The sequence below is a fragment of the Bacillus rossius genome, chromosome 8, assembly GCF_032445375.1.
Source record: "Bacillus rossius redtenbacheri isolate Brsri chromosome 8, Brsri_v3, whole genome shotgun sequence".
Classification (NCBI taxonomy): domain Eukaryota; kingdom Metazoa; phylum Arthropoda; class Insecta; order Phasmatodea; family Bacillidae; genus Bacillus; species Bacillus rossius.
The window spans coordinates 22,221,999-22,510,356 of NC_086336.1; the positions used below are offsets into that span (position 1 = coordinate 22,221,999).

A 288,358-nucleotide genomic window follows, 5' to 3' on the forward strand; every position below is an offset into this window, starting at 1 on the left:
ACACAAATGTACCCTCATGTCATACCCGGGACTGAAAGCCAGAAACGTAAACTTGTGAAGAAGAGACGCAGTGGTCTGCAGATTATGTGTCGGCCTGTTTTTTATCTCTGCCATTGATCAAGGCTAAACAGTATACAAATAAAGCTATTTTCATCGTCACGCCCTTCCATAATACATGTATTACTTCTTTACTAGCATACTTAGGTTTTTAAATAAAGAAGAAAAAATGGCTTCTTTTAGTGAAAAGCGCAGCTTTTTTCGCACGATTTAATCAATACGTAAAAGGACTTACTAAAAAACTGTGAACATATTTAATCACTTCCTTCGTATTCCTATAATTCCACTCTGGAAAAGAAAATTGTAATAGTAAAGCCTAAATTAAATACGAGCTCATTTTTGCAAAAAAAAATGTTAAAAACATATTCGTACTCGTTATAAAGTTTTTTCAATATATAACAAATTAGTTATAAGCCAAATAAAGTATAAATGTTGTCATTGTCAACTTATAACGTAACACCTACGCCTATGTATCATTTACTTTTACATGAAACAATAAATAACTATTTTAAGGTGGCTTTAAAATTGTGCGACATACACACAAACGCGAGGGGTCGGGCCCCTCCCAAAAGGGAAAGAAATGTCGGTTAATTCACTAGCTAAAAACACTGGTCACTGCAACGTGTAAAACTCTTGAAGTAACGTGTACGTTCCACCTCACTCGATTATTGTTCTGTGCAGTTAATTCCCTGAGATATAAACAGAGCTAGCTCACATTTCATTAAATATTTTAACTTAATGTTATTATAATAATCTCGTAAGACATAATTTTGTTGTTATTTAGAGTCACGGATAAGTAAAAACACGCAAAATTCACGTAATTTTTGACGGTCAACTAAATTCTAAATCACTGTATATCAGTTTCATTGTTACAACTGGCAAGTACTTTGCATAAGAGCTCAGAAGGTCATTTAAATAATTATTAAATTGTTCACACGAACCAATTTTCTTAAAAAAATATTTTATTTTCTGCCAGTTATGTATTCTGAATTGTGGCATGAAAAAGGGTTAAATAGCACCAATTTGCACCTTAAAATCATTATTTTTCTAGGGGAGTGCACCTAGACCCCCTCTTTATTGGAGGGGATTGGTGAATAGCAAAATGCGCCTCCCTCCCCCCCAAACAGGAATCCTGACTACGCTGCTGAATTGTTTAAGGATACTCTAACATTTGGGCAACTACTTATTAGAATAACACCGACAAACAACGTTGTATACAAGTTAAGTAATTTTATATAAGGTTCTATTTGACTGTGAACACGATTGTTTTGATCGTACTCTTAACAAAGCACTCTGTACCGCGTGTTCAATGGCTCTGTTCATTGCACAGTGGTGAATAAGATTGCAATGGTCACTTGTTCACAGCCAGTGCACACTCATTGTAACATTTAACGCACCCTCTTCATGGTCAGTTAAGGTTTCGCAGAGCAATATGGCGGTGAAAATATTGGCTAAAGCGTATGCACCAAACATCAAAAATTTAAAATGAAAAAAAAAAAAACAATTATGTATTGTACAAACACTATACTATTAGTTGCGATGTGTTGATAGAAAATACTGCGTTGCCCATATGCACTAAAATTCACTTCACTAACACCATGGCAACCAGTCGGAAAGGTAGTTTTCGCCGTACGGCCGGTCAATAGGCAATAAAAAAAAGCTTCTGGAAAATTCAAGAAGTTTCTATAACTATGTAAAATCTTATGAATATTTCTAAAAAAAACCAATCCAACAATACATTAGACATTCATATTTGCCTCGATTAGAAATTTTTGGATATTTTCGAATAATTCAAACCGTCGCCATTTTGAAACTTCCAAACCGTCCGGCTCATCATCGAACTTAGCCGAGATATTGACCCAAAGATTATGCATACCAAATTCAATTTTGATCCGTTGAGAAATACGCTGCAAGTTTGCGGACAAGTTTTTTTTATATCCCATGTATATATATATATACACACACACACACATATATATATATATTTATACGCACACACATACATACACACACGTATAAACTATGGAACAGAGGGTATTTTTGGGGTCTGGGGACCTAAATCGGAGAAAATATGGTGAAATTTCCTTTAAGTCGTGAATCGCGGAATTCCGCCATGGTGACGTTTGGAACATTTATTTGATATTAATTTTTTAAATTTTTTTGGTTAGTCTGATTTTATTTTCAACTACACCAAGTTTTAGAGTGTTTTTTCTAGATATTGCTGCAACTAAAAGTAAAAGCAATAATAATTAATTTCTATGGAAAAAAAATTATTTCATGCTAAGTGTAAATTGTCCCAAACCTCCCCATGAGAGGGAGGAATGGGACACTGATTAGGGAGGTTCGGGACACAATAATTTTATACAGATAACAATTGAAGGTAAGTTAAACATCTATTGCATTATCAATAGAATAATTTATGCATAACTCATAATAAATAATCTATTTGTAAACGTTTTTAAGTGACTAAATACAATTTATTTTTTAATTTCAATAACTTTCTTTATGCACACATAACAGGCAGAAATACCATCACATTGAATCAAGTTCGGAATAAGTAGGCCGACAATTCTCAAGAAACTAGACATGTGGACAATATGTTAGAGTTTTCATTTACAAAATATGGTTTCTTTGTCAAGTGATCAAATTAAAGTCATTTTTCAAATACATCCACTTTCTTTGCGAATACATAACGACATCTGTCGCCATGTGTAATCAAATCAGGAATGGGCAAAATCCCCAGAACATTTGACACCTTGACAAAAGACACATCACTTTCATCAACTACAAACATTTTCTTTGTCTTGTCTAATGATTTCAGAGCCATCACACTTAGTTCTGCCTCATCAGAAACCTCACCAGAGCCATATTCAGGTGGCATCTGCACTATACACACATATTTAAAAGTTAGAGAACATCGTGCCCCACCCTTAAACTTAACTAGCACAAATGTGCCTTGTTTCAAATCATCTGCCTTGAAATTCAGCACATCTTCCACTTCATCTTCTGAGCAGTCAACTACACTCACACCAGATGAGATCCTACCACTGTCCTCTGGAGAACTATCCTCAGAAGAACTACTGTCCTTAGTTTTAAGGGTTGGCCCTAATGACTTTGTAATTTTTTTAAATCCAGGCTTCTTCACTATCTTCTTTCTTTTCGCAGCTGCTTCTATCTCAACTTTCAAAGGGGGTGTCCGTTAAAATTAGTGTTCTTCCCAGTTTCCTAGTATTTTGTCGTTTCCTTGGGCCAGAATTTGGGTATGGTTTTAGTTGTTCTGGAGTAACAATCTGCTTTGTAGTTCTGTTCGGCGAGTTAGTTGGACTAGATTGAAAGCTGGTACTTGCACATGGATCAGTGTCAGTTGCATCGGGACATGTAGGCCTACATTGAGATAGCTGTGGAATATTTTCACTTGACTCTGTCGTAGACGTATATTCTGGACGGTCAGTCACCGAGGAGCACAGAAAGTCATCGTCAGTAAATGTGTCCCTATTAAACGGATAAATTCCACATTTTGAAAATCCTGCTTGGATGTTTCTTGGTGTAAATGACAGAGCAAGTGCTTGACCTGCAAGCTGAGCTACTTCAAAGATGGACACTGTTTTACCAGGGTTTGATGCCATCCATGAGTCGAATGCACGGTTGTAGTATCCCTTGAAGGGACCGAAAACACTCACATCTAAGGGCTGTAACTTATTGCTACAATGTGGAGGAAGTGTCAAAAGTGTAATGCCATTTTCCTTTGCATAGTCAATTGCATTTACTGAGATATGACTCTCATGATTATCAAGAATCAACAGGATTGGATTTGCAAGAGAGGGTTTTGCGTGCTTGACAAAGTGCTTTAGAAACATGGGGAATATTTCTGCGGACATCCATCCTGATGGATTAGCTGCTCCACTAGATCCAGGTGTAGCTCCTTTCAACATTAAATTTTCCTTTAAATGTACCCTAGGAAATACATATAATGGTGGGATGAAGTTTCCCACTGCATTTACAGCTACACACATGGTAACAAGTTGTCCTCTTTCCGCTGAGGTCATTTGCCCAACTTGCTTGGATCCTTTCTGAGCTATTACTTTGCAGGTATTTTGAACTGTTTTCACAGCTGTTTCATCCATGTTATAAATGGATTCGGGTCCAAAACTGTACCTTTTGTAGGCATCGCTCAGATTATTGTAAAAGTCCCCAACATTTTTTTTATTGAAACTAGTGGCTCGTGACAGACTAATGGCTTCTGGTTTGCGCACAGAAAGTTCAGGGTTCCGAGCAAAAAAACCCCTCAGCCAGTCTAGACCTGCCAATTTAGTGAGCTCCCAATTTGCTGATATTTTCATTTTGTTTGCCACAGCAAACTGGTATGCTAATTGTCGAGTTACATTAGTCGAGAGACAATAATGCATCCGGGAAGATGTAAGGACATACTCTACCAAAAGATTTTCTTCATGAGTTGTGAAGATTTGCGTGGAAGTGTGCTTGGACTGATATCTGCCATCAGCTCCAGGCAATTTATCTCTATTCATCACGTATCTTGATAGCGATGACTTGGAAATGCCATACTTGAGAGCGGTTTGCCGCAAAGGCATCTTTTCCTCCACCACTTCTCTGATGGCATTCTTAATTGTATCCAGGGCGGGAGCCGAGCGATCCGTTTTCCGTTTATATTTTAACGGCATGTTTTTTAATATGAAAATAAAAGATGGCTAATTAACACAAATTTAAATATGAATAACTATCAACCCATAGCACTCTTTATCGTCAGTTTCAAAAATTTTAGAGAATATTATAGCAAAACATTTAATAGTTAACTTAATGGATAGCCTAAACATAAAATAATATCAAAAAACCAGTTAGGTTTCATATAAGGAAAATCTATTGAACAAGCCATCTTTTGTTTCATTTATAATGTCATACCTACTAAATGCTCTACATAAAAGTAAATATGTTATGGGTACTTTATACAAAATTTATGTTTTAAATATGTTGTACACTGACAACTTATTTCTAATGTGTATTTGTCTTTATTTGTATTTGTGTTCTGTGTTTGTTTACAACTGACATCAGTATTTTGACAAATACCAGTAGGCATATATCCTGGAAAATATGGAGGCAACTAAATAAATATATAAATAGTGTGCATAATTTAAAACTTGTTTATAACTAACTTAATAATTTGTAAGAAAAATGGCTGTAGCTGCAAAGGCTAACTACATTAGTGTAGGCCTATCTGCATCCACCTAGGCTTAGAACAATAAATTGTTTCAACATAATTATATTGAGGTATAAATGAAGCCAACACACTTACACTAAATTAGTCTTTGCAGCTGTGGCCCATTCGTTTCAGAATCACTCATTATTAAACACCTTTATAGAAGTCCAATAAATGCTGTAATTTGTATATGTTGAGGGAGGAATGGGACAGTCCCAAACCTCCCTTACATACCTGTCCCATTCCTCCTGTCATATATGTGATGAGGTAGTCTATGGACGGAAAGAGGGAGTGTTGTAATGATGGAAACTAAATGTAAACAAGTGTGTGGTTTAAAGGTTTTATATCTTCAGTGATCTTGTAAATTGTGTTATTATTCAATTAGTTTCACCCATACATGACACCTCCCACTTGACTTTTTTTTTTTTTTTGTATTTTCAAAATCGTTCCAGTTATGTTAAGTATTTTTATGTCTTTGCCATATGAAGTTACTCTACAGATCTTTGTTTTAAAGTTGATTTAAACAGCACTCACCTTTTTTTCTTCAAAGTAGAAGTTATCAGGCTCGCATCTCTTCACTAATATACACACTTTGAAGCAACAAAATGGTTTTCTGCTAACAATTCTGTAACCCTTGTAACAAAGCACTTCTTCAGACACCATGTAAGAAAGGAAGTAAACAAACAAGTTTTGGGGGGAAAGTAGCTCAGTGCAGCCAACCGTAATATGAAAAATTACCCTGTCCCAAACCTCCCACTGTCCCAAACGTCACCACCCTCCCCTACAAGTTAGCTGCGAAATTTACCTAACAGCGAAGTATTGCTGTTCCAACAATGTAAGTACACAGCACAATATTTTATTGGTGAAATTGGCAAAAACCTTTTTTAGCGCATTGAACTAAGTAATGAGCATAGCTCCGAATTATTATTTTTACTTGGGGTTGGCAGACCTGTGTAGGAAGTTATAATCAGCCCAGAAATTTTTACATTGTTAGGAATATTTCGTGTTTCTATTTTAATTTTAGGTAGATTTCGCAGAGCGAAGCTACCTAATGCGTGTTCCGCGAGTCATGACTTAAAGGAAGTATCACTGTAGGTCCCCAGACCCCAAAAATACCCCCCGTTCAAAAGTTTATATGTGAATGTATGTGTATATATACTTGGAATATAAAAAAACTTGGCCGCAAACTTGCAGGCGTATTTCTCAACAGATCAGAATGAAATATGGCATACACATTCTTTGGGTCAATATCTCGGTTAAGTTTGAAGATGGGCCGGATCGGTTGTGTTGTTTCAAAATGGCGGTGGTTTGAATTTTTCGAAACATCGTATTTCTCAACGGATCAAAATGAAATTTTGTATACACACTCTTTGGATCATATATCAGTCAAGTGCAAAAATTCACGGGATAAGTTTTTATTTTCAAAATGGTGGTAGTTTGAATATTTCGAAAAAGTCTCCGAATTTTTAATTGAGGAAAATATGAACGTTTAATTTATTGTTGGATTGTATTTATATCATATACATATTGTTGAGGGAATATGAATTTTAAATGTATTGTTGGATTGGATTTTCTAGAAATATTCATAATATTTTACATAGTTATAGAAACTTCTGAGTAGTATACAATAGTTGGTCCGGGCACATATGGAGTATGGGAGTGGATGTGTGGATGGTCCGCCATCTTGGATTGTGACGCCACGGCGGCCATCTTGGATTTCGGCGGCCATCTTGGATGACCTTGACCTTGGCAGTCATCTTGGATTATGGCATCATCGCCGCCATCTTGGCTTCTGGAATTTTCGGATGACATCATCGTCGCCATCTTGGATTATGATATCATCGTCACCATCCTGTCCTTTAAAAAATTTACTTAATTAAATTTAAATAAAAAAATTTTAATAAAAAAATACAAGAGATCCTTCCCCCATGGCAGCTAGTAGTAGACTGAGACCCCCACTACCGACGTCGAGGTATTTATAACCTCAATGATGTCATCGCCGCCATCATAAACGTTTTAGTTTACTAACTTAAAAATGTGAAAAAAGTTTTAAAATTGATAAAAAATACTTAATTCAAATTTAATAAAAGATAGTTAGATCATGAACTTGACCTTGACCTTGACCTCGGTGGCCATCTTGGACTTTTTTGTTTATTAACTAAGAACATCAAGAAAAGTTTTAAAATTCATAAAAAAATACTTAATTAATTTTAATAAAAAATAGTTTGACTTTGAACTTGATCTTGACCTCCACAGCCATCTTGAACGGACAATTTTTTCCAAGTTTCTTAGTTAATAATTACAGATTTTCAAGATGGCTGCCCAAAAATAAAAATGGAGGCATTAAAATTTAATTAAGTAATTTTTTACTATTTTTAGAATCTTTCCCGTCTGAAAATTAAAAATTTTCAAGATGGCAGCAGGAATTCAAAATGGCTGCCATTATGTCATCCAATATGACAGAACTACCACGCCCTAGTGGATAAAAGTTAATCTAATATGTTAGCGCACTCCAGCAGACGAAAAAAAGTCGACCTCCAGCATATAAAAACCAATATGGCGGACTTGATGACATACAGGTAATAAATACCTTGACTCCGGTGGTGGGAGGTCAGTCTAATTCCAGCTGCCGTGGGGGAAGGCTCTCTTGTCAAAATTTTTTGGCCTCACCGGATTCGCACCTGGAACTCCATGATGTAAATTCTATTTTTTATTTCAGATTTTAATTAAGTAATTTTTTTATGAATTTTAGATTTTTTTTCACTTTTTAAGTTAACAAACAAATAAGTTCAAAATGGCCACCAAGTTCAAGGTCAAAATATTTTTTGTTAAATTTGGATTAAGTATATATTTTTTTATGAATTTTAAAACTATTCCTGATGTTCTAAGTTAATAAACAAAAAAGTTCAAGATGGCGGCGATGATGTCATACATGTTATAAATACCTCGACGTCGGTAGTGGGGGTCGCAGTCTACTACTAGCTGCCGTGGGGGAAGGATCGCTTGTAATTTTTTATTAAAAAGTTTTTATTTAAATTTAATGAATTAAAATTTTTTATAAAGTTCGGGATGGCAACGATGACATTACCATCCATGATGGCAACGATGACGTCATCCGAAAATTCCAGAATCCAATGTGGCGGCGATGACGTCATGGTCCACGATGGCCACTACGGTCAAAGTCAAGGTCATCCAAGATGGCCACCGAGGTCAAGGTCATCCAAGTTGGCCGCTGAATTCCAAGATGGTGGACCCTCCACACATCCACTTCCATACTCCATATGTTCCCGGACCGACTATTGTATACTACTCTTCTGGAATTTTCCGGAAGGATTTTTTTATATTGACCAGCGGTAAGGCGAAATCTACCTTTCCGACTGGCTACTACCGGGGATTTTTTTTCTTAAAAGGTATCCTTGTACAATTTTTCCAAATAACTTTCAAGATATTTTGGTGGTTAATTTATGGCGAGTGAAAATGACTTGCCACTTCCTAAGTGCGGCAAGAAGAACGACAGTATGTAGCCAGACCTTGCTATACGACCGAATAGTGGACAAAGATAAACACTCGCTGCTTGTGTTGGAATTGGTTGTGGAAAAAAATTGTTTCATTTTTATATCTCAGACTCCCGTCCTCGTAGTGAGATGACAAATGTACCAGTTTTTAAGTTTATTCACGGACTTCTAAATACAAAATGTTTTATTATAATCGGTTCAGTGGTAGTTTGAGAGTGATGACCAAACAAACTAAGAGACCGTTAGATCGATTTACCCATTTTTCCATATCGCCTAACAAAAATTGCATGAGAGTACTGTATCGTTGTCTTCATCACAAAATAGTATAATTTTTAACCTAATGTTTCTTTTCTACTTGTCTAGATATCTGCGCTGCGCAAAATCCTACAATGGCTGCAAGGCTCGGGCTGTTATGGGATTAGAAAATGGTTCCGGTATCAATCTAACTCAGAATAGTCCGTTCTACAACCACGATCCCGACGCAAGTCTGAGGGAAAAGTATTTACTCAGGACTATTCTGAAAGAACGATCTAGATCAGAAAATACTTCTCTGAGAGGTATTTACTTGGACGAAGCAAAAAGGTAAGAGAAAAGACATAAAACATTTAAAACGCCAACGACATTCTCTAAGTCCGTATTAAAACTTCGGATAAATTGATACATTCAAATTTAATTTTGTACCTTATGCATGTAAAACTTCATTCTTATTTGCATAGAATGTTAAATTAAAAAAAAAACTAAAGTTTGCTGTTTGTGGTTTGAAAAACTAAATGGTGCGACCTTTGAAAAACGACAATAAATGGCAAAATATATCCTGACTAATATTACTAATGTAAACGTTCGTTAGTTTCATTTCCACGGCTCGACTGATTAATAATAACAACAATAATAAAAGTTGCAAACATTAAGCCATCACCTGGTAATAAACGTAGAAAAGTATTTAACGCAGTAGATAATATAGTTAGGTATATACCTGAAATATGCAAATTACCGATATCATGAAGAGTAATTTTTTATGTTAGACCAATATGCCTTTGCAATGAGCATTGTTCACGTATTCTTTTTTTAGGACAGTATTTAGGCTTCATGTCATCTAAGTCATGGAAATTGTTACTGTAACAATATTATTTTCTGGACAAATATTCGACACGTATTCCTGATTGCCTAAACAGCATACAAATGTGTAATAGTAGCATCATACAGATTATATTAGTTACAAATTTAAAAAGGCTCTCACCTTTGTATCTGGCTTGATACAATGTTATTAGTTTCTTAGAATTAAGTTACGTTTGCGCTGTTTAGAAAACACGAAAAATTGACAAACGCTCACAGAAAATTTTTTCTTTCGGTTACACATGACTCGTGTCTTCTGCATCGCAAGAAATTCCATTAATAGAGGCTATCATCATTCTGACTAAGTGAAAAGAATACTTAATATCGCTTTTCATACATCGTTTTAGCATATTTATAGTTACGCCATCAAATTTTGGACAATGTTCCTTTTCAAAAAAATATAACTTTCTTTCAGTCAAATATACATTTATCTTCGTTTCTACAATTTCATACACGCATGAAAATAATAAAATTAAAAATTCTACGTGTTTAGTTCAGTTTCTTTCACAATTAAATTATATAAAAAAATTTCAACATCATTTCTCATTCCTCAAATAACAACTTCCCTTTACAGTGAAATTAAGAACAGGTTGGTTGACATGTGTATCTCTTTCAACAGAAATGATCGTGGAGCAGAACAAGTTCCTTTTCATTTAGCAAGGCAAGCAATGAACCGTTGCAGGAGGGAAGTGATGCCTGGTATTCCCCATGACACGGAAGAGCTGGTCAACGGACTCGAAGAAGGAGCCTGGGCGAACTCTCAGGGCGTGTCAGCGGAAAGAAAACTATGGCACGATCACATCAGAAACGAAGATGGTCAGATTACTGCACTGCTATTCACAAATGAATCATTTTTGCAGAAGCTATCTGAGCACCCCGCAGAATTAACGACTATCTCTGTTGATGCTACATTCAAAGTTGTGCCGCAGCACCCTAGTGGACTTCGTCAGTTACTAACTATTATGGTTTTCATTCAAACGATGGTAAGGAGTACGTTAAAATATTTGATTTTATATTTTTCATCTATTAGTTTAACATCAAAAGCCTTTAAGGAGGCACGGTGGTTGAGTTGTTAGACCTCTCGCCTCCCACCAAGGCGACCGGGGTTAGATTCCTGGCGGGGTCGGACCCGGATTTCTCGTATGTGGGAAACGTGGCGGACGTTGCCGTGGCCTGTGGGTTTTCTCAGGGTACTCTCGTTTCCTCCCACGATGCATTCCATCGCTGTTCCATACCTCACTCCTCACCTAATGCATTCTTGTCATTTCACCTCATTTCACCCCCATCGGCTCTGTAAGACCTCGTTGTTAAAGGGCCGTTAACAATTCTCACTCACTCACTCACTCACTCACTCACTCACTCAAAAGCCTTTAAACTGTATCAATTCCCTGAGGGAGTAAGAAGTGGTGCCTTGTTAGCTTATGTACCACAGGGTTCCAAACTTAATGGTTTCTTGAAATTGTCGATAAATAATGGATGCAAATTAATCCTAAAGCTCAGATAATAATGCAAGGGACTAATACTATGCTGTTTGTAATAGATTCACTAAGAATCCTTGGTGTAGCCTAATCGTAGACAGTTTGACAACAGTTAACAACTAAGCTGGTCTTGGCATATAGTGTTAATGGAAAATGCGTTCTTCACTTAGCATGGCCTAAAATGTCTAAAAAGATTTTGCCAACATGCATGAAACAAATTTAATTCAGTCTCTCATAAACCAGGCTTCTTATTATTGTGATACTGCTTATGGCGATTTAACCTAAGTGAAATGTGAAAGGTTACAGCGCAGGGTATTCCAAATTTTTGTGGCCACTTCATTTCTAATTTCAAGAGGCGTGAGCAATTCTCCTCTTAAAAAAATGGATTGTCTAAGCTAAAACTTCACAAAAGATAAAAGTTCCATATACTTTTACTGCTAAAGAAAACATTTATGACACAGGCCCGTCCTATCTTGCTGACAAGTTGCAGCACCTCGGTTCACATCATGGTATAGGCGCACGTTCTCAGAGAAAATGTTAGGCTATTTGTGCTTATTTCCCAACACAAAATATTTTTGTGACTACTGCAAGTACCTGGAATGAACTAGCCGAGTCAATCAGACTTTAAAATTCTCTTTTCGTATTTAAGAAAACATTATGTAGGTGCTTGTTAAACGCCGATGATCAGGTTTAGCTGTGGTGTCAACTTTTTGTCGAATATGCGTGAATGTGTTTAAACATGTAGGCTTAATTGAAAGGAAATATGTAATTATTTTTAAAGTACTGGTAATTTTCTATTTATACATACTGATATTAAATACGTACTTTAGAACTGTTAACAGTATACCATTGATTATATTTTCAAAAAAAAATTTCAAAAGACATTTATAATATCTGACATATTATGTAAATAGTTTTTATTTTTAGCGCTAAATTTTTTTGTATGTGATTTATTAATTTTATTTATAAGTAATTTTCGTTTTTCTTGGGTGTAGTTTTTATTGAGCGTAGCTATTTTTCATGTGCTTACTTTGTAAAGATGTAGCCTATGTAGTTAAGTGTAAGACAGGTGGCATGGTACGCCTTCACTTCACCAAATAAAATTAGACACTAAAATAAGTATATGAAATACACACTAAACAAGCATCAATTCATCTGAATCACAAGAAATTTTAAAGCCATTATTTACTTATTAAATTTCATTAAAAGTCATACATTCACAAAAACATATTTTCATGGGCGTAGTGTAAGTACAGGCTTGTTCTTAACGGTGTCTTTACTTTATGAAGTGTTATATTAGCGCAGATATATAGAAAATTTATAACACTAAACAAATTTATCAAGTTAATTATGTATAATCTTAACGTATGCAAAAGGGTATTAATAAATAGCAACGTATGATGCAATTTCAAATTGTGTCAGATAATGAAATTTTACAATGCCAATTCTACACAATTGGGCAAACATCTATTTTCTAGTTAAAGGTTTGGTACAAAGTATCAAATCATATTTAAGTGCATCATATAGGCTAAAAATAAATCCACATATTTTATAAGTTTAATGACAAAATTAAATAAATTAGCAATCTTTAACTACTTTACTGTAGATACAAACAGTTTCTATATTACATACTGCAATGGAAAATTCACACAAAAGAAACTCTAGTTTCATCGAGAGTCGTCCTTCTCCCGCCAGAAGAATAGCTGCCGGGGTCACAGCCCTCATCAAATGCATTCAAGAAAACCACTAGAGATCTAGGCTTACAGCTTTATGTCAGCATGAATAATTACCTTGAAAATGTATGGGTAGCGATCGCTGCCTCTTCCATGGACTCTCTCCGACGCCTTCTGCGAACCTCTTTCGACTGCTTCACTCACTCGCTCAATGACATGTTTACTAGAGCCCCAGGAATATAATTCCGTCTGGTCAATTACCTGCGTCGCACTTTTCCCCCGCAGTTGGGAGCTGTTTGTGTTCGGGTTACCTCTATGTAATGACATGTATTTTTTACCACATCTTACAATATCATCACACTGGTGAAAATGTATTAAAATCTTCAGCAATTTTTTTAACTGGCCGTTTTAAAATAATTGCACATTAAAATATGTTTGAAATAATTAACAATTTTAAACACTAACTTTTATTGTAATAATATTATGAATTATGGGTGCTGAATCATGCGTCACAACAGCTGTATTCTCTTGAAACCTTTTATATTAAAGTTTTATTTTATTTACAGAACAAAAAACTGTTTTTAAGCAAAGTTTATTAATTTTATGTATTATCATGTAGAACTTGCAAACAGAATAATTGCAGAGTGGTAGTTATTAATTTTTATGTTTGTGTCATATCAACTGGTATTTTTTCATTTTGAAGATATCGAAATATTCAATAAGTTTCTGTAAAAATCTTAATCTTAGCAATGTTTAAACAATGTATTTTTTACATAATTAAAAAATATACCGCATTTTTCTACAATTACTTTTTTTATTTCATGTTTACAGGGATTTCCAGTTTTCTTTGCCATTATGCTAAACAAGCTGCAATCCACTTACGTCACAGTACTAGATAAATTCAGACAAAAAACTGTCACATGGCCAGTTGTGACTGTTATAAGCGACTTTGAAAAAGCCCTTACAAATGCTGTAGGCCATACCTATCCAAATGCAAGACAGGTGCGATGTTTGTTCCACTACTGCCAGGTATGTAACGTTTGATTTAATTTTAATGATTGTAGTTAATTTATACGGAAAAGCTATTTTATGGTTGAAACTGTGCACGACATGCATGTAAAATTATGCATAAAAATATTTATCTCGCAATTTAACATCTTAGTTTGTCAAAAACGTAGATTCTTGGAAAAGGGGATTGATGCAAGAGTTTAACTAGCAACCCATCAAAATAGCAGGTAACATTTAAGTAGTGTGTAATAGCTGTGACATCACAATCCAAGATGGTGGACCTGCACCAAAGCACCACTCATTGGACCCTGTCTCAGACTCGGCTGTTACACACTACTCGTGTATATTATTAATTTATGTTTAATTTCAATAATGATTTATTAATGCAACTGATACCATTCATTCGCTTCTACGTTGTTAAATAAGGTAATAATGCTTCGTAAAACAATTGATACACTTTAAATTGATTGTAACTGGGACTCCATCTATTACCACGGACTCAAATTCAGTGTTTGCAAGATATACTTATGCCACATAAGCTAGGTTAATATTTTATTACCTTACGAAACTTTGATCAAAAATGAAATGTTCATAAAACATTAAATTTATATTTTCTTAGAACCTGCAGTGTAAGAATAACATATTTTAGAATTTGTTAAACTCATTGCCACTGTATTTCGTTTATAAAAAGTAAAGAAAAAGAAACAATTTCTTATGTGGTTTTTATTCCTCTAATTCACATTTAAATATTTGATAGCCTATAAAAATACCCTGAGAAATGCGTTGTTAGTTATATTGTGGTCAATACACAGTGTTACTTCAGATCTAACTAAGTCTTAAGAATTTTTACAAGTTTTGTATCATGTACAATAGCAAAATAATGTTGTACGTACCTATTTGTTCTGGTTTTTGTATTTATTAACACAAAATCTTCTTGGATAGCCCTACTTCGCTCTCATACGATATATTTTATCCCTTCATTATTCTTATTTCCATTTTTATTTGGAACATTTCATTTGTTTCATAACACAACCTATGCATGACAGACATTTTCTAATTCCAAGTGGTGAGTAAACTCACACAGTGCTCCGCTTTATGACATATACCCTAACCCTTGCAACTACTCAAACCTTCGTCTACAGTACACATCACCTTATTGCTCTGAATTGTTTTCTTTCATTTTCTGCATTGTATAAGTTAATGACATATTTTATAACTTATTTATGTAATAGGATATCCTACACATTGAATGGCTTTAAATTTTTATGAGTCATTAGTTGATAATTTATATTTTCATTCGTCTCTTGAAATAATCTATTTTCTATTGTTTTTTTCCAGGCGATTTGGAGGTCTGTCGTAAGATTTGGCCTAGTGAGAGATCTTCGTCAAAATCCCGACTTGAAAAGGGCGGTAAAGATGATAATGGCACTTCCGTATTTACCTGCATCAAGAGGTGAACCTGGTGACACTGTTTCTCCCCCGGCAAATATTGAAGATGGATACCAGGCCATTAAAACCTTCGTAAGAGAAGGAAATCTAAACAGATTTAATACACTGCTCCAGTACGTCGAAAACTTTTGGTTACGTCGTGTTACGCCAGAAGGATTCTCTGTATTTGGGGTACCCATTAGAACCAACAACCATATGGAGTCATACCATGGAAGGAACACTTTTGCGTTTAATGGGTCCTAATTGCAACATTTGGAGTTTCCTGAAATTTATAACACAACTCGCACATCAAATGAAATGCGATTACACTGGCCTCATTGAAGGTAGAACCATACGCAGGACTAATTCAATGAGGATTAATGACTCCGTTATTACCAGAAGTATGACGCGCCTGATAAGGGGACAATATAGTGTAATGGACTTTTTAAGACAGATGGCCCATTCTGTCGATGGACTATTCAATGTGGCCAACCAGCAGGCACGCATTCAAGAACTTGAAAATGGAAATCGTGCAAACCAAAATGACAGCGACGATGAAGACGAACCTACGTTTGTAGACCGACCAATGCAACATCTAAATGACCCCGTTAGGAACCCAGTACCACAGCCCACACAGCAGGTAGTGGTAGACCACACTAATGACCCTGTTGGAAACCTAGCTCAACAAAGGCAAAACACTTGCATCATATGTCTAATTAATGAAATTACATGTATGGTTTACCCATGTGGACATTTTGTACTGTGTGGAGATTGTGCTGACGAATTACCTAACCATGGCAATGTCGTAAGATGTCCACTTTGCAGAAGTGATGTGTATGACATCACACGGGTCTATTTTGCTTAGAAATATGGATTCTACAGAAAATGTTATGTATAGATAAAAATGTGTATGTAATGTCACCAAATTAAAGGCTTACTTATTATAATAACCCAGTATTTTTAATTAGTTCATAGTTTTAGTGTCAAATAATATAAATATGACTGCACTATCCTGGTTTCATTGCTGATTGCAGTGAAATATCTTGTAGGTACCGAAAGATATTGTTATAAAATTGTAGGCCTATATAATTAAAGACAGAACACAAAACGGAGTCATGGAAACTTCGCAAGATGTCACTTTGCAAGAATCATGTCTAGGATATCAAATGTGTCTATTTTTCTTAGTAATAGGCCTATATATTGTACATAATATATGTTTTGTATTGATAAGTGATGTATATATGCTTTTATTTTACTAACGGATTAGTTATTTAAATGACTCTGATTCATTTAAAAAACCATTTAAAGTTTTGGTGTCAAATAGTATAAATCTGACTAGAATATTCTGGTTTCATTGCTGATTGCGATTAAATATCTTGGTATTGAAATATATTGATATAAAATTTTATATAATTAAGGTCAGAACACAAAACGGATTCATGGAAACTTCGCAAGATGTCACTTTGCAAGAATCATGTCTAGGATATCAAATGTGTCTATTTTTCTTAGTAATAGGCCTATATTTTGTTCATAAGATATGTTTTGTATTGATAAGTGATGTATATGTGCTTTTATTTAATTAACGGATTAGTTATTAATATGACTGTGATTCATTTATAAAATCATTTATAGTTTTAGTGTCAAATTATATAAATCTGACTAGATTATCCTGGTTTCATTGCTGATTACAATGAAATATCTTGGTATTGAAAGTTATTGATATAACATTTTATATAATAAGGTCAGAACACAAATCAGAGTCATGGAAACTTCGTAAGATGTCACTTTGCAGAAGTTATTTCTATGATATCTTATGTGTCGTATTTCTTTAGAAGTATATATTGTACAGAAAATGGGTGTTGTATTGATAAGGGATGTTTATGTAGGGTAGACCGGGGAAAGTTGACGCTGTTAAGAGTCATTCATTTATCATAAATGCATTTTTTGAGGAAATTGTTCTTTTTTCCATGTATGATTAGAATGATCATTTTGAGTGTTGTAACTACTTGGAAAAATTTTTATTTCATTATTATCTAAACTTTTTTGTCTGATTTAAAAATATGATGCGCATGTGTCATCTTGCCCCATTACCGTGGCATGATGACTTAGACTATGGGGCAAGATGAGGATTCTGACAAAAGTTGAAGATTTTTTATGCAAACCACACTTAAATAACTAATATAACTCTAATTCAGGGTTTTCATTAGCAACAATCGCACACAAATTTTCCTCCTTCAATGTAAGAGCAGTCCTCATGCCACCATGTGAGGCATTTGCAACACTCTATCCAGCCTTCTGCCGGAGGGTCAACATAAATCTCATCACACCCAGGACACTGCAATTTGGAAGTTTGAGCCGACGGATTGCATGTTGAATGTTCGGGCTTCTTTGTTTTTCCACGGGAATGGAACTTCAGTTTCTTAGTAACACTTCCTTTTTTGGCATCTCGAGACTCTTGTCTTTGTTCCTTTAAACGTTTTTGATCCAACTTCTTTGCTTCTCTCTGAACCAAAATCTCTTTCATGGGTGTGCTAGTTATGACACTTGCACATTGCTTATGACTTTTCCTTTTATTCACACATGGTCTTTCTTTAGGCAACGGTTTAAAGTCAAAAACACCGGCACAGGTTTGGCACAACGGGAGTAGCATTTTTTGAAGTTCCTGGTTCTTCAGTTGGCTCTACCTCATGTTCAACACAAGAGTCATTATTAGCAATTTCTAGGGGTTGGTCTTTAGGTGATGCTGGCTTAGCAATAGCATTTTTTCTATTTCTGCTTTTTATGTAACAAGATCATGATCGGTGGTTTTCGCTGCAGCAAAATCATGCTCGTTAAACACAAGGGGATCATAAGGCTCGAATTCACATTGTTTGAACCCATTAACTGCATTATCGACCATAGCTGTTTTCAAATAATCAGTGCTCAATAGCTCACCAATGTTTTTGTCAGTAATGGCTTGTCCTGGATTAGTAACCATAAAGTTGTCACAAGCTTGGCTATAATAGATCTTTAATGGCCCAAAAATTTAACATCCAGCAGTTGAAGACGATGGGTAGTGTGGGCCGGAAATCCAACCATGGTGATGTGATTTTCCCGGAAAAAAATTTGTAGCCTCCAGGGTTAAGTGTGTTTTATGATTGTCAACAAGCAACAGGACACGAGATTCACTGGTAGGTTTTACATGAAGATTGAAATGTTTCAAAAACAACACAAACATTTCTCCATTTCTCCACCCATTATCACTGCAATGCCCAACGGTTCCTGGTGGGGCTCTTTCCACAAGTTCAGGTCGCATCCGAAGACCCCATCATCGTTTTTCTTCAAATGACGACGAAGTGTTGCTTCAGGAATATGATAAACATTTGCTGTACACATGCGACTCATTCTTCCTTCTTTGACCTTTAACAAATCAGCATCCATATCATTTTTGTCCTCTGCTCTATAACTTTTTTTAATACAATTATTCACCATATCTGGAACATAATTTCCTAGAAATTAATAAAAGAGCGCAACAGGCAGAGTTAGAATATTTTTTTCTTTAAAGTTTTTAAAATATTATTCAAAATATTTTTCAATATTGAACCGTGCATTTTATGGTTCATATAGTTCAATAAAATCACACAGCATTTATAAAAAATTTGCATGTAAATATAAAAAAAATAAAGCTGTAAAAATCACTTGGGGCAAGATGACGAGTCATCATCTTGCCCCAGTCAACTTTCCCCGATTGGCAATGATATAAGTTTTGAAATTTTTCATTAGGATTTGCAAGAGTAAACTATAAATTAATAGTGACTAAATAAAGTATATTGTCTAAGGTACTTATGTATAGCAAAGAAAAACCAAATACCTTACCTGTTAGTTCATGAGATCTTACGTCGAGAGTCTCTAAAATTACAATATTTCATACCAAATACACGAACATCATCTAACAAACAACGAAATGGCGGCAGCGGCTTCCCAGCGCGAACCTTAAGTGTCCAGCAGTGTGGAGGGCTAGTAGTGCCTGCAAGGTGGTACTATCTAGCAGTATTATTTTAAATTAGGTCATTTCTCATTTTTCCCCGCTAGTCAACTTGCCCCGGTCTCCCCTACTTTACTTCATTGATGGATTAATTATCATAACTTTTAAAATTCTAACATTATTTCATTGTTATACTGAAAAAATTATAAATAGGCCTATTGCATAGACTATTTTGTTGTCATTGCTGAATTCGAGAAAATATCTAGATGACGAAAGAAATTTATGTAAAATAAAATTTTACATTCCTAATTCCAGAACACAAAACATATTCATGGAAACGTCGTATGATATCAGTAGGGAGAGCGTGCCGACTCTGGAACATAGACGAGGGGGGAGCGGGGTAATCCGGGGATTATCCCATTTTTTATGGTTTTTTACGCATTTTTTATGGTTTTTTATATGCAAATCCAGTTTTTTATGCGCTAATACAGTGGCTAATCCGCAGATCCGCAAATCCGCAAATCCGCAAATCGCAAATCCGCAAATCCGCAAATCCGCAAATCGCAAATTCGCAAATCCGCCATTTTGTATTTCTAGAAATTTCCACCAACTTCGAATCGTGACGTCATGATTCTGTGTCGTCTGCTGGAGGCCGCCACCTTGATTTCTTCTAGCCGCCATTTTGTTTCGTCTGCTGGAGGCCGCCATCTTGATTTTTCCTGGTCGCCATCTTCTTTCGTTTGCTGGAGGCCGCCATCTTGATTTTTCCTGGTCGCCATCTTGTTTCGGCTGCTGGAGGCCGCCATCTTGTGTGACGTCATATAGTTCTGTTGGTCGCCACCAGGTAGCAGCAGGTATTATTTTATTTTAACTAAAATATTTTCAGTGCCGAGGCTGGGATTCGATCCATGGGACGTGAAAACGTCCAGGATGTCGTGGTTACGAGGCGGACGCCTTGACCACTAGACCACGAGACCAATTGGAATATGGTGGAATAAATAATCTATATATGCTATGTACTGACGGCAAGTTTATGATAAATGGGGGGAGGGTGTTTTTGCCTTCCTTAATGCATACCTAAGGCGCCACATTTGAAATTAAAAATTATTATACAGCCGCCATCTTTAATTCCAGCACAGACTACCAGATGGCGCTAAATTCAAAAAATTAGTTGCCAGAGGCGCCGCCATCTTGGTTCTCAAGTTGGCTGGTAGATGTCGCTAGTATCGCGCGGCAAATTCAAAAATTAGTTGCCAGAGGTGCCGCCATCTTGATTCTCAAGTTGGCTACCAGAGTGTGCCACCGTCGCCATCTTTATTTCATATTTCAGCTGCCAGGGCGCAGCACCATTCTATAGGTCGAATGCTAATCGATATATTTACTTTTATTTCATATTTCAGCTGCCAGGGCGCAGCACCATTCGATAGATCGAATGCTAATCGATATATTTACTTTTATTTCATATTTCAGCTGCCAGGGCACAGCACCATTCGATAGATCGAATGATAATCGATATATTTAGTAACAAGTGTTGCTACCAGAGGGCACGATATTTAAATTTAAAAAATATTACAACCTTTAAACAATTCTCCGCCATATTGGATTCAACAGCCCCACCATCTTGGAAGCACATGATACACCCAAGGACTCGTTCCAATACATGCACAGAGTGCACCGAAAAGATTGTTCCCTTACATGCACAGAGTGCACCATATTGAATGATCATGATATGTGTTCCTTTATATGCATCAGAAGCAGGCATAAGAAATTTTTTCTTATAGACATACTTTAGTGTTAGCTTTCCTGTAATGCATTTAATAATAGTGTAAGCTCATTATTATTATTTAGTGATAGTGAATTTATAACTATGATGTGTAGTCTCATTCTCTTCATCTCGACGTGGCGGAAGATTTTCTGGAGTGTAAGCTGAAAAAAAAAAAATAAATAAATAAAAACTTGTGTTTGAATTTATAGTGGTATGCTGCTTTCCACATCACCTTAGAGACTATGTCTCAGGAGGTACAGCATTAGATGCGTTAACTCCTTTTTTTTATACATGGCGAGTTTTCCCCGAGAGGCCTATTTTCCATGTTTAACAAGGGCGCAAGCATTATGCTTCACCGTCACTCTCTCTCAAGCCGCTGTCCACTCCATCATCTGGCTCCACTTGCTCTTGAGCCTCCATTACAGCTTCAAAGCATGCTATAATACCGTTGTAAAGGTATGTTAGAAACTCGTATTCCTCTGGAAATGCAGCGAACAAATTGATCGCGGAGACCTCTCGATGGTGTACTATCGCATCTATATTCATGCCGATGCAAGCATGAAGCGCATATTCAATGCAATCGCGCATTTCCTCAAAAGCAGCCATGTTCATTATGGAATTGTCAGAGACAGAATGAAGACTATAGTTGACCTGGTCTTGACGGAAAGATGACATGGAACAAAGTTTAACCACATTAGCATTTAAAATCAGGATAGACTCAAATTTACTTTAAATTATTAAACAGACTAGCATTTAAAGAAAACTATCAGATTCACTATCTGAACCGTGTAAATAAGATGAGTGCAATCTCTACATGTTAAACATACCGATGGTTTTATCTCCACATGCGCAGTACAGTAGTGCATGAGTTCTGTCCAACATTCTTAATGTTTTATGGCTGAAGGGGGAGGCAATGATTCGAAGTTGGTTGCCATCTACCCAGTTGACCACTCCGAGCGGAGGAGGAGTTTGGAGTGCTGTTGTTTTCCTACAACTCGACTCGGAGCAGCAATGCTTATTGAGCGTACCAAGGTATGAGGATAGTACAAAAAAAAAATAAACTGGAAAATTATAAAATAAAAAAAAAGTTAGAATCTCATATTATGTGGGGAACTCAGGTTCAGGGATCTAGACGGTAATGTTCCCAATGGAAGCGTGCTAATTCCATCATCGGAAATGCTCCGCTTGTCGTCACCTGATGACAACGCCACCTTAGTCACGCATTCAGTACAAACAATGTGATTTCGTGAACGAAAATGATATTGAGTCCCCCAAACCCGTGAATTTGTTTGCAAGCAATCTAGATATTGCTCAAAAAGTAGCGAGCTGAGTACACTGGCCTTCACACCCTTGGCTTTAAGCGTAAAAGCACCATCGTCCATCTTGTATGCATAAAGTTTGGGGCGAAGACCAACATACTCAGTAATGATGCGTCCAGCGGCTTCATCCTTCATGACACCAGTCATGCCGTGGTTGACTGATGGAAACCTTTGAGCATTATCTGGAGCATAATTCGAAGTGTCGAATCGAGAAGCCAAATCGGGGAGAATCGAAGAATACACATCGCGACACTCGATGTGGTACAGAAGAGAATCGGTATCTGAGTAAAGCAGGTGCAGAGATGGAAAGGGAAACTTAACCTGCATATAGTTATAGTGGAAATCATAGAGATGCAATTTGGATAAATCTAAGATGGCCACACCAGTGTAAAGGGGTTTGTTGAAGGTTACCGAACCTTTGGCTAACTCAATGAGGACCAGATTCTCATCGACGATCCGCCTTGCCTTAAATGACGGACGACCTATCAACTCTGTCGCACCATATATGGTATCGTACCGCGAAACCACACGTATGTCACGCTCCCTACGCGGCGACTGCAAAGATTTGCCAAAAACGGAATTATTCATTAATTTATAGAAGGATTTCTCAAAGGGGTTCGCTGCCTGAGCACGGCAATTCAGATTATACCGTACGTACGACGCCATCCAGGATTTTTGTTCAAAGCGCAAAACACGATGAACATTGTCAAGAACGGCCCCATACATAAGGTAGTGCTGCAGTGTTTTTGCATGTAAAACATAGTTCTTTCGCGGTTCAAGTGTCAATAAGAGCTTTGACATATTGCCGTTCACCGGTACGCCATTCACGGGTGCAAGCGGCAGGTCTGATAGCCGGTCATGACATTCACGCGGAAAGGATAGATCCACCTCTATAAAACATGAGCAGTCACCATCGGTGTCCATGGTGCTAAAGTTCCAGTTTGCATATTCGAGTTCCTGCACCCACTGGAAGTTGCCCACCGGAAGCTTACCAAGCATCGTATGACCATAGAGAGAATTTACATCGAAATAACAGATGTAGGAAGACGGCAGGCTGGAGTCATAATCGCTCATGTAAACATTGTTAGCCTTCGCATAGCGCCGACTAACGTTGGTGATCCCACCCCGAACAGCATTCTCCAAGAAAAGATAGATATCTGGATCGGTGACTAATTCCAGACACACCTCAGACTTGCTCAACAAACCGTCCCACGCAAGTGATGGGGCCGTAATATAGTGCGCCGGATCTAAGCCATAGGACTGGCAACAAACTGAACGGAAATTCTCGAACACGTCAGCCAACAAACACGTATCCACCTTCAAATACTGCAACGCGTAATCGTTCAAAGTCTTACAGCGGAAAACATTCCACGCAGATCTAGCGTGAGCATAGTCCCCGTCACTCACGTCAGTCCCACTAAGAGCATTATGAAATGCTTCCCTAGGGGGTAGTGAGGTCGTCTGCAGTTCTGCCATACTAGTGACGAAATCGTATGGGAACACCCCTTTCCTACGAGCTAGATCAAACTGTGCGTCTTCTGGAAACTGGACACGAGTGAGGCTCAGCTGAGCAGGCGAGAGATTACCTGCCAGAGTATCCAGAGATGAAGTTAGGAAGTTAAGGGAGTCAATGAATCTTAAACGCACTGTTCGAGTACCTCCTCTCGCATCATTACCGGTAATCGGTATGTACTTTGTTATGCTCTTGTTACTTTCAAGAGACGTGCCTATAACCCTGACCTCCCCGGGGTTCTCCAAAATGGAGGAACCGTCAGGTTGTGCAATATGACGTGAGACTAATGGTCTCATCAAAAAGTGGGCGTCATAATTCTGAAGATTGTGGAAAATAGCCACCAGTTGGTTCTTCTGCAGTCTAAATGCAATATTACACTTAGAATGCGCATAGCCACGAATCTCACCGGTCAGGTGGTCATGGTCCAACACTGACTTGTCACCTAGTGTCTTATTACATATATGGCAATGTGTCTGACTCGCCAACCGCGCAGCAACAGCAGGAGTCTGGGCTTTCATGGGAACGGTCTTAGCATAAATCGCGCACACCCACTTAGTCATATCAATCAAGGTAGAGACCATGTCAGCAACACAATTCTCCCCTTCAAAGTACGCATATCTGGTAAGCGAAGCATCGTACGAACAAACTAATAAAATGCTACATGCATAAGGCACGTGCTCGTTCACCGTCGTGGTGCTGGAGGCATCGGTCTCCGGTAAACAGGTGGACATCGGTTTCAAGTAGGTCTCTGTATCGCAATAAGCGACAAAGCCCATACTTTTCTTCTTGGATACATTTGTGAACTCGAGCCATTTAGTCTCCTCAGTCGGGAATACTGACCGAACGGCCGTGTGTTGGCTGCACAAATCAGTGTGGGAGTTCAACTTGTCCACAGTATGGAAATACTGAAGACAGCGCTCGCAAACCCACTTTGTATGTTGATCACGCGAGAGTTGAGAAGAAAGCAAGCGGGACAAATTCTTAATAGTCACGAAATGGAGATGAGCGGGAGCACCAGACGCACGAATAGCCAAAATATTCACATGGCGATCACATCGCATAGAGGTAATGCAAATCGGCTGGATACTTGCATCAGTAGGTTTGTTAAAATCCTCGTCAATAATCGTTCCCTGATCACTCACGCAAGAATAAATGTTCACGGAAATATTATTGAGACTCTCAAAGATCTTAACCTGATGCAGTGTCATGGGGAACGTCATACCGGTCGTATCAAAAACCTCGAGAGGATTAGGATACGATCCAGTACGAGTAACCATCCCAGCCGCCGGCGTCACACCTGCCATAACGGCATACAGAAAGCACATCTCACGGTCAGTCTCGATGTTTACACAAGCTTTGCGGTTAGACAAAAATGCAGGCAACTTTGTATGCGCGGCCCCCACCGTGAATGGTCGGTATGCAGAGACATGCATGTCGAGATGTTTTACATGACTCAACATCCATCCAGACCCGCGCAAAGCAAACTCACTTACATGCTCCATAAGCACAGAAACTAATGTGAAACTGAAAATTTCTGCTAGGTCCTCACTTAACAAAACAGGGATACTTTTGGAGGCGAAGTGGAAGCTTTCACTGATGGGCCCCTGCACAGGATCCTCCTTAATAAATACCGCGGCCAATGTAAGATAAATTTTGAATGGGCGGAGAACGCCACCCACTACGTCCAGAAAGGGTTCCCTGCACCTGGAGAGAAATCTATTAATGTTGGGGTCGGGCTGGGGAATATCATTCGCGATTCTGGAATCAACAAGTCGACCCTGGAATGCGGAATCTAAAGCGACGGGCTTCAGGCTAGGCAAAGAGGGAGGTGGCGTGTCTTCGATCTCTAGGTTGGATGAATCATCAGCCGACGATAAAATCACTGACTCAAATGATGATGAAGATGAAATCAATGAATCAATAGATGATTCATCGAGCTCAGACATCGAAGGCTCGCTTTCCTCAAATCTAGCACGCTTATTAGAGTATGGAGAAGACATTATTATAAAAGGAATTTAAAAAAAATAAAGAAGGATACGCTCAACAAGTTAGCACCTGAAAAATAAATAAAAGATGCTTGCTCTAATATACTGAAACCAACAGCTGTATCAGCACTTATTATTTTCCATAATATGTGTAAAAATTTGTATTGAAAAAATAAGTGTAAATATGAAATAATTGTATGTCATGAGAAAACTTCTTGTAATATTTATTTGTGAAGTATTTCAAGTTGTAAATAATGTAGAAATATAAAATGTTTAAGACATGTAAACAATGTGCAAGAAATTAATTATATGTCGGTATATTCTGAGAATGTAGAGAATTATTATTTTCATGGAACATACTGTATTGAAAACAAATGTATATCAACTTCATATCACGCTTAAAATTGTTTAAAGTTTGACAAAATTTATTTAACTGTTTGCAAGCAAAGAACGAGCTCTGAATGGTTGTTGTTTTTATAAATCGCGCATAGCGTTCAGTAACAGAATGAAAGATGTATTAAAGAAATATTAAATACACGCATCCCGTTGTAAAAATAATTATGAAAACAAGTTGATTCTCAATCATTAATAAATAAGCGAAAACAGGAATAATATTCAAAGTAATATAATCGCAACAAAAAAAATAGAGTTTAGTAATTTTTCCGTGATAATACACAATTTAAGTAATATAAATACATGGATTTAGTTATTGCTTAATTCGACCGTTTTAACGTGTTTATTTATTTAAAATAGTGGACATATTGTTAAATAAGAACTGTAAACACAGTGCGCGAACGTGTTTTAACGAAACGAATGTACTCCATCTCGTGTTGTCAGTCAGAACTGACAGAACACATACCTTATCTGGAGAAGAACGTCTCTCTGCGGAGGAGGTATCGAGGGCTGACGAAGGCTGGCTGCGATCAAATGAGGTTTCCGACCTCTGTGGCAGGTGTATATATATATAAATCTGCGTCGAGCGATGACCTGAATTCTCGCGGAATCGCCTACTCTGTGTGTCGGCTTTAGATGACAGTTATAAACTGAAAATTATTAATTTAAGAAAGTTGAGTAGATTATATTTGGTAAAATCATTTAATAATATGGTGATCATGGAAAACTAGTTAAACTATTTGTTTTTTGTTTTAGAAAGTAGATTTTCTACCATTCACTTTTTTCAGAATTAAAATTTAATTAATGTTTTTTTATTATAGCTTACTGAAAACATTTTTCTGCAATCGTTGTAATGCATTACAACGATTGCAGAAACTGTCAACCAAGTCTGTGACAGCATATAGACACCTCTTAGGTGCGACGACAGTTGTCTGGAAAAACAAATTCCTTTCTCTGAAAATAGAGAGCTTCATCCACGGGCTCTCGCACGTCAACCCGCTGGTCGGCCCAGGAAGGCAGGACGTTTCAATGCTAGCTTTTATTTTATATCAGAGGAATACTTAAATCATAACAATAAATCAGAGGTTACACATTAGTTTTATTTTAGTCAACATACATTTCGTGAACGTGCGGGCGCAGAGACTGATGGATAATTTGAATAAATTTTTTTTTAAAATTATACTAAACCAGAAAATTATATAATTGAAAAGAGTATTAATAAAAAATACAGTAACCTACACGTTCTTTACTTAAGTTGCAAACAGTTTCGGTAATAAAATATGCATTATGCTTTTAACAATTTATTTTAAAACTTTATGCAAAACTGAAATATTACAAGAAAATCACACATAATGTTTGCATACAAACCTGAACATTTACATACAAAGAGTATTAAAGTGACGATAAAAAAAAGATTTGAATGCTAACTTGAACATTTCCTTACACACAAAGAATATTATATTTACGTATTCAGCTGAAACATTTACATACACAAAGTGACAAAAATTCAATTATACTTTGCTTAATAATTCTAGAAGTAATGAGCGCACTGCTACCCGGGCCATCTCGTCAGTTCTTTGTATGGAAGCACTAGACTCTGTTTGAACTCCGACATCTTGACTCACCGGTCCTAAATGACTGAGATCTCTGGTTCGACTCTTGCGAGAGGCAGCAGGCTTTCGCTGTCGTCTGGTGGACTTCGGTGTCGCCTCGGTGATTGGCTCAGCTACAGGTATGATGGATGTTGGCGAATCAGGGCTGATTTGAATGCATTCAGGGATAACCTGAACCGATTGGGTAGCTGTCTGGTTGAATGCGTGTGCGTAGACGTCTTCACTCGTGGCAGGCAGCACTGTATCGTGTCGAAGCATGTTAACAATACATTGTCCAAGCAGTTAATTAATTCAAATGGTATGTCTTGAGGTCCTGGGTCGAGTATTTGTTTTGAGTGAAACATGCCGTCACAGCTTTCCGATATGTGTTTTAAATTGTCTTGACTCTACTCGCTGTAATCAACACTGCCTAGACCAGGATTTACACTCACGTATTTCTTGCTTGAATGAAAGTTAGACATCTTGCTTGGCACAGATCCTCACACCGACACAGTTTCAGCTCGACTGTCGACCCAGGAAGCGGCGATCCTATTTAAAAATATATTGCCCATCCGAATGAATAAATTGATTACGAAATTCCATAGAGTAGAGCATCTCGTAGAACAGTCCATTATCTATATCCCCATAGTTGCTTGCTTAGATGCGTCGACACCGAGAATTTGTTTTCTCGTAATAAACGACCTCTCGACAAGGAACACAAATGATTACTGCAAGGCGTGTCGTGAGGTGGGTTCCACATGCATGTAGCGGGATTATGGCGATAGTGTTTAATTCCGGTACACCATTCGGAGAAAGTACTTTCATAGTCTCTGTCACGGGATGTCTTGAGCTCATCAATAGTACAGGGAAACTTTGCCATTGGATGACTAAGATTTATTACACAGTCTTTATGCTGACAGTCGAAAACAGTCAAGAGAGTCACGGACTTGTATGGTCTATCAGCGTGCCACCTCAGTCGGAAATGAGTATTTTCGCGACAAAGTTCGAAATAAACGTATCGAAGACTACTCAATCCAATATCAAATTCATAGAACTCTACATGAAATTCAACACAGTTCAGACTTGCACGTTTGTAAAGATATCTATTTTCGGTATTGTCAAACAAAGTCGAAGGCTTCATTTCTTTAGATCGTGGATCAGGAGGATAACTAAAATATCTTGTCGCTTCATCCCATGTTAAGATGCTCGGTGCCCACAATTCATCTATTACGGCATCTTCTTGGCTTTGAGTTATATCATGGAATCGCGGTGATAACATGACTGACATAGGTATTGTCTTAGCTCTCAAACTTAAGCGAATGGGGTGAATCGATAAAGTTTACACTGAAGGAAACTACATGTCTCGTAGCAAACACTGTTTTCATAAGTTGTGTTGTGAACATAACCATCACACTGCTCCTCCCAATGCACAACTGTCTCTGGGTTCGTGCTGCGTCTCAAATCACACCTTACTGCAGAATAATCTGGTTCTGAGGTTATAGTTTCAGTAGCGGCTGCTGCCTTAAGTTCTTCTAAGATAGTAGGAAATTTACTGTCGGGTCTCAAGTAGTGCACAACACAATCTACCTGATTGCAGGGCGTCTCAATAAAGTCCGGAGCCTCCAGATCGCAATCGGTGCTCCAGTGATGATTGAAGTTGCAGACTATGAGGTGGAACTCTCCATCTCCGGTAAGGTATGCCACACGACGAAAGCCGGGTGACACGTCTGCGTAGCGTGCCGATGGATCGAACGTCATTTTTCTTGAATATATAGTGAGTCTATGCCCGCACGACCGCGAACTGTACGCTGACTGTCGTACCCCGGGACGATGACCTCAATTTATAGCGCCTCCAGTCCAGACATGTTTACCGTTGCTTCGCTTGTTGTTGATTCCATTTCGAGCGCGTCATCCAACATTCCAGGATCGCTGTGTTCTAGCATCCAAGCCCTAAGCAATGCGACGTTACGGCGAGACGATACAGGTCTTATGCTGTCACGATTTTGAGCATACATTATGTCTAATTTTTTGAAAGCCGGGCAGCCATATTCCTCTTGTGCATCCACTATGTGCATGTGTTTGAGACAGTGTTTACCCAACCATCTTTTCTGTTCGCTTCCAGCAACTATTACAGTTCCACTCAAGTGAGTTGTCAAGATGGTGGAAAGACTGTTGTAGGGAAACAATCCGTGTTCCCATTTTAAACTATGAAAATTTTTAGTGAGCCACGCATTACTTCTCCGGTATTTACGACTAATGTCTCTCCACTCAAACGGCGGTTTGAATGTTCGCGTAATTATGTTCCCCTCAGAGTCAGCAATGCTAAGTTCCTTGGTAATAAAGCCATACTGAGAGAAAAATCCTTGCAGATTAACATACTTCATGGTGGCTGAGACACGACTGAGCCTCTACTATGCTTAACTCAGTATTTTAACAGCTTTGTCTCGTGGATTATAGGAGACAAGTCTGTCGTGCAATATTATTGCAAATGCTTGTGTTAAGATCGGTAGGTTGTCTGAGCTTGTGATCTCCAACTTGCAATCTATGATATTCGAAGGTATTTTCTCAGCTTGACGGCTTACATCAAACATGAATAACGTAGCCAGTTCCTTAAACTGATGAGGGTCAAGCAAAGGTGCATTCTGCTTTCCATAGTAAGACTCTTGAAAATTTGAATACATATCATATGCGATTAAGTAAAATCCATTGTCGAAGTTTATGTCCAAATCCGTGTATGGATAACTTTCTGAATTCAAGAATAGTTTTATATTCTTTATGTTGCAGTGGTCAAACCTCGATTTATCGGCAGCCATTACATTATGTTTAGCCGATTGAAAGCCGACTATTATGTATCGTGGTTTTTCCATCGAGAAGCTTGTCTTTACTGACCAGCTGACATTTTGTGCTTGTGGCATGCTGGGATATGTTTCAACAGACCAAGATCTAAATGCTATATCTATATTTCTGCCTTTCTCCACAAGCTTAAGCAGTCGCGTGCGTTCCGCTGGAGACACTTGGATGTGTGGTACGGCCCAATCGATAGAGTTTATGGTTAAATTAACTGCTTGAGGCTGCGCACTCGCATCTACGATCGAGTTAATGTACGTATTTTCTAAAACTATAATTAACTCTTGTTTGGAGTTTAGAAGTATACGGTGATAATCCTCAGCAAAGCCGAGGAGATGGCTTAGCGGAACACAGATTTCGAAAACACCATCGGCTGTTAGAGGCAAGCTATAGTTTTCCTCGAGACACCATCCCTCCATTTTGCTGATGGCGTATTCATCACGAGTTCGTGAAAGATAATTCTTCACTGTAGATACCACTCCTAGTGATCTGGTCTGATCTATAAGAACGCCGTTCAGTTCAAATCCTATCCGATTGATCATATGTAATACACCATTGTTTATAATCTTTGCATGGTCCGGTTTCCGTCCGTCTGCCTTTACGAGTTTTCCATGTATACGCAAAAAGGATTTTGAGATGTTTGTGTATGCATCATGATTTTGAATCACTATACGGATTTCAGAGTTGGGGGCATAGGGTCCATTTAAGTATGGTTTGTAAATATGCAGTTCAGTTTTTGAAATAGAATCCTCAAATTGTGGTGCTTGCTCGACTTCAAGAACGGTGTTCTCCATGAGGATAAACTCTAAATCCAAGTTTTTTAAGGAATCTCACGTTAACAGATGTTAGCCGCTTGATGTCTCGTCGTCTACTGGATAAGGACACACCTGAACCGCTCCATTTATGCTTAGAAAAATATTTCACTCCCATTGTTTTTTCAAATGCAGTCTTAGAGTTATTTCTTCCTTTCTTAGGTTAACTAAGCGTCCTTCCTGATCGACTATTTGAATGTCGAGCTCCGATATCGATTGAACGGTAACTGGGACATAAATGAGCGTGGTAGGTTGTTCATTTATCTTATATCCCGGAGGTACTATGGGGGAAAATTCATGAATAGTATTGTTTAATTTACCATTCAAGTATGTGTGTCCCACAGCATTGCTTGTAATTCGTATAACATTCACGGGGAATATATTTACAGGATTTGTCGATTCATGCAGCTCACCTGCTTTGTATACTTGAGAAGAAAATCCAAGCATTTCACCTAATGTATTTTTTCCACTAAAATCCACATGTATATTGTTGCTGAACATTATGCACTGTAAGGTGTTGGGGTTGCCTCGTAATAGAAATGTTGAATCTGCAGGTAGGTTCTGTTTTATGTAAGCTTCCATGTCACTTATTTCATATGCACCTGTTGGTAATTTCATTTCATGATGTTCATTGTTTGCGATGTATCGAAAAACTTGATTATTTTCATCAATGTTCGGTATCGAGTTATATGTTGTCAGATCGATCAATGCCATTGTCCACTCTCCATCCAATTGCAAGGGAGGGAAGTAGTAGGTTCTCATAATCGAGCTCTTCCCAGTTAAAATTAATGTTATTGACATTTTGTCTAGTTTACACTGCATCTCGCGTTGTGTGTGGTCTCTCTATAAACACTCTGTCGCATATGTGGCTTATGATAACACTAATGCTTCTTATATATTGATACTAAAAATCTTAAGCATAAGTGACCGCAATTCCATGAATGCAACTTTTGTTGCCTGTCATAATTATAGGTTATGTTGCACTTGTTTAAATATCGTATCAGTTCCACTGGTGGAGGCAAGTCTCCGAAGCTATCGTAATATTCAACGTTAGGACCGGTCTTGACATAAGCAGTCCAATGCGTTCCCGGTCCTTTGGATGAGTCTAGATTCAAAATAGCACTTTCATTACGCAATGGTTTCTTAGGTAGCGAATCGCGCATGTATATTTGTCTAAAGTATGGTATTTTCAATTCTTTTATCGCCTTCATTAACTCGAGGTTTGTAAGAGCTCACTTTGGTAAGTTTTTGATTATCGCTTCCTGCTCCCGCGATTTTTCTTTCTTCTTCTTCCTCTTCGCTTTCCCCCACCACCCGACTGTGGGTAGGGGCGTAGATAAAGTCCTGAACCGTTTTTTGCTGCACGTGCTATCGCTTGCATACGTGCCTGACTCCGGACATCGGAAACAGTTTTAGCAACACCCGCAGCTCCACCATTTAAGCTGCCTAATGCAGCGAGTGCTGGAAATATAAATGGTAATAGACCACCCTTCTTCCCCAGGGCTTTCCTGACAGATTTATGGTTTCTCTTCTTTGATGATGATGAAAATCTTAAACCTGCACCAAGCTTACGTTTCACTCTCATAATCTTGTTAACGGTCCACGCGGATACTCTCTGTCCAAATTTAGTTTCGGGAGACTTTCTAATCTTCTCGGCCGTGTCAGCTAATATTTTATCCGCTTTATGTCTTTCAGCCAAGTTATTACTATTCGCATACACAATATCGTGAAGACGACACGCCTCGTCTAGTGCATTCACACCACGATCACCTCTTGCTAGTCTCTCGGCTAGTCTCGTGCCAGGTCCACAGAAATTGTAGCCCGGAAGATGTGCCTCGAATGGTAGCTTATTTATAACAGAATTAACTAAGCCTGAACCTCTCTTCCGTCTCATACAAGACATATCAAGACACTGAGTGGTTTCACTATAAGGATGACTGTTTTATAGTGTTTAGGTTTAGTATTAAGAATGGAGGTTGTTCAACAACAGCTCGCTTTACCAATTTCACTAATTGATGATGATGTGTTTAGTAAAACTGAAGAACGTCATGGATCTCTGTTACCAAATACCATACGGTGTATAGTGTCAGGTCCTTCGAATTCTGGCAAAACTTGTCTTATTCTTTCACTTCTAGAACACCCCAATGGGATACGTTTTGAGAATGTGTATTTATATAGCAAGTCCCTAGAACAACCAAAATATCAACGTTTAGCCCATGTGCTGGAAAATGTCGGGGGAGTGAAATTTTTTAAATTTCGAGAAAATGCTGATGTTTTAGACCCCAGTCAAGCCCTCCCCAACTCTGTGCTAATCTTCGATGATGTTGCTTGTGATAAACAAAGCATTGTTCAAAAGTATTATTCTATGGGGCGACACCACAAGATCGACTGTTTCTACTTGGTACAAACTTATACCCAAACCCGAAAGCAATTAGTGCGAGATAATTGTAATCTAATAATTTTGTTTAAAATGGACGATCTTAATCTAAAACATGTGTTTTCCGACCATGTCGGTACAGATATGAGCTTTGAGAGATTTAAAACTCTTTGCGGTCACTGTTGGAACAGTCCTAATGAGCATGGTTTCATTGTGATAGCTAAAGATTTTCCTCTACATAAAGGGCGTTACAGATGTGGTTTTGATCAGTTTATTGTGATAGGTTCATGAATCATGATGTCAAAGTTCGGTGGTGGTGGACTTGAACGATCGCACGACTCATGCATGACGTTTACTCGTGAAGGGGACTGCGACTTAAGCTGGAAACATTTGAAGAGAGTTGGTGATCCTAAACAAGATGGTGATGCTGCTAATAAGAAGTATGTTGACGCAGTAAGCGGGGCTTTTACACATGCTTTGCATTCGATGACTGATGGTATGACACGACAAGTTACAGATATCAACAGATCACTTACTGTAACAAGAGATGTGCAAGTGGGGATTATGGAGTTCTTGCGCAATATGGAGGCTAAAGAACAGCATTTAATTGCTCAATTAAATGAAAGTCTTTCAGCTGTGTCGACAAAGTTGGGTGATATGTGCACCTCGTTGGAGAGCAGGTTAGATTTATTCGCACAAACATTTATAGAGGAACTAAATGATGCACTAAATGCTAACATGGTTGAGATGGTATTGAAAATTAATGCTGGAATTGTACAACAGCTTTCACAAATGAATCGCACTGTTGGTGTTTTGACGATTACTCCTGATGAATATTCTCGCGGTGTGTTGTCTAAGAAACCTTCACCTCCAAAACCAGCACCTGCAAAAACAGCATCTTCAAAACCAGCACCTCCAAAACCAACACCTCCAAAACCAGCACCTCCAAAACTAGCACCTCCAAAACCATCAAGCTCTAGACATGCCTAGATCACTCACGTATTGATGCTAGTTGTATATAAAAGGGTGATATGCTATCGCTAACTCTGCAGTCATGTCTCTTGAGGCTAGTAAGTTGGAGCGTGTCATAGAAAATGTTCGTGCAAAGTATCTACTCTACTTGCCAAACGAGCTCGTTTGGAGAGGGATGCAATTAATGAAGAAATATTCAAGTCTGTTAATTCGCGTTTGGATAAACTTGGACCTACTACATCGCTCGCACAGTCTATCGATACTGTGAAGCAGGATTCTGCGGAAGAAGCTACTGTGAAACAATATTTAGAATCAAGCGACAGTGATGACTCGAACACTATTTCTTTAAAACATCACGGTGTTCCATATGATGATTCTTTAGGTGGAGTGCAGTCTTATTTGCAGAGCTACAACCTTCGCTCTGGTGATGGAACCTATGGTGTATCTAAACGACATAACCGCTGGTTTTTAGGGGACATGGAAGTATTTTTTCACGATAACAATATGATTCGCGTTAAAGATGAACTAATACAACCTGCTCCTGGTTTATTTGAACTTTTATTTCGCAGAGAGCCGCATACGTACTCGGAATCGGCCCTTAAACAATATGGTAATCTACTAGAGCTTACAAATGCTTATTTTAAAAAGAATGATCCTGCAACAAATCTCTATAAAAGCACGTCACATGCGAAATTTGATATCATTAAGCAACTGTTTCCACATATTGGTTCGCACCAACGAGGAAGTGGATTGTTACATAAAACATTGGATTTAGGTCGTAAACGAGAGTTCATTTATTGGAATGATCCGAATGAGATAGTAGATCGACTCAGGTTGTTAATGGCCTCGCAGGCTTCTGGCCACACCGGACACAATAACGAAATCCTTTCGATACTTGAAGAGTTACAAGAATCAGGATACATTGCAAAATGAGCGACGCACAGCGTGGGATTGCATACGAGCTTCACCGAGGCAAACGTATTATATTTCCTCGCAGAAGGGTTTTAACATATGGACTCCATGATTTACTACAGATTGATTTGGTAGAAATGATACCATACAGTAAAGTGAACAGTGGTTACAAGTACATCCTGACTGCCATAGATGTGTACAGCAAACGTGCTTATGCAGTTCCAGTTAAACAAAAGACAGGTGTGATGGTTACTGCTGCCATGAGAAGTATTTTGAAAGAAGCAGGAAGTTTTAAAAGTATTCAAAGTGATGCGGGAACAGAATTTTATAACTCAACTTTCAGAGCTCTTATGAAAAGAAAAAATATTAATCATTATTCCACTCACAGTGAGATTAAAGCAAGTGTGGTAGAGCGGTTTAATAGATCTCTAAAATCGCTGCTTTTTCGCGAGTTTTCAGCTCAAGGAAATTATAAGTGGCTTAAAATTTTACCACAAGTTCTACGTGTCTACAATAACAGATTCCACCGCACCATTGGCATGGCTCCGAATCAAGTGAAGGATGACTCTTTGCTACAAAGTGTTTACAAATATGTAAAGACAATTGACCCTAGAAAACCTAAGGCTCGTGTGGGGGATCATGTACGCGTGTCACGAAACAAGAAAGTTTTTGAAAAGGGGTTTACACCGAATTGGTCTCACGAAGTGTTTAAAGTAACAGCTATGAGATCCAGCTTTCCGCGTGTGTATAACTTGAGTGATATGGATGGAAATGAAATACAAGGTGTTTTTTATGCTTCAGAAATTCAAATTACAAAATACCCCGATATATACTTGGTAAATAAAATTCATCGAAAGCGTGGTGAAAGATTCCAGGTGTCTTAGAAGGGGTTTCCCGATACCGTGAGGACATGGGTAAAGAGAAAGGATATGGGAGTTTAAGATTACATATACACATTTTATTTTACCTTATTGCTTGTTCTCAATCGAAGCATATTCTATGGAATCGTTTGTGTGGGCTGTTGTTGAGATTCTATTCCTGCAATGTATTTATAATGTGTGGACTACTTCCTGAACACGACCCAGCACTCTGCAGCTTGGGATCAACAAGCTGTGACGTCAGCCCGCGCTGGGCGCCTCATTGGAATGTGTAGCGCGACATCGGGGTTGCATGTCATCTTTCCGTCAAGACCAGGTCAACTATAGTCTTCATTCTGTCTCTGACAATTCCATAATGAACATGGCTGCTTTTGAGGAAATGCGCGATTGCATTGAATATGCGCTTCATGCTTGCATCGGCATGAATATAGATGCGATAGTACACCATCTAGAGGTCTCCGCGATCAATTTGTTCGCTGCATTTCCAGAGGAATACGAGTTTCTAACATACCTTTACAACGGTATTATAGCATGCTTTGAAGCTGTAATGGAGGCTCAAGAGCAAGTGGAGCCAGATGATGGAGTGGACAGCGGCTTGGGAGAGAGTGACGGTGAAGCATAATGCTTGCGCCCTTGTTAAACATGGAAAATAGGCCTCTCGGGGAAACTCGCCATGTATAAAAAAAAGGAGTTAACGCATCTAATGCTGTACCTCCTGAGACATAGTCTCTAAGGTGATGTGGAAAGCAGCATACCACTATAAATTCAAACACAAGTTTTTATTTATTTATTTTTTTTTTCAGCTTACACTCCAGAGAATCTTCCGCCACGTCGAGATGAAGAGAATGAGACTACACATCATAGTTATAAATTCACTATCACTAAATAATAATAATGAGCTTACACTATTATTAAATGCATTACAGGAAAGCTAACACTAAAGTATGCCTATAAGAAAAAATTTCTTATGCCTGCTTCTGATGCATATAAAGGAACACATATCATGATCATTCAATATGGTGCACTCTGTGCATGTAAGGGAACAATCTTTTCGGTGCACTCTGTGCATGTATTGGAACGAGTCCTTGGGTGTATCATGTGCTTCCAAGATGGTGGGGCTGTTGAATCCAAGATGGCGGAGAATTGTTTAAAGGTTGTAATATTTTTTAAATTTAAATATCGCGCCCTCTGGTAGCAACACTTGTTACTAAATATATCGATTAGCATTCGACCTATCGAATGGTGCTGCGCCCTGGCAGCTGAAATATGAAATAAAAGTAAATATATCGATTAGCATTCGATCTATCGAATGGTGCTGTGCCCTGGCAGCTGAAATATGAAATAAAAGTAAATATATCGATTAGCATTCGACCTATCGAATGGTGCTGCGCCCTGGCAGCTGAAATATGAAATAAAAGTAAATATATCGATTAGCATTCGACCTATCGAATAGTGCTGCGCCCTGGCAGCTGAAATATGAAATAAAAGTAAATATATCGATTAGCATTCGATCTATTGAATGGTGCTGTGCCCTGGCAGCTGAAATATGAAATAAAGATGGCGATGGTGGCACACTCTGGTAGCCAACTTGAGAATCAAGATGGCGGCGCTTCTGGCAACTAATTTTTGAATTTGGCGCGCGATACTAGCGACATCTACCAGCCAACTTGAGAACCAAGATGGCGGCGCCTCTAACAACTAATTTTTGAATTTGGCGCCATCTGGTAGTCTGTACTGGAATTAAATATGGCGGCTGTATAATAATTTTTAATTTCAAATGTGGCGCCTTAGGTATGCATTAAGGAAGGCAAAAACACCCTCCCCCATTTATCATAAACTTGCCGTCAGTACGTAGCATATATAGATTATTTATTCCACCATATTCCAATTGGTCTCGTGGTCTAGTGGTCAAGGCGTCCGCCTCGTAACCACGACATCCTGGACGTTTTCACGTCCCATGGATCGAATCCCAGCCTCGGCACTGAAAATATTTTAGTTTAAATAAAATAATACCTGCTGCTACCTGGTGGCGACCAACAGAACTATATGACGTCACACAAGATGGCGGCCTCCAGCAGCCGAAACAAGATGGCAACCAGGAAAAATCAAGATGGCGGCCTCCAGCAGACGAAACAAGATGGCGACCAGGAAAAATCAAGATGGCGGCCTCCAGCAGACAAAACAAGATGGCGGCCAGAAGAAATCAAGATGGCGGCCTCCAGCAGACGACACAGAATCATGACGTCACGATTCGAAATGGTGGAAATTTCTAGAAATACAAAATGGCGGATTTGCGGATTTGTGAATTTGCGGATTTGTGAATTTGCGGATTTGCGAATTTGAGATTTGCGGATTTGCGGATTCGCGGATTTGCGGATTTGCGAATTTGCGGATTTGTGGATCTCCGGATTAGCCACTGGATTAGCGCATAAAAAACTGGATTTGCACATAAAAAACCATAAAAAATGCGTAAAAAACCATAAAAAATGGGATAATCCCCGGATTACCCCGCTCCCCCCTCGTCTATGTTCCAGAGTCGGCACGCTCTCCCTACTGATATCACTTCGTAGAAGATATGTATATTATGTCACATGTGTTTATTTTGCTAAGTAATGTAGATTGTTCAAAAATGTGTTATGTATTTATAAGAGATCTTTAAGTATTTTTACTGTCTTAATCATTTTAACTGTTCTGCATTCTTATAATCATTTCTTAGTTTAAGTGTAATTAAATAAATCTGACTAGACTATTGTGTTGTTATTGCTGATGGCAAGTAAATTTAATGAAAACGGAACACAGATAGGCCTATATGAAATTTTATATTTCAAATTCTAGAATACAAAACTTTATCTATTGCATTATTCCGTTTATAAACATAGTTCAGAGGTGCTATTATAAGTTTATTAGGTAAATGTAGCTGAAATATTAATAATTATATTTTTAAAAAATTTAAACTGAAAACCAATACTATAATTTGAACTTATATTATACTAGCTCAAGTACACGGCGCTGCCCGGGCTTTGCACATCATTACAATTAATATCAAGTCAGTAGAATTTCCCATCGGCAGCATATCAGAAACCACGCGACTTTTCTCCAATGTTAGAGTTTTCTGATAACTTGCTCTGCCCATGAACTATTGTTTACCCTTTGGTCGCGGCGAGCAATAGAGTTTACCTCTGTATGTGTGCGTTGATAGTTGGCCACAGCTTATGTACTTCAGGTTGTGATTTCTGATGCGAAGCGGGTTATTTGTGTATTGAGACCTTCGTTTTTTGTTTGACTTCTGTCATAGACTTGGAGAAATCTGTTCTAAGTTTTGGTGTAACGAAAGTCAATGCAGCGACTGACTCTCATGTGGCGAAGTTAGTCTTTGTGTTTTATTTTTTTTATTATAGCTACATAACTTTTGACATATCTGTGCTTAGAAATTAAAAAACTGAATATTCTTGCAAATCATTTTCATCAAAATGCCCACTTGAAAGACTACCTTATAAACCTAATCCGCTTAACATGTCGATTCTCAATTTCAATTTTCACATAAAACATACCATTTCGAGAGACCTCAATATATTAATGGGAAGATTCGCCCCGCAGCTTACAATTGAACGTAAAATTTGATAATTTTATCATGTCCTTGTAATAATCGGATGATGTGCCACAGTTAGTTATCGCCATTTTCATCACATGGCATAATAGAAAGTTATACCCTCGAATCTACAACATAGGCCTACCTAACGATCTGGCCACGCATGTCACTAGGCATTTCCTGTGTTCCATAAAGAAAAAAAGGACAGTCTGCCATGGCGTGGTTTATTTTTGGAGGGGGGGGGGGCACTGGAATCAAAAAGCCCCTCCCTGAGGGAGCCAGCTTACGCTTGCAAAATAGTGACTGCAAAATGAATATGATGAATATTATCCCGTGGGCCCCCTCTGGGAATACTACAGGTTTTCGCCCATGCAGTTTGCCCTTCAATTATAAAAATTTCCATAGCCATTTAAAATAAATGCAATCACCAATCACAGAAATTTCGATGAATACGAAAAAAAAAGTACGGTATCCATATTTACAAAACGTAACCTAACTAAAAATTATTCAAATGCTTAACAAAAACAAACGAATAAGTTAGGTACACCGGTAAACTTGAAATTAAAAAATATCTAAGCTATTTATTTTTGGAATAAGAATGGCATTTATTTAAAGTTAAAACTTCAATAGGTACTTTCAAGTTTTTAGTAAAAATCAACTAAATTGGAATATTATATATGCATATATTAAAAAGTGAATGTTAAGTAGATACTATTTAAAAGAATTTAAAGTCATAAACTATTAAAAATTATAAAGTAATACGGAAGTGTGCGAACGCTTCCAAAGTGTGAAAAAGTTAGCCATTCTGCTCTCGATCGTATCAAGCATGTATGCCACTAGGCCTATACCCCTGCTGCTGACGAATAAGATATCTCTACAAATTATTCTAACCCTTGGACGCAACATTCTATTATTATTGTTTAGTTAAAAAAGCTTTTACTTTAAAAATAATGTTTTAGGATTATAATTACACTATACTGGTTTTAAATATTTATAAAATTATTTTATTATGGTGTATAAGTTACAGATTCGCACCATTTTCGTAACCTTTATTTAATTTTCAACGTAAAATTTTGTATCTAAAAACTTTTCTTTTAATTTAATTTTTATTATTTGTTAACATGCACAATCGGATGCGTTCTGCAATATATTTTCTTCTTTTATTGTCACCGGAGAAAAGTTTTTTTTTGTTTATTTGTCACGGTACAGTATTCCATCTACAACGTCTGAATCATTGTTGCAGCAACTGCAAATGAAACACCTAAACCTCAATACAGTTTATGTTTCTGATGGCTTATATGTGCAAATCATGAATGTTCGAAAGATTTATCTACACCATAAAAGTGGCGATGCCTGCTCACAGTTGCTGCTATCTTGCGGCTATAAAAAGTGACGTTGCCTGGACACAGTTGCTGCTATCTTGCGGGTATACTAGAATGTCAGGTTTGCTTGTGTTTAGTTAATGTTATCGTTCACAGGTAGCGCGCTGGTCTACCACTAGCGCGTGGTGAACCCTTCAACAGTCGAACAGTTTATACCGGATCAGTATAAACTGTTCGACTGATGAACTGATCGACCCAACTCATCGCAAAAGTGTCTGGGTTGTTCCTTAGGTGCTTCTTCCACGGACTCCTAGAAGGCCTGAATTCTTGGGAAGTCATTTTCACTGGCTGGAAAGCTGAAATCCCGCCTCATAACACGAATCCCTCTAAATCGTGTTAAAGTGGGGGGCAACAGTGTTTCTATTGGCTTACCAGAAAAGTTACTTTTTGAAGGGTGTGACTAGCAGAGTCTCTATTGGCTCGGCAGATAAGTGGGAGTGTCTTCGACCCACGGTCGAACAGTTTAACAGTCTAACAGTTCATACCCCGCCTGGTCGGCGCGACCTTCAACCGACCCGGGAATTTGGGGGGCAAGAGGGTCCGACTCGCAAGATACTTCATTCGCCTGAACGACTTACCCCAACCCTGGCTTGAAAGGTCGTTGGCTGTTGACTGGAAGAAGGAAGATGAAGATGGCGCAATGTCAGGCTGCCTTTCGCTCCGAGAGCCAGCAGTTCGAGCCGGTTTACTGGCTCGTCTGCCCACTTCTGTCTTAACTGTGGTTGCCTGGGCAGCTGTGGCTGGGCCGACGAGTGAAGTCGCCCGCCCCTGGGGACGCATGCGCCCCTGGTTAATAATAACCCAGGAGTTCCCAACTTTAAATGCGGGCCGCAAGGCCCAAGCACCCAACTACAGCATGGTTGATTTTTCAGCCCCTCCAACTCTTCTTACCTGGACCCTTCTTCCCTCTTGTCCAGTAGTTACCTGCTTGCTTAATGCATGTTATTTGATCCCCGCATGAACCGGCCCAGGGTTTTCCCTGTGTCTATGCAGGTTTTACCTGGGTCACATTAGCTAGCTTTTAAGCTAGGCGACCAATGGGGCGTCAGCCATGGCGCCAATTTCTGCCATGGCTGGCCAGTAAACCCCAATAGAACACGATGCACGCACCCTTGTCCCGCATGGTTTAAAACCCGCATGGTAGAGTGTATAGGCTTCGGCCTGAGACACACTTAGGTCCTCCCCTAACCTGGACCCTCCCCTACACACTTAGAATTAACTTAGGCTAGGAAAAAAAATTGGGGAGCCTTCTTCTGCTGGTTTGTTTAGTCAGGCTCGGTTGTCAGCGGTAGCTGATCTGTTGTACTTCTACTAGCATGTAGTCTGTTAGGTTCTGTTTGAACTAAATGCGTGTGCGACTTCAGGGGAAAAATGTAAGTTGGTTTGAGTCGTGAGTGAGGCGGTGGCCTTCCCCTAATGTAGAGTCATTTATTCTTGAATTTGTTCTGTCTAAATTCCTTTTCGGCCGCCACCAAGAAAAACATGTTTGGATTTTTAGCGTTAAATTAACTTCATCTTCGATTACATTTTTGTTTGTAACTGTCTCCCCCTGAGACGTCGTCGCACGTATTTGTTTGTTAAGTAATAATGTAAATTCTTTCTTTAATTGTACCTGCACTTTGCAGTAGTTTTGTAATTCTTATTGATGTGAACTGAACTTCTTACTTGGCAATGCTTTTGTTTCGAGTCAACTGCGCATTGTCCCTTTTTGATGGTCCGTTGTTTGGATCGCTTAAGGTGTAGCCGGCTTACCTTTGAAATTTATTGATGTTAACAAGCACGTTTTGTCGAAATCATTGATCCCAATTTATGTATTTAGCCTTGCCTGAATTGTTTTCACTTAACATTATCAGTAATGTTAACGTAATGTTTCGATTTGAATTTGAATAAAATGTCTGTGTACCTGAAACCATTTACTTTGCATACCTGATCTGCTCCATTCACGTATACCCCAGTCCATGCCAGGTCTGGCCTCCCTTCTCGCCTCCAAAGCTTAGTTAGGCTTTTTATTTTTAGTATCTATCTCAAACTCAAAAAATTATTTCTTACTGAAATCTGCACGTAATGAAAATTTTTCACAGGTATCCAGATGTGCACACGTACAAACTGGTTTTAGTTTATATTCCGCTTCAAAGAAAGTAAATAATTCACCTGGAGAAGCAGAGAATTGTATAAAACGTAAACTGATTGTCTCGTTTGCTTGAACGATTTGCTTTAGCAGTAATGCAGATGTAATAAGTATTAAGAAATTAGACAATGTTAAAATTTGATTTTTCAGGCTCGGTTTTTGTTTATTTCCGTTCAGTTATTTCCAACTTTATTTTGGCAAGTTGCGACTATCTTATATGGATTATAACAACACTGACAGTTCAGAGCTCGATGAGATATTCTTCTAGCTTGGCACCATCCATAAATATTTGTATTTAACTGTGTAACTTAGGATATCTACAGAATGAACAAATCCTGCTGGCACGAACGCTTAATTACGCATATTCAATTGATGTTTTTAAGAGGTTAAACATAGTTAATAAAGATCGCAGTCTTTCGCGGTCATTGTTTGAGGCTGCTTGGCTTGAGGCTTCTAGTGGGCTTCAAAGGGAAAGATTTCACTAACGTTTCGGTCGATATTGCAGTCCTATCCTCAGGGTAGTATTCTGTTAAGAAATAAGAAAATACACCAACTTATAGTCGTCTCCATGAACTAGGAAACAAAAATGAATCACTTACATCTGACAATACCAAATTCTATAGCAAGGCTCTGACATTAAATCAGCAGAGACGTCATGAGAACGTCCCAGGTGACTACTGCCCTAAAAATGGCGACCGCAAGGTCAATCGAAAGGTCAGTCTGCGTCGTGGCTGCAATCTACTAGCCAAGCAACCTCATTTCAGTTTATTTATATGAATAGTATATAACTTTTCTTGTAATTACTTTTGAAGTAACATTTAAATAACGAAGTACTTGAAAACCAATACAACACACTTACTGTGTTTTCAGTGGTATTTGATAATTAGGGCAGGGCAAGTGAGGATATTCAGCTAATATCCCTTTAAAAGTGGAGAAACAAACAAGGAGCAATTTTTTTTTAAAAGTGATGATCCTTTTGTTGTTGTTGAATTTTTTTATAGCACCACGCACCCTCCTGACCCACGAAAGAAATGGAATTCCAAAAATCTGTGCCGTTTTAACATGAATTTATTCTTGTCACGCATGTGCTGTTAAAGTCGTGGGTTCAATCTCAACCCCTCCAGATACGACTAGATCTTTAGAGCACCCATTGTCACCTTATGCATCCATGCATGAACAACCGCACAGCATTGCCTACTGTGGTGGTAGCTTTAGAACAGTTTATACTTTTCAGTCACACTTTCTCATTTCATAAGATATCATTTTAATGCTTTGATGTGTAACATCTTAGCTCTGGGTATACGGCATTTGGTAGCAGTAATTTCGTGAATAGAACGGAAGTCACATGGAACGGAAATGTATAGCCACGGTGATGTCATCTGTGGTGGATGGCGCGCATCCAATTTCACAAAGCCAAAGGGAAACGTTTAAGCATTAACGGTTAATTGAATTTTAACAATATGGACAGGAAATTAATAAAACTCCCTTTAGAAAATCAGTTGCAAACCAGGTTTTACTATTTTAAAATCTTTTTTGCTTTTATCCGATTCGTTTCATTGCATAATTTAAAACTTCGGTCTGCTAATCAAATGGTTCAATAATCGATATAGCTACTCTGGAAGCGATTTAAAGCGGTGGGTGCGGAAATTACATGTGATTCGCGTAAAGAAATGTAACTGAAAACACAATTTTCTTTCATTAATTACACTCGGCATTATTTTAAAGTATTGTACGTTAAATTTCGTATCCGATTTTCGTATAATAAGTGTATTTGCATCAAGGAAACACGTTAATTAGCTCGTTACCGAGGTTCGATGTTACACATCTCTGGCCACTACTAAAAAGACTTACTCACCTTTTTTTTAAAGTTATACTTTTTAAGGTGCGTTATGAAAGTGGTGAGAAATAATTTTTACGTTCCGAGCGCGCATTAATTTTACAGGCTGAAAAAAGTTACATACAAATAAAAATTAAGTTTGTGTTTTAAAATCTTATACTTAGTGATTAATACCAAAATTGGTCCATATAATTTACAGCATTTATTAATTGTAAATATGAGTGATTGAAAGTGTTTTTTGTTATCTTTTTTAAGTGTATTCAAATGGTATTTATGTAAGGGAGGTTATGTTCCTGTGTGTATAACGATGTCAGGTTGCTTGTAAGCTTCCATTGTCTGTGGCAGGGAGTGTTTGTGGAAGGTTTAGTAGTCTCCTAGCCGTTTTCATGCGAGTGTTTTTAAGTTTATGTTCCTGTATGTATAATTAATTTGTATTACATATTATTACAGTATTTTTAATAAATAATTTAATTTATTAATTAGAAGAAAAATTCAGTAATTTTATCGACTTTAAATTTTAATTAAAATTTATCTCGATTATTTAACTAAATTTAATAATTAATTTTATTCATATGTTTATATTAATATTGAATACTGAGTATAAATTTAATTTCTTAATTTGATTGAATATATATTTTACCAATCCTATTTATAATATCACTTCAGTCCTTTCATTATTTCATTTCTATTAATTATTTTGATGCAAAATTAATGTTAGACTTTTTTATTATTCAAAGTAAGTTTAACTTCTAACGCGCGTACATTACTACACGTATACTTTTTTTTTTCAAACATATCATTTTTTTTAATTTTATGTAGTAATAATATTAAGATATACAAACAAAACAAATATAAATATTTAATTTTGATGTTACAGTATATAACTTAGTAAAACATTTATATTTTTCCATAGCCCTTAAGAATAATATCGACTAGAATGTAGACCACATCATGATCCACCCATTCAAATTTTAACTCATACATGTATCATTACGATACGATTTGTCCACTTCAGTGTTAATAACAGACTGGAAGGCTTCAGCGACACCTGCTCGTCCTCAGAGGTGACTGACAGGCTCGCAGCTGACACACGCGCCAGGATGACAGCCCGTGGCCGCGGAGCGCAGCACAATGGGAGGGCGACAGGAAGCCGATGACCTTTCCCAAAACATACACACACACAGGCTAATTAATCGTTTGCAAGTCCAATTTCTTTCCCCGGTGCACTTCTGTTCGTTCGCGAATTTTAATACTCCCAGCACTTGTCTTTTAAAAGACAATATTATTTTGAACTGGATCTACTACTAAGACAGCAACTAAAACTCGAAGAGGTACTACGTTTCAGGGTAAGTATGCTACGACATAATTGCTAGATAAATATTATATAATTATAACGTTTTCATTTGCTATTTAAACTCGATCTCTCTCACCATGTTTATTGTTTATGATTCGACTATTTCATAAGTTTGCTCTTTCATCGATGTTGATTATTTAAAAAAAATAATAAAAATTTCTGATTTAATACAATATGAGTTTACGGAAATCTAATAACCAGCTGTGTAAGAATTGAAATTATTTCTTAGAGATGACAGGTCGTAGTAAACAAACAATTTTATTTAAGATATCGACACAAGCCTGATTTAGACGAGAAGCAGATATCGTGCAATAAATATAATGAGACTTTGTAAGAATTAAAAACATAAAATACATCACTTCTGTGGTGACAAGTTAGTAATAAATTTCCTTCAATTTATAAAATTTATTATTACGAGATTAAAATGGATTGTGACACAACTCTTACGTGTAAAATGTCCAGATAATGTAGGGAGGTGTGTTATTTTAGAACTGCTCAATGTTTCTTTCTATTGTTTGATTGCTTTTGTTAACGACTGTTTAATAGCACTTCTTTACATTGCATTAGAGTGAAGTCTTATCTGAAACAAGATAATTATTTACTTCCTTAATTTTTCAAGGCCCTGGGAATTCAAATAATGATTCCTTCCATTTAGTTGGTGCTTTTAAACTGTCTGCTCTGAACGAGAAATTAACTTAAGCGCAGGTCAGCTTTAGAAGATAAATGTAACGTAAATCTTATCATAGGGTACAAATAAAATATTGTTATGGGTTTAGAATATAGGATGCGAAGAATAGTAAAATTGTTAAATTATTGTATATTTAAACACTTATATTAATATAAGTGATATAGGCCTACATGGTGTTTATAATCTTTTTCAAGTGTATTTAAAGTGTATTTATGTAAGGGAGTTTATGTTGCCGTGTGTATAACGATGTCAGGTTGCTTGTAAGCTTCCATTGTCTCTGGCAGGGAGTGTCTGTGGAAGGTTTAGTAGTCTCCTGTCTGTTTTTATGAGAGTGTTTGCAAGGTTATGTTCCTGCATATATAATTTAATTGTATTAAAATTTATTACAGTTTGTTTAGTGAAAAATTAAAATAATTTATAAGAATAAGCATTCAGAATTTTATAGATTTTCAATTTAATTGATATTAATTATTTAATTATATAAACACAAATCTCTTGTTTTACTACCTAGTTATACTTTACACTAAACGGCAGCTGAACGCCAGTCCATGAAATAATGGCATCCCTATTAGGTTTGTACTTAACAGATCTCTTGTTGGTCAGTGCCCGCACACTTATGTTCCCGAGCACCTCCTCTACTCACTTGCGCACTGCGTTGAAACTACACACTCGGGCCTCGCTGTCTTCCTCGTGAAGCCTCCCTTGACAGTTTACCACTCTTTCGCCAACTCTAATTCGTTGCCACACTTGACGCTGGCATAGATGAACCACAAGACTCACTCAGCTGGTCGGCCGACGGGCTTATAGGCCTATATCCAGCGGGAGTGGGTGAGAAATGATCTCGTAGCTCCGAGAAAGTAGACAAGCTAGCGACAAAAAACATACACCATATCCCACTGTAGTGACAACCCTCTGAAACTATTGTGTGTTCAAAGTATCGGAGACCACAGCAACGAGGTTAAGCATAGCTGCTTCAAATTACACAAGCTGGCAATATCAAATTTTTCGTCTTTATAAGGACGTTATAAGGCAAAAAAGAAGAGGTAGTTAGCTGAATATTCTCCTACAAACGTACACACTAAAAAGTAAAAACACTGACTATAAAAAACTAGAAAATGCTTGTATCAACCATATATTAACAAAAAATAAGTCCTGAACTATTTAAACCCTGACTTACATTTTGTACGCAATCCTGCACACATCTGCACGAAAAGACCCTTCAGGTCAAACAAATCTCAGACAAACGCCAAACAGATATGTTGATCGTACCATCTTTGGCTATAGAAAGAATCCTGAGACAGTACAAACATGCATGCACAAAGTGGAAATATATAAATCTCAATACAGCGTCTCAGGGGACACTGGACTACTTCTGTTCAATTTTTGCGTGCGGTTACGCACAGTCTGGACATGTTTCGTTCACGGTCATTTCTCATTCAACCTAAACAGGTTGGCATAGTAGTTCAAATAGACATATCTTATACATACCTGTAAGCCTCTAGTAGTATATAATAGGGCATCCGGAAACTGGGCCAGGGGCGAGGTGCGAGGTGCCGGTCAGCCATCATGGACTGTGACGTCACGGCGTCCATCTTGGACGAGCGTAACGGGACACAGCGTGACGTAACAAAGCGTAACGGGACATAACGTAATGGGACAAGTAGATCATGGCGGCCATCTTGGATCCGCCATTTTGGATGACGTCATTTTGTTTTCTCGAACATTCCGGCGATGTGTTTTCCGCCATATTGGATGATGATGTCACCGTTGCAATTTTCGTTAGGGTCGCCATCTTTAACTTTTTTATTTATTATCCGATTTGAATGACATTTTTTTTAAAATATAAAAAAAAATTAAATAATAAAATTTAATAAAGTTTTTATAAAAAACAAACATTTACGACACGGAGCTCGGAGTCCGCGGTTCGAACCCAGTGAGGGCAAAAAAATAAAAATAACGACCGATCCTTCCCCCGCGGTGGCTGCTGGCATACTGACTCCCACCACTTTTTTTCAAAGCACATATATCGTCACCTAGTATGACGTCATGTCCACCATCTTGTCTTCCATGCTGGAAGCCATCATCATTGTACCGTCGGCTAGAGTGTGCCGACGCCATGTTAGTTTAATTCGTATCCGCTAGAGTGCAGTAATCATTTATTATTGCTGTGACACCCGCCATCTTGAAATTTGGCCACCATCTTGAAAATCCGTAATTATTTAGCTAGAAATTCGGGAAAAGTTCCAAAATTCATTAAATAAATTACTCATCAATTGACATATTGATTAGATCAGCTCCTGTCCTCGGTTAGATACCCCAACGATGCAATAATGTTTAATTTTATGTAAAAAATAATAATTTAATAAACCATGTTCAACATTCTGTAGGAGACTCTTAATCCTCTACGACCATCATCCTATCAGACATCAAAACCACCATATTGAAAATCCTTATTTATTAACAAATTTTAATAAAAAAAATTCCAAAATCGTTTAAAAAATTAACTTATTTGAATTCTGATTAATTAGATTGACTAAGGTCCTAGGTTCGATCCCTGGTCGATACAAAACAACTTTAATATTTTAAAAAAGTACAACTAAAGTGACAGGCCTGAGATAATAAAAACACCACAAGTTCTATTAAAAAAACATGTATTACATACATACTACACTACTACAAGTACAAAAAAAATACACAGACAAATTACTAAAGTCTTGTGTACATCTCGACGTCTGCATCTGCCACCCACGAATTAAAGCGAGGTGGAAAGCCCGACCACTTGACATAGGAGAGTCAATTTCTTCGTTTTATAATCTTCTCCACCAAGTACGTATCGGGATACAACGTAGGCTGAATCTCTTCGGCATAGAAGCCACCATGGATAGGTTTGTGGTCCAAATCTTCGAGGTAGTAGGTCCTAGGCTCTTATTCACGAACATGTGTCACACGGAAAAGTTCAGGACTCCAGTTCGCAGTGAAACCTTTCTCGAAGATACCTTTCTGCTTGGAGATTCGAACAATGTCACCGGCGTTAGCTTTACGCTTTCGTGGATCTTTCTTCTTCATGTTGGAAAACACTGTTTGAAACAGGCAATTGTCCGTTACGTCCTTTGGCTTCATTTTCGTGGTAGAATGCACCGTGGAACTATACTCGCTTATAAGTTCCGGCAAGATGTCAAGCCACTTGTAATTTCCGTTAGCCGTGAACTGCTGCCACATCTTGGAAAGCAAAGTTCTGTTAAACCTTTCGACAACGGAGGCTTTGACGTTACTAAATGTAGAGTAGTGTTTGATGCCATACTTCTTCATCAAAGCCTTGAAGGTTGCATTGTAGAATTCTTTCCCGAGGTCCGTTTGCAGGTGCGACGGTACACGTCCATCACGCAAAATATTGTTTATGACCTTGGCTACGTCAGTTGCAGTCTTTGATTTTACAGGTATCGCCTAAGTGAACTTGCTATAAACATCGATGACTGTCAACATGTACTTGAAACCTTTATTCAATCGGGAATACGGTATCATCTTAACAAGGTCCGCCTGGAATAAATCGTCAATTCCACGAACTACGACTTAACAACGAAGGTATTTTCGTCTAGCAGGAGCATGAAGTTCGTGAGCGATTCCGGTTCGACTCATTGTATGTAGCCGGCTTCCCTCAGTTCTTCAAGTATGGTGACTATTTAGTTGATGTGCGAATAGTTTCCTACACTAAGCGAAGCATGTAGAATTCTAAGACGATCAACTAATTCATTGGGGTCGTCCCAATATACATAGTCAAATACCTGATGACTTTCTAGCTTTTTTAAACCTTCGCCATGTATTGTTAGTTCACTGAAGAGATTAGTGAAAATGTCGATTTTTTCATTATATACGTCTTTATATACACCACTATCTGGATCGTTATCGCGAAAATGTGCATTGGTTAGCTCTAGTAGTTTTTTGTACTCTTGTAAGTCTTTGTGAGAATATCCTTTAGGCTCCCTGCAAAACAGCAATTCGTACAGACCTGGAGTCCCTCGTGTTTTGAACGCTTCTACGCGCACGATATTTCCAGGTAGAAAGTCTATTTCTTTAGCACCGAGGAACCACTTATTATGTTTTCTGTACACTCCGTAGGTCATGTCATTATTCCGGCTCGTAAACGATATCAGGTATGGTCGGACCATTGCATTAACTTGATGTCCCTTTTTCGGTATTTTTTTCTTGTGCATGGACTCTGTACTTGTTAAGTCCTCTTCTTCTCGATCCGGTTCATACTTTCTCTTCTTTAAAGTCGGCATTTTATCTTAAACTTCTGTCTTCATAATGATGGCCGGTTCTTCCTTGCTTTTAAGTTCGTCGAGGCGACTAGTGATTGGTTTAAATATCTCCTCCTTTTCCATCTCACGTTGAAGTCTGGTTCGTCTAGCAAGTAAATATTTTTTCATGAACAGACTGTATATCTCGATGAAGGTCACTGGCCAGGTCCGACATGGTACTGGATGAAAACTTATTGCAAGACCTCCTTTTATACTTTTTTATTCGTTCGCAGAATCTTCTTTCTTGTGTTTGGCTAAATCTTATTTTGTTGACAAGTAAGATAGTGATGCTTTCAGACTTCTTTGAAAAGTCCTCAGATCATCACGTCTTTGTGCATTCGATACTTCGATCATGTCGCAAATGCGAGAATCCGAGGCTTCCACACGCTGATCGATGGCAACGAGATACTCTAGTAATTCCTTTTTCACACTGTCTACTTTTTGAGCCAGTAGCGAAACGTATTTGCGGATATCGCCGTCATGAGACTTGAGAGCAGTACGTAAGTCTCGACTGCTACGACCGAATTTCAAAATGCTATGACTCATGTTTGGTGATAAACTGATCGAAACCTCGTCTGTACCTGCCCTTATATAGAGGCCAGTCTTTGACTATAACTAGGAATCCGTGTTCTTCTTTCCAACACAAAGGACACATGTTTTTGAATTCCTGGAATGTCATGTCGGTGTTTACGTGATCATCATAAGCGTGGCGTAAATTAAGTTCGTCCATGCGAAACAAAACTATGATATTCGCGTAGTCTCGTAGGAGATGTTTTAGAATACGACTGTACGTCTGACACAGGTAAACGCAGTTTACCTTGGCTTGTCTGACCATGGAAAAGTACTCTTGTATTATGCCTTGTTTCACACACATTACATCGTCGAAAACCAACACGGAATTGGCTTTTGCTTCGCTTGGAGGTACAACATCGGTATTATTGCTAAATGGAAAATACTCCAGATCATCCACCGAGTGTAGAACAGTAGCTAGGTGCTGGTACTTTGGATGTTGCAACGACTTGGAATACAAGTAAACGTTTTCGAACCGAAGATCGTTTGGCTCCTCCAGTAAACTCAGTAAAACACACGTCTTGCCACAGTTTGACGGACCCGCCATTATGCAACGTACTGAAGAAGGCAACAGTAAGCCATGTCGTGATTCACGCGCACTAAATACATTGTCTTGCGTAATGCGTACGGGCAAACACACGTCTTGCTTGACGACCTGCATTGTACTAAAGAAATTGTATAAAATCAAACACATTTATACTTTCTGGTCAGTTGTGCGTAATGACTCGAAGAGGTAAGAATAAAAAACACATCGGTGCAGGACTCGTGAATTCGCTGATAAACAATCTACCATTCGAGCTACACATTCCCGGCTACAGATTCTGCGGCCCCGGGACTAAACTAGCGAAAAGGTTAGCTCGCGGTGACGTTGGCATTAATTCTCTCGACGAAAAGTGCAAGCAGCACGATATCGCATATTCATTAAGCAAGGATCTGGAATCCAGACACCGGGCCGACAAGATATTGGCACAGGAAGCCGAAGATATAAGTAAATCTTCGAACGCGGGACTAGGAGAGAAAATCGCAGCGAGGGGCGTTTCCAAAATCATGAAGGCAAAGACGAAATTACGACTGGGTGCTCGTCGAGCCAGCTCCATCAAGTCAAAGACTAACTCACGCAAGACCAAACGCAAGATCGGTGCAGGCGTGCAAAAAGCCAAGCGAAAATTACAGACCCTCGACAAGAAGATTATAGGAGGATTTCTTCCTTTGCTTTTGCCTGCATTGGGTGCTCTCAGCGGCCTCATCGGTGCAACGAGCGGTATAGTGCGGGCAGTCAACACTTCGAAGAATGAACGCAAGCAGTTAAAAGAAGCACATCGACACAATGCCAGCATGGAAGCCATTGCCATCGGTAAAAAAACGGCGCTGGACCATCCTTGCAACCTTACAAATGAGGTCGAGGCATAAAAAAAAAAACGAATGAAAAAATCCTAAGTTCTTTGCCGAAACGACCGCTCACCAACGTAGATTTAATAAAGTACGCACGCAAACTGAAAATACCAAATTTCCGCGGCGTGTTTATGCGAGACACTTTGCCCAGCAAGCCAAAAACGCAAGAACGCGCCATAATTAATTTAGACACGTCGGCGGGTCGCAGCACGCACTGGGTGGCTAATGTAAAGTCTGGAAAAATGGCCGAGTACTAAGATAGTTTTGGAAACTTACGGCCTCCGCCAGAACTGCGACAGTACCTGGACCGGTCCACGACATTGTTTTACAATTACGAAACGGAACAGAGGCAGAATCAAACAAACTGCGGACACTTGTGTCTTCGCTTTTTAACCAACAAAAATTAGCTGACAAATAAAAATTGCTACTTAAAGGTTGTACAGTGATGATAATTTATTAGTCATTACGATAACACTTACCTTGACAGGTCACGCATCTGAGCTGCAGGCGGTTTATTTCCCGCCTCTGGATTTAGACGGAGAATGGTGTATCGGACTCGTAGATTTTCAAACGTATAATACCATACCTAATATCGACGAGGAAAACTGTAAGATCTGCTTCCTGAAAAGCGATGGGACCGCTCATGAAATACAGTTACCTGTTGGCTCTTACGAAATTGATGACATTGCAAAGTATATCAGGGATATGTTACCACAGGATGTAGACTTTCAACTGCATGGAAATCCAAACACTCAAAAAAGCATTCAAACATGCAGTGAAAATATTGACTTTACGAAATCTGGGACCTTAGGTACGATGCTCGGATTCGAATCAAAGGTGTATAATACAGGAAGAAAGTACGAATTTACGCGCGCAGTAAACATTTAACCTGTGATTGTCATAACAAAAAACTGTAATTTGGCAAGTAAAACGTATCGCAACGGGCGACTAAGCAACATGCTGCACGATTTTTCGCCAATGGTCCCGCCAGGATATAAACTGGTAGAAGTACCGCAAAGAATAATTTACATTCCAGTCGTCGTGAAGTGCGCACACGAAGTCGTCGTCAGAATCGTTGACCAGTGGGAACGATTGGTGAATTTTCAAGACAAAGAAATTACATTACGTCTGCACTTGAAGCGATGGGCATAAAGTTCGTAACACCGAACAGTTATAATAGAAATCTTATTGCAGTAAATAAGAACAGTTCTCTACCAGACATCGGTGCATTAACACCTGACAGCATAAAGTATCTTCTCAGTATGGAAGATGAAAACCTCAACGTGGAAGATCCGGTAATTTTTGAAGACAGCATTACGAAAATGGAATTGCACGAGTACCAGCCTTTCCTGCTCGGACCGTACGCACTACCATCGGAAGTACGCATTGCAGTACAGCACCAAGATATTTGTACTTTACCTTCGCAGTCATTTCTACGTATAAGAGGCACGAAGACAAAAGCGGATGGTACGCACCCGACAACAACGTCAATATCCTGCAATGGTATTCTTTACCTAATCAAATGCATTACATATGTACTCAATGGTGTCGAGGTAGACCAGACCAGAGATGTAGGCATAACATCTGCTATGAAAAATTACCTTTCGCTCACGCCAAATGAACTGTCTGCTGCAAAGATGGTCGGTTGGGTTCTCGAGGATGAATATAAGCTTCCCGTTTATGCCGAAGGGAAGTTCGAAGTTTGTGTTCCTCTGTCCATGCTTCTTGGATCCGCCGAGGACTACAAGCATATAATCATTAATTCGAAACAAGAGCTCGTACTGCTTCTAGCCAACACGCACATTCATCCAATTGTCGCCGCTGCAGAAAACCCTCAAGATGTCTCGTTAACACTACAGTCTATCGAGTGTATGCTGCCCCACATCCCAGTGAGCACCGTTGAACGAGTCAAGATGTTGAAGAACATAGAAAATTGCTAGAAATTCGATGTGCCATTCCGATCCTGGAGCCTGGAAACTTACCCTGGTTTGCCTTATAGTTAGCGTATCAATTGGTTAGTAAAGTCCAGCTTCGCTACGGAAAAACCAAGATACATTTTCGTCGGGCTTCAGACCGGAAGACAGCTCAATGCAGGAGTGAGTCGCTCCGTTTTCGATAACTGTCAAATATGTAATGTAAAATATTTTTAAACAGCGAAAGTTATCCGTACGTTGACATGAACATGGAATTTTAAAGTGGAAGATTTCTTCTAGCATATCAAATGTATTCCAAGTTTCAGCAAGATTACTATGGGCTGAGACAGTCACCGATACTGAGTTCCGAAAGTTTCAAGAACAAGGCTCCGTTAATGGTATTTGACGTTTCCAAACAGGATGATCGAATAAATTGAAACATCATCGGCTGTAGGATCGAGATAACGACTAGCGGAAATATTCCACCAAACACCTATGCTTTTTGTCTGATACTTCACGATCGGCTGGCTTCGTACAATTGTCGAGACAAACTTGTGAAAATTCTGACATAAATACTGTTTCGTTTTCGATGATAATTTAGTTACGACCGAGCATTGCTAGCGGCAAGATGTACTGCAACCTGCAATTTTTACAGAGTCGAAATGGATTGGTGCTCAAGGAAATTAGCGTCACCTCCGGAGACAAGACTCGAACTCGCTCATTCCAACCTCCGTATCCATGGAAACTACTAGACGAAAAAAGTAAACGGTCGAATGAATCGCTATGTAAATATTATCACGGACTAGAGTAGGACGAAGGAAAAATTCCGTACCACCAAGTGAAAAACACTATTGAAGTTTTATTATTTCAATACGAAATAATTTACGTTGCCGGACCTGAACAGAAGAAATGGCTGAACAAGTGGTCTGATGTGTCAGTTAAAATTGTAGACCTACAGACTGACTACGGCTGTCCTTCCCTATGCAATCTTAGTGAAATGTATGATGTACAGCTACGTGACAAGTTTGAATGTGTCTGTGCCTGTACAAACTCGCAGTTAATGCAGAAATTGCACACACAGTGTTAGTAGGAGCCTGCATATATAAATGGTGTACATCCGTACATGCCTTCAGTTGAAGTTCGACCTTCAAGAAGGTGTTTACGTTTTCATCCTGCTTACGTGTACGTCAGCGTAAGACCTAGCTTCAGCAGTGTCGAGTACAGCTACTGGGATGCCGGGTATCTACGTACATATAGAGAAACCTGTGTTGGAGGCGCTCAGCATTGGCGGTTTGCGCACTTTCCTGTGTCCTACGAACCGACTCAGCAGCTATTAGATTGTTGCGAACCTGGAAACTGTGCCGTCTATCACATGAGACCACACACAATCCTTCCTGCTAGCATCGCTGAGGTAGTTGCCTCGTCTGCACGTGCAACACCAAACATGGGGCGTGTTGCAACCTGATGCGACCTGTGATGCTTCTACGCAGACGTCCAAACGACGTGCGTCTCGACGTCAAAGTTCAGGCGGTGAATCTGTCTCAACTAGCACTGAGACAAAGCCAAGGTACAGACGTGGTCATAGATGTCATCGACCATGTCTTGCCGGAGTTGTCGACGTCGCAGAAGATATACCAGCTGGAAACCTGTGTTCCTGATCGCGTGACCGGCGAACCAGTTGGAACCGGAGTCGACGAGTCAGTTCGTGCGGCATTAAAGACTTTGCTTGTGAAAATGCTTGATTCCTTAACCTAATATGTATTTGTGTACTCTTTATAAATAAATATGTAAAACTTTAACTCGTGTGTTTTTTATTTCTACAATGTTTTGTTACCTAATATAAAAATTTTAAATACAGACAATATTTTGACTCATGTAGTATACCAGTAGACCACGGGTATATAAGCGAGGTTAAGACGTCTGGACCCGCAGTTCACCTCTGGCCGCGGTGCAGTACGGACGTGCTCTCTCCATTAAGTTTCGTGAGATTTAGTTATGTCGACCGGAATTGAATGTTTACCGACAGCAGCGGGGACCTCGATGGCAGCAACGATGAAGGAGTTGGAGATCCCGATACCATTTGCAGAGGAGACCACGGCAGCGGAGATCTCAATGGCTGAGGTGTCGACAGCAGTGGAGATCCCGATACCTGCTGCAGAGGAGACAACAATACGTGCTGCTCCACCATCAGCTGACGTTTCATCATCTGCATTCCAGACATCAATTAATGAAGAAAGTACATCGCATTAATGCAAATATTGTGGTGCATCAATAACCTGCAGTAGGTCTCTGACAATCTCTCGAGAGTCATATAAGTGCGACAAATGCGATAAGGTTTTTTCGCATTGTAACAGTCTGGACAGTCACAAGATTATGTGCATAGGAAACGAATCAAGTGATAGTATGCTTCTATACCATCAGACATCATTATTTATTGCCTTACCTGAGGCGATAGTCAACAAAAGAGCAGTAGTCAATTGCCAAAACTTGAAGGACCAGTTTTGTTTTAAATTGAGTATTTTGGCAAGATTTGTCGAGGGAAGTCATCAAAACTGTGTTGATAAGAGGTATTATGCTTTGGAGAATAAGTACAACTTCCATGGACTGTGCCATCCGCCGCCATTAAATCAGATAAAAGTTTTTTAGAAAAATAACCCTGAAGTCTCAGTTAATGTGTATGCGCTAAATGAGGATAATAAGGTGTGTCCGATTCGGGTAATCAAACAAGAAAGAAAAAATCATTTCGATTTGTTGCTTGTGACAAATGAAAGTGGTTCTGCACACTACTGCTACATCAAAAACTTCTCCCGACTTGTGAGACCCCAGGTTATAGAACATCAACATAAGATTTATATGTGTAAGATGTGCTTTAATTATTTCGCTAATCGACCTCGAAAATCAGGACTCACAGCTATACAGTGTCTTAAACAGCACAAGATTAAATGCGGAAATAAATCTTAACCAAGACTTTAGTAATTTGTCTGTGTATTTTTTTTGTACTTGTAGTAGTGTAGTATGTATGTAATAAAAGTTTTTTTAATAGAACTTGTGGTGTTTTTATTATCTCAGACCTGTCACTTTAGTTGTACTTTTTTAAAATATTAAAGTTGTTTTGTATCGACCAGGGATCGAACCTAGGACCTTAGTCGATCTTATCAATCAGAATTCAAAAAAGTTAATTTTTAAATTAATTTGGAATTTTTTTCATTAAAATCGGATAATAAATAAGGATTTTCAAGATGGTGGTCTTGATGTCTGATAGGATGATGGTCGTAGAGGATTTAGAGTCTCTTTAAGAATGTTGAATATGGTTTATTGAAATTATTATTTTTTACATAAAATTTAACATTATTGCATCGATCGGGTATCGAACCGAGGACAGGAGCGGATCGAATCAATATGTAAATTAATGAGTGATTTATTTAATGAATTTTGGAACTTTTCCCGAATTTCTAGCTAAATAATTACGGATTTTCAAGATGGCGGCCAACTTTCAAGATGGCGGGTGTCACAGCAATAATAAATTATTACTGCACTCTAGCGGATACGAATTAAACTAACATGGCGTCGGCGCACTCTAGCCGACGGTACAATGATGATGGCTTCCAGCATCGAAGACAAGATGGCGGACATGACGTCATACTAGGTGACGATATATGTGCTTTGAAAAAAAGTGGTGGGAGTCAGTATGTCAGCAGCCACCACGGGGGAAGGATCGGTAGTCATTTTTATTTTTTTGCCCTCACCGGGTTATAACCGCGGAATCCGAGCTCCGTGTCGTAAATGTTTGTTTTTTAAAAAAACTTTATTAAATTTTATAATTTAATTTTTTTTTATATTTTTTTAAAAAAAAATCATTCAAATTGGATAATAAATAAAAAAGTTAAAGATGGCGACCGTAACGAAAATTGCAACGGTGACGTCATCATCCAATATGGCGGAAAACACATCGCCGGAATGTTCGAGAAAACAAAATGACGTCATCCAAAATGGCGGATCCAAGATGGCTGCCATGATCTACTTGTCCCGTTACATTATGTCCCGTTACGCTGTGTCCCCTTACGCTCGTCTAAGATGGCCACCGTGACGTCACAATCCAAGATGGCTGACCGGCACCTCGCACCTCGCCCCGGACCCAGTTTCCGGATGCCTTATTATATACTACTGCCTCTGATTGGCTGTTGTTTGTTGAGAGTATAAAAAGTCCATTGCGAAAAACACAACATAGAGAACACACTTTATACCAACTGTCGTGTGACCATACACTTTCGCGTCTGTAAATATGTTTACCTAAACCTGTTCACCTCAAGTAGTTTAGTGTTACACGTGACTGCGTCCTCACTCTTAGTTTGCAGTTCAGAGTAACTGCCCACAGTAATACCAATCGGCGAAATAGATTAGTTGCTTTTCACTTAATAACCATATTGCTTATTTACACTAAATAAATAATTTGTATGCCATCAAGGAATTTAGACAATTTTAATATATTTGTAAAATTATTATATTTTTGTCTTTTAATTTTTTTTTAAAGCGTCTATTGACAGTAAATTTACTGTTAAAGTTATTCAGGTAACACTTATTCAATATTAATTGCCAATGACGTGACAAAATGAACTATTTGTAACATTCTCTCACTATCAATTTTAGTCAATCCATTAATTTATGTGATATTCTCGAAAAGAGGATACATGTTATGTTATATTAAAAAATATTGTTAATAAAGGTATATAATACAAAGTTGGCACCTATCATTTTCGTATCCTTAGAAGTATAGGTAAATTATATCATGCATTTGACGAAATACTACAAGAAGACACATTACTTGGCGAATTTTCTTTTAAAACTTTCATTTACACCTTTTTGTTAGCTTACAGAAACGTAAACTTTAAGTGTATCATCTTAGCTCACGGTACCGGCATTTGGTGGTAGTAATTTCGTTAATGCGACCGAATTCAAGGAATAAAAATGTGTAGCAACCTCGGTGCTACCATCTGTAGCGGACGGACCGAACCGAAGTTCACAAAGAAAAAGGAAAATTTGTAGTATTTACTGTTCTATGAATTTTAAGACGTTAGGCAATCTATATTACTAATAAAACTGTTGAAGGGGAAAAAATTGTAAATTGAATGAAATGATAAAAAAAAATTTTAAAATGTCTGTTTACGTTATTTAGAGCTTAAATATCTAAAATCTAAAATTTTGTGTTTGTGTCTCTTCGTCTCTTTGTTTCAGCAAAACTCTGAAACTACTTGACGGATTTTGATTATTTTTTTTTATTAGAAAGGTGTCTGGCTAACTTAAAAACTAAGTTACTTATAATTAGAGAATTTCACACCTAAGGAGATGAAAAAGGTGTACATAAAATTTTAAGATAAATTTATCTCGGTAACTAATCAAGCATAAGGAAATATATTGGGTACCAAAAGTAAACATATGAAAACTACCAATCACAATTTTTCCATTTTAAAAACTGGGTAGGGATGTTTTTAAAACGAAAAATGATGCATTCCGATTTAATTGTAGCTTTAAGTTAGAACTAAGGGTAAACAACTTAAATTTAAAGTGACGTATTGCAAATTTTTTTCATTTATCGAACTTTGCATTTTAAGGGGGAAAAAAGTATAAGTTTTGTTCCGTTGTTAAAAAAACATATATCTCCTTTGAAAATAATGCTGGATAAAAAAAACTGTTCATTAATTACTTAAATAATTAATAACGTAGGCTGCTCTTTATAAATTTTCGATACTCGACACCAAATGCAGTGAAACAGGGGCACGTTAAATTTCTATAGTTATAACTCATTTATCGAAGAAAATGAAAATGAAGCTAAGAAACTGAGAAAAAATAACGTACATTATTATGATTTAAATGCATGTTTTTTCTTTGCCATTTTTCTATATTTGACTGCTTAATAGGTGAAAAAACTGTTAATATTATTTTTATTTAAAGTTGTTTCTCTGAAGCTAATAAAAAGGATGGATATAATCCCGTAGGTTTTATAGACATGCAAAAACTAACAATCCTTTTTTTAATACGTGCTGAAGTTCTACATCTTAAAGAGAGAATTATTGTAAATATGGTATTAAAATTAATGAAATATTTTCTTCTGATCAAATAAACATAACTTAAGCTAGTTGCCCTTATTTAACGTTCTCCGATGTATAACACCTATGTTGTAATTCGGGTTAGTATTATTTGATAAATAAAATAAAATGTAATATTCTAAATAAGTAATTGAGAAACAAATTTAAATTAAATTTTAAAGTTAGTATACTATAATTATTTTGGATTTAACATCTACGGTAAAAATGGTGATTTTAGTTTTATTTGTTTGAAGTAAATTGCCATATTTACTTGGTTATGAATATTTACATAGGCATCCTGTGCCAAAATAGGAAAAGGGTAAAAATTTGGGAGTTTCATTTTAAATAATACTAAGCAGTAGTATGTTTTGGTTCCTCCTGGCACTGGGTTCTGGGTGTGGATTGAGATTTCCGAGCGCCATATTGGATTGTGAAGTCACAGCGGCCATCTTGGATGAGCGTAATGGGACACAGTGTAACGGGACACAGAGTAACGGAACAAGTAGATCACGAAGACCATTTTGGATACGCCATTTTGGATGACGTCATTTTGTTTTCTCGAACATTCAGGAATTTAGTGTTCCTCCATTTTGAATTAGGACGTCACCGTTTCAATTTCCGCTACGGTCGTCATCTTTAACTTTTGTTTTTATTATCCAATTTTAATGAAATTTTTTTATAAAACTATAAAAAAATAAATAATTAAATTTTAATAAAAATATTAAAAAAACATACATTTACGACACGGAGGTTGGAGTCCTCGGTTCATACCCGGTGAGGGCAAAAAAAAATTAAAAATGGCGACTGATCCTTCCCTCACAGTGGCTGCAGGCAGACTGAACCCCACCACCTATGTCATAGCATATATATCGCCAGTTAGCATTAAGTGACGTCCGCCATCTTGTCCTCGTCTGCTAGAAGCGATCATCATTGTATCGTCGGCTAGAGTGCGCTGACACCAAGTTAGTTTATTTCGTACCTGCTAGAGTGCAGTAATCATTTATTATTATTGCTGTGACACCCGCCATATTGTTATTTGGCCGCCATCTAGGAATTGTGTAATTATTTAGCTAGAAATTCGGGAAAGGTTCCAAAATCCATTAAATAAATCACTCATTAATTAACATATTCATTCGATCGATTCCTGTCCTCGGTTCAATACCCGATCGATGCAATAATGTTTAAATATAAGTAAAAAAATAATAATTTCAATCAACCATGTTCAACATTCTTAAAGAGACTTAAAACCTCTACTACCATCATCCTATCAGACACCAAGACGACCATATTGGAAATTCGTAATAATTAACCTAGAAATTCAGGAAAAAGTTCAAAACTTATTAAAAAAATTTGTAATTTATATAATGATTTATTATATTGACTAAGGTCCTTGGTTCGATCCCTGACCGATAAACACAATTTTAATATTAAAAAAAATTACCACTTAAGTGACAGGTTTGAGAAAATAAAAACACCGAAAGTTCTTTTAAAAAACTTTTATTACATAAATTCTACACTACTACAAGTACAAAAAAAACACAGACAAATTACTAAAGTTTTGTGGGTTTCTCGATTTCTGCATCATCCACCCACGAATTAAAGAGAGGTGGAAAGCCCCAACACTTGACATAGGACCGTCCGTTTCTTCGTTTTATAATCTTCTCCACCAAGTAAGTATCGGGATACAACGTAGGCTTAATCTCTTCGGCATAGAAGCCGCCATAGATAGGTTTGTGGTCCAAATCTTCGAGGTAGTAGGTCCTAAGCTCTGATTCGCGAACATGTGTCACAAGGAAAAGTTCAGGACTCCAGTTCGCAGTGAATCCTTTCTCGAAGATACCTTTCTGCTTGGAGATTCGCACAATGTAACCGAAGGTAGCTTTAAGCTTTCGTGGATCTTTATTCTTCGTGTTGTAAAACACCGTTTGAAGCAGGCGATTGTCCTTTATGTCCTTTGGCTTCATTTTGTACGCAATCCTACACACATCTGCACGAAAAGACCCTGGAATTATACTCGCTTACTAGTTTCGGCAAGATGTCAAGCCACTTGTAATTTCCGTTAGCCGTGAACTGTCGCCACATTTTGGAACACAAAGTTCTGTTAAACCTTTCGACAACGGAGGCTTTGACGTTACTAAATGTAGAGTAGTGTTTGATGCCATACATCTTCATCAAAGCCTTGAAGGTTGCATTGTAGGATTCTTTCCCGAGGTCCGTTTGCAGGTGCGACGGTACACATCCATCCCGCTAAATATTGTTCATGGCTTCGGCTACATCAGTTGCAGTCTTTGATTTTACAGGTCTAGCCCAAGCGAACTTGCTATAAACATCGATGACTGTCAACATGTACTTGAAACCTTTATTCAATCGGGAATACGGTATCATCTCAACAAGTTCCACCTGGAATAAATCATCAATTCCACGAACTATGACTTTGCGACGAAGGTATTTCCGTGTAGCAGGAGCATGAAGTTCACGAGCGATTCCGGTTCGACTCATTGTATGTAGCCGGCTTCCCTCAGTTCTTCAAGTATGGAGACTTTTTCGTTGATGTGCGAATAGTTTCCTACACTAAGCGAAGCATGTAGAATTCTAAGACAATCAACTAATTCATTGGGATCGTCCCAATATACATAGTCAAATATCGGATCACTTTCTTGTTTTTTTTAACCTTCACCATTAATTGTTAGTTCATTCAAGAGATTAGCGAGAATGTTGACCTTTTCATTATCTACGTTTTTATATACACCACTATCTGGATCGTTATCGCGAAAATGTGCTTTGGTTAGCTCTAGTAGTTTTTTGTACTCTTGTAAGTCTTTGTGAGAATATCCTTTAGGCTCCTTGCGAAACAGCAATTCGTACAGACCTGGAGTCCCGCGCGTTTTGAACTCTTCTTCTCGCATCATATTTCCTGGTAGAAAGTATATTTCTTTAGCACCGAGGAACCACTTATTATGTTTTCTGTACACTCCGTAGGTCGTGTCATTATTCCGGCTCGTAAACGATATCAGGTATGGTCGGACCATTGCATTAACTTGAAGTCCCTTTTTTGGTACTTTTTTCTTGTGCATGGACTCTGTACTCGTTAAGTCCTCTTCTTCTCGATCTGGTTCATACTTTCTCTTCTTTACAGTTGGCAATTCATCTTAAACTTCTGTCTTCACAATGATAGCTGGTTCTTCCTTGTTTTTAAGTTCGTCGAGGCGACTAGTGATTGGTTTAAATATCTCCTCATTTTCCATCTCACATGCAAGTCTGGTTCGTCTAGCAAGTAAATATTTTTCACGAACAGGCTGTATAGCTCGATGAAGGTCACTGGCAAAGTCCGACATTGTACTGGCTGGAAACATATTGCAAGACTTCCTTTTATACTTTTTTTATTCGTTCGCGGAAACTTCTTTCTTGTGTTTGGCTAAATCTGAATTTGTTTACAAGTGAGATAGTAATGCTTTGAGATTACTTTGAAAAGTTCTGAAATCGTCACGTCTTTGTGCATTCGATACTTCGATCATGTCGCGAATGCGAGAATCCTAGGCTTCCACACACTGATCGATGGCAACGAGATAATATAGTAATTTGTTTTATTACACTTTCTATTTTTTGAGCCAGTAGCGAAATGTATTTGCGGATACCGTCGTCATGAGACTTGAGAGCTACAACCGAATTTCGAAATTCTATGACTCATGTTTGACGATAAACTGATCTAAACCTCGTCTGTACCTGCCCTTATATAGAGGCCAGTGTTTGACTATAACTAGCAATCCGTGTTCTTCTTTCCAACACAAGAAGCACATGTCTTTGAATTCCTGAAACGACACGTTACGTGATTGTCATAAGCGTGGCGTAAATGAAGTTCATCCATGCGAAAAACCAATATGACATTCGCGTTGTCTCGTAGGAGATGTTTTGGAATACGACTGTACGTCAGACACAGGTAAACACAGTCTACCTTGGAGTGTCTGGCCATGGAAAATTACTCTTGTATTATGCCTTGTTTCTCGCACATTACATCGTCGAAAACCAACACGGAATTGTCTTTTGTTTCGCTTTGAGGTACCACATCTGCATTATCATTAAATCGAAAATACTCCAGACCATCCACCGAGCTTAGAATAGTAGCTAGGCGCTTGTACTTTGGCTGTTGCAACAACTTGGAATACAAGTAAACGTTTTCGAACCTAAGACCGTTTGGTACCTCCAGTAAACTCAGCAGAACGCACATTTTGCCGTAGTTGGACGGACCCGCCATTATGCAACGTACGGCAGAAGGCAACAGTAAGCCATGTCGTGATTCAAGCGCACTAAATACATCGTCTTGCGTAATGTGCACAAGCAACCACACTTCTTGCTTGACGACTTGCATTGTACTGACGAAATTGTATAAAATCAAACACATTTATACTTTCTGTTCAGTTGTGCGTAATGACTCGAAGAGGTAAGAACAAAAAACACATCGGTGCAGGACTCGTGAACTCGCTGATAAACAATCTGCCATTCGAGCTACACATTCCCGGATACAGATTCTGCGGCCCCGGCAATAAACTAGCGAAAAGGTTAGCTCGCGCTGACGTGGGCATTAATTCTCTCGACGAAAGGTGCAAGCAGCACGATATCGCATACTCGCTCAGCAAGGAACTGGAATCCAGGCACCGGGCCGACAAGATATTGGCACAGGAAACCAAAGATATAAGTAAATCGTCGAACGCGGGACTTGGAAAAAAAAATCGCAGCTTGGGCCGTTTCCAAAATAATGAAGGCAAAGACCAAATTAGGACTGGGTGCTCATCGAGCCAGCTCCATCAAGTCAAAGACTAACTCACGGAAGACCAAACGCAAGACTGGTGCAGGCGTGCAAAAAGTTAAGCAAAAATTACAGACTCTCGACAAGAAGATTATAGGAGGAATTTTCTTTCTTTGGTTTTGCCTGCATTGGGTGCTCTCGGCGGTCTGATCGGTGCAACGAGCGGTATAGTGCGGGCAGTCAACACTTCGAAGAATGAACGCAAGCAGTTAAAAGAAGCACAGCGACACAATGCCAGCATGGAAGCCATTGCCAACGGTAAAAAAAAACGGGGCAGGACTGTACTTGCAACCTCACAATTCAGGCCGAGGCATGAAAAAGAAACGAATGAAAAAATCCTAAATTCTTTGCCGAAACGCCCGTTTACCAATATAGATTTAATCAAGTACGCACGCAAACTGAAAATACCAAATTTCCGAGTCGTGTTTATGCGAGACACTTTGCCCAGCAAGCCAAAGACACGTGAGCGAGTCATCATTAATTTAGACACATCGGCGGGTCGCGGTACGCACTGGGTGGCCTATGTAAAGTCTGGAAAAATGGTCGACTACTACGATAGTTTCGGTAATTTGAGACCTCCGCCAGAAATTAGGCGGTACTTGGGTCGAACCACTACATAGTACTACAATTACGAAACGGAACAGAGGCATAATCAAACAAACTGCGGACACTTGTGTCTTCGCTTTTTAACAAACAAAAATTTGCTGACAGATAAAAATTGCTACTTAAAGAATGTGTAGTGAAAATAATTAATTAGTCATGTCGATAACACTTACCTTGACAGGTCACGCATTTGAGCTGCGGGTGGTTCATTTCCCGCCTCTGGATTTAGACGGAGAATGGTGTATCGGACTCGTAGATTTTCAAACGTATAATGCCATACCTAATATCGACGAAGAAAACTGCAAGATCTGCTTCCTGAAAAGCGATGGGACCGCTCATGAAATACAGTTACCTGTTGGCTCTTACGAAATTGATGACATTGCAAAGTATATCAGGGATATGTTACCACAGGATGTAGACTTCTAACTGCGTGTAAATCCAAACACTCAAAAAAGCATTCAAACATGCAGTGAAAATATTGACTTTACGAAATCTGGGACCATAGGTACGATGCTCGGATTCGAATCAAAGGTGTATGATACAGAAAGAACGTACGAATCTACGCGCGCAGTAAACAATTTGCCTGTGAATGTCATAAGAATAAACTATTATTTGGCAAGTGGAACGTATATCAACGAGAGACTAAGCAACATGCTGCACGAGTTTTCGCCGATGGTCCCGCCAGGATATAAACTGGTCGAGGTACCGCAAAGTATCATTTACGTTCCAGTAGTCGTGAAGTGCGCACACGAAGTCGTCGTCAGAATCGTTGACCAGTGGGAACGATTGGTGAATTTTCAAGACGAAGAAATTACATTACGTCTGTACTTGAAGCGATGGGCATAAAGTTCGTAACACCGAACAGTTATAAAAGAAATCTTATTGGCGTGAATAAAAACCGTTCTCTACCAGACATCGGTGCATTAACACCTGACAGCATAAAGTATCTTCTCAGTATTGGACAAGTGCCGAATAAATATGGAAGATGAAATCCTCAACGTGGAAGATCCGGTCATTTTTGATGACAGCATTGCGAAAATGGAATTGCACGAGTACCAGCCTTTCCTGCTCGGACCGTACGCACTACCATCGGAAGTACGCATTGCAGTACAGCACCAAGATATTTGTACTATACCTTCGCAGTCATTTCTATGTATAAGAGGCATGCTTACAAAAGCGGATGTTACGCATCCGACAACGACGTCAATATCCTGCAATGGTATTCTTCACCTAATTAAATGCATTATATATGTACTCAATGGTGTCGTGGTAGACCAGAAAAGAGATGTAGGCATAACATCTGCCATGAAAAATTACCTTTCGCTCAAGCCAAATGAATTGTCTGCTGCAAAGATGGCCAGTTGGGCTCTCGAGGATGAATAAAGCTTCCGGTTTATGCCGAAGGGAAGTTCGAAGTTTGTGTTCCTCTGTCCATGCTTCTTGGATCCGCCGAGGACTACAAGCATATAATCATTAATTCGAAACAAGAGCTCGTACTGCTTCTAGCCAACACGCACATTCATCCAATTGTCGCCGCTGCAGAAAACCCTCAAGATGTCTCGTTAACACTACAGTCTATCGAGTGGATGCTGCCCCACATCTTAGTGAGCACCGTTGAACGAGTCAAGATGTAGAAGAACATAGAAAATTGCAAGAAATTCGATGTGCCATTCCGATCCTGGAGCCTGGAAACTTACCCTGGTTTGCCTCATAGTCAGCGTATCAATTGGTTAGTAAAGTCCAGCTTCGCTACGGAAAAACCAAGATACATTTTGTTCGGGCTACAGACCTGAAGACAGCTCAATGCAGGAGTGAGTCGCTCCGTATTCGATAACTGTCAAATATGTAATGTAAAATATTTTTAAACAGCGAAAGTTATCCGTACGTTGACATGAACATGGAATTTTAAAGTGGAAGATTTCTTCTAGCATATCAAATGCATTCCAAGTTTCAGCAAGATTGTTATGGGCTGAGACAGTCACCAATACTGAGTCCCGAATGTTTCAAGAACAAGGCTCCGTTAATTATATTTGACGTTTCCAAACAGGATGATCGAATAAATTGAAACATCATCGGCTGTAGGATCGAGATAACGACTAGCGGAAATATTCCACCAAACACCTATGCTTTTTGTCTGATACTTCACGATCGGCTGGCTTCGTACAATTGTCGAGACAAACTTGTGAAAATTCTGACATAAATACTGTTTCGTTTTTGATGATAATTTAGTTACGACCGAGCATTGCTAGCGGCAAGATGTACTGCAACCTGCAAGGTTTCCAAAGTCAAAATGGATTGGTGCTCAAGGAAATTAGCGTCACCTCCGGAGACAAGACTCGAACTCGCACATTCCGACCTCCGTATCCATGGAAACTACTAGACGAAAAAAGTAAACGGTCGAATGAATCGCTATGTAAATATTATCACGGACTAGAGTAGGACGAAGGAAAAATTCCGTACCACCAAGTGAAAAACACTATTGAAGATTAATTATTTCAATACGAAATAATTTACGTTGCCGGACCTGAACAGAAGAAATGACTGAGCAAGTGGTCTGATGTGTCAGTTAAAATTGTAGACCTACAGACTGACTATGGCTGTCCTTCCTTACGCAAGCTTAGTGAAATGTATGATGTATAGCCACGTGACAAGTTTGAATGTGTTTGTGCCTGTACAAACTCGCAGTTAATGCAGAAATGGCACACACAGTGTTAGTAGGAGCCTGCATATATAAATGGTGTACATCCGTACATGCCTTTAGTTGACGTTTGACCTGCAAGAAGATGTTTATGTTTCATCCTGCTAACGTGTACGTCAGCTTCAGCAGTGTCGAGTACAGCTACTGGGATGCCGAGTATCTACGTACATATAGAGAAACCTGTGTTGGAGGCGCTCAGCATTGGCGGTTTGCGCACTTTCCTGTGTCCTACGATCCGACTCAGCAGCTATTAGATTGTTGCGAACCTGGAAACTGTGCCGTCTATCACATGAGACCACACACAATCCTTCCTGCTAGCATCGCTGAGGTAGTTGCCTCGTCTGCACGTGCAACACCAAACATGGGGCGTGTTGCAACCTGATGCGACCTGTGATGCTTCTACGCAGACGTCCAAACGACGTGCGTCTCGACGTCGAAGTTCAGGCGGTGAATCTGTCTGAACTAGCACTGAGACAAAGCCAAGGTACAGACGTGGTCATAGATGTCATCGACCATGTCTTGCCGGAGTTGTCGACGTCGCAGAAGATGAGCAGCTGGAAACCTGTGTTCCTGATCCCGTGGCCTGCGAACCAGTTGGAACCGGAGTCGACGAGGCAGTTCGTGCGACATTAAAGACATTGCTTGCGAAAATGCTGGATTCATTAACATAATATGTAGTTGTGTAATTTTTATAAATAAATGTGTTAAACTTGAACTCGTGTGTTTTTATTTCTATAATTTTTTAGGTACTTAGCAAAAAATAATAATTTTAATTACAGAAAATATTTTCACTCATGTAGTATACCAGTAGACCGCAGGTATATAAGCCAGGTTCAGACGACTGGACCCGCAGTTCACCTCTGGCCACGGTGCAGTACGGACCTGCTCTCTTCAGTAAGTTTCACGAAATTTTGTTACTGCTCCAATGTTGACCGGGATAGACTGTTTACCGTCAGCAGCGGGGACCTCGATGGTAGCAACGTTGATGGTGTCGGAGATCTCGATACCGACTGCAGAGGAGACAACGACAGCGGAGAGCTCAATGGCTGAGGCGTCGTCAGCTGTGGAGATACCGATACCGACTGCAGAGGAGACAACGATACATGTTGTTCCATCATCTGCATTCCAGACTTCAATTAATGAAGAGCGTACATCGCATCAATGCAAATATTGTGGCGCATCTTTTACTAAACCTACAAATGCGCAAGACACGAAAGTAGCAGTTGTCCGAATAATTTACTGAAAAGAACAGAGTTTTAATGTAACAAGTGCAGTAAACTCATTTCACGTATCAATAGCTTACATCGCCATTATAAAAAATGCTCCGAGAAAGTTAAGTGCGAGTATAATGAACATGGTTATTAATTTGACTGATATTTTATACCAGTTAATGAGAATATATATGTGAGACCCTGGTGATATGAACTTCCGTCGGTCTCTGGCTGCGGTGATGAACGGATCAGATAGTCAGACTTGACTAACGTAATAGAAAAGTATCTAGCTATTATTGAGAACTCGATGGCATCATTACCACTATCAACACCAACCTGGAGCGAAGGTCTACCATCATCAGTGCAGAGCTCGATGACAACGTCGTCTACAGCTACACCTACTCTCTCAGCACAACAGGAGATTTCGACGCGTTAAACATCTTCCGCAGAGCAGACCTCAAAGACTTCAGAAGTTATCATTTAAGCAGTGTTACAATGGTTGTCAACAGTGCAAGTGCCATTGATGAAGGCACCAATGGTGTTCCATCACCCAACTGTACGTACTGTGAGAACATCAAAAACTTGAAATTACGGGATTATGTAATACACAATAGTAATAATAACTCTGAACGCATTAAATATTAGTGCAACACGTGTTTTATCAAGTTTATACACTATGGAAGATTAAAACTACACCTCAGGAATTGTGATTGACTGGGTGTACATTCATCAGAAACAAGCTGTATATTTTGTAACAAAACATTAGCAAATATTCAAAGTGCAAAACAACATGAAAAATATCACTGTTCTTTTAATGAAGTCGATAATTCGTCTTTGTGTGAAAAATGTGGTGTACCGATATGTCAACCTGATAAACTGAATAGACATTTACAGTCATGTAAAAAACTTCGTCCGTACAATTAGAAGACTGTTTGAATCGAGAAATCCGCAAAACTTTAGTAATTTGTCTGTGTATTTTTTTTGTACTTGTAGTAGTGTAGAATTTATGTAATAAAAGTTTTTTAAAAGAACTTGCGGTGTTTTTATTTTCTCAAACCTGTCACTTTAGTGGTACTTTTTAAAAATATTAAAGTTGTTTTTATCGGTCAGAGATTGAACCAAGGACCTTAGGCGATATAATCAATCATTATATAGATTACAAATTTATTTAATGAGTTTTGAACTTTTTCCTGAATTTCTAGGTTAATTATTACGATTTTACAATATGGTGGTCTTGATGTCTGATAGGATGATGGTAGTAGAGGTTTTAAGTCTCTTTAAGAATGTTGAAAATGGTTTATTGAATTTATTATTTTTTTACAAAATTTTAAACATTATTGCATCGATCGGGTATCGAACCGAGGACAGGAATCGATCGAATCAATATGTAAATTAATGAGTGATTTATTTAATGAATTTTGGAAATTTTTCCGAATTTCTAGCTAAATAATTACACAATTCCAAGATGGCGGCCAAATAACAAGATGGAGGTTGTCACAGCAATAATAATAAATGATTACTGTTCTCTAGCGGGTACGAATTAAACTAACTTGGTGTCAGTGCACTCTAGCCGACGATACAATGATGATCGCTTCCAGCAGACGAGGACAAGATGGCGGACGTCACGTCATGCTATCTGGCGTTATATATGCTATGACATAGGTGGTGGGGGTCAGTCTGCCAGCAGCCACTGTGAGGGAAGGATCGGTCGCCATTTTTAATTTTTTTTGCCCTCATCGGGTCCGAACCGAGTACTCCGAGCTCCGTGTCGTAAATGTATGTTTTTTTAAATATTTATAATAAAATTTATTAATTAATTTTTTTATAATTTTAAATTTTTTTTCATTAAAATTGGATAATAAATACAAAAGTTAAAGATGACGACCGTAACGGAAATTGCAACGGAGACGTCATAATTCAAAATGGCGGAAACCTTATTTCTGAATGTTCGAGAAAACAAAATGACGTCATCCAAAATGGTGGACACAAGATGGCCGATGTGATCTTCTTGTCCCGTTACGTTGTGTCCCGTTGCGCTTATGTCCTGTTACACTGTGTCCCGTTACGCTCATCCAAATTGGCCGCCGTGACGTCACAATCCAATATGGCGCTCGGCAATCTCAATCCACACCCAGAACCCAGTGCCAGGAGGAACCAAAACATACTACTCTAAGCATAACTAAAAATAATAATGCATTATATAAGAAAATAGATATCTGAACACTACATTTCAAAACCGATATTATTGACGTGACAACATCTAATAAATAGGTGAACGCCGGCTGCACGCACGAAAAAGTGTCCCACTACGAATGTCCCACTACGGATGTGTCCTGGTTGCTCATTGTACGCATGCGTGGCATCTCTCTTCCACTCGATTGGAACAACCATCGATTTTACTTTTCAATCATATTTTCTTCGTTTTAATTATTAATATTATGTAATTTAACGATTCTCTACCGATTTTCAGCACAATCGGTACGGTTATTTTAAAGTAATGTTGAATATTCAAATACGTTTTGAACCAACAATGGTGTTTTACAGTTACACATAATAATTCAAATTACACCCGGGATATTTTGCTCAATGAATAAAAACATATTGTAACACATTATAAATATGTTTAGTGTATTTGGAATACGTATTTCTTTTAAAATCGTGTTATAAAAACAAAATAATATTATTCCCCTACCCTGAACCAAAATTTTTATAAATATGTATATAACATCTGAAACTATTACTTTTCATGTATGGCCTCGTGGTCGTGCGGTCAGCATCGCTATCTTCCAATAAAGTTTTTTTAAATTTTCCTTTAATCTAACTCATGTCTTACGATTACCAATTTATAAATGTAAATATTTGTCATCATAGATTAGGCAAAAGAGCACTGAGTGCTGGAGTGTCTTGTTGTATATACCTACCAATGCTGTAAAGTGAAATATGTGAATAATAAAAGCCTATTGAATTGAATTGAATTGATCCAATCCAAAGGTTGTCGGTTAGAATCCCGGCATCAGCGAATTTTTTTTGTACTTGTAAAAAGAAATACCTGCACACGCCACATTTCAAAAGTAATAAATATATTTGAATTAATGAATGCAGATAAAAGTAAAATTATTAATTAAATTGTACATTTCATTTTACTCCTTTGTATCCATACAAAATAGTGATAATTCAATAAAAATTATTCAATTTTATTCATAAAAGTATGCAGAGGTAGAATCTATCATACAAAAGATAGAAAAGTAAAAAAAAAAAAAAAAAAACAATTTTCCTCAAAGAATATAATATTTTTAATACCTAAATGGTTTGGTTGCAAAAACCTATTACGGCTCAGTCTCAGGCCGAATATATTTCCTTTTCTTCTGGATCAATCATTTCTTCAATATTTTGTTATGACGTTGTCACGTTAAACTATCGTCCTTAAACCGACTTTACAGACAACAAATTTTTTATATCAAATTACTTAAAATAATGGAGATATTGTAAGAAGAAATAAATTATTTAGTTATTCTAAGCATAGGTTTTACCGTTTTAAAACAAAGTTTTATTATAAATGATGGCATAAAGTTAAATGGAAACTTATAAGTGCGCGTTTAAATATTTTTTTTAAATTGTGTACCTCACAATTTGAATAGGAAGAACGTTTAATTTCATCAACGTAAAATATAGCATCCAATACACTAAAACGGGGTTTTGAAAATCGGTACATAATTTCTGGAGCAACCGGAAAAAAAAAAACTTTTGTCTTAGCATATAAGTGAAAGTAAATTTTGAAGAACTAAATTTTTCTGGAAATTTACTGGAAAATTCTATAAACTTCTGGAACATTAAAAAAAGTAATGTAAATTTTTCATATTCAATGCAGCGAAAATGTTTCGAATGTTTTTACACAATGCACCCGGCATTGAATAGCTTATACCGATATTTCATATTATGTATACTAAGGTAGTAGTAAATTTTCTTGATCATCAAATATTCTTTTTTATCCCTTGCACTAATACGTGGACATTTAAAAATTTGCTTTTGACCATGAATGAGCATAATGTTTACATGGTTAAAATAAATTTGAATCAATTTGATAGCAAGGAAGTAAAAATATTTCTTAATTAGAGCTCCCCATGTTTTTACTATAATTTTTTGTCTCATCAAAAGCCTTTTTCAGCCAATAGTTTAAGATAATGATGAGGATATTTGCAATAAATTATGTTATTTCAAACATATGCAGTAATGGTTGGTTACATAAAATTTACTTTAGACAAAAGTTTTAGAACAAATTAAGGAAGTAAAAAATAATAAAACACGGATTCAATATTGTACACGGTAAGGAAGTTTTATTATATTATTTTTATTTTTGTTCTACCCCCTGATTTTTCAACACGTTTTAAATTATTAATAATCAATTGCTATATATATATATATATATATATATATTTAATTGTTAGCCTAATATTGAAGTCATTATTTTTTTGTCCTTAACCTTTGTTTTTTCTATCCTTATCAAGAAGGGTTTGTAGTATGAAAAATTCTATCAAAAAAAGTTATGGATAAAATTTTTCAGCTTAAAAACAATATGAACGTATTAGATATTTTGTTTAATAAGGAAGTCATAAATATTTTTGTCATTAAACCCCAGTTTTTTCCACCTCTAGTAGTAATGATAAGTAGGATAAATAATTTTTCAAACGAAAGTTTTATCTAATATTTTAAGGTTTCAGAATAAATAAAAATGGATTTAATAGAATGGATTAGAAATTATTTTTAATTTACACCCCTGTTTTTATCCAACTTCTCGCAGATATGGTTAGTCTTAACAAAAATAGTTTCAGACAAATGTTTTGGATTACAATTATAATATTTAAAATCAATTAGAATAGATTTTATGATGTGTTTACTAAGGTATATATGTTTTTTTGCTCTTTAACCCCTGATTATTTCACCATTTGCAGCAATGTATTTGTAACAAAAAATGTTTTTGCAAAATATTTTACTTATATATTTTTAAGGTAAACAAACAGTCCTAATGGATTTATTAGCATTTCTACCAAAATGGTTATGGAATTTTTTTCCTTTATTCCATGTTTTATCCAGCCCTCGCTATAATTATTGGTCGTATGAATATTTTTTTTTTGGACAAACGTTGAAGATCATAAATTTAAAGTTTCACATTAAAAAAAGAGTCGATTAATTAACTAGGTGGTAAGAAAATTATGATTTTTTAATTGAACACTTTATTTATTCACCCCAATGCTGCAAAAATTCGTTTTATCAAAATTGGTTTATGACAAAAACTTTAGATCCAATTTAAAATATTTACAAATAATTTAAATGGATTCAGTAGTGTGCCTACTAAGGGAGGTATGCTTTTTATTGTCCTTCAATTATGGTTTCTTTCAACCCCTTGTATAATGTTTGAGCAATAAATTATTATTTTGAAAGTTGCAGATGATAAATAAATAAAGAAAAATAGTGCACGTGGGTCAAAAATTAATTTTTTAAAATTTTACCTTTGCTTTTCATACCTTTTTCTGCATAGTTCATTTTATCAAAAATTGTTTCAGAAAACCATTTTCAAAAAAATTAAATAATTTACAAGTAATTTAAACGGATTCGATAGCATGACTAATAAGTAATTTTTTTTGTCCTCCAACCCAGTGTTTTTCCACACCTTTTAATATGGTTTTATCATATAAAAAATGTATTTTGACAGAATATTTTGGTAAAAATCCTACGAGTTATAAAACATTCAAATGGATGCAATATTTGTATAACTATAAGAGCTATAGCGATTTTTCTGTTTTCCAAAAAATCCTTCCCCATTTATACCCGTTTGCGAACTAGACCGGGGTTTTCCAGTACCTATTATATTTCATGTATCAGATTAGAAGTGATTTTTGAATAATTATGACCGTTATCGTGTCCATAAAAATATAATGTATATACATACATTTTTGAATTGATTTCGGTGTTGGGGTGTATGGTCCATGAAAAGAAAACTATACAAAATGTTTTAGAAGTCGCACTATGGTAACTGCTACAAGAGGTAATCGTTTTTTATAAGTCTACCTAAAAGCCTATTTACAATATCTTAATTTAATATCATTTTTAAACGGCTCTGTTATGAAAATAATCTTTTATGCACCTATTTAAATTAGTTCAAATGTTTGGAAATGTTCACATAATTTTCTTTTAATGTTAAGACATCAGCCAACCCTTAACTCGTGCGAGTGAAGCCAAAGGTTTTTAGCTAGTTTTGTAATAAATCTCTTTGTAAGAAAATCAAGTCCAAACAGGTGTAAAGAATATTAATTTAATGTTTCTCTCGCTTTTACTAAACAGTTAAAAAATATTATCTGCAAATCGAATGATTCAATAGTTGTCATAGCTACCTACTTCAGCAGCGAGTTCTAGCGGAGCGTGCGGAATCTGCGTGTGATTTTAGTCTCGAAATGTAGTTTGAAACACAACTTTCCTACATTTATCACGCTCAGCATTATCTTAAAGAAATCTACTTAAAATTTCGTGCCCAAGATACGTATGTTATGTGTATCTGCAATAGGTAGGTGTTCCAATGGTGGCCCGTGTACCCAAGGTGGCCCTCTGTGAGATTTTTATAGTAATTGTAAGAATAACCGCTAGATGTCTCTGGCTTCTTGTACGTTGTCCCGATCTAGCGTAGACTTCAAGAAACGAAACGCGCGAGACGAGATTCAGCCGAGCTACGACGCCATTAGTTTAGACGTGAAGTGCGAAGGCAGTATGTTATTATTTATGATCGCATAGAAGAAAGCAAAAAAAGTAAGTAAACATTCAAAGCAAATACATATACCTATGTATTTTCGGAAAGTCTGACACGTGGGCTTTTGACAGTATAGAGTATGTTTAGAAATTTTGTAAATAATTTTCGTAAGAGTGAAAATTGTGTGACAAAGTGTGGTTTTCTGCTAGGTTCCTAAAGTGGCCCGCGGGCCACCTTGAGTACCTAGTGGGCCACCTTGGGAACATCATTATTCCTGTAACAATGCAAATAAGTTATTTAATGAAGTTACATGCATTATGCTTTAGCAAATTAATTTTTTAGTAACATGTAATTTTTTAAATATTTTCAAGATTCTTGAATAAACATTTATTATAAATTAAATTTACAAAAATAAAATATATATTACTTTTGCTTCATATGTGGTAACTGTTTGTAGGTATAAAAATCATTCAGAACCACCAACTAAACATTAAAAGTATTATATAAAACACTGAAATATGAGATAAAACAGGCCCAAGTCCCACAAAAAATTACTGAGATATGGAAACAATACAATATGTCTGGTATTAACTAATAATATTATTAAGATGACATGTGCCAATAAATATATTGAAGTTCCGCATTCAACACAAAGCTTGGAGAGTGTACACGAATAACATTAATTTTAAACAAATGTTGTATGCTGTAGTGGTTTAGTGGTCAAGATGATAGCTTCCCACCAAGGCGATTCGGGCTCGATCTCCTCCGAGGTCAACAGATTCGAATGTGGGAAACATGCTGGGACGATGCCATAAGTTGTCTGTTTCTCTCGTTTCTCCCGCACTTCGTTTCCGGCGCCACTCCATGTCACTCCTCATCGGCTCTCTAAACCTTAGCTGTTAGGGCCGCCCAAATATCTTCACTCACTGAAACAAGTTTTCCTTGTAATTGCTGAATTACGCCCATGTTTACTTCTACATAATGTTATAATATTGTTTAATATTTATGATGGCTTTAAATGAGTATTAAGTATTACATTTATGTTTATGTTTTAGATAAATATGTCCAAAAAAATTAGGCAAATGGACTCAAAAACAGCTAACTCAAACTATGGAAGCTGTTTTGAAAGACAAAATGGCTGTAAGGAGGGCAGCTGAATGTTTTGGTGTACCAAGAAGGACCCTCAGGAACCATATAGCATCTGGTAATCCTAACAAGAATACAGGTAGGCCAACAGTTCTGCCAGTAGATCAAGAGCTAGAGCTTCGTTCGAGAATTTATAGACTTGCAGATGTTGGAATGCCTTTCACACCCAAAGTGCTTAAGCGAACAGTGTACAATTTTTGTTCCTTGAACAACATAGAACATCCCTTCAACAAACTAGCGGGCTCAGCTGGTCGGAAATGGCTCACGTTGTTCCTAAGCAGGCACCCTGACATTGCCAGAAGAAAATCTCAGCATTTGAATCCAGCAAGGGCACAGAAACTAAACAGATACATAGTTAACTTTGAAAAATTGAAGAATGTCATGATCGAATTAGATTTAATGCAGAAGCCTCAATGCATCTACAATATTGACGAAAAACGAAATAGATCTTGTTTACACAAATCTCAGGTATTATTGGCTCGAAAAGGGTCAAGATGCGTACATAACATTGCACCAGAACACGGTGAAAATGTTACCATAGTATCATGTGGTAATGCTTTGGGACATGTTATCCCCCCCGTAATCCTCTACAAAGGTGATCGCTTGAGACCAGAATGGTGTAACGACTTACCACATGGTAACAAAGTTTTTATGACCCCGAAAGGTTCTATGAACGTACAGACCTTTGTTAAGTGGCTGTCTCACTTTGCAGAATACAAAACCCCTGGACGCGCTCTTTTGATTTTTGATGGCGCCTCTTCACATTTGGATGGAAATATTGTGCATGCAGCTAATTCTTATGACATTACATTATTTTGTTTGCCCAGTAATACAACGCATGAACTTCAACCAATGGATAAAAGTGTTTTCAAATCCTATGAAGTTAATTGGGATAATGAAGTCATGTTGCTGTGGACACAGCATGCATGTAGTTCAACTAAAAATGTTGAACAAGCTAGTGCTGACCGGAGGATAAGAAGAAGTCAATTTGGGAAGCTTTTTTCACGAGCATGGGCCAAGTCTGCGACACCAGCTAATGTCTCCGCAGGTTTTAAGGCAACTGGTATCTACCCGTTCGACCCTTCAGTGATTCCAGATGAAGCTTTTGCGCCTAGCCAACTTACTCACAGACCTGAAGATAACATGGTGGAAGTCACCCATGAACTGCAAAAACAAACGGATGGCCCAAATCAGGATAAAGTCGCCCGCAAGCATTCAGAGAATGTTGAACTGAAACAAAATTCATCAAAACCAACATTAAAGAAACCCCGGAAGGAAAAACAAGAACTCTCATATTGTGACAGTTCGATTGGCAATGCTTTTTCTATTCATGACTCAAACTCAGATGATTTAGTTACCACTGATTCTGAAACAGATGTTATTCCAAGTGCAACATCGCCCACACTGTCTGATATCCTCCATACGCCTGAAGCTCCTAAGAAGAAAAGTGTAAAACCAAGAAAAAAAGCTATCAACTATCGTGCTCAGAAGGTCGTGTTAAGTCTGTTTCAACCCAAAATGCAAATCGGGAGTACAGAAGACTCAAGGTTCAAACGAAACATTGCAGGAAAAGAACTGAAACGTCAAAAGTCTACAGCAGGAAAAAAAAAAAAACAAAAAAAAAAAAACAAGAAAGGAAAAAAATAACGTGGGACAGAAAAAACAAAAAAACAGTGCCATTTGAAGTTCGTCCAGGTACCAGTGGGTTACAGGCAACAAAACAAGTCAAAGACAGTTGGTATTGTCATTTATGTAAAGTAGATAGAATCGGTGACATGCGCCTATGTAACCGATGCATGAGATATGTTCATGAGGACTGTGAAGGCATAACAAGTAAACACAAAGTGCCAAACTTCATGTGCTCATTTTGCCAAGGTTCTGATTAATTTTTTAAACTATGTTTCAAGGACTTTTGTGGATGTTTCTTCAACTGAACACACCTTATAAATAAGTATTCAGAGGACAAGTTGTCAATTTACCAGAAAGATTTTTCTTACATGTTGGAATGCCTTATTCTTATGTATTTTCCTCTCATTTTGTACTGTGATTTTTTCAATTTTTGTATAGATTTTGATGACTTACCTTGTTTATTCACACTTATTAGGTATGTTTTATTAGTGTATTTCAAAATAATATGCCATTTTTTCCATATCTTTTTGAAAATTGTAAAATTATGCATATGGGCCACCTTAGGTACAATCGGTGGGCCACCTTAGGTTCATGCTGTTCCAAAGGTGGCCCAAACGCAATATTTTCCAAAAAATTAAAACAAAATATTTAAATCTAAAATTTTTCAATTCATAGTGTTCGCTTGTAGTTGCATATGGTTCAATGTTTTAAAACGTAAAATGACGATATTTTATCTTGCATAAGACATTTTAAAAAAATTATCAAAGCTTAACTACGGCCACCTTTGGTACACCTACCTTATGAAAACACGTGAATTTGGTTGTTAACGAGGTTATATGTTACATATCACTGGCGAGTATTGAAACACTCTCTCATATTTTAGGTAGATTTAGTAGAAATACAATTTATTGTAGCCCTTACTATGGTGCGACTTCGGAAAAATTGTATATAGTTTTTCGATTCATGCTCCATAGATCCCAAAACCATAGCCACTGAAATGTTGTTTATAGGTATATAAACATCACAATTTTGTGGACACGATAACTGTCGAAATTTTTTTATAAATCACTTCCGAACTGATACATTAAATCTATTAGTGGAAAATCTCACTTAAATTCGTTAATGGGCAATAACTGATCCAAGGGATAGAAATGGGGAAGTTTTTTTTGAAAAAAGAAAAATCGCTGTAACTTCCATAATATGGAAATAATTACATCCGTTGAAAGTATTAAAACTCGTAGGAATAATGCCAAAATCTTTTGTTTGATTACGTTTTTGAAACGACTAAATATAGATGCAAAGGATTGAAAAAACAAGGGTTGGAGGACAAAAAAAATCATAGATCCCTTAGTAGGCACAACATTGAATCAGTTCAAAATGTTTGTTAATAATTTAATTTTTGTGTAAGAATTTTGTCTTTATTGATGTTTGAAAAACGAACTATTGCAACAATGGGATAAAAAAGGAATAGAATTAAGAAAATTCATAGTTTATGTTCCACGTATGCTTTTTAATCCGTTCTTATTTAATTTAAAACCTCTAAATATTATTTGCATATTTGTCCGAAATAATTGGTTTATACGAAAAATAATTATAGCAAGAGCTGGAAAAAATCAAGTGATAAAGAACAAAAATACATAACTGCGTTAGTAGACTCGCTATTAAATCCATTCTTATTGTTGGTGAAACTTAATATAATATTGAAAAACTTTTGTAAAATTTATCCAACCCATAGCTGCAAGAGAGGAATAAACAGGGGTTACAAAACAATAAAGTTCTTAACTCCTTTTGTAAGCACACCATCAAATCCGTTCATATTGTTTCTAAGTATACTTAATATTTTTTAATCCAAAATTTTTATATGAAACATTTTTTGATAAGTTTAACCATTTCAGCAAGAGGTTGGGAAATAAATTAATAGAAAAAATAGATATTATTTCTGTTCCATGTACAATATGAAATAAGTTTTATTTGAAACCTTATAATTTTATCTACAACTTTTATCTTAAATGATTTTTTTACAATTAATCATTACTACAAGGGGTCCAAAAGAAACATGTGATGAATGACAAATAATGAATAACTTTCTTAGTAGGAAATATCAAATACATTAATATTGTTTGGAAAACTTAAACATTTTACCCGAAACTTTTGTTTAAAATAATTTTTGATGCAACATACCTTTGTTTTAAAAGTTAGTAAAAACAAAGTTAAGGACAAAAAATTCCTGACATTAATATTTTGTAAACTATAAAATATACAATTATCGTAAATACTGTTTAAAATGTAAAACACTTTCGTTCTAAATAATTTTTGATAAGACAAAACATTACTGAAAGGGGTTGTAACAAAAAAAAATATAAATAAAATTTCCTTAACATGTACACTATTGAATCCAAGTTTATTGACGTGACAACGTCTAATAAATTGGCGAACGCCGGCTGCACGTACGAAAATGTCCCATTACGCACATTGTTCCGTTACGCTGTGTCCCGTAACGCTCATTGTTCCATTACGCTGTCGGCGAGTGCAGTAATAATAGGTTATGTTACAATTAACTAAAAATCTATGGTGATTCATATAATTGATGATAGATATTTGATTACAGCTTATTTATATAAAAACTTGTTCATAATTATATTTAAACTTTATAGCTAAACGCCAGTTTTTAAAATTAATTACAAGTCATCTACACGTGAACTGTTCCGTCGAATGTTTATAAAGTGAAGTGAAAAGTTAATGTGGTTTTCATTGCTTATTACAACAACAATTTCGGCAATGAAGGTTAATTATTCTTTCATTTTAAAAATCTGATTACTGGCATAATTTCAAGTATTTATTCTTATAGTATTAAAATAAAATTGATTCAATTATATTCATAAAAGTATGCAATCTTTTCATCAATGTTTTGCTATGACGTCACGTTAAACTATCGTCCGTAAACTGACTTTACAGACAAACAATTTTTTTTGAAATTCCTTAGTATGGTATAAAAAATTTTTCTAAAGAAAAATTTTTATGTAACCAAAACTGCATATGTTGGAAATAACAGGAGCTGCAGTACAAAACAAATCATAACTCTTTTACTAAGTATGCTATCAAATCCATTATAATTTATTGTAAATATCCTAACCACTATCTTAAACTATTGGCTGAAAAATGCTTTTGATGAGACAAAAAATTACAGTAAAAAAATGGGGAGTTCTAATTAAAAAAATATTTATACTTCTATGCTATTAAATTTTTTCTAATTTATTTTAACCATGTATAAATATTATGAATATTCTTTAACTAAAGCAAATTTTTATACGTCCATGTATAAGTGCAAGGGATAAAAAGAGTATTTGATGATCAAGAAAATTCACTACTACCATTGTAGACATAATATTAATTATCGGTCTAAACTATTCAATGCCGGGTGCATTGTGTAATCACATTCCAAATATTTTCGCTATACGGAATATGAAAAAAAAGTGCATTACTGCTTTTAAACGTTCTAGAAGTTTATAGAATTTTCCAGTCAAATTCCAGCAAAACGTTGGTACTTATAAATATACCTAAGCCTGTAGGCTATGCGGAAGCAATTTTATTTCTGAAACATAAATTTTTCTAAAACTTTTGTAAGTTATGCTATGGCCAATATCTGGCATTATTTAATATCGAAGCAAGGACAACGCTAGTGTGTAGAAGAAATCGTGTACCTAACGGAAATAAAAAGTGGATGTCTATTACACCGTACACTGCAAACTAGATAAGACGCGTTGTGCGTTTTAACACACAGGAGGGATATACATTTACATCAATGATGAAAATGGAGGGGGAAACATGACAGGAGAGGAGTCAACGAGTCCCGGCGCTGGCGTTCAGATCAAATACATTATGTCCATAATACAATGTAGCAGTTTAAATGGTATCTTGTAACAGGTTAAGTTATACTGTTTACAACAAATGGTACATAAAATTTAATGTAAACTAACCTAGTTTTACTTACAAATATTCAATATGTGTACCATTAGTTGTACGGCACACATCCAACCTAAAGTCCGATTCTTCCCACACGTATTAATGGAAGCAATAGCCTCTTCAAATCTGTGCGTCAATCCTGGAAAATTATTAGATAGTGGTGGAACGTAGAAACATATTTTATAAAGCCACAAAGAAAAAATTCCTTTGGCATTATGTCAGGTGAACGTGGAGGCCAGCGAAAAAGATCTCCGTCATCTCGACCATTACGACCAATCCAATGGTCAGGGCCTTCGACGTTCAACCACTCTCGTAGGAAGGTATTCCATTGGGGAGAGCTAAAATTACAGATTCACTCTTAGCAAATTTCATAACACAAAACGCTTTACACTTAGAAGTCACCATTTCACGTAGGTGATGCTGCAAGCAAGTTAACAAATCAGTACTCGCGCATGCGCTTATTTAAAACTGTTTGTGTTACTCTTTGTCACAATGAACCAAAAATCTACAACGCTAACAGTTGATACTATTAAAATTAATTTATTACTGGAACATTCTTTTATGTATATACTGTACTTTACACACTAGCTCCCTCACCACTAACTCAAGCTCTCCGACTGCTGCAACATGTGTCTGGAATCTTCCAGAGATCACGTACAATATCTCACTGTCTGGAGCAGAAGCGTGAGGAATCCTCTCGAGGGACAGATGTTTGCATGACGCGGCAGGAGTTATCGCCAAGGCTACAATGTACCGAGTGCCGCGCGCTCTTCGTGTCGCGACTCGTATATGCCTCCGTTAACATCCTCACGCAACAACAACCGAAATAACTTAACCGGAATTTTCCTTACTGACATATTTTGATACAGAAATGTTCATCGTGTTGGATTTATACAGTTCAAAAACCACATAAAATTAATTTAGGTTAACTAAAAAATAAATTATATTAGATTCCATGTTCGTATTACGATTAACAAAATTCTTAGCAATGAATGCATTAATGTTAACGAAGCATATAAGTTTAAATTTGTGATTGGCAATAAAGATTTTTAAAATTATTTTGTCAAATTATTTGAAAGAAATATATTGATCTCACGTCTAAAGATTATTGAACCCTAACAGTTTTTGTTTTAAAATTTACCAATTTGCTTTTAAAAAAATTCACTACTCACCTAAAGACTCATAAATAATGATAATTTAAGAATATTTTTAAAAAATTTTTAAATTCCTTCGATGGTAAAACAAGATAGCTGGACTATAACGACACTTTTAAGAATTAAATTAGGTATTAAGTGAATGTAAATCCGATCGTGACAAAAAGGTTTCAGGAGTTATTTCGTAGAAGCGGAATATCTGCGCATGGCAGCCACAAAGTATAAAATCCCCCCTTTGAAAGCACGGTACAAGGTCATACATGAATACAATTTATCGTTAACTTGCTGACCCGGAGAACTTCATACCACTTAACGGTCAATAAATGTCGTGTTAATTTTTAGCTAAACCTAATTTAGGAAATTACTAAAAATTCGATAAAAGTACAAAAATCAAGTATTTCATTGGCGTTTCAGCAATTATTGAAGCTATGTATTTTGCTGCATGGGATGCACTCAAGTTGATTCTCTTTTGTGAAGCAGCTGGTAATGTACGACATTTTTCGTTTTGTGATCAGGTGCAAGAACCATGGTTTACCATAATGTGAACATGCCACGTACAATTGACCATGAAAAATACATGCATTTTCCAGATTCAGACCACAGACACTTAAGGATTGGCCTTGCGATTTTTTAAACGTCATGGCGAATGTAAGAAGAATCGGAAATTGAATTTGTTTAAACTTATCGGTTAGGATTATCGGATTCCTCGGAATGAGAACTTCCTCACATTTGAATTTTTGAGGATCATCGCGTGAATCACATTGATCATCAGTTTTCTTATAACCAAACGCATTCCATTACATATTTTTGGTTGGTTTGAATTTAGAAGCATAATGACTACTCAGCTAACCTTCAGTTGTAAATTGTGAGGTGGTAAGCCAGGCACAATCAAGGAGTTTTAAAAGTTCAGTTGGATAGTTGGTGGCAGCGTCTTCGTTTGTAACAGAGTTAATAGATTTGAATGAATGCAGAGTACTAACGATTTTATTCTGAATTACAAAGTTTAAGTCATCCATATCTTTGTTCTTAGCCGCCAAAATTGCTCGCTCACTCAACCATTTGTTAGTTTTGTGGTTAGCAATGATGTTCGGGAACACTTTGTTGATGAGCTCGTCTTTCGATGAGACGAAATTGCAAAAAATTCGGAGGGAATTAAATAAATCCGCTCGAATCGTCGACAGGAACACGGCCATTACTGATGGTCAGCAAATGATAGGAGAAATATTCAGCAGATGGATTGTTCAGAAATGCAACTCTCATGTTTGCTGCCTGCTGAAGTTTCTTCACATAGCGCCACAGATTTGATAATTTTAGGCAAGCGTTTATTTCATCGGAAAAAGTCGACCTAGGAATGACTTGCAGTGTATGGAGGAAATAGTCAGAGAGTAAAATCATTGCGCCTCCAAAACATCTCGAGTCATTGCGCAGATCTTTCAATTTTCGGTCAAGAGCTTCCAATGCGCATTTGTGCGCATTTGTGCATTCGTCCCAGATGATGACATTAGATTCTACTAAAACTTTGACCATTGTGAAGTGTTTCACAATGTTATATGTCGGTTGTTCAGTAGTTTGAAGGTTTAACGACAATTATTGTAACGCTGAGTGAGACGTACAGCATCCTTCTAACAATGTGGGCGCTTTTCTAGAAGAAACAACTGCCTACTGTTATGTCGGATCTCGCACGAACAGTGGCCAAAATCCATGACATGAGGAATGTCTTCCCAGTTCTACCGGGGTTATCCAGGAAAAATAAGCCACCATTTCCATTATCAAATGCATTCCTTCTGTTGGGGGTTCAACAAGGGTACATTCGTTTGAACTGATTGGTATAGTTAATGTCGATCATATTCACATTTATTTTACAATTCTTGATTAAAAGCATCATTCATTCCACGATCTGGCGCTGGCATTCCTAACCTGACTAACCAACTACCGCACATGAGGTAACACATTTCTTCGATTAAGAGCGAAGCCTGGTTATGCATCTTCTCATTAATCTCAAGATTGAGATTTCTTGAACTGACACGAATTCGATGTAATATGTCTTCTGATGTGTTATCCTTGTCTTTGTTACATACGTAATGTAGATTCGATGGGAAATATGTCGAAATGATGATAGCCAATATCTGACCTGGAGATGCAGAAATAATTGCTTCAGCGATTGGCGTGTCTCAATGAGTATTGCTTTCAAGCAAATTGAGCTCTTGGCATTCAGCACGAAATGTTGGACACACTATACCATTAACAGTTCATAGTGATTCAAATGATGTTGGCCCACGAACATTCATTAGCAACAACCGCAAATAAAAGCATTCATCATTCTTCGGATGAACTGTATAAATACGACCAAGATAATCAGTAAAATGTACATCTGGATGACATTAAAATTTCTTCGATGAATTGTTCCATGTGTAATAACATGGCATCTCTGAGTAAAGCAACGTTCTTCCATTGGATCGCTTTGGCAAATCGCAAAGTAACTGGTCAATGTTGTCGCTGGACGTGCTTCATCACATTGAGCAAAATTAGATGCGGCGAAATAAACTCGTTGATCATTATCCAGATGCACCACCAAATGTTCAACAGTGGGATGATGTTCGTGAATATTTAATGAGAATATACGCCAAATCACCTCATTGCAGTTCTACATGTCTATCAACTTGATAGCACGTAGTTTCATTGTAAATATTGGAGGTTTGGATGCCAAATACCGTTATATCGCTGCCTTTCATGACATATTCTCAAATGTTTTTGAAGAATTTGCCGATTGCAATATTCAACGTTGCAACGTGTCTTGAATGTTTTGAAAATAAGTGGCAAATATGGAACAATCCAAATGTTGTCAACCACGAAATCATTCTCTTTCACTTTCGTTGTAATAGTTCGACCGTTATCATCCGGCAATCGATGCAGATACAGTGTATAACCATCGTTACCAGTGATGGTCTCCACTGTCAATTTTCGAGGATAACATTTGGAACAATTGCCGTCAACCATGCACTGGGATAAGGGGTTGATGGCATCACATTGTCCATGAATCATATTCGTAATTACATCATGTAGGTCTGGATCGGTCTCGGCACATATATAATCTATTTGGTGTGGTCGAATTATTTCGACTAACCAAATAAGAATGAGTGCATGCGGCAAGCCTCGTTTTTTTCATTCAATTGAATACATCCAGCAACGAGTATCCCCAAAGATGCATTGCTTAACAATGTAGTTCATAAGCGACCGGATTTTTTGCTTGAAGACATGTGCGGTGATGTACCCGATCACTTGATGTTTGTCCGGGAAGCAGCATTTGAACAATTTCTATCCATTTCGGATTACACGTAAAGGTAATGAATAGATCTGGCTGACCGTAATGACGAACATATGTAATTGCATGGTGCACTGTTCATGCATATAACGCAGGCTACCTGTGAACGTCGCCAGTATAATAGTCAATCGACCAAAATTAGCTGCATCTCCTTCGGTGCTAATTGCATCGCGTTAATTGATATACTCCTCCGTACGCAGTTTGGCTTGGTTCAACCGAATGAAAGTCAGGCGTTCCGTTCCAATTTTGACATACATGTCGACGCAATATTGCTGAAAAAATCAATGAAATCGTAGAAAATAGTTGTCGGCATTTTGACGAATCATCGAACGACATGCGTAATAATTCATCGAGCTAACCTTCTTGGTAGTTTCCTCAATTAAAATAAAAACATTAAAATTAGTATCTTATAAATAAAGCTCACGTCCGTATTCCCTGAAGGGGTGGACAGAACCATGTAATCACTAAATCCCCGAAGGTTACTTAGTAAATTTAAAAGGTTTAAGATAAATTATATATGTAAAACTGGTTGTTAGTCTTTTGCCCAATATTCTCAACAAAAAAAAACAGCCCCTAATCTCTTCTTCGACTCTTACGACTTCCTAGGAAATTAGGAGTGGTTCTAGTTTTTTTTTGGAAACCAAAACTAAACGGAGTAAATTTTGTGTCATGTTGAAATGAAAACTATGATATTGATACAGACCATTCAATGGATTTATAATATTGATATTGCAGTGATATCCATCATCTCCTTGCCAAAACATCGGCGGGTATTGCAACGTGTCATATAAGCAGTGTGTTTTATATATTTGTTGCATTTGCCTAGTATTACAACGTGTAAGCACAATATCGCGTGTTTCCAAATTTTCACCAACAATCAGGATTGCAACTTCATTTATCGTTGGAGCGTTAAATATGCGTTTGTGGGTTCCAGCTGGTCAGTTATCCGCTTGGATCACGACTTTGTAGTCATTATTTGGCATGCGCTCCAATGAAGTCTTGAACAGCCTGACCAATTTAAGTTGTTCTTGAAGTAGTTGCTGCAAATCGTGATGAATTGTTCTTTTCATTGCTGTGTTGATCTCTTGACGCCGATCAAGTTGTTCCTCCATATTGTCCATGAAGTAAGAATTTATGCTGTGCATCTTCAAGAGGTTGCAATAATAAAACTCGATCGTGAATGTGGCCATGAATCTGTAAAGTCGAAAGTGAAGTCATTATTACTGATTTATAATCACTGAAGTGGCATCCACTTCAAACCACGCGCCACCGAGCGCTTCCGCTCCCTTCCCCTTATCAATCTGCCTCCACCTTCCTTTTCCTTTCTTACCCTACGCCGATTCCCGTGACGTCATTGGGATTATAAATGGTAGGCCCCCTGTGGCCTCGGGTCTGTTCCGGTCCGGAGGTGTCGCGACATGGTTTTGGTATGTATGCTCAAGCAGTCGTTTCTTTAAATTAGTGTTTACTTGTTGTTTACATAGCCTAAATTCTCCTGAGGTTAGGGCCCTATATTCTATATTCGAAATTCCTGTTTCACCCGCCACTTTTAGAAAATTTGATTTTGGCTGTCCTGTGTCTGCTTAAATTGCTTTGGAGTTAATCATCTGTTTGAAGCATGACTGCTGCACCATACCCGAACCGTGGCGCGACACCCCCCGATTTAATATTCTCATTCTTATTATAGCCTTAAGTATTGATTACCTTGACTAGCCGTGCTTGTACAATAACGTATTGCTGTTGGCCATAAATAGTTGCTCTATTTTATTACCTGGCTATGGCCGTTGGATCGGACAGACCATAAGCACGAGCACCCTGTTTGAATCTCATTACGAGGAGCAGTTAGCTTGACCTACTTGGTTTCTGTGTAATAAATCGTGTTGTTTCTATGTGTTAGTTTGTTAAATTAGGCTTGCTTTTTAAAGTAATGTAGGGGTCTCGTACGGCGTTTACTTCTAGTTATATATTTGGATACGTTGCTAATGGTATGTTCGCACGAGCGGGATTATATATGAACTTTTGTATTTATTGCAATAATATGCGTATATTTTGTCATGACTATGTGTCGAATAATATTCTGAAATACAATGACTTGTACCTCTAATTGTATCATCAGAAAAGCAATCAATTGTATATTTATTTTCTTAAATCTGGTTGTGTTTTACGTTTCTATCCCATGTTCGCTAAATTTCACAACATGTTTTACTTTACGCCATGACCCATCTAGCTGGGATTTATTCAAATTTATTAATTAATCACATGTTTATTTTGTTGGTAGCCCCTCTAAGGCTGTAACTCTAAGCAACTCTGCGCAACTCTGTGCATCACAAATTTTTTGAAATGTTAGCATGCTTAATTTATTTTAGAGGAAAAACAGAGTAAATAAAGTACCTTGAATTTCGGATTAAATAAATTAAAAACAATCTACCGGTAACCTTCATATGCTTTTTTAAAAACAAATTATAGACAACATAAAACAAAAAAAAATATAACACTTATACAGACAGGCAACGTCACTGGAATGTTCCGAGAGTTTCTCATACAACCTGTGTTGTAATTTTTTTAATTTTTTTCTGTGGTAGTGCTGTAGTGTTAATGTGAGTATGTGATTCATTTTTAATCATTTTAATGCTAACAGTAAACAATAAATCACAAAATGGGTAAAGAACAATTGTCCCAAAAATGGCGTTAAACGGTAAAGAGCTTCAGTTTTTTCTTACTCTCTCTTCTTTATTCGTTAGAATAGCTTCGCGGCAATTTCTTGTCGGACATATAGAAATAACTCTTACAGTTTGTAGGTCTATAACTTTGTATGTCTATGGACAACCTGCGTGACATGAGTTGTCAGTTGCGGAATATGGCGGAGTTCTAAACCTAATTTATTTATAAAATAATTTTTTTGTGTGAATGTTACTAAAATTTTAAAATTCTACTATTCGGGATGGAGACGGATCCAACAAATCAGACATCATTAAAAACGGCCAGATATTCTTGAGTTATAAATGGTGTAACTAACCCGACTTTGTTATATATGTATATATATAAATAAATATATATACACACACATATATATGATGTCTGGGACTGGTTAGTATCTACTTTTGTCAAATTAAATTTCAGTTTTGTTCTTTTACAGATGATGTTTAATATTTCAAGGCTGCAATCGGCCTACGTATACGTTACTGATGATCCTCGAGGTAAGTACTTATACCTTCAGAAAACGTAGACGTTTGAACTCATTGAACTTTGATGCAAATGTATTTTGTAGAAAACTTTATAAACGGGACAGCTTAGAAAGTGTTAAATACTTAGCTAGTTTTTGCTATCGTTAACGGAAGATAGTAACTTTGAATAGGTGAAAAACACATTAAAATTTGAAATTTTTAATTGAATAAAGTTTCAATACAAAAAGTTTTTAATAACTTTCAATATTTTATTTGATAAAATATTTTTTTAACAATATTTTGTAGTTGAATTAGTACATATTATTTGTGTTATTTGTATGTTTCTTGAAATACAAACCTTATTGGAATTATTTTTTGGGGCGATTTTTCTATTTGAAAATGATGTAAAAATAATAAATTGACAGTTATAAAATATTTTGTAATAAAATTTCACAATTTAAAATTATTTTTATTGTCAAATCTCAATTTTATAGAAATATATTTAAAATTTCAAAGAAATATAAAATATTAGGTGGCTAAACTTAACAAATTTTAAAGTAGATGTTTAAGGGAATTTCCAAAATAATGGAGGCTAAACTGAGGTTTATATTTCAAATACTATATTACGCAACTATTTTATGCTTAATATAATTTAACATAAACTATCTTTTGTTTTCTAAAATTCATTAATTTTTCGAAGGACCTTTCTGCTAAAGCGTTTGTTTACCTCCCAGTCAATATAAGATAACGTAAATGATGCATGTTCGATTATGGTCGATAAATCATTCCGTTTATTCCAACAAAAAAGTGCTTTATTTGTAACAGTAGTATTATTAGCAATTAAAAATTATTATATTATAATCATGAAAATTTCATGGCATAACAATTTTTATTCATACCAAATACATTAGCTTTAAATGAAGCTTAAATGTTTATGGAGTAAATAGTTTTTATAAAATTTAGTTTGGGGATATGAGAGGTTAAATTTTGTTTAGTACTTCCATGAAAAAAAAAATGTGCTTATTCTACCGCGTCCCAAAATGGACTTTAATGGCCAATTAAATCCTTGCCAAATTCAAGAAAGATAAGCAAACGCGTTTTATGCACAGTAAGATTAATATACAATTATCATTTTTAACTGTCGGGTTGGACATTGTATCTTATTAAAAAAAACTTTTATATGTGTATAAATGGTGTTATAAGCGCAGGCTTTAAGGAGAGGTGATGAAGTGCTGCTCGCCATCTTAGATTGTGACGTCACGGCGGCCATCTTGGATTACATTGACCTTGACATTTGACCCGGCAGCCATTTTGAGTCATTTTGGTTCCGCCATCTTGGATCTGCTACTTTGTTATCCGCCATTTTGTTTTCTAGAACTTTCCGCCATTTTAAATTATGACTTCAACGATGCAATTTTCGTTAAGCCCATCATCTTGAAAATTTGTAATTTTTATTTTATAAATTAGGAAAATAAATAAAAAAATAAACAAAAAATAAGCAATAAAATTTTAGTAAAAAATATTTAGAAATGCACTTAAGTTCTCGGTTCGAACACGGTGTGGGCAAAAATAAAAAATGGCGACCGATCCTTTCACCATGGCGGCTGCTGGCAGGCAGACTGACCACCACTAATGCCATGGTATATATATCAACTAGTATTACATCATGTCCGACATATTGTTATCAGTAATCGATTGAATGATCGATATAGTCATGTAGTATACATGCCATCTGCTAGAAGATGTTTACATCATATTGACTTTAATTTTGGTCCGTTAGAGTGCAGCTATAATTAATTATTACAGTGGCACCGGCCATCTTTAAATTTGGATGTCATCTTAAAAACTCTTAAATATTGACCTAGAAATTCGGAAAAAATTCCAAAATTCAACAAAAAAAATAACTGTTTAATTTACTGATTCAATCGATACTTGGTTTGATACTTTCTCAATGGAAAAAGGTAATTTAATTAAAAATATCACAAAAAGAACACATTATAGAAATAAAACACCACAAGTTCACATAAAATTGATTATATAAATTCTACACTACTAAAGGTACAACAAACACATGCAATTAACTAAAGTCTTGAGCATTTCTCGATTTCTGCATCTGCTAAACATGACTTAAAGCGAGGTGGGAAGCCCCACCACTTGAAGTAGGATCGTCCATTTCTTCTTTTTATAATCTTCTCTGCCAATAATGTATCGGGATACATCGTAGGCTGAACCTTTTCGGCATAGAATCCACTTCGAAAATAATTGTGGTCCAATTATTCGAGGTAGTAGGTCTTAGGCTTTGATTAACGAATATGTATCACATGGAAAATTTCGGGACTCTAGTTCTCAGTGAAACCTTTCTCGAAGATGACTTTTCTGCTTGGAGATTCGCACAATGTCACCGACGTTAGATTAACGCTTTCATGGATCTTTGTTTTTTGTGTTGTAATCACTATTTGAAGCAACTGATCATCCTTTACGTCTTTAGGCTTCATTTTCATGGTAGAATGCACTGTGGAATTGTATTTGTTTATTAGTCTCAGGAGGTGTCCAACCAATTGTAATTTCCATTAGCCGTGAACTGTCGCCACATTTTGGTATGCAAAGTTCTGTTCAACCTTTCGACAATGGAGGTTTGACACTACTAAATTTAGAATAGTATTTGATGACATACTTATTTATTAAAGCCTTGAAGGTTGGATTGTAGAATTCTTTACCTCAATCCGTTTGCCGGTGCGATGGTACACGGCCATTACGCAATATATTGACCATGGCCTGGATATGTCAGTTGCAGTCTTCGATTACACAGGTCTAGCCCAAGCGAACTTCCTATACAAATCGATGAATATCAACATTTTATGAAAACCTTTATTAATCGGTCATATGGTATCATCTCAAGACGGTCCACCTTGAATAAATCATAAATTAAGGTCCGCCTGGAATAAATCATAAATTCCATGAACTATGACTTCGCAACGAAGGTATTTTCGTCTCGCAGAAGCATGAAGTTCGTGAGAGTTTCTTGTTTTACTAATTAAATGCAGCTAGCTTCCTTCAGTTCTTCGATATTGGGACTATTTCGTTGATGTGCGAATAATTTCCTGCTATTATAGGATGTAAGTAGAAGTCGAGGACGATCAAATAATTCATAAAGGTCATCCCAATACACATAGTCAAAGTTATAACCACTTACTATCTTTTTTAACCCTTCACGATATACTGTTAGTTCACTGAAGAGATTAGCGAGAATGTTCTATTTTTTCACGATCTTCGTCTTTATATATGACACTTTCCGGATCGTTATCACGATATTGTGCATTGGTTAGCTCTAGCAGTTTTTTTGTACTCATGTCAATCTTTGTGAGAATAACCTTTAGGCTCCCTAAAAATCAGCAATTCGTACAGACCCGGAGTCCGGTGCGTTTTGAACTCTTCTATGCGCACAATATTTCCAAGTAAAAAGTCTATTTCTTTAGCACCGAGGAGCCACTTATTATGTTTACTGTACACTCCATTGGTCGTGTCATTATTCCAACTCGTGAAGGCTGTTTGATAAGGCCGGACCATTGCATTAACAGGTGGTCCTCTTTTCCGTATTTTTTTCTTGTTCATAGACTATGTACTCGCAAAGTCCTCTTCTTCTCTATCCGACTCATATTTCCACTTTTTTACAGTTAGCATGTCGTCAAAAACTTCTGTCTTCACATTGGGGGTTGGTTCTTCGTTATTTTTAAGTTCATCGAGACGACTAGTAAATGGTTTGAATATCTCTTCATTTTCCATCCCACATACATGTCTGGTTCTTCTAGCAAGGAGATATTTTCCACGAACAGACTGAATAGCTTGAGGAAGGTCACTATCCAAGTCCGACATTGTACTGGCTGAAAACATTTTTTAAGGCTTTCTTTTGTACTTTTTTATTCATTCTCACAAACTTATTTCTTGTGTCAGGCAAGATCCGATTTTGTTGCCGAGTAATTTATGTATTCAGACTACTTTGTAAAGTCCTCAAATCATCACGTCTTTGTGCATTCGATACATCGATCATGTCACGAATTCGAGAATCCGAGGTTTCCATGCGCTGGTCGATGTCTAGAAGGTACTCTAGAAATTCATGTTTCACTTTTCCTTTTTTCTGAGCAAATAGTGTAATATATTTGCGAATTTTGGAGTCGTGAGATGTGATAGCAGTACGTAGGCTAAGTCTCGACAGCTACTACCAAATTTCGAAATGCTATGACTCATGTTTAAAGATAAACGGATCAAAATCATGTGCGTACCTGACCTTAAATAGAGGCTAGGCTTTGACTATAACTAGGAATCCATGTCATTTTTCCAACACAAGGAGCACATTTCTTTGAATTGCTGGAAAGTCATGTCGGTGTTTACGTAGTCATCATAAGCATGACGTAAATTAAATTAATTTATGTTAAAAGGTATTTTGACATTCGGGTTGCCTCGTAGGAGATGTTTAGGAATACGACTGTACTTCTGACACATGTAAATGCAGTATGACTTTGAGAAAGTACTCTTGTATTTTGCCTTACTTCTCGCACATTACATATTCGAAAACAAATACTGAATATTATTTCGCTTCTCTAGGACATATCACATCTGCATTAACATTGATTGTAGTACCATAGCTAAACGCTGGTGCTTTGGCTGCTGTAACGATTTGGAATAGAGTTACACGTTTTTGAATCGAATGCCGTTTGGTTCTTCCAACAAACTCAGTAGAACGAATATTTTACCGCAGTTGGACGGGCCCGCCATTATGCATTGCATGGTAGAAGGCAACAGTAAGCCGTGCCGCGATTTTCGCGAACTGGCTTCGTCATATTGCTTAATGCGCACGGAAAAACACACTTCTTTCTTGACGACTTGCGTTGTACTGGTGAAATTTTATAAGATCACACACATTTATACTTTCTGGTCTGTTGTTCGTAATGAGTCTAAGAGGTCTGATAAAAAAAATACATGGGTGCAGGACTTGTGAACTCGCTGATAAACAATCTATCATTCGAGATACACATTCCCAGCTACAGGTTCTGTGGCACCAGTACTAAACTAGCCAAACAACTAGCTCGAGGCGACAAGTGTATTAATTCTCTCGGCGAAAAGTGAAAGCAGTACCTCATTGCCTATTCTCTCAGCAAGGATCTGGAATCCAGACACCGAGCTGACGAGATACCGGCACAGGAAGCCGAAGATATAAGTAAAATCGTCGAACGAATAGGAGTAATAATCGCGGCCTGGGGAGTAACCAAAATCATTAAGGCAAAGACAAAATTATGACTATGTGCTCGTCGAGCCAGCTCCAACTAATAAAAGACAAATGCACACCAAACTAAACGTAAGATTGGTGCAGGCATGCAAAAGCCAAGAAAAAATACATACTCTCGACAAGAAGATTATTGGAGGTTTTCTTCCTTTAATTTTGCCTGCATTAAATGCTCTCGTTGGACTCATCGGTGCAACGAATGGTATAGTACGGGCAGTCAACACTTCGAAGAATAAGCGCAAGCAATTAAAGGAAGCACATTGACACAACGCATGCATGGAAGCCATTCATGGGTAAAAAAACGGTGCCAGACTCTACTTGCAAACTCAGAAATTAGGACGAGGCATGAGAAAGAAACGAGTAAAAAAGTTCCTAAGTTCTTTGCCGAAACGTCCGTTCACCAATATAGATTAAATCAGGTACGCTCGAAAACTGAAAATACCAAATTTCCGAGGCATGTTTATGTGAGACACTTTACCCAGCAAGCCAAAGACTCGCGAGCGCGCCATTATTAATTTATACGTGTCTACATGTATGGCATGCACTGGGTAGCATACATAAAAACTGGAAAAATGGTCGAGTACTACGATAGTTTTGGAAATTTACGACCTCCGCCAGAACCTAGACGGTACCTGGGCCGAACCACTACATTGTTCTACAATTACGAAACCGAACTGTCACCTAATCAAACAAACTGCGGACACTTGTGTCTTCTCTTTTTAACTAAAAAAATTAGCTGACAAAAACAATTTCTACTTAAAGGTTGTGCATTGTTAAAGATGTTTTAGTCATGTCGATAACACTTACCTTGACAGGTCACGCATCTGAGCTGCGGGCGGTTCATTTCCCACCTCTGGATTTTGACGGAGAATGGTGTATCGGACTCGTAGATTTTCAAACGTATAATGCCATACCTAATATCGACGAGGAAAACTGCAAGATCTGCTTCCTGAAAAGCGATGGGACCGCTCATGAAATACAGTTACCTGTTGGCTCTTACGAAATTGACGACATTGCAAATTACATCAAAGAAATTGTACCACAGTATATAGAAAGACTTTCAACTGCTTGGAAGTCCAAACATTCAAAAAATCATTTTAACATGCAGTGAAAATTTTAACTATACGAAACCTGGGACCATAGGTACGTTGCTCAGATTCGAACCAAAGGTGTATTATGCAGGAAGTATTTATGAATCTATGCATGCAGTAAACATAATGCCTGTAAATATCATAAGAATAAACTGTAATTTGGCAAGTGGAACGTTTCTCAACGGAAGACTAAACAACAATCTGCACAAGTTTTTGCCAATGGTCCCGCCAGGATATAAACTGGTCGAAATACCCCAAAGTATTATTTATGTTCCAGTCGTCGTGTAGTGCGCACACGAAGTTGTCGTCAGAATCGTTGACCAGCGAGGACGATTGGTGAATTTTCAAGACGAAAAAATTACATTACGTCTGCACTTGAAGCGATGGGCATAAAGTTCGTAACACCGAACAGTTATAAAAGAAATCGTATTACCGTGAATAAGAACAGTTCTCTACCAGACATCGGTGCATTAACACCTGACAGCGTAAAGTATCTTCTTAGTATTGGACAAGTGACGAATAAATATGGAAGACGAAATCCTTAACGTGGAAGACCCAGTAAATTTTTTATGACAGCATTACGACAATGTAACTGCACGAGTATCAGCCTTTCCTGCTCGTGCCGTATGAACTACCTTTAGAAGTACGCATTGCTGTACAGCACCAAGATATCTGTACTTTACATTCGCAGTAATTTCTCCGTATAAGAGGCACGCTAACAAAAGCGGATGGCAGTCATCCGACAGTAATGTCAATATCCTGCAATGGTATTCTTCACCTTACAGAGTGCATTACATAAGTACTTAATAGCGTCAAGGTAGAACAGACGAGAGATATAGGCAGAAAATCTGCTATGCATAGTTATCTTTCGATCACGCCAAATGAACTATTTGCTGCCAAAAAGGGCCGTTCGGCCTCTCAAGGATATATATGTGCTTCCTGTCTATGCCAAAGGAAAATTCGAAGTTTGTGTTACTGTCTCCATGCTTCTTTGTTTCGCTGAGGACTACAAACATATAATTATTAATTTCAAACAAGAGCTAGTACTGTTTTAGCTAATACGCACATTAATGGATCTGTAGTTGCTGCAGAAAACCCACAAGATGTATTGCTAACACTGCAGTCTATCGAGTGGATTTTGCTTCATATCCAAGTGGCACGGTTGAAAAAATCAAGATACTGAAAAACGTACAAAATGGCAAGAACATTGATGTACCATTCCGATCCTGGTGCCTGGAAATTTATCCTGGCTTGCCTCATAGTCAGTATATAAATTGGATAGTAAAGTTCAACTTCGTTACGGATAAACCAAGATACATCATCGTCGGGCTTCAGACCGGAAGATAGCTCAATGCAGGCGTGTCACTTCGTATGGATACCTTTCAAATAAGTAATATAAAATTTATTTTTTTGAAAAAAAAATCTATCCGCATGTTAATATGGACATGGACTTTGAAAACGGAAGATATAGTCTCGCATATAAAATTTATAGGCCCTACCAATGATCAGCAAGCACAGATACTGAGTCCCGACCTTTTTAAGAACAAGGTTGCGATAATGATGTTAAATGTTTCCAAACAGGACAATTGAATAAATTCAAACATCATCGACTGCATGATCGATACATCGAAAAGTCGAAATACTCTACGAAACACCTATGCTTTTTGTCTTATAATAAAAGATCGGCTTGCTTGTGAAAATTATCTCATAAATAATGTTTCGTTTACGATATTAATTTAGTTAAGACCAAGCATTGCTAGCGAAAAGATGTACTGCAACCTACAAGTTTTGTAGAGCCAACACAGATTTGTGCTTAAAGAAATTGCCGTCACCTCTTGAGACACGACTTGAACCCGTACCTTCCAACCTCTGTATCCCTGAACATTATTGGACGAAAAAAGTAAACGCTGAAACGAATAGCTATGTAAATATTATTATAGTATGGAGTGGGACGAAGGTTAAATTCCGTATTACCAAGTGAAAAACACTATTGAATATTTATTATTTTAAAACGAAATAATTGACTTTGCCGGACCTGACCAGAAGAAATGGATGTGCGAGTTATATGAAGCACAATTAAAAATTTTAGATCTGCAGACCAACTACGGCTTTCCTTCTCTGGGCAAGCTTAATGCAATATATGACGTGCAACGTGACAAGTTTGAACGGTTGTGTGCCTGTACAAACTCGCAGCTAATGCGGAAATGGCACACGCAGTGTGAGTAGGAGGCAACATATATAAAGGACGTGCAACTGTTTGTGTCTTCAGTTATCATCCGACCTGCAAGAAGATGTTTCCGTTTCATCCTGCTAACGTGTACGTGAGCGTAAGACCTAGCTTCAGCAGTGTCGAGTACAGCTACTGGGATGCTGGGTATCTACGTACATATAAGGAAACTTGTGATGAAGGTGCTCAGCACTGGAAGTTTTTGCACTGTCCCTTTACCTACCAACCGACTCAGCAGCTACTAGATAGTTGCAAACCTCGAAACTATGCCGTCTATCATATGAGACCGCACACAATCCTTCCTGTTAGCATCGTCGAGGTAGTCGGCTCGTCTGTACGTGCAACATCAAACATGAACGTGATGTGGCAGGTTGCGACCTGCGATGCTTCTATGCAGACGTCCAAACTACGCGAGTCTCAACGTATTTCAGTCAGTGAACCTGTCTCAACAAGCCCCGATTCAAAGCCAAGGCGCATCAGTGTTCACAGACGTAATTGTCCATGTCTCACCGAAGCAGTCGTTGTCGAAAAATAAGTCCCATTTGAAACCTGGGTTCCTGGACCCGTAACCTGCGAACGAGTACCGGAATCGACGAATCAGTTGGAACAGGAGTAGACGAAACAGTATTCGGAGTCAGACTTCGTGTAACGTTAAAGACTTTGCTTACAAAAATGCTTAATTCCTTAACCTAATATGCATTTGTAAAATTTTTCTAAATAAATATGTAAAACTGGAAATTGTATGTATTTTATTTCTAGAATTTAAATTTATCTGAATATTATCCTAATAAAAAAGTATTTTTTAATAAAGTGAATAATTTTACTTGTGTAGTATACCAGAAGGCCGCAGGTATATGATTTAGGTTCAGACGATGAGTACCTCAGTCCACCTCTGGTCGCGGTTCAGTGCAGATCGCTTTGTTTGACTAGTCTGGTGCCTAAGTCACTTAATTACCTGTTATTGTAAACTCTATGGCATCTTTACCGTCTATAACGTTGACCTGGATGGAAGTTGTACCATCGTCTACGGGAACCCTGACGTTAGCGACGATGATTACAACGACGATGGCGATATCGGAGAGATCAATGGCTGTGATGTCGGCAGCTGCAGAAATCCCAACGACATCGGTAACATCTACTGCAGACATTACGATACCGACATCGACTTGTGTTGTTCCATCGGTTGAAGTTTCACCTGAAACATTGCAGACTTCAATGTATAATGGACTTTCATTGTTTTAGTGCGTATACTGTGGTGCATCATTTGATAAACCAAAAAATGCTCGCAGACATGAAAGACGTGGGTAGCCAATTAATGTACTGAAAAGAATATTGTTTCAGTACATCAAATGCAGTAAAGTATTTAACCGTTCAGATAGCTTACGTCAACATTATAAAAAAATGCTCAGGGAAAGTTAAGGGCAAGCATAATGAAAATAGTTGTTATTTTGACTCATGTATTTTTCCAGCCAATGGAATTATATAAGTGAGACTCAGACGATGAGAACTTCAGTCCACTTATGGCTGCGGTGATGTGCGGATCGTATAGTTAGACTTGTCTAACATAATGGACCAGTATCGGGCTATTCTTGGAAACTCGATGACTTATTTAACGTCAACTTGTATGCATGACTAACCATTGATATCAGAGACCAAGATGACACGTGCTGCGACAGCAGCAACATCAACGCCATCGGAGAGATTTATGGTAGCGGTGCCAGTGTTGACGATTAAGGAAGCAGAATCTGTTCTATCGCCTAACAGTGGGTACTCTGACATCATTAAAAACTGGAAATTACATTATTATGTAATACACAATTGTAATAACATCTTTGAACGCATTAAATATCAGTGCAACAGGTGTCGTAGCTAGTTTATACACTATTTAAGATTACAAATACACATCAGGAATTGTGACAGACTGGTTGCACATTCATCAGAATCAAACTCTATATACTGTGGCAAGACATTTGTATGCATAAAACATGTTAGGCATCATGAAATATACCACTGTCCTTTCAATGAAATCGAAAATTCTTCTGTGTGTGAAAAATGTTGTAATCAAATGTCATGTGCAACGTCTCTGAAAATTCATGTCAAGACATGTAAAAGACTTACTTCCTACTCTAAGAAGACTCTATATATCAAGAAATGCTCAAGACTGTAGTAATTTGCATGTGTTTTTTTGTACTTGTAATAGTGCAGAATTTATGTATTAAATTTTATATTTTAACATGTGGTTTACTTCTAGAAGCTATTACTTCTGTGATATTTTTAATTAAATTACTTTTTTTGCATTGAGCAAGAATCGAACCAAGTATCGTTTAAATCAGTAAATTAATGAGTAAATTTTTTCAATAAATTTTGGAATTTTTCCGAATTTCTAGGAAAATAATTACGAATTTCTAGGATGGCATCCAAATTTCAAGAGGACGAGTGCCACGATTAAACGATATGATATAAATGCCCTCTAGCAGATGGCATGTGTACTAAGTATATGACATTATCGCTCCTTGTATCGATTACTGAAAAAAAGATGGCGGACATGATGTCATACTAGTTGATGATTTATATACCCTAGCATTAGTGGTGGGGGTCATTCTGCCAGCAGCCGCCATGGGGGAAGGATCTATCGCCATTTTCTATTTTTGCCCACACTGGGTTCGAACCGAGGACATAAGTGCAATTTTAAAAATTATTTTATTAATTATTTTTTATGAATTTTAAAATCTTTTCCAAATTTTTGGCATAAAAATTCAGGATTTGCAAGATGGCGGGAGTAACGAAAATTGCAATGGTGATATCATGATTTAAAGTGGCGGAAAGTTCTATAAAACAAAATGGCGGTATATTCTAAAAAAATGGCGGATCCAAGATGGCGGACCCAAGATGGCGAACCAAAAATGGCTGCTAAGGCAAAGGTCTAGGTCAATGACATCCGAGATGACCGCCGTTATGTTGCAATTCAAGATGGCGGTCAGAACCCCAGCACCTTTCCTTTAAGCCTGCACTCGGAGCCCCGTTTGTACACTACAACTTTTCGAACACATTTATTTGAAAGTCATCTATGTAAATCTTCGCATAACAAAAATGTTAGTGTGAATATTTACTTTAGTTATATTTTTAATTAATAATAATTTTCTTAAACAAAAAATTCAGATGAATTGTTTTTGATTTACTCAATTCTGTGTCCCATAAAATAAATTATATAACTGTAAAACAAAATTCCTCACCAAACTTTTGTAATTTAATAATTTTTGAATTTACATAACGAGATAAAAAAAAATAGTGCGTGGAGTCCCTCTGCGCGGAAGAAGTGAAACTTCGTAATGTGGAAATGAAAATAGGAAGGGGTAGAAATTGATTTTTAGTAAAATCATATTGTTTCTTTAAGACAAACTTTATTAACATTGCTTACAATTCACAATTTATCGCATCTTTTAATTATCATTTTCGAGTGGAGAAATATCCAAATCTATAACATTTACAATGGGATTAGGATAACTAAAGTAAGATACGAAATGTTTGAGTTCTATTTTTTCAATATTTCTTGCAAAAACTGCATCAATGGTAGTTCCCCCTTTGGTTTTCACGACGCTCACACTGTTTACTTCACTGTATAGCAAGAACACCACGCGCATGTGCTTGGGATCTACCGACTCACAATCTTTCTCTCTCCTACTTTCTACCTTTGTGTATCTTTCTTTCTCTCTCCCTCTTGCTTTGGAATATTGGACGCTACCTACTCGTTGCTAACGCTCGCGCATGCGTTCGAGTGCCACGCATTTACTCTCGCTCTGTCTCTTTCTATTCCCCCTCCCCAGGAGCGTTAAACGTTTAACGCAACCTTGTTGGAAGTCGCATTAAAAGTTTCACTTCAAAAGCTCATTTTTTGTACACATGTCCATACAACTATTTATTGATATTTGGTTTTGTCTAGCTTTTCTTATATAGGCTATAGTTAAATAAACTTTAAAAAAAGTGTACAAAATTATGAACCTACGCTTTATTTTACTGTGTAAAATTTTTTGAAAAGGTCTGTGCGTTCTTTTTTATTTATAAATGATTGTGTCAATTTTTAATCACCAAACTTTAGTAAACACAATTGTATAAAATTACTTCAGCTTGTAAATAACTAAGAAAATATAAGTTGGTGTTTGACAAATATTGAACTTAGTGAGGTTTGAAGTATTTATCACAAATGAAAAATATATTTCGCATTAAATGACTACGCGGAATATACACTTATTTGTACTAAAAAATTCGAAAAATTAGTTGATTCTATAAATAAATTTTATGCATGTTATTTAACTTTCTAATTACATGTTTTGTAAAATTGTTTCAGACTCCAGCGTGAAGAATTTACCCTTTCTGTCATCACCGTTTCCTATGATTATCGTGATAGTGTCCTACTTATATTTCTGCAACAATCTCGGGCCAAAGATAATGAAGAATAGAAAAGCTTTGAATCTTAGATCATTGCTTATTGTTTACAATGCATTTCAAATATTGGCATCAGCATGGTTGTTGACTCAGGTAAAACGCTCCGAATTCTGACCAATATGATTAAATTTGTTTGTGGACTACACAATGAAATTAGTACAAAGTGTGGCGTACAAAGTATTTAACTTTTTTTAAAGCCTGTCACAATTGTTATCAATAGTTTTAACGGGAATATTAAAGAAAAATTAATGTTGCATACAATCCAATGGTATTAAAAAATTGTGAAATGGCTGCAGAAGTTATGATAGCAAAAATTGTGTTAACGTTGATTAGAAGTTTATAGGTAACCACTTTCAAAAGCATATAGATAAGGCGGAAGAAATTATTAAAAAATGGAGACTGTGGTAACTACACGAGAACGCATTATTTGTCAGTATTTCTATAGTAAAAGCGGGTGCTTGGTGGCCATGTTTTCTATGGCTTCACGCTCGTCTGGAGAGAGTCGTGAGTTTGTTTCCAACACTCCGGCATGAGTTATATATATATCAGCACTTTGGAGGACACAATGTGACTATTTTTACCTTCGTGTCAATGTGTTGGTTAGTCTGAATTCGAAATCTAGCTACAAAACATATTTTGAACTGAACACTAATATATTTTACTTTTAACAATTATTCTGAATAGATCTTTGGTGGTTAAAAGTCTTTATTTACCTATGCTAAGCCGAAAACCTCAGCTAATCTGTATAATAGAGAGTTTGAGACAGTTTATCTTCCCGTGTGTCCTGTCCGTCTTTTGATTAGAGGAAATGGGTAGGACTAGAGCCATAAATTTATGTACACAGGGCGCGTAAGTACACGTATAACTCGAATATTCTCTTTTTTTAATGCAAGTTAGACAAATCATTTAAAGCTCATTTTAATCTTGGAGGACCCGTCATATTAAAACTTTTTTGCATATGCCTGTGACGCAAAGACGTTCTTAAAAAAAATTGGTTGTCTGTAAAGTTGGTTTACGAACGATAGCTTAACGTGACAACGTCATAAAAAAACATTGATGAAATGATTTCATACTTTTATGAATAAAATTGAACCGTTTTTATTGAATTATATCTGTTACGTATGGATACAAAGAAGGAGTGAAATTAAATCTACAATTTAATTGTAAAATTAACTTTTATTTGCACTTATTAATTCAAATATGTTTATTACTTTAACGGAGAGATTATTTTAACATTAAATTTTATACATGTTTGCTATTTAACTTCTTCCCGTCTGTGTTATTCTGTTAATGATAGGAAAAGTAGGAAACGAATGGGAGTATTTCAAGTTTAATGTGCCTCGAAAAAGTCAAATCGATGGTTGTTCCAATCGATTGGAAGAATGATAGATGCGGCGCAAGCGTACAATGAGTGTAACTGGAGACAGCGTAATGGGACAATGTGCGTAAATGGACAATTTTTCGTGCGTGCAGCCGGCGTTCATTACCACTTATTCAAATAAAGATTTATTTGATTGATATCCGTCCTCGGTTATATCCATTATTGATGCAAAACAATATAAAAAGCATATTAACATAAATTTAAGCTAAAACGATATTAATTTAATTATAATTTTCTTAAAGGTTACTAGTTAGAGAAAAAAGCAACACACATTTAAATAAGAAATTTGTGACAAAAATTCTACAAATACAAACAAGTAAATTACTAGCATTTATCGATATCTACATTCTTCTTAGAAGGCGAAACGAATCATTTGCATACCATGACATGTGTTTTGAGTTTGTTAAACATATCAAGTGACTAACCAGGCATTTCTTTTCGGTAGCCAGGCACATAATAGGCGGCCAGGCACATCCAGTCGGTGGTTAGGCACATTCAGACCGTGGCCAGGCATGTATTCGGCGGTAAGGCACGTTCAGTAGGTGGCAATACGCGCCCAGTTAGTAGCCAGGAATATCTTTTCAGCGTTCGGGAATGAACAACCATTAGGTGAGCACGTGATATCTCGTTGGTTGTCAGGCGCATTCAGTAGGTGGTCAAACACATCATTAGTATGTAAATGGTGGTCGGGGCACAGGGTTTAGGGTGTGGATGTGGTTGGGTATCCACATCATGGATTGTGACGTCATGGCGGCCAACTTGGATGACCTTGACTTTTGAATTTGACCTTGACCTTTGACCTTTGCGGCCATCTTGGATGACGTCATCACCACCATATTGTTTTCAATAGTTTTCCGCCATTTTAAATTGACACCACCGTTGCAATTTTCGTTACGACAGACATCTTGACAATCTCTATTTACTATCCGATTTTAATAAAAACATTCTAAAATTTAGTAAAATATTAATTATTCAATTTCATAAAAAAATTTAATAAATATAATTTATTAAAATTTTAATATTTAAAGACGCACTTACGTCCTCGGATCGAACTCGGTGAGCTCAAAAAAAAAATGCCGACAGGTCCTTCCCCCACGGAGGCTACCAGCAGACTGAACCAGCACTACTTTGACCATTGCATATATGAATAACATTCTCAGCCCCCCTCCACCCTTCTTTTCCAATTTTTTTTTTTGGAATTATTTTCCCTTTCCTTAATTCTCGGAAATTAATCCCGCCTCTCTAAAATATTAATATTTTTTCTTGAAATGAACCCGCCACCACCACCCAAATTTCTGACCCCTCTACCCCCTAACCCTCTTTTTTGCCTATAAATACTGGTTGCCCACCCCGGGAGCCTTAAGTTTACAGCATTAGTTCCACGTCCCCGCTCCGGTCGTCTACATAGGAGGTAATATTTACCTGTTGTGCAGGCGGGGCCAAGATAATTTCGGCAATTGTGGCGTATGGCAAAATCCGTACTCTAGGAGGTCTGGACAAGGAGACGGAGTTACGTTGTCTACCAAAGGAGTTCCTGCTCGTGTATTATCCACACGAAATACACCACGTGTACAAATACCTGCCGTTAAAAATACCTAGAGCAAGACACAGACATCCAAGTCTGTCTACCATGCACCGGGTGTGAAAGAGGTATTTCTTCCGTGCCCGACACACCCCACATGAGGTCAAGGTGTAGGAGCCGTCGTCGATAAGCCTGCAGTTACTGTGGGCTGGTCCACTGCTACGAGCATCCAGACGTCTCGGCCTCGCCAATGCCAGGACTTCCCCCTTGCAGAGACAACACTCTCGAGCCTTGCATATTCATCACGCACCAGCAACGCCGTCAACTTTGAGGTAGGAGTCACTCATCAAAGTCTTGAGTGCTATCAAAATGACACTCTCTCTTGTCAACGTTCAGTGTCTTACATCCCAAAAGGGCTATATAATTAAGCAACTAGCAGTAATATCAGTCGTTGGTGGCGACGAAGTCAAGACTAGTGTATACATTTTTAAACCACCGTGTGACTGGGCTGAGCTAGACAGAAATTCACAAAGCGAGAATCATAAACTAACCTATGAAGTGAACTGACTCTCGTGGAATGAAGGTAAATTGAGCTATGATCAAGTAAAAATGGTGCTGTCGGACCTAGTTGACCCTGAAGACGATGTAGTCTACGTCCTTGGAGACCATCAAAAACATATTGTGAGAAAACTGTGCAGTGCCAAAGTTATTGAGCTTAGCTGACAGAGCAATGGTCCTTCCTTCAACAGACTTATAAAGACTTATGGAAACCAAATTGAAAAGTGTGAAAAATATTATAAAGGTTTTCACTGTGCCCATTGTAACACCCAAGTGCTTAATGTTGGTTTTATGAGCATCTTTATTACTACTTTACTCGCACCTACAACTGACAATAAACAGAAACAACAAAATGTCGTTCCAGTACGACCGACGGCAGAAGTTCGCTGTGCTACAAAAAGCAAAGTCCATATACCAATTAACCAGCAGTGTAATTTATTAACAAATGTAGCATACAATGCACATAACATTTATGGGTTCTGAGCGAAACATCCCGCGGGAATCATAAATACAAAACAAGTTAAAACAATGGTGCAATAAATGGGGCAAGCCGACGACGCGTTTAACGTAGCACAATTATATGGGCCGCTAGGCAACAACAAGAAAGAAATAAAGAGTTTACATTTACAATTACATAAAGTTACGATTACCGTTACGACACGGCTTGACAAGAAGTGTCCAAAGCCATCATGGCATGCCCATATACAACCGCAGAAAAACACTGTTACATAAGCTACCGGTAGTACTAGGCATGAGCAAAAGAAATTAAGGCAAAGAATCCAGTTAAGCACTGACCTGAAGGGTCCAAGAGAAATTACAAACATTACTAAACATGGCAAAAATGAATAAGTGAAAGTGCGGCCACGACGTACAAGCAAGAACAAGAAATCATACTAAGTACTGGCAATTACAGATGTTAAGTTTCACAGCCGAGTACATACCAACGCGACGCCAGCCCCAAGTGACAGTCCTCGTGTCAAACGACCGGAAGACTGCGGCAATTAGCCCGAGTGCCGAGGTTATATAGCCGGGAACAAATACGGCAGAGTGTGCTGGTGGCGCGGCGGGGAAGGGAGGAAGAGGGGGGTAGGAAGGTGAAGTTGGAGAGGAAGGGGAAAGGAGGAGTGGGGAGGGGAACGGAGAGGAAGGAACGCCAAGCAGTGCCCGCACTGCTTCAACCCCCCTCCCTAAAGTGTCTCTGCCTGGAGAGCATGTGGATCCACACTATGAAGAAAGTTCATGACGTTGACATCGGAGACTGGAGACTGGAGACTGGAGACTGGAGACAGCATTAAACAGCAAACTTAAGGATTTCCGCGGCGATCAACGAGATGGCTTCGGACGTAGGCACACGCTACGCAGGTCTTCGGAACAGCGGTAGACAGCAGCCAGCAGCTGATACGGAGTACGGAGTAAGAAGTTCAGGTACGAAGTTGATGTTCAGCCCAGAACAAGGGCTCGGAGCAGGGCGGTTCTGCGAGTCGCAACCACCCAGGCGTGGGAGGGGACTCCAGCAGGCAACACCAGGTCACAGTGCCTTAGCAGGCTGCCGAAGGGGTCAGCAACGACGTCCAGAGCCCGTCCAGCAAGGGCCAGGGGCAGCCATAGACTCACGGCGGTGCGGGAAGCACTCAGCTGGAATCAACAAGGTCGCTCTCCAAGACCCAGAAGCGGCGAGACAGCATCGAGCCTCCACACTACGAGGAAGCCGCCAGACAAGTTCATGGTAGGACGATGGGCAGAAGCACGATCGGCTCTCACAGGCAGGTAACACCAGTAGGGAGGAGGTGTCGAACGGAAGATCCCACGGAGACGTCTCTCGGTGAGGTGAAGCTGAAGATCGCTGGCGGAAGTCGGGCACAGCAAGCAAGGGTAACAGGGAAAAAGGATGGCGCGCCAAACTAAAAAAAAAAAAAGAAGAAATGGAGCCGCAACACCACGCGCAAATCCAACAAACAGAAAACAAATGCAGATACAAATTTCAATTTTCAAACACAAGTTCCTAGGAACACGAACACATAACAGGCCCATAGGCTAATCTCATCTCATAAGAACAATAAATAATTCTGATAACAATAACAAATATTTGGAACAACAACAGGGATATAAATATATATATATAATACTGTAACTGGATATAATACTGCCAATAACTTACAACAAACCCATAAAAAAAATTACTTAACGAAAGGTTTCACCTGGGTTACGTGAGCCTTTCGAAATTTAAATTTGCGCTTACAGCACCTTAAAAAAAGGGTATTGGCACCCAAAAACTTGTCGATACAATAAGATTCCTCATAAGGAGGAAGTAACTTTACATTCAATTGATCAGCCAACTTAGGCAATATAAATGCTCTACAAAGAACTAAATCCCCAATCTTATAACCATGAGGAGCTCTAGCCTTGTTGTACTTGTCAGAAACGGCCTTACAGGCCTTATGAATGTTACAGGAAACCGTGTCGAGTACATTTTCCAATGCCTGGGCGTCCAGGCTGGTGTCCAGGGACGGCAAGCCCCACTGGTTCAGTAAGGGGATGGTAAGCTCACGGCCTAGGAACGGAATTGAAGGTGGAAAACCAGTAGCAGAATGAAGAGCCGAATTAAGTCCGACATTAATGTACTCCAAATCCGAATCCCAAAGAGTCTGATGATCAGACCGGTAGAAGGAAATCAGGATACTTTTAAGAAACTTATTTTGTCGTTCTACCATGTTGCCCTGCGGAAAATAAGCTGAACTATAAATAGGTTTAACAGCCCATTCAAAAAGAAAAATCTTATAGATAGTAGACTGAAAATACGGGGCATTGTCAGAAACAACCATACATGGAGGACCAAACAACTTACCTGTTCCTTAAGTACCTTAACAATAGTAGCAGCTTTGATGTTTCGAAGAGGTAATAAAATAACAAATTTTGTGAAAATATCCAGAACAACAAGCAAACACACATTACCCTTCTTAGAACGTGTCAGAGGACCAAAAATATTTACATGCAAGACATGCCAGGGCGCAACAGGAGGATCAGCAGCATACAAACCCACCTTGGAATTATGCGGCGGCTTAGAAATCTGGCAGTCGAGACAGGATCGAACAAAGCTCCGAACAGCAGCATGAAGCTCGGGCCAAAACAGGTGCGCTGAAATTCTGCGAAAAGTTTTATCAATTCCTAGATGACCACCTAAGAGAGATGCAAGAAAATAGGTTAACACCATAGGTTTCAAGACAGCTGGAACAACAGCCTTTCGGGCTCTGCCAGAATTTCCTGTAAAATACAACATGCCACTCTCCTCAACATAGGGAACAGCCTTCTTATCATGAAGATCTCTAAGTACCTGCTGGCAGAGGGGTCCTGAGTCTAACATTCCTTAATATTAAAATAGGATTCATGAAAAAATTTAAAGGCAGTAATAAATTTAGTAACGTCAGAAGAGCGAGGTTCCAAAGGCTCGAATTCATCGGTGCAAAACATGCGAGAGAGAGAGTCGGCTATAACATTACCTTTACCTGGAATGTGATGGATGACAAACTGAAACAGTGATAACATCAAAATCCAGCGACCCAGCTTACCCAGCTGATGAGGATGATTAAACAGCCAACTAAGGGCTCGGTTGTCGGTATATATATCAAACTCCCGAGCATCCAGATAACTTTCAAATTTTTCTAGGCCGAACAGGCAAGCCAGGGCCTCCTTCTCATATACACCTAATCGCTGCTCAGACTCTGATAGCGAGCGACTAGCATAGGCAATAGGCCTAATCTGGCCTTCCTCCAGGTGTCCTAGGATGGCTCCAAGTGCATTGTGCGAAGCATAAACCTGAACGGCAAACCGCTTACTAAAATCGGGTAGAATGAGCACTGGGGGTGAAGCCATACAAGACTTCAGCGCCTGAAAAGATTTCTCTTGTCCAGTGCCCCACTCAAAATAGGATCCTTCTTACGCAAAATATTTAAAGGAGCAGATAAGGAAGCAATATTATAAATAAATCTGGAAAAATAACCTAACATACCTAATAAACGCTGAACTCCCTTTAAATTGACAGGCCTAGGAAACTGGACGATAGGGGCGATCTTGTCAGGATCCATCAGGAGGGTACCTTGTGAAATAACATAACCTAAAAATTTAACAGATGTTTTTCCTAATGTAACCTTCTTCGGGTTAACAGTGAGATTGGCCTCTCGTAAACGAGAAAGGACTTCAGTCAGGCGAGTAATGTGATCCTCAAAGGTGTTACTGTAAACAATGATGTCATCGACATAATAAAACACATAATCATACTTAAGATCAAATAGAACATGATCAAGGATCCAGCTCATAGCCTGACTGCCAAAACTAACACCCATAGGCACACGATTAAATTCAAAATGGCCAAAAGGAGTTGAAAATGCTGTATACTTGCGGCAACTAGGATCTAGCAGGCACTGGTGAAAACTTTGATTCAAATCAATAACCGAAAAATATCTAGCTTTACCTAAATGCTGAAGGGCAGACTCAACAGTAGGAAGTGGATAAACATCGTCGTTAGCAATTTTATGGTTCAGAGGAATGTAATTGTGCACCATGCGCCAGCTCGTGCCGTCTTTTTTACGCACTAAAAAAGTAGGAGTGCAAAAATCAGAAGTAGAAGGTGAAATTACATTACACCAGCGGCCAAGAGCTTATCCACGATGTCGCGCATGGCTTGAAGTTTAGGGGGAGAAACATTAAGATATTTAGCATGAACATGTACTTCATCCTTTAAATAGAATTTATAGGGAAAAATGTCACAAAGTCCTAATTTAGAGGTGATAACATCGGAAAAGGCGTGAACTAGGTCAGCAATAGCCTGCCCTTGCGCAATGCTATCAGCATCGCGGCACTCAAAGATAACAGACTTACTAGGCTGCGAACGTAAGGGAACTTTCACTGAAGGGGCGAAATCATAACGGAACTTACGCTGGCCCACATCCAGAACACTGCGAGTCTTGCTCAAAAAATCTAAGCCCAAAATAAAATTAGGTGAAAGACCAGGTACAAGATACTTACAATTCCAGGAAAAATGTTTAATTTTAAAGTGAATACCACGAACGTATTTGCGCGAAGGCACTCGCCATTCGCCACGCAAATATTAATCTGGTTTTCAGAAAATACACGAAAAGAAAATTTAGGAAATGTTTGGAGAAACGTCTCACTAATAGCCGAGCATGTAGCACCGGTATCAACGAGAGCCGAAAAGAAACGCTCGTGAATACACACGGGCAAGAAATTCAGAGAAACAGAGCTAGAGGCTTTCCTATAGAGGCGACAGAAACGACCTCTCTTCCGTCCTGTCAATGACCGTTTCCCGGACAATTACTCGGGTAATGACCCAATCCCCTACAGGAAAAACATTTACGTGCGTTAACATCAACGCGTGCCTGATCACAGTCCTGAGTTACGTGTCCAAACACGCAACAATTTGCACAGCGAGCGTGACTGAATGTTGGAACAACCTGTGTCGGCTGCGTAAAAGTGACAACCCCACCGCCAGTCAAACGCGCCGGCGGGGAAGCGAGCATCCGACCCGCTGTCAAACCTATGTGAAGGCGAACGCCACGCACGTGAACTGTCATGAAGGCGAGGCACAAAGGAGGAACGTTGATGACTATTACTTTCATGCGTGCATAAAACACGAGTGTCAGCATCGTGTGCGTCACTGCCACGAAAATCTGACGTAACCTGTAGGCTGTGAAATCCCCTGTCACGAACACGTGACACGGACGTAGACCTAGCGGGAGGCGAGAACTCAGCCTTATATTTAGACACCGCTAATAAACGCGCCTCTACCTCACTACCCCAGGCACGCAAAGCATCGAAGGAGGTAGGCGAAGCTAACAATGCCACAGTGGGTGAGCACATGGGGCGCAAAGTTACCTAAAATAAGCTGTACTAACTCAGGCTCAGCGATGTCAATTTCCAAAACATCGGCATAGGAAACAACCTCATCAATGTAATGATTCACTGACTCATTAGGACGCTGAAACCTGAAAATCAAATCGCGCTTACACGCGTCCATGATGCGCGGCGGACACACAGCACGAAGTACCGACGTCTTAAAAGTATGAAAATCGACCTTCTGTACGATAGCCTCTGTTAGCCTAGACACATAATCTTGTGATCAGTGATATTTAATTTTTTCTTATAAATTTTCTCTGTATTTGGACGGTGTTGAGATGAACTGTTGTAAATAAAATATACAGGATGTCCAAAAAGTCTTTTCCTGATTACAAAAATTAATAACATCGGATAGAAGTAAGACAAAAATATTAAACTGGTGACAAACTGTTGAGAATCTATCCAAGAATTTTTCAAACATCAATACTCTTCCACATGAGCACCTTTAGCAGAGCGTAGCACATCTAGTCGATATTCAATTTCAGTCCACACATTAGCCAACATCATTGGAGGGATCGATGCAATGACTATGGTTATCAATTGTCGAAGGGTTACGATATCTGGTACATGTGTTCGGTAGACCTCGTCCTTGACAACCCCATAAAAATATGTCTAATGGGGTTATGTCAGGAGAGCGTGGAGGCCAAACCGTTGGACCATCACGACCGATCCATCGTTCAGGAAAGGTCATATAAAAATAGGCACGGACCTCCAAACCCCAATGAGGTGGTGCACCGTCTTGTTGAAACATGACAGCGGGGTGATACTCAAGCAGCTGAGGAACAGCATAAATTTGTAACATGTCCAAATAAACTGGAAATGTGATGGTTGTCTCAGCGAAGAAGAATGACCCGATAATTCTGTCATGCAAAAGCGCGCACCAAACATTCACTTTTGGACTTCCTCTGGTACACTCCATCACCTCGCCAGGGGGCAGTGAACCAAATGCGCACGTTATGGCGATTCACTACTCCACTGACAAAAATGGTTGCCTCGTCAGAAAAGGCAATTCGTTGGAAATAGCCATTATCGTCCTCCATACGTGATAAAATTTCGACCGCAAATTCATATCGATGTGTACTGTCATTGAGCAACAGAGCCTGAACAATATGTACTTTGTGTGCACGAAACATTAAAAATTTGTATAAGATATCGTGGAGAGAGCTTTTTGGCATCTGTAATTCACGGGAGGCCCTTCGCACAGATTGATTCGGACTTCGCAGAAATGACTGTCTCACAGCTTGCAACCTTTCAGCTGAGATTGATGGGCGACCAGACTTCGGAAGGTCAGCAACCGACCCTGTGGTCTTGAACTTCTCATACCAAGTCTTAATGCTCTTGACATCAGGGGGAATGTTTCCATATGTGGTCTGGAAGTTTTTATACACTGTTATTGGCGATCGTGTCTCGTGGTACCACAGGACACACTGCGCTTTCTCCTGATTGGTAATCATGTCCGGCTTCCTGGCCACTACTCCTCAGACACTGCACACATACTGCGAACCTATAACAAAAAAAAAAAAACTTGAGTTATGACCTAACATTTTGACACCACTTTCATATTTTTATCGTACGTCTAGCCGAAGTTATAAATTTGTGTAATCAGGGAAAGACTTTTCGGAAATCCTGTATATACACCAATGGCTTTGTTTTTGGTTTGTCACCATTATTTCATCGCTGTTTTGTATGATGTAAAGTTTATTAATTCTACTCTTTAAAAAATGTGTGCAGAAAAAAAATCACAAATACAAAACCTTATATTTACTATTTCAAAGTATATTAAAGCTTCATAATAATGTAAAATAATAATATTACTATTTCAGGAATGTAAATATTCATTATTTCAAGCATACATAATAAAAATATTAAACTCATCCAGAAAAATAAATCTGTAATTAACACCAGGGTATTATTATTTTATAATTAAAACTCTCGGTGCAAAAATTTCATACATGTATATTTTTTCGTTAATATACACTTGAAAATATTGCTTTCTTTTCATATGTAGATTAGCGGGTGTTTCTTCCTCTCTCTCTCTCTATCTCTCTCTCTCACGAACTTGCTCTCCCCACCGGCCATGCTCGCCCCACCGGCTCTCCATCTCTCTCGCTGGCTCTCCGTCTCACCAGCTTTCCATCTCACACCGGCTCTCCATCTCACCGACTTTTACTGTCAGACACTTAAACAGCATGTTAGTAACGGAAACAAAACCTTTTATATCGTCACCCTCTGCATTTTCACGGGCTTCGGACCACATGTAATACGAGAGTAAGCAATACTCTACTTTTAGAGACCGCATTAAAACAATGCACATTTACAAGAAATATTAGCATATGATACATTGACACACATAACAACGTGCTTACATTAACATATGATACACTATCTGCAGTACCCGGCGTTGTCCACGCTGAACATAGGGTGAAGGGGACCTTTTTCGAAATCAGATGTAGTTAGTAATTATTGTCTTCTTAATTTGAATGTCAAGTGTACAAAATAATTTATATCACTTTCAGATCCCGGCAGACGTTGTTCTGCCAGTGTTTATTTATTTACCTGTATATATTTCAAAATTGGTGGTCTGTATGTAATCTAGACTCTATAAAGCACTATAGAAAAAAACTAAAAAAAAAATAATTACTTATATTGAAAAGATTTAATTATCTAGCTAATGCTTGTCATGCATTGCAATGCCACATTCAGTTTTGTTTTGCAATATGTTTGAAGTAGTAACACATATACAAATCATCTAACCATCTCTACAAATATATATTTATCTCTATCTACATTTATATATATCTATGTATCTCTCTATATTTATCTATTTAAATCTAAATATATACATTTTTATCTCCCATTCTCTCTTCTCTTCTAAATATAAATCTCTATATATCTCTATAAATCTATATATCTATTTATCTAACACATTTCATTCTCTATACCTCACTCTATCTCAACTTATCTCTGTCTCTCTATCATACTATATATATATATCTCTATCTCTGTCTCTCTTTTATATTTAAATAAATTGTGTCATGCGTGCGCACTTATACAACAAAAAGAGACGAAGTACCGCTATATAATATTAAATAAACACTTTTTTTTAAACTATTTGTACTCCAACTATTGAAAAATAATTATACCGCCTCAGAAACATTTACGGGCATGCGCATAACAACTCACCAAAATTTCATCCCAATCGGATGAATGGTATAGGAACGCATACGGCACAAACAAACGAAAATTAAAGACATGTAAAACGCATCAAACTATGGTGCGTTTAAAATTTAAGGCAACTCTATCTATTGACGAAGTTAGAATAAAACTGTTATTATCGCCTTTATTTTGCTAGCCACTGCGAGCTCCACTAAGCGGGCTAGTCTCACCAAGGAGAAAAATATGAATTTGCCAGACTTTACTATGTGTATGATCATGTGGCAGACATAGAGAAGTGACACTCTCTCACTATTTGTATGTGTATGACCGATGAATTTTTTCTGTTACAAAATTAAATTATCAATTTTTTCACTCCCTTAGGGATGGAATTTCATATTAATATGTGGTATATGTGTTAATCCAGGTTACGAGCTCACTGCTGGCCAAATTTCATCCAGATCTGTTCAGCCTTTTTGGCGTGATTAAGTAACAAACATCCATCCATCCAAACTTTCAAATTTATAATATAAGTGGGATTTTAACATAGCAATGCTGAAAAATCGTGCCAACAACGAGGAATTGATTCTGAAATCTTGCCAACAACGAAGAAAAAAGCTTAATTCTTGTGTATCAGCTACTTGGAAATTCTAACTATCAAAAAACTCCAGCGGTGTAAAATTCCAGCGGTGTAAAAAACAAGCGGTGTAAAAAAAAACCAACAATGTAAAAAAATTCCACCAGTGGTAAAGCCCAGCCATGTAAAAAAAAAAAAAAACAGCGATGTAAAAGCCCAGCGATGTAAAAAAAAACTCCAGCTATGTAAAAACCCAGTGATGTAAAAAAACTCCAGTGATGTAAAAGCCTAGCGATGTAAAGAAAAATGCATCGGCGTAAAAAAAACCGAATCGGTGTAAAACGTATCGGCGTGAAACGCATCAGTGTAAGATTAATCAGTGTAAAAAAAATTGCATTGTGCCACAAACAACTAGGGCACACCACAACCATCACCTCCAACCAAAACATGATTGCCGCCCGTAATTGCTCTATCGCAGTGCAACGAAGCTGACTTAATATGATGATGTCAGCTGCTTCATAGACAGACAACAAACCATAATTGCAGCGCAGAAACGGACACCAACAACAAACACCTCGTCCGTTATCAAAATGTTTTGCATCATAAAAAAATCAAAGTATAAATGGATAACCAACCACAACCACCTCGTCCGCATCGTTTTGCATCATAACCACCAACAACAAACAAATGTATTGAACTACAAACAATGTAGGTGCAGAAACGCACCACCATCTCCACCACTAGTCAACTAACCAAAAAAATATTGCTGTCCATAAATGCTTTATAGCAATTAAGCTGACATACTATAGTGACGTCAGTCCCACCATGGACAGACAACCAACCACCAACTAACCAACCACCAATCTTCCAACCAAGAAAAAAACGCAGCACCACATTACAACTAGAGTGCATAAAACCAACCAACCACCAACAATCCAACCAAGAAAATGCAGCACCGCAAAACAACGAGGTTGCATAAAACCAACCAACCAACCCCAAACCATCCAGCCAAGAAAAATGCAGCACCATAAATAACACTGGTGAATAAATTCGAGAAAAAAACATAGCACAAAAAAATAAAGGGGAAAAAAATGAAGAAAGCATAGCACCACAAACAACTAGGGTGCATAGAATCAACAAACACAGGAAAACCCAACGGTGAAAACCCAACAATGAAGGCCATGTACACCACCATCAATAGGGACATGAGTGGCTAGCAAGTGGCAAACACCGACTCTACTCACACATTCTGTATCAGATTCCTGACAGAGCCTTATTCTCGGCTACCACAAGAGCCTGGGGACCCTGACAGAGAATCCTGCGCGAAATTTCATCCAGATCAAGATTTTAAATAGTTACCTCGTAAAAAACAGTTCAGTCTTCATTGCTTGCATATATACACTTATATTCATATATATATATAATATATTATTATAAAATTCATTATTTTTATCCATACAGTAATGTATGTGTTCCATCTTCACATATCAATCTCTTGTCATTGTACCAACTGAGTGCTAAATTATTAATACATTTTGTATATAATGTTATTTTGTGCGATATTATGCTACAGCGTTTGCGCACTTCTCTGTGTGGTTCTCCAGGACTTCGAGAAAATCTTCAAATGTAACTTTATTTTTCGCCACACAATTATATTTTGCTCTTTTTGTAGTAATATCTCCACATTTGTATGTATATATTTTGCTCTTAGGCCGACGAATTCGACTAGCTGCATACGAGCTTCATAAGCTACATCTTAAATTTATTTTCTGTCAATTTCCCAAAACAATAATTGTTGGCAAGTTTATATAATTCCTTCTGAAAATCGTTTGTGGCCACTTTTCTCATCTGGGTATTTGTTTCTGTGAAAGAATTTATTTAGGAATACTGCTCGAATTCCAGGACTTTGTGTATTTGCTTTATCTTTAGTCCGTACTGGATGGCCTGTTTCAAATTTCTGTAATGTACAATGTAATTTTTCTTAGCTTACAGTGTTGTCAGTATCTAGGTTTGTCAAGAACCAGGCGGGCACAGGTTGAAGGACAGAAACGGCAATTCTTTGTGTTCTTCGTGGAGGGCGGACGGGTACTCTACATCGACTTCTAGGGTGTACCCCGTCCAGCCCTCGTCAGGAATCGCCATCACGCCAATGTCAGTGCCTACCCACTTGAAGCTGCTGACTGGAAGAGACAACGATATGACCCACTTATACAAATTGTTGGCATCCAAGTATGCAACTTCAGTTGATGGCTGGCTGGGATCGTAGGTTTGGGGCAGGCAGATGTTGTTCGCTTTGCAGTGATGAATTATTACTTGGGCGACCCCGCCCTTGATCCCCGCTTCGATAAATGTCGTACTCAGTCATCAACTCAAGTCATATATATGTTAACATGGCGTAGAACATGAACCCTGGTGCGCTGACGTAGTGACTGCAGTCAAGCCCACACGTTGACAGGCAGAGCTGACAAAAGTTTTCAAATACGTCAGCCAGCAGCAGCACGTCCGTCTTCAGGTAGACATCGATATAGTCGCGCAGGGTCACGCAGCCGAACGTGTCCCGTACTGTTTGTGCATGCTCGTAATCCTCGTTGCTGATGTTTGAGTCATTTAAAATATTATAAAATTCCTCTTGTGGTGGCACTTATGACTTGTCCAATTTTTCCCAGCTTGAAACATAATCGTATGGGATCACGCATTTTCTTGTCACCAGACACATTTCTTCGTCTGTAAAAAATTGCATTGTTTATATGAATTTGTTGGCTGGCAGGTACAACGCAAGGGACGCTAAACTGTGAGCCATGAACCTGAACGCGTCGAAAAACTGTACAGAAAACCGGTCGCCCAGCTTCATAAAGAAGGTAATAATTTTTTCTTGGATGTGGAGAATGATAAATATCTCTTTTTTGTCGTAGACCAGTTTCTTGATAATGAATATTTCGTCGTAGGCCAGGTTGTGAAAGTTTACTACAAGATTATTGGGCCACCTTGGCAGAAGGTTGTTGCTTTTGCAGGTGGCACAAAGGTACTTACCACTGAAATGGCCATGGTCTCGGACTTTGTAGTTCTCAGGCGTAAATGCTCTATTAAAGTAGCAGTAATGATGGGCAGGCTGGTCTCATGAATCTTTGCTTTGTTTCCCAGTATTTACTATGGTTTCCATGAAATCTAGAAATTATAGTAATTTACTTGTTTGTATATGTAGAATTTGTGCCAAAATTTTTTTATTTGAATTTATATTGATTTTTTTCAAACCTGTAACTTTAAGAAAATTTTAATTAAATTATTATGCTTTAACCTAAAATTATATTGTTTTGATTCTATCACGGATAGAACTGAGGATGGATATCGATCGAATCAATTATTATTTTAATAAGTGTTTTTTGATGATTATTGAAATTTTTCCCGAATTACTATTTCAATAAATACGAATTTCCAAGATAGCGTCTAAATTTCAAGATGGCAGATACGGTGAGAGATAACTGTTTGTAATAAATAATATTGCAGTCCAGTGGCTAAAAATTAAACAAACATGATGGTAATGAACTCTAGTTGATGGCATGTGTACTACGTTACACTAGTGCTCCTTGTATCGGTTACTGAAAATCAGATGGCGGCTATTACCTCTAGCAGGCGATGTGTGTTAACTAGCGCTTCTGGTAGCGATTACTGAACACAAGATGGTGAATCCAAGATGATCACCATGATCAAGGTTAAAGTTCAAGATTAAAGGTCAAGTTCGAATTCAAGGTTACTTTCAAAGTCAAGGTAAAGTTTCGAGGTCAAAGGCCAATACCAAAAGTCAAGTTCAAGGTCAAAGGTCTAGTGAACAAAAATTAAACTAACTTGGTGGTAGCGTACTGTAGCAAACGAAAACAAGATCGTGGCCTCTAGCAGACGAAAACAATATGGCGGAAGTGAAGTCATACTAGCTGTCAAAATATACCTTGGAATTATTGGTGGGATGTCAGTTAGCCTGCGGCTTCTATGGAGGTAGGATCTTTTGTAATTTTTATTTATTTTTGCCCTCGCCGGTTTCGAACCGGGGACTTAAGTGCTTGTTTTAAATTATATTTTAATAATATTAGATTACATATTTTTTAAATTAATTTTAAAATTTTTCCCTTAAAATGTGATAATAATTAGGGAATTTCAAAATGGCGGGGCGTAGCGAAAGTTGCAACGATCTGCTAGCCAAGATTGACTCCGTAACGAAACGCACAGCAATTATGTCATACCCGACATAGCTGGCGGGTGTAACGAACGTGCAACATTTCTATAATAAAAAATTGCAACCGTAACGAAATGTGCAAAGTTATTAAAATATTTTTTATTAAAATTTAATTATTATTTTTTGAATTTTTTTTTAAGTTTTTCCCGATTTTCTAGCATAAATAATACGGATTCTCAAAATATCAGGCATAACGATAACTGCAACAGTTATGTCGTAATTCTAAAATGGCGGTCATGTCGTCTCAATTGCCAAGGTCATGACCTCGGAGGCTTAGGGAGGCTGTAGTTCTGGAATATTGTGCCTCATTATGGACTTATAAAGCCTTTGGTATTTTGAGGATAAAAACGGAATATTTTCCCTCAAAACGGAAATTTTTCCCTCGAAATACAGATTTTTTTTATGTTCAAATTTTTTGGAATTTCTTTGGCGGAATTAAAAAAACTGGAAATTTTTGGCGGATTTTGCCTAATTTGGGGCCAATTTTGTAGATCAAGGTCTTGGTCAAAATGAAATGTGAAGGTCAAGGTCATACATGATGGCCGCTGTAGTGTCATAATCGAAGAAGGTGGACCCCGGCACCGGAACTACAAGCCTGAAGCCTGGCGCCGGAGGAACTATTATGCACTACTTTGTAATGAAATTAAATTGTACATAGTTTGTAATACTTAGACTATTTTTTTTCTTTTTATGACGCTTGCGCTATTTTTAAAACATGAGATTCATGTTATGTTGACTATTTGAGGGCCATATTCCATGTCATATAGCTATATATAAATCAGGATTTGCCTGTTAATGGACATTGACTCCTACATTTGTTACGTTTTTTACCTACCCAGAACGTTTAATGTACTCCTAAACAATGGTACTTGCATTATCGCTTGAACATTCTACTATACCTGCCCCGCCACTCCGTTATAGCACGGAGCTACCTTGTGTTGTGTTTTCTGTGATATTTGCGCACAGGTTTGTAGTCCCTTGGGTGGCCTTGGCTCCTAAGTGGCTGCAAATTTTAATTTTTTTCCCATTAAAATTTGATAATATCTACAGATTTTCAAGTTGGCGACCGTAACGATGATATATGGCGTAAATTTGCATCATTCGTAATGGCAGAAACAAAATGGCGGAAAACAAAATAGCGGTTCCAAGATTGCCGCCGTAAATAGTTCAAGGTCAATGGTCAAGTTCAAGGTCATCTCTGCGCTCGAGGAACTACGTAGTCGGCACAAACACCTCAACCAGGAACCAGTAACATGAGGCCCTTTTATATACTACTAGCTCGTTACCGAGGTTAGATATTACACCACAATGGCGAGAACTGTATGACTCGCTCACATTTTTTAAAATTTATTTTTTTATCGATTTCCGACTTCCACTATTCCATGCGAAGTCCAGGTATTAAACTCACTACCTAGGGAATAAAGTCAAGACTCAGACAACTGTAAGACTCTTTGCAGGTTATTGGTCAGCAATTTTGATGCATTTTTAAATTTATTTGCAGCATATTACCCAGTTAAATTTTAGCCTATTTATTTCTTTACCGCAGTCGTGTGTATAGCATTGCATTAGCGATTAAATTTTGGAACAAAATAATATGCATTTGAATACTTCCATTGTGATATTTTATTATTAATGATTATTAATGAGTTTTCCTGCCCACACTAAGCAAATACAAAATAAAATTAAGCAGAACAATCTTAGAACATACAAATTTTAAAATACAAAATTGTGTTCTTTGGTTTTTTTCTCGACAATCTTAGTACTAATATATTTTTATATAATTTTTTAATTCTTTTTAGGAAGAGCAGTAGCAAGCCTAAATATTTCTTATCATCTAAGCTTATAATTTTCTTCAAAAGATAATTTATAGCCTTCAAATCTCTTCTGGAAATATTACAATCAGAAAGTATTGACGCTTTCACAGAATATCAAATCATTAATTATGACATTCTTTTAGAACACCAGAGGTCAAAAATATTGATTAAACAATTTTGTATGTTTTCTCAACGTAAATAAAAAATTTTCTTCGTAGTTATATTATATTCGATTTCCTTACGATTAAATTATTTTAGTCCTCACGGAATAGACTAAAACACATTTATTTTATGTCCGGATTGAAAACTATTAAATAGCTAAATTTTGTGTATAGGATTATGTTAGGCTCAAGGGTATCATAAAAAAAAGTTATTTTTTCTATTAATATAAAGTCTTTAAGATTTTAATTGGGATAACACCAAAAAGTTATCTCTGATTTTAATAGTTTTGTTTCGAATAAGTTGAAATGAATCTGGTAAAAAATTACTTTTCAGATCATACTAGTACCAAGGAACAAAAATTATAATTATGTAGGCTAACTATAACATCCAAATAAAATTACTGACTGACCACCAAAGCTGTTATCATTAGTCTTGCCGTGAATTAAGGATACGTGAAATATTTTTCCTAGCTGATCCGCGGTACTGATCAGCATATTTTATATTTAAATTTAAAAAATGTGTCTCGCGTTGAGACACATTATTAGTGTTATTGACTTAGAAAGGAAACGTTAGTGTAATTTTAAACAAAAATATATATATTCAAGAATACAAAAATTCGAAAACTTAAGGTCTTTCACATCATTTTTTTTTAATTTTTTGATTAAAAATATTTAACGGATTGATTTAAGATATTACAAAACATTATTTAAGGGTTTTTGTATGTCCTTTTTACCAAGGAACGGCAAATTAATTAAACTTGAGATAAAATTTAAATTAACGTAATTTATTTTGCTGCTTTCAGGGTGTTTTGTACTCATGGCCAATGAGATACAAGTTCTTCTGTCAGCCTCTTGAGATAGAGAGCAGTGAAATTGGAATATGGGTATGTTTACACATTTGATTTCAAATCGAATATACGAAAACGGATACGAAAACCCCTTCAAAAAGGTAGTAAATAATACTGTATTTAATGTAATAGTTTGTGTTATGACAAATCTGACAGTTACTTCAATTGAAATTATTATAATTATACTTCAGAAGCTATCAAAAATATTGTTTCTCGTTCAGCTTAATCTTAGATAAATTCTTCAGCTACAAAATAATGAACGAAGGATTTTTTTAAAGATAATAATTTGAATGTCGTAAGTTTTTGTGTAGATAAGAAGAAGAACTTTACGGTTTCACATTAAAATGTGAAAATATGTATATAAACTAATACTATGCACATAATTTGTATACCATAATATGTACTCCTGTAGTTTATATATATGTTTAATAAATATCTGGAATTAGCTTTGTCACAACTTCAATCTATTCAATCCAGAAGAAACAACGCGGTTTGAAAACCTCTCCAGCTATACCATTGGTGTCTGTTTATCAAAAACCTTTAACAACACTTTGAGGGTAGATAAGTGGTTCTGGTTCCATGCTTCGTTTTCAAACTGCATTTTTTAAGAAGTGTGAAAAGGGCTTAAAAGCGTGTTCAAAGTTTTTTTAGACATGAAACGCACGGTACAGATTCTTGAAAGTACCCAATGGCCTTACATTACACCCTTATCTTCAGTTCCCGCTCGCTATCTAATGCTATGGTCAGCACTCAAATTTTAACAGTTTTCCTATGTACAACGAGAAGATTGCGCGCTAGTTCATAGTCTTGCTCATAGAGGCGATACCACGCTAGAAGCACCAACGAGTGTCGCACTTATCATCCCGCTGCACGAACTAGGCGGGCCTCTAATTCGTCTATATGTTATGGCGTATCCACGAATAGAAGCAGTGATGAACCAATGAGGAGGGCACTGTAGGTACTATATTTTACCAGTTATTTCCTCTTTTAATCATCTTAATGTTACTATTCATACGTCATTTCCTATACATTTACCTACCCCATTAGTAAACAATAAAGTTTCGTAAATATGTTACCTCGATGCGCCGATTATTACAAATTTTTCAAATAATAATTTTTCAAAATGTTGTACTTTATGTTAAAGCGCATACGGAAATTGTAACATTAATACGTCCTTAAACTTTCATAGAATATATAAATGTCATATTTATTTCGTCTAAATCATCAATGGTAAAAAAAATTAAATTAAATTTTTCTATAAATTTTTAATGGAAAACTTATTTATGTTAACGCTTCGTTTGTATATTCAGTTTGCTTTCGATGATTTGTTCGTTTCTTACTTCACAATTTTCAAGCTTATTTCCAAATCCAATAATAATAAGGAATTGCAATTTTGTGAACTGGTATGCAGTAGGCACCAGAGTCGCAATAATAGAGTGATGTTTTTAGTTTCAACATCACCTTTATAATGTTGAAAAATTTTCAAGACCAAAATACAGCATTCTTTTATTTTCCACATTTTTTTGGGGTAAACTGAAATATTTAATCTGGTATAGAAGTTAGCTTTGATATTATATTTAGAACAAAAGCCAGGTCCACTTTTATAAGCTAACTACATATGTGAATTCTAATACACTCATTTACTGACTGACCACTAAATACAAAAAGGTAAATAGGTAAAACCAGAATTTAGGTTCAACACAGGTAACAGCACTGAGAAAGTAGGCTCTATTTCGCGCCCATAATGTAATCTGCCTGTAGACAAAGTACGGGTTCATTAAAATGACTTATTGTTATTTTTTTCATTTACATTTTTCCTAATTTCGCGGAAGATCTTTATTGCTTCATAAGTAACTTAATTCATTTAGTTCAATTTGCTTTGGATATTTGTAAAAATTTCACACATATAGGTACGAAACTCTACAAAAAAGTCTGTATGTATGTAATTATAAAGAACATTAATTCAATGCCCATGTAAATGCATTGTTTCAAACATATATCTTAATTTATGAATAATTTATGAATATTTATATATTTATTATATGCTAAAATTAACGGGAAAATTGTTTAAACCAAATGCAATTTTCAACATTAAAATATAGAAAAACAATTTACATTTTTTATTTAAAATTATATTTACAACTAAATTTTAATACACTAAGACAATTTTTGTAAAATTATAGTTCTTTTTGGCAATCTCATTAAATAACTTATTTTTTTTAAATATTAATTATTGGATAAAGAGTTACATGTCTTGAAATAATAAATCTTTTGGTACCATGTATGTTTTTTATAGTTGCATATAGTTAAGTGTTTCCATACAAAATTGTGGTTGAAATGAGCGATAGAATATATCTGTTCTTTGAAACAAAATTAAAACAGCTATAATCAGTAACATCATGTATACCTATAGTAAACCATGAAGTTTTAAATGTTTGTTTTATTTTCAGGCATCGAAAGTATTGGCTGCTTATTATTGGCTGAAAATTGTGGATTTGCTTGACACAGTAAGTATTTTTTCACTGTATAAGCCTATAAAAAAACTATTATTTACTTTGAGTTAATACATTTATTATACTTACAGATATTTTTCGTGCTTCGTAAAAAGTTCAGCCAAATAACTTTTCTACATTTATATCATCACACAATCATGGTTATATCATCATACATGGTATCTAAGTACTATACAGGTAAGAATTTTTTTTTCGTTCAGCGTAATCTTAGATAAATTCTGTATATACAAAATAATAAACAAAGGATTTTTTTTTTTTTTTTAAGGTTTTTATTTGTATTTTGTAAGTTTTTGTGTGCATAAGAAGAATAACTTTAAGGCCTCACTTTGGGAATGTGAAAATATGTATAGATATATACTAATACTATACATGTAAGTTTTACACCCCAATATGTACTACTATGATTTCTATATATATAATATATATATGTGTGTGTGTAATAAAGATCTGGAATTAGATTTGTCACGACTACAATCTATTCAATGTGTGGATAATATTGAATATATAAAATAATTTAATATTCAGAAAAAAATATTTAATTTAATTTTCCGTGGATTTTGTAGTGTATAAAACATTCAAGGAGGCAAAAAAAAAGCATTACAATTCATATAGCATAAACACAATAACCAAGCACCAAACAAACTTGAAACAGCTTTAATCTAAGCTAATGTCATAACAAATACTCATAGGTTACTGTTATATTTGTAATGTTAAAAACACCAAAGTTGTTGTTAATGTCATGGACTATTATCACATTTAACTAATGTATATATTTTGTATTGAGATTTAACCAATCTAGGTACTAAATGTTTTTGCTCCGACTAAATTCTCAGTATTTTACAATATGTCTCTTCTATCGGACCGCTAGATAATATGAATCACTGATAATTTTGTGCGGTCACTAGGCAAATCGGGGGGCACGGCAGTGCCCCCGCCAAGTCAAGCGCGAAGCAAACACTGCCGTACCATCCTTTACTGGAACCATTTCGCCGCATTTTCAGGCCCCTATTTGAGAACCTCTGGATAAGACCAGAACGCAGAAATATTCGTCATCCAGTAAGCTATAAAATCAAATACTTAAAATAAAATTTCAAGTCTCTAGGTCATTTAGTTCCGAAGTTAAGCGAAAGCAAAGTTTCGCATTTATGACACCCACTCACTCACGCACTCATGATCATCAGAATAGAACTAGTACTTCCCATAAACTCAGACAGCTGAAATTTGGTACAGAGTCAGGGTTTAATGGCCACATAAAGGGAAAACTATAAATACTAGGATAATCGAAGATCTGGAGTACCTGGTGACCCTTATTTGACAAGCGTAGTGGGACACATCTTCTAATTTAATCTAGCCTATTGCTTCCCACTGCTGGGCGAATGCCTCCCTTTCTGTTTTTAATACGCAAATAAATAAAATTAAAGGAAAACTCTGGATAAGACTAGACTGGCTTTTATACTTATACTTAAAAGTTTACAAGAATAAATAGTCGAACGATTAACTTTATTCTACTCGAACATTACACAAATTTAATAAACAAATTACACTAAAATATTAATTAATTTCGCTCAAAATTTGTTTAAAATATAATTCATTGGACTAAGAGTGGCGGTGATACCCGCACACGTCGCTAGATGGCGCTGACTGTATTTTAAAACGCGCTTACGTTTGTTTTTCTGATAGCCTTATATGGCGAAGTGGCAAACGGCCGCGTTACAGTCGTTTACGACATTCTTCTACTGCGCTTGAAAACGTTTGCTAGGGATTAGGAGGGATTATTTGCATTTCGTTGATTTCGTTTATTATTTTGTGAGGTTTGCTAAGGTTAATTAGCAGGTTGTTATTATAACAATTCGAAGATTTGAATAGCTTAGGATATTTATGATTAGTGACGGATTACTGATTATTACTTAATTATTAGATTTAAAAGTACATTTAATTGAATACTTTATTTAATTGTTAGTAATTTAGTACTCTTAGTTTTCTAGGTTTAATTTACAGTTAGGCAGTACTTCGAATCGCGTTCATGTTTATAAGTATGTACTTTTCTAGTATTCTAGGTTTAGTTTATTTAGTTAGATATTACTTCGTTTTGTTTAAAAATATCATTAATGTAGCTGTATTTCAGTACTAGGTAGGTAATATTTTTGGTACAAAGTTCATTGATAATTAACTATATTGACACTTGTCTAATAATTAAGAGTTAACGTTTTGTTTATAGTTTGAATAGATTGAGTAGGCTGAGTATAATATTATCTTTGAGTTTTTTTTATTAAGACAAAAGAAGTCTTAAAGATATAGGTTATTATTGTTTTAGTCCAAATGTTATCCGTATTTCTGATTTGTTGTCCATATACTTAAGGTCGTTGAGTTTATTTGTGTTTGTTTCGCAAGATAATATCGTAAAAAATGTCGATAATATTAAAAGACGACGATGAACTTAGTGGCTGCCAAGTAGTTGGTATGCCCAAAGACGGGTCTTGTCTCTTCCATTTAATATATTTCTTGGTGTATGGTAGAACTGACTCAACTTGCAGTATCATATCTGCTATAGTTGCATACGTTGCTGAACATTGGGACGAAATGCAAGTGTACATGTGTGATGCTGATGGTGACGTTTACACGAGCGCGCAATCCTACACGAGCGATATGATGTAACCCACTACCTACGGCTCAGCTTCTGAGCTTATGGCTGCTGGAAAAATCTTTCACTTCACTTTTTAAGTGTATGAGAACGGTATACTAAGAGGTTCCTTTGGCGATGCTGGCCAAAAAAAGTGTTTACGTTTTACCGTTAGTTACTTAAGCGGCTACTAGGCGTAAATACCGCGCCGATCTTTCAGAAACTAAACCGTCTAAACCGTCTAAAAGAATAAATAATGAACGCGAATGGGCAATACGAAAAACTGTTGCTACTGTACAAGAATGAGAACCGGAAAAAAATAAAAGAAAGATTTGTTATAATAAAAAACTTCTCTTAAAAATAAAAAAAACTTTTGTCAAATAAGAAAATCTAATAAAATAAATAAATATGCCCACGTTTCTACAAAAATAAGTGAAATCCCACCAAAATCATTTTGTAAAAAAATTAGCCAAGTCGTATAAAGAATGTTCAACGGCCAAGTCACACATTAACTATAATAATAAAGAAAACGCAGTAAGGAACCTTAGACTTGGCACGACTTTGTCTAGATTTCATTACTTTTTAGAGATAAACAAGCAGGTCCATCGAGACTTGGCTAATTTTTTTACAGAATGTTTTTGTTGGGATTATATTTTCACGTAATCATAAGTGTTTTTGTCCAATTCTAAAATTTATAGTTTATGACATATAATTAAAACCTGTTTCCAACCAATTATTTACCAATTAAATTATGACTGGGTACACTTCTCTTAAGTATAGCCTTGATGAATGAGAATCAAAACATAATGTTTCACTACTGGGTAAAATATCTTAAGGTGTTTTCCCTCAATAATTATTTCCTTGTTTTACAAGCTTATTATATTCTACATAAATTTACAGTATCTTAGCTATTTAATATAACAAATATCACAGATATCTGAATATTTCTTAGAAGAAACTTTTAATTAACTTTATTTATTGATTCTTGTTTTAAAATTTTGGTTACTATGCCAATTCGGAAGACAATTTAAATTACTAGCATTTTAGCAAGGAATAATCTCAGAAATATTTAAAGTTCTGCTTGAAATATCATAAAAATATAAAGTGATAATTACTAATATACATGAATTTTTACAACTAGTTGATATCAATATTTCAAAAAAATTATAAACATAATTTCCTTTGTGGTTGTGACCTATCTCTAACCTAGGCTTAAAAAAATCACATATAATTTGACATATGGTGAACAATGTTATTTACAATTGATACTTCAACATATGTAACTTTCTGATTAAAATCACAAATATATATTAATATTATTTTTGAACGTCCCTGTTTGGTATATACTGAACAGATGCTGCTTACGTTAAAATTACAACAGTACTCGGCAAAGTCTTTTTTTTTTTCATTTTCATGTAAACACTTTTTATACTATCCAGAGTTAAAAAAAAATATCTGAAGTGAAAGTATATTTCTCGGGCGCGGCGGGGCAGACTCACGTTGTTGTCAGCGTCTGTATATCGGCTCTCATAGGAACAGACGATACTTGCACCGGGAGATAGACCAAAAAGGCTAAGGTGAGTTCATATAACCTGTGGTACGGTACCAATATGGACTTGGAATGATCTTAGTTCACAGCGCTGTGGCAATGTGTAGGTACTCGATGTTGCGGAAATGTGTAGGTACTCGATGTTGCGGCGTATCCTTCACTCACACCACCCGCAGTAGGCTGCGGAGTTCTGTTGACTCTGGGAACATCTGAGCTGCCAACCCATCAGGACGGACGGAAGAACGTCCTTACGTCCTCCTCTCTAACGCTCCCGAAGTAAGGATGGACACCCACCTGTTCCAGGCTCGATATAGGCATGTGTGGTAGGATGTCACGGTCCACCGACCTGTGAAAAAGGCGTCGAAAATGACCCAGCAGTGTCTACAGCGATCTATCTTCCTTACGAGTATAGTCACACTACATATCACTAGTCTTCGGCACACCAACGCCCACAGACTTAGATCACCGTACGTGACCCAACCTCTCACTCACTCTTACCAGTGTTCCATCACTGCGTTATGTCATTCCTCACTTGCTAGCATAAATCTCCTCCAACTAAAAATTTATTTTCTTGAAGTACAATTTCAATTGTTTTTCCTGTAACCACTTTAAATAAAATATTGGCTTAATCTACCTAATTAACTATGGAAACTTATGTTAAGAAGGTAAGTCACTAAGGTAACTACTCTGGGGTTAGGTAAACTATTTAGCATTAGTAGCTATAGAAGATAACAAAGAAAAATATAACTATTGTAATATCCATTTAAAAATCCTTTCATCTGTAATACACGATCCAAGTTGAGTCTAGTACCAGATTAGGTACGTGGATTTTTTAAATATTATTCCTGTCATTTTCGTAATAGTGTTTAATACCATTATCATAATTATCTAGCCATCACTTAGGATTTACTTAAATTATTCACCTCCGTAAAATATCGACAAACGACACCTTAGCCTTAGAATACTTACAGGCTATGAATACAATACAGCACACTATTACAAGTTTACTATACAAACTTCGACATTCAACAGTATGTTCAGCTGCTACTAATGAAATATTAAAAAAAAAAAAAACAATATTAAAGCTATCTGTGCAAACAGTGTATGTGTGGATCGCCGGACCATTTAAACACCTAAAATGACAGCAATAATGGCCAAACAATCGGTTTTACTGACTAGGTACCCAACTAGTAAATAGATCATTCCGCTGAACACGCCATTTCAGAGCAATCAGTTCACATAGGCTGCATAACATCGGCACAAGTTATATATATAATCACACATAAGTTTACACCACTGAAGTAGTTCTTCAGCGAAAGCATATGATCCCTCGCGAAGTATGACATCAAAACAATGTTATACATACACCTCGTATAGACTTGCATAAATATCTCAAACCATGGATTTAATAAATTTAAATTTCCTTAACAGCTTACTGTTCTATTGCGTCTTCTACTGCTGTCTTTTATTTGTTTATATTTGCTTGTTTATATTTCGTACAATAGTGAGTGATTTATATTCGCGTAGGTTGGCGAAGTTATACCGGCCAACGATTTTATCTGTATTTATATCAGCGAGCGTTTAACAATTTTCTTTCTTCACCTCAACGTTCTCAAATGGTATATCATACAACATAATTTCTTAGCAATGTGCTTCCACTTTTTTTCTAATGTTAGTTGTCTTCTTAAGTACTAATTAGCCTCTTTGATAGTTGCGCTTACGCGATGCTGGCTTGCGCTTCTTGAGAATTTCCGCTTCACGTACCAACCTTGCTTTAACTAGCCTTGCAACCTGTTCTCCTATGGGAAGATTATTTTCATAATTCGGGTCGTCTTTTTGGGTATATAGGCGAGTATTATTGCCACCGATGGTTAGTTTAACGGACATTCGTTACACCGGACCTGACTGTACGACGTCGCCGCTTCACTAGTTATCCACGGCGGAGTACGCCCTTTATCTTGATGAGGTTGAAATTTATTGCAGCAGGGTTGATTTGTTGCTGCCTCTCAAAATACCCTTCCCTTGTCGGAGGTGAATTTCTGATGATGAATGTGGTAAATATGGGTTGTTCCACTGCCTGCGGCGTCTTGACTTGAGGTTGCTTGAAGTATACATTTGGGTATTTGTGTTGCGGCAATCGATCTCCAGACATTTCTACCAGCGGGCTGGTTTGTTGACCATTCGTGTGTTTCTCTCTTCGGTTGCTGGATTCGTCTTTCGGGTGGGGGGTATGAAACTTGTGGGGCAGACTGCTCCTTGTCTCTATATGTAGTATTTCTCTCGTTTCTTTGCTTCTCTCGTAGTCCTTGCGGGGGTATCTCCAATTGCGTTTCCTGTATGGCTGGAATCCTATGGAGTAAAAGTTGTCGTACAACTTACATCTGAAACATCTCTCCTTTTTGCATGTAACCATGGTGTCGGTTGGCAGTCTTCACTCCATGACAGAGTATGAACAGCTTTCTGCTCACTGGAATTCTGGCCATTTCTATTTTGCCAGTGACTGTGTCCTGGGATACCTATGAGAGTTTCCCTGGTAATGCCTATGCTTCACGGAGATGTATCGAAAGTATTTGTCCTATTAAGTTTTTCTAGACAATCAAAAATCAATAATTGCTCATGTTACTCTGTGAAATCATGAAATGTGCGTCCGAGCAGTTGTATTTGATAGTGTAGAGGAAATTGTATGAGTATTACGGCGATGAGCTCTTTGACACTCATGTTCAAGTACAGATATCGTGTTCTTTCGAACGTGGTGGACATGTAGGTCTCCACAGATTTACTTTTCTTTGGCTAATATCTTTTAGTATGCAACTGCATACCTTATATTTCCCTGCACACGCTTATTCCAAAATTGCTGACGAAATTTTGTCTGAAATTCATTATATGTGCTTATGGATATCGTAGCACTTCCCACTACTAAAATTACAAATATTTTAACGACGTATTCAGGCATTTTAGTCTGTCTGTATTGATGACACCAAACATCACCGAATATTCCCTGGATTTTCGTAAAAATTTAATATGATTCTCATATATCTTCCCAGAAAATGTAGGCATATTTTCTGACCAGTGTCTTGCAGGACGATGCATTATGACTGTGGGTCATACTGATGCAACACTGACATGTCTGATATGTGGATCGCTTACAGGCTCTGGCGATTGAAAAAACGATTTAGATGTAGGTGTGAACTCACGTACCTCCCTCTCGGCTGCTCCAGTTTATGCCTAGAATGTTCAATCGTAACTAGCTTTAATGCCTGTAACTCCTTGTCAAGGTTAGGTACTTTTGCCTAGAACTGCTGTAATTGAACTAGATCTACTACTTGACAGCATGCTGTTTCTACCATATCAAATTACTGTTTAAGTGTTGTTGTTCTCTCTAGAACACCTCTCATTTCTGTGTGTTAATGAAGTCTATTGTTCGTGAATTTTACCTTTAAATTCCTCGCAGTTCCTGGAACATTGTTCTTTTACTTTCTGAAATTATGTTTTTGTATTCAATAGAACAGAAAGCTGTATGTTGTGCATGTTTTTCTAACCTTGTGTTAGCCTGCGATATCACTATAGTATCTAATATCTGTTCTTGTAAATGGAATAGTGCTTCCAACCAATTCTCTAAACTGCCAATGTTTTATTGGAATTTTTTTTTTTTTTACTTCAGTTAACAGACTGTTTACTTCAGTGAACTGACTGGTTAGTTTACTATCCGTTTCAAAGAACTGGCTGTTTATCTCTTTGAACTTACTGTCGAATTTATTGTCCATTTTACTATTCCATTCAGTGAATTAACCGTTTATATAATTTAACTGACTGTCCAACCATCCCATCAGATCACCAATTTGATGTGTAGAAAAAGGTACATTTTTTGCCTGTTCAGGTGCACTAACACTATCCTGTTTTTTATGAACAGTAAGAACTGCGGGTTGTATGGGTACTGTGTGAGCTGATTGCAACTCCGATTGTTTGTCAGAACTCCGTGTGATTCCATAATAACTACACTGTCTGTTTCATATAAGTTATGAATTTCCTCTCCACTGGCAGTTAGTAATCACTAACTGTATTTTTATTGTCCTTATCGTTGTATACATTAGTATTTGCTTCGATACGATTATGAAAGCTGTATGTAGTATTAACATAGGCATTTTGCTATAAGCAGTAAAACAACATGACGTAAAAATTAAATAGTAATCAATGAATCAGTCGTTTCGTTTGCCCTCACTGTAGCGCCAAAAATATACGTGGAGAAGAAGAACTTTACTGCCTCACTTTGGAAATGTCTAAATATGTATATATACGTGTTACCTTTCCCTTAAAAGGTGAGGGATTCAAGACAACTTAAAGGGTTGAAAATTAAACATAACGTCAACAGGTCAGATATTTGAGGCTTACACATATGTTTGCTTTGTCTTACTGCAAGAGCTCTGTGAAAATAAAACATATGATTTTAGTGGAAGCAACACATGGAAAATTAAAACACACATTGAAAGGGCCTGAATATCATATTATGCAAACGCCTTAATAGTGTCAGTGACTGGTCACCGCAATGGCACTGGGACCGGGGATCTGTCTTCTACAGGTAAGCAACCACACTGCAAAAAAAAATATTATTGAACTATCTTGTGGTCGATAATCTTATAAGACAGGTTACCATATTTCATTACGACCTACTGTGGCCCGTGGCAAACATTTACTGGGAATGATTATAATTGAACTCTTTCACGTTGTACAAATAGGGTGAAAATTTAACAACTTACAAAAAAATACATCATTTTATGTTAAACAAGAGGGTACTCGCACCTGTCAACATTTAAGTTTAAATTTAACTTTAACTTCAGTGACAATAGCACTGTAATGTTTATGTTTACAATTCAATACGCTTTACACCTGAAAAATTGAGCAAAATCCATCAATTACATTTTAAAATACATATTTACAAGATTACAAATTAATTAATGGGTATTGATTAAAAATATAAAATGTCGCTGACTGAAGGACGGCATTAGAATCCGCCATGGTATGTCTTTATGTATTTCCTCACGAAATCACTTCCGGCTTATGCGGTTCCACTCGTTTTCGCACTCACCTCGTAATATTGAAGTGCAGTCCTGGCGAGTTGCTTCTCGAAGTTGTTCCCATCCTCGGCAGGGGGACGTCACACAAAGAACTTCCTTGGTCCTGATGAATCTGAGAGCTGGTAATCCGCAACAGGAACTCAACTCCTATCCGCGAACTCGCTAAAGAGGCTTCGGCTAGTAGCGCCGCATCCAGCGAGTAGTGCACTCAGCTCGCCAGTCGCACCTTCTGCAACTTGGTGACTCGTGACACAAGTTGTACCCGCTCGTGCCTTCAAACGGTGTACCTCCCTTGCAAACTCGGTTTCAGGGACTCCTCACAATAACGTGTACGAAACTGTAAACTATCGGTGTAGTCCGTGGTCTCTGCTTTTCTACTGGGTAACCATATCAAGTCCAGAATAGTTTGTCGTATTTAGTCTGCCCAAACCTCGTGAACCTCGTTACCGCCGCCTGCCCTCGTGACTAAATTTATTTAACTGCTTGAGCTCAACTTTCAGTAGACATGTTTCAATTATTACCACTCGTTAGTCTGCAAAACAACAGTCTTCACACTTAGCGTCTTGAAATATTAACTATCTCCATTCAGTTTATAACTAAAGCAATACCACTCGTTAGTCTGCATAACAACAGTTTCCACACTTAGCGTCTTGAAACATTAACTATCTCCATTCAGTTTTTAACTCAAGTAATAAGAAGTCAACGAGGCTCACCAGAAACTAAGTCCAACTCCTTCAGACGTCGTAGACGGGGTGGCATCGATAAACATCTTGTTGACGAGAGTTAATGTATAAATGGGGCAACTGGGTCAGGGTTAAGAGTGTGGTGCTTGGCGCAGACCGCCATCTTGGATTGTGGTGTAATTTTTGGACTCATAATTCTTCCAAATTACTCAAAAATGACTTAAGATGACTTAAAAATTCCCTATTAATGTCTCGTTTTCGCGGGAAAAATTTACGTTTTTGGAGAAAATTTCCCGTTTTTGTCCTTAAAAATGTCATCAGCTTCGAAATTCCTTAAAAACGACTAAAATTCCTTACCGACTAGCTGTTTTAAGCCGTACCTTGACATTTAGGATGATGTGGTCACTATCTAGGATTAGGTCATCAACATTGAAATTTCCTTTACGTCCGCCATTTTGAAAGTCCGTAATTTTTATGCGAGAAATTTGTAAAAATTTAAAAAAAATGTTCAAACAATTAACAAAATTTAAGAAAAATTGATATAAAACACCGTGGCTCGTTTCGTAACGGTCGCCATCTTGAATCTCGGTAAATATTATTCGATTTTATGGGAAAAAAATAAAATTTATAAAATATATAATTAATCAAATACTAATAAAACATTATTCAAAACACGGATTGACGTCTTTGGTTCGAACCCAGCGAGGGTAAAAAAGTAAAAAATTCGACAAATCCTTCATTCACGGAAGCCACCGGCAGACTGACCTGCCACCACTAATGCCAAGGTGTGTGTATATATGTGTATTTATATCGCCAGCTAGTATGACGTCAGATCCGCCATTTTGTTTTCGTCTACTGGAGGCCGCCACCTTGTTTTCGTCTGATAGAGTGCGCTACCATCATGTTAGTTTTATTATCGTTTGCGAGAGTGCAGTATTCATTTATTATTACTGAGGCGCCCGCAATATTAAAATTTGGACGCCATGTTTGAATTTAGCTAGATGTTCGGGAAAAATTCCAAAATTCATTTAAAACAGATGCAATTAATTAACTAATTGAATCCTGTCCTTGGTTCAATCCCTTAGTGATGAAAAAAAAAATTAGTTTTATATAAAAAATAAATATATCAATAAATTATGTTCAAAATCCTAAAAGTGGCTTCAGTTCCTCATATATCAGGCCTATGTTTATTGGAAATTCGTAATAATTAACAAAGAAATCCGGGAAAAAGAAAAAAAACATTAAAATATCACTTAATAATTTACTGATTGAATTAATACTTGGTTCGATCCTTAGGAATTACAAAAATGTGATGAATATTTAAAATATCACAAAAGTGTCAGGTTCAAGAAATAAAACACCACAAGTTCTGTTACAAATATAAAATTTATTACATAAATTCTACACTACTACAATTACAAAAAACAAGCAAATTACTAAAGTCTTTAGTGTTTCTAGATTTCTGCATCTGCTACCCCCAAGAATTAAAGTGAGTTTGGAAGTCCAGTCACTTGACGTAGGATCAACTTTATTTTTCTTTTGATAATCTTCTCGACCAAGTACTTATCAGGATACATCGTAGGCTGAATATCTTCGGCATAGAAACCGCCACGAATAGGCTTATGGTACAAATATTTCAGGTTGTATGTCCTAGGCTCCGGTATTCAAACATGTCTCACGGAAAAGTTCTGGAGTGAAACCTTTCTCAAAGTCACCTTTTTGCTTGGAGATTCGCATAATTTCATTGATTTTAGCTTTACGCTTTCGTGGGTCTTTCTTATTTTTGTTGGAATACACAGTTCGAAGAAAGTGATCATACTTTACATCCTTAGGGTTTATTTTCACGGAAGAATGCACTGTGAAATTGTACTCGCTTATTACTTCCGGAATTATATCAAAGCACTTAAATTTTCCGTAACCATGAAGGTTCATTTTGACGATAGAGGCATTACTTAATGTAGAATAGTGTTTGAAGGCACATTCTTTATCAAAGGTAGCATTGTAGAATTCTTTACCAAGATATGTTTGTTGTTGCGACGGTATAAGATCATTACGCAAAATATTGGCTATGTCAGTTGAAGAATTAGATTTCACAGGTTTAGCCCAAGCGAACTTGCTAGCACATCCATGACTGTCAAAATGTACTTGAAACCTTTATTCCATCGCAAATATGCTATCATTTCATCAAGGTCCATCTGGAATAAATCATGAATTCAGTAAACTATGACTTTGCCCCGAAGGTCTTGTAGGAGCATAATCCTCGTGTGTGATTCCAGTTCAACTAATTGTATGTAGACGGCTTCCCTCAGTTCTTTGATTATGGAGACTTTTTAATTGATGTGCGAATAGTTTTATGCACTAAGCAAAGCATATAGATATCTCAGACGATTAAATATATATCATTAGGGTCATCCCAAAACACATAGTTAAAGTTCTGACCACTTTATAGTTTTTTAAACCTTCACCATACACTGCTAGTTCACTGAATAAATTAGCGAGAAGGTCGGTATTTTAATGATCTTCGTCTTTATGTATGCCACTTTCGGGATCGTTATCGAGAAAATAGGCATGGGTTAGCTCTAAGTAGTAGTTTTTTGTACCCTTGTAAATCTACGTGAGAATTGCCTTTAAACTTCCGTCGAAACAGCAATTCGTACAGACCTAGAGTGTCGTGCGTTTTGAACTATTCTACGCGCACACGATTTCCTGGTACGAAAGTCTATTTTTTTAGCACCGAGAACCCACTTGTTATGTTTTCTGTACTCTCCATAGGGCATGTCTATATTCCGACTCGTGAAAAATATCAGGTATGGCTGGACGATTTAATTAATTTGGTGTCCTATTTTCCGTAATTTTTTCTAGTGCATAGACTCTGTACTCGCTAAGACATATTCTTCTCAATCTGGCTCATATTTCCTAATATTTACTGTTGGAATTTCGTTATCAACTTCAGTCTTCACAGTGATTATTAGTTTATCCTTATTCTTAAGTTCGTCGAGACGAATAGTAATTGGTTTAAATATATATTCATTTTCCATCTTACGTGCAAGTTTGGCTCTTCAAGTAAGTAGATATTTTTCACGAAAATACTGTATAGTTTAATGTCGGTCAGATAATTGTACTGGCTGAAAAATTTTGCATGATATCTTTTCATATTTTTTTATTCGTCCTAAATAACGTATTTCTGGTGTTTTCATAGATCTCATATTGTTGCCAAGAAAGTAAGTGATGCATTCAGACTACTTTGGTATGTTATCAAATCGTCACGTCTTTGTGTTATAAATAATTCGATCATATCACGAATTTTAGAAAACGAGGCTTCCACGCGCTGGTCGATGGCTAGCAGGTACTCCAGTAAGTCGTTTTACACACTTTATACTTTTTGAGCCAGTAGTGAAATATTTTTGCGGATTTTGATGTCGCTAGACTTGAGAAAACAATGCAGTTCGGTAATGCGAGAGCTTCGACCGAATTTCAAAATTTTTTTACTCAAGTTTGAAAGTAGTATATATTGGGGGCTCTGGCGCCAGGCTTCAGGCTGTGGATTGTGATGTCGGTCGGCCATCTCTGATTGTGACGTCACATCGGCGCAAGCGTACAATGAGTGTAACGGGACACAGCGTAACGGGACACAGCGTAACGGGACACAGTGTAAAAGGACAATGAGCATAATGGGACACAGTGTAATGGGACAATGAGCATAATGGTACACAGTGTAACGGGACAAGTTGATCACGGTGGCCATCTTGGATGTCCGTGACCTTGACCTTTGAACTTCACCTTGACCCCGGCGGCAATTTTGGATCCGCCATCTCGGGTCCACCATTTTGTATCCGCCATCTTTAAATCGAGTGCCCCACTCATTATGATGAAATTTTCGTCGCTGCCACCATATTTAATTTTTTTTCTGTTCCGCTGGAGGCCGCCATCTTGGATACCGTCGACTTTGTTTCCGCTGTTTGTTCCTAGATAGAGACAGTGTAGCTCTTGATTTTTTTCTGTTCCACTGGAGGCTGCCATCTTGGATACCGTTGACTTTGTCTCTGCTGTTTGTTCCTAGAGAGCGCCAGCGTCGCTCTGATTCATCACATAAGGTCGTTGTTCCATTACCTACAATATCTATTATGGTCCTTAACGACATATTAAATTTAAATTTTTATACCAAATACATTGGAAGTGCTGTGATTCAAACCATCGCAGCTCTGATCTTTAGGTTGGAAAACATACGCCTTTAACCGCTCGGTCATTTAGACATTTACCAGACTGAGAATTAAACAAGGTAGGTATATATATAAAAATAACATGCATATTCGGACTTGTAATTTTTTTTTAAATTCAAATAATAATATCATCACCTGTTCGAGACAGAACCACCATCTTGTATTAAGACATAACTGTTGCAATTATCGTTACGGTCGCCATCTTGAAAATCCATAATTTTTTTATGCTAGAAATTCCGAAAAAATTCCAAAAAATAATTTAAAAATTGCCTACTTCAAATGTTAGTTATTTAAACGATTTCGGTTCTCGGTTCGATTTCCGGCGAAAGTAAACCGGTAACTTATTAATATATTTAAAAAAATTCTCATTAAAAAGTAATAAAAAAATCAAAGGTCACACCAGTCATTTAAAATTATGTCACGACTGTATCAATTATCGTTATGGACGCCATCTTGAAAATCTTTATTTATTATGCGATTTTAATGAAAAATTTCTAAAATTCATCAAACAATTTACTTATTGGAATACTGATTGGTAATATCAATTCCCGTCCTTGGTTCGAAACTGGTAAGAGCAAAAAAAATACAACAGATACTTTCTCCACAGAAGCCACCTACAGACTGATCTACCGCCACCAATACCAAGGTATACAGGTATATACCGTCAGCTGGTATGACATGTCCGCCATCTTGTCTTCATCCACTGGATACCACCATCTTGTTTTCGTCTGCTAGAGTGTGCTGATATCATCTTGTGTGTGTACTCCTCTTACTATCATTACCATCATGATAGTTTTATACTAACCCGCTAGAGTGCAGTAATCATTTATTACTACTGAGATGCCCACCATCTTGAAATTTGGTCACAATCTTGGATTCATGTAATTATTTAGCTAGAAATTGAGGAAAAAATCCAAAATTCATTAAATAAATTTCTCATTAATTTGCACATTGAATCGATGGATTCCTGTCCTCGGTTCGATTCTTAACCAGTGACAGGTATAACTAAAAAATAATAATATTTTAAATTTTATTTTCCATTACCTTTTGTGGAATTTATTAATCATTCACTCTACGAAAAACAACTCAAGACAATATACCTGACCATCGAATTAAATACAGTACCGCTAAGCCTTACATGAAGTAAATTTTTAGATAATCTGAATAACCTATAATTCGTTCATGTACAAAGCCACACATACAGGCCAAGTGACTCCGGACCATGAGACTGAGTCATGACAATATCAGACGTATTGGCTAGTCATTTCAGGATTTCATGGCCTTCTTCGTCTTTAGTTTTTTACACTCAAATAGACCATCGTGGAATATTTATACATACTAAAGGACCAAGTGACCTTGAAAAATATTTTAGTAACACCAAGAGGTGTTGAACTAGTAAATATTCAGTCACTAGAGATTTTACTACACGCAATCAACAAAAATAAAGCACCATCAATAAAAGGAGCACATTTGGAAGCACAATCAAAAAAGGCAGCACATTTGGAAGAACCATCAACAAAAAGGCAGCAAATTTGTGAAGCACAATCAAAAAAAGCAGCACATTTGGAAGCACCATAAGCAGAAAGGAAGCACATTTAGGAAGAACAAAAAAAAGGCAGCACATTTGGAAACACTATCAAAGCCGGCAGCACATTTGGAAGCACAATTAACAGAAATGCTGCACATTTCGGAGTACCATCCACAAAAATGCCGCACATTTAGAAGCACCATAAACAGAAAGGCAGCACATTTGGAAGCACCATAAAAAAAGGCAGCATATTTGGAAGCACCATCAACAAAAAGGCCACACATTTGGAAGCACTAGTCGCGAGAACTAACTCTTAGTTAGAAATCAGAATACAAGGAATGAAACATTAAATTTTTACTTTCAATATTAATTTATTTATCAACATTATACAAATGCTTGTAAAACAAGCCATTATTGTAGGTAGCCAGCTTTCCTCAGTTCTTTGAGTATGAAGGATATTTCTTTGATGCACGAATAGTTTCCTGCACAAAGCGAGCTATGTAGAAGACTTAGCCGATTAACCAATATGTTTGGAACTTTCCATGATGTGTAATCAAACTTTTCTACCACCATCTTCCTTGCATGTTCATTATAAATACTTTTAATAGCGTCAAGCCATGGTATTAAATGTGTTACGGAAGGAAGACACACCCATGTACATCCTAATGTTACAGAAAACTGAAAACAAATAGAATTTTGACATTTATGCAGCAAAACACTTTACAGCAACACTCTACCTTACCATGGTTTACTTAAATGTAGCACCTGAGAATTTCAAGTAATTAATTTTTTTTCTGTTATGTTACGGAAGGAATAACAAATGACATTTAAAGAACAAGTGTTCAACCAGTGTTAAATATCTGCTCTTTTATAATTCCAAAGAGAATAAAATTTTTATTAAAGATGCATCCATGTGTAAACATATATTACACACGACACAGAAATTTTGTATTGATATTCAAACAAATTAAAGTAAAGATTTTCCGTACATACCACATTACGGAAGGATGTTACGGAAGGAACAATATGTCACATATGTTCACTTATCTTAAAAACAGAAACTTTTTTTTCCTTAAACACAAAGATGATGAAAATTTAAGCTTCTAAGCATCCTTTATGTCAACTGGAATATCAAAATGATATCTTACACGTTCTGTTCCCATTGTTCGGGGTTTTGGAACAGAGCTTACAATATCACTTTTAGAAATTACAGAAACATCATTTTCATTGCCCTTAAATACAGTTTTTTTAGTGTCCAAACATTTCAGTCCCACAACCTTGTATTCATCATTCTCTAGCACTTCTTGTACTATGCATAAGTATCTATAATGTGAGTACTGGTTTTGTCAGGAAAATGTTGCTAACACGTGTCTTCAGAAATACTTTGTGTACATTCTGCCCTTAAATTCACTTCTTCACAAAGCTCAGTCTCAACTAATTGAGAATGGTCAAAAGAAAGAGACTGCTTGGTTGTAATTTGGAAAAGTTGACCTTCGCTTTCTTTGCATGAAAAGCAGGAATTCTTAAAAAGCAGCAACGAATCTTCATCGTGTAGCAGTGCACTGTGGAAATTCCTTATGCCAAGAATATTTACACAGCTTTCCCAACATGCCTGTAGTTTTGTCACATTTTCTTCATGAATAATTATCTTAGGTACGTAAATAATGTTAACAGATGGTGCTAAAAGTGTAGTGCATTAGCAGCTTTTGTAGTTTAGCTCTGAATACTACTCTTTTATCCTCGCCACCAATTCCATCATGAGGACCTTTTCCATGTGCGGTACAAAAATAGTTTCTTTCTGCAGTGCAACCATAATCCTCTTTATGAAACATCAAGTCCTTCAAAATAAACTTGTTTTTAAACTTACTAGCAGCTCCATCTGTGAAATAGTGAACATGGGACACCTTGAAAGTAAGTTTCTGACTAAACAAGTCTTTCAGTAATGTTCCATTGAATACATGAACTGCCTCTTTGTTGTGCTGCATGAAATCTGACACAATGCAGTAGTTCAAATGTTTTAATTCACCTTTAGCATCTTTGTAGTAAACAATACAAGTGAATAATGTGACATTTGGAGATTACCAGTGTGCTTGCATGATTTCCGATTGGTGCCGGATGGTAAAGTTTTCTGCAAAGTCTTGTTGCACAATGATTTAGTTGGGAAAAAGATTTTCCTTGAGTTGTCTTAATTTATAGTGCTGGCGCTTGGCATTATATACAAGTCTAGAAATGTCTTGCAGTTGTCCATAAAAATCTTCTTTGGCCTCAAAAAGTGTTCCAGTAACTTCACTTTGAACAAACCACCCATTCTCAGTTCCCCATTTGTAATAGACTACATCCAGCCCTGGGCACAGTTTTTCAAAGTAAGTATCTAATTTATTAACTCCACACTGTAAACAAAGTCTGTCAATACAAGTTTGGTTTTCTAGAGAGCAAACTGTATTTTGTACCACTTCAGTCAAGGATTTTGATGGATCAGGAACAATTTTATTCAGTGAATACAGTAACAGCTCAGCATTTGCATGATATATGCACACACACGTCTCTTGATCCTTTAGATTCATGGGTACAACTTCTTTAGGCTTCAGTTCCTTAAATTTAGATAGTTTTCGAGGAGGAATATCATAATCTTTACAGAATATACTGTATGCTTCATGCAGATTTACTAACAACAACCTCTTTTGTCTTTGTTCACATCCATTTTCTGTTTTGACGGACTTTACATCCTTTCGTCCAGGACACTGCCAGCTGGTATCATCCCTCATAAAGAATGCTTTAACAGATTTAGCAGTACCTTCATAAACAGCATCACTTCTCTTTTTTCTTGCTGATAGCTGCTTAAAATGTTTTCCCTCATTGGCTATAATCACCACCATACTTTTTTTCTTTGGAGATAAAGACATCACAAGTTTTCCAATCACCTGAACTGTTTTGCTTGGTGAATGAGGAATAGCTCTCTTAACTCGTGATGTAGCTTTGCCTAATGCTGAAGGAGACATTTTGTTTATCACCTCTGCCTTTTGTTGTTGTTCTGTCTGTCTTCTAAGCTTCTGCTTTTTTTTTCTGAAGTCTTTCATATTTTCTAAGTTTTTCAATTCTTCCAGCGCGTGTTAATTCTAACCTCAATTTGGACTTGCATTCTCTATCTTTCTTTCTGTCTTCTTCAACAAGTAATGGATTCAGTTTTCTTCTTTCTCTATACCTTTTACTCTCTAGTCCTTCCATAATATAAATTTTCCTTGTGTAACAGAAAATTTCCTTCCGTAACAAGAATTTTCCTTCCGTAACAGATTTTTAAAAATCAGAAGAAATATCTTTTAAAGGTTATGTATGAATAAGTTAATGGTAATGTGTTCACTTTTAATGTAAAATAGGAGAATTATTTTATAATTCAATAGAACCTGTATTGTCTACCTCACATAAATAAATACTTTGCAGAACGTTAAAAGGACGTTCTAAAATGTAAATGTAGTTTTTGAAGCCCTGTTAACACCATTCAAATACCACTTATTTATTTTGGTGTAATCAAAATAAAATTAAAACAAATTTCCTTCCGTAACATTTAAAAATCCAGTTTCCTGACTATGTCTTTATTCTGTGAAGATAGAATGCAGTTATATATTTAAAGCATGCTGCTGCAGGAAAGTTGACAGTGTTTTCTTCACCAAACACATTGAATTCACTGCCATTGTAATATTTTAAAATTTGGTGTTCATGTCCATTAGAGTGATGCTTAAAAATGAATGTTAAAAAATTTAATGGTTCACCCTCTCATTTTATTCCCCCACATGTAAAATGGTCTAGAATTTTTTTTGGCTGTATATAAAGCGAATTTAGGGGTCGCTACCAGCATTTAAAGTTTATAAAATTACCAATATTGTAGCACATGAATTTTTAATATAAGGAAATAAGTAATTTTAAAATACTTGAGCAACCAACCACCACTTTACACATTAAACGGAACATTGTCGTGCTGAGACTCCTCTCCAAGCAACCTCACCCCTCCCCCCTCCTAAAATACCCCCTTTACACCCCACCAACCAACCCACAGACGAGGTCATGTGTGAGTTGCCTGTAAGTACGTGTCTGGGCAGTGTGCCTGTCTGATCTGTGCAGTTGTTCATGTAGCTTATTCAAAGTGTTTTTAAAAGTAATTTTGATTGTGAGTGTGTGGTTAAAGTTGGTTATTGAAAGTGATTTTGGTTTGTGAATTCATAGTAAGTGTTTTTGTATTCATTGTTTAAATAGTAAACCATATAATTACACAACAAACTAAAAAATATTATTTACTTGAAACGTTTTTATCTATATAGGCTGCTAATTTATGAATTTAAACTGAAAAGTCATAATTTATGGTTACTAATTTTAAAATATTAGTAATTACCATGGAACATAGTAAAAACTCTGCAATTTCTACAAGGAAAAAGACAGAAATATGGTTGGTTGGACAGATGTCTGAAACGTTCTTTTATACCAAACTTCCATCTAAATGGGAAGTACTATCCGTATTTTTTTATTATAAAGAACAAGTTAAGCAAAAGATTCGTGAAGCTGATTATTCGACCTCTAAAGATTTGCTAGCCGTTTGGAATAAGGCTAGGATACCTACCAGACATCAAATACATGTTGTTGATAAAGTAGAAAAGTTATTCAAAGAGTGGCAGAATCTGAAGAAAAATAAAGAGAACAAATCTAAAAGATCAGAAGTATTAAGACTAAAAGAAGAAACATGGAATTACAATTTAGATTACTTATTTGATGTAGTGCATGAAAAGGCACTGGAAATGATTTAAATTCAAGAAGATAGACACTTTAAAGTGTTGCAGAGTGAAAAAGGACGTCCAGGGAAAATAGGTGGCATTGAAAAGAAACTATCCAAGAAGGAAGAAGAGCAAGAGCGTAAAAAGGCTCGAACGGAGGTGCTTAAGGCAAAAGAAAGTGATAGTATTAAGGCAATCATGTGTAAATAAGAAATTCCTAGCATTTTTTCCGATGAAGAATCCACACATGATTACGACAGTGACTTTGAGGGGCCTTCAACATCTAAATCTGGGGAAATACAAAACATAGCACGAAAGAAAAGAGGAAGAAAAAAGCTGCTTAACAGAGAATTGACTACAAGCTTGGATGTTGCTAAAATAAGTGATCGCAAAGCAGCTCTTGTCCTTACATCCACTTTAAATCGGCTGGGATGTGATCCTGCAAAATAAAATCTAAATTTTTCTTCTATACGCCGCCAGCAGGAGTTTTCAGCTGCTGTACCTTTAACTGTGCACTGGGATGGAAAAATGTTAGAAGTTATTACAGGACAGGAAGTAGTCGATCGTCTTCCAGTTTTAGTTTCAGGGAAAGGAGTGTATCAGCTCCTTTGCATACCAAAACTTGAATCTGGAGAGGGTGAAAAAATAGCATCATCAGTTTATTACTCTCTCGTTTCCTGGGGTATAATTAATAAAGCGAAGAGTATGTGTTTTCATACAACTGCATCTAATACTGGATCACGCAAAGGGGCTTGTATTTTACTTAAACAGAAAATGGATAAAGAAATGCTTTGGTTACCATGTAGGCACCATATTATGGAAATAATGCTCGAATCCATCGTACAAAACCAATTAGGACCTTCTTCAGGGCCAGATAATTTGTTATTAAAGAGATTCCAGAAATGTTGGTCATCGCTCAATAAAGAAGAATATCTAACAATTGAAAATTATATAGAATCTATGGGCAAGATAAATAATCTTAAAAATAAAATAATTGCCTTTTCTCAAAAACAACTAAGTGAATATGAGCCACGAGATGACTACAAGGAACTGTTGCAGCTAAGAATAATATTTCTAGGAGGGGTTCCAGAAAAGGTGTATCATTTAAGAAGCCTGCAGGTCTTCACCGTGCTCGATGGATGGCCAAATGAATTTATTCTCTGAAAATATTCTTATTTAGAGAACAATTTAAATTGAAGAAGCTCGAAGAAAATGGATTGCTTGAGATCTGTATGTTCTCAGTTATTATTTACATAAAGTTTTGGTTCCAAGTTCCATCAGCATGTTCGGCACCAAGGAACGATTTAGAGCTCCTTAAAGAGCTGAAGAAATATGAGGAAGTCAACAGTGTTTTAGCAAAAAAGGCATTGAACAAAATATGTGGCCATTTATGGTACATTTCTGAAGAACTGATTGCTCTATCTTTTTTTGATGATAATGTTGCAAATGCAACAAAGAAAAAAATTGTGGAAGCACTGAATAAAGGAGCTAAATTCTCTGCAAAGCGCATCACTGTTGACCTGGACACTATTAATAAGAAAGGGCTGGAGGATTTTGTCAGCAGTAATACGAAACGATTCTTTTCCATCGCCGGAATCTATTCAAAGTTTATTGAAATAAAGTTGAAGATTGGAATAAAGACGAAGACTATGTCAATATGAAAGAAATAGTGAAGTCATTGAAGGTAGTAAATAATACTGCAGTGAAACGCCCCTCGTGCCTCAAAATTAAATTATTTTAAATTAATTAAAAAGAGCCTTGGAAACTGCTGGGTAAGAAAAATAAGAAAAATTAAGTTATTGACCAGAGGTGGCACGAGGTGGAGAACAAGATAATTTGGATCTCCCTGACACAAGCAACTTGGGAGCTGGTGGATCTTTTAAGAGAAAAAGGTACATCATAAATAAATTAACACTACACAAGTAGCTTGGTCTATAGGTTCCCTGGTTTATTATTAAGGAATATTGTGTTCGTATTATTCAAACCTGACAATAAAAAACTTAGTAATGGACAAAGTTAAAGGGGGCGCCCCAGGATTATTTAAAACAATAGATATTACATCTTAAAAAAAAATTATTACATAATAAAAAATTTAAATTTGCACCAAATTTGAATGTCCCAACAATTACATATATATATATAAGTTTCCTCGATTTTACAGATTCTTGAGGGTGACGTCCTTAAAACACTGCTCGCTGGTATCTTTGTTTTAGTTCCTTCTATTTAAGTTAAAATATATATATATATATATATCATATCACCCGGGTCTTTCCAGGATGACCTCAGACAGCGGACCAAACTCTTCTAACAAGGGGGGGGGGGGGGATCAGCTGGAGGTCCAGAAGATCATGCGGGGGCAATTTCTCCCTCCGTAACTTCGACCCTGTCTGAAACAGAGCCCAAATTCAAAACGAATTAGACTTGCTTCCAGACAGTGCTACACCGTCGGCGCAAAAGGCCAACAAACGGGAATGGGGGGGAAAATGCCGGATTACTCACCAACCAGGGTGTAGAGTTTGGAGCTCACTAGGTGTCTCGCGCCGACATCAGGATGCCGCGGACCGAGAAGTCAGGATGCGCGGACGAAACCAGAATTTTTTTAGAATTAAATAAGAATAAATAAAAATTTAACTATGCATGACTTTTCTAAAAACTACCTCTGCCTGGCTACTGTACAAACGGGATCACATCCCTTAAGCAAGCTGACTACATTCTCGTGCACACGAAAATCACCGTTCCAGCAAAAAGCCTCTTAGCGCAGAGGACGTAGAGGAGACGTGGTCAGTAGCCGAGGTCAGAGGGCTAAGTGCCCCGCAATCGGACAAAGCACCTAATTAAATCGGGCGGTAAGGCCCCGGGTCAAAGGAGGGGGTAGGTTCGGTTCTAAGCCGAAAATTTCCGAAGGAGTCCGAAGCGGGCGTGACAACAACACGACATGCGCGCTCTCTACCGGACCGAAACTAAAGCAACGAACAATCGACTTCTCCGGGCCGCGAGAGGAAAGCATAGTGCCTTATGGCACCGCGACGCTGCTTTCTAGCGGCGTAAGGGGGAACTACTTGGGGTGGTGAGCAGACTTGCCACCAGGTGTCATGAGGGTAAGCTCTGCACGCTGGCGACCAGGCCCGCGGTTACTTTTTCCTCCGCTAGATGTCGGGGATGTGTCTGTCGGACCCGGGAGAAGGTTTTTGCATCAGGTCATCGTCCCGTCCGGTCACTGCTCCTAGCTTAATTTCTCAGAACTAAAGTGAGGAGGAGAGAGAGGAAGGGAGGGGGGGGGGGGGCAGAAATAGCCACTAAGGTGGGAACGCAGCTCCACTGGAGACTGCTTCGTGACGAGACATGCTTTTCTCAGCAGGCCTCTACAAGGTAGCAGCTTGCAGCCCCAGGAGCTGCTCAAAGCAGTTTTGGTCATGCAGGGAATTGAAATTACAAACTCGGGACGTGACTGCAGGCGAGAGAAATTTCAACCGGTCATTCCCTTTGTTTCTCCAAGTGCTAGTTGTTATTTCTGAGAAACCGATCTCTCCATGAAGGAGTTTTACTCTTAATGAGACCTGTCATTTTATTTAAGGTTACATTTAATTAGTGAATTTCTGCTACTAAATCAACGCTAGCCATATTTTCATCAGGTGGAATTAAAAAAAACATTACTCAGTCAAATAATATACCATGAGATATCTGTGAAGCACTAACGTACAAGACGAACTTCCTTCTCCATTGTGTCTAGCATAGCCACCCTTCTTTTGCGATCGTTAGTGAGCATCCCGCATCCCACATAAAATAACTAAATAAATTATGACTCATACAACATGTGACGACATCTCGTGCTAATAATTGGAAATACTTGTAACAAGTTCTTTTGTATAAGGTTACTTAATTCTCGCTGAAGAAAATTGAAAAAAAATTAAATTTAATTAATGGTTCTATTTTAAAAACACTCAGTTTTTCATCTGGCATAAGTCTCTGTAACTAACATGAATCCTGATTCGGTGTCTGACGTTGTATCGAAAGGACACAGGTGTAAGTTTTGCAGAAAAGAATTTATCTTGAGAAATAATGGAAGACAACACGAGAAAAATGACTGTGTTAAAAATCCACTACGCAATATAAGTTGTGTTCGATGTAGCAGGTCGTTTACGCGGAGAGAGAGCTTAAAAAGACATGACAGAACTTGTCACACCAAGCCTGCGTACAAGCTAGAGGACAACGAAAGATCTACTAGACTAAGGAAGAGGGATCTGCATTACGACAATCCTTATTTTGGGAGAGATTATGTTCGTGGCTCTTCCAATCTCGACAAAGAACTTAAATTGAAGGACATTGATGATTTGTGGAAGAATGAAGACAATGGAAGAATCCTTAACGTGAAAAGTGAGAATACATTCCAGCCGAATTCAAGTAGATCTTTCCTACATTGTAAAAATGATGGACTCCTAAAAAGGAAGCATTAAGATGATGAAGACACTTCGACATCATCGAAATCGAATTCCTTCGGTAATCTGGGTGAAGACGATGCCTTCTACGGTAATTACTACAGTGACGCTGAGGCTGATGACAAAAGCATAAACTGTGATGAAGCACCTAAAGTTGACAAGATCGAAGAATGTGGCGGTGCCCTGAGACCGAACGATGGAAACGTGTTATTATAAATAAATTTAATAAAGCTTATTATGATAACTGGGACTGTTGTATTATTAAAAGTATTTATAATGAACATGCAAGGAAGATGGTGGTAGAAAAGTTTGATTACACATCATGGAAAGATCCAAACATATTGGTTGACCGGCTAAGACTTCTACATGGCTCGTTTAGTGCCGGAAACTATTCGTGCATCAAAGAAATATCCTTCATACTCGAATTACTGAGGGAAGCTGGCAACATTCAATAATGGCGTGTTTTACTTGTATTAGTATAATGTTGAGAAATAAATTAAATATTGAAAGTAAAAATTTTATGTTTCATTTCTTGTATTCTGATTTCTAACTAAGCCTTAGTTCTCGCGACATGTGCTTCCAAATGTGTGGCCTTTTTGTTGATGGTGCTTCCAAATGTGCTGCATTTTTTGATGGTGCTTCCAAATGTGCTGCCTTTTTGTTTATGGTGTTTCTAAATGTGCGGCATTTTTTTTTGATGGTGCTTCCAAATGTGCGGCATTTCTGTTGATTCTACTACCAAATGTGCTGCCTTTTTTTGTTTGTGCTTCCAAATGTGCTGCCTTTTTTTGATGTGCTTCCAAAATGTGCTTCCTTTTTGTTGATGGTGCTTCCAAATGTGCTGCCTTTTTTTGATTGTGCTTCCAAATTTGCTGCCTATTTGTTGATGGTTCTTCCAAATGTGCTGCCTTTTTTTGACTGTGCTTCCAAATGTGCTTCTTTTTTTTGATGGTGCTTCCTTTTTGTTGATTGCGTGTAGTAGAATCTCTAGTGACTGAATATTTACTAGTTCAAAACCTCTTGGTGTTACTAAAATATTTTTCAAGGTCACTTGGTCCTTTAGTATGTATACATATTTCACGATGGTCTTTTTGACTGTAATTAACTAAAGACGAAGAAGGCCATGCGGTCCTGAAATGACTAGCCTATACGTCTGATATTGTCCTCACTCGGTCTCATGGTCCGGAGTCATTTGGCCTGTATGTGTGGCTTTGTACATGAACGATTTATAGGTTATTCAGATTATCGAAAAATTAGACTTTCATGTAAGGCATAGCGGTACTGTATTTAATTCGATGGTCAGGTATATTATCTTGAGTTGTGTTTCGTAGAGTGAATGATTAATAAATTCCACAAAAGGTAATGGAAAATAAAATATTAAATATATTTAATATTTAGTTACACCTGTCACTGGTCAAGAATCTAACCGAGGACAGGAATCCATCGATTCAATGTGCAAAGTAATGAGAAATTTATTCATTGAATTTTCGATTTTTTCCTCTATTTCTAGCTAAATAATTACACGAATCCAAGATTGTGACCAAATTTCAAGTTGGTGGGCACCTCGGTAGTAATAAATGATTACTGCACTCTAGCGGGTTAGTATAAAACTATCATGATGGTAATGATAGTAAGAGGAGTACACACACAATATATCAGAACACTCTAGCAGACGAAAACAATATGGTGGTCTCCAGCGGATGAAGACAAAATGGCGGACATGTCGTCATACCAGCTGACGGTATATACCTGTATACCTTGGTATTAGGGGTTGTAGATCAGTCTGTAGGTGGCTTCTGTGGAGGAAGTATCTGTTGTTTTTTTTTGCTCTTACTGGTTTTGAACCAAAGATGGGAATCGATCTAATCAATCACAATTGTAATAAGTAAATTTTTTGATGAATTTTTGAATTTTTCCATTAAAATCGGATAATAAATAAAGATTTTTAAGATGTCGTCCATAGCGATAATTATTGATACAGTCGTGACATAATTCAAAATGACGGGTGTGACCTAAGATGTTTTTATTACGTTTTATTGAGAATTTTTCAAATATATTAATAATTTACTATTTTTCTCTCGCCGGAAATCGAACCGAGGACCAAAATCGTTAAAATAACTAAACATTTGAAGTAGGAAATTTTTAAATTATTTTTTGGTATTTTTTCGGAATTTCTAGCATAAAAAAAATATGAATTATCAAGATGGTGACCGTAACGATATTTGCAACACTTCTGTCTTAATACAAGATGGTGGTTCTGTCTCGATCAGGTGATATTATTATTTGAATTTAAAAAAAATTACAAGTCCGAATATGCATGTTATTTTTATATATATCTTATTTAATTCTGTCTGGTAAATGTCTAATTGGTGGAGCGGTTAAAGGCGTATGTTTTCCAACCTAGAGATCAGAGCTGCGATGGTTCGAATCATAGCACTTCCAATGTATTTGGTATAAAAATTTAAATTTAATATGTCGTTAAGGACCATAATAGCTATGGTACGTAATGTAATAACGACCTTATGTGATGAATCAGAGCGACGCTGGCACTCTCTAGGAACAAACAGCAGAAACAAAGTCGACGGTATCCAAGATAGCGGCCTCCAGTGTAACAGAAAAAAATCAAATATGGTGGCAGAGACGAAAATTTTTACATAATGAGTGGGGCGCTCGATTTAAAGATGGCGGATACAAAATGGCCACCAGGGTAAAGTTCAAGGTCAAAGGTCAAGGTCACGGACATCCAAGATGGCCGCCGTGATCTACTTGTCCCGTTACACTGTGTCACATTACGCTCATTGTCTCTTTACGCTATGTCCCGTTAAGCCGTGTCCCGTTACGTTCATTGTACGCTTGCGCCGACGTGACGTCACAATCAGAGATGGCGGACCGACAATCACAATCCACAGCCTGAAGCCTGGCGCTGGAGCCCCCAAGATATTTTTCTTTTGAAGATAAACTGAATGAACCCTATCTGTAGCTTGTTTTATATACAGGCCAGTCCTTGACTATAACTAGGAATTTGAGTTAATATTTTCAACACAAGGAAAACATGTTTTTGTATTCTTTGAAAGATAATATGTCAGTATTTACGTGTTCGTCATAAGCGTGATGTAAACTAAGTTCACCCATGCAATAAAGTACTATGATGTTCGCGTTGTCCCGTAGGAGATGTTTTGGAATACGACTGTTCGTCTGATACAGGTAAATGCAGTCTAATTTGGTCTGCCCGACTATAAATATTACTCTTGTATTATTTCTTTCTCCTTGCATACCACATCGTAAAAAGCAAACACTGAATGGCTTTTGCTTCGCTTGAAGACACCACATCAGCATTATCATTAAATGGGATATACTCCAGACCATCAGCCGATCGTAGAACCATAGCTAGACGCTGGTACATAGGCGAGGTACAAATTTTCGAACCTCAGACCATTTGTTTGTACCAGCAAACTCAATAGAATGCACGTTTTTCTACATTTGGATGGCTCTGCCCCTATAGATCGTACAGTAGAAGGCAATAATGAGCCGTACTGCGACTCACGTGCACTGGCTTCGTCATCTAGCGTAATGTGCACGGGCAAGCTCACTTATTATTAAAATTTTATAAAAACAAACACATTTATACTTTCTGCTCAGTTGTGGATAATGACTCGAAGAAGTAAAAACAAAAAAACACATCGGTGCAGGACTTATGAACTCGCTGATAAACCATCTGCCTTTAGAGATACACATTCCCGGCTACAGATTCTGTGGTACAGGAACGAAACTAGCAAAACGACTAGCTCGCGGTGACGTGGGCATTAATTATCTTGACTGAAAAGTGCAAGCAGCACGATATTCCCTTTTACCTCAGCAAGGACCTGGAATCAAGGCACCAAGCTGACAAAATATTGGCACAGGAAGCCGAAGACATAAGTAATTCTCCAGAAGTGGGACTAGGAGAAATAATCACGATGTGGGGCGTATCCAAATTCATGAAGACGAAGACGAAATTAGGAATAGGTTCAGGTCGAGCCAACTCCAACAAGTCAAAGACTATTAACGCAAAACCAAGCATAAGACGGGTGCAGGCGTGAAAAAAGCCAACAAAAAGTACAGACTCTCGACAAGAAGATTATTGGAGGATTACTATGTACCTTTGCTTTTGCCTGCATTGGAAACTATCGGTGACAACATGGGTGCGACGATCAGTATAGTGGTGGCAGTCAACACTTCGAAGAATTAGCGCAAGCAGTAAAAGGAAGTAAAAAAACACAATGCCATTATGGAAGCCATTGCCATCGGTAGAAAAAAAATAGCGCAGTGCTCTACTTGCAACCTCACAAATTAGATGGAGGCCTGAGAAAAAAACATGTGAAGAAATCTTAAGTATTTTACAGAAACTTCCGCTCACCTATATAAATATAAATATATATATTTATATATACACACGTCATTATATACGTTCGAAAACGGAAGTTACCAAGTTTACGAGGCATGTTTATGCGAGACACTTTACCTACCAACCCAAATACTTGTAAGTGTACCATTAATAATTAAAATGTATCTACGGGTCGTGGCACGCACTGGGTAGCTTCCACAAAGTCTGGAAAAATGGCTGAATATTTCGACAATTTTTTAAATCTAAGACCTACGCCAGAACTTAGACGATACCTGGGCTGGACCACTACATAGTTCTACAATTACGAAACCAAACCGTCGCTCACCAAATAAACTACGGTCACTTGAGCCTTCACTATTAACTTAAAATAATGGTAGCTTAAGAACAATTTTTTTTGCTTATAAAATAACTGTAAATATTTGAAAACAAATCAGTCATGTCGATAACACTTAGGCTGACAGGTCAGAGCTGCGGGAAGACCCTAGATTTAGCCGGTGAATGTTGTATCAGACTTGTAGATTTTCAAAAGTATAATGCCATATTGAATATCGACGACAAAATTTGCAAGATCTGCTTCCTAAAATATGATGGGACGACTCAAGAAATACAGTTACCTGGCTTGTACTAGAACTCTAACTTTGCACAACAATGAGAAATTTACAAGCTAGCAGAATCAGTTTTTGTATTTTTGTTTTTATTTCAAATTTTTTATAAAAAAAAAATTCTGTAATTTTATATCAAGGAAAACTTGTGGTGGTTTTTTCCGTGTGCTTCAGATTATTCTTGTCAATATTATGGTGGTTTTGTACGTGTGCTTCTGATTATTCTTGTCAATATTATGATGGTTTTCTCCGTGTGCTCCTGATTATTATTATCAATATTATGATGGTTTTCTCCAAGTGCTTCCGATTATGTTTGTCAATATTTGGATGGTTTTCTCTTATTCCTGACTAAACATCTGATGGTTTTCTCCTAGTGCTCCTGATTATTTGAGAGAAATTGATCTCTGCATGAAGGATATTTAACTTAATAAATAAATACAGTCACATTATCCTGTGATGCAATTATATTGTGAATTTCTGCCAATAAATAAGAACTGTCATTATTTTTATAATGTGTATTTCAATAAAACATTACTCAGTCCAAAAATATGTCATAAGACGGATGAGAAACACTATCACGAAGGACGAACTTCCTTCTTCTTGTTGTCTAGCAAAGCCTTCCTTCTTTTGCGATCGTTATTGAGCATCCCGCATCTCACATAAAATAAATAATGTTTACCTGCAAGCAAAATGTGTCGTCAACTGTTGTTGACAAGCAGAACTACTTACAACAAGTTGCTTTGCATAAGATAACTTAACTCTAGCTGAGAAGCCACTGTAGATACTGTAGCAAGGATTTTGTCATGAGAAGGAATGCTAGACGTCATGAGAAGAATGATTGTGTTAAAAACCCACTACGCATAATGTTAAGCTGTAATCAGTGTAGCAGGTTGTTAACACTAATTGACAGCTTAAAAATACATGGTAGCACATGTAAGCCAAGTCAACTTACGGCATAGAGGACATCGATGGAAGAAGAGTGATCTGCATTACGACAATAATTTTCCTTGTCTTGGGAGAGATTATGTTCGTGGCTCTTCCGATCTCGACAAAGAACTTAAATTGAAGGACATTGATGATTTGTAGAAGAATGAAGACAATGGAAGAATCCTTAACGTGAAAAGTGAGAATACATTCCAGCCGAATTCAAGTAGATCTTTCCTACATTGTAAAAATGATGGACTCCTAAAAAGGAAGCATTAAGATGATGAAGACACTTCGACATCATCGAAATCGAATTCCTTCGGTAATCTGGGTGAAGACGATGCCTTCTACGGTAATTACTACAGTGACGCTGAGGCTGATGACAAAAGCATAAACTGTGATGAAGCACCTAAAGTTGACAAGATCGAAGAATGTGGCGGTGCCCTGAGACCGAACGATGGAAACGTGTTATTATAAATAAATTTAATAAAGCTTATTATGATAACTGGGACTGTTGTATTATTAAAAGTATTTATAATGAACATGCAAGGAAGATGGTGGTAGAAAAGTTTGATTACACATCATGGAAAGATCCAAACATATTGGTTGACCGGCTAAGACTTTTACATGGCTCGTTTAGTGCCGGAAACTATTCGTGCATCAAAGAAATACTCTTCATACTTGAATAACTGAGGGAAGCTGGCAACATACAATAATGGCGTGTTTTACTTGTATTAGTATAATGTTGAGAAATAAATTAAATATTGAAAGTAAAAATTTAATGTTTCATTTCTTGTATTCTGATTTCTAACTAAGCATTTGTGTTTCCGCTACTGTGTGTGTTCATTCCGTTTTCCTGTGTGTACTGTGTGTACATTCCGTTTTCCTGTGTGTACTGTGTGATCATTCCGTTTTCCTGTGTGTACTGTGTGCTCATTCCGTTTCCTGTGTGTACTGTGAATTCATGGTATATGTCTGACATTGTTCATGACCCTGTCTGCGGTCCGAAGACGCATGGTGAATATGTATGGATGGATTTGTACATGAAAATTTTAAAGGTTATTCTATGTATCAAAAACTAGACTTTCATGTTAGGCTTATCGATAACATATTTAATTCGTTGGTCAGGTATATTGTTTTGGGTTGTTTTTGTGGAGATACTGATTAATAAAATTGGCGAAAGGTAATGGAAACAAAATATAAAATTTATTTAATATTTAGTAACACATGTCAATGTTAAAGTATCGAACAAAGGACAGGAACTGATCGAATCAATTTTTAAATTGATTGTAAGTTTTTTTCGGTGAATTTTAGAATTTTTCCCACATTTATACCTAAACGTTTACACGATTTCAAGATGGCGCCCAAATTTTAAGATGGCGGGCACCTCAGTAACAATAAATGATAACTGCACTCTAGCGGTTTAGAATTAAACTAGCATATGGTAATGTACTCTATGAGAAGGGTACACACACAAGATGGTGTCTTCCAGCAGACGAAAACAAGATGGTGGCAATGTCCTCTAGCAGGTGGTAGCTCCTGGTAGCATGTACTGAACATAAAATGTCGGATTTATAATGGTCGTCAAGGTCAAAGTCAAATTTCAAGGTCAAGGTCAACATTTAAGTTCAAGATCAAATTTCAAGGTCAAGGTCAAATTTCAAAGTCAAGGTAAAAGTTCAAAGTCAAGGTCAAAGTTCAATGCCAACAGTCGAGGTCAAAGATATGGTGAACAGAAAATTATACTAACATGTCGCCAGCACACTCTAGCAGACGAAAACAAGATGGTGACTTCCAGCAGACGAAGACAAGGTGTCGGACATGACGTCGTTCCAGTTGAAGATATATACCTTGTTATTGATGGTGGTAGGTCAGTCTGATGGTGGCTTGTTAGGAGGAAAGATCTGTCGTTTTTTTTTATTTTTTGCTCTTATCGGTTTCGAACCAAGGACGGGAATCGATGTAATCAATCAGTATTCTAATAAGTTAATTTTTTGGTGAATTTTGACCTTTTTTCATTAAAATCGGATAATAAATAAATATTTTCAAAATGGCATCAATAACGATAACTTATACAGTGGTGACAATTTAAAATGTCGCGTGTAGTAAAAAACATTTTTATTACTTTTTATTGAAAATATTTTATATATATTAATAAATTAATTACTGGTTTACTCTCGCCGGAAATCGAACCGAGGACCTTAATCGTTTAAATAACTAAACATTTGAAGAAGCAATTTTTAAAAATTTTTTGGAATTTTTTAGGAATTTTTATCATTGAAATTACGGATTTTCAAGGTGGCTGCCGTAACGAAATATTAAACAGTTGTGACTTAATACAAGATGGCGGTTCTGTCTCGAACAAGTGGTGCTATTATTACTTAAAATAAAAAATTACAAGTCCGAATATGCATGTTATTGACGTGACGTATAATAAATCGATGAACGCCGGCTATACGCACAAAAAAGTGTCCCGTTACGCACATTGTCTCTTTACGCTGTGTCCCGTTACGCTCATTGTACGCTTGCGCCGCATCTATATCTCTTACACTCGATTGGAACAACCATCGATTTGACTTATTTGAGGCACATTAAACTTGAAACACTCCGATTTGTTTCATACTTTTCCTATTATCATCCTATCCTTAACAGAATAACATAGATTGGAAGAAGTTAAAAAGCAAACTTGTATAAAAGTTATAGTTAAAATAATCTCTTCGTTAAAGTAATAAACATATTTGAATTAATGAGTGCAAATAAAAATAAATTTATCAATTTAATTGTAGAATTCATTTCACTCCTTCTTTGTATCCATACAAAAAAGTGATAATTCAATAAAAGTGATTCAATTTTATTCATAAAAGTATGCAATCATTTCATCAATGTTTTGTTATGACGTTTTCACGTTAAACTATCGTCCGTAAACCGACTTTACAGACAACCAATTTTTTTATATATATACTTTATTTAATTCTCAGTCTAGTAAATGTCTCGATGGCCCTGCGGTTAAAGGCGTATGTTTTCCAACCTAGGGATCAGAGCTGCAATGATTCGAATCACAGCGCTTCAAATGTATTTTGCATAAAAAGTTAAATTTAATATGCCGATAAGGACCATAATAGCTATGGTAGGTAATGGAACATCGGCCTTATGTGATGAGACAGAGCGATGCTGGCGCTCTATAGGAACAAACAACAGAAACAAAGTCGACGGTATCCAAGATGGTGGCCTCTAGCAGATAAAAAAATGAAGAGCGACGCTGGCGCTCTCTAGGAACAAACAGCGGAAACAAAGTCGACGGTATCCAAGATGGTGGCCTCCAGCAGAACAGAAAAAAATTTAATTGGCGACCGAGACGAAAATTTCATCATGAGTGAGTGGGTGGATTCAATATGGCGGATCCAAGATGGCCTATCCAATATGGCAGATCCAATATGGCCAAGGTCAATCTCAAAGGTCAAGGTCAAGGACAAAGGTCAAGGTTACGCTCATCCAAGATGGCCTCCATTACATCACAAATCCAAGATGGCGGTCGGCTCCTCTGGCTCCGCCTGCAAGCGCCTGGCGCCGGAGGAACTATTATATAATACTAGTAACGTTTTTCAAGATGGCGGTCTCTACATCATAATCCAAAATTTGCGAATTATTTTTTAATTAAATATTTATTAATTTTTTTAATTTAAAATTTTCCCAGTTTTTATCGATAATTATTACGTACCAGACGAAAAACGATGGCAAACAAGACATCATACTTGTTGATGCAATATATATACTTTGGCATTAGTGGTGGGAGGTCGTATTTTGGTGACTTCCATGGAAGTAGGATCCGTCGTCTTTTTTGTTTGTTTTTGCTCTCGCTGAGTTCGAACCGAGGACTCAAAGAAATATGATGTAAGTGCTTTTTTTATTTAAAATTTTATTGAAATTGTATTTAAATAATTTTTTGTTTGTTTAATTTTTTTCTAAATTATTAGCTCTATTTTAATTACTGATTTTCAAGTTGGCGGAGATGACGTTATAATTTTAAAAAGGCAAAATTTTTTTTAAATATTTCATTTTATAAATTTTTTAATAATTTTATAATTTTTCCCAATTTTCTAACATAAAATTCGAATTTTCAAGATGGTGGCCGTAAGGATAATTGCAAAGGTTACGTAACAATTCAAAATTACATCCATGGCAGACTATTGGTTTAGGCCAAATGACCTTAGAGGTGTTTGGAGGCTTCTAGATGAGGACTTGAAGCCTCTTTGAGGACATAATAGTCGTTGATATTTTTTGGGATTAGTAAAGTGAAATTTTTTTAAAAACAGGAATTTTTCCTTTGAAATGGGACTTTGTTTTCTTCTGATTTTTTTAATTTTTGACGGTATTTTTTTCATAATAACTGGAAATTTTGTTGATATTTGGTGAACTTTTAGTGAATTTTTTGTCATTCTTGTAAATTTTGGAAAATTTTGAAGGACAAGGTCAAAGGTCAAGGTCAAGGTCATACAAGATGGCCACCGTGACGTCATCCAAGATGTAGGTTCCAAGTCAACTGACAGAGCTACTATCACCACCACTACTCACCGGCACCAGGCGCCGTAAATACATTTACTATATTAGATAAAAATTATATTTCTCAGTTTTAATAAATAACTTTGAATATTCTGAAAATTTACCATTGTGATACTCAAAGAATCATATTACTTGCAATGAAATTAACACTTGATTAGTTGATATACTTTTAAATTGCTGTGCACCTTTTGGAACAGTTTATGTTATATTAACAACACTAAACAAACAATAAATTTATTATATGGTTTCTTATATATGTTAGGTTTAAGATTTTGTAGGATAATAAAAGAATTATAGTTACTATATTCAGTTTTTTTTTACTTTGATAAGTCTTCACTCTGGGAAATTATATTCAAACCAGAATTCTCAAAACACTTTTAGTGACTTTAAATGGGTTCATTTAGACCGTAAAATAGTGATTCCAAGAATTTTAATCAAATTTTAAAAGTTGGAATAACAGTAATTTATTGTTAATTAAATCATTTTAAAAATCATTAATACGTAAGAAAGAAAAAGAATGATACACCTAGCTTGATTTAATAATATAAAGTCAATTTTTTGTAGAGAGTAAATATTTTCATGTCAACCAATATTTTTTATTTGACTAGAAATTAAAAAGTTCCCGTTTGCCGAAATTGTTATGCTATATTTAATTAAATTCCTTACCTGTAGTAGAATAAATAAAAATACAGTTAATTAATTCTACATTTAACATAATGTATTGACACATTTTGGAAATTTCCATTTAAGATTCATAACTTTTTCCATGGGATTTAGTTAGCTATATTTAAAATTTTGTTAACCTTTTTAAACATACTAAATGGGTGTCGGGGTGGGGGATGCTTGGAAACATATAAATTCAGTGACGCATCTTGGAAAGCTTGAAAAATTTATCTGTACAACTAAAAACAAATTCTATAGAGTACATCTATAAATGCCCATTTACAACAAATATAACCATTTTTGATAATATAATTCAATTTTTTTTAAATTTGCTTATTAAAATGAAAACCGTAGGACTGTATAGTAATATAAAATGTCGGAAACCTAATTTCGGGAATATAGGAGGCTAAAGATCCAACGAGCAAAAGAGAGATGAGCTTGAACCTGGTTTTTGAAGTCGCAGACCTTTTTCAGTGGTCCGTCTGCATTTTGTAAGATCTAAAATTTCGGTTCTGTGACTTATCATATAACCGTTGTTAAAAAACTTAGATCCATGGTATATTTTTAAATTTTTTACGAATGTTTAAATTATTTTTCAGGCTTAACTTACGGTTGCTCAAACGAAATTAATGAGGTATACAATTTATGTTACAACACTATCTTTGGTAGCATTTTCGATTATAAATAAATTATAGTTTAAAATAAGATTTCGTGTTTTACCCATCTCTATTTTTATCAGGCTTATGTGACATTCAAAGTAGAATATTGTAGGCAGTTGGAAGCGCGGATATTCCCGCCAAATGTAACAACTCGTTTGCTCCTAGGTATGTGTTGATAAATAATTTTTATTTGTTGTAATAAATATGTTGTTGTAATAAAAATGTGTATTTTCTCATTAAGTATACAGCTCAAAACCACATGTGGTGGTTTGGGGACGAAGCTCCCAAACGAGCGAAAGCGAGTCAGCCTTTATACAGCTACGGTTTTTTACAAACCAATTACTTTCTAGAGTGACAAACTCTAGAACAGACACACACACACACACACCACTGACTAATTGATACCTTAATGGCAGGAGCCCAGGGGGTAGGAAGCTGACTGGCGAGAAGTAATCGATGAATACAGCTCGGTACTACAAGCATAACGCGTCATTATTTTGCTACCTGTATTAGTGGAAAGTAAACTTTTATTCATACTGGCTTTCTTTGACAACTTCTTAGCGTACAGAACCTTCTTGTATTAAAATTATTAGACTAACGAATTTATTGTACATTGTCAAAGGGGAAATGAGGCATAACCAATACAAAGAAATCATTGAAAAGGAACATTTTCCCAATATAGGTGAGTGGTTACCAAATTAAAATCCTATAATGTGGATGTCGGAGCTCATTGCCACAAAGCAATTAAGTGTCTTCAAGCATTAGGAAGAGAATCATCTGAAAGTATCTTCCTAGTCAGGGAATATTGAATCCCATCAAAAATTATTGGGCTATTGTCAAGCGAAGGATAAGGATATTTACCATAACCACGAAACAAGATCTTACTGACAAAATGGAATACCGCAACGATGCAATTTATAAGTTGGGAAACGGGATGCCAAACAGATTAAATTGGTTTTCTAAGAACAAAGGCATGCACACTAAGTATTAAATGTATGAATCTAACATGTACGTGGATGTAAACGCGCAATAAATGTTAATTTTTATGTCAAATAGTATTTAGGATAATAAATATTCCCAAATTGTTAAACTGAAACTTAGAAATTATAAAAATATGTTATTCAGTCTAATAGTCTGAACACTTCTGTTCTGGAATCGCTCCACAAACTTTTAAAGTATTCTTTATATTGGGATTGTATTTGGCTCTTTTCTCTCAATTTTAAAGTATTGATTTTTATTCTTCTCTATTTTGAAAATATTGCTTCGTGACCAGTGTGAGCTTTAAAACTCATTATCACTTATTGGTTGTTCAGACGGATGGATATAGGACATTCACAAAAGTGTTGAAGTTATTTTATAATCTCCATGTTGGTTAAGAGTTTTTTTAGTACTTGTACCAAAAGTAATTCAAAACTTGTGAAATTTTTTCAGGTGGCCATTTGACGTTGGTGGGAGAACTAAATTCATTTGTGCATATGGTGATGTATACATACTACCTCATGACGAGTATACACTCAAAATATAGTCAATTAATCTGGTTTAAGAAATTTATAACACAACTTCAAATGGTAAGTCAAGAATATTAAATTCAACTTAAAGAGAACAAAACACAACACATAAAGATTTCTAAACATTATCAGAATAAACAGTCCACACATTCAGCTAAAATTTCAATGAATAACGTTTATGTATCACTTAAATTTTATAGCAGTTTAATTTTGCTTTTCTGTGAATTTTTTCTATCTGATAAATATATTTGGAAATAAGCATTGTAACGTTGATTATCTTGGGCTGTTAAGAGTTTAATAGCATAATTCTTATTTACATTAATTGTTAGCTAAACTCGTTTTTCCTTTCAGTATATTTAAAGGGACTTGTGCATTAAAAAAATCTATATTATTAGAAACTTATCAAATGAAAACACTTATAATTCCCTATTGACTTTATTTTTAAATTTATAAAATTTTAATTTACATTTGACAATGTTAAGTTTGGTCAAAAGAATTTCAAAACTTATCTTAAATTTAAATTTCCTCCCATTAATTATCTAATAATTTATTCAATCAACCCGCTGTTAAAATTGATTTGATATTTTTATGTGCAGGTACAGTTTTTGATCCTGACGGTTCAATCTTTTCCGACTTTGTTCTGGGAAAACTGTGACTATCCGAAGTGGCTCCGTGCTATATCAACAGTTCAGAACGTTTTCATGTTTTGTCTTTTCGGAAACTTCTACAAAACAGCGTACTACAAGAAGAAGACCAACTAAAATTGTGTTTGGTAAAAAAAAAAAAAAAAAAAAAAAAAAAAAAAAAAAAAAAATCAGGCAACGCTTTTTGCTTTGTATGTAATTTTTTAAGTGTTAGCGTAATAAGGTAATCATTGAATCATTGTTTACGAATTTTTTGATGTTTTTTAAAGGAAATTAAAATAGATTTGAAAAATTCTTAAAACCGCTTGAAAAAAATATGCCTACAATGACTTTTTTTATACATATTAAAATTTTTAATAAATTCATTTCCAAATAAAAATTAATTTTTAAATTGGCGAATCGACCAACTTATTTGTGTACACTCAAACATTTAGGCATCCCAAGAATGAATATTATGCACAACTATACAGATTGTTTGAGAACAAATAAAGATGCTTCGTTTTCTGGTCACGGGGTATGAAATACATGAAAAAATAACTTACAAACATAAATCCAATTGGCCTTTATTCGTAGTAATTATTGGTTACCAAATAGTTATGTCAACCACTTACCTCAGACGTGGTTCTTGAGCACTGCTGAAACATTCTGTGGCAGAGGGTCGGCACGGCGATTGTGTTCTAACGAATCAAACAGCGACTAGGGATAGCAACGATAAATCGAAACATCAGAAGTATTGATATTTTAAGCCCAGTTTTCGATATTTTACTGTTGATATATTATTGCCAGTATATTTAATATCGATACCTATATGGTTCCTATACTCTCAATTAAAATAATTTTTTTCCTCAATTTGCAAAAAAAAATTACCTTGCGTTGATTCTACACACAGTATAAATACTCAATTATAGGCAAAGTTATTGATATTGACTTTTAGTCTCAAGGAAATCTTTGAGAAGATCTTTATTTTGTCATACTTTTATATTTATTATTTAAATTGATAATTTGTATTTTTTTTAATTAAAACCAATTTGTTTTTTGTTAGTAGGAGCCAAACATGTTTAAGGTAATTTCATTAAAATCTTAGAAATATCAATAATTCAACGTTGCATATACTAAAATATTAATTAGGTAAAAACCGAATCAAGGGTAAAAGTTAATGTACTTCGATTACCTGATACATATATCGATATCATCGGACAGATTATTATTGTCATCGATATAATTCAATCGACATATCGAAAGATCAATATATCGATATGCGTAAAGCTTCTGCTATTCCTAACAGCGATGCATGCCTCATGGTCTTAACTGAAGTGCACTTGCGCAGAAGAATGGCAGAAGAGACACGTAGTTCCTTGACGACGAATGTCCCAGAGAGCGGACATGATTCCTGGGAACAATTGAAGAGCGTTTGGAAAAAGAACCATAGTCACGGAATTTTCAATATTGTATGTTTTTGGTCCATCCTGTGGTGATCCCGTTTGGACATGCAAATAACCGTCAGTCACAACCATAGTATATAATATATTAGGCTCTTAAACATGTTTCGTTCAGCATAAATAACCATTATTACATATTTTCAAGTGAAACCGCCACTGTAACATATTTTAAGCAAAATTAACCATTGTTTACACTATTTGAAACAAAAATTACAGTTACAAAAATATTTTAGTTAAATGTTGACTGTTCTATAGTAAATTTTGCTAACACATATCTTTAACACTAATATGGCTTACTTACTGGTTAACAACTGCTTTCCTGTACCAATAAAGAATTATTTTTGTAAAATTTGAGCAATTTTTCTTTAGCAAAAACCATTTAAGTCCAGAACTCAGAAGTTTTAAATTAATTTAAAACTTTCTTGGTATATAATGCTCATCATAAACCTCAAAGTGGATTACTAAGTAGTTATTAATGTAACAGTATAAGTTTCACATCAATTAAATACACATGAGCAAACGCGAAACATTTTCTTGCTTCTCCTAAAAAAAAGTCGATGACTATGGTTGTATTTGCCAAAATCTCTTCATGCACTTTGGCGGAATAGCTCCAAGCCCCGTGCTAAAATGGCACGGAAACGCTAACGGATCATGTAAATGGAGACGGATCACCTGGAACATTTCACATTCGCGTCTGCTGCTTCCACAATGCACGGGGACAAAACAAATGGCCGCCAATGATATTGTATTTAAAGATTACAAAGTATTAAAATAATTTTAAAAACATTTTCGTGACCCACTAACAAATTACATTTTTAATAAAAATAAACGAATTATTTATAACAGAACACTATATTTTCTAGTACTTGAAACATTTTTTATCATATTTAGACAAGTACACAGTTTCTATTGGTCGCACGTAGCAATGTCATGGGAAGAGCTCAACTAATCCATATGGGTCCGTCTCCCTCCGCGTGTCATTGTAGCAACTCTGTTCCGTCAGATCCGTCTCCGTTTACGTAATCCGTCTTCCTTTCATTGTCATAGTAGAACAGGCCTTAAGCGCGGAGTCGCTAAGGGTGACGCTGGCTGGCACAACACATGCATCTTTGAATCTGCGAGCCAGTAACCGAACTAGCGTGAGAAGTGTATAATAGCCGGAACTGGCCCTGGCTTCTGACTGAGGATGTGAATGGGGTCAATGTTTTATTGCTCTGAGGTCACGTCGGTCATCTTAGATGACCTTGACTTTGACCTTTGACCAGGACACCGGAGGCTATCTTAGACTGATATTTAGAATTCTATACCATTTTATTCTCTAGAGCTTATAACAATTTGAATAATGACGTCACCGTTGCAATTTCCGTTACAACCGTCAACTTAAAGAACCGTAAATTTATTGCTAGAAAATAGGGAAAAACTTCAAAAATTATTTAAAATTTTTTATCAAAATTTTAATAAAATATTATATAAAAAACTTGCTTACATCATAGAGCTCTGCGTCGTCAGTTCGAAACAAGTGAGAGCAAAAAAAAATGGCGACCGATCCTTCCTCCACAGCAACCGACGACAGAGTGACTTCCCACCACTAATGCCAAGGTATATATCGTCAGCTAGTATGATGTCACGTGTGCAATCTTATTTTCGTCTGCTGGAGGCCACCATCCTGTTTACGTTTGATAGAGTGCGCTACCTCAATGTTAGTTTAATATAGTGAAATTTGGAAGCCATCTTGGACAACCGTTTTAAAAACACAGAAGTTCGAGAGAAATACCAAAATTAATCAAAAAAAATCTGCAATAAATATACTAATTGAATATATTGATTCCAGTCCTAGGTTCCATAATTAATCATTGCAAAAATGAATATTTAAGGCAAAAAATTATATTTAATATGAGGTTACGCAAAAACGTGCCATTAATAAGTCAATATGGACGCCATCATTAAAATATTTATATTTTAACCTGGAAATTAGGAAAAATTCCAAAATTTTCAAAAAATTCACATTTTATTTTACTGAATGAATTGATGGATTCATGTCATTGGTTCGAAATTTGCTCAATGCAAATAAAAACTATTTATTAAAAAAAGTCAATATAACATTAAAGTGTCAGGTTCTAATAAACAACACTTTTTTTTTACAAAAACAATTTATTACATAATTTATATTCTAACACACGAAAAGTTGCAAAAAATAACAATCTTATAACATTTTGTCCTCAAGCGGCTTAAACTGACTAATTCATAACTCCAATCGGTTTACTAAAGACATATACCAGCCAGATCCTTTGCCTATATAGTCTTTCTCTTCCCGACAAAGTTACTCGATACTGCGTTTAACGGACTGCATCACATCGTCGGAAATGTAAATGGGAGTATTCACTGTCTTGAATGCACACTTTTACACTTTATCCTCGAACAAACATGGTTTGCCATACAGACAGTCCAACAACAAGTTATATTGTAAATGTCCGTATGTAGCTACTTCATAGTGAGCTGATTGATAATATTCTGTCTGATATCGTCAAGAAAAGTACAAATGTCTTTCGACTCACTAGTCGTATTCGGATAACATTTGTCTTTCAACATTCCAAGAAATGCAGATTTTGCCGAGTAGAATCCGTAATGCACGGATAACAGTATTAGGCATAGATTAATGTAGAAGCCAGTAGTATGTAAATGGGGCTCCGAGATCAGGCTTCAGGCTGTGGAGCCGAGAGCCGAGCCACATCTCTGACGTCACGTCCATCTCTGACGTCACGGCGGCCATCTTGGAGGAGTGTAACGGGACACCAAGTAACGGGACACCGCGTAACGGGACACATTATAACGGGACAAGTATATCACGGCAGCCATTTTGGATCCTCCATTTTAGATGACGTCATTTTGTGTTCTCGAACATTCCGACGTTGTGTGTTCCGCCATATTGGATGATGACGTCGCCGCTGCAATTTCCCTTACGGTCGCCATCTTTAAAATCTTTATTTATTATCCGATTTTAACGAAAAAAATTTAAAAATTATAAAAAAATCAAACAATAAAATTTAATAAAGTTTTTATAAAAAACAAACATTTACGACACGGAGCTCGGAGTCCTTCGGTTCGAACCCGGTGAGGGCAAAAATAAAAATGACGACCAATCCTTCCCCCGCGGTGGCTGCTGGCATACTGACTCCCACAACTTTTTTTCAAAGCATATATATCGTCACCTAGTATGACGTCATGAGGCCATATTGTCTTCGATGCTGGAAGCCATCATCATTGTATCGTCGGCGAGAGTGCGCTGACGACATGTGAGTTTAATTCTTATCCACTAGAGTGCAGTAATCAATTATTGCTGTGACACCCGCCATCTTGAAATTTGGACGCCATCTTGAAAATCCGTAATTATTTAACTAGAAATTCGGGTAAAGTTCCAAAATTCATTAAATAAATCACACATTAATTTACATATTGATTCGATCCGCTCCTGTCCTCGGTTCAATACCCGATCGATGAAATAATGTATAATTTTAAGTAAAAAAAACAATAATTTCAATAAACCATGTTCAACATTCGTAAAGAGACTCCAAACCCTCTACGACCATCATCCTATCAGACATCAAGATCACCATATTGAAAATACGTAATTTTAATGCTAGAGATTCGGGAAAAAGTCAAAAATTCATTAAATAAATTTGTAATCTATATACTGATTGAATAGATCGACATAGGTCCTTAGTTCGATCCCTGGCCGATACAAAACAACCTTAATGATTTAAAAAAGTACCACTAAAGTGCCAGGTTTGAGAAAATAAAAACACAGCAAGTTCTTTTAAAAAATACTTTTAATACATAAATTCTACACAACTACAAGTACAAAAAAAACAGACAAATTACCAAAGTTTCGTGGATCTCTCGATTCAAACAGTCTTCTTACTATACGGACTAAGTCCTTTAAATGACTTTAAATGTCCATTCAGTTTATCAGGTCGACATATTGGTACACCGCAATTTACACACAAAGACGAATTATCGACTTCATTAAAAGGACAGTGATACATTTCGTGTCGTTGTGCACTTTTAATATTTGCTAATGTTTTGTTACAAAATATACAATTGATTCCGATGAATGTACAGCCAGTCTATCACAATTCCAGAGGTGCCGTTTTAATCTTCCATAGAGTATAAACTTGCTTAAACACCTGTTGCACTGATATTTAATGCGTTCAGAGTTATTACTACAATTGTATATTACATAATCCCGTAATTTAGAGTTTTTGATCTTCTCACAGTACGTGCAGTCGGGTGATGGAACACCGCTGGATGCTCCTTCCTTCATCAATGTCACTGGAACTGTTGACAACCATTGTAACACTGCTGACATGTTAACTTCTGAAGCCTTTGAGATCTGCTCTGTTGAAGATGTTGCACGCGTCGAAATCTCCTGCTGTGCTGAGAGAGCAGGTGTAGCTGTAGACGTCGTTGTCATCGTGCTCTGCACTGATGATGGTAGACCTTCGATCCAGGTTGGTGTAGATAGTGTTAATGATGCCATCGAGTTCTCAAGAATAGCTAAATACAGGTCTATTATGTTATACAAGTCTAACTATCCTATTTGTTCATCACCGCAGCCAGAGACGGACTGAAGTCCATATCACCAGGGTCTCACTTATATAGACTCATCAAACGGTACAACACAAGAGTCAAAACAATAACCATGTTCAATATACTCGCACTTAACTTTCTCGGAGCATTTTTTATAATGAAGATGTAAGCTATCAAGACGTGAAATTAGTTTTTTGCACTTATTGCACTGAAATTGTATTTTTTTAACATTATTAAAACAACTGCTTCTTTCATGTCTGCGAGCATTTGAGGTGATAGTAAATGATGCGTCACAGTATTTGCACTGACGCAATAAACGCTCTTCATTATTTGAAGAATCCATTGCTGATGATGAAACTTCGGATGATGGTGGTATCACACCTGTTGAAATCTCCTCCAATGTTGACGTCGTCGTTGTCAACGGCATCTGCACTTTCTCCATCGTAGCTGTCGTCAAGGTTCCCGTAGTCGACGGTACAACCTCCATAGAGTTCGAGGTTAAAGACGGTAAAGATGCCATCGAGGTCTCAAGAACAGCTAATTGACATGACTTATGCACCAGAAGAAACAAACTAGGCGATCCTTACACCGCCGACGTCAATAACAAACTGAGCGACCTTCTTTCTAGGACTCGCTTATATACATGCACCGTATGGAATAATACGCTAGTCAAATCAAGAACCATTTACAATAATACTAGAGTCAAATCTACAAATTAAAGAAGAGGATCATTTGATCGAAAAAAAAACTCGATCTCTCCAATATACGCCAGGCTCCAAGAGCTACAATTCGTGTCATCAGATCCATCTACATTTTGCTCCTATGCTTCAATTGACCATTAGCTTCAAGTGCTCCAACAGCTCCATCAGCTCCAACACGTAATGTACGCAATGTACGCGCAATACATGCAATTTACGTGCAATAAATGTAATGATCACACAGTACACACAGGAAACGGAACGTACACACAGTACACACAGGAAACGGAACGTACACACAGTACACACAGGAAACGGAACGTATTCACACAGTACACACAGGAAACGGAACGTACACACAGTGCACACAGGAAACTAAACGTACACACAGTATACAGAGGAAACGAAACATATACACACAGTACACACAGGAAACCAAACGTACACACAGTACACAAAGGAAACAGAACGTACACACTGTACACACAGAAAACGAAACGTACATACAGTACACACACAGGAAACGAAACGTATACACACAGTACACACAGGAAACGGAATGATCACACATACAGTAGCGGAAACACACAGGCTTAGTTGGAAATCAGAATACAAGAAATAAAAACATTAAATTTTTAATTTCAATATTTAATTACTTCTCAACATTACACAAATACAAGTAAAAGAAGCCATTATTGTATGTAGCCAGCTTTCTTCAGTTCTTTGAGTATGAAGGATATTTCTTTGATGCACGAATAGTTTCCTGCACAAAGCGAGCCATGTAGAAGTCTTAGCCGGTCAACCAATATGTTTGGATCTTTCCATGATGTGTAATCATTCAATTTCTTCTACCACCATCTTACTTGCTTGTTTATTATAAATACTGTTAATATCACAATCGTCCAAGTGATCATAATAAGCATTATCAGATTTATTTATTATAACACGACGTTTCCATCGTTTCGGTCTCAGGACATCGCCACATTCTTCGATCTTGTCAGCTCTAGGTGCTTCATCACAGTCTATGCCTTTGTCAACAGCCTCAGAGTCACTGTAACAATCACTGTAGAAGACATCCTCTTCACCCAGATTACCGTATGAATTCGCTATCGATGATGTCGAAGTGTCTTCATCGTCTTCATGCTTCCTTTTTAGGAGTCCATTATTTTTACAAAGAATGGAGTATCTACTGAATATAGGCTTGAATGTATTCTCACTTTTCACGGTGTTGATAAGTAGTATAGGATAGCCGGTTCTGAAACTGGCTTCTGGCTGTGGTGCCTGTGTGCCGACCGCCATCTTGGATTGTGATGTCACGGCTGCCATCTTGGATGACCTTGACCTTGACCCCGGCAGTTATTTTGGATCCGCCATCTTGGATGACGTCATTTTGTTTTCTCGAACTTTCTGCCATTTTGTTTTTTGCCATTTTGAATTATGACTTCACCGTTGCAATTTCCGTTACGCCCGCCATCTTTAACTTTTTTATTTATTATCCGATTTTAACGAAAAAAATTTAAAATTTATAAAAAAAATTAATTAATAAAATTTTAAATTTTTTTTAAAAAAACGTACTTTTTAGACACGGAGTTCGGAGTCCTCGGTTCGAACCCGACAGGTGCAAAAAAAATTAAAAATGGCGACAGGCTCTTTCCTCAATGGCGGCTGCTGGCAGACTGACTTATCCCCACCACTTTTTTTATAGCACATATATCTTCTAACATCTACCGCCCCCCCTCCAACCAACCCATTTTTTTTCATTATTTATTTTATCGTAAATAACTACTGTTGCTGTTCTCCCACTCCTACAAGAAAAAAAAAGTTCACACCTCCATCTCTCTTTACCGTCATTCCCACCCCTACCCTCCTCCACCCTATTTTTTTTTAGGGTATAAATACACCTGTTGTCGGACCCGGGAAGACTTCAGTTACCTGCAGGTCGTCTCCTCATTGCCAGCATCGTGGTCCTTGTAACAGCTAACATGTCATCGAAAAAATTAATCGATGACCCATGGATGCTGGAGTCCTCTACGTGCATACGCATGGACGATATGAGCGATGAAGACGACGAGGAAACATACCTTTACAACTGGTATGCCATCGAGTGCTGCAGACGACAGGGACGTCGCTGGTCGCGAGACAATCCATGGGGTCAATCCCCCGATCGTGACCACTCACCAGTAGAGTCTGCCCGTCAAGTGTTTGGAGAGGCGGCCTCTCACCAGTTCGTGAACCATGAACCATCACGTGAGGCGTCATTGTCCCACACAACCATTGCTGGTGCTGCCCGAGAGCCTGATACATCTCGTGACAGATCTTTATCTTTGTCATCTCCCACACCGTCGAGACCATTAACGCCACTAACGTCAATTGCATCACGCCGAATGTCAAGTTCTGCAATGTCTACACCGTCGTCATCGCTACCTCATCATCATCCCGTGTCGAAGTGTACGAATAGCCATCGCTCCATACCAGAGTCCACAGAAGAACAGTGATCTGCGTGACGACAAGTATAGCGTGAAATATTTACAGTGTTCAAGTTTTGTCACTCCTGTTGCGTCAGTTATTGTTCCGTAGCTATATCAAAACTATTATTTGAATCAAGTGTGAACTAACTAACCATAATCATCAGTGACTCAAAATTACGTGTTATATTTTTTATCGCCCATAAAAATTTATATGTGGTGTGTAAGTCTATAAAGAAAATATACAATCAGAACTATATGTAATTAACTACACTTCAACATTGTAATGCGTCCTCTGTAATCGTCTGGTACCGGACTGGGAATTGTTGGAAATAAAATAAATCCAATTTATGTGTTTATGTTATATTAATCCGCCATCACTATACTAAATTAAAGTTTAAAAAAATACTAAATATCCTTATTTCACATTAAATACTATTAGTTATAAAAAAAGTAACAGGGAAAAATTTACAATTTAAAAGTTATTTACATTTATAAAAAATCTGATACTTGAAATAACACTAATGTGTTGCATTTATAAAAAAGTTTATATTTAAAATAATAATGCGTTACATGTATAAAAAAGTGATATTTAAAATATAAATTGTCTACATTTATAAAAAAAAATTCAATATTAAAAAATATATATTTCGAGTTTAATGAAAAATCTTTCGGATTAGACACTGAATAATTTTTTAAAAAGCCAGCACAGAGGCGGCGAGAGATCGCTCGACCGTGACGAGGTACCAGCACGAGGTGGGAGTGGGGGCAGAGGAGGTGGGGAAAAAAAATTTGCCAGCGCTCACATCCGCCGCCAGCAATATGCAACATCAGGACGCCAAGCCCCGCCTCCGCCAGGGCCGCATGGAGGGGGAAATCTACCTTCATTCCTCCGTTGGACGCGGCAGAGAGCACCGCGCAGAGGACACCGCTCCGAGCGTGCACGCAATTTACATTTAAAAAACTCAAATTACATTTCCATGTATATTTAATTTACACACAAATTGTAGTTACAAAAAAAATAAATTTTATTTACACAAAACAATTTTTTTTAATGTTTAAATATATATAACGTATCCACGTACTTATTTTCTCGAGGATCTTAAGGGATACGTATTTTTTATTCTACATACACGAAAAAGTTCACCAGTCCAATTCCGTTTGTAAGGTCTGTGAAAAATTCCGCGATTCTTCGAAATTCGCACAATGTCGCCGATATTCGCTTTTTTCTTTCGAGAATCTAGTATATTCGTCTTGGAGTACACAGTTCGAAGCAGTCGATTATTCTTGACATCTTTCGGCTTTAATTTCGTTGTGGAATGCACTGTAGAATTGTATTCCCGCACAAGTTTAGGAAGTAAATTCAGCCACTTGTAATTCCCGTTCGCTGTATAATTCCTATACAGTTTATTCTTCATCGTACGAATCACTCGTTATGCCATTGACGCTTTGACACCGCTAAACGTAGAGTAGTGATTGATGTCAAACTTTTTCATCAATGCCTTGAATGATGCATTGAAGAATTCTTTCCCGTCGTCCGTTTGAAGTAACGAAGGTCTTCGTTTCTGTTTCAAAATATCCGCCATAGCACTCGTAACTTCCAATGCAGTTTTCCGTTTTAAGGGTCTAGCCCACAGGTACTTTGAATAAGTGTCTATGACTATGAGAACGTACCTGTAGCCCTTGTTCACACGTGAATATTCGCACATTTCGAGCAGATCAGACTGCCAATTGTCGTCCAATCCTTTGATTTTTATTTTTCGACGTGGATAAGTACGTCTTGCAGGTTTATGCAACTCGCCCGCAATGGCAAACTTGGATATGACCACTATTCAATATATCCCGCTTCCCGTAATTCCTCAAGTATGGAAGTGATTTCGTTGCTGTGTGAATTATTTCCCACACTCTGAGATGCCTGCAGCAGTCTAAGACGATCAACCAACTCGTTCGGTTCGTCCCAATATACATAGTCCAATTTTCTACCAGTGTCGAGTTTATAAAGTCCGGCCCCTTCGATGTCCAAGAAAAGACTAGTTATCAAAGGATATTTCTCATGTTCATAATCTTTGAAACGACCCGTTTTCGGGTCATTTTTCGCATAAACGGCGTTGGAAGCATCTAGCAATCTTCTATATTTTCGCAAATCCACCTCTGAATACCGTCGCGGTTTTTACGAATCAAAAGTTCGCATAATCCATGAGTAAGTTTTATCACCTCTTTCCCACATTCAATATTATCGCCGGACACGAAATGTACTTCCTTCGAACCAAGGACCCATTTACTACCTCGTTTATGCACGCCATACGTCGCGTCGCTGTTTCGAGGCACAGAGGAGGCCAGGTACTCGCTAGCGAGAGGACCGACATCGAAACCTTTTTTGTTTCGAGGTTTCTTCCTAAGAGTTCGACCGACACGAACTTCGTCTTCGCTAGTAGACACGTTGGTATCGTCTGTCAATTGTGGACTTCGCTTTCGTTTGCCCGTGGACGTAGTTGACGGCTCTTCTTTTACTTCGATTTTAGTCGGTTTCTCGTTTTCGACGTCCCCTCGCCTGGCTATGAAGCTATTGAGACGGGCACTCAAGGGCTTCAATTTTTCCTCTCTTCGAACCTCGTCGCTTAATCTGTGTTGCTTGGCGAGCAAGTACTTTGTTCGTATGGCCTCGATGACTTCGTGCAGTTGCTTAGCCAAATCGGTGTTAACATCCATAATTTTTTTTTCTTGTTTCGAAGCACCTTTAGACACCAGACATGAATTAAGTTTTGACAGAAGAGACTTTAGGTCGTCGCGTCTTTGTGCATTCGAAACTTCGATAATGTCTCGAATTCGTGAATCAGAGGCTTCTAGGCGCTGGTCTATGGCTACAAGGTACACTATTATTTCGTCTTTTGCACGTTTTATTTCTTGGCCAAGTAGCGAAATGTATTTACGTATTTCAGCATCATGGTTCACGGCGCATAGCTGTGTACTTGGAACTCGACTGGTACGACCGAATTTAGAAATGCTATGATTCATGTTTGACGATAAACTGGTCGAAGCCTTGTCTGTACCTGCCCTTATATAGAGTCCAGTCTTTGACTATAACTAGGAATCCGTGCTCGTCTTTCTAACACAAGGAACACATGTCTTTGAATTCCTGAAACGACATGTCGGTGTTTACGTGGTCATCGTAGGCGTGACGCAAATTAAGTTCGTCCATGCGAAACAAAACTAGAACATTCGCATTATCTCGTAGGAGATGTTTGGGTATTCTACTGTACGTCTGACACAGGTATATGCAGTCTACCTTGGCGTGCCTACCCATGGAAAAGTACTCTTGTATAATGCCCTGCTTCTCACAAGCAACATTATCGAAAACAAACACGGAATTAGGCTTCGCTTCGTCGGTGGACACCACATCGGTATTATCGCTAAACGGAAAATACTCCAGACCATCCACCGAGCGTAGAACAGTGGCCAAGCGCTGGTACTTTGGCTGTTGCAACGACTTGGAATACAAGTAAACGTTCTCGAACCGAAGACCGTTTGGTTCCTCCAGTAAACTCAGTAGAACGCACGTCTTGCCACAGTTTGACGGTCCTGCTATGTTGCAACGTACGGTGGACGGTAATAATACACCATGTCGCGATTCGCGACCGCTAGTTTCATCGTCTTGCGTAATGCGCACGGGCAAACACACTTCTTGCTTGACTACCTCCATTGCTACTGACGAACATCCTATAAGAACAATCGTATTTATTGATATTAGATCAGTTGTATGTAATGCCTCGAAGAGGTAAGAACAATAAACACATCGGTGCAGGACTCGTAAACTCGCTGATAAACAATCTACAATTCGAGCTACACATTCCCGGCTACAGATTTTGCGGCCCCGACACTAAACTAGCGAATAGGTTAGCTCGCGGTGATGTGGGCATTAATTCTCTCGACGAAAAGTGCAAGCAGCACGATATTGCGTATTCCCTCAGCAAGGATCTGGAATCCAGGCATCGGGCCGACGAGACGTTGGCACAGGAAGCTGAAGATATTAGTAAATCGTCCCACGCGGGTCTAGGAGAAAAAATCGCGGCCTGGGGCGTATCTAAAATCATGAAGGCAAAGACCAAATTAGGAATAGGTGCTCGTCGCCGGACCAGGTCTCGCAAGACCAAGAAACGCAAGACACGAAAGAACAAGAAGAAGAGTGGATTCTTACCGCTGCTGGTGCCCGCTATAGGCGCACTAGGCGGGATCGCAGCAGCCGCTTCCAACATTGCTAGGGCCGTGAATATGTCCAAGAACCAGCGAAAGCAGTTGGAGGAAGCACGTAGACATAATGCAAGCATGGAAGCCATTGCATTGGGTAAAAAAAACGGTGCAGGACTGTACCTACGTCCTCACAAATCAGGCCGAGGCATGAAAAAGAAACGAAAATCCTAAGTTCTTTGCCGAAACGTCCGCTCAACAACGTAGATTTAATAAAGTACGCACACAAATTGAAAATACCAAATTTCCGCGGCGTGTTTATGCGAGACACTTTACCCAGCAAACCAAAAACCAACGAACGCGCCATAATTAATTTAGACACGTCGGCAGGTCGCGGCACGCACTGGGTGGCGTACATAAAGTCTGGAAAAAAAGCTACTTACTACGACAGTTTCGGTAATTTGAGACCTCCGCCTGAACTTAGGCAGTACCTGGGTCGGTCCACTACATTGTTCTACAATTACGAAACGGAACAGAAGCCTAATCAAATAAACTGCGGTCACTTGTGCTTGAGATTCCTAAGTATAAAATAAATGAACAGTAGCAAAAATAAATCAGTCATGTCCGTAACACTGATATTGTCAGGCCGTAGCTCACAGCTACGAGCCACATTCTACCCGCCACTGGACTTGAACGGAGAATGGAGCATCGGGCTCGCAGATTTTCAAACGTATAATGCCATACCAAACATTGACGACGAAAACTGCAAAATGTGCTTCTTGAAAAGCGATGGAACATCAACTCGGGAAATTTCCATACCTACCGGGGCGTACGAGTTGATCGATATTACGAATTACATCAAGCAAGCTTTGACTCCAAACACAGTTTTCGAATTGCGAGATAATCCAAACACGCTACAATGCGAACTCTTTTGCAGTGAAAATGTCGACTTTACGAAACCCAGGACCTTAGGTTCTATGCTCGGATTCGAACCGAAAATATAGGCAGCCAAGACCTTACAGGTCTCCTCGTTACCCGTACAAATAATGCCTGTGAATGTAATACGTGTAAACTGCAATTTGGCAAGTGGAACGTACCTCAACGGAAGACTAAACAACATGCTCCACGAGTTTTGCCAACGGTCCCGCCTGGATATAAACTGGTCGAAGTACCGCAAAGTATCATTTACGCCCCTGTGCTCGCCAAAACAGTACACGAAGTGGTAGTCGACATTGTCGATCAAAACGATAAACTAGTATATTTTAGAAACGAAGAAATCAAACTACGTTTACACTTGAAGCGATGGGACTGATTTTCAAGGCCTATAAATCAAAGAAGCGACACGAACCCAGGACCAGTCTGTTGCGAGGCCGCGCTGTGCTAACACCTCTTAACGTGAAGTATCTCCGCAGTTTAGGCTACAAAGTTCACAAGCATGGAAGATTATTTAAATGTGTCAGAAAAAGCTCAGTTTAGCGACGAGGTAAATAAATTTGAATACCACTGCTACGCACCCTACCTCCAAGGGCCGTATATGCCCGGTAGGGAAATACACATTCCGGTACAGAAACAAGACGTCTATACTCTACCATGCCAGTCGTTTATTCGTATAAGAGGCACGCTGACAAAGGCGGACGGATCACATCCTACAACTGCGTATTTCGGACGAAACGGAATATTGCATTTATTCGAACGAGTTATTTTCGAATTGAATAATATTGCGATCGACGAATCGTGGGACTTGGGCATTACTGCCACGATGAAAAATTACCTGTCTCTAACACCGAACGACCTGAGCGCGACCAAAATCGCGGGTTTTGGAATGGAACCCGATTTCAAAATACCCATTTACGAATCTGGTAAATTTGAAGTTAGCATACCGCTTTCGATGCTTCTCGGCTTCGCGGAGGATTACAAGAAAATATTGATTCAAGCCCGCCAAGAACTTGTGTTAATTCTAGAGACATCGCACCTGAATGCCGTCGTGGGAGCACCTGGAAACGACCCCCAGCTGGTCGCAGTCACCGTCACGAGCACCGAGTGGTTTGTTCCGCACATAACCGTCAGCACGAAAGAACGGCTCAGACTGTTAAGTTACGTCAAAAAAGACAAGACGGTCGAAATTGCTTTCAGGAGCTGGAATCTCGTAACTTGCCCCTTACTGACCCAGAACAGACGCAATCACTGGGTCGTCAAGACGTCGAGCAGTACAGAAAAACTGAGATATATAATATTAGCTTTGTTGACAGACAGACAAATGAACTTGAAAGCCGACAGGTCGGTGTTTGACCACTGTTTTATGGAAAATGTAAAATTATTTTTAAACAGCGAAAGCTACCCGTACATGGACATGAACATTGATTTTGAAAATGGCGGTGTTTCCTTGCCATATCACATGTACACGCAGTTCCAATCTTCGTACCACGGACGGGAATCGCACCCAATCCTGAGTCCAGACACCTACAAAACATTGGCTCCGCTAATCGTATTTGATGTGAGCAAACAAGACGAATCGATTCGTTGTTCAATGATTGATTGTCGATTGGAAATTTCCACGAAAAATGACGTACCGCCACTTACAACGGCGTTCTGTCTGATCCTACACGACAGAGTAATTAATTACGATGCGTTTTCAGGTCTCGTGAAAATATTGAGCTAGATATAAATACGACTGCATGCATCATTTCATCATCAGTTGGCGACAATATGTACTGCAACCTGCAAGGTTTCCAGAGCCAAAACGGCTTTGTTCTCAAGGAAATTAGCGTCACCTCCGGAGACAAGACTCGAACCCGCACCTTCCGACCTCCGTATCCATGGAAACTACTAGGCGAAAAAAGTAAACGCTCGAATGAATGGCTATGTAAATATTATCACGGACTAGAGTGGGACGAAGAAAAAATCCCATGCCACCAAGTGAAAAACACACTTCAAGATTTACTAGTCCAAAACGAAATAATATAAGTACGTTGCCGGACCTGAACAGAAGAAATGGCTACAAGATCTATGTGACGACGGAACAGTTGAAATTTTAGATATACAGACCGACTATGGCTGTCCTTCCCTACGCAAACTCTGTTCAATGTACGAAGCTAAGCATCCAAACGACAAGTTCGAACATGTCTGTGCCTGTTCAAACTCGCAGCTAATGCAGAAATGGCACTCGCAACAGTGCGAATAATTTTTTATTTTATTTTCAATATTGGCAAACCCGATTTTTTTTTAAATAGTGGCACATCTGATTATTATTTTTTTTGCTATAAATAGCTCGAAAATCGAGCTCTATCAATCAGTTTACGTTCGGACACGATGATGACACCATTCCAGCCGGAAACCGAGTACCTGAGCGTTAAACCAGACTACAACTGTGTCGAATATAGCTTCATGGATGAAGAAGAAAATTTACGTACTTATACGGAAATCTGTTACGGTGGAGTATTGCATTTCCTAATGGCTCATTCGCCACACAGTTACGAACCATCGCAACTACAAATATACTGTACCGGTCCGGATACGTGCGTCGTGTTTAACATCAGACCGACAACCGTACTTCCGTGCAGCACAGAATAAATTCTCCACAAGACTCTACACGCATCCGACTGCACGCCAGAAGACTGTAGCGGTATCGCTCCCGGCACCCTGGACTGCAGTGAACAGTCCAAACCCATGTCTACGAGACGCAGCGACCCGTCCAAACTCGCGGCTTCGAAGCACAGCGACCTGTCCAGACCTGAACTCAAGGCTTCCAAACCCAAGACTAGAACACGTCGTCGCAGCATCAAGAAACGAGGATTAAGCTTCGTTACGCCGCAGATCTACAGTGATAATGCTACGGACTTTTACGAATTTGATTCTGTAAAAACCATTCGTAGCGCCCTGTGTTCTGTACTCTCCGCATTGTTAGATGTTTTGAAATAAATAAATAAAAAATAGAGCACATAATTTTAACATCGTGTTTTTATTTACTTTGTCCTTTCATATAAATAAATCTATACGTAGCACGAAGTTCTCATTAAAATACCTACAAGTTAGTAAAATTTGGTTAAAAAAAAATAATATGTGTTGAAGAATTAGAAAAAAATGTATTTATTATTTTTCAGTAAATTATTATTTAAATACGAAAGTGATGAAAATAACCTAATCTATAAAGTGTCATAATATATCATTTTTCAATAAGTTGGTAATTATTTCTTCTGGAGCATGGCGATTCACGTGGCGACTCTTCCAGCTGCCAGGAGCTGAATGATTCTGATTGGCTAGTGAGTATCCACCCACCAAACAGGCATAATTTCCCGTCCCCCTCCTGATTTCCACCACATTCGCTCCTCCCACTTTTCCCTCATCCCTCCCAATAATTCAAAAATAGTGCTGACCATGCTGCAGTTTTCGCGGAACCTGATTGGCTTGAGCCTTTGACCAAGGGGGGAATTTACCTATAAATTGCCGTGTGAGACGTCGGGGGCTTCACTTTTGGTCTTGCCGCCGTCACCGCATGTTCCAGTTCGAGCTTCGTTGCGACTCCTTCCGTTTCTACAACTCCAGCAGCTTGGTAAGTACAACTTCACCCTAAATTTTCCACTTTGAAATTTTTTCCGGAAATTTTCAACTTTGAAATTTTTTCCGCAGTTTTAAACTTTGAAAATTTTTTCCGTACATTTTTTCAACTTTGAAAATTTTTTCCGTAAATTTTTAACTTCGTAAATTTTTTTCAGTATATTTTTTCAACTTTGAGAAATTTTTTCCGTATATTTTAAACTTAGAAATTTCTCCAGTCTCTCTTGCCTGTGTCCCCGCTGCGTCCTTCACCCAGTGTGCGTAGCAGCTGTAGTGAAGGTTGCTGCTGAGCCAGCTAGTACATGACACCGCACCTCCCGCGCAGCTGGGTAGAGGGGCAAGAACGCGGGAGAAAAAAAAATGTCTTGCGTGCGCGTTCTTTTCTCGGCTCACGAGTTTCGATGTGCAAACAAGAATTAAACGTAGTAGTCATCTTGGAATTACGTCTGAAAAGAATATTATTTGTTTGTAAATGTGATCATTGCAGCGAGATTAGTTTCAGTGTACGAAATCTATTCGGGTTATTAGTTTTACAGTTGACATCTTTGAAATGATATGTACATCAGTTGAATTTGTAATGTGTAATTAGGTTCACGACTATGTATGATTAAAATACACTACTTGTCACGTTAGTTCCGAAGCGTGTAAATTAGGATAGATTCACGTTTGTGTTTGTATAAAAAAGGGTTAGCAACCTAAATTACTTTTTTCCGTGTTGAAATTATTAGTGTCATCAGTTGCAGTATTTGTTTTATTTTTAAAATAACATTTTTTCCTGGCATACATGTTTGTTCTTATTCATGCACGTACGACTTAGCTTGAAACAAGATGGATGACGTACGAGAGAGATAGAGGACTGGCGGGAGCTCCGTGCAGCTTGAGTTGTCGTGATGAAATGGCGGCTTGCGCGGGTGGGGGAATCGCGCGCTCTCCCTCCCTCCCTCCCTCCGACACCTCCCAAGCACACGGAGCGCTCGCGTCCTTACGCTGCATTTGTGGCCATCAGCTGACGTAATTCCTACGCGTGTCGCATGGCGCGCTCGAAATCCCTGACGTGCTAAATGATTACACTAGTAGTTTATATTATTATTCTCAGTGGCAAAAAAATAAATAATAATAATGAAGGTATTTCGATAAATAGAGTCTTGGTAACGTTACATTTAAAGTTTACGTTTTTTTTAAAAAAGAGTTCATTTACCAATATTAATAACAGTAACTTATAATTTATTTTACTGCTAAATGAAAAAAAAGTATAGAAATTAGCACACGCTACCTATCCGTAGACGCATAACACGACCATTTTCATTACTTCTACAATTACTTATGATAGTATGTATGTGTTGCAAGTATTCAGTGCTTCTCCTTGCGTCGAGCTACTTCCCAGTGTGATCCGCTTGGAGAACGCCTGTCTGCCCTCTGGAGTTCCGTACGGTTCTGCCACGTTTCCGGTCAGTACATAAAACATAAAATATTGACATCAGTGTCTTTGCGCTGTCTTGAAAAAAAATAATTTCGAGTGCTAAGCCAGGTGGTCTCTTTTCTGTGTTACAGGTTCCTGCGACCAGCGTGTGCTGCACGACGTTCCCGCCCTCCTCGTTGTACGTGCGTGCAGTGCACCCAGAGCCGTTCCTGTTTTCGTCTGGTGAGTTGAATTTTTTTTAAAATTTCAACTTTTGCTTGTATACATGTACATGTCTGTGTGTTAGAGTTTGTGCGCGCGAATGCCTTTATGCTTGAAATTTTATTTTTTAATTATACTTGACAAATGAAAAATTAAATTAACATGAAAATCACAAACATATATACCTTAATCATTCATTACTTCAGTTTCAAAATTTAAAGACGAAAAAAAATTAAATAAAAGTATATTACTATAATTTATCTGCTCATGTTACAGACTCCATCAACATGAAGAGGACTTTGACTGGGGTTCCCGTGGCAGCCGGCCAGCCCTCGACTTCGGGAGCCTGCCAGCCCTCGACCTCGGGGACCAGCCAGCTTGTGTCGTCTCAGGTATGTGCACCGTCATCAGGGAATGGGTGTGCATATTGTGGCAAAGTTTTTACTGCTGGCCGCAGTACTTGACGGCATGAGCGTGCGGGCCAGGCGAATCCCGACTGTACTACCACCAGCCAATGTCATACTTGCGGCAAGACAATAAGCCGCAAAGACAGTTTGGCCCGCCATATACGAACTTGTGGGGGCACCGTCGAGCACAGCTCAGGCTCGAGATGCCAGTTTTGCAGACAGCAGTTTCAGCATAGCCATGATGCCAGACGCCACGAAAAGAGCCAGTGCCAGTTCAATCCTGGTCGTATTAGCTATAAATGCGTAAAGTGCCAGGACGAATTCACACGAAAAGATACGTTGATTGTGCACATCAAGACGTGCAAGGGCCTGGCTCCTCAGGCCGCTAAGAGACGGTGTACGGACGAGCCCTCTGGCCTGCAACAGCCCGGCCCCAGCACTCGCCCGCAATACGTGGCGAATGTGCCCGACCAGGCACAGCGAGACTTGGAGGCGAAAGCGCCTGACCAGGCTCAGGTTGACTTGGAGGCAGGCGGTTCCGGGTTTGTTGAGGCGGAGAGTGCGTTCCGCAAAAATTTGAAAACGTTAGTGGCAGTCAACAATGTTGCGACCAAAGATATTTGCACGCACCTGGGCAAAATGAAAAATAACTTTATCGATCGCATTACCCAGGAAGTACGTGAGAATGGCCCAGTAAAGTTCAATGTATGGCTTGAATGTAATTATGCCAAGCCCGCTCCCTTCGATGAAGGTGTAGACAAGAGGGCATTCAAGACAAAGAATATACCCATCTATGAAGAGAGCGACATTGAAGAGGCAGTAACGGAATGCATTGAGAAAATATGTAGGGAGGAAGACGAATATGTCAGCAAAGGCTCGGGGTGGACTCTGTCTTCAGTAAAGAAAATTCAGTTACGTTTCAACAAGTTAGTACCACTGCGAGTCTCCTCCTACATTGATCTACCATCCGCAATCAAGAACAGGAAAGCATGCATAAATCCCATGAACCTGGAAGATAACGAGTGCTTCAAGTGGGCCATACTGGCGCGGTACGTGGAGGGGGAGAATCCACGCAGAGTTGACCATCGCTGCCACGACCTGCAAGGTAAATTTGATTTTTCAGGGCTTGAGTTCCCCACCCCCCTCCACCAAATCAAAGTGTTTGAGAGGAACAACGAAGATGTGTCTGTCAACATCTACAGCATCGATGAGAACGACAAGATCGCGCCAGTGCATGTGGGGAAGGAGGAAAAGCAACACCATTTCGACCTCCTGTTGCTAACGTCCGAAGATAAGAACTCGCACTTTTGTTACATAAAAAATTTCTCAAGACTCGTCAGGTCCCAGATCACCGCCCACGATCATAAAATTAATGTGTGTAAGAGATGTTTTACGTATTACGATGATCAGCACCGAGTTTCAGGACTGACAGGGCAGCAGTGTCTCGACGCGCACAAGAAATTCTGCAGCACCCATGCTCCTGTGCGCGTCGAGATGTCTAAAGCTGACAAGAACGGCAAAACACCTGTCCTGGAATTTAAAAACTTCCACCACATATCAAAGATGCCCATCGTCGTTTACGCGGACATTGAGGCAATGCTCGTGCCCATCCCATCATGCCAGCCGGACCCCCAGCAATCGAGCACACAGGCCTACCAGAAGCACAAAGCCTTTAGTTATTGTATATATGTCAAGGTGGATAATGATGTGATCCCAGCCACACTCACCACCTCGCTGCCAAAGGAGCCAATTCTGTACAGGGGTCCCGATGCTGAGACAAAATTCGTGGAGGACATAGTTCATATCGGAAATCAGGTTAAGGACATATACGAGACGAGCCTGCCAATGACGTCGCTGACGACTCAAGAATATGTCAGCTTCGTCGCAGCCCATCAGTGTTGCTACTGTAAAAAGTCATTCACGGCCTACAACATTAAAGTAAAGGACCACGACCATTTTAGTGGTAAATACCTTGGTGCCGCCTGCAACAGCTGCAATCTCCTGCGCAGGCGGCCCAAGAAGCTTGTTGTGTACTTCCACAACCTCAGCTACGACGAGAAGTTTATCATCAAGAAACTGGGCTATGACAACAAGGAAATATTTATTATTCCCCACACGCAAGAGCAAATGATTACATTTTCGAAGAATCTAGGCAACAAATTTTCAGTGCAGTTTATCGATACATTCAGGTTCATGGCACGAAGTTTGGCGTCCCTCGCGTCGTACCTGCCAGCCGACAAATTCGTTGAAACATCAAAATTCTTCACCCAAAATGAATTGAATCTTGTAACAAGAAAAGGTGTGTTCCCCTACGACTACGTGACCTGCTGGGAAAAACTTGACGAGCCACAACTTCCTGCGAAAGAGGAGTTTTACAATATATTAAATGACAGCCATATCAGCGATGCAGAATACAGACATGCGCAGGCAGTCTGGAGCGAGTTCGGCTGCGTGACCCTGGGCGAATACAGCGACGTCTACCTCAAGACGGACGTGCTGCTGCTGACGGATGTGTTCGAAAACTTTCGACAGCTCTGCCTCAAGACCTACGGCATCGACTGCAGCCACTACGTCAGCGCGCCAGGGTTCACGTTCGACGCAATGCTAAAGCATACAAAGGTACAGCTGGAGTTGATGACAGACTACGACATGCACATGTTCGTTGAAGCTGGGATCAGGGGCGGGGTTGCTCAAGTGGTCAAGCGCCACTGTAAGGCCAACAACGTCTGCCTTCCCCGCACCTACGATCCCAGCCAGTCATCAACCCACGTCATGTACCTGGACGCCAACAACCTCTATGGATGGGCCATGTCCCTGCCTCTTCCCGCCAGCGGCTTCAGATGGGCGGGCACGGACATTGACGTCATGACCATACCGGACGAGGGGCGGATGGGGTACATCCTACAAGTGGATGTTGAGTACCCATCCGCCCTGCATGACAAGCACAAGGACCTGCCGTTCCTGCCCGTCAACAAGTGCCCGCCCGGCTCGAGTCATCCTAAACTGATGACGACGCTCGAGCAAAAGGCAAACTATATAGTACATTATAGAAACCTGAAGCAGGCTCTCCAGCACGGACTGCGAATCACAAAAGTACACCAAATTCTGGAATTTGAGCAGCGTGCGTGGATGAAGCCCTTCATTGTGAAAAATACGATTATGAGTCAGAATGCTTCCAATGAATTCGAAAAAGAATTTTTTAAGCTGGCAAACAATGCATGTTTTGGTAAACTATTAGTACAAAAGAGGAAGAGGCAGCGGATGGAACTCGTATGCAGCGAGAAGAGGCTGCGGAAAGTTGTGGCAAAGCCAGCATTCCAGGACAGGACAGTTCTCGATGAAAACTTGGCTCTGATCAAACTCCAGCAAGAGAGTATCATCTTTGACCGCCCTGTATATGCTGGTTTAGCCGTCCTGTAGTTGTCCAAAACGCTCATGTACAATTTCCATTACGACATCATGAAGGTAAAATATAAGGTCAACATCACGCTGGCGTACATGGACACGGACAGTTTCATCTATGAAATAAAGACGCACGACTTTTACCAGGACCTGGTCGACGACTCTGCGCTCATGAGCATGTTTGACACGAGCGCGTATCCCATTGACCAACCCTGCTACTCGCCCACCAATAAAAAGGTGGTGGGAAAATTCAAAGATGAGTGCAATGGGGTGGCGATGGAGGTGTTCGTCGGACTAAGGTCAAAATTATATACATATAAATATAACAATAATATATCCAAGAGAGCTAAAGGAATTTAGAAATGTGTGGTGAAGAACAAAATTACGTTTGAAGATTTTCTTGAAGTCCTGGAACACCACACAACAAAGCGTGCGCAAGTCCGGTCCACAAGGTCGCACCAAATGGTATTGTACACAGAAACTATGAATAAATTGGCACTTAGTTGGCACGACGATAAACGCATAATATGCGACGATGGAATACATACGTTACCATATGGGTACAATGGATAATGCTATTGTAGCTCAATAGTTATACATGATAAATATGACTGGAAAAAAAAAGTGAACTTATAACATGAAATGTTGAAACTGGTGACTGTGCTCGAACGTTTCGTGTAGGATTCACTGATGGGGTGAAGCATGGTTGGACTTTGAGGACCCTGGACCGCTACAGTAGCCAACAAGGTCCGTCAGGAATACCTACTGATATGTTACGAGTATGGCACTAGTGATGCCATAAGGTAGCCAACCATGTCTCTGTTGATTAGGTGTACATAGCCTTCGTCGGTAGATTAAGCTACGTCGGATTTATCGTTGTTTGATCTTTGCATCGTTTTTTGTGTTGCAATGATTTTCTTCGTTGTGGTTATGCACCTACGTTGTTTGTGGTACTGAAATTTCTTGGTTGGTTGGATAGTGGTTGGTTGGTTTACTGCACCTACGTTGATTTGTGGTTCACCGTTTATTCTTGGTTGGTTGGATGGGTTGGAAGTAGTGGTGTTTTGCATCCTCGTTGTTTGCGATGCTACTCTTTTAGTTGGATGGTAGGATGGAAGTGTTGGTGTTTTGCAAACTCGTTGTTTGTGGAGCTACTTTATTGGTTAGTTGGTTGGGATGGAAGTGTTGGTTTTATGCATCCTCGTTGTTTGCGATGCTACTTTTTTGGTTGGTTGGTTGGGATCGAAGTGGTGGTTTTGTGCATCCTCGTTGTTTGCGATGCTACTTTTTTGGTTGGATGGTTGGAATGGAAGTGGTGGTGTTTTGCATCCTCGTTGTTTGTAATGATACTTTATTGGTTGGTTTGTTGGGATGGAAGTGGTGGTGTTTTGCATCCTCGTTGTTTGTGATGCTACTTTATTGGTTGTATGGTTGGGATGGAAGTGTTGGTGTTTTGCATCCTCGTTGTTTGTGGTAATACGTTATTGGTTGGTTGGTTGGGATTGAGTGGTGGTTTTATGCATCCTCGTTGTTTGCGATGCTCCTTTTTTGGTTGGTTGGTTGGGATGGAAGTGGTGGTTTTATGCATCCTCGTTGTTTTCGATGCTACTTTTTTGGTTAGTTGGTTGGGATGGAAGTGGTGGTTTTATGCACCTACGTTGATTTGTGGTGCTATGTTTTTTGGTTGGATGGTTGGGATGGAAGGGGTGGTGTTTTGCACCTATGTTAATTTGTGGTGCTACGTTTTTTGGTTGGTTGGTTGGGATGGAAGTGGTGGTGTTTTGCATCCTCGTTGTTTGCGATGCTACGTTTTTTGTTGGTTGGTTGGGATGGAAGTGGTGGTGTCTTGCAACTACGTTAATTTGTGATGCTGCACTCTCTTGGTTGGTTGGGATGGAAGTGGTAGTGTTTTGCATCTTCGTTGTTTGTGGTGCAGCACTCTCTTGGTTGCTTGGTTGGGATGGAAGTGGTGGTGTTTTGCATCCGCGTTGTTTGTGGTGCTGCACTATCTGAGATAATTGGTAGGGATGAAAGTGGTGGTTTTATGCATCCTCGTTGTTTGCGATGCTACATTTTTTGGTTGGTTGGTTGGAATGGAAGTGGTGGTGTCTTGCACCTACGTTAATTTGTGGTGCTGCACTCTCTTGGTTGGTTGGTTGGGATGGAAGTGGTGGTGTTTTGCATCCTCGTTGTTTGTGATGCTACATTTTGGTTGGTTGGTTGGGATGGAAGTGATAGTTTTATACATCCTCGTAGTTTGTGATGCTACTTTATTGGTTGGTTGGTTGGGATGGAAGTGATACTTTTATACATCCTCGTTGTTTGCGATGCTACTTTTTTGGTTGGATGGTTGGGATGGAAGTGGTGGTGTTTTAAATGATCGTTGTTAGCGATGCTACATTTATTGGTTGGTTGGTTGGGATGGAAGTAGTGGTGTTTTACATCCTCGTTGTTTGCGTTGCTACTTTTTTGGTTTGATGGTTGGGATGGAAGTGGTGGTGTTTTGCATCCTCGTTGTTTGAGATGCTACTTTATTGGTTGGATGGTTGGGAAAGAAGTGTTGGTTTTTTTTGCATCCTCGTTGTTTGTGGTGCTACGTAATTGGTTGGTTGGTTGGGATTAAGTGGTGGTTTTATGCATCCTCGTTGTTTGCGATGCTACTTTTTTGGTTGGTTGGTTGGGATGGAAGTGGTGGTTTTATGCATCCTCGTTGTTTGCGATGCTAATTTTTTGGTTAGTTGGTTGGGATGGAAGTGGTGGTTTTATGCACCTACGTAGATTTGTGGTGGTATGTTTTTTGGTTGGATGGTTGGGATGGAAGTGGTGGTGTTTTGCATCCTCGTTGTTTGCGATGCTACGTTTTTTGGTTGGTTGGTTGGGATGGAAGTGGAGGTGTCTTGCAACTACGTTAATTTGTGGTGCTGCACTCTCTCGGTTGGTTGGGATGGAAGTGGTAGTGTTTTGCATCCTCGTTGTTTGTGGTGCTGCACTCTCTTGGTTGGTTGGTTGGGATGGAAGTGGTTGTGTTTTGCATCCGCGTTGTTTGTGGTGCTGCACTATCTGGCATAATTGGTAGGGATGGAAGTGGTGGTTTTATGCATCCTCGTTGTTTGCGATGTTACGTTTTTTGGTTGGTTGGTTGGAATGGAAGTGGTGGTGTCTTGCACCTACGTTAATTTGTGGTGCTGCACTCTCTTGGTTGGTTGGTTGGGATGGAAGTGGTGGTGTTTTGCACCCTCGTTGTTTGTGATGCTACTTTTTTGGTTGGTTGGTTGGGATGGAAGTGATAGTTTTATACATCCTCGTTGTTTGTGATGCTACTTTATTGGTTGGTTGGTTGGGATGGAAGTGAGAGTTTTATACATCCTCGTTGTTTGCGATGCTACTTTTTTGGTTGGATGGTTGGGATGGAAGTGGTGGTGATTTAAATCCTCGTTGTTTGCGATGCTACATTTATTGGTTGGTTGGTTGGGATGGAAGTAGTGGTGTTTTACATCCTCGTTGTTTGCGTTGCTACTTTTTTGGTTTGATGGTTGGGATGGAAGTGGTGGTGTTTTGCATCCTCGTTGTTTGTGATGCTACTTTTTTGGTTGGTTGGTTAAGTTGGAAGTGATAGTTTTATACATCCTCGTTGTTTGTGATGCTACTTTATTGGTTGGCTGGTTGGGATGGAAGTGGTGGTGTTTTGCATCCTCGTTGTTTGTGATGCTACTTTATTGGTTGGATGGTTGGAATGGAAGTGGTGGTGTTTTGCATCCTCGTTGTTTGCGATGCTACTTTTTTGATTGCTTGGTTGGGATGAAAGGGGTGGTTTTATGCATCATCGTTGATGGTACGCTACTCTCTTGGTTGGTTGGTTAGGATAGAAGTGGTGGTGTTTTGCATCCTCGTTGTTTGCGATGCTACTTTATTAGTTGGTTGGTTGGGATGGAAGTGTTGGTGTTTTGCACCTACGTTAATTTGTGGTGCTACGTTTTTTGGTTGGTTGGTTGGGATGGAAATGTTGGTGTTTTAATCCTCGTTGTTTTTGATGCTACTTTATTGGTTGGTTGGTTGGGATGGAAGTGGTGAAATTATGCATCCTCGTTGTTTACGATGCTAATTTTTTGGTTGGTTGGTTGGGATGGAAGTGGTGGTTTTATGCATCATCGTTGATTGCGATGCTACTCTCTTGGTTGGTTGGTTGGGATCGAAGTGGTGGTTTTGTGCATCCTCGTTGTTTGCGATGCTACTTTTTTGGTAGGATGGTTGGGATGGAAGTTGTGGTGTTTTGAATCCTCGTTGTTTGTGATGCTACTTTATTGGTTGGTTGGTTGGGATGGAAGTGGTGGTTTTTTTGCATTTTCGTTGTTTGTGATGCTATTTTATTGGTTGGATGGTTGGGATGGAAGTGTTGGTGTTTTGCATTCTCGTTGTTTGTGGTGCTTCGTTATTGGTTGGTTGGTTGGGATTGAGTGGTGGTTTTATGCATCCTCGTTGTTTGCGATGCTACGTTTTTTGGTTGGTTGGTTGGGATGGAAGTGGTGGTGTCTATCACCTACGTTAATTAGTGGTGCTGCACTCTCTTGGTTGGTTGGTTGGGATGGAAGTGGTGGTGTTTTGCATCCTTGTTGTTTCTGATGCTACTTTTTTGGTTAGTTGGTTGGGATGGAAGTGATAGTTTTATACATCCTCGTTGTTTGTGATGCTACTTTATTGGTTGGTTGGTTGGGATGGAAGTGGTGGTTTTATGCATCCTCGTTGTTTGCGATGCTACTTTTTTGGTTAGTTGGTTGGGATGGAAGTGGTAGTTTTATGCACCTACGTTGATTTGTGGTGCTATGTTTTTTGGTTGGATGGTTGGGATGGAAGTGGTGGTGTTTTGCACCTACGTTAATTTGTGGTGCTACGTTTTTTGGTTGGTTGGTTGGGATGGAAGTGGTGGTGTTTTGCATCCTCGTTGTTTGCATTGCTACGTTTTTTGGTTGGTTGGTTGGGATGGAAGTGGTGGTGTCTTGCAACTACGTTAATTTGTGGTGCTGCACTCTCTTGGTTGGTTGGTTGGGATGGAAGTGGTGGTGTTTTGCACCCTCGTTGTTTGTGATGCTACTTTTTTGGTTGGTTGGTTGGGATGGAAGTGATAGTTTTATACATCCTCGTTGTTTGTGATGCTACTTTATTGGTTGGTTGGTTGGGATGGAAGTGAGAGTTTTATACATCCTCGTTGTTTGCGATGCTACTTTTTTGGTTGGATGGTTGGGATGGAAGTGGTGGTGATTTAAATCCTCGTTGTTTGCGATGCTACATTTATTGGTTGGTTGGTTGGGATGGAAGTAGTGGTGTTTTACATCCTCGTTGTTTGCGTTGCTACTTTTTTGGTTTGATGGTTGGGATGGAAGTGGTGGTGTTTTGCATCCTCGTTGTTTGTGATGCTACTTTTTTGGTTGGTTGGTTAAGTTGGAAGTGATAGTTTTATACATCCTCGTTGTTTGTGATGCTACTTTATTGGTTGGCTGGTTGGGATGGAAGTGATAGTTTTATACATCCTCGTTGTTTGCGATGCTACTTTTTTGGTTGGATGGTTGGGATGGAAGTGGTGGTGTTTTAAATGATCGTTGTTTGCGATGCTACATTAATTGGTTGGTTGGTTGGGATGGAAGAAGTGGTGTTTTACATCCTCATGTTTGCGTTGCTACTTTTTTGGTTTGATGGTTGGGATGGAAGTGGTGGTGTTTTGCATCCTCGTTGTTTGTGATGCTACTTTATTGGTTGGATGGTTGGAATGGAAGTGGTGGTGTTTTGCATCCTCGTTGTTTGCGATGCTACTTTTTTGATTGCTTGGTTGGGATGGAAGGGGTGGTTTTATGCATCATCGTTGATGGTACGCTACTCTCTTGGTTGGTTGGTTAGGATAGAAGTGGTGGTGTTTTGCATCCTCGTTGTTTGCGATGCTACTTTATTAGTTGGTTGGTTGGGATGGAAGTGTTGGTGTTTTGCACCTACGTTAATTTGTGGTGCTACGTTTTTTGGTTGGTTGGTTGGGATGGAAATGTTGGTGTTTTAATCCTCGTTGTTTTTGATGCTACTTTATTGGTTGGTTGGTTGGGATGGAAGTGGTGAAATTATGCATCCTCGTTGTTTACAATGCTAATTTTTTGGTTGGTTGGTTGGGATGGAAGTGGTGGTTTTATGCATCATCGTTGATTGCGATGCTACTCTCTTGGTTGGTTGGTTGGGATCGAAGTGGTGGTTTTGTGCATCCTCGTTGTTTGCGATGCTACTTTTTTGGTAGGATGGTTGGGATGGAAGTTGTGGTGTTTTGAATCCTCGTTGTTTGTGATGCTACTTTATTGGTTGGTTGGTTGGGATGGAAGTGGTGGTTTTTTTGCATTTTCGTTGTTTGTGATGCTATTTTATTGGTTGGATGGTTGGGATGGAAGTGTTGGTGTTTTGCATTCTCGTTGTTTGTGGTGCTTCGTTATTGGTTGGTTGGTTGGGATTGAGTGGTGGTTTTATGCATCCTCGTTGTTTGCGATGCTACGTTTTTTGGTTGGTTGGTTGGGATGGAAGTGGTGGTGTCTATCACCTACGTTAATTAGTGGTGCTGCACTCTCTTGGTTGGTTGGTTGGGATGGAAGTGGTGGTGTTTTGCATCCTTGTTGTTTCTGATGCTACTTTTTTGGTTAGTTGGTTGGGATGGAAGTGATAGTTTTATACATCCTCGTTGTTTGTGATGCTACTTTATTGGTTGGTTGGTTGGGATGGAAGTGGTGGTTTTATGCATCCTCGTTGTTTGCGATGCTACTTTTTTGGTTAGTTGGTTGGGATGGAAGTGGTAGTTTTATGCACCTACGTTGATTTGTGGTGCTATGTTTTTTGGTTGGATGGTTGGGATGGAAGTGGTGGTGTTTTGCACCTACGTTAATTTGTGGTGCTACGTTTTTTGGTTGGTTGGTTGGGATGGAAGTGGTGGTGTTTTGCATCCTCGTTGTTTGCATTGCTACGTTTTTTGGTTGGTTGGTTGGGATGGAAGTGGTGGTGTCTTGCAACTACGTTAATTTGTGGTGCTGCACTCTCTTGGTTGGTTGGTTGGGATGGAAGTGGTGGTGTTTTGCACCCTCGTTGTTTGTGATGCTACTTTTTTGGTTGGTTGGTTGGGATGGAAGTGATAGTTTTATACATCCTCGTTGTTTGTGATGCTACTTTATTGGTTGGTTGGTTGGGATGGAAGTGAGAGTTTTATACATCCTCGTTGTTTGCGATGCTACTTTTTTGGTTGGATGGTTGGGATGAAAGTGGTGGTGATTTAAATCCTCGTTGTTTGCGATGCTACATTTATTGGTTGGTTGGTTGGGATGGAAGTAGTGGTGTTTTACATCCTCGTTGTTTGCGTTGCTACTTTTTTGGTTTGATGGTTGGGATGGAAGTGGTGGTGTTTTGCATCCTCGTTTGTGATGCTACTTTTTTGGTTGGTTGGTTAAGTTGGAAGTGATAGTTTTATACATCCTCGTTGTTTGTGATGCTACTTTATTGGTTGGCTGGTTGGGATGGAAGTGATAGTTTTATACATCCTCGTTGTTTGCGATGCTACTTTTTTGGTTGGATGGTTGGGATGGAAGTGGTGGTGTTTTAAATGATCGTTGTTTGCGATGCTACATTAATTGGTTGGTTGGTTGGGATGGAAGAAGTGGTGTTTTACATCCTCATGTTTGCGTTGCTACTTTTTTGGTTTGATGGTTGGGATGGAAGTGGTGGTGTTTTGCATCCTCGTTGTTTGTGATGCTACTTTATTGGTTGGATGGTTGGAATGGAAGTGGTGGTGTTTTGCATCCTCGTTGTTTGCGATGCTACTTTTTTGATTGCTTGGTTGGGATGGAAGGGGTGGTTTTATGCATCATCGTTGATGGTACGCTACTCTCTTGGTTGGTTGGTTAGGATAGAAGTGGTGGTGTTTTGCATCCTCGTTGTTTGCGATGCTACTTTATTAGTTGGTTGGTTGGGATGGAAGTGTTGGTGTTTTGCACCTACGTTAATTTGTGGTGCTACGTTTTTTGGTTGGTTGGTTGGGATGGAAATGTTGGTGTTTTAATCCTCGTTGTTTTTGATGCTACTTTATTGGTTGGTTGGTTGGGATGGAAGTGGTGAAATTATGCATCCTCGTTGTTTACGATGCTAATTTTTTGGTTGGTTGGTTGGGATGGAAGTGGTGGTTTTATGCATCATCGTTGATTGCGATGCTACTCTCTTGGTTGGTTGGTTGGGATCGAAGTGGTGGTTTTGTGCATCCTCGTTGTTTGCGATGCTACTTTTTTGGTAGGATGGTTGGGATGGAAGTTGTGGTGTTTTGAATCCTCGTTGTTTGTGATGCTACTTTATTGGTTGGTTGGTTGGGATGGAAGTGGTGGTTTTTTTGCATTTTCGTTGTTTGTGATGCTATTTTATTGGTTGGATGGTTGGGATGGAAGTGTTGGTGTTTTGCATTCTCGTTGTTTGTGGTGCTTCGTTATTGGTTGGTTGGTTGGGATTGAGTGGTGGTTTTATGCATCCTCGTTGTTTGCGATGCTACGTTTTTTGGTTGGTTGGTTGGGATGGAAGTGGTGGTGTCTATCACCTACGTTAATTAGTGGTGCTGCACTCTCTTGGTTGGTTGGTTGGGATGGAAGTGGTGGTGTTTTGCATCCTTGTTGTTTCTGATGCTACTTTTTTGGTTAGTTGGTTGGGATGGAAGTGATAGTTTTATACATCCTCGTTGTTTGTGATGCTACTTTATTGGTTGGTTGGTTGGGATGGAAGTGGTGGTTTTATGCATCCTCGTTGTTTGCGATGCTACTTTTTTGGTTAGTTGGTTGGGATGGAAGTGGTAGTTTTATGCACCTACGTTGATTTGTGGTGCTATGTTTTTTGGTTGGATGGTTGGGATGGAAGTGGTGGTGTTTTGCACCTACGTTAATTTGTGGTGCTACGTTTTTTGGTTGGTTGGTTGGGATGGAAGTGGTGGTGTTTTGCATCCTCGTTGTTTGCATTGCTACGTTTTTTGGTTGGTTGGTTGGGATGGAAGTGGTGGTGTCTTGCAACTACGTTAATTTGTGGTGCTGCACTCTCTTGGTTGGTTGGGATGGAAGTGGTAGTGTTTTGCATCCTCGTTGTTTGTGGTGCTGCACTCTCTTAGTTGGTTGGTTGGGATGGAAGTGGTGGTGTTTTGCATCCGCGTTGTTTGTGGTGCTGCACTATCTGGGATAATTGGTAACGATGGAAGTGGTGGTTTTATGCATCCTCGTTGTTTGCGATGCTACGTTTTTTGGTTAGTTGGTTGGAACGGAAGTGGTGGTGTCTTGCACCTACGTTAATTTGTGGTGCTGCACTCTCTTGGTTGGTTGGTTGGGATGGAAGTGGTGGTGTTTTGCACCCTCGTTGTTTGTGATGCTACTTTTTTGGTTGGTTGGTTGGGATGGAAGTGGAGGTGTCTTGCAACTACGTTAATTTGTGGTGCTGCACTCTCTCGGTTGGTTGGGATGGAAGTGGTAGTGTTTTGCATCCTCGTTGTTTGTGGTGCTGCACTCTCTTGGTTGGTTGGTTGGGATGGAAGTGGTTGTGTTTTGCATCCACGTTGTTTGTGGTGCTGCACTATCTGGCATAATTGGTAGGGATGGAAGTGGTGGTTTTATGCATCCTCGTTGTTTGCGATGTTACGTTTTTTGGTTGGTTGGTTGGAATGGAAGTGGTGGTGTCTTGCACCTACGTTAATTTGTGGTGCTGCACTCTCTTGGTTGGTTGGTTGGGATGGAAGTGGTGGTGTTTTGCACCCTCGTTGTTTGTGATGCTACTTTTTTGGTTGGTTGGTTGGGATGGAAGTGATAGTTTTATACATCCTCGTTGTTTGTGATGCTACTTTATTGGTTGGTTGGTTGGGATGGAAGTGAGAGTTTTATACATCCTCGTTGTTTGCGATGCTACTTTTTTGGTTGGATGGTTGGGATGGAAGTGGTGGTGATTTAAATCCTCGTTGTTTGCGATGCTACATTTATTGGTTGGTTGGTTGGGATGGAAGTAGTGGTGTTTTACATCCTCGTTGTTTGCGTTGCTACTTTTTTGGTTTGATGGTTGGGATGGAAGTGGTGGTGTTTTGCATCCTCGTTGTTTGTGATGCTACTTTTTTGGTTGGTTGGTTAAGATGGAAGTGATAGTTTTATACATCCTCGTTGTTTGTGATGCTACTTTATTGGTTGGCTGGTTGGGATGGAAGTGATAGTTTTATACATCCTCGTTGTTTGCGATGCTACTTTTTTGGTTGGATGGTTGGGATGGAAGTGGTGGTGTTTTAAATGATCGTTGTTTGCGATGCTACATTAATTGGTTGGTTGGTTGGGATGGAAGAAGTGGTGTTTTACATCCTCATGTTTGCGTTGCTACTTTTTTGGTTTGATGGTTGGGATGGAAGTGGTGGTGTTTTGCATCCTCGTTGTTTGTGATGCTACTTTATTGGTTGGATGGTTGGAATGGAAGTGGTGGTGTTTTGCATCCTCGTTGTTTGCGATGCTACTTTTTTGATTGCTTGGTTGGGATGGAAGGGGTGGTTTTATGCATCATCGTTGATGGTACGCTACTCTCTTGGTTGGTTGGTTAGGATAGAAGTGGTGGTGTTTTGCATCCTCGTTGTTTGCGATGCTACTTTATTAGTTGGTTGGTTGGGATGGAAGTGTTGGTGTTTTGCACCTACGTTAATTTGTGGTGCTACGTTTTTTGGTTGGTTGGTTGGGATGGAAATGTTGGTGTTTTAATCCTCGTTGTTTTTGATGCTACTTTATTGGTTGGTTGGTTGGGATGGAAGTGGTGAAATTATGCATCCTCGTTGTTTACGATGCTAATTTTTTGGTTGGTTGGTTGGGATGGAAGTGGTGGTTTTATGCATCATCGTTGATTGCGATGCTACTCTCTTGGTTGGTTGGTTGGGATCGAAGTGGTGGTTTTGTGCATCCTCGTTGTTTGCGATGCTACTTTTTTGGTAGGATGGTTGGGATGGAAGTTGTGGTGTTTTGAATCCTCGTTGTTTGTGATGCTACTTTATTGGTTGGTTGGTTGGGATGGAAGTGGTGGTTTTTTTGCATTTTCGTTGTTTGTGATGCTATTTTATTGGTTGGATGGTTGGGATGGAAGTGTTGGTGTTTTGCATTCTCGTTGTTTGTGGTGCTTCGTTATTGGTTGGTTGGTTGGGATTGAGTGGTGGTTTTATGCATCCTCGTTGTTTGCGATGCTACGTTTTTTGGTTGGTTGGTTGGGATGGAAGTGGTGGTGTCTATCACCTACGTTAATTAGTGGTGCTGCACTCTCTTGGTTGGTTGGTTGGGATGGAAGTGGTGGTGTTTTGCATCCTTGTTGTTTCTGATGCTACTTTTTTGGTTAGTTGGTTGGGATGGAAGTGATAGTTTTATACATCCTCGTTGTTTGTGATGCTACTTTATTGGTTGGTTGGTTGGGATGGAAGTGGTGGTTTTATGCATCCTCGTTGTTTGCGATGCTACTTTTTTGGTTAGTTGGTTGGGATGGAAGTGGTAGTTTTATGCACCTACGTTGATTTGTGGTGCTATGTTTTTTGGTTGGATGGTTGGGATGGAAGTGGTGGTGTTTTGCACCTACGTTAATTTGTGGTGCTACGTTTTTTGGTGTGTTGGTTGGGATGGAAGTGGTGGTGTTTTGCATCCTCGTTGTTTGCATTGCTACGTTTTTTGGTTGGTTGGTTGGGATGGAAGTGGTGGTGTCTTGCAACTACGTTAATTTGTGGTGCTGCACTCTCTTGGTTGGTTGGGATGGAAGTGGTAGTGTTTTGCATCCTCGTTGTTTGTGGTGCTGCACTCTCTTAGTTGGTTGGTTGGGATGGAAGTGGTGGTGTTTTGCATCCGCGTTGTTTGTGGTGCTGCACTATCTGGGATAATTGGTAACGATGGAAGTGGTGGTTTTATGCATCCTCGTTGTTTGCGATGCTACGTTTTTTGGTTAGTTGGTTGGAATGGAAGTGGTGGTGTCTTGCACCTACGTTAATTTGTGGTGCTGCACTCTCTTGGTTGGTTGGTTGGGATGGAAGTGGTGGTGTTTTGCACCCTCGTTGTTTGTGATGCTACTTTTTTGGTTGGTTGGTTGGGATGGAAGTGATAGTTTTATACATCCTCGTTGTTTGTGATGCTACTTTATTGGTTGGTTGGTTGGGATGGAAATTATAGTTTTATACATCCTCGTTGTTTGCGATGCTACTTTTTTGGTTGGATGGTTGGGATGGAAGTGGTGGTGTTTTAAATCCTCGTTGTTTGCGATGCTACATTTATTGGTTGGTTGGTTGGGATGGAAGTAGTGGTGTTTTACATCCTCGTTGTTTGCGTTGCTACTTTTTTGGTTTGATGGTTGGGATGGAAGTGGTGGAGTTTTGCATCCTCGTTGTTTGTGATTCTACTTTATTGGTTGGATGGTTGGGATGGAAGTGGTGGTTTTATGCATCCTTGTTGTTTGCGATGCTACTTTTTTGGTTGGTTGGTTGGGATGGAAGAGGTGGTTTTAAGCATCATTGTTGATTGCGACGCTACTCTCTTGGTTGGTTGGTTGGGATGGAAGTGGTGGTGTTTTAAATCCTCGTTGTTTGCGATGCTACATTTATTGGTTGGTTGGTTGGGATGGAAGTAGTGGTGTTTTGCATCCGCGTTGTTTGTGGTGCTGCACTATCTGGGATAATTGGTAACGATGGAAGTGGTGGTTTTATGCATCCTCGTTGTTTGCGATGCTACGTTTTTTGGTTAGTTGGTTGGAACGGAAGTGGTGGTGTCTTGCACCTACGTTAATTTGTGGTGCTGCACTCTCTTGGTTGGTTGGTTGGGATGGAAGTGGTGGTGTTTTGCACCCTCGTTGTTTGTGATGCTACTTTTTTGGTTGGTTGGTTGGGATGGAAGTGATAGTTTTATACATCCTCGTTGTTTGTGATGCTACTTTATTGGTTGGTTGGTTGGGATGGAAATGATAGTTTTATACATCCTCGTTGTTTGCGATGCTACTTTTTTGGTTGGATGGTTGGGATGGAAGTGGTGGTGTTTTAAATCCTCGTTGTTTGCGATGCTACATTTATTGGTTGGTTGGTTGGGATGGAAGTAGTGGTGTTTTACATCCTCGTTGTTTGCGTTGCTACTTTTTTGGTTTGATGGTTGGGATGGAAGTGGTGGAGTTTTGCATCCTCGTTGTTTGTGATGCTACTTTATTGGTTGGATGGTTGGGATGGAAGTGGTGGTGTTTTGCATCCCCGTTGTTAATGATGATACTTATTGGTTGGTTGGTTGCGATTAAAGTGGTGGTTTTATGCATCCTCGTTGTTTGCGATGCTACTTTTTTGGTTGGTTGGTTGGGATAGAAGAGGTGGTTTTAAGCATCATTGTTGATTGCGACGCTACTCTCTTGGTTGGTTGGTTGGGATGGAAGTGGTGGTGTTTTAAATCTTCGTTGTTTGCGATGCTACATTTATTGGTTGGTTGGTTGGGATGGAAGTAGTGGTGTTTTACATCCTCGTTGTTTGCGTTGCTACTTTTTTGGTTTGATGGTTGGGATGGAAGTGGTGGTGTTTTGCATCCTCGTTGTTTGCGATGCTACTTTATTGGTTGGATGGTTGGGATGGAAGTGTTGCTGTTTTGCTTCCTCGTTGTTTGTGGTGCTACGTTATTGGTTGGTTGGTTGGGATTGAGTGGTGGTTTTATGCATCCTCGTTGTTTGCGATGCTACTTTTTTGGTTGGTTGGTTGGGATGGAAGTTGTGGTTTTATGCATCCTCGTTGTTTGCGATGCTACTTTTTTGGTTGGTTGGTTGGGATGGAAGTGGTGGTGTTTTGCACCTACATTAATTTGTGGTGATACGTTTTTTGGTTGGTTAGTTGTGATGGAAGTGGTGTGGTTGGCATCCTCGTTGTTTGCGATGCTAATTTTTTGGTTGGTTGGTTGGGATGGAAGTGGTGGTTTTATGCATCATCGTTGATTGCGATGCTACTCTCTAGGTTGGTTGGTTGGGATGGAAGTGGTGGTTTTATGCATCCTCGTTGTTTGCGATGCTACTGTTTTGGTTGGTTGGTTGGAATGGAAGTGGTGGTGTCTTGCACCTATGTTAATTTGTCGTGCTGCACTCTCTTGGTTGGTTGGGATGGAAGTGGTGGTCTTTTACATCCGCGTTTGTTTGTGGTGCTGTACTATCTGGTATAATTGGTAGGGATGGAAGTGGTGGTTTTATGCATCCTCGTTGTTTGCGATGCTACGTTTTTTGGTTAGTTGGTTGGAATGGAAGTGGTGGTGTCTTGCACCTACGTTAATTTGTGGTGCTGCACTCTCTTGGTTGGTTGGGATGGAAGTGGTGGTGTTTTACATCCGCGTTTGTTTGTGGTGCTGCACTAACTGGTATAATTGGTTGGGATGGAAGTGGTGAAGTTTTGCATTCTCGTTGTTTGTGATGCTACTTTTTTGGTTGGTTGGTTGGGATGGAAATGATAGTTTTATACATCCTCGTTGTTTGTGATGCTACTTTATTTTTTGGTTGGTTGGGATGGAAGTGGTGGTGTCTTGCACCTATGTTAATTTGTGGTGCTGCACTCTCTTGGTTGGTTGGGATGGAAGTGGTGTTGTTTTACATCCGCGTTTGTTTGTGGTGCTGCACTATCTGGTATAATTGGTTGGGATGGAAGTGGTGAAGTTTTGCATTCTCTTTGTTTGTGATGCTACTTTTTTGGTTGGTTGGTTGGGATGGAAGTGATAGTTTTATACATCCTCGTTGTTTGTGATGCTACTTTATTTTTTGGTTGGTTGGGATGGAAGTGATAGTTTTATACATCCTCGTTGTTTGCGATGCTACTTTTTTGGTTGGATGGTTGAAATGGAAGTGGTGGTGTTTTAAATCCTCGTTGTTTTCGATTCTACATTTATTGGTTGGTTGGTTGGGATGGAAGTAGTGATGTTTTACATCCTCGTTGTTTGCGTTGCTACTTTTTTGGTTTGATGGTTGGGATGGAAGTGGTGGTGTTTTGCATCCTCGTTGTTTGTGATGCTACTTTTTTGGTTGGTTTGTTGGAATTAAAAAGAGGTGGTTTTAAGCATCATTGTTGATTGCGACGCTACTCTCTTGGTTGGTTGGGATGGAAGTGGTGGTGTTTTAAATCCTCGTTGTTTGCGATGCTACATTAATCGGTTGGTTGGTTGGGATGGAAGTAGTGGTGTTTTTTATCCTTGTTGTTTGCGTTGCTAGTTTTTTGGTTTGATGGTTGGGATGGACGTGGTGGTGATTTGCATCCTCGTTGTTTGTGATGCTACTTTATTGGTTGGTTGGTTGGGTTGGAAGTGGTGGTGTTTTGCACCTACGTTAATTTGTGGTGCTACATTTTTTAGTTGGTTGGTTGGGATGGAAATGTTGGTGTTTTGCATCCTCGTTGTTTGTGATGCTACTTTATTGGATGGTTGGTTGGGATGGACGTGGTGGTTTTATGCATCCTCATTGTTTGCGATGCTAATTTTTTGGTTGGTTGGTTGGGATGGAAGTGGTGGTTTTATGCATCATCGTTGATTGCGATGCTACTCTCTTGGTTGGTTGGTTGGAATCGAAGTGGTGGTTTTGTGCATCCTCGTTGTTTGCGATGCTACTTTTTTGGTTAGATGGTTGGGATGGAAGTGGTGGTGTTTTGCATCCTCGTTGTTTGTGATGCTACTTTATTGGTTGGTTGGTTGGGATTGAGTGGTGGTTTTATGCATCCTCGTTGTTTGCGATGCACATTTTGGTTGGTTGGTTAGGATGGAAGTGGTGGTTTTATGCACCTACGTTGATTTGTGGTGCTATGTTTTTTGGTTGGATGGTTGGTATGGAAGTGGTGGTGTTTTGCACCTACGTTAATTTGTGGTGATACGTTTTTTGGTTGGTTGGTTGGGATGGAAGTGGTGTGGTTGGCATCCTCGTTGTTTGCGATGCTAATTTTTTGGTTGGTTGGTTAAGATGGAATTGGTGGTTTTATGCATCATCGTTGATTGCGATGCTACTCTCTTGGGTGGTTGGTTGGGATGGAAGTGGTGGTTTTATGCATCCTCGTTGTTTGCGATGCTACTTTTTTGGTTGGTTGGTTGAAATGGAAGTGGTGGTGTCTTGCACCTACGTTAATTTGTGGTGCTGCACTCTCTTGGTTGATTGGTTGGGATGGAAGTGTTGGTATTTTGCATCCTCGTTGTTTGTGATGCTACTTTTTTGGTTGGTTGGTTGGGATGGAAGAGGTATTTTTATGCATCATCGTTGATTGCGACGCTACTCTCTTGGTTGGTTGGCTGTGATGGAAGTGGTGGTGTTTTGCATCCTCGTTGTTTGCGATGCTACGTTTTTTGGTTGGATGGTTGGGATGGAAGTGGTGGTGTCTTGCAACTACGCTAATTTTTGGTGCTGCACTCTCTTGGTTGGTTGGGATGGAAGTGGTAGTGTTTTGCATCCTCGTTGTTTGTGGTGCTGCACTCTCTTGGTTGGTTGGTTGGGATGGAAGTGGTGGTGTTTTGCATCCGCGTTGTTTGTGGTGCTGCACTTAATGGGATAATTAGTTGGGATGGAAGTGGTGGTTTTATGCATCCTCGTTGTTTGCGATGCTACGTTTTTTGGTTGGTTGGTTGAAATGGAAGTGATAGTTTTATACATCCTCGTAGTTTGTGATGCGACTTTTTTGGTTTGATGGTTGGGATGGAAGTGGTGGTGTTTGCATCCTCGTTGTTTGCGATGCAACTTTTTTGGTTGGTTGGTTGGGATGGAAGTGGCGGTGTCTTGCAACTACGTTAATTTGTGGTGCTGCACTCTCTTGGTTTGTTGGTTGGGATGGAAGTGGTGGTGTTTTGCATCCGCGTTGTTTTTGGTGCTGCACTATCTGGGATGGTTGGTTGGGATGGAAGTGGTGGTTTTATGCATCCTCGTTGTTTGCGATGCTACGTTTTTTGGTTGGTTGGTTGGGATGGAAGTGGTGGTGTCTTTCACCTACATAAATTAGTGGTGCTGCACTCTCTTGGTTGGTTGGGATGGAAGTGGTAGTGTTTTGCATCCTCGTTGTTTGTGGTGCTACACTCTCTTGGTTGGTTGGTTGGGATGAAAGTGGTGGTGTTTTGCATCCGCATTGTTTGTGGTGCTGCACTATCTGGGATGGTTGGTTGGGATGGAAGTGGTGGTTTTATGCATCCTCGTTGTTTGCGATGCTACGTTTTTTGGTTGGTTGGTTGGGATGGAGGTGGTGGTGTCTTTCACTTACGTTAATTTGTGGTGCTGCACTCTCTTGGTTGGTTGGTTGGGATCAAAGTGGTGGTGTTTTGCATCCTTGTTGTTTGTGATGCTACTTTTTTGGTTGGTTGGTTGGGATGGAAGTGATAGTTTTATACATCCTCATTGTTTGTGATTCTACTTTATTGGTTGGTTGGTTGGGATGGAAGTGATAGTTTTATACATCCTCGTTGTTTGCGATGCTACTTTTTTGGTTGGATGGTTGGGATGGAAGTGGTGGTGTTTTGCATCCTCGTTGTTTGCGATGCTACATTTATTGGTTGGTTGGTTGTGATGGAAGTAGTGGTGTTTTACATCCTCGTTGTTTGCGTTGCTACTTTTTTGGTTTGATGGTTGGGATGGAAGTGGTGGTTTTATGCATCCTCGTTGTTTGCGATGCTACTTTTTTTGGTTGGGATGGAAGTGGTGGTTTTATGCATCATCGTTGTTTGTGATGCTACTTTATTGGTGGGATGGTTGGGATGGAAGTGTTGCTGTTTTGCATCCTCGTTGTTTGTGGTGCTATGTTATTGGTTGGTTGGTTGGGATTGAGTGGTGGTTTTATGCATCCTCGTTGTTTGCGATGCTACTTTTTTGGTTGGTTAGTTGGGATGGAAGTGGTGGTTTTATGCATCCACGTTGTTTGCGATGGTTATTTTTTTGGTTGGTTTGTTGGGATGGAAGTGGTGGTTTTATGCACCTACGTTGATTTGTGGTGCTATGTTTTTTGGTTGGATGGTTGGGATGGAAGTGGTGGTGTTTTGCACCTATGTAAATTTTTGGTGATACGTTTATTGGTTGGTTGGTTTGGATGGAAGTGGTTTGGTTGGCATCCTCGTTGTTTGCGATGCTAATTTTTTGGTTGGTTGGGATGGAAGTGGTGGTTTTATGCATCATCGTTGATTGCGATGCTACTCTCTTGGTTGGTTGGTTGGGATGGAAGTGGTGGTTTTGTACATCCTCGTTGTTTGCGATGCAACTGTTTTGGTTGGTTGGTTGGAATGGATGTGGTGGTGTCTTGCACCTACGTTAATTTGTGGTGCTGCACTCTCTTGGTTGGTTGGTTGGGAGGGAAGTGGTGGTGTCTTGCACCTACGTTAATTTGTGGTGCTGCACTCTCTTGGTTTGTTGGTTGGGATGGAAGTGGTGATGTTTTGCCTCCTCGTTGTTTGTGATGCTACTTTTTTGGTTAGTTGGTTGGGATGGAAGTGATAGTTTAATACATCCTCGTTGTTTGTGATGCTACTTTTTTGGTTGGATGGTTGAGATGGAAGTGGTGGTGTTTTGCATCCTCATTGTTTGCGATGCTACATTTATTGGTTGGTTGGTTGGGATGGAAGTAGTGGTGTTTTACATCCTCGTTGATTGCGTTGCTACTTTTTTGGTTTGATGGTTGGGATGGAAGTGGTGGTTTTATACATTCTCGTTGTTTGCGATGCAACATTTTTGGTTGGTTGGTTGGGATGGAAGTGGTCATTTTATGCATCATCGTTGATAGCGACGCTACTCTCTTGGTTGGTTGGTTGGGATGGAAGTGGTGGTGTTTTGCATCCTCGTTGTTTGCGATGCTACTTTATTGGTTGGTTGGTTGTGATGTGGTGTTTTTCTCCTATGTTTATTTGTGGTGCTACGTTTTTTGGTGGAATAATTGGGATGGAAGTGGTGGTTTTATGCATCCTCGTTGTCTGCGATGCTAATTTTTTGGTTGGTTGGTTGGGATGGAAGTGGTGGTTTTATGCATCATCGTTGATTGCGATGCTACTGTCTTGGTTGGTTGGTTGGGATGGAAGTGGTGGTGTTTTGCTGCCTCGTTGTTTGCGATGCTACGTTTTTTGGTTGGTTGGTTGGGATGTAAGTGGTGGTGTTTTGCATCCTTGTTGTTTGCTATGCTACATTTTTGGTTGGTTGGTTGGGATGGAAGTGGCGGTGTCTTGCAACTACGTTAATTAGTGGTGCTGCACTCTCTTGGTTTGTTGGTTGGGATGGAAGTGGTGGTGTTTTGCATCCGCGTTGTTTTTGGTGCTGCACTATCTGGGATGGTTGGTTGGGATGGAAGTGGTGGTTTTATGCATCCTCGTTGTTTGCGATGCTACGTTTTTTGGTTGGTTGGTTGGGATGGAAGTGGTGGTGTCTTTCACCTACATTAATTAGTGGTGCTGCACTCTCTTGGTTGGTTGGGATTGAAGTGGTAGTGTTTTGCATCCTCGTTGTTTGTGGTGCTACACTCTCTTGGTTGGTTGGTTGGGATGAAAGTGGTGGTGTTTTGCATCCGCATTGTTTGTGGTGCTGCACTATCTGGGATGGTTGGTTGGGATGGAAGTGGTGGTTTTATGCATCCTCGTTGTTTGCGATGCTACGTTTTTTGGTTGGTTGGTTGGGATGGAAGTGGTGGTGTCTTTCACCTACGTTAATTTGTGGTGCTGCACTCTATTGGTTGGTTGGTTGGAATGAAAGTGGTGGTGTTTTGCATCCTTGTTGTTTGTGATGCTACTTTTTTGGTTGGTTGGTTGGGATGGAAGTGATAGTTTTATACATCCTCATTGTTTGTGATGCTACTTTATTTGTTGGTTGGTTGGGATGGAAGTGATAGTTTTATACATCCTCGTTGTTTGCGATGCTACTTTTTTGGTTGGATGGTTGGGATGGAAGTGGTGGTGTTTTGCATCCTCGTTGTTTGCGATGCTACATTTATTGGTTGGTTGGTTGGGATGGAAGTAGTGGTGTTTTACATCCTCGTTGTTTGCGTTGCTACTTTTTTGGTTTGATGGTTGGGATGGAAGTGGTGGTTTTATGCATCCTCGTTGTTTGCGATGCTACTTTTTTGGTTGGTTGGGATGGAAGTGGTGGTTTTATGCATCATCGTTGTTTGTGATGCTACTTTATTGGTTGGATGGTTGGGATGGAAGTGTTGCTCTTTTGCATCCTCGTTGTTTATGGTGCTACGTTATTGGTTGGTTGGTTGGGATTGAGTGGTGGTTTTATGCATCCTCGTTGTTTGCGATGCTACTTTTTTGGTTGGTTGGTTGGGATGGAAGTGGTGGTTTTATGCATCAACGTTGTTTGCGATGGTTATTTTTTTGGTTGGTTGGTTGGGATGGAAGTTGTGGTTTTATGCACCTACGTTGATTTGTGGTGCTATGTTTTTTGGTTGGATGGTTGGGATGGAAGTGGTGGTGTTTTGCACCTACGTTAATTTGTGGTGATACGTTTTTTGGTTGGTTGGTTTGGATGGAAGTGGTTTGGTTGGCATCCTCGTTGTTTGCGATGCTAATTTTTTGGTTGGTTGGTTGGGATGGAAGTGGTGGTTTTATGCATCATCGTTGATTGCGATGCTACTCTCTTGGTTGGTTGGTTGGGATGGAAGTGGTGGTTTTGTACATCCTCGTTGTTTGCGATGCTACTGTTTTGGTTGGTTGGTTGGAATGGATGTGGTGGTGTCTTGCACCTACGTTAATTTGTGGTGCTGCACTCTCTTGGTTGGTTGGTTGGGATGGAAGTGGTGGTGTCTTGCACCTCTGTTAATTTGTGGTGCTGCACTCTCTTGGTTTGTTGGTTGGGATGGAAGTGGTGATGTTTTGCATCCTCGTTGTTTGTGATGCTACTTTTTTGGTTAGTTTGTTGGGATGGAAGTGATAGTTTAATACATCCTCGTTGTTTGTGATGCTACTTTATTGGTTGGTTGGTTGGGATGGAAGTGATAGTTTTATACATCCTCGTTGTTTGCGATACTACTTTTTTGGTTGGATGGTTGGGATGGAAGTGGTGGTGTTTTGCATCCTCATTTTTTGCGATGCTACATTTATTGGTTGGTTGGTTGGGATGGAAGTAGTGGTGTTTTACATTCTCGTTGATTGCGTTGCTACTTTTTTGGTTTGATGGTTGGGATGGAAGTGGTGGTTTTATGCATCCTCGTTGTTTGCGATGCAACTTTTTTGGTTGGTTGGTTGGGATGGAAGTGGTCATTTTATGCATCATCGTTGATAGCGACGCTACTCTCTTGGTTGGTTGGTTGGGATGGAAGTGGTGGTGTTTTGCATCCTCGTTGTTTGCGATGCTACTTTATTGGTTGGTTGGTTGTGATGTGGTGTTTTGCTCCGGACTGCCACCACTTAGCCTAAAATCGTTCAGCCTAATACCCTCTCTGAAACACTATTCAGCCTAAAGTCACACAGCCTAAAGTCATTAAGCCTAAAATCACTCGCCTAAAGTCATTCAGCCTAAAGTCATTCAGCCTAAAGTCATTCAGCCTAAAGTCACACAGCCTAAAATCGTTCAGCCTAAAGTCACTTAGCCTAAAATCATTCAGCCTAAAGTCGTAGTGCCTAAAATCGTTCAGCATAAAGTCGCTTAGCCTAAAGTCACTCAGCCTAAAGTCGTTCAGCCTAAAGTCACTCAGCCTAAAGTCACTCAGCCTAACGTCGTTCAGCCTAAAGTTGTTCAGCCTAAAATGTTTATGTCTTATGTTTTAAGTATCTGACTGCTGTAAAACCATTATTTTTTATTACAAACGCTAAGTGATTGTAGTGCCATCTAGGGAGCAGTGTTGGAACTATTCTCGAAACCTAACTCTCGAGATGCAAAGCAAAATGTCTGACATCTGGTAAGGGATTGGGGAACCCACAGAATGATGATAATCAGCATGTGCTCATATGTTTGCATGCATGAAATAGGATTAAATTCGAGCCGAAGAAATAATGACAGGAGACACTTCAGTATAATAAAACATATATAAAAATCACTAAAAATTTGTATTTAGCAGCTATATTTTCTTAAACCTAAAATAATAACGTTGGAAGCAGTCAATATCGAACTGTGAACACAAGCTTTGCACAATTTATTTGTGAAATTTTTCCACGTTTTTACACATACATAATAATATAGGGGTAACTCAATAAAAGAACGTGTAGGTAAATATTAAATTTTATTCTCAAGGAATTATAAACATAATCGTAACACACTAACAAATATTCAAGTTTATCACAAATTCGGTAACAAAGTAAAGAGCATGACAGCGTATATACTGTACGAAATCTTTGGTACGTGGACGAGTTTTTATGGTATTGGCCATAGTTCTATTGTAGTACGACTGTACACTAAATTTTTAAAACAATATTATTTGTCGTACTGTTATCTTTTAGGCATTACTATTATACTTATCGTAGCCTACATATAAAAATTCCGACATGATAGCAAGTGAGTACCTTGGGCGACAGACTGTGTTCCTTTTTAATATGACAAACGATGGACCGCATAGAAGTGAAATTTCTTTGTTTTTCTTCTCTTAACAGAATCTCTTAATGAAGAACATCAAAAATGAACAGTAGAACAAAGAATGTGTTGCCTGCAAATGCATTTAATATAAACTTCTTATTATAAGCACTGATTAATCGCTTACATATTACAAATCTGTCTCTCAGTTTTTCGAGTAAGTTTTCATTTGTATAATTGCGGATTTTTGACACTTTATATTGGGGTTTTTACTGTAAAAATATGTTGTATTTATATCGCTATTAATAGCATTACTTAAAATAAACCATGACTTAGATCGTACGCTCTGAAATATTTATTTTTATGAACGTAATGCAACATGTAAAATTTTATATTTTCTCGATTTTCATTACTATCCTATTTACGTAATTTTTTTATGTTAAATATTTTTTTATTACGACACAACTATGTTAACATTTTGATAAAAAGTTGTCTTGATATCATCCACATGTATATTACCTCTATGCTTTGTGTACCATACTTAAATTTTGTTATGGCACCAATTACGCCAGTTATAGAGCTGTGAAGTCCGGGATTAGTATTTCGAATGATTTGCAACTTCCCGAATCCCTGCCATTAATAATGTATGATGGATACTTGTTATTTCGTATTTGTGATGGCATGTGTATGTGACGCTATTAGTTTTTCGGCATTTTTGAAACATTAACGGCGTTAGGTACCTGCCATCTTCGGAAAAATCCGCTGGGGCGTGTTGGCAATGTCAAGGGTGCGATGAGATCTACAACTTATTTCGCGACCTACCATGTTGCCATGCTTAAAGCCAGTAAAAGTTGGGAATAACGTCTGGGTCCCCGGCCATTCCTCCCTTTGACAGCTAGTCAATACAGCAGAAATTCTACATAACAGCTTGGCCGGGGGAATTCCTAGTAAACCTTTAGTTTTTTTTTTTTTTTTTTAAGCTTTTATTCTACTATACTTGTGCATCCAAGCCCAAGGCAAATTATGTGACTATTTAAATTTTTATTCTGCGTGTATATATAATGATACTGTCTAGGAACTGGATAAATTACCACATCACTTTGCATATAAATACGAAGTAAATAAAAAGATGGCCTTGAAATACATCACGAGAGAAAAAAAATCGTTATTCAGAAGGTATCAATTTACAAAAGTGAGTAATTGTTGCTAAGATACAGGATACGATTGAATTCGTGGTAACTCTTTTGTCGTTCATGTAACTTATTGTCCACGTATTTTGTAGCAAACAGCAAAATAAATCAATATATTAAACGAAATCAATAAATATTGTTTTTCTCATTAGAACATGGTTTTTGTGCAATTATATTATTGTAACTGTTATTTTTATCTCTGCTCCCATTATTACTATCATAGTGAATATAAAACGATTTTTTGACAGAACTGTGTTGAACTGCAAATTAAGTCAGAGTTATGGCAATTTTTTTTTAAGCTTTTTGAAGTATAGAATATCGTTTCATTTGTACAGTACAAGTATAGATTTGTGACATCGTTATTGCTTGTCAAACCAAGTTAACACACTATAAATTTTCTGCTCCTACAAAACTGTCTGATTATTTATAATTCTGATGGCAAGTGCCATGCCATCGTGTTCATAAAAACACGGTAGGTGGTGGCTTCATGTGTATACTGTTGGCAGTATTTATGTAAAAATAGATGATACCGTTATTGATAGATGAAAGCAAATGCAATGTGCCAACATTTAATGTATAATTGCTTATTAAAAGAAACATAAATTTTAAAAATTATAATAAAAATTTAAGATGTTGTTAAAGTCGCGCCGTCGAAATGATACAGACGTTGGTAAAATCACACAAATATAAAACCGAAAACCGTTTCACTAACAGGTCAAGAATGTACTACTAAACATTATTTATGGAGAAAACGAAGTGGTAGGGGAGTAACATAAGTATTTTATTACTGTTTTGAAAGCAACCGGCTAGAATTATTTAGCATATTCGAGACCTTCAGGCGCACAAACGCTAAACATCCGTACTGAGTGCCTCGCACGTCTACGCGCAGGCCACTGACAATGGGTGTAGTATTTTTTTACGTTTACAGCATATCTTAGTACGCATTTGTCTGTAAAGGATTAATTTTATTTATGTATATATATAATTTCTACAAGATTAATATATATTACAGCCTATATAATTCTACAAGATTTCGGAAACGTAAAAGTATGGGATGGAGTACAGTTGTTTGATGGTGATAACAGCTAAGCAAAGCAAAATCAAGACTATTTTAGTGTAGTATTCGTTGATCATTGATATATAGAAAACGTTAATGTAAGGCAGTCAACAAAAAAACGTGCCAGAAGATGAGCGCAGTATCCTGTAACCAACCGCGGCCTCTCGTCACATAGGCTACTGTAAATAAATTGTTACGTTGATGTATTACGTTTCTTCGTTTTCTGCAGGTTATCTACCACGCTAGGCCGGTACCTGACTCTCATACCTCTGGGTTGCTATCAAGGGTAGCATGCACGGCCAGTATTAGCTATTTACATAGTAGAGCTAACATTCTTCCAGCTACGTTCAACCGAAATTTGTTAACTAACAACAAACCAAATAAATTACTGAATATGGCAGGGCTGCATAGTATGAGAAATCACGTGGTAAACATGTTAACAATTTTTTTTCACAAAAAGCTGCAGCTGTAAGGACGAAAAGACTGGGGGTTATGCATGTAAAAAAAATTCTGCGTTTTCTAAATGTGATAATATGAAAAGTGCATATAAATATAACATTGCTTGGTAGTACGATAAACAACATTATATTAATGACTATATAACAACTTGATAATGACCGGATATTTTGTCAATTATTTAGTGAGCAAGCAAATTGCATATATTAGGGCGTGTGTCAGGTCGTGTCTCAATAGGTTTAGAGTGCTCTGTCGTGCTCAGGTTTCTACGACATTTATTCTTCGTACAGAGCACTCTGGCCGTCTCGATAATGCGCTGAGAGAGTGCGAAAGAGCGAGAGTACCAGAGAAAGCGATGCTATATACTTGCTGCACTCTCTCGTACTCTCTGCCATCCGCTATATTGTTTATATTTGTAGAACGTGGTTATTGCAAACGGTGGATATGTTAAAAATGGTGCTGAGACATCACAATATTTCAATGCAACAAAGCATTGCAGTTGTAATTTATTTTAATTTGTGCATACATTTTTTGCGCGTATCGTGTGTTTTAAATGCATATTGCTTAGATATCGCATTATCCCAATTCAGAATGCGAGAGCACGAAATAAGGAAATAGCACTCTTGCCATCAAATAATGCGAAATGATGCCAGGGGATGGATATAAAGAAGTCAAGGCTAATCTTGGCTTCGCTCTCTGAGGAATGTTAACAAAGGAAGGGGAAGAAAGGTTAACGCTTGCCATAGCTGTGGATTTTCCGAGAAACGAGAAGGTGGCGGGAGGAAGCAATTTTGTTTACCTGATTCAAGAAAGAACTGCAATGTCCGATTGCAGCGCATTTCAATAACCGGGATTCGTGCATAGGACAGTTAGGGCGGAATTCATAGTGAACTGCTTTGTTTTCATTTCACAGTACAATAAATAAGTATTACTTATTCGAATGCTTTAAAGTAATACTTCATGAAGTAATACTTGTTGAAGTACAACTTATTGTGATTTCATAGTCACTATAAGACATAAGTACTTATTTCTCAAGTATTCATAAACAAATAAGCAATACTTACTGTATACACCGTTCTTCGTCAAGTTTGTTTATTATGCATATGTTGTTAAATGCATAGGCCGATTGTAATTGTTCAGTTATTATTTCTATAGACATATCCCATTTTTTAAATTTCAGATTTCACATGTTTAGAACAGTTTGTTCATGAAAACTTAATTAAAAAGATAACTTTGCAGCTAGTTTGTAATCAGAACATCACCCTACATAACCTTTTTCATGTCTGCTTTGCGATGGATGTTGGCAAGTGCAACAATTTTGAACGACTTGTGGAGCACAAAATCTCCATTATTTGAACCAAAGCTGTGGAGTATTGAACGCTCCAGAATGCCGGAAAGCACGTAAAACCTACAAAAACATTTAAAAAAATTAATAAAAACTTATAATAGTTAAATTTTTAATTTGAAATGAAAATATATTTTAAAACAATATGTGAATATTAAAACAACGAAAAAGCTTGTTTCTATCATTTAAATTACAAAAGTATGGACAATTCACGACGCGAACAAAATGCATTATTTTTTTCGAAAACGGTGGCGTGTACGGCAAAAATGCTGTACGATTTTTTGTGTATTTCATAATTAAGTTAATGACCACATCGCAACCATCGCTGAACAAATGACGATATAGGCTTATGACTTCCCAATTGAACGCTTCTAAATATGAATGTACTAGTCTACAAAAATAATAATTCAAACACGGTGTGTGTTTTAAATGATGATAGTTTCAATGTGTATCTGACCGGCGCACAGTGGGAGATTTGCCCGAAAACGTGGTCAAAAATACAAAAACCAATGTTATGTCATACAAACTTCACTATAGGGGTTTTCGAGGTCGCTGATTACGAATTTAATGTTAAAATCAATTAGTTAATGGCCGTTCATATTATAGAGGCTAAAATAACAAAAAATACATATAATTTGTAGTCTATAATATGCATATTAAATGTTTGTAATTTTATTGAAAATTGCTCATCATGGTAAATAATATTTTGTATGTAACAGATATCTCATTCCGATTTATTGTTACAGTCAGTGGAACAAGTGATTCAATTTGCTGCTCGATATAGTTTTTTTCTCTTACAGTGCATTCAGTGTTTTCATGGAGAAACTGCAGTCTGATTGGCCTACAAAACCTGGGAGATGAAGGCCTCGGATTCTTCCATACAACAATTTCGTCCCAAGATTTCAGTTTAGAAGAAACAAGTTGCAATGGTACAAAAGAGGTTAAGAACACATTTGCATCCGAATCAGAATCGTTGTTGAATCTTTGCTTGTACTCACTGTGTCCCGAGCTCCCATCACATTCCCATTTAAAAATTAAACTTAATGCACGCACATCGTCAGGATGTAAACTTTGTATCACTTCTTTTTGTACTAGTAAAATACGTTGACAGGTGTGATCTAACAGACTTTGAAACTTCACTTCTGCACTTTTCTCAGTAACTGTGATACTCGTACGCGGTACACAACACCTCGATTTCGCTTCCCTTACTGCTTCATAACTGGGATACAATTTGCAGTTGTGTTTTCGCGCTGTTGATCTAATTACACTGTATTGATGCCTACTCAATTTAGCTTCAACCATTGTAGACAAAGCCTCATCTGCAGATATTGTCTTCTCGACTTGCATACTATATAACGATTCCGATATTTCGAAGCTCTTGTTGGGGTAGTTGTGGTTATGTCTTTTACTATGTTGGCAGCATCTATATTACCAGACGAATGAAGGCTCATCTGAGTGGCATAAGACAGCATCGACATGTCTACATTTGTACGTAGTTACTCTGTTCTCCTTCGTTTCGTTCGTTCACTACTTGAACAAAATTCCACGGAAGGGCATCCACGTTTCTTTGCCGACTCTCCAGAACTGGGATTACTTACCGGAATACAAATGTTCTTGCTGAGGCATGCTTGATTTTTATTCAGAAAATAGTCAATGTTTCTTGAAGATTCTTTCCATTTAGTGTTTAGCTTAGAAAAAAACGTGGACAAAGCAGGCCTTGCACTCGCAGGTATTGTTATAATGCAACCCCGTTTCTCGGACAACACTTTCTGTAGGTGTTCCAGACTAGTTCTTGTATCTGTAGTTAAGAAGCCCTTCAGCATCAAGAATACCTCCCTCCTAGTATATGCCAGTTCTTCTTCTCCTGATCCTAAAATGAAAACTTTGCATGACTGCAATGCAATGGCACTTATTAAAACCATTGGGGGGGGGGGGGGGGGGGGTAAAAAAGTTCATATCGGGGAAAGAGGGAAATTGGTTTGCAGTAATGGAGTCCTTTCTTGGATTATTTTCTGTATGAATAGAGTAACATAGATTAAAAACAATTTGTAATATTAAAAACATAATATTCACAAATTATTAATACCATTTTGTTGAATATAATTACAATAGTGTAATAAAATGCACTGATATTTTTATGCCATTCTGTTATAGTGAAAAAATAAAATACCAAAGAAATAGTCAACAAAATTCTACCATAATTAAGATGTCAAAAATTGTTCATTATTTGTGTTGTTTTTGGTGAATTCGTTTACAAGTTCTTTGTTCAGTGCTCATTTGCGTTCGCAACAGTATACCCTTAGGAATAATGTCTTATTCGCGGGATTCATTCTTGGTTATGGTCGATCCGGAATTTCTTAAGGGGGGAAATGTAACTGACTTGGCCCTAGAAGAGCTAGTTTTCTCGGAGTGCTTCCCATTTCACTGTTGTATTCCATTCATGCTTCGATTCTACCCCAAATCACAGTCACTGGCACTGAAGACCTAGGCTGTTAAACTTCGTTCAAATTTCTCAATTGTTGCCATTTCTTCCGTCCCATCATTTCATACAGTCTCGTGAACTAATTTAGGAAGTTTCTTCATCTCATTAGATAACAATCATTGAATTGTAAAACAACACAAGACATAAACTTAATAAATTCCTTATGGGTTTGTGTGTACCCACCCATCATTATATGGTTATTTTACAACTGGAAAATCTAAAACAATTGTCCTTCTTAGTGAACAACTTTGAAGGACTTTAGATTTGTTTCTTACCAGCAGTAAAAAATTCTGTATCAATAAAAAATCGCACTATACCAACACTACATGTGGTTTTCATCAAAGATTTCTGAATGGTTAGACCACCACTAGTAAACTTCTCCAGACTTTAACAGACATCAATGACGATATCGAGAATGAACTGACAATTATTGAAGATTATGAAGGAATAAGAAAAAAGGCATCTGGTATTAGACGGGCTATGCACATTGTCGACAATTATGGGTCGGCTTAGACCCGCCATAGCCTCAGGGAGTCGCCACCAGTGCAGCAATGAAGGAAAAAATATCGTACACAAAGGGTAGCACATATTAGCAGCTAGTTATTGTAAATTCGTATTACTAAAACAATAAACTAAACGCTCTATTTCGAAAGAAAGGTGCATAATGTGGCATACCCAACTAAAAGCCTCGATGTAATATGATAAAACTAAATTTTCATTATGTTCACAAAGTAGCTTTGGAAAATAAAACAAAAAAATATTACAGCTTTATATATAACAGCATAAAGCAGCGATATAGACGCCATATATCCAGGAATTGCATCCATTTTTCAGAACTTACGGTCGCGACATTCACTTTAGTACATCATGGAATTATCTTCAACATAGTTAGGTCCCCCTAACGCACTCGACCCTCACTTGTCAACTGCCGTGAAACCTCAGGATGTGGGAAATTCTTATTGCCATATCCGGTTTCCAATGCAGGGATGATCTAACATTACTACGACATCGCCAGTTTGGTCGGGATTTTAAGTTCGAAATTTGCCTTTTGACCAAGTTTTCGGGCAAATCTCCCACTGTGCGGCGTATGTGATGATAACTTGGCATCAGCCGAGTGAAAGTTTAAAGTAATTTAAATAAAGTAAGGGTTTTTTTTACTATGTCCATGGATGAAATAATCACATGACAGCAATAAGTAACTATAGTTTCACAACATTTGGGAATTTCTGGTGATACGAGTAGTATTTGGTTGAAATCATCTAAAAAAGCCTAGATTTATTGGCATTTTTAGTGTACGCTGATTTCCGATTTCATCTAATTATATCAACCACTTGGAAAGGTAATATTAATGGGCTGCTTTTCAGATCCAGACGAACAATATGTTATGTGAAATCACTTGAGATCAATATTCATTCGACAATCTTATTTTGTGGTTATTGTTTCCTTTAATTAAATATATATACAAATATATGGTCTATATATATCGAACTATGTATTTGCTAAACTGCTGAGGTATTAAAACAGAAACAAAAACACTCAAACGGACAAGAATATTCGAAAAATGTAATTATTTGTATGTTTTTCTTTATTTGTTGAAATAATTTGTAAGTAATTCATACAAGATATATCGCAATACAAACTATAAGTATGTTCTGCTCAATACGATGTAGCGGTTAGGTCCGCTACTTTCAAACGGCGCGCGTCATCGCGGGCCTCCGGCACTCCGCTCCCCTCCTCCTTCACCCTCCTTTCCCCCCCCCCCCCCCCGAATTGTTTGTTCAATTTGTACTCGTTCCCCCACCCTTTTGATTATAGGCGCATGCGCGCGCTGCGGCGCGAGCTTATAAATTAAGATGCAACCATGTTGAGAGCCTTCTTCTACTGGTTGGCTTTGTCAGGCTTGGTTGTCAACAATAGCTGATCTGTTGTAATTCTACTAGCATGTAGTCCGAGAGCTTCTAGTTAAACTTCGTGCGTGTGCGACCTCAGGGGAGAAATGTAAGTTGGTTTGAGTCGTCAGTGAGGCGGTGGCCCTCACCCTAATGTAGAATCATTTATACACGAATTTGTTCTGTCTAAATTCATTTTCGGCCGCCACCACCAAAAATTGTTTGGAATTTTTGCTTTAAATTAAACTTCACCTTCGCTTCCGTTTTTCTGTTTGCAACTGTCTCCCCCTGAGACGTCGTCGCACGTATTTGTTTGTTAAAGTTTTTTAAATAATAATGTAGCTTCAATCTTTCTTGTACCTGCACTTTGCAGTTGTTTTGTAATTTAATTTTGTAATATAACTTAATTCGTGGCAACCTACTTCAACGATCAAAATCCCTTCTTTAACTATATTCTAGAGTATAAGAAGTAGTATATTCGGCGAGCTAAACAAATTAACAAATTACTATAGGTCATACACTTTATTTGAAATAATTTATTATTGATTTACTTTTATATTTAAAAAAAAAGAGCACTTTTTGCCTACTTCATACGATACCAGACAAGCCATCACATTATCCGGGCTTCCTAGGTACAGAGCTACGCACTGTGTTCGCAAATATAGTGAGAATATCTCAAGTTTAAATAGCTGACCGCGGTAACCAGGATATCTGGGACAAGCTTTCAGCCAACGCACAGGCCACCCGCCTTAATACAGTTCACTTGATTACGACTGCTAGCCATTACGTCAGGCGTCGCAGCCAGTCAATGCGGATGTGTTTTAATTATAATACAATCACTGGCCGTCTCCAGCAACACTCACATTGGAGCATTTTTACCAGCGAGATTGAGAAATATGTAATGTTGTGTGGCGCTTGTTCGTGTCAGGGGTGAAATATGGTATTGGCGAGGACGTCATCTGCATCCGCATCTACTCGCATACAGCTAAGATTTACATCTGCCATATAGTGACGAGTAAATGAGTCAACTGCACGGACTCAGCGGATACTTTTCATTGAGAAAGCACAGGTAATCAGAGTTCTTCCTGCACCAGTTGAAGAGAGAAGAGGCAGGTTAATGTTTCATGTAACGTTTGATAGCTTTAATGTTGGTTAAACTGTTCAACCGAACTTGTGTTTTTTTAGTGACGTTGTTGGAGAATTTACAAATTGGTTGGCAAAATGAACAATTATGGAACTGCATGTAATATAACTATGGGTACCATAGACATGATGCCCTATTTAGAACTATTTTATATATATAATTCTTGTGTATCGCTATGTAGTCATTATTTTGTGTGACCATATTTACCCCTTTAAAAATTCACCATTTTCAGAATGTTTTGCATTGGTTTTGTGTTGTGACCATAGTGACCCCAATCAGTGAGGTGACTATGGTCACAATGTATTATTTTTTTACTTAAATATATAGGTTCAAAAAAATTCATGCAAATAGTATTTTGAAAGCCAGAATCAAGTACTGTGTTGTACAAATTTTTAATGAAATATATAATTAAATACAACAAATCTGGTATGAAGAAACCATTAAAAGTGACCACATGATCAGATGATTTAATTACAGAGTACAATTATAGAGTGGCTAACCCAACTTGGAGACAGTCAAACTGCGATTAATATAATTGTGGTAACAAGCAAGTAATTGTACAATGGATGTGATGTTTTCTTGGTGGTGTTTTGCAAATCAGTAGTGTTTGCAAAACTCGAATACAACAACCATGTGATTAAGTACATGACTAATATAAAAACCATCATTTTCCAAATGCCACTTTCGCTCAGTAGGACAAAACAAAAATGGTACAAGAAGAATTATTAGGAAAGGTTAATGAATCACACTTTATTGGGAGGATCCAATCCTCTCCTAAACCATCCTACCCCGTTACTGTAACTAGGTTATTATGTACACTACCTACTGACATTATTGCTTAGGTTTGGTGCTACAGATGATAGAAAGCACATTTTTTTTGTTTTAATTTTAGGTCTACTGTGCAAGATTTCCAACATGCAACCATAAGTTGAACTACAATTCTTTATGGAGTAGTTGACCTAAGTTGTGTAGTTGTTTGTGCTAATGGCACGTTCAGAGTTAACAGAGCTTTGTACTGTGAGTGGCCTATGGATCATATTTTCAGATACACTCTGAACTGACATTGCCACTATGCTTGGTTTTTGCTGGAAAAAAAAAACGCAGGGTAGTAGTTTTTTGATTTTCCCTACAACAGCAGCTTCAGACATTCTCCAAATCCTTATCCCCATCTTAAAGATCAGAAAATCAATTTTGTTTTAGAACAGGTAAAGATACAACTGATGTTAGATCTCTAGTCAACATGGTTTTAAATTCATTTAACACTAACAACTTTATCCAAGCAAATTTGCGTGAGTTGAGTAAGTCATTTGACTGTATACCATAATATTTTATTATCCAAACTACAATTTTATTGTATATGTGTTGTTGAATTAAATTTTTTTAGGACATATATAATAGGACGAAAGCAATTTGTAGAAATATGACAAATCCTAATGCACCCTAACCTTTTTACATGTTTAAATTTCTTAATTCGTTTTGCCTCAAGTTTCTTGTATTCCGTCACGTCGCGCTTATTTATATTCAAGTAAATAGCATTATTTCTTCAAAATGACAGTATGTTTAACACATACTCTAGTATTTACATTTTATAACCTTAAAACTATTTGCCGACTTTCGAGCCACCTAGCTCACAGTCAAAAACAATAACAAGCAAAATGCAAATTATTTTCTAAGGCGTTTTCCAAAATATCGAAAAAGTGTGGTTCGGAAGTATTTCAAACACAAAAATCACAGCAACGTTGCCACATTTCAAGGTGAAGAGCCATCCAACTCTCATTCTTCGGGCGGTCAAATGGCAGATGTTTATAACTAGGAAAGGGTGGATTGCCGCCGGTAAGCCGCTGGGTGGGTGACAGCCGGCGGCTTGCCGGCAGTCATTCGAATGTCGTTTATAAATTCGGCCCTTTATCTTCTATTATCAGCATAGTTTTGGCAGTAAACAAGTTTTCTACAGTTTGAGGTAAAAATACAGTGTTATTTGGTTTAAAATTCAGTTTTAAATAGTTTCTTTAGTGCACGATGTCAAGCGTCACCCCAAAGAGAAGCCTACGAGGGAGTCATGGAAAATTCGTTTAATCAAATTGTCGACCCATACTTTTCGGAAGTGTATTTTGTACTAAAATATGTGAGTTTAATTCACGTCATCGCTCAAACGTTACTGGTATTCCTGAACTCGTGCTTGACGTATAATCGAATATATCTTAAAATGTACTAGCCCAGAGGTCCCGAGAAATTAATTTCAGTTGATCTATTTACTGATTTACCCAGGGAATAATTCAAGTACTATTCACAAAAGTAAAAGTCCTAGTGAAGAATTTATTGTAAAGCTCTACAAAGCTATGCAATTTTAATGGTAATTGTGTCTGTTATATGTGTGGTTTATGATAGCCAATGTTCATTCCTTGGACGTAAATTCTTTCATTATTTTATTTTCACATTATGTGATATGGTGACAAGAACATTGTTATTGAATTTTCTTGCCACAAGACTTATTAAATTTATTATTAAATGTGTCTAGTTGCTAATTATTTCGTATTGCAGTGATTATTGTACCGTCTTAAGTTGTATTCTTAGGCTGGCGCTCAGTGACGTGTACTCATTAAATCTCACAGATAACAAATTTTCTGACATTGTTGAACTTGAACTGCAAAAAACCATGCAAAATGCACACACTTCACAATTATTCAAAAGATTTTAAAATATTATTGTAATATGATACACATATCGCGTCGCAACAAAGTTACATCTTCCTACAATATACCAATGCGAACCCTAAAACTTATTAGTACAATTCTTCAAGAAAAATTGTTGTTAAACATGTCATAGAATACTTACAAAACTTTGAATTATAGGTACACATACAAAACATATTAAGAAAGAAAAGGACGCCAGTGTCAAATGGTAGCGTGATGGATATAACGTCCACAATTTATTCTAAATGTGTCTTTTAACACAATTTCAAGCCGTTCAGTACGGTTTTAATTTTTTGGCACAAAATAGCACTGAGTCTACAAATAACTGACCTGCCAAAATGTTTTTTTTATTTATTAAAAATAGGTTATAGATTATTTTTGTAATTAATGCACACATTCATTTAGAATCGACCTCTACCAAATAAGTCAAATGTTTAGTATATTATTATTACATTTTCATAACGCTATGGAAATTCTCAACGTATTGCTAGTGTTATTCTTTTTAGTATTTGCAACATATTTGTTGTGTTCGCCTTGCCAATTCATTATACATTTAAGTTTAATTTCTGTGGCTTTATCTGTTATTGCCGCTGAATGAAAAGGTCGAAAATGTAGTGCTCATGGCACCATCTTCAGGTGAAATCTGACACTACCGTCCTCTACGATATATCGTTTCAGTGCTGCCACCTAGAAGTAAATTATGTTACTACATGAGATGCGAAGCGCACAAAACTTAAACTTTTATGCCCTTGCGTATCAGAACCGTCACTCAGCCTAAAATTATTCAGCCTAAAATCGTTCAGCCTAAAAATACAACCGCTCACATACATTAACAGCCAAGATCAGAATTTCGTTCTGCCTAAAGTCATTCAGCATAAAGTCGCTCAGCCTAAAGTCACTCAGCCTAAAGTCGTACAGCCTAAAGTCATTCAGCCTAAAATAACTCAGCCTACATTCACACAGCCTAAAATCGTTCAGCCTAAAGTCACTCAGCCTAAAGTCGTACAGCCTAAAGTCATTCAGCCTAAAATCACTAAGCCTAAAGTAACATTGCCTATAGTCACTCAGCCTACAGTCACTCAGCCTAAAATACATCCAACCTAATTTTAGGCTGAAAAATTTTAGGCTCAGTGACGTGTACTCTTTTGCTCCTACGTTTATTTGTGGTGCTACGTTTTTTGGTTGAATAATTGGGATGGAAGTGGTGGTTTTATGCATCCTCGTTGTCTGCGATGCTAATTTTTTGGTTGGTTGGTTGGGATGGAAGTGGTGGTTTTATGCATCATCGTTGATTGCGATGCTACTCTCTTGGTTGGTTGGTTGGGATGGAAGTGGTGGTGTTTTGCTTCCTCGTTGTTTGCGATGCTACGTTTATTGGTTGGTTGGTTGGGATGTAAGTGGTGGTGTTTTACATCCTCGTTGTTTGCGTTGCTACTTTTTTGTTGGATGGTTGGGATGGAAGTGGTGGTGTTTTGCATCCTTGTTGTTTGTGATGCTTCTTTATTGGTTGGTTGGTATGGAAGTGGTGGTGTTTTGCATCCTCGTTGTTTGTGATGCTACTTTATTGGTTGGATGGTTGGGATGGAAGTGGTGGTGTTTTGCATCCTCGTTGTTTGTGATGCTACTTTATTGGTGTGTTGGTTGGGATGGAAGTGGTGGTTTTATGCATCCTCGTTGTTTGCGATGCTACTTTTCTGGTTGGTTGGTTGGGATGGAAGTGGTGGTTTTATGCATCATCGTTGATTGCGATGCTACTCTCTTGGTTGGTTGGGTTGGAAGTGGTGGTGTTTTGCATCCTCGTTGTTTGCGATGCTACTTTATTGGTTGGTTGGTTTGGATGGAAGTGATGGTGTTTTGCATGCTCGTTGTTTGTGATGCTACTTTATTGGTTGGATGGTTGGAATGGAAGTGGTGGTGTTTTGCATTCTCGTTGTTTGTGATGCTACTTTATTGGTTGGTTGGTTGGGATGGAATTGGTGGTTTTATGCATCCTCGTTGTTTGCGATGCTTCTTTTTTGGTTGGTAGGTTGGGATGGAAGTGGTGGTTTTATGCATCATCGTTGATTGCGATGCTACTCTATTGGTTGGTTGGGTTGGAAGTGGTGGTGTTTTGCATCCTCGTTTGCGATGCTACTTTATTGGTTTGTTGGTTGGAATGGAAGTTGTGGTGTTTTGCACCTACGTTAATTTGTGGTGCTACGTTTTTTGGTTGGTTAGTTGGGATGTAAGTGGTGGTGTTTTGCATCGTCGTTGTTTGTGATGCTACTTTCTTGGTTGGTTGGTTGGGATGGAAGTGGTGGTTTTATGCATCCTCGTTGTTTGTGATGCTACTCTCTTTGTTGGTTGGTTGGGATGGAAGTGGTGGTGTTATGCATCGTCGTTGTTTGCGATGCTACGTTTTTTTGGTTGGTTGGTTGGGATGCATGTGGTGGTGTCTTGCACCTATGTTAATTTGTGGTGCTGCACCCTCTTGGTTGGTTGGTTGGGATGGATGCGGTGCTGTTTTGGTTCCTCGTTGTTTGCGATGCTACTTTATTGGTTGGTTGGTTGGTTTTTGGTCGGTTGGTTTGGTTTTATGCACCTATGTGGTTTTTGTTGCAATACATATATTTTTTTACACTGCTGTGTTTTTACACCGTTGCGTTTTATGTGTTTATATGCGGTTTTATGCAATCGATGGTTTCATGTCGATGGTGTCAGCGATGGACGGTTACGTCGCTGGGTTCCTCAGTCGATGTTGTACAAGATTTCGGCGTTGATACATCGTTGTGACTGGACAATTTCAGCGTTTGTATGCGACATTGTTAAATTTAAGCACGTGCTTTGTGTCAATATGGTAGATCTTTCTGGTAGGCTTGTATCATTGTAATGGGCCACGGCTAAATAGAGACCTTCATAAGTACTTGACTACATGTGTGATGTATATTGCATATGGAGGCAAGGGGCTTGTGCGTGACTAGACTGTTTAGCGGTGTCGTTCTCCAGCCCGTTCCGAACACAGAGAGCTGCGATGCAAGCTTTTTGTTTGAGTGACTAATATTCTATTTAAGTATTTAGCAGGTGAGCAGTTGCTACGATGGAGAGAGGGAGCCGGTGAGATGGAGATGGAGAGACGGCGGGACGAGCGTGGCATGCTGACAGAAAGATCTGCGAATCTACACTCTCACACATGAAATTAAAAAAAAATGTATATATATATATTAACGACAATATATATAACTATAAAATTTTTTAACTTTGTGTTTTATTTCTATAGTACTAATACCTTGGTTTTTTTTTTCTTGATGAGTAAAATTTATTATGTATGATTGAGAACATACATTGCTGCAAAAAGAGTAAAACGATTATTATTTTTTTTGCATACTTAAGTTTTTTGTTGAAACTTGGAATTAAGAGTCTTTACTTCACAAAAAACCATATTAAAGGTGAAAAAAAGAATAAAACAAATACAATGGTAATCATTTTTTATTTACAAATAAAATTCGGCAATATCTACACACGCAACATACATTTACATAGGAAACATTTTCAAATATCAGAAATATATATATTTAATCTTCACTGTAGTAATGAGGATGTTCATAGAGCCACAGCTTCAGTAACTGTCTATTACAATGTGCACAGTGGAAACCATTATAAAATTTATCGCACTTTTCAATTTGGTTTCCGTACATCTTTAACAGTTTGTTGAAGCCAGGACAGTTGCCTTGTTTACGTAGATCGATTACTTTGCCACTGCACAAATCACTCACAATACGTTTCTGTTCTGTTAGAAGATATATGTGCTATGAAAAAAAGTGGTGGGGGTAAGTCAGTCAGCAAGCATCCGCCATTGAGGAAGGAGCATGTCGCGATTTTTAATTTTTTTTGCACCCGTCGGGTTCGAACCGAGGACTCCGAACTCCGTGTCTAAAAGGTAAGTTTTTTAAAAAAAAAATATTAAAATTTTATTAATTAATTTTTTTATAAATTTTAAATTTTTTTTCGTTAAAATAGGATAATAAATAAAAACGTTAACGATGGCGGGCGTAACGGAAATTGCAACGGTGACGTCATAATTCAAAATGGCGGAAAACAAAATGGCAGAAAGTTCGAGAAAACAAAATGACGTCATCCAAGATGGCAGATCCAAAATGGCTGCCGGGGTCAAGGTCAAAGGTCAAGGTCATACAAGATGGCCGCCATGACGTCACAATCCAAGATGGCGGTCAGCACCACAGGCACCACAGGCACCACAGCCAGAAGCCAGTTTCAGAACCGGCTATCTTATACAACTTTGATACTTCCATTAGTTTCAGTCTTCCCGAAGCCATTAGCATCCTTCAATTTATGTTCTTTCTCACGATCGGATGAGCTAATACCATCACGCTCAGGACAAGGAAAATTATTGTCGTAATGCAGATCACTCTTCTTTAGTCTAGTGGATCCATCGGTGTCCTCTTTGCCGTAAGTAGTCTTGACTTTACATGTTCTACCATGTATTTTTAAGCTGTCAATTTGTGTTAACAACATGCTACAACGATTACAGCTTAACATTTTGCGTAGTGGGTTTCTAGCACAATCATTCTTCTAATGACGTCTAGCATTCTTTCTCATGGCGAAATCCTTGCCACAGTATCTACAGCGGCTTCCTTCCGATTCAGCTGAAGATAACAAACCACGATCCATGGTAGCTTCTGTGACTAATGTTAGATACAAACTGTCAGTTTTCTCCAATTGGAACCATTTCTTAAATAGAGTTTTTAAAATATTTCATCAGCGAGAGTTAAGTTATCTAATGCAAAGCAAATTGATGCAAGTAGTTCTGGCTGTCTTCAACAGATGTCGCCACGTGTTGCTTGCAGGTAAATAATATCTATTTCATTAATGTGGGATGCGGAACGCTCACTATCGATCGCAAAGGAAGGTTGGCTTCGATAGTCTCCAAGGAGAAAAAAGGTTCGTCCTTCCTGCTAGTGCTTCTCAGATTTCTCACGGTCCGCCATCTTGGATTTCGACGTCACGGCGGCCATCTTGGATGGGTGTGACCTTGACCTTTGACCGAAACCGCAGGAATAATCGCAAGCACAAGAATTAACCATCAAAATATTGATAAGAATAATCAGGAGCACACGGAGAAAACCATCATTATATTGGCAAGAATAATCAGGAGAACATGGAGAAAACCGCCACAAGTTTTCTTTGATATCATAAAAATACAAAAAAAAAATTAATAAAAAATTAAAAATAACGAAAAAAATTTAAACATTCTGCTAGCTTGTGAACTTCTCTTTGATGTGTAAAGTTAGAGTTCTAGTACAAACCAGAATGTTTAAATTTTTTTCGTTTTAATTTTTAATTTTTTATTAATTTTTTTTTGTATTTTTATGATATCAAAGAAAACTTGTGATGGTTTTCTCCGTGTGCTCCTGATTATTCTTATCAATATTTTGATGGTTAATCCGTGTGCTTGCCATCATTCCTGCGGTTTCGGTCAAAGGTCAAGGTCACACCCATCCAAGATGGCCGCCGTGACGTCGCAATCCAAGATGGCGAACCGTGAGAAATCTGAGAAGCACTAGCAGGAAGGACGAACTTTTTTCTCCTTAGTTACTATCGAAGCCAACCTTCCTTTGCGATAGATAGTGAGCGTTCCGCATCCCACATCAATGAAATAGATATTATTTACCTGAGAGCAACACGTGGCGACATCTGATGACGACAGCCAGAACTACTTGCATCAATTTGCTTTGCATTAGATAACTTAACTCTCGCTGATGAAATATTTAAAAAACTCTATTTAAGAAATGGGTCCAATTGGAGAAAACTGACAGTTTGTATCTAACATTAGTCACAGAAGCTACCATGGATCGTGGTTTGATATCTTCAGCTGAATCGGAAGGAAGCAGCTGTAGATACTGTGGCAAGGATTTCGCCATGAGAAGGAATGCTAGACGTAATGAGAAGAATGATTGTGCTAGAAACCCACTACGCAACATGTTAAGCTGTAATCGTTGTAGCAGGTTGTTAAAACGAATTGACAGCTTAAAAAGACATGGTAGAACATGTAAAGTCAAGACTACTTACGGCATAGAGGACACCGATAGATCCACTAGACTAAAGAAGAGTGATCTGCATTACGACAATAATTTTCCTTGTCCTGAGCGTGATGGTATTAGCTCACCCGATCGTGAGGATGAACACAAATTGAAGGATGCTAATGGCTTCGGGAAGACTGAAACTAATGGAAGTATCAACACCGTGAAAAGTGAGAATACATTCAAGCCTATATTCAGTAGATCCTCCAATCTTTGTAAAAATGATGGACTCCTAAAAAGGAAGCATGAAGACGATAAAGACACTTCGACATCATCGATAGCGAATTCATACGGTAATCTGGGTGAAGAGGATGTCTTTTACGTTGATTGTTACAGTGACTCTTAGGCTGTTGACAAAGGCATAGACTGTGATGAAGCACCTAGAGCTGACAAGATCGAATAATGTAACGATGTACTGAGACCGAAACGATGGAAACGCCGTGTTATAATAAATAAATCTGATAATGCTTATTATGATCACTTGGACGATTGTGATATTAACAGTATTTATAATAAACAAGCAAGTAAGATGGTGCTAGAAGAGATTGATTACACATCATGGAAAGATCCAAACATATTGGTTGACCGGCTAAGACTTATACATGGCTCGCTTTGTGCAGGAAACTATTCGTGCATCAAAGAAATATCCTTCATACTCAAAGAACTGAGGAAAGCTGGCTTCATAAAATAATGGCTTCTTTTACTTGTATTTGTGTAATGTTGAGAAGTAATTAAATATTGAAATTAAAAATTTAATGTTTTTATTTCTTGTATTCTGATCTCCAACTAAGCCTGTGTGTTTCCGCTTCTGTATGTGTGATCATTCCGTTTCCTGTGTGTACTGTGTGTATACGTTTCGTTTCCTTTGTGTACTGTGTGTACGTTTCGTTTCCTGTGTGTAGTGTGTGTACGTTTTGTTTCCTGTGTGTACTGTGTATACGTTCCGTTTCCTGTGTGTACTGTGTGTATATGTTTCGTTTCCTCTGTGTACTGTGTGTAAATTTCGTTTCCTGTGTGCACTGTGTGTACGTTCCGTTTCCTGTGTGTGCTGTGTGTATACGTTCCGTTTCCTATGTGTACTGTGTGTACGTTCCGTTTCCTGTGTGCACTGTGTGTACGTTCCGTTTCCTGTGTGTACTGTGTGTACGTTCCATTTCCTGTGTGTACTGTGTGATCATTACATTTATTGCACGTAAATTTGCTTGTATTGCGCGTACATTGCGTACATTACGTGTTGGAGCTGATGGAGCTGTTGGAGCACTTGTAGCTAATGGTCAATTGAAGCACAGGAGCAAAATGTAGATGGATCTGATGACGCGAATTGTAGCTCTTGGAGTCTGGCGTATATTGGATAGATCGATTTTTTTTTTCGATCAAATGATCCTCTTTTTTAATTTGTAGATTTGATTCTAGTATTATTGTAAATGGTTCTTGATTTGACTAGCGTATTATTCCATACGGTGCATGTATATAAGCGAGTCCTAGACAGCAGGTTGCTCAGTTTGTTACTGATGTCGGTGGTGTAAGGATCGCCTAGTTTGTTTCTTCTGGTGCATAAGTCGTGTCAATTAGCTTTTCTTGAGACCTCGATGGCATCTTTACCGTCTTTAACGTCGAACTCGATGGAGGTTTGTACCGTCGACTACGGGAACCTTGACGACAGCTACGATGGAGAAGGTGCAGATCCCGTTGACAACAACGACGTCAACATTGGAGGAGATTTCAACAGGTGTGATACTACCATCATCCGAAGTTTCATCATCAGCAATGGATTCTTCAACTAATGAAGAGCGTACATTGCGTCAGTGCAAATACTGTGACGCATCATTTACTATTACCTCAAATGCTCGCAGACATGAAAGAAGCAGTTGTTTTAATAATGTTAAAAGAATACAATTTCAGTGCAATAAGTGCAAAAAACTAATTTCACGTCTTGATAGCTTACATCTTCATTATAAAAAATGCTCCGAGAAAGTTAAGTGCGAGTATAATGAACATGGTTATTGTTTTGACTCTTGTGTTGTACCGGCTGATGAGTCTATATCTAGGGTGCCAGGGAAAAAGAGTATAAGTCACGTTTTGGGGAAAATTAGATAAGTCAGCAGGCTACTCATAGGAAGGTTCCGCACATGTGGTCTAAGTAGTATAAGTCAGCACTGCAAAACGTCTAATGTGTTGCTTTTGATCTCAGGAGTATAAGTCAATTGACGTGTATACAGTTTGAGAAAAATAGTATAAGTCAACTTTTACTATCCGTGCCAAAGTGAAATAGTAGTACAAGTCAACTAATGATATTTATGCCAAACTGAAATAAGAGTGCAAGTCAACTTATACTATCTTTGCCAAACTAAAAAAAACAACAGAAATATCGCCAAATTATACAGATGAATTTAATGTAAACATGTTTTTTCACTGGGACAATTTTTTTTTGTTAGCTTTAAGTAAGTATACTTTATAATATTGGAAAAAACATACAAACAATTAAAAATAAAACAGTGGTAGAAAGATTTAAAACTCAATATGGCATCAGATTATCCAACTTATTGAAAACTCACACGAATTAACTTCTATGTATTGCAATATGAATGGACTATTCCACTCTATATGCATAGTTTCAAACTCTATGGATATGTAAGATCTACTCAACACTTCAGGCTTGTATAATGTTCTGTTGTTATACTGTTTATTTCATTGCAATGACATAGGACAATTTGAAAAGTACAGTTAATAATATTGAAGATGTCTACAAGATCAATGAAGATACTGAAACTTGCCAAGAAGACATTAACAGAAGGCAACAAAAAAACAGGTAACTAGTTAATGCTGTTGTATCTTACATGATGAGAGGGGGAGATAATTTCTAGCATACCTACATTAACTACACGAATATGTTTTGTGTTCTAGTTAATGAAGAATTCGGACCAAAAAAAGAGCACATAACCTAGATGAACCAGACGTTTCTGTTTCTACTGACGAAAAAGGTAACTTATTAATGTAGTTGTGTCTAATTTATATCGCGTGGAGGATAGTATCTAACATACATTAATCGTGTGAATTGTTATTGTGTTTCAGTTAATAAAGAAATTCGGACAAAAACAGAGCTTATAACTTAGACGAACGCAATGTTTACGCAATGTTATTGTGACAACTGGCTAAACATGTGATTTATTAATGTACCTTGCTGTTGTGTCTGAGGTGTGGGGGAAGGTTATATTTATAATACATTAATTGCGTGAATAATTATCGTGTTTCAGTTCTTGAAGAAATTTTGCCAAGAAAGAGAGTACATAACCATGATGAACGAGATGTTTCTGAGCCTACTGACGAAATAGGTAACTTATTAATGTAGCTCTTGTGTTTAAGGTATGGAGTGGAGGATAATATTTAGTATACATTAAATGCGTGAATTGTTTTTGTGTTTCAGGCCATGAAGAAAGTTGGGAATCAGAAAACATACAAAACCATGACAAACCAGCTAGTTCTATGTCTGATGTACCACATTACATAACTAAGGAGAATAGTGACAGTAATATGAGTGGCGATGACAGTGACATTGATAAAGACTATGAACAAGAAGAAAGTGAATCAAGTGAAGACGAAAGTACAAATGTGTGTAAGTTAACAAATGTTGCGATACCTTTAACAAAGAAAAATACAGTTGCCACTGAAAAGGAGCGTGCCAGTGCTTCTCCATGGACTGGTGCACATTCTCGAAAAGCCAGGGCAGAAAGGAAATCCAAACGAAACACAGGGCGAACGCACACCACAGCAAAAGGTAAGGAAGTTGCAGCTAGAACTCCAAAACCCATACGCATGTGTCGCATGAAATGTAAGGAAAAACTTGACAAAATTATAGACGAACAGCATACAGTCAGGGAGAAAATTTTTAACGAATACTGGGCACTTGGAGATCAGAACAAAAGAGTAGCCTATGTAGTCAGCCTAGTTGATTCAAAGACACCAGCAACAACAAGGAAGAGAACTGTGGATCCGGACAAGGAAAAATTCAGGATGGTAACACATATATTCCATTTTCGAGTAAATGGAGAACGGTTTAGAGTTTGTAGGAGATGTTTCATTAAGACCCTCGATGAATCTCAGATGTTCATTACACTTGCTTTAATGAATCATCATTGAAATCTTTCTGGATTATCATATGATGATAAGAGAGGAAAGACACCACCAAGTAACAAACATTCTCTGGAGAAACTACAAGAAATCAAAGATCATATTTCATCATTTCCTCACTATAAATCACATTACACACGCAGAGAAAGTAGCAGAATATTTTTGTCATCTTACCTAAACTTACAAGTTATGTATAACCTGTATTGTGAAGGTAAGGAAAGGCCAGTTTCCAGAGGAATATACGAAAGGGAATTCCATAAGATGAACCTCTCTTTTAAACAGCCAAAGGTAGACACATGCCACAAATGTGATGTTCTCCAAGCCAAATCGAAATTTGCAGCGAACAACACAGAAAAGGATGACATTAATGAAGTTTTAGTGGCTCATCATGCGGAGGCAGACAAAGCATATCTTGAAAAAGACAAAGATAAGAAATGTTCTTCTTTAGATGAATCCATGCTATGTTATACATTTGACTTACAGCAATGTCTTCCGACACCATATTTAAACACTTCAGTGTCATTTTATAAACGGTCTCTATGGACATACAACTTGACTATGCATGAAACAAGTACAGGACGCGTGGCAAGCTATATGTGGTATGAGGCAGAGGGTGCTCGTGGTGGAAATCAGATAGCAACATGTGTTTTCAAAGAACTGGTATCACTTCCTTCAAATGTAAAAAACGTGACTTTGTACTCTGACACATGCGGAGGACGGAATAAAAATTCACATGTAGCTGCAATGTTTCTATTTGTCATGCAGGAGAACAAGAACTTGATCATAAATTCTTGGTAAGTTGGTAAGTGGCCACAGTCACATGGAGTGTGATGTTGATCATGGAATGATAGAAAAACAAAAAAAGAAGATGCAAGTTCCTGTCACACATGCACATGACTGGTATCAGCTAGTACGTTCTGTTGGCAAGAAAAATAAATTTACAGTTGTAGAACTGTCACATACTGACTTCTTGTATTTTGCAGGCTCGCTTAAAGATACCTTGCAACTTCGAAAGAAAGACACAGAATGGAATCAAGTCAACTGGCACAATGTTAGATGGTTTAGATTCACAAAGGAATATGGGACAGTGTTGTACAAGAACAGTCTTGAGGAGGATGAGCCATTTAAGGCATTAAGCTTCATTCGTAGAGGGAAAGCCTAAAAATTGCTACAATGGCCCTCTTGCAATCACAAAAGCAAAGAAGAAAGACTTACTGGAATTACTACCACTCATTCCACCGGTATTCCATAACTTTTATAAAGAACTAAAAACCAATGATGCTGCGAAAGACAACTATCCTGACATAGATGAATTTCCCGGGGAGTAGTAAATGTTAACGTGTGTTGAATAATATATGAAATGTTTATCGGGTAGAACATTTATTGTTACTAAAAAACAGTTGTTTCCTATGAATAATATGTCTTGTGGCATGGAACGTGTATTTTGATTGTGCATATTATTGTTGGTAAAAGTAGTATAAGTCGTGCTCTGAACATGGTCCAAACAGTACAAGTCACATTTCTATTAGAATATGTAACTGTAAACATATATATTGCAGGTACAATCATGTGGCCTATAAACAATGCTTTTAATACAGTTAGTAATGCTATTGTTATAAATTTAACCAAAATAATCAATAACACTTGTTTCCTCAAAAATGTGAATTTTTGACTTATACTCTTTTTCCCTGGCACCTTAGATATAAGTGAACCCTGGTGATATGGACTTCAGTCCGTCTCTGGCTGCGGTGATAAACGGATCGGATAGTTAGACTTGTATAACATAATAGACCTGTATCTAGCTATTCTTGAGAACTCGATGGCATCATTACCACTATCTAAACCAACCTGGATCGAAGGTCTACCATCATCAGTGCAGAGCACGATGACAACGACGTCTACAGCTACACCTGCTCTCTCAGCACAGCAGGAGATTTCGACGCGTGCAACATCTTCCACAGAGCAGACCTCCAAGGCTTCAGAAGTTAACATGTCAGCAGTGTTACAATGGTTGTCAACAGTTCCAGTGGCATTGATGAAGGAAGGAGCATCCAGCGGTGTTCCATCACCCGACTGCACGTACTGTGAGAAGATCAAAAATTTGAAATTATGGGATTATGTGATACACAATTGAAGTTATAACTCTGAACGCATTAAATATCAGTGCAACAAGTGTTTAAGCAAGTTTATACTCTAAGGAAGATTAAAACGGCACCTCAGGAATTGTGATAGACTGGCTGTACATTCATCGGAATCAAGCTGTATATTTTGTAACAAAACATTAGCAAATATTAAAAGTGCACAACAACACGAAATGTATCACTGTCCTTTAAATGAAGTCGATAATTCGTCTTTGAGTGAAAATTGTGGTGTACCAATATGTCGACCTGATAAACTGAATAGACATTTTAAGTCATGTAAAGGACTTAGTCTGTATAGTAAGAAGACTGTTTGAATCGAGAGATCCATGAAACTTTGGTAATTAGTCTGTGTATTTTTTTTTTACTTGTAGTTGTGTAGAATTTATGTAATAAATGTATTTTTTAAAAGAACTTGCGGTTTTATTTTCTCAAACCTGGCACTTTAGTGGTGTTTTTTTTAATATTAAGGTTGTTTTGTATCGGCCAGGGATTGAACCAAGGACCTAAGTCGATCTATTCAATCAGTATATAGATTACAAATTTATTTAATGAATTTTGGACTTTTTCCTGAATCTCTAGCATTAAAATTACGCATTTCCAATATGGTGGTCTTGATGTCTGATAGGATGATGGTCGTAAGAATTTAGAGTCTCTATACGAATGTTGAACATGGTTTATTGAAATTATTATTTTTTTACATAAAATTAAACATTATTGCATCGATCGGGTATCGAAGCGAGGACAGGAGCGGATCGAATCAATATGTTAATTAATTAGTGATTTATTTAATGAATTTTGGAACTATTCCCGAATTTCTAGCTAAATAATTACGGATTTTCAAGATGGCGTCCAAATTTCAAGATGGCGAGTGTCACAGCAATAATTGATTACTGCGCTCTAGCGGATAATAATTAAATTAACATGTCGACAGCGCACTCTCGCCGATGATACAATGATGATGGCTTCCAGCACGAAGACAAGATGGCGGACATGACGTCATACTAGGTGACGATATATATGCTTTGAAAAAAAGTGGTGGGAGTCAGTATGCCAGCAGCCACCGCGGGGGAAGGATCGGTCGTCATTTTTATTTTTTTGCCCTCACCGGGTTCGAACCGCGGACTCCGAGCTCCGTGTCATAAATGTTAGTTTTTTATAAAAACTTTATTAAATTTTATTATTTGAATTTTTTCATAATTTTTAAAATAATTTTCGTTAAAATCGGATAATAAAAAAAGATTTTAAAGATGGCGACTGTAACGGAAATTGCAACGGTGACGTCATCATCCAATATGGCGGAACACACAATTCGGAATGTTCGAGAACACAAAATGACGTCATCCAAAATGGCGGATCCAAAATGGCCGCCGTGATATACTTTTCCCATTACAATGTGTCCCGTTACGCGGTGTCCTGTTACACTCCTCCAATATGGCCGCAGTGACGTCAGAGATGGACGTGACGTCAGAGATGTGGCTCGGCTCTCGGCTCCACAGCCTGAAGCCTGATCTCGGAGCCCCATTTACATACTACTGAAGCCTCATCGAATTCGGTTGCTAAACATCTTATTTTGTAATTGATGGCATACGAGTCTCAAATATGAAACCAGGTATATAATTGTCTGCAGTTAGTTCCACAGTAGGCACACGAACTTCATATTTGCAGTTTTTCGCACGTAGTCGCAAAATGTCAATACATGTAAACCATCATGGCACTAATCGCAGCGAAACTTCGTACGAGGATTCTTTACACATTTGCTCCTCCACATGTCTTCTTGCATCGTGGACAAATACAAATGACATATCACAGTATCTGAAAGGATGCCTGGTTAATGAAGACGAACCATTCAGACTTGAACCAGATGATGATGTTGCTGCAGTTGTACCAATTCCCGGTGTACTCTTAAGCCAATCAATAAATCGCTGTTGCACCGAAACCTTTATTTACTGACGTGCATTAGAACTTTTGCTTGTTTTCATGTGCGTTTTCATATGATGTTTTCTGGCAAAATGCTTATGACATTTCACACAGCCAAACATTTTGCGAGGGTGTTTCTTGGCACATTCTCTCTTCTCGTGTCGTCGAGCATTACTGTTGTTTCAAAAAATATTTTCACAGTAAAGACATCGATGCTCGTTAGTTGTGTACAAATCTCCAGCCATTGAATTTTCCATCAAAGGCGAAAACTCGTTTATCATGGTTTCCTCTGCAGCCAGCACTGTAGTCATTAAGCTCTCTTCTGCTGGTGGAACCATACCAGTCATAGTCTCCTCTAGCGTTGTCGTCGATGTTGCCAACGGGATCGGCTGAAAAATCGTCGTTGACGTCAGGGTTACCGTAGACGATGGTACAACGTCCATCGAGTTCAATGTAAAGACGTTAAATATGCGTTCGAGTTTACAATATGTATATTTATTGCAGATTTATTTTGATGAATTTTGTCATTTTTCTCGAAATTCTTGGTTAAATAATACAATTTTCCAAAATAACTTCCAAATTTCAATATAGCGGGCGCCACAGTAATAATAAATATTACTACACTCTAGTGGGTAAAAATTAAACTAACATGACAGTGGCACACTCTAGCAGATGTAATCATGTTGGTGGACTCCAGCTGACGAAAATAAGATTGCTCACGGGACGTCATACTAGCTGACGATATATACCTTGGCATTAGTGGTGAGAGGTCAGTCTGCCGTCGGCTTCTCTGAAGGAAGGATCGGTAGCCAATTTTTATTTTTACTCTAACCAGGTAAGAACCGAGGACTCCGAGCTCCATGATTTAAGTACCTACTCTTTTTTAAAAAATATAAATTTTATTAAAATTTTTAATACTACAAATGTAATAATTTTAATGTTTTTTCCTGATTTTATAACATAAAAAGCACGAATTTTTAAGTTGGCGGTCGTAACGGAAATTTCAACGGTGATGTCATGATATAATATGGTGGAAAGTTCTAGTAAACTAAATGGTGGAATTAAAAATAGCTGTCCAAGATGGCCGCCGGGGTCAAGGTCAATGGTCAAACTGAAGGTCATCCATGTAGGCCGCTGTGTCGTCAGAGCAATCGGATATTAACCTCATCCACAATCCTCTGCCAGAAGCCAGGGCCAGTTCCGACTATTATTCACTACTAGCGTCTTCTCGTGCGCCTCTGGAGGAATTCAAGCAAAAACGTAATACCAATAAAAAATACACAGAAAATTTATTTTGTTATCATACAAAAAATTCCTTTGAAAACCAGTTGCCAAAAAATAGTTGGTAATATTACAAAAAATACATTCTAAATTTGTACAACACATAACTATGGTAATTTTTTTCATTTATGCAATTACATATTTGGAATCCACACTTGCGGTTTAGAAATTTGGAGCATAATTAGATATTAATTTATGATTTTTTAAAGCATACATTTTTCAAACTACTCTCATTTCAATAGAATAGAAAAAAATTATTTTTTTTTTATTAAGCTTATTCTTGTACTCAGTTAATACTGGTAGCTACTCAGGAAATGGTTTAAATTTTTTTTTTAACTAATGTGGATACTGGGACAGCACAAATTATAAATCCCTGGACAAGAATCTTAACGAGGCACTACTGCGAAATTTGTAAGCGGAACTGTCTTTTCGTGTAAAGTTTAAATTTAAAAATATTTGTAATTTTACATTATTATTTCAGTTCCATTGATAAATTTTGTTACAGTGATTAACACATAATAACGGGCATGAAAGCTTGAATTTTAAAATTTGTTAGTTGTCAAAAAAATACACGTTAGAACAAAACCATACAATGAAACGTGTGTAGGCAAATGCAATGGTTGTTAATATTATGTAAATATTCCTCTGGCAATTGTTGCCGGCGTGGGTATCCAACATCTTGAATTCTGATGTCACGGTAGCAATTTTGGATGACCTTGACCTTTACCCCGGCAATCATCTTGGATCCGCCTTCTTAGATATAACAACTTGTATTCCACCATTTTGTTTTCCGCCATTTTGTTTCCTATAACGGTCCACCAATTTGAATTACGATTTTATCGTTGTAATTTTCGTTATTGAAAATCCACAATAATATTTAAAAAAAATGCACAATATTTATATATATATTAAAAAATTAAATTAATCAAATCAGCAATGCTGGCTGCTGGCAGACTGATCCCCAACCACTAATATCATTGCATATGTAAATAACCTCCTCACCCTCCTTCCAACACCCCATCAACAGACACCCAACCTTTCCCTAGAATTATTTTTTCTGTGAATTTTTTCCCTCCACCTCTTCCTCGCCAACGACCACATTTATTTTTGGAAATTTTCCCCCCTTTCCCTCCTTTAACCTTACCCAAAATTATTTTTTTCTTAGAATTTTCCACTTTCACCTCTCACTTCCACCCCTTCTTCACCAAGAAATGACAATTGCTCCCCTTTCCCCCATTTACGAATTTCCCACTCAATTTTTGATACTCCCTACTCTTCACATCCTCCTATTAGACAATAAATATCCACCCGATGACCCATAAAACAATTCTTAATTTAAAGTTTATAAAAATTAATTTATAGGATTACACAAATACCTTCCTCCTTCCAGTAAAGTAAAGGCTGGCTGGTAGCCTTGTGGGAAACGTCTGCCATATCCACCTCAGTCAGCTAGGTTAACCTCGTGAAGGACACAACAGGAAAGCGCCAGGACCTTAGGCTCAATGGCACTGCTTTGTATGTGAAGAGAAATATATAAGCAGAACAAACATGCGCCGACTGGCTCATCACTTGGCTCTTACAACCAACAGATCTTACCAAGATAAAGATTTCTTAACGAAAGGATCTGATTTTATATTAAATATTACACATATACTTCAATTCAGGCCATTTTTAATTTAAAAATCATGCACATACTTAACTTACAAATATCTTATGAGTATTGTGGTTAATAAAGTTCGTAAAATTATTAAGCTTGAGGGCCCCGCAAGAGAAAATAAATATTTCAAAAAAATTAACACATGGCTGGTAACACCAGTGGCAATTACAATAACCGGATCAACAGTTAAAATTGTTTAATAATTATAACTAAAATTTTCATTTTTCTATTTAATTTGATAGTTAAAAGAATAAAAGTTCCTTTCACTTGATTTATTTAATATTTTCCGAAAGCAGATTAACATTCATGCCAAAACATGATGGAAGCAGAAAGAGAATTGAAGAGTGACTTTCCTTAAATAGCAGGCTGCATCCTGATGCCAATAGAGAAGGATAAGGCTCAATCCCGTCGCGAACTTATTGGACTGAATCAAGTATGGCCCGGATGTCTCACGCCACACAAGGACCGCTAAAATAAATTTTAAAAAATAACAAATATTAACACATCGGCCAAAAATAAATGCATAACATGATTCCAGGGGAGTCAAGAAATAAAACTCACCCAAAAGGCGGTAAGTGGTAATAAAATCACCGCATAATCCAGCGGATTTAAACAGTTACAAGTAGTGCGATGTTCACATAATGGCTGACCGACAAGGAAGAAGAAAGGGCAAAGTATGTCATCTCTTTAAGAAGCTACACCATAGGTAGTGACACAAGATGTCAAACTTGGTGAACAATAATTAAACAATACAGGTTTAGTTCCAAAATTATCAATAATACATCTCAGCTAAGGTAAATGAAAATGTTTAAGGTAATAAAACATTAGTTTTAAAAATGTTTATTGCTCATAAAGTCTTTTAAATAATTTTTTTTCTGTATATCTTGAAGCAGTTCACTTTAGATTAGAAATAAACTTCACATTTTTTCACAATTTACATTATGATATGATTAAAATAAAATTAAAACATTTCCTAACAAAGAAATTATTTTCACTATTCACAAAAAAGAGCCTGCAAGATGTCCAGTGTTACGAAAAAAAGAAAAAGAAAAAAATTCATGAAAACAGGTTGAGTACATGCAACGTTACGAAGTGCAACGCCTCAAACGACACCTAGTCGCCCCCGACAAACCAGCGCCCCCCAAACTCAATGCTGACATAAAGTCCAAGTGCCCAACCCGCGCATGATAGACTCTTTCTACTCCTGAACCATCCCACTGTTTCCCTTATCCAATTTGCTTGAAGTTAATGCATGACATTTGGTATCTCGCATGTAATTTGTCCAGTGTTTACCGTGTGTCTATTCAGATTTTACAATTTATCTAGTTTTTAAATTAGTCTTAAGAAGTGAGGGGAGTTTGTCAAGGCGCCAATCGCAGCCATTGATTCTAGTACACGATGCATGCTACCTCTCCTGCATGGCTTAAACCAGCATTAATAAATCGTATAGGCTTCGGCCTGAGACGAACTTAGTCTCCTCTCTAACCTGGATCTCTCCCAAATACACTTAGTTTTTAATTAGGTTAGGAATAATCAATCGAAAACCTTCTGTTTACAACAGTTCCTCGCCCGCATTAGTCTTCTACCGAGGAAGCAATGAAGGTCGTAATCTTGGATTATGACTTCACACTCGCCATCTTGTTTTCATATTCTGGATGCCACCATCTTGGATCATGACCTCGAAACCACATCTTGTATTCGTTTACAATAGGGCGCCATATTGGATTATGACATCACAACCACCATATTGTTTTCGTCTGCTGGATACAGCCATTTTGGATGACATAATCTCAGCCATTTTTTTTTGTTCTTCTGGAGCCTGCCATCTTAAAAACCTTCATATTTATTTGTTTTTAGAGTAGGTCAGAATCTCTCTGTCTTATGGACGTATGTTCTATGTTCCATTACCTTCCAATGATTTTACAGTACCTATAGACATATTATATTTAATTTTTAATACAAAATACTTTGTAAACACTGCGATTCGAACCATACTAGCTCGTAGATTGAAAACATACACTTTTAACTGCATTGCCATCAAGACATTTGTCAAATAAAATGTTTAGAATTAAATACGCTATTTCGGACAAAATTTTATTTGTTAATTTGAGGGAATAATAGCATCACCTGTTCAAAACCAAACCACCATATTATATTTTTCAATACTTGTTACTAGGAACGCTAGTATTGTGTAGTACACACATCTGCTAGAGGGTGCTGTCACCACACTGGTTTAAGTTTTACCCAATAGAGTTTATTAGTATTTATTACCAGGGTGCCCGCTATCTTGTTGACCATCTTGGCCACCATCTTGAAAATCTAGAAATTGTATGCTAGCAGTTGGGAAAAAATTCCAAATGTTTCATAAAACAAAATCATACATCAATATATTGATTCGATCTATTGCAATCCCTGGTTAGATGCTTGTTCCGTCAAAAAATACCAATTTAAGCTCAAAATACTTACTAAACAAATGATCGACAAAATGTCTTCAAAGTGGCTTTCATTCCCCATCCACAGTCCTTCAGTAAACCACCGATGCTAGATTCTTCGCCATATTTAAATTCCGTTATCATAAAAACAGTATTTTCAAATATATCAATTAATTATATCGATTTCAGTAGGTACATTGCTTGAACGTTTCTCGTAGCAAAAATATAATTTAGGCTCTAAAAATTGTTTTTATTGGTAATATTCATTGCAAAGAAGGACTTTATAGAAGACAACCACCCAACCGAATAAATATATAAATGTAGTTCAATATCATTACACCTACTATGAAGTCAGTATTAATTGCACCTTATTATTACTATATTGCCAAATACAAATGTATAGACCAAGTGTCCCAAATTAGTAGGTCTTTTTCGATTCTAGGTATACCTTTCAACCAAGTCATGCCCAAATATCAGACATACATACCATGCGTATCCGAATCACGAGGCATTATTTTTCGGTACTTGTCATAACATTCATCCAGGCCATGTGACATGCCAGGCATACAATCCAAACATCTCCAAACCACAAGACATACTGTGCAGATATATTTAACATGATTTGTGCTTACAAAAAGACCTCTCTCGAACCTACACGAGAAAAAGCTTCGTACTGTCAGACTCACCTTTTGAGCTAAAAATAATGTACTTAATGATGACTATAAAATATATTGCAAGCATTTGCACCAAATATATTAAAATACAGAAAAAATCTCACTAAACCCCAATTATATTAAACGAAAGAGTCTTGCAGTGACCATACTTATCATGCCTGAGGTTAATAACACATGTATTTAAAACCTAAGAAGAGTCCACCGAACCATAAGTGATTACAGGCCTACTACTTAGCATAAATCCACTTACCGTTAATTTAATCATTCTAACCTAACCTAACATACCAACTGTATCCTGTCTTTCGTGTCCCATCGTTACTTTTTCTCGTTGTATCCTATTTAGGGCCACAAATCATAATACACCACTGTCCCATTTTTCGTTCCAACTTACTGAGACCAACCGAGATGAAAATCTCTTTGTTTATTTTTTTCGACGAATCCTACTGAGATCAATCAAGCAAAGTACTCCACTAATTTAACTTAAGCATGGTATCAAACCAATGTCACAAATTAATAATGTTCTATTGGTCATAATATACTCAAAATTTTACAGTCTTTTTAATAACAACAGCTACAAGAAGGACTAATATTTGATAACAGGCATCATTTAAGTCCTTGACCTTTAACAACATTAAATTTATCATTTAAAATATACATGTTAACATGAAGAACCAGGTATACATGTGTTTTGTACACTCCATGAACACTTCAGGTACCAAAAACTTGAAAGTACGTATTTAAGACGATATAAATAAAAGTCATATATAAAGTCATATGAAATAATTCCAAACAATTTACATAAAATCAAAAAAAAATTAGTTTTTGTTCTATAAACCCCGCATTTCTTGGCACATGTTTCATTTATGATGGATAAATTTTCAGCATTTTGCGAACCAAGTAAATGTTTTAGCCTATCCACCAACCATTCAGATTGTCTCTAGATGTACAATATGTTTCTTGTGCTACTGTTTACATGTTACACGTCATGTTTGTTATTAATATTCTTAAAATTTCCGAGTTCATGTCACTATCCCAAGTCTCAAAGTCATCATCATCATAGCTAACAGCAATATTGCCATGAACTCTATCAATATCATTAACTTTATCATATCGCTTCCATAGGTGAGAGATTTGCCAAAGTTTTTGATCTTGAGAGTTTCACACTATTCTATATTGTTCTCAAGTTCATTACTAGCTACATACTCATTTTCAGTAAAAGCTAGTGTTTCCAGTATTATTATTTAATCCTTAAACCCAAAATACCAAACAAACCATCAAATCAGCGAATGATATAGGAAAATACAACAAAGTACTATTCATTTAATCTTAAGAACCTTACCATCCTTTCCCCCTATAGTATAGTTTCTTCCGCGCAGTATTTTTTTCATTGTAGACCATATAGTGTTCTTCAAGTGAGTTGGTATAATACCAGTTCCACACACAAATACATCCTGTCGATCACTTTTTTTCTCTCATTAGAACAAAAAAACACCTTCACGAGTGTTGACGTGTTTAATTAAATCATCACTTCGTCTAAAATTACTGCAACACTTAATATTTTCTACAGATGGGTAATTTCCCAAGACTTAACCATCATCTCCAATTTAAAAAATGTCCAACTATATCACAAAGTAAAAGATGGTCATAGGAGATAGCACATACAAGTTCTAATCACCCATAGGGTAAGGACCATGTGTTTTATACCTACCGTTGTATTTTTTCTTGTCTCATGTAGGAAAATAACTTTCAATACATGTGAAGTTAAAAGTATTCACATACGACTAGTCAAAGTACCTAAAATCAAGTTCGGTAACCTCAAAGGTTTTTAAAAATTTCTCAAGGCTAGAGACAGATGCTGGCCGAACGAGGCACGCCTACAGGTACCTGCAAATAAACATTGACCCCTCACGTGCGGGGAGAGACTCGCAAGCTAGCAGAATGCCGCGGCAGCCAGAAGTTCGCACGAGACACGTAGCACTGCTCACCTAGCCCTCACGCCATTACGTAAAGAAAAAAAAAAACATTGTTGAAATCATAAGCCAGCTCATGTAAAAAACTTGACCGAATCATTTCAAATTAAGAAACGTAGAACCAGAGCAGATAACCAGTCTAAGAATGTAACAATTACAATCAAAAATAATAAACATGTGGTCCATATACCTCAGTCGAACCCAGATGCGATACTGTGAAAGTCGACAATCTGAAAATTAAAGCAAAATCATTTACAACACGCCACCTTCTAGCATTCATTTTCAGGTGCCCAAAATTCGTGTTAGTAATCAGTTACGAAGGAGTGAGTAATTTGGACGAAGACTCGCTTATTAAGTATTTAGAATCTTAATGATACAGTGAATACAGTGCAATATGTTATTCATTAGTTTTATTAATTGGTAAACCAATTTTATTTTTATAATCGCCACCGTAGTGTTCAACGATACATGTCAAGTTATGATTTTCGGCCATAAATCTTTAGAGGTCTATTCATTTTATTTCTAGGAGTAATATATAAATTCACAGAAATAATAAAACAAATTCCTATCGATTTGCTCTCATTCTATGTTATTACTGGGGCCAGTACTTAACCAGCTTCATCATACACTCACACAAAGTATATTTAACACTATTACATAAAAATTACGAAACAAAATAACTTCGCTTAACCTATTCCCATAAAATGTTTTAAGAATGCAGATGCCATACTCAGGCAAAAATTATGTTACCAAATATAGCCTACAGCATTTATTACAAAATGATACCGACAAACGATAGAAAATGTGCTTTACAGAACTGAAAAAAAAAATTTATAAGTATGTTAACAGAAATAAATAAATACTTTTCATGCTATAATTTATTTTAAATTATACAAATTTACATACAGTAATATCAGACACTTGTGTATATATATATATATATACTAGCTGACCCGGCCACGCGTTGCTGTGGCTAAAGTTTTTGTTATATTACATTAAAGTAAACAATCTAAGAGGAACAATAAGAGAATGTGTAATATGGTGATCTCCTTATTTGACTTTCTACTACTATAACCCTTTAGTACAATGAAATTATTTACGAACAAAGACGAAAATGTTGATGTTGGTATACAAATTCACTGGATTGAGATTTGAAGGGGAAGAACATTGAACACAATTAATTAAAATGTTCTTACACTTGATATTAAGCAGAAATCAATAGGTACAAAATAAAAATTTATCAGATTTAATATTTCCATTTAATTTTATAACAAATATAAGTATATTACAGTATAATACAGTAAATAACATGTGACGCTTAAACTCATGAATGAGGTAGGCAAGGCAGACAGTCTTAAACTTTTAAACATTAATATCTTTTTTTTTGAATTATAAATACTTTCAATTTCAATTTAATTTAACACCAATCGGTGCACAATGTTTTTGGTTAACCTGTCTTTAGCTAACACAAATAGATTCGACGGTTTCCCAACACGTGAACACGCAACATATAGTTGCCCATGAGAAAAACATGGATTTTCCAAATCTAAACCACAAATGGACATTGTTTGACCTTGAGATTTATTTATAGACATGGCGAAAGCTAAACGAATTGGAAACTGTAGCCTTTTGAAGGGTATGGTAGAATCTGATTGTATCATCGGAATACGTGGCAGCAGGACCACTTTTCCTTTAAACTTCCCAGCCAAAATGGTTGCTTCAAGAATGTTTCCGGTGATATTTTTGATGACAAAACGCGTACCGTTACATAATTGAGGTGGATTCAAATTACGGAGGAGAATAATAGGGGAACCAATCTTTAATCGAATATTATGTGGTGGCATTCCAGGGATATCTAATGAATTTAAAAATTCAATCGGAAAATTTACACTTTCATTTTCATCAACAACAGTATCGATTGATTTAAAAGACATCAGATAGCCTGGTAACAAGTGTTGTATCTGGAAGTTAATTTCGTCAACATCAACGTTTTTGGCTGCCAAAATCGCCCGTTGACTAAGCCATTCATGATTCAAATAATTATTCTGTATATCCGGGAAAATACTCTGAATCAATTCATTTTTATCCTGAACAACAGTGCAAAAATTGTCTGGTAGTTTAATGCATTGCGTATTTGGTTGCAGTTCTATTTTACTTTCCCAATATCTAGTAGTTGTTCGGAAAATATTTGTGCTGATGGATCATTTTGCAATTGTACTCGCATATTTATGGTCAATCGAAGTGTTTCAACACTTCGCCATAAGAATGATTGTTTCAAACATGCATTAATCTCATCCGCGAAAGTAGAGCGAGGTATAACCGGTAAGGCCTGCCGGAAGTCACCAGACAAAAGTAAGTTAGCACCACCGAAAAGTTTATTATTGCTGTTTAAATCTTGCATAGTTCTGTTTAATGCTTCAAGTGAATATTTGTGTGCCATTGTGCACTCATCCCAAATTATTATAGAACTCTTCCGCAACACTGCAGCTATTCCACTATTCTTTTTGATGTTACACATTGCATCTGGTTTATTATGAACGTCCAATGGCAGCTTGAATGTTGAATGTGCTGTTCGCCCACCATCCAGTAAAGTAGCCGCAATGCCTGACGATGCTACTGCTAATGCGATTTTTTGTTGCGACCGTATTTTGGCAAGAATCAACTATATTAAAAATGTCTTACCGGTTCCACCGGGTGCATCCAAGAAAAAAAAACCGCCTTGTTCAGCAGCAACAGCCAGCATTATCCGATCATAAATAATTTTTTGTTCTGCTGTCAGTAATGGTTCACTGTTCATGATAATTGTTGCTAAACTTCCATGGTCATATTGATTTTCTCATTGTAAATCGGTATTGACTAAGTCGGTGGCTGGACGATTAGGTGATGGCATACCATAATGATTAAGTGGTAAATTTGAAATAAGAACACATAAATCCTCGATCAAGACCAATGCTTCATTGTACATCTCTGGTGTATAATCTATGTTTTGGCATTGATTTGTTTGTCTAATTCGGCGCAAGATGTCTTCTGTCATACAATTTTTATATTTTTCCCACAAAGTTTGTGCTTGCGAGGGATAACATGTCGTCAAAATAATTGCAAACAACTGACGAATGTTATTCGGTGTTGATGTCAACGCAGCATCAGCAAGCGTTAAGTCCCAATGGTTATCGTCTTCTAGCAATTGCAGTTCACGACATGCATCCTGGTATGTATTTAATACTCGACCATTAACTGTTCGTAAAAATTCAAAAGACGTTGGTCCGGGAACATTCACCAATAACAAACGTAAATAGAAGCACTCACATTGCTTTGGATGTACCGTGTAAAGTCTCCCCAATGTGTTAGCTTTGAATATGCCTGTAATGGAAGGATGTGGTTTTCCTTGTTTCCGTGGCTCCCATTTTTTACTGGATTTGTTCCATGTGAAATAACTTGGAACATCACCATACACCATTGTCTTCGCGAATTGGCCAAAAACATCAGGTTTTTGACACAATGTAAAAAATTCAGTTAGAGTCGTTTTCGGAGCTTCGAACGCTCTTTGAAGAACATTTTCTTCAGTCAAGTATACACGTTGACCGTTTTCAAGATGTATTGCCAGATGTTGGACAGCAGGATCTCTTTCGTGGATGGGAAAGCTGAGAATATGCCAAATAGCTTCATTGCTGCTAATGTATCTGCCCATTTGGTATCGTGCTATTTCGTCATTTTTATTTATGTTTTGTACTTCAAATATGGCCAAATCACTGCCTTTGTTTACATATTTACAAATATACTTAATTGATTTAACAGAACTGCAAAGCTCAACATTGATATGAGCTTTGTAAGTTTTTGAAAGTAGTGGTGAGTATGGTACCACCCACTGATTATCAAACTCAAATTGATTTGGAAAGTTCGGCAGTCGCATTGTAAATGTGTGGCCACCATCCTCAGTACTTCTGCGGCGATACATTGGATAACCATCAATATCCGTGATCGTGTCATTCGTATGCGGCTTTGGGAAGTTTTTTTTACATTTTCCATTTTCCATGCACGGTGACGTCATGTTGAAAGCACCGCATGGCCCATGGATCATGTGTTTGGTGACAATATCAAATAATTCTTGATCAATTAATGGGTCTGGAATTTCGGCTGAAATTATTTGATCGATTTCTTCAGGACGGATTCTATCTTTAAGCCAAACCAAAATGTGGGCATGAGGCAAACCTCGCTTTTGCCACTCTATCGTATACAGCCAACAACGTGTGATACCAAAAATTGAATATTTAACAATAAAATCAATTAAGGATTTCAATTTTTGTTTAAACACACGTGCAGTTAAATCATGACGATGAATGGCTTGTTGTCCTGGCAATAGTAAAGTTTGTATCTCTTCCCAATTCGTATTACATGTGAATGTAATAAATAAATCCGGTCGGCCGTAATGACGTACGTAAGTCATCGCATCTTGTATGTATTCCTGCATGTTCCGTGGACTGCCGATGTAGCTTGAAGGTAAAATGAAAGCATTACCGATGTCATTGGGATTTAAATTTCCATCGATGTTTCCAGCAACAGCATCTCGTAAGTGAATATATTCTTCCGATCGTAGTTTTGACTGGTTGAATCGAAGGAATCGCAAGCGTTCGCTTTCGACCTTAGCATACATATCAACAATGTATTGATGGAACAGCTGACGATATCGAAGGATATAATTGTCTTGATGTTGTCTAACCATTATTCGGTGTGCGTAGTAGTTCATTGAGCTAACTTTATTATTTCTGTAATCACCTAAAAAAATAAAAAATAAAATGCAATACGAAATTAAAATCTATACATACAGTAAGAAAGTAAATAGATAATTGTCAAACTTACCGGTATTTGGATCATACTGTTTGATATTAAGGTGATATTCATCTTGTCCTTGCCAAAATATCAATGGATATTGTAGTGCGTCATATGAACGGTGTATATCCGAAATCGTACTGACAGTGTTGTCTCGCCGTGTAATTTTTATAGATCTTTTGTCAACTGGATCACCAACCATGATAACAGCAACCGCATCAACAGTTGGAGCGTTGAATCTACCAGCATGTTCACCTAATGGTACTTTGTCGGCTTTTATGACGATTTGATAATTGTCATTTTGCAGTCGTGGCGAAACTCTTTTGATCAATTGAATTAGTTGATTGTGATCTTCTAAAAAATTTTCCAATAATATCACAATTGCTCTTTCCTCTGCTTGTTCAATAAAATTATACAGGCACCGAGTCGTCACGCGCTCTTCACAATCGCCCATAAAATAAATTTGAAGAAATTTCGGATTGTTATCAGGCATTGGCATCAGTGATCCGATTTTATGGTACACCTGGCCTTGAATTTTGAATGTAGTTTCAAAATTACGTCCATCGGATGCACGATCGCAAATTTTAGTTGCCCCAAATGACGTCATTTGAAAGCAAGAATTAAATTTGCGTATCTTACGCAAAAATAATTTGGAATCATCTGAATTGCCAGTAAGAAGGGATAATAAAGGCTCCGGCGGAGCGGGTAGAGGTGACAGCACAACTTTTCCTGATGCGCAGCACATGCCGGCTGCTTCATTCCGAAATTTCAATGCCTGACAATATTGACATACTTTATCCATTCCACCGATAGCAATTTTTGAATGCGCTGAGTAGTTAATATCTGGTGCATATTCAAAGGCAAGCCGAACGAATGATGCACGTGTTAATGAGCGGCTGATCCGTTGCCTTTGTCGATCTAGTACTCGTACTGTAGCTATGTTTCGTTTTCGTGCCGCTCTTGTTCTCGTAATATTCTGTTGCAGACGTTCGTCACGCTGTTCTTGAGATTCTTGTGCACGACTTTCTGCAGTCCTGATTCTTTGAGCTGCATTTCTTGTTTCGATTTGTTCTGGTAATTGCTGAGCTCTTTCAACACGTTTGCGTCGTGACCCTTTGCTGCTCGCGTTGTTGAGGTTAGATTTTTTCGGTGGCATTTGACTGAAAATAATAATTTAAACGTTTAAATATTATAAAGAGGAACTGAAAAACATGTTATCATAGCACATTGAAATAATAAGTGCAAAATAATTTTCAATGGAGGTTAAATAAAAATAATATAAAAAATTTGTACAATTATTGAAAAAGTGTGGGGAGCTTTGTGTCATTTTCTCATTGATATATTAATTAACTTTTATAAAACTATGTGATATTACTTACATGTATAAATTGAAATTATTGTTCCTGTGCTCCTACTGTGGCTATGTCTCGTTCTCCTGCTGCTCTTGTTCTTATGATATTCTCTTGAAGACGTTCGTTACACTGTTCTTGAGATTCTTGTGCATGACCTTCTGCTGTCCTGATTCTTTGAGCTGGATTTCTTGATTCAATTTGTTCTGCCAACTGATGGGCTCTTTTAATACGTTTGCGTCGTGCCTCTCTGGTGCTCGCGTTGTTGAGGTTAGATTTTTTCCATGGCATTTGACTGAAAATAATAAATTAATCGTTTAAATATTAAAAAAAAAAAATTGAAAATCATTCTAATCAACTTTTATAATTATGTGATAATACTGACATGTACATATTTAAATTATAGAGTTTAAATAAGAATTTCAATAAGAATTGAAATACTAATTTAATCGTTTAAATATAAGAAAAAAAATCTGAAAAACTTGTTATCATAGCAAATTGAAAAAATAAGTGCTAAATATTTTTTAATAGAGGTTACATAAAAACAATAAAAAAAATATTTGTACAACTATTGAAAAAGTGTAGGAAATTGTGTATCATTTTTGCATTGACATTTTAATTAAATTTTATAATTATGTGATAATACTTACATACATATAACTGATGGGCTCTTTTAATACGTTTGCGTCGTGCCTCTCTGGGGCTCGCGTTGTTGAGGTTAGATTTTTTCCATGGCATTTGACTGAAAATAATAAATTAATCGTTTAAATATTTGAAAAAAAAATTGAAAATTATTCTAATTAACTTTTATAATTATGTGATAATACTGACATGTACATATTTAAATTATAGAGTTTAAAAAATAATTTCAAAAAGAATTGAAATACTAATTTAATTGTTTAAGTATAAGAAAAAAAATCTGAAAAACTTGTTATCATAGCACATTGAAATAATAAGTGCTAAATATTTTTTTAATAGAGGTTAAATAAAAACAAGAAAAAAATATATGTACAACTTTTGAAAAAGTGTAGGAAATTGTGTATCATTTTTGCATTGACATTTTAATTAAATTTTATAATTATGTGATAATACTTACATACATATAACTGATGGGCTCTTTTAATACGTTTGCGTCGTGCCTCTCTGGTGCTCGCGTTGTTGAGGTTAGATTTTTTCCATGGCATTTGACTGAAAATAATAAATTAATCGTTTAAATATTTGAAAAAAAAAATTGAAAATCATTCTAATTAACTTTTATAATTATGTGATAATACTAACATGTACATATTTAAATTATAGAGTTTAAATAAGAATTTCAATAAGAATTGAAATACTAATTTAATCGTTTAAATATAAGGAAAAAAATCTGAAAAACTTGTTATCATAGCACATTGAAATAATAAGCGCTAAATATTTTTTAATAGAGCTTAAATAAAAACAATAAAAAAAATATTTGTACAACTATTGAAAAAGTGTAGGAAATTGTGTATCATTTTTGCATTGACGTTTTAATTAAATTTTATAATTATGTGATAATACTTACATACATATATTCAAATTAAATTATAAAGTTTTGATGAATGAAGCACAAATAAGTAAAAAACAGGATTAATTTCACTGTATTATCTTCATTATAATATGAATTCAATTTACACTTGAGTCTAAGTAACATGCTAACACCAAAAATTTAAAAAGTGGAAATAATTGAATTATACGGTATTTCGTACACTACAAAATAAATTTAATTAATTTTATAGCGTCAACAACATGTGGTAATTATGCTGTTAAAATGTAGCTTATATGACACGTTCGTAGATTTACCATAGCAGCGCCATCTATTGATTACTTACTCAACCCAGTCGAAAGGTATCGACATCTGTTAGAATCATTTGGAGTTAACAGATAATTGTGACTGTCAAATAATAACAGAAAAATAAATAGCAATAAATTAAAATTGCGACTATAATTTGAGATTTAAACTATCCTATCTCTCAAGTTGGATCGAACTGCACATGGTGTGCGAATTTTATTATAATCGGTTAAGTGGTTTAGGAGTCCATTGAGGACAAACATTGTGACACGAGATTTATATATATTATAGAGTTGAAATAATAATTTCAATAAGAATTGAAATACTAATTTAATCGTTTAAATATAAGAAAAAATATCTGAAAAACTTGTTATCATAGCACATTGAAATAATAAGTGCTAAATATTTTTTAATAGAGGTTAAATAAAAACAATAAAAAAAATATTTGTACAACTCTTGAAAAAGTGTAGGAAATTGTGTATCATTTTTGCATTGACGTTTTAATTAAATTTTATAATTATGTGATAATACTTACATACATATATTCAAATTAAATTATAAAGTTTTGATGAATGAAGCACAAATAAGTAAAAAATAGGATTAATTTCACTGTATTATCTTCATTATAATATGAATTCAATTTACACTTCAGTCTAAGTAACATGCTAACACCAAAAATTTAAAAAGTGGAAATAATTGAACTATACGGTATTTCGTTCACTACAAAATAAATTTAATTAATTTTATAGCGTCAACAACACGTGGTAATTATGCTGTTAAAATGTAACTTATATGACACGTTCGTAGATTTACCATAGCAGCGCCATCTATTGATTACTTACTTAACCCAGTCGAAAGGTATCGACATCTGTTAGAATCATTTGGAGTTAACAGATAATTGTGACTGTCAAATAATAACAGACAAATAAATATCAATAAATTAAAATTGCGACTATAATTTGAGATTTAAACTATCCTATCTCTCAAGTTGGATCGAACTGCACATGGTGTGCGAATTTTATTATAATCGGTTAAGTGGTTTAGGAGTCCATTGAGGACAAACATTGTGACACGAGATTTATATATATTAAGATAAGATATATATATATATATATATATATAGTATACATTTCTCAGTCCATGATAGATACATTTTTCTTTAAAAAAAATTAGTTCTTTTTGGAATGAAAAATAAAACTAATTCATACAGATCACAATACAACTGATCAGGAGTGTTACACCCTAGAGGACCGCAGACGCTGATGTTAGATCCCTACCTTTACAAATTTTATAATTTTCTTTTCAAGTAAAAATTTTGTATTGTGTATACCGCACTTCTCACACAGAAAGTTTACACAGTCAAGATCTATTCTGAAGTCATGATTTTCATGTACTTCGTAGTCGTTCAAATCGTTTACCACAGTAGCGGCACTGATAACGATATTCATTGCAATTACCATCGCTTCCCCACTGTACAACTTGAAAATAAACTTTGCTTTTACAATGCTTGAAAAATTACGTTTGTTTGTGAAATGTACACCACATGGGTCACACGGAAATGTCACACGATTAGCGTTTCTTCTACAGACATGATTTTCATGTCTTCTTGCATGTTAACGGTATTTAAAACTTTTGTCACAGTACGTACACAGATGTCTCGTCGTTAGGCCTTGAGTCCCGACGGCTCGGAAAGTATTTTACTTTCAATGTACACAGCCGTTGTAGGCGACGAAGTCCCGTATGTTGCATTAGCTGGAGATTTACGAGTCGAAATTGACAGATCATCTGTACAGGATGACAAGAAGCTGAAGTAGCCACAACTTATGCAGAAGCTGGAAGTTGTAACAAAATGTTTTATTTACCAAATTCGGTGTAGTTGAAAGTATGGCGGTCTTTTCTGTTGTCGATAATGCACACATTGAAGTCTCTTGCAGAGAAAAGACAGTTGATGCAGCCAACATTAGGAACTCTGGAGATGGTAGCCTCGTTGTCATCTAGATCTGCTTCGTCGTCGTCGTTGCCACCGTCAGGGTACCCGGTGACGATTCTAGACCTTCCACCAAGACCTCTGCAGCTGTTGACCCCGACACCATCGGGATCTGTGACAATGTCGGCGTCGCTGACATCGATCTCGTCGTTAAATGGGTTAACGATGCCATCGGATTCACAAGAGTATTCATACACCGGACTTACATGCAGACACGTCCAACTAGCTGATCTGCATTCTACCACAACCAGAGATGGACTGAGGGTCCTGTAGTCTGAGACTCGCTAACAGCGGCCGCTTTTATAATATGCCAGTTTAAAAAGCAAATATTTTCAGTATTTTTTTTATAAATAAGATAATTTTTACGAATTTAGGGAAATATTAGTTATAATTATATTCTAACAAGTAATCGCACAGCGTATTATACCCGGTGCATTTAAGCTTACTAGAGGACCAAGAGTCTCTGAGCAATTGAACCGTTAGGATCCTAACATAATTTTGACTACTCTAATATAAAGTTGATTATGCACAGCAACTCATAACCCACAACAATTATATCTTCATATTAAAAAAATACATTTCCGAATATGTGTATTAAATTTTTTACATCTTATTTGACAAATACCTCGACAGCCATGCAGTTTAAAATGTATATTTTCCAACTTTGAGCTATTATGAATCGAATCACAGTGTTTACAAAGTATTTTGAATAAAAAATTAAATTAAATTTGTCAATAGGTTCTGTAAAATAGTTGGAAGGTAATGGAACATTGACCTTATGTGCATGATGCAGAGAGATGTTGGCGCACATATAGAACAAACAACGACGGAGATAACCAAGATGGCGGTCTCCAGCACAACAAAAAAAATAAAGATCGGTACATTATGTCATAAAATATGGCTGTATCCAGCAGAAGAAAACAATATGGCTGTTGTGATGTTATAATCCAGGATGGCGTGCTACAGCAAACGAAAACAGATGTTGTTTTGATGTCATGATGCAAGATGGCGGCATCCAGAAGATGAAAACAATATGGCGACTCTGATGTCATAATCCGCGATGACGACCTTCATTGCTTCCTCGATAGAAGACTGGTGCGGGTGAAAAACTGTTGGGAAAGGGGGGAGGGTAAAAATTTCAGGAAAAAAATATGGTAGTGGTGGGGAGGAAGAGTTAGTGGCGAAAAATTCCAAGAAAAAACAATTTTTGGTAAAATGTGGATGACGAGGGTTTTGAAAGGGGTGGGGTGGGATGTCGTAGAAGGGGATGGGGTAGAAGTGGTCCAACGATGACGTCATAATTAAAAATAGTGGTAAGTTTTAGAAAGCAAAATGGCGGAAAAAAAATGGTAGAATCCAAGATGGCGGTTTCAAGATGTGTGTCAAGGTTCAGGTCATCCAAGATGGCCACCGTAACGTCAAAATCCAAGATGGCGACACCGACACTGCTGCAGGCACCGGCACAAGGCGCTGGAGAAAAATTTCTATACTGGTGTTATTAATTGCTTTTCGCAATCGGAAACCTTTGAAAATGTTCAGTGTCATGGAAATGACACCTGCAGCTCTGCAAGAATTTCGGCCCCCCCCCCCCCCTTCAATTCGGTTGCCCACCTTAATCCCACGCATGTATATAAATGGGGTACTTTAACGCTTAATGCTCGTGTTCATATCCATTGGCAGGGCACTGTGGATACATTCTAATACACGCTCCCATAAAATAATGTCCTAGTTTCAATCATATTATAAAACAGTTTAATTTAGACTTTGTATATAATTATAGCCTACTGCAAATTGAAGGTTAACTAACCTGGTTTATTTTACAAATGTTCTCTATGAGCAATTTTAGTTATACTCAACACATCCAACCTAAAGTAAAATTCTTCCTACATTTAGGTAAATGCATCCGGAGTAATGGTTAGAAAAGCCTTTTCAATTCTGTGTCTCAACTATGGAAAGTCATTAGGTAGCGGCGGAATGTAGATACGATCTTTTATAAAGCCACAAAGCAAAAAAAATGTCATGGTATTACGTCAGGTGAACGTGGAGGACAGCGAAGAAGGATTCTGTTGTCTCGACAATTACGACCAATCCAACGGTCAGGGAATTCGAAGTTCAACCTCCCTCGTACAAACGAAACGCACGTTTAAGGAAATTACAGATTAACTCTTGAAAAATTGCAGAACACCTATCGCTTTACGCTCAGGATTTGCAATTTTGTGTAAGTGGTGCTGCAAGCGAGAAAACAACTAAACTGTACTCGCGCATAAACTAATCGAAGACTGTTTTATTGTGGCCTTGAACCAAAACTCTGCAATGAGTACAGTAGATATTATTAAAATTTATAAATGAGACATTCTTTTTACGAACATACTTTATTTTCATCGACCACGATGTGCTTGGGTGAATTAGATTATTTAAGGCGAGGCCACACAGAATGCTAGACTATGTTCGCTATGTTTGCTATGTATTCTATGTTTGCTGCGCCATGTGGCCAAACGGATCAGTCTAGTTTTCAATGTCGAAAAGTAGCATGCCGTGGGATTAGAGTGATGATTCTGAAGATTATTATTTTATGCTGGCTCTCACAGTACGTAAAGTAAAGATAAATGGGTTCATGAAGATAATCTAAGAAAGAAAATAATTTGATTCAATTCATCATTTGATGAAGCAGTTGCGTGTGAGGACGAAGGAAAATTTATGGATTATTTCAGAATAAATACAACTCAGCTTGTTAGCATTCACTTGATATCAAATCACAGGCATTGTCTTGCATATCTTGCCTTCTATATTCTTCGAACGATTTATTCCATAAACATTGATATTTTCCTACTTCTTCAATGACAGTTTTTGTTGACATGACTATTTAAAGAACAATACCGAGTGGAAAAAACTTCATTAAAAGCAAATCCAATTCCTCGTGAAAACAGATGTTGGTTTCATTATCTGCGCATGCGCGAAGTCAGCGACGTTTCGAAAACCAATCGAGAACCAAACACGCGGCGACGTCACCAGGACTGCCAACATAGAGAACATAGCGAACACAGCTTGGTGTGAGTAGTATAGGAATGGGCATACTGGGACTGGCGCCGGCGCGTGGTGTGTGGCCGGTGGTGTCGACCGCCATCTTGGATTGTGACGTCACGGCGGCCATCTTGGATGGTTGTGACTTTGACCTTGACCTTTGACCTTGACCTTGAATTTGATCCTCAAAATGTGTCAAAATCCGCCAAAATTGGGCAAAATTTGCCCAAAATTCCTCAAAATTTCAATTTCTGTAAAAAAAATTCCGCCAAAAAAAATCTCAAAAAATTCCACAATTCAAAAATTCCCGTTTTCGAGAGAAAAATTCCCGTTTCGAGGGAAAATTTCCCGTTTTTAGTCCTTAAAAATCCCAGCGGCTAGAAATGTCCATATGTAGGCTTAAGCATCCATGTCTACAGCCTACGATAAGCCTCTGACGTCATCATGGATTATGACGTCACCGTTGCAATTTCCGTTACGGCCGCCATCTTTAACTTTTTTATTTATTATCCGATTTTAATGAAATTTTTTTTAAAAATTAATAAAAAATTTACTTAATAAAATTTTAATAAAATACTTATAAAAAACAAACATTTACGACACGGAGTTCGAAGTCCTCGGTTCGAACCCGACGAGTGCAAAAAAAATTAAAAATGGCGACCGATCCTTCCCCCGTGGTGGGTGCTAGCAGACTGACTCCCACCACTTTTTTTCAAAGCATATATATCGTCACCTAGTATGACGTCATGTCCGCCATCTTGTCTTCGATGCTGGAAGCCATCATCAATGTATCGTCGGCTAGAGTGCGCCGATAACATGTTAGTTTAATTCGTATCCGCTAGAGTGCAGTAATCATTTATTACTGTGACACCCGCCATCTTGTCATTTGGCCGCCATCTTGAAAATCCGTAATTATTTAGCTAGAAATTCGGGAAAAGTTCCAAAATTCATTAAATAAATCACTCATTAATTTACATATTGATTCGATCGATTCCTGTCCTCGGTTCGATACCCGATCTATGCAAATAATCTTAATTTTTATGTAAAAATACCTAAAAAATGACAGGTTCGAAAATAAAAACACTGCAAGTTCTTTTACAAACATAATATTTATTACATAATTTCTATTTTACTACAGGATCACCTGCGAAGGTTAGCAATCTTACAAACATTTAGGTCCGCATAGGCGTGAAATGACTAATTCTTAGCTCCAATCGGTTTATACAAGACAGAGTCCAGCCAGATCCTTTACAGACATAGTCCTCCTCTTCTTGACAGAGTTTCTGGATACCTTGTTTAACAGTTTGCTCGATATCGTTAGAACTGTAAATTACTGCAGCCGATGTCTTGAATGCACACTTCTTCACTTTGTCATCGAACGGATAAGGCTTTCCATATATACAGTCCAACCACAAGTTATATTTCAAAGGTCCGTTTGTTGCTACGTCATCAGTAAGCTGTTTGATTATGTCCTGTCTGATATCATCAAGAAAATTACAAATGTCCTTTGACTCACTTAACGTACTTGGATAATAGTAGTCTTTCAATGTTCCACGAAATGCAGACTGCGCCAAGTAGAAGCCATTATCGTTCACTTGTAATGCTCCGATCACAGTCTTATGTTTATTTTCATGTTCAGATGCCACAGCAATCGGTTGCTGCACATCAGTTTTTTTACTTGTACGCTCACGAGTCACCAATCTAAACTCAGGAGTCGTAATTGCTGCAGGTAGTTCAGCAGTAGGCGCACGGACTTCACCTTTACAGTTTATCGAATGTTGGCGCAAATTAACAATTCGAGTAAACCATTTATGACACTCGTCACAGCGAAACTTCATGCAAGAAGGACTCTTCGTACATTTACTCCTCTTATGTCTCCGTACATCATGTGCAAATGCAAACGTCATGTCGCAGTAGCCACAAGGATGCCTAGTTGAAGACAAACCCGAACCAGATGTCGCTGTTACTGCAACTGAATCATTTCCAGGCATACTCTTATGCACATCAATGCATCGTTGTTGTATAGAAACCTTTACTTTCTGCCGCACTGCAGGTCCTTTACATGTCTCCAAGTGATGCTTCAAATTAGCATTTCTTGTAAATTGCTTGCGACACTTAATACAACCAAACATTTTACGATAAGGGTTCTTGGCACATTCTCTCTTCTCGTGTCGACGAGCATTGCTGATGTTTTAAAAACCTTGTCACAGTAACGACATCGGTGTTCGTTAGTTGACGATTCGCCATCCATTGAAGTCTCCATCGAGGGCGAAACAGCGTTCGTCGAGGTTTCCTGTACAGTCAGCACTACCGGCATTAAAGTCTCTTCTGCTGGTGGTATCACATCTGTTGAAATCCCCTCCAATGTTGACGTCATCGTTACCAACGGGATCTGCTCCTTCTCCGTCGTAGCTGTCGATAAGGTTCCCGTAGTCGATGGTACAACCTCCGAGTTCAACGTTAAAGACGGTAAAGATGCCATCGAGTTCGCAAGAACAGGTAATTACGCGATTTATGCACCAGATTAAACAATCTAGGTGATCCTTACACCGCCGTCGTCAGAAACAAACTGAGCGTCCTGCTGTCTAGGACTCGCTTATATACATGCACCGTATGGAATAATACGCTAGTCAAATCAAGAACAATTTATTATAATACTAGAGTCAAAACAACATTTAAAAAATAGAAGCTCCATCAAAAAAAAAAAAAAAGGAAGCACACTTGGAAGCACCGACAACGAAAAGGCAGCACATTTGGAAGCACCGACAACGAAAAAGGCAGCACCATCATCGAAAAGACCGCACATTTGTCATTGGCTCCAATATTCATTGGCTCCAATATTCATTGGTTCCATCAGTCTATTGATTCTATCAGTCTAGTGACTCCAACAGTCATTGTTGACACCAACGGCCTTTTTCTTCATCAGCTCCAATGATATTTGGCTAGAATGCTACGAGTCTAAGAGACCATGAGGCTACAATTCTACGAGTGTACAAGACTCTTCCAACTACCTTCAAGTGTATAAAGCTCCAAATGCTCCAACAGCTCCAACACGCAATGTACGCGCAATACATGTAATTTACACACAATAAATGTAATGATTACACAGTACACACACACAGGAAACGGAACGTACACACAGTACACACAGGAAACGGAACGTACACACAGTACACACAGGAAACGGAACGTACACACACACAGTACACACAGGAAACGGAACGTACACACAGTACACACAGGAAACGGAACGTACACACAGTACACACAGGAAACGGAACGTACACACAGTACACACACAGGGAACGGAACGTACACACAGTACACACAGGAAACGGAACGTACACACAGTACACACAGGAAACGGAACGTACACACAGTACACACAGGAAACGGAACGTACACACAGTACACACAGGGAACGGAACGTACACACAGTACACACAGGAAACGGAACGTACACACAGTACACACAGGGAACGGAACGTACACACAGTACACACAGGAAACGGAACGTACACACAGTACACACAGGAAACGGAACGTACACACAGTACACACAGGAAACGGAACGAACACGTAATATTCACGCAATTGACACACAGTACACGCAGAGTACACGCAATTTACGCAAAGTACACCCAATGTACGCAATGTACGCAATATATATGTTATGTACACACAATGACTACGCTTCGTTCGCGCAGGACAAGCATTTAATGAAAACGAAGCACGTTTGGACGGAAATTCTATAAAACGAAAGCTCATTTAACGAAAAGGAGGCGCATTCTCTCGTTCATTCAACTTGGTAGGATACGATCTTCAATGATAAGTTAGGATATAATCTCTCCATCAGTCTATGAATCCAACAGTTTATATTTTCATAAGCCATCGACTCCAACAGTCATTAACTCCAACAGTCATTGGTTCCAACAGTCATTGCCTCCAACAGTCATTGTCTCCAACGTCCTTTTGGTTCATCAGCTCCAATGATATTTGGTTAGAATGCTACGACTCTAAGAGACTATGAGACTACAATTCTACGAGTGTACAAGACTCCTCCAACTACCTTCAAGCGTACAAAGCTCCAACTACTTCAGCAGCATTATGTTATAATAGTACAAGGCTACTTGACTACGAAGCTACAAGTCTACATGGCTCCAATTGCGGCATCTGTCTTCGTCTGAATTTTCTCTTTGACTCCAACTCCGCCCGCCAGCATCTCTTCGATCTGCACCTCGATTATGTTATAATAGTACAAGGCTACTTGACTACGAAGCTACAAGTCTACATGGCTCCAATTACGGCATCTGTCTTCGGCTGAATTTTCTCTTTGGCTCCAACTGCTACAGCAGCATTATGTTATAATAGTACAAGGCTACTTGACTACGAAGCTACACATCTACAAGGCTCCAATTATCATATCTGTCTTTGTCAGCATTTTCTCTTTTGCTCCCACTGCTCCAACAGCATTATGTTATATGATTCCATGGATACTTTGTTACGTAGCTACAGGTCTACGAGGTTCCAATGCATCATGTTTACGAAGCTTCCAGAACACAGGGTTACGAGACTGCGAGGCTACAGGACTACGAAGCTTCCAGGACACGAGGCTACATGGCTACGAGACTACATGACTCTAACTGATTACAATAGCACCACTCAGTGGTGAGAGTTAGGTTATCTCATGCAAAAGTACTTTATGCATGTAGTTCTGCTTTTCAACAACAGATGTCGCCACATGTTGCTTGCAGGTAAATAATATTTAGTTCTTTTATGCGGGATGCGGGATGCTCACTAACGATCGCAAAAGAAGGATGGCTTCGCTAGACTCCAAGGAAAAGGAAGTTCGTCTTGCATGTTGGTGCTCCACAGATGTCTCATAGCGTAATATTAATTCGTCTGAGTAATGATATGTGTTAATTCCACCTGATAAAAATATTTCAAGTTTTGATTTAGTAGCAGAAATTATCGAATTAAATGTAACTCCAATTAAAATGACATGTCTCAATAGACAAAAAAAAATCCATGCAGAGAGTGGTTCCTCAGAATAGTCAGAAACACTTGAAGAAACCACAGGAATGATTGCAAGAACACGGGAAAAACCATCAAATTATTGACATTAATAATCAGGAGCACACGGAGAAAACCATCATAATATTGGCAAGAATAATCAGGAGCACACGGAGAAAACCATCATAATATTGACCAGATTAATCAGAAGTACTCGGAGAAAACCACCACATGTTTTCCTTGATATCATAAAATTACAGGAAAAAGATATTTAAAAACAAAAATAAATTAATAAAAAAATAAAAAAATAAAAAAATTGCATAAACAGTTTCTGCTAGCTTGTAAACTTATCATTGTTGAGCAAAGATAGAGTTCTTGTACAAGCCAGAAATTTATGCAATTGTTTTATTTTTTTATTTTTTTATTAATTTATTTTTGTTTTTAAATATTTTTTTCCTGTAATTTTATGATATCAAGGAAAACATGTGGTGGTTTTCTCCGAGTACTTCTGATTAATCTGGTCAATATTATGATGGTTTTCTCCGTGTGCTCCTGATTATTCTTGCCAATATTATGATGGTTTTCTCCGTGTGCTCCTGATTATTAATGTCAATAATTTGATGGATTTTCCCGTGTTCTTGCAATCATTCCTGTGGTTTCTTCAAGTGTTTCTGACTATTCTGAGGAACCACTCTCTGCATGGATTTTTTTTTGTCTATTGAGACATGTCATTTTAATTGGAGTTACATTTAATTCGATAATTTCTGCTACTAAATCAAAACTTGCAATATTTTTATCAGGTGGAATTAACACATATCATTACTCAGACAAATTAATATTACGCTATGAGACATCTGTGGAGCACCAACATGCAAGACGAACTTCCTTTTCCTTGGAGTCTAGCGAAGCCATCCTTCTTTTGCGATCGTTAGTGAGCATCCCGCATCCCGCATAAAAGAACTAAATATTATTTACCTGCAAGCAACATGTGGCGACATCTGTTGTTGAAAAGCAGAACTACATGCATAAAGTACTTTTGCATGAGATAACCTAACTCTCACCACTGAGTGGTGCTATTGTAATCAGTTAGAGTCATGTAGTCTCGTAGCCATGTAGCCTCGTGTCCTGGAAGCTTCGTAGTCCTGTAGCCTCGCAGTCTCGTAACCCTGTGTTCTGGAAGCTTCGTAAACATGATGCATTGGAACCTCGTAGACCTGTAGCTACGTAACAAAGTATCCATGGAATCATATAACATAATGCTGTTGGAGCAGTGGGAGCAAAAGAGAAAATGCTGACGAAGACAGATATGATAATTGGAGCCTTGTAGATGTGTAGCTTCGTAGTCAAGTAGCCTTGTACTATTATAACATAATGCTGCTGTAGCAATTGGAGCCAAAGGAAAAATTCAGCCGAAGACAGATGCCGTAATTGGAGCCATGTAGACTTGTAGCTTCGTAGTCAAGTAGCCTTGTACTATTATAACATAATCGAGGTGCAGATCGAAGAGATGCTGGCGGGCGGAGTTGGAGTCAAAGAGAAAATTCAGACGAAGACAGATGCCGCAATTGGAGCCATGTAGACTTGTAGCTTCGTAGTCAAGTAGCCTTGTACTATTATAACATAATGCTGCTGAAGTAGTTGGAGCTTTGTACGCTTGAAGGTAGTTGGAGGAGTCTTGTACACTCGTAGAATTGTAGTCTCATAGTATCTTACAGTCGTAGCATTCTAACCAAATATCATTGGAGCTGATGAACCAAAAGGACGTTGGAGACAATGACTGTTGGAGGCAATGACTGTTGGAACCAATGACTGTTGGAGTCAATGACTGTTGGAGTCGATGGCTAATGGAAATATAAAATGATGGATTCATAGACTGATGGAGAGATTATATCCTAACTTATCATTGAATATCGTATCCTACCAAGTTGAATGAACGAGAGAATGCGTTTCCTTTTCGTTAAATGAGCTTTCGTTTTATAGAATTTCCGTCCAAACGTGCTTCGTTTTCATTAAATGCTTGTCCTGCGCGAACGAAGCGTAGTCATTGTGTGTACATTACATATATATTGCGTACATTGCGTACATTGGGTGTACTTTGCGTAAATTGCGTGTACTCTGCGTGTACTGTGTGTCAATTGCGTGAATATTACGTGTTCGTTCCGTTTCCTGTGTGTACTGTGTGTACGTTCCGTTTCCTGTGTGTACTGTGTGTACGTTCCGTTTCCTGTGTGTACTGTGTGTACGTTCCGTTTCCTGTGTGTACTGTGTGTACGTTCCGTTTCCTGTGTGTACTGTGTGTACGTTCCGTTCCCTGTGTGTACTGTGTGTACGTTCCGTTTCCTGTGTGTACTGTGTGTACGTTCCGTTTCCTGTGTGTACTGTGTGTACGTTCCGTTTCCTGTGTGTACTGTGTGTACGTTCCGTTCCCTGTGTGTGTACTGTGTGTACGTTCCGTTTCCTGTGTGTACTGTGTGTACGTTCCGTTTCCTGTGTGTACTGTGTGTACGTTCCGTTTCCTGTGTGTACTGTGTGTACGTTCCGTTTCCTGTGTGTAATGTGTGTGTGTACGTTCCGTTTCCTGTGTGTACTGTGTGTACGTTCCGTTTCCTGTGTGTACTGTGTGTACGTTCCGTTTCCTGTGTGTGTGTACTGTGTAATCATTACATTTATTGTGTGTAAATTACATGTATTGCACGTACATTGCGTGTTGGAGCTGTTGGAGCATTTGGAGCTTTATACACTTGAAGGTAGTTGGAGGAGTCTTGTACACTCGTAGAATTGTAGCCTCATGGTCTCTTAGACTCGTAGCATTCTAGCCAAATATCATTGGAGCTGATGAAGAAAAAGGCCGTTGGTGTCAACAATGACTGTTGGAGTCACTAGACTGATAGAATCAATAGACTGATGGAACCAATGAATATTGGAGCCAATGAATATTGGAGCCAATGACAAATGTGCGGTCTTTTCGATGATGGTGCTGCCTTTTTCGTTGTCGGTGCTTCCAAATGTGCTGCCTTTTCGTTGTCGGTGCTTCCAAGTGTGCTTCCTTTTTTTTTTTTTTATGGAGCTTCTATTTTTTAAATGTTGTTTTGACTCTAGTATTATAATAAATTGTTCTTGATTTGACTAGCGTATTATTCCATACAGTGCATGTATATAAGCGAGTCCTAGACAGCAGGACGCTCAGTTTGTTTCTGACGACGGCGGTGTAAGGATCACCTAGATTGTTTAATCTGGTGCATAAATCGCGTAATTACCTGTTCTTGCGAACTCGATGGCATCTTTACCGTCTTTAACGTTGAACTCGGAGGTTGTACCATCGACTACGGGAACCTTATCGACAGCTACGACGGAGAAGGAGCAGATCCCGTTGGTAACGATGACGTCAACATTGGAGGGGATTTCAACAGATGTGATACCACCAGCAGAAGAGACTTTAATGCCGGTAGTGCTGACTGTACAGGAAACCTCGACGAACGCTGTTTCGCCCTCGATGGAGACTTCAATGGATGGCGAATCGTCAACTAACGAACATCGATGTCGTTACTGTGACAAGATTTTCTCAAACATCAGCAATGCTCGTCGACACGAGAAGAGAGAATGTGCCTAGAACCCTTATCGTAAAATGTTTGGTTGTATTAAGTGTCGCAAGCAATTTACAAGAAATGCTAATTTGAAGCATCACTTGGAGACATGTAAAGGACCTGCAGTGCGGCAGAAAGTAAAGGTTTCTATACAACAACGATGCATTGATGTGCATAAGAGTATGCCTGGAAATGATTCAGTTGCAGTAACAGCGACATCTGGTTCGGGTTTGTCTTCAACTAGGCATCCTTGTGGCTACTGCGACATGACGTTTGCATTTGCACATGATGTACGGAGACATGAGAGGAGTAAATGTACGAAGAGTCCTTCTTGCATGAAGTTTCGCTGTGACGAGTGTCATAAATGGTTTACTCGAATTGTTAATTTGCGCCAACATTCGATAAACTGTAAAGGTGAAGTCCGTGCGCCTACTGCTGAACTACCTGCAGCAATTACGACTCCTGAGTTTAGATTGGTGACTCGTGAGCGTACAAGTAAAAAAACTGATGTGCAGCAACCGATTGCTGTGGCATCTGAACATGAAAATAAACATAAGACTGTGATCGGAGCATTACAAGTGAACGATAATGGCTTCTACTTGGCGCAGTCTGCATTTCGTGGAACATTGAAAGACTACTATTATCCAAGTACGTTAAGTGAGTCAAAGGACATTTGTAATTTTCTTGATGATATCAGACAGGACATAATCAATCAGCTTACTGATGACGTAGCAACAAACGGACCTTTGAAATATAACTTGTGGTTGGACTGTATATATGGAAAGCCTTATCCGTTCGATGACAAAGTGAAGAAGTGTGCATTCAAGACATCGGCTGCAGTAATTTACAGTTCTAACGATATCGAGCAAACTGTTAAACAAGGTATCCAGAAACTCTGTCAAGAAGAGGAGGACTATGTCTGTAAAGGATCTGGCTGGACTCTGTCTTGTATAAACCGATTGGAGCTAAGAATTAGTCATTTCACGCTATGCGGACCTAAATATTTGTAAAATTGCTAACCTTCGCAGGTGATCCTGTAGTAAAATAGAAATTATGTAATAAATATTATGTTTGTAAAAGAACTTGCAGTGTTTTTATTTTCGAACCTGTCATTTTTTAGGTATTTTTACATAAAAATTAAGATTATTTGCATCGATCGGGTATCGAACCGAGGACCGGAATCGATCGAATCAATATGTAAATTAATGAGTGATTTATTTAATGAATTTTGGAACTTTTCCCGAATTTCTAGCTAAATAATTACGGATTTTCAAGATGGCGGCCAAATGACAAGATGGCGGGTGTCACAGTAATAAATGATTACTGCACTCTAGCGGATACGAATTAAACTAACATGTTATCGGCGCACTCTAGCCGACGATACATTGATGATGGCTTCCAGCATCGAAGACAAGATGGCGGACATGACGTCATACTAGGTGACGATATATATGCTTTGAAAAAAAGTGGTGGGAGTCAGTCTGCTAGCACCCACCACGGGGGAAGGATCGGTCGCCATTTTTAATTTTTTTTGCACTCGTCGGGTTCGAACCGAGGACTTCGAACTCCGTGTCGTAAATGTTTGTTTTTTATAAGTATTTTATTAAAATTTTATTAAGTAAATTTTTTATTAATTTTTAAAAAAAATTTCATTAAAATCGGATAATAAATAAAAAAGTTAAAGATGGCGGCCGTAACGGAAATTGCAACGGTGACGTCATAATCCATGATGACGTCAGAGGCTTATCGTAGGCTGTAGACATGGATGCTTAAGCCTACATATGGACATTTCTAGCCGCTGGGATTTTTAAGGACTAAAAACGGGAAATTTTCCCTCGAAACGGGAATTTTTCTCTCGAAAACGGGAATTTTTGAATTGTGGAATTTTTTGAGATTTTTTTTGGCGGAATTTTTTTTACAGAAATTGAAATTTTGAGGAATTTTGGGCAAATTTTGCCCAATTTTGGCGGATTTTGACACATTTTGAGGATCAAATTCAAGGTCAAGGTCAAAGGTCAAGGTCAAGGTCACAACCATCCAAGATGGCCGCCGTGACGTCACAATCCAAGATGGCGGTCGACACCACCGGCCACACACCACGCGCCGGCGCCAGTCCCAGTATGCCCATTCCTATACTACTGGTGTGGCCAGTGACACATGAGATGCAGCTGGCTGTAATTTACTCACGTAGCGAACATCGCTAACAGCAAGCATAGCGCTCTGTGTGGCCGAAGCTTTATAGGCAGACTTCATCGTTGTGTTGGAAGTTTTCATTTTCAACATTTTCCTTTGGTACCATACACTCCTTGGTTAGTTCTTTTTTAATATTTAATACAACACTGTATAGAGTTACTGGAATTTGTCAATAGTATTTACCAATACTCTGTTTCCAGAAATAGTCTGATTGAGATGGGTGTTTGTGAATTTAATATCTAAGCTAAATAAAATAACAATATTAGGTGATTCACTATACCCTGTACTCTTGAAATTTTTTGTTGAATAATGGACACAAATAATAATTACATCTTCCTTCAATTAAACACATGAGTAGGAATAATGAAGAAATATTTTCGATTTAATTTATATTATAGGTACCATATCCATTCCTTAACCTAAAACACAAACACAATCCAGTAATAATACCCAATTGAATTATTAATATTACTATTACGAAATTAGTGACATGTGTCTGATTACCAAGCTGGAACTATAGCAGGATATTAGGTAAGCACAGAAGTGACATTACAAAAGTCTATCGTCAAAAATTATATGAAATAGAAATTTCTCCAACTACGGTGTATGTATCACAACGTTATAAATGTTACTAGTTCGTGTTAGGGTTCAATAATGATGGTTATGCCACGGCTTTAACTCAGGGTCAGCTTTGAAAACCCCATTATCTTAGACCTCTGGTTTGCGAATCCTATTTCCAATTAATTTCCATTTCTGTTTAATTTAAATAAATTAAATTGTTTTGCAATAATGAACACGTTTCGGCTTGATTCAAATGAGTACGATTTCAACAGATATCAACATAGCATAATGTCATTAGCAATGTCTAGAGTAGCGTCCTTTGCAACGCAAAACGTATCAATAAAATACGTATCCGATCTGTTGATTACAACTATATCTTGTACACACAAATAATGCTTGAATTTCAGTGAATGTGTTGATATATGAGAAAAACACTGATTCTAATAAATTACATTTTTTATTACCAAATAATAAGAGGCGTATTGGTTAGACCATACAATGATGCCTTATTACTTCCTTTCTTTTAAACAATTAAAATTCAATTAAATCTCTTGACCTGAACCGGCTGCTTATTGACTGAAGAGAATTTAAGCCATTCGGCCTTCAGACAACAACTCGCGGCAAAGAACCAGGTAAGAAATAATTAAATTAAAATAAAAACAATGAAATTTACAAACATACATTAACCCAAGAGATATTACAAAAGTTATAAGTTCGTACTGAAAACAATGAAAATACCAAACAATATTACAGGTTAGGGTTCAAAACAAATATCTTAACTGTTCTTTATATTGTTGGATTGGGAAAAATAAGTGTTTGTAAATAGTCTTGGTTTTTATTCTGTTGCTGGACATATTAAATACGGTGAATAAACATTATACACTTTCTTAATCTAAATATATATAAAATGCTTTCTTAGTACGTAAATACACAGTTTTCTCAATCACCACCAACCCCAATCAACTTCCCGTTTGGGTGGTAAATACCCTTGGTCTCCAGGTGGTATAAGGGAGTTTGGTCGCGGTGGGTGGTTGTGGGTGGCGATAATGTTAAAATGTATATTTCTGTCCTTTTCTAACGCATGAGGACTTCTAAAAAGATCTCAAAAGTTCTTAAATGATCTAGAAAGTTCCAAAATGTGTAAAACGGTTATAATTGATCTGGAATGTTCTAGAAAGTTCTTGAAATATCTGGAACAGTCTAGAAAATTCTATAATGAGTGCAAACTATTATAATCGATATAGAATTTTTGAGAAAGTTCTACAAATTTCTGGCTTCATCTAGAAAGTTCCAAAATGTCCAAAAACTGTTATTATTGAGTTAAAATGTTCGAGAACGTTCTAGAAATATCCCGAATGATCTGGAAAGTTCCAAAATGAGTGCAATTTATTATGATCGATTTAGAATTATCGAGAAAGTTCTAGAAATTTTCCGAATGATCTGGAAAGTTACAAAATGAGTGCAATTGATTATGATCGATTTAGAATGTTCGAGAAAGTTCTAGAAAATTTTAAAATGAGTTAACATTATTATAAGCGATTTCAAATGTTCTAGAAAGTTCCAGAAATTTCTAGAATGATCTAGAAAATTATAAAATTAGTGCAATTTATTATAAGCGATTGAAAATGTTCGAGAGAGTTCTAAATTATTTTGGATCGATCTGGAAATTTCCATGTGCTGCTCTAGTGGTTAAGTCAATTTACCAGCATTAAATGTACCACCACCAGGATTACTAGCATATATGAATGGAGAATCACAAGATTCCAATCATTTTCTACAAAATATACATCAGTAAAACTGTTGTTTTAAAATGACTTCATTTGGAGCTACTTTAATATCCCAGAAAGAAATTTCAGTCCAGTTTTCAAGGTTCAAGGTCAAATTTATCACCGAGTAGGGTCACTCATTCCGATGTCTAATGAAACACCAAAGTTTCTTCAAGTTTACTTTATTGGTGACGAAGACCTTGAAATAGATCAACGTTGCTCTCACATTCAGGGACTACAAGGAGACATTATTCAAAAATTACAACGTCTAATTCATAATCATAATCAACTAATTAATGTGTATAAAACTTTTTTAGACCAAAAGGTTGCAGATAATTATAAGATTGTCATTCGCGCTGAAAAAAACCAGCCGGTAAACACGAACGAAGGTTCAATACACCTCAAACGAACGAAGTTGCTGTAGTAATTGTTGATAACGAATATAGTCGTTGTGATATTATTATACAACGCCGAAGTAATCAATTGCAACGTATTGCTGAAACACATCGTAGTCATGATGCACTACAGTATCCGCTAATTTTTTGGCAAGATGAAGATGATTATCAATTTAATATTCAACAAATCGATCCAGCTACAGATGTCGAAACTAACAAAAAATATCAGCTAAGCAATTTTATGCTTATCGAATTATGACGAGAAATGGTGAATATAACCATATTTTCACTGTCGGCAATTATTTAAGCAGTTTATAGTAGAAATGTATTCTAAAATTGAGATGGAAAGATTAGAATTTATTCGCCATAATCAACGAAAGTTGCGTTCGGATGAATACATTCATTTGAAAGATGCTATGATGAATGATGGAAACGTCGATAACATGGGACAATTGGTCATCTTGCCATCTATGTTTACTGGAAGTCCACGTCACGTGTATGAATATGCTCAAGATGCGATAACTTATGTCAGAAAACACGGCCGACCAGATTTATTTATAACATTTATATGTAATTATTCATGGGTGGAAATAAAAGACGAATTACAATATGGACAGGCGGCCAGTGATCGACATGATATTGTTGCCCGAGTTTTTCGTCAAAAACAAATTAAATTTATTGACGCCATGGTAAAAAATCAAATATTTGGTGATGTTACCTGCTGGATGTTTTTAATTGAATGGCAGAAACGAGGATTGCCACATTCTCACAACTTAATTTGGTTTCAAAATAGAATTCAACCGAATCAAATAGATAGGCTGAGTTTCCAAACCCGGAAGAAGATCCTGATATTTATAATATAATAGTGAAAAACATGATTCATGGCCCATGTGGTGAACTAAATAGAAGTTCTCTGTGCATGAAAGATGAAAAATGTACGAAATGTTATCCGAAGCCACTTTTGAACGAAACAGTCGCCGGCGAAGGCGGATATCCGAAATACAGACGTCTACCACCAGAACATGGCGGATTTGCAGCTAAAATTGAAGTACGAGGCAATGAAGAAATTCAAATTAACAACAAATGGGTAGTTCCATACAATCCACTTTTATCCAAAATGTTTAATGCCCATATCAATGTTGAATACTGTAGTTCTGTCAAATCGATTAAATATGTGTGCAAATATATTAATAAAGACAGTGATATGGCTGTTTTACGGTAACCAAAGAAAACCAACATGATGAGATAGTACAGTATCAAATGGGTCGTTACATCAATACCAACGAAGCGATTTGGCGAATTTTAAGTTTTCCAATTCACGATCGAGAACCGCCGGTTCTCCATTTATCCGTCCACTTAGAAAATGGACAACGTGTGTTTTTCACTACAGAAACGGCACAAAAAGTTGTGATAGAACCACCAACACGAACAACTTTAACAGCGTTTTTCGAATTATGCCAGAAAGATCCATTTGCTAAGACTTTACTTTATTCAGAAGTACCAAGCTATGATACATGGAATACAAGTAAACAATGTAATCCTCGAAAATGTGGAATGCCAGGAGAAGGACATGATGGAGTATTCAAGAGTAACACAATAGGACGAGTCTACACAGTGGCTCCAAAAACGCTGAATGTTTCTATCTACGTTTATTACTACACACTTTTCGTGGCCCAACGTCTTTTGAAGACCTATAAACTATCAATGGTTACATTTGTGAAACATATCGAGAGGCATGTCAAAGATTAGGTCTACTAGAAAACGACAATCATTGGGAGTTAGCTATGAACGAAGCAGTCCAAACGGCAACAGCGAATCAATTTCGTGAGCTATTTGCAATTATATTAACTACATGTAATCCTTGTTATCCAAATCGACTATGGCTTAACTATCGAGAATATAGTATGAACGATGACATCTTGGCTGAATTACGACGACAAAACCCGGACATAAAAATTGATTTCAATGAAGAAATTTTTAACAAAGCTTTGATATTGATAGAAGATAAATGTTTAATGAAAATAGAAATCTATAATATCTATGTTAAAAAATGTAACCTTATATATTTTTTATACCATTTAACATGTGATGTATCTTAACCTGAGCAACGCCGGATTCGCTGCTAGTATTACGTAAATAAAACCATAATAATAATAATATTTAATCTGTTGGAACTCTTGTTTCCGTAGAGAATGCCGTCTCTGAGAGTGTTAGAACCATGTAATAAAACGTATATCGCGCTATATGTTATGGCACTCTCACCGCCAAACACGTCACTCAAAACCGCACAACTAAAAATAGCACAGTTTCTATGACGACGCATAGGGAAGGAGAGAGGTTCGCGCGCAAAGCGCCAACGGTCGCTGGTAGCATTGGCGGCAACTGGCCAAGCCCACCATTCGAAGAAAGGATACGGCAGGACACACTGCCTGTCGCTACTCGTATCAGCTTTCCCGCGCTTTTCTCCGTCGTCGTGTTGTTGTAGACGTCTCGTTGCTGTTGGCTGCTGTGATAAGTTATGGGTAGGTGCGGGACGACTAAGGATACAGATGAGTGTTATTTACAAGTGGATGATGGTGAGTGGAAGTGTTATTGTTGTGAGGAAATATACAACACTTAGCCGTTCTCCAGGTGAACAGCACGGCATCAGGCGGTGCCAATCTACGCCTGGGGTAGATGAGCGGCTCCAGTCAGCTCCATGGCCGGGACAGCTACCGGGTGGCAGCTTCCCATGCAGTGCCAGAGGGTCGTTGACGAGGCCAAGGACGGAAAGCAGTCCTACTGGGCACTCGCTACTGCTGACTGTCAGGGGGCCGTGGATCACCACGACACCGCAGGGCAGAGCCGTGAGCAGCATGGCTATGCTACTCCCGCCGTCTCAGCTCGTGGCCGTTGGGTCGACAGTATCTCCTCCATCGACGTGGATGCGCCGATGGGCGTGACGTAATTCGTACGTCACGTCGGAAGGGTTTACTACAATTACCTTGGGTAACTACACTGCCGATCACTCACACGTGTTGTGTTTTCTTTCTTTACTTAGGCACAACACACGCATGTCCTAAGTTTTACACTCTTTAAAAGCAGTAACACCATATACCAATACAACAGTTCTGTGCATAGATGATCAGTATCTACCTAGTAGTCTCCCGTCGTCTTCTAAAATTAGAGGTGGGTCGAAAAGTATCAACCTGATACTTTGGCATTGATACGCGCCTGTATCAGGAACGGCAAACGTGTACACTTGAAATGTTTCAAGTATTTTAGTATCAGTTCAGAATTCGCCTGGAACAACACCACGGCCAATGTGCGCAGAACCCGATCGCAGATGACGGGTCACTTGGGTGGAGCTTGTGAAAGGGGAGGGAGCAGGAACGACGAATAAGGGATAAAGAAGGGAAATAATGTAGGGGAGGAAGCGCAGGGGAAGGCGTTGAAGGAGAGGCGCAAAGCGAAATTGTTACGAGTTGTTTGGTTATTGTCCCACATCAAAGTACGCTCAGTGCGCAGTGCGTGCACAGTCTCGTTCAATAATAAAACTAATGAAAATTTAATATTAAAAAGAACATTAATACAAGATATAATATTTATATTTGTGCACCTAACAGCTATGAAAATGCAAATAAATTCTCAGTTGACACTAATAACAGATGTAATCAACATTAGGACTTTTTTTTCCGGAAACAGTTAGTAACTAGTGTTTTCATACATTAAAAGATTACGATTTTATCAAAAATAAAAAATAAAAAAAAAAACAGATACGTACATTAGTGAGCATACTATATCAATGTTTACGTTTCAAATGTTTCTTCAGATTAGTCGATGATGATTTATAACTCAGTTTTTGTTTACACAAATTACAATTAGCAAACTCATTATTTTCCGTAAAAAAATTCCACACAAATGAAGTCTTTTTCCTGCACTTATCCATTCCTTATTTCACTATAAAGATACTAACTACAAAGCATGACAGCCCGCAACAATGTACATGGTGGTAATTAATACACGGCCAGGACGAACTGCAGTGAATGTTGAACTGATTGATACTGGCTGTATCAGGCGGGCATGAGAGTAACAGAGGTAGAGAATTACCGGGCGTGATAATAATGTATCAGAGACACCGATACCTTTTTACGCTGGTGATGACGGCACAGAGGATGTGTACTCTGTAACGAGAATGCTGATACCTTGTCGCTTCCTGGGACCGCTACTGCTCTGATACAAAAGTATCAGATACTTGTAACTAGGGATATTACTGTATCAGTAACAGGTTGGAACAGATACCGAAAATTGCTGTAACAACCCACCTCTATCTAAAATAAAATCAGACTCATGTCACGGATTTTCATAGAAAATTTAAAATTTAAAATTCATTAACTTAAATATCTATTAATACATAATCAATTAACTAAAAACAATCATCACGTTTGGTTGATGTACTTATCAACAATAACATTCATAATTAAAATTAAATAGATATTTATAGTTCTTGGTACATAACTAAAAGTATATTGGTAATTATACCAGAAATTCATTTGTTTTCTATATTATCATGGTATTTGTTCATGATAAGCTTCAGTTGGATGTAACAAAATGTTTACATTCTGGGACATAGTATTGTTGCGGTACTATATTATTGTGGTAGCATACCATAATTCTCAGTCCAAGTACCGTAACTATCACTTACAATCAATAGGCCTAAAATCACCTTTCAAAATTGTTTCTCTCAACTTATCTTATCAGAATTATTTACTGAAACATGGTAGTACTGTAGCAGTACATCAGTAACTTGCTTACTATATACATAACAAAGTTTGATTATTTCATATATAATTATTATTTAACATTTTCATTGCCAGTCTCTGTGACATTGTACCATATTTTCTTGCTGTTTACATTCAACGGAAATAACTTGTACCTATGTATTAAGAAGCAGATTTACATGATTTAATGTGGGTTTACATTTTACGTCTTTACGTTCTTTCATAATCATACTTATATACATCCTAATATATTCAACATAAACATAATTACAATTCAAAACATTATTTGATTTTATTCCTTCTTTCCTGATAGGACATAAAATATTAACTGATACAGTTCATGACAATTAAATTCTTGTCTGGTTACTTATTTTTAATTTCCTTTTCAGTATGCTGGCTAGCAGGCAGCTGGAGATTTGTAATAGGATATTTTACTCTTGTTTCCAGGAACACAATTACTGCTTCCAAGGACAGATAAGCAGTATAGTCTTGCTAGGGTTCATTTCATGTTTGTTCACATCCCTACTTGCTGGGAACAGCTGTCAGCTACTGGCTGAACCCAATCTAGGTCATGTGCCTTACAAAATAAATATAAGTGGTGTTTCAATTTTTTTTTTTCAAATCAGTATTTTTCACTCACTAGGTCAGGTGCTATGATGATATCACAATAACATAGTGTTTTGCAGCATTGTATTTAAATATTTTCATATGTCACACGAAGGCTATTGGACTCTACTGGGTGGAGTACACAAAAATTAACTTCTCGCGACACCAGTGTTTCATGTGGTGGTTTTGTAGCAAGAAGACAGCCCCCCACAGTAGGTAATACAAACCTTCAAATGATAATAAAAACAAAACAATTCGTGTGATGGTGTTTACTGCAAATACAGTGCGTAATAAAAACAGTGCAACGTCTGTATTACTACTATCATGAATAATTAATAAAATATTTTCTTGATTGCAGTGAATAAAATGAAGTGTTTTAATCATATTTACTGCTCTTCTTAGCAATTGGTCAATCATGATAAGTGCTTTCAACCTAAAGTGATAATCTATACCAGATGAAAATCAGTGTTCATAAAAGAATCAAATTTATTTTATTTATTTTATTTTCATGCTAAAAGCAATCAGTGCTACCAAAGGATTATCCTTGATCAAGGTAATTTAGCTTTAAGATTGTGCATGTCTGCTTAGTAGTACAAGAGTACTATGGCTTGTTGTAACTGCTTCCATGACTGTTATGCTTCTGATGTCATACAGCTGATAGGCGAAACTGAACACATTATGATCAAAATATTGTCAGACAATAACCTGTAGGCTATGTAGGTGTTCACATACACAATGGTAAACAAACAGTTAAACATTATCAGACCATAGCTCACATCTTGCTAGGCTTAAGTGTGTATCCTGTGTCATTGCAGCCAACTAAGAAAAAAAAACCATGCTAACTGTACATCTAGCCCTTAGCTAGACACTGTAACAACATCCCATTGAGAGTAATATACTATTTCTTTTTAACTCTTCACAGGACACATTGGATTTAGGTCCCTAGGACTACCAATAAATAGTGCACATTATGTCACTATAATACACAGCATACAGTTAGCTAATATTCATTCAAAACACTTAGGCTGGACACAAATAATAACAGCATCACACCATTGCTCAATAAAGATGCTTCTATCCTTTTATGAATATAAGGATCTGCTCAACTCACACAAACCCACACAGCACACTATGTAACATTTATGTTTCTGAAATATTACTAAATGACATTTTCATTTCATAACACCATTAATGTGTCTGAAATATATATGAAATGTACATTTTGTTATGTAACAGTATTTCGTTTTTGAAATGTATATGTAATAACCTCTTTTGTTATGTAACAAGATGCATGTTTCTGAAATATATCTAATACATTCAATTTGTTACATAAAATGTTAATATTTCTGAAATGTTACTGAATCATACAACTTGTTACATAATATTTTACATATTTCGGAAATATTAATAAAATATAACTTATGATAGATAAAATTTCTAATATTTTAAAAATATGCCCTAACTGAGATATACAAATTATTTTTTAGCACGGTAAATATTTCTGAAATATAATCAAATATATTTTTTGTAACTAACATTATTAATATTTCTTAAATATAACTGAATTATTTAATTTGTTACATAACATTTGCGATGTATCTGAGATATAAATGTGTCGTATCTTTTGTAATATGTATGTTCATGATATTCGCGCCAAAAAAGTTTTTGTTTTGGTTTGGTAATGTGAAGTAGGTGAAGTTTGTTAACTTAAGTTTGAAATCAGTTTTTCATTAATAGTTATAGCTGACACTGTAAGCAGCAATTATTAATTTTGTACTATTTTTGTTTACATTGAATAATTATTTCATAGATCGTTCGGTAGCATGCTTATGACAAATTTAAGGTTAGAGGAAAATTTTTGTTCGGTAGTTAATATGAATATTCACTGTGTTTTTTTTCTTTGAACGAAAATTGGTTCCCGATTCATCGATGTTCGTATATTTCCATATTCCTATCCTTACTCAAAATGTGGTGGGGTTAGGAATGTGCTTGCGAATTTAGGCTTAGAGCACCCAATCAGGATATACTCGTGTAGGCTACATTCCAGGTTGGATACGGATGTTTACATTGCAATGGACAAGAAAAGAAAACTGCGAACTGTAGCAGGTTATAGTGATAGACATAAGCGTAGATTAATACAAGAAGAAACACTTCTCAGTAATGAAAAAGTTAACTTTTCTCACAATTACACACATGATCAAAAGGATGACATTGAAGTGTATAGGCCAAGTACAATTATAAGTGTCAGTGCTTCGAATCATGAACCTTTTTATAACTTTTATGTTAAGCATCAAATCTGTGCCAGTACCATTGAAAGTGGTTCAAACCTTAATTGCAAAGCTTCTGGGACACCGTCAATATCAGTTTCTGAATTTGATGTTATGGTTAGGGCAGATGCTTCATCTGATGAAAGTTTTGAAACTGGATCAGAATCTAGTGACACAGAAGATGTACAAGAAGTAGTAGACGTACAGTACATTAGTGGTAATGCACATACCGAAAAGTTTGAAGATTTACATAATTTAAGCATGAACTCTCAAATTGGGCATTAGAGTATAATATTCCCAATAATGCATTATCATTCCTTCATTGTATATTACAAAAACATACAAACTGCTATCTACCCAGTGATGCAAGAACACTGTTCAAAACACCAAGGGTCAGTAGAGTAATTAGTTTAGGTGGTGGACAGTATGTACACTTTGGTCTTGCGGCTGCTGTAAAAGATATCATTGATAAACTTGAGCAAACAAACCACACAATAAAGAATATTGAGCTTCTTGTAAATATTGATGGTTTTCCTCTGTCTAAATCATCATCATCTTCTCTTTTGCCTATATTGATTTCTGATAATGTATTAAAATATGTGTATATAGTTGGTGCATATTATGGCATTGAGAAACCAAAGTATGCTAATGAACTTTTGCAGCTGTTTGTTGAGGAAGCAGTCTCATTGGGGGTTGAAAAATCAAATGGCACTGCAGTAAGTGTTCAAATATGTGCACTAATATGTGATGCTACTGCCAAATCATTTGTTTTATCTGTTAAAGAACACAGTGGATACAACAGTTGTACCAAGTGTTGTATTGAAGGTGTTTATGTTGAGAAAAGAGTTTGTTTTCCAACAGAAATGCCAGCCAGTCCTTTGAGATGCGATGAAGGGTTTTTAAAATATTTATATGAGGATTATCATGCAGGGGAAACAATTTTAACAAGAATTCCACATTTCGGGCTCGTGTCATGTGTGCCATTAGATTTCATGCACCTCGTTTGTCTAGGAGTAATGAGAAAGATGATTTATCTGTGGATTGGTGGACCTTTAACGGTAAGATTATCAGGAAACTCTGCTAAAATTCTTTCCACTAAACTGGTATCGTTGCAGAACACATTACCTTGCGATTTTGCACGACGTCCAAGATCTTTACAAGAAGTAAGAAACTGGAAGGCTACTGAGTTCAGGCAGTTCCTTCTGTACACAGGTCCGATCAGTTTGAAGAATATATTGAGTGAAGACATGTACACTCATTTTTTGTCTCTTCATGTGTCAGTTACTATTTTATGTTGCTGCCAGTTGTTGGAACTAAAAAACATTAATTATGCTGAAAAGTTGTTGCACCATTTTGTCATATCTTTTGAAATTATTTATGGGATAGAAAATGTATCTCATAATGTTCATAATTTAATACATCTTGCAAATGATGTAAACAAATTTGGCTCTCTAGATTCCTTCAGTGCATTTAGTTTTGAGAACTATATGGCTTCTATTAAGAAATTGTTGCGGAAAAGTGAAAAGCCATTGCAACAGCTTGAAAGAAGCTATAAGGAAAGAGAGGCACTGTATGTTTCAAAAGACATCAATACAAAGTGCAGTAAAGTTAGCAGCTTACATAAAGAGGGGCCTCTGATGATAGAAACAGACAGTGGAAATGTGTAAGAGTACAAGTCAATTAATACGGGTTTATTTTCTGTTATTTGTGATGGCAAAAACAATTGTTGTCTTTTGAAAAATTATGATATTGTTTCATTATTAAACATTGTGCATGATGGGGAAAAAACTTACATTATTGGGTACAAATTAGTCCCATTCAAGAATCTCTATGATAAGCCATGTGAATCGTCCATGCTTGATATTAGAATTGTTAAAGAATCATTTGAACTGTGTGTGTGGAATGTGTGTGAAAAAGCAAGAAAATTATGGAAAATTCCTATTAAAGAAAAAGGTTTTTCTGTTTTTCTTATAATACGTACATGAGTTACTTGTATGCTGTAATATAAATGGCTAAATTGTCTATTTATAACAATTATGACAAGTGTGTTAGAACTACCATGTTAAGTGCGGAGTTCATAGAAAGTGACAGTGTTATTCTAATGAAAAAATGTATGTTTTACTGTTTTCAAGAAGATGCCGTTTATATTACCACCTGGAAGATGTTTTCAGTGGTAGAATTTGTTGATGGAGTACAACTAGTTCCATCAAATTGGCTTATAGAAGATGGAAATAAATGCTTCTGGCCTAAATACACCAGCCAGATTAAGCTAAATAGAACAATTGCAAACAAAGAGGAACATTCTAATGATTGGGATGTCCATGGTGTGAAAAGGATTTTTGTAACATCAGGTGTGGTATAGGCTAAATGGTATTTATTCTTATGCCTATAGTTTTTATTGACTATAGATCTAAATATGTACTTTGTCATAAAACAAAAGACACTTTGATAATAATTAATGGGCGCTACTATTGTTCAGAATGGGGAAAAATATTTATTTTGGAGGGTAGGTTTTTTAATGTAAAATGTTCCTAAGGTTATATGGAGTTGACCAATACAAAATGTGTTTGAGCAAAAATTTTGTCAGCTTCCCTGGTGTAAGCTCATGTTTTTCAGTGTTTCTATTAAGAATATCACAAAAGATGATTGGACACACTAATTGTACTGTATATTGCCTTATTTACACTGCAAGTAAATGTATAAAGTGCTCTCACTTGACAGTCAGCTGAAAGAAAATGCAAGAGGATGGTGGTGGTGAAAAATCTGCTATAAGACTAGGCATTGATAGCGCTTTTGAATTACTAATATAGGATGAGACCTTTATACCCCCTCCAAGACTTTCCAAACATAGAAGCAATTGTAATATGACTACCGATAAATTCACATCAAATTACACTTATTTCAATGTACGCTCCCCCAGGTAGGTCTCTCACTGTACAGGACTTAGATTCTTTATATTGGTCTGCACCCAGCTTCCTTGCGGTTGGCGATATCAACGCCAAACATACAGCGTGGAACTGCCACTCAATTAAAATGAATGGCAGGCTCCTACTCAACCACCAGACTAATAAAAACTATCATGTTCATGCTCCCTCAGAGCCTACTCATGACTCAGGTGCGCTCAGGTCCACGCCAGACATCCTGGATTTGGCAATTAGTAAGCGAGTAAACATAGGATTCGAGCTCGAAGTACTACATGCATTGTCATCTGATCATTTTCCCGTACACGTAACCTTTGACGAAGCCAATGCGGACTCAAACCCGCCGCGAAAAATAAAATATTATAAACACGAAGACTGGCGAAGTTTTAAACAATTTATAAGTATAACCCTTCCAGACGCGGCCGCATTAAATATTGATAATGGCGACAGTTTAGAAACCGCGATTACTGAATTCACTACAACAATCCAGGCCGGCATTACACGATGCGTTCCAGAAAATGATGTAAACTAGCACACGATAAGCTGCCAGCATATATTTGCGAACTGAAAGCGCAACGAAACAGACTCCGCCGCGAATACACACGGCGACGCACCCCAACCACAAAGCGGCGAATAAATGAGCTGCAAGCAGTTATCTCGGACGAAATATCCCTGTGGCGAAGCAGCCAATGGGAGGCAAAAATCGCCCAACTCAATGTTCAGGATGGCAGTGCCTGGCCAATGAAAAAGCGAATTTTAAATAAAACTGATAAAATTCCGCCATTACAAACAAACAATGGCCTTGCTTTCCTACCACAAGAAATGGCACAAGCTTTCGCTGAGACCTTAGAAACAGTTTTTCAACCCAACATGGAGCCCTGCGATAGGCCCTTCACAGCGCAGATATATCGCGAGCTCCGCACTAAACTGCATTTCCCATAGTCTCCGACCCCCTCCCCACACAGGCTCAGGAAATACAGCGCGCTATCCAGAAAATGAAGCCGCGAAAAGACCCAGGAAACGATGGCATTCAGGCCATTGTCCTTAAAACTCCCAGAAGAAGCCCTCGAGTACCTAGCCACCTGTATCAATGCGATGTTAACACTAAACATCTTTCCGAAACAAGGGAAAGAAGCTAAAGTTATTGTTTTCCACAAGCCAGGGAAAAACAAAGCACTGCCCCAGAGCTACAAGCCAATTAGCCCTCTTAGCACTATATCTAAAGTTGCTGAGGTTATTCTATTAAACAGACTCAACAGCCACATACATGAAAATAATTTGCTGCCAAACGAACATTTTGGCTTCCACAGCACGCACTCGACAGTACACCAGTTAATACGCCTCACTTAGGAAATAACTAGCGCCTTCAACGTCCAAGACTACGTTTTTGCAACATTTTGAGACGCGGAGAAAGCTTTTGACAGGGTGTTTCATGCAGGGCTACTCTACTAGCTATTCCAAACACATTTTCCAGACTGTTACATTAAAATAGTCGCATCCTATCTTGAAAACAGAATCTTCCGAGTAACCACAGAAGGGGCTATGTCCAATGCGAAGAAAATACGGGCTGGTGTGCCATAATAAGGAAGCATATGTGACAAACTTCTAATAATTGTTTCCACTACAGTTCTCATAATGATCATCTCCGCAGAACTTTTTTGTCAACATATAAATTTATTATGGTTTAAGGATAGATTTTGTGATACTCGAGTTATTACGAGGTTAGTGATATATCTTATTCTCCTCACAACCCCATTGTCAAGAAGTCACTTTTCTTTCCATTTTGAATGTGTGTAATTACATGTAGGTTGGGTCAATAATTTAACTTTTACAATTATTGATAATATTGATGAATCTAAGAAACACTTGACAATAATATTTTAGTTGTGTGCAAAGATTAATGGTAAAAATTAACTTTCTAGGCACTTACGAAGATGGGATCCGGAAATTGAAATTGGCCGAAAAATATTCTGACGCTGACAGTGCTATATCTGATGGAGATAAATCAGCTAGGAGGAAAATACGGCATGAGAGATCTAAACGAGTGCAGGAGTCATCAGAATCTGAGGAAGAAACACCCCATCCTTTATTACCACCTTTACCACAACCGCCGTTCTCTAAAAGGCCAAAAGGTCTGTTGTCTGTTACTGCTGAAAAGATACAGAATTTCTCTGCACTCACTCAGTCATTAGTGAAATCACCTCACTTCCAGTCAGTCAGTTCATGTACACCACTTGCAGCTTCAAATAACAGTGCCTGTTTGCTAGGTGAAAGTAGTGAAAAAAATTTGAATATAGTAAAAGAGTTTCCCATAACATTACTAGTGGATTTCATTCCTACAAATTGTAAAACACCTGCCAGACAATTGTCACCATTGAATAGTAATGAAAGAGCTTGTAACATCGCATCCAGCGACATTGCTGGTAATGATCTAGCTGCTTCATTAAAAGGTTTGCAAATTCATGTAATGAGTTTTTACTAAAAAAATTATTTTTTAATTATTTTTTTTATTTACTAATTCTTTTGTCATGAATTTCAGAAGGAGGTCATTAGAAGATTGAATCAGTTGAACAATAAAGTTACGGCCATCGAACACTATATGTTAGAGTTGAAAAATTCCAGTACAATTGCTGACATTGTTGCAAGTGTTAATGATTTAGAACTACCAAGTTTGCCACTGCAGAATGTGGAATAATTGAATGAATAGGATATGTTATTGTAAGATGCCAATTTTTTTAAAAAGAATTGTAAGTTGGTAAAATAAGTATACATACATTACCAGATGGGTGCGTGGGGGATATTAATGAAACAGTGTTGTATTTGAGAACTGGGGAACTCGACTTGGACTTCACAGAAATCCTTTTAGACAGCCATTCGCTATTCCTCATTTCATACACTGTAGGGTCACCTAAAGCTTTTTAAACTAACTGTTTAAGAGATTGCAAACATTTATTTAGTTTTTTTTCTACAAATGTATAATCTCTATTTGTTTTTTAATGTTGTATAAATTAATTAGTAAACTTATAACTATGTAATAACGGAGTGGTCAGCAACCATGAAAATGTGGAATTATGCTCGAATTAATAAATCTTACTGTAATTATGTTCTGTTTCCCACAAATTAAGCAAATGAACTATTTATATAGTGAATGGTTTAAAATAATATAGTTTTAAACATTCTGATAACAGTAACTGTGTATCATTTCGAGTCAACCGTTTTTAAAACCAACTAACATGTTTTGCTATTAATCAAGTCAGTTTAAGGCCTTAGTGTGCCTGCCAAAAGCCAAAGAGCTTGGGGGACCGACACGGGTGTAAGGAAACTAGGGAAGGAATCTGCCATGGACTTTAATAAGAAACCATCTCAGCATTTAGGATGGTCTTAGTGCCACAATGTTCAGAAATTGCAAGAAAATAGAATTGATCTTGTTTAGGTAATAAATGCACCTTCAGTTGAATGTAAAAAAAGGAGACCAAAATTATCACATACACTGCAACAGAATGAAAGGGGCGGGACAAATGGGAGATCTCTGGGAAATTCATAGATCAGCAATATCCTCCAAAATGATTCCCACATGCAAAAATCCGCGTTGAACCCTCCAAGAATTGAACCTATAGGTCGCAGTGCTAAGAGGGTAGGATTCTGACCACTAGACCGCTGTGTCCCCGTGACTTGAAATATTGTAGTTATATTATTTACAAGATTCCTTCAAAAAAATATTTTTTTTGCCTTGGAAAAATGCATGAATTTTTAAATGAAAAATTATTGGTCAACCTGAATAAGTGCTGAGGTTAACTAATCACCTTATCCTATTCCATAAAATAAAAATATGTTGGATGGAAAAAAAATTGTGTAATGCTTTTAGTGTGTGTACATAACAACAATGTTATTTTTAATATTTTTAGGTTGCTCAAATGAAAGGCATTGGGGGATCTGATGTTTAC

The 288,358-nt window shown here is 37.7% G+C and overlaps 1 protein-coding gene and 1 long non-coding RNA gene across 3 annotated transcripts; one reads left to right on the forward strand and one right to left on the reverse strand.

Moving 5' to 3' along the window:
- The first annotated feature begins 46,976 nt into the window (after nt 1-46,976).
- On the forward strand, nt 46,977-167,394 carry LOC134535585 (very long chain fatty acid elongase 7-like). 2 transcript variants are annotated; one of them, XM_063374797.1, is made up of 8 exons: nt 46,977-47,095; nt 92,453-92,513; nt 105,425-105,615; nt 125,630-125,710; nt 128,125-128,181; nt 128,259-128,364; nt 166,279-166,415; nt 166,952-167,394. In XM_063374797.1, exons 2-8 carry the CDS (start codon nt 92,453-92,455, stop codon nt 167,114-167,116), a joined length of 798 nt encoding a protein of 265 aa, XP_063230867.1. In that variant the 5' UTR covers nt 46,977-47,095; the 3' UTR covers nt 167,117-167,394. The 2 variants fall into 2 exon arrangements, with proteins under 2 accessions (XP_063230867.1, XP_063230869.1); XM_063374799.1 differs by having other exon boundaries at nt 47,051-47,095; nt 92,437-92,513.
- LOC134535586 (uncharacterized) lies at nt 109,402-116,549 on the reverse strand. The gene is made up of 2 exons (XR_010075653.1): nt 112,024-116,549; nt 109,402-110,884 (listed from the first exon to the last, which is right to left on the reverse strand). It is a non-coding gene; the product is annotated as an uncharacterized LOC134535586 (long non-coding RNA).
- Nucleotides 167,395-288,358: the final 120,964 nt, after the last annotated feature.

Coding starts and splice junctions, on each gene's coding strand:
- LOC134535585 (XM_063374797.1), top strand. CDS start 92,453: ATGATGTTTAATATTTCAAGGCTGCAATCGGCCTACGTATACGTTACT. Junction 92,514..105,424: donor CGTTACTGATGATCCTCGAG/GTAAGTACTTAT, acceptor AAATTGTTTCAG/ACTCCAGCGTGAAGAATTTA. Junction 125,711..128,124: donor GCAGTGAAATTGGAATATGG/GTATGTTTACAC, acceptor TTTTATTTTCAG/GCATCGAAAGTATTGGCTGC.